This window comes from Pomacea canaliculata, linkage group LG1, assembly GCF_003073045.1.
Source record: "Pomacea canaliculata isolate SZHN2017 linkage group LG1, ASM307304v1, whole genome shotgun sequence".
NCBI classification, from domain to species: Eukaryota; Metazoa; Mollusca; class Gastropoda; order Architaenioglossa; family Ampullariidae; genus Pomacea; species Pomacea canaliculata.
The window spans coordinates 2,075,656-2,304,603 of record NC_037590.1 but is presented as its reverse complement, the minus strand read 5'-3'; the positions used below and the strand labels follow the sequence as shown (position 1 = coordinate 2,304,603).

General features: G+C 42.0%; 14 protein-coding genes and 3 long non-coding RNA genes across 28 annotated transcripts in view; 7 read left to right on the top strand and 10 right to left on the bottom strand.

Moving 5' to 3' along the window:
- Nucleotides 1-13,995: 13,995 nt before the first annotated feature.
- Nucleotides 13,996-20,698, top strand: LOC112576899 (hairy and enhancer of split-related protein helt-like). The gene is made up of 4 exons (XM_025259761.1): nucleotides 13,996-14,659; nucleotides 16,263-16,364; nucleotides 17,135-17,231; nucleotides 18,978-20,698. Exons 1-4 carry the CDS (start codon nucleotides 14,633-14,635, stop codon nucleotides 19,322-19,324), a joined length of 573 nt encoding a protein of 190 aa, XP_025115546.1. The 5' UTR covers nucleotides 13,996-14,632; the 3' UTR covers nucleotides 19,325-20,698.
- A 3,866-nt stretch (nucleotides 20,699-24,564) lies between these two features.
- Nucleotides 24,565-31,581, bottom strand: LOC112553291 (pre-mRNA-splicing factor RBM22-like). The gene is made up of 9 exons (XM_025220408.1): nucleotides 31,482-31,581; nucleotides 30,732-30,785; nucleotides 29,137-29,299; nucleotides 28,241-28,341; nucleotides 27,874-28,049; nucleotides 27,252-27,452; nucleotides 26,558-26,805; nucleotides 26,053-26,211; nucleotides 24,565-25,873 (listed from the first exon to the last, which is right to left on the bottom strand). Exons 1-9 carry the CDS (start codon nucleotides 31,533-31,535, stop codon nucleotides 25,725-25,727), a joined length of 1,305 nt encoding a protein of 434 aa, XP_025076193.1. The 5' UTR covers nucleotides 31,536-31,581; the 3' UTR covers nucleotides 24,565-25,724.
- Nucleotides 31,582-31,711: 130 nt separating this feature from the next.
- LOC112553410 lies at nucleotides 31,712-33,775 on the top strand. Its single transcript, XR_003097046.1, has 2 exons — nucleotides 31,712-32,849; nucleotides 33,536-33,775. It is a non-coding gene; the product is annotated as an uncharacterized LOC112553410 (long non-coding RNA).
- A 692-nt stretch (nucleotides 33,776-34,467) lies between these two features.
- Nucleotides 34,468-42,113, bottom strand: LOC112553296 (pre-mRNA-splicing factor RBM22-like). Its single transcript, XM_025220411.1, is given in 10 exon segments — nucleotides 34,468-34,689; nucleotides 34,869-35,018; nucleotides 35,334-35,581; nucleotides 36,020-36,220; nucleotides 36,643-36,746; nucleotides 36,748-36,819; nucleotides 37,011-37,111; nucleotides 37,833-37,995; nucleotides 40,296-40,349; nucleotides 41,959-42,113. Coding segments are annotated over 10 exon segments (1,296 nt in total). The 5' UTR covers nucleotides 42,013-42,113; the 3' UTR covers nucleotides 34,468-34,540.
- Nucleotides 42,114-42,127: 14 nt separating this feature from the next.
- On the top strand, nucleotides 42,128-51,244 carry LOC112553337 (WD repeat domain phosphoinositide-interacting protein 4-like). Of its 4 annotated transcripts, none has more exons than XM_025220500.1 (12): nucleotides 42,128-42,238; nucleotides 42,898-43,010; nucleotides 44,699-44,773; nucleotides 45,690-45,794; nucleotides 46,453-46,549; nucleotides 46,636-46,730; nucleotides 46,991-47,064; nucleotides 47,616-47,738; nucleotides 48,314-48,399; nucleotides 48,725-48,826; nucleotides 50,129-50,247; nucleotides 50,946-51,244. In XM_025220500.1, the coding sequence occupies exons 4-12, from the start codon at nucleotides 45,725-45,727 to the stop codon at nucleotides 51,050-51,052; spliced, it is 873 nt and encodes a 290-aa protein (XP_025076285.1). In that variant the 5' UTR covers nucleotides 42,128-42,238; nucleotides 42,898-43,010; nucleotides 44,699-44,773; nucleotides 45,690-45,724; the 3' UTR covers nucleotides 51,053-51,244. The 4 variants fall into 4 exon arrangements, with proteins under 4 accessions (XP_025076285.1, XP_025076265.1, XP_025076275.1 ...); XM_025220480.1 differs by lacking the exon at nucleotides 42,128-42,238 and adding an exon at nucleotides 42,337-42,448; XM_025220490.1 differs by lacking the exon at nucleotides 42,128-42,238 and adding an exon at nucleotides 42,348-42,497.
- Nucleotides 51,245-52,104: 860 nt separating this feature from the next.
- Nucleotides 52,105-67,002, bottom strand: LOC112553307 (dnaJ homolog subfamily B member 12-like). Its single transcript, XM_025220420.1, has 9 exons — nucleotides 66,836-67,002; nucleotides 65,107-65,287; nucleotides 64,227-64,372; nucleotides 63,854-63,973; nucleotides 61,970-62,026; nucleotides 61,549-61,637; nucleotides 58,213-58,322; nucleotides 56,735-56,898; nucleotides 52,105-56,261 (listed from the first exon to the last, which is right to left on the bottom strand). Exons 1-9 carry the CDS (start codon nucleotides 66,990-66,992, stop codon nucleotides 56,152-56,154), a joined length of 1,134 nt encoding a protein of 377 aa, XP_025076205.1. The 5' UTR covers nucleotides 66,993-67,002; the 3' UTR covers nucleotides 52,105-56,151.
- A 1,818-nt stretch (nucleotides 67,003-68,820) lies between these two features.
- Nucleotides 68,821-82,523, bottom strand: LOC112576972 (transmembrane channel-like protein 3). The gene is made up of 24 exons (XM_025259880.1): nucleotides 82,231-82,523; nucleotides 80,309-81,634; nucleotides 79,897-80,064; nucleotides 79,290-79,365; nucleotides 79,105-79,186; nucleotides 78,701-78,807; nucleotides 78,435-78,494; nucleotides 77,667-77,806; nucleotides 77,192-77,339; nucleotides 76,828-76,871; nucleotides 76,176-76,338; nucleotides 75,603-75,706; nucleotides 75,269-75,338; nucleotides 74,297-74,542; nucleotides 74,003-74,131; nucleotides 73,502-73,569; nucleotides 73,431-73,440; nucleotides 73,098-73,336; nucleotides 72,482-72,604; nucleotides 72,173-72,251; nucleotides 71,781-71,823; nucleotides 71,313-71,378; nucleotides 70,559-70,760; nucleotides 68,821-70,220 (listed from the first exon to the last, which is right to left on the bottom strand). Exons 2-24 carry the CDS (start codon nucleotides 80,416-80,418, stop codon nucleotides 69,290-69,292), a joined length of 3,408 nt encoding a protein of 1,135 aa, XP_025115665.1. The 5' UTR covers nucleotides 80,419-81,634; nucleotides 82,231-82,523; the 3' UTR covers nucleotides 68,821-69,289.
- Nucleotides 82,524-86,750: 4,227 nt separating this feature from the next.
- On the bottom strand, nucleotides 86,751-94,434 carry LOC112553283 (radial spoke head protein 6 homolog A-like). Its single transcript, XM_025220397.1, is given in 14 exon segments — nucleotides 86,751-87,596; nucleotides 88,326-88,452; nucleotides 88,822-88,963; nucleotides 89,150-89,262; nucleotides 89,366-89,455; nucleotides 89,458-89,509; nucleotides 89,832-89,929; nucleotides 90,121-90,225; nucleotides 90,953-90,971; nucleotides 91,458-91,599; nucleotides 92,048-92,256; nucleotides 92,418-92,604; nucleotides 93,086-93,297; nucleotides 94,143-94,434. Coding segments are annotated over 14 exon segments (1,818 nt in total). The 5' UTR covers nucleotides 94,212-94,434; the 3' UTR covers nucleotides 86,751-87,343.
- A 1,616-nt stretch (nucleotides 94,435-96,050) lies between these two features.
- On the top strand, nucleotides 96,051-99,051 carry LOC112553361. The gene is made up of 4 exons (XM_025220533.1): nucleotides 96,051-96,415; nucleotides 97,356-97,517; nucleotides 97,841-97,933; nucleotides 98,272-99,051. The coding sequence occupies exons 1-4, from the start codon at nucleotides 96,295-96,297 to the stop codon at nucleotides 98,652-98,654; spliced, it is 759 nt and encodes a 252-aa protein (XP_025076318.1). The 5' UTR covers nucleotides 96,051-96,294; the 3' UTR covers nucleotides 98,655-99,051.
- Nucleotides 99,052-101,985: 2,934 nt separating this feature from the next.
- On the top strand, nucleotides 101,986-104,708 carry LOC112553357. Its single transcript, XM_025220521.1, has 4 exons — nucleotides 101,986-102,195; nucleotides 102,335-102,505; nucleotides 103,142-103,234; nucleotides 103,573-104,708. Exons 1-4 carry the CDS (start codon nucleotides 102,069-102,071, stop codon nucleotides 103,953-103,955), a joined length of 774 nt encoding a protein of 257 aa, XP_025076306.1. The 5' UTR covers nucleotides 101,986-102,068; the 3' UTR covers nucleotides 103,956-104,708.
- A 140-nt stretch (nucleotides 104,709-104,848) lies between these two features.
- LOC112553381 lies at nucleotides 104,849-106,667 on the bottom strand. Of its 2 annotated transcripts, none has more exons than XR_003097039.1 (3): nucleotides 106,378-106,667; nucleotides 106,048-106,151; nucleotides 104,849-105,567 (listed from the first exon to the last, which is right to left on the bottom strand). XR_003097039.1 is itself a non-coding variant. In XM_025220557.1 (3 exons), the coding sequence occupies exons 1-3, from the start codon at nucleotides 106,519-106,521 to the stop codon at nucleotides 105,431-105,433; spliced, it is 429 nt and encodes a 142-aa protein (XP_025076342.1). In that variant the 5' UTR covers nucleotides 106,522-106,667; the 3' UTR covers nucleotides 104,849-105,430. The 2 variants fall into 2 exon arrangements, 1 of the variants encoding a protein (XP_025076342.1); XM_025220557.1 differs by having other exon boundaries at nucleotides 104,849-105,611.
- Nucleotides 106,668-111,116: 4,449 nt separating this feature from the next.
- LOC112553371 lies at nucleotides 111,117-113,640 on the top strand. The gene is made up of 4 exons (XM_025220545.1): nucleotides 111,117-111,406; nucleotides 111,763-111,936; nucleotides 112,255-112,347; nucleotides 112,755-113,640. The coding sequence occupies exons 1-4, from the start codon at nucleotides 111,286-111,288 to the stop codon at nucleotides 113,036-113,038; spliced, it is 672 nt and encodes a 223-aa protein (XP_025076330.1). The 5' UTR covers nucleotides 111,117-111,285; the 3' UTR covers nucleotides 113,039-113,640.
- A 3,770-nt stretch (nucleotides 113,641-117,410) lies between these two features.
- Nucleotides 117,411-122,033, bottom strand: LOC112553387 (U6 snRNA-associated Sm-like protein LSm5). The gene is made up of 5 exons (XM_025220575.1): nucleotides 121,844-122,033; nucleotides 120,149-120,244; nucleotides 119,954-119,981; nucleotides 119,447-119,519; nucleotides 117,411-117,842 (listed from the first exon to the last, which is right to left on the bottom strand). The coding sequence occupies exons 1-5, from the start codon at nucleotides 121,887-121,889 to the stop codon at nucleotides 117,807-117,809; spliced, it is 279 nt and encodes a 92-aa protein (XP_025076360.1). The 5' UTR covers nucleotides 121,890-122,033; the 3' UTR covers nucleotides 117,411-117,806.
- A 37-nt stretch (nucleotides 122,034-122,070) lies between these two features.
- LOC112553406 lies at nucleotides 122,071-125,020 on the top strand. The gene is made up of 3 exons (XR_003097045.1): nucleotides 122,071-122,200; nucleotides 123,703-123,942; nucleotides 124,109-125,020. It is a non-coding gene; the product is annotated as an uncharacterized LOC112553406 (long non-coding RNA).
- Nucleotides 125,021-125,043: 23 nt separating this feature from the next.
- Nucleotides 125,044-138,692, bottom strand: LOC112553395. Of its 4 annotated transcripts, none has more exons than XR_003097043.1 (7): nucleotides 137,329-138,692; nucleotides 130,901-130,965; nucleotides 130,552-130,596; nucleotides 129,466-130,101; nucleotides 129,119-129,225; nucleotides 125,757-127,771; nucleotides 125,044-125,540 (listed from the first exon to the last, which is right to left on the bottom strand). It is a non-coding gene; the product is annotated as an uncharacterized LOC112553395 (long non-coding RNA). The 4 variants fall into 4 exon arrangements; XR_003097042.1 differs by lacking the exon at nucleotides 125,044-125,540 and having other exon boundaries at nucleotides 126,985-127,771; nucleotides 129,466-129,665; nucleotides 129,768-130,101; XR_003097041.1 differs by lacking the exon at nucleotides 125,044-125,540 and having other exon boundaries at nucleotides 126,985-127,771; nucleotides 129,042-129,225.
- Nucleotides 138,693-176,920: 38,228 nt separating this feature from the next.
- On the bottom strand, nucleotides 176,921-185,782 carry LOC112553313 (UDP-GlcNAc:betaGal beta-1,3-N-acetylglucosaminyltransferase-like protein 1). Of its 5 annotated transcripts, none has more exons than XM_025220445.1 (13): nucleotides 185,715-185,782; nucleotides 185,476-185,638; nucleotides 185,065-185,181; nucleotides 184,804-184,903; nucleotides 184,533-184,597; nucleotides 183,915-183,980; nucleotides 183,326-183,421; nucleotides 182,855-182,950; nucleotides 182,232-182,356; nucleotides 181,382-181,517; nucleotides 180,521-180,589; nucleotides 180,103-180,177; nucleotides 176,921-179,832 (listed from the first exon to the last, which is right to left on the bottom strand). In XM_025220445.1, exons 2-13 carry the CDS (start codon nucleotides 185,485-185,487, stop codon nucleotides 179,752-179,754), a joined length of 1,038 nt encoding a protein of 345 aa, XP_025076230.1. In that variant the 5' UTR covers nucleotides 185,488-185,638; nucleotides 185,715-185,782; the 3' UTR covers nucleotides 176,921-179,751. The 5 variants fall into 5 exon arrangements, with proteins under 5 accessions (XP_025076230.1, XP_025076245.1, XP_025076254.1 ...); XM_025220460.1 differs by having other exon boundaries at nucleotides 180,099-180,177; nucleotides 185,476-185,615; nucleotides 185,715-185,776; XM_025220469.1 differs by having other exon boundaries at nucleotides 176,921-179,846; nucleotides 185,476-185,615; nucleotides 185,715-185,776.
- A 25,709-nt stretch (nucleotides 185,783-211,491) lies between these two features.
- LOC112576895 (BMP-binding endothelial regulator protein-like) overlaps nucleotides 211,492-228,948 on the bottom strand; it is a 63,743-nt gene continuing 46,286 nt past the window's right edge. Inside the window, exons 2-10 of the mRNA XM_025259745.1 lie at nucleotides 222,041-222,122; nucleotides 218,893-218,983; nucleotides 218,457-218,539; nucleotides 217,193-217,292; nucleotides 216,684-216,790; nucleotides 216,282-216,419; nucleotides 215,490-215,594; nucleotides 212,116-212,166; nucleotides 211,492-211,870 (exon numbers count right to left, since the gene is read on the bottom strand). Coding sequence (XP_025115530.1) covers nucleotides 211,619-211,870; nucleotides 212,116-212,166; nucleotides 215,490-215,594; nucleotides 216,282-216,419; nucleotides 216,684-216,790; nucleotides 217,193-217,292; nucleotides 218,457-218,539; nucleotides 218,893-218,983; nucleotides 222,041-222,122 — 1,009 coding nt within the window. The 3' untranslated portion in view covers nucleotides 211,492-211,618. The remainder of the gene's footprint in view (nucleotides 211,871-212,115; nucleotides 212,167-215,489; nucleotides 215,595-216,281; nucleotides 216,420-216,683; nucleotides 216,791-217,192; nucleotides 217,293-218,456; nucleotides 218,540-218,892; nucleotides 218,984-222,040; nucleotides 222,123-228,948) is intronic.

The window sequence follows — 228,948 nt, the reverse complement described above, 5'->3', positions numbered from 1 at the left end:
GCGATGATCCTTCTTCTACAAGTGATGTCAGATCACGAAGTAGAACCTCAGAATCATACATTTCAAGCTCTCCTGAGGTGCAAGCAAAATCTCAGAAAGCTTTGCGTTCCTGTATACTCAAAACTTCTTTGAAAGGAAACGGAAAGTTTGTCCACATAAAACAAGAGAAAGAAGAAGAAACAGAAGCAAACATGAACTGCCTTACAGGAGACCTTTCCCATGGATTTTTACTTGAGGACAATTCGACCAACATGAATGATAACATGCCTGTCTTAAGTGAATGTCTGCCTGGCATGAAAACGGCGCTATCGCCTTGTCTTCGAGACAATGAAGGAACTGAGTGTGATAAGGAGCATGTAATTTCTTCGCTGGACGAGGCGAGTGCAGTTTATTTGTCCATGTGTGTGGTAGACAAAGTGCGAGATCCTGCAACGGGACACTCTATCTTCAACCTATCAGGATCTGGTAGAGGCGCAAACTTTCCAAAAGTGTCGGGCCCAAGCAGGTCTTCAGGAGACTATTTTGATAGCGCGAAACGTGTCGGAACGAAAAGACGCCATCGTCATGGAAGTGGCAGTCCTCCGAGACGCGTCCGAGAACACGAACATTCGCCAACCTCGGGTTATTCCTCGTATACTTTTTCCCCCATATCAGACCTACAAGAAGAGTCGCAAAATGCCATTTTCTCGTCAGATTCGTTCAAAAGTTTGCCCGCTAGTTCTTCTTCACAAACTGGAGATGACGACGATAAGGGCGCTGCTGTCCGTAATGGCGTCGTCGGACATAAAGTCTGGAAGGCTCCTCCACCTCCATGCCGTCGAGTGCCTTGTGGGAGACAAAAGCAGAGAAACTTTCCAGATGCTGAAAATAAAAATCCAACCAAATCCAGACAAGTGCCACAGGTATCAAATAAGAAAGTCAAAGTGCTCACCCAGGCTTATGTGTTTAATTGTCGAAACTTAAGCACAGACCCGGTGTCAGAAGCACCAGGGTTCAGCAAAACACCCAATGATGAAGGCGTGGTGAAAGATGTAGCAGATTTTACAAGTAACAAGCGTTCTCCCAAGGTGAGCAAGCGATACCCTCAACATTTGGAACCAACTCAATCTAGATACAGTGGACCTTCTTTGCCACAGAAACACAGAAAAACTACAAAACCAGATCCTCGGGTAGCAGATCCTGGAGTTAGCTCATTCAACACCCCTTTTCTGACTTTTTGTGTAGGCACTGCATCAATGGACAAGACGTCTGTTCCGCTGAAGCCCGGAAACACTTATTGTAATGCCAGTGTCAATAACATAACTAGTCCCAGTGCGACTAGAGAAGGTCTAATGAATTTTCAAGGTCGTCTTAAAAATGCCTCGCATGACATCCCAAGGAGCGGCGCGAAGTTTTCACCGGTGAGGCAAAGTTTAATGGCAATCGAAGAAGAGAGAGATTTAAGGAGACCTGGAGTTGAACCATCAGCTGCATGTAAAGCGTTTGACAGTGCCAAACCAAATGATGAGTTTGGTGCTAGCTCATCAGTCCTCAGGGGCAAGACATTAGACAGTAACACTCTGTCGGAAAGCCCCGAAAGACCGATGACTGTTGCAGAAAAGATTGCGTTTTACAACCAAGTTTTTCAAGCTCGGCAACTTACTCCTGACAACGTGCTTTTCAAGGACAACAAACAAAAGGCAACTGATACACACACAGTCTTCTTTCTTTATCGACGAGTGATCCAAAAAAGACAACTTTCTGCTCTTCTGAATCGAAGGAAGGTGGTATGGTTGGAATGCCTGCCAGCCAGAAACCACAGAATTTAGAACTGAATACTGATAATGAGGATCATGGCACATCATTGGTGGGGGACCACGCCGACCCTTTAGATTCTGTAGGTCACCAGCAATCGACTCTGAGCAGCTTTTACTCGCAGCTTCGTGCATTATTTACGAGAACAAGTTTACCTCCTATGCAAAGCTCACCTGGTTGTTCCAAATTAGGGGAATGTCTGAAAGATAAAAGTGCTAGCCCTGTTTCAGATGTCTTGTACACGAGCGCAGCAACGTCGTTATCCTCGGCAGGTTTTTGCGACATCACCAGTCTGTCCAGCAGGACCAGTGGGGGAAAAGAACCTGTTGCAGACTCATGCCAAATGAATGCGACATCGCAGATGGCGAGTCTTTCTCAGGCAAAACTAAGAAACCAACGTTGCGATGACTCGTCAGATGAGACTGCCGGACAAGGCCCATGCAAGAAGGAAGTACCTCTATTGCCCGGCTCACAGAAAACCTCCACTAATGATAATAATAAGCGACTCTCCATCAACAGCACAGTCTCTGCTGAGAAAACCAGGCACCACCAGGTTCTCGATCATCTCCGCATTTCAACAGACGATTTGCTGCTAGAACAGAGCCCAGATTCGAAGATTGCACGAGTTCTGCAATGGATGCGAAGAAGTCAAAAAAGTCTTTGGAATCAATCCCGTGAAGAAGACACAGCGAGAAAGGAGACAATACAAGATCATACAGAAGGTCCTCATAGAAGGCCAATCAAGTCTAACATTTATGGAGGAGTGAAGTAGCCTTCCCTGAAAATAATGTTTTATACAAAAGATATTATGATGCCCGCCCTGGCCCCTACCATAATCTCCTATGTAAACGCAAGAACATAGCAAAAGATGGAAGTCTCAACAGTGCGGATCTTGAGTTGGAATCAGCTGGAAACATAAAGAGTGCAGGCACCAGGAAGAAAGTTCGGGGCCGGTATAAAAGGTTCCAGCGTAATTCAGGTCTGAGCCAGTCCAGTTCTCTTTCGAATCGACACGGCTCTGGTGACGATGGCAACCGATCAGTAGTGTCTATGCAGGCTACCGGAGACGATTCTAAACCACGTACTGGAGACACTGAGAAAGATTTGGACACAAAGACCCTGATTTCGTCTAAGTTTTTTGTCATCAGGAGCAGAGATAAACCAGTCATAATCGTTGATCAAAGGCGCCTGAGAAAAAGGCAAACTATCATTCATGACGAGTGGACAATGCAGGAAGGACGTCAGCAAAGACACTGAGAAAGCATTCAGTGCTCCTGCCGGACATGCGCATGGACATACAGATACCCTGAATCGCTGACACGTTCTGACTGTAGAAACCATCACCTCCGATCCAGAAACTGTTGGTACGACTATGCAGAACAAACAAGCATAAACTTCTCCAAAAATGCGAATAGCACTGAACGCTTGCCAGCAGATGCATCAAGGAGCAACAAAAGCCATCCTGTGTACGATGACCAACAGTCGTCAGAGACCATTACTGGCAGAAATGAAAGCTGTAAGCATGGTCGAGACAGTTGTAGTGATAAAACAGCGGCATTAGTTTCGCTTGCAGTTCAAGACCATGACAGCAGCTACGTGAAAAGGCCAACTAGTGACAGACAACACCGACAACCAAATCTCAGAATATATCAAAATCTTGATCAGGCACCATTGCAAGGAGCATGCAAAGCCATGGTTTGTAAGGTTGAGGGCTGGGCACGAGTACCATCACAGGACTCTTTAGGCAAACATTGTCGGAATGAAAGCTCAGCTAAAATTGCAGGAACTCATCAGAGGCAAGGTAAAACGAGTGCTTATTCCTCTATGATTCGGCATGGCGAGGGGGGTGACTGTACACAGTTCTCTGGAAATGGGAAAACGTTTGCCTACGTTGAAAAGACGTCTGATATTCAAACAAATAAGTCTTCTGTAGGCACTGCAAATCGAGAAAAATCCCCGAAATGTGTAACAAGCAGGGCAACGGTAGATAAAAGTCCCACATCTTCAATTTGCTCTGCTGCTACGGGAAAAAAATTCAACGAGTGTTATCGCTCCTCGTCGTCAAATCTCACAAACAACGATCACAATGTAACGCAGGCAGCCGCGTCCCACGAAGACGCTTCTGAGAGATGCAATAGCTCAAAAAGTGAACAAAGTCCTTACATCAGTTGTTGGTCTGACACTTCGCACAGCATTCACTCAGAACCAATGTTCTCACCTGTAGACGCCACTGTCTCTGACGTACTTAACGAAGAAAGTCTTTCTGAACAATTTCAAGGCATCGTCTATAGGTATGTGACGACCTTCGCTGATGGAAACAAGCATCCAGCATCCTTTCAGACAAAGACTGCGATCGAACGCGACCTTAAAGAAAACATTCGAAGAACAATAGACAAGTATATAATGAATATTGTTACCAAGGCGACAGATTCTCAGAAAACCTCGAGTTTGCACCGACACATTAACACAGAAAATAACCAACCTCTAGGAGAAAATATTGAAAGAATGGCGCATCGGTGTATTACGGAAACAACAGATATGGCGTACCGAGCAATTGTTTCCGAAACGATGTCAAGTTTAGTAAAAACTAACACTTTGGACGGTAGCACTTGTTTGGCTTCAAAACCATTTAATCAAAATATGAAGACGATTAATGAACAAAGTGTCACTGTCATAGAGAAAAAACTTCAACAAATTTTGTGTCAGCACGTAAAGAACATAATTAGTCAAGGCGCCGTCTAACAATATCTGCGAGTCCAGCTCGTAATGATAGAACTGACCAGTCTTTGCAGGCAGGATCACTTCCGTTGAATTGTGATACTTTCTCCAGCACTGACACAAAGGTCAGTAGAGAAAAGAGCGAGGTCAAACCAGAAGAAAATAGCCGAACAACACCGCGTTGCTGGAAGGAAATCACTGGTGAAGAAACTCCGGCAGCTGCTTCCAATGCTAGAGAGAATGGTCAAAGTGTAAAAAGATCAAACATTGGTGAGAGCAAAAGCCATGACTATAAGCAAGACAGTGTTCAGACGCCAGGTCACCTGACGCTCAGTAAGCAGCACAGTGCTCAGACACTTCATCCTCAGGTGTGTAGTCATCAGCACAATGTCCAGATGTCTGGTCAGCTGATGTGTAGTAAGCAAGAAATCTCGCGCAACGATAGCGCCATCCCTGACATCCAATGTATCAAGGGGCAGCACTTAGGGCTGGAGGCCACGACTGGTGCACGTAGTTTAGATGGTCAAATGCCACCTTCTATCACTTTTGACCGTAGAACACAAAGACCAGAAGTCAAGACTTCCTGCGACAGAGGAGAGAAGAGGAGACTCCACAGAACGCCTAAATAAAAGTCAACATTGGATGCGGCCAAGGAATCTCCGTATGAACAGGGTTAGAGAGGACGAAATCCGTCAGTTTTCAGCCTCCAATGACCACCATGGCAGACCGCAATCTCAGGCCATAAACCTCAGAGCGAATGTTGATTCTAGACAGTCGGCTGAGCTGCGGAACGACAGGAGTCCTTCATCATCTTGTTTAACATCCATTAAGGCACCAACACAAACTCCCGTGTTGACTTTCAAGACGGCAAAATAAACAAACTGACTACAGCAGAGAAAGAAAATTTAACAACTTTCAAACGAGACACAGTATTTGGCTCTAAACAAAGTTTGGAACGAGGGCCAGGCTTCGATAACCGCAAGACCACGGAGACTAAACAATCCAGTTCCGTGAGGCCAGTTCAAGCGGCTGTGCGACCTGAAAAGGCAAAAAGTTTTCATCTGTTTGACAACGAGACGAACGTCACCTCTATCGACGAAGACAACGCAGACACAGTCGGTGTTGAAAATTATTTCCAAAGATACCAAAGGGACGCGTGTTCAATGAAACTCAAAGCTCAAGACTCAATAAAAAGTCAACCCAATACACTGAACTTCGCACAAGATAAATCGAAAACTCGAGACATTGTACAAGATAAATCCTCAAATAGTAAAATAAAAACCCCCAAAGTAGCCTCACATGCTCAAGAAAGTGTTACAGACGACGTAAGGTGTAGTACAAGGCACACACCGGCCTCTCTTAATCAGGGGACTTGGAGGAAGCCATCTACACTTACTGCAAAGACAGACTTTAAAAAGCGACCATTGAGCCATGACAAGTCGTCCCCACGCTGTCAGATGTCTACAGACTCTCTAGGATATGACAAAGATGATGATTCATCTAAACAAACACCGCCTGTGTCGCCTCCAGTGGAAAAGTGGGATATCTGTTTTCCAATGCGAAATGCTCGACACTATTCCCCTGCGACTTCTGGGAAATATTCTGTGACTGTCCTCAGTTGGATCTCTTGCCATCCTTGCCATGCATGGGTTCTTCTTTCAGACCAGCTCCAGCTTTCCAAGCAAATAAAACCCCCGGACCCGCGTCCTCCTCGGCTCAGAGGCCTGTAAGAAAGGACCCATCGTCCCTTGGAGCAAAGGATTCCCACACAACCTTTGTGGAAGCACGTGTGTCCCTTCAGCCATAGTTTAGGCTTCATAGCAGACGATGTTTTTTCTCTCGGTACCGGCAACGAGCGAAGTAAAGCTTTAAAAAAGCAAAGAAACACGAATGCAGACTCAGCCTGCGCTAACTCAAGCAACACTTCGCCACAAAGTTTTACCGTCCTCTCGCAGACGATAGAGGAGCAGACTTCGCCATCCATTGAAATACATGTGCCGATGTGTCCTCACGGTAAAAAAGTGACAGCAAAAGGAACCATAGCTCCTGACTACTTGAGTGCTTCAGTAGGAGCAAGCCGTAAAGATAAGAAACAGAAGGAAAGTTCCAGGTTTATTACTGAAAAAGACGCTTTCCCTGCGTGCGCTGTTCGTGGAGAAAAAACAAATGAAGACGATACTTTTCTCAGCATTTCTTGCTGCTCTGGTTCATTCAGTCAGAGCATAGGGTCCACAGAAATGTCTTTGCTGGACGGGAAGAATATCCCAAACCCGCAGGTTGCACAGGAAAGAGTCAGTAAACAGACCAATCCTTCACTCAAAGATACTGTAACTGGGAAGAAAAGACGGAAGAATCGAGATTCCAAAAAGGATACGACCCTTTCACCTTCTGTTAAAGCTCATACCTCTAAACGTAAATCACCTAAATCTAAAGGTCTGAGAGATGGAGAAAAGGGTTCCTCTTCACGATCATCTAGCTCTAAAACCTCTACAGAGGCCGTCAAAGAGAATGAAAAGACCGTAGGTAAAGAGACAAAAATCTCCCTCACGATCCAATCCAAAGGAGTGAAAAAACTGACTGAGTCCGAAGAGGACGTTAGAGAGAGAATAGCACAAGCACGCAACCTTCTGAAAGCTCAGGAGCAGCTGATGGTACTCAATCGCAAGTTTCAAGACATTTTACGCCAAACTCTGGTATCTATGAGAGATGAAATGCTCAAAGAGGAAGAGCGATGGAAGAAGGCACAAAGCAGGAAAGCTAGGAAAACTCAGCATCGGAAAAAATTAATCGAAGAATCGAAACAAATCGCTCAGGTTGCAATGTCAGAGGCCCTTCAGCAGCTTCAGACTCGTCTGTGCTCCATTGAAAAGGAAGCGCATACACATGTAAAAGGAGAAATTCGGAAGAAAACGATTTCAAAGACTTCTCTTTTAACTTTGTGGAAAAAGCAGGAAAGTAATGGCACGTCTGTCCACACGTGGAATTCGAAATGCAGCGAATGTGCAGTAAGGCAACACCCAACGACAAAAAGGACGGCAGTCTGTACGTGCTCTCGTCCCAGATTCTCCTATGGTGGAAAATATGACAGTAGAACGCCTGCGCAGCCACCGCGCAACGATTCCTCGGAATCTTTTCTTTCGACTTCCATTTATTCATCATTCTCAAAGCCACAGAATCACGGCGATATTTATTCGTATCCTTCTTTTGAAACGGTTCCTTCCAGTCTATGCTTATGCAGCGAGAACATTCTTCAAAACATCAAGGACGCACTATCTGTGGATGCTCTTCGTCGGCTGTAATATCTCCAGACACTTCAACAACAACTGGAACAGTATCGCATCGGGGAGAAAAAGGAACGTTTACAGGATCTACAGTGAGTTAGCACTCAACACAAAGAATGATACAAAGAAATTCAATGTCCCATATCGACCACCACATAGAGGTACAAGCGCTGTTGATAGTCGTTTCAAGAAATCTCCGAAAACTCGTACTGTTGACCCCGGTAGGTCCTCGATCCAGATGTCTTCCAGACTCGGGAGCCTAGAACAATCGAACGACAAAGACAGAAAGTCAGCTTTCAGGCAGAAATTGATGCGCATCCATAAAAGTTTTTTCGAGGACTTGAAGAAACTGGCCAAAAGAATAGCAAAAGATGGTGCGCAAAGCAGTAAAAACTATTCGCCCTACGTGACTGATGGCGACTATTTGAAGAACTGGAGTTCGAAGGATAAGTACCTGTTGTCCCTGAGGGACGTGTCGCGTATTGCTGCAGCTGTCTCCATGACAGCAGCTGACATAGGGCTGACGAACAAGTGGAAGCGCTTAAGCTCATTCCTATTGGACACACCAAATACCCTTCACCACCTCAGCACCGACCGCTATAACTCACGAAGAGTGGGTTCAAATGAATGTGACTTCATCACCAACAAAAACAAGTCGGCTGCAAAATATAACCTCGCCAGAAAGCAGACGAACTGCCGACCAAGGCCAGTGACCTGCAGCGGAACGACCTCCTTCCTGTCCTTGACATACTGCGACAGCAATGAGTATGTGACAGGGAAGAGCAGCAGCAGGTCAGACTTGACCTCAACGGATTATAATTCCTTATTGGATTCTTCCTCTTCATTAAGCTCTACCTCGAAAGTGAGCTCCACGATCACCTTGCATAGACAGTTTTCTTCCATGTCGCATCATGATGCTGCGGACGCTTACGCTCAGTCAAGCAACTTGTCCATCTCCATCGTCGGCTGCTCAGCTCAGGTGCGAAAAAATAGCAGGGCGCAGGTAAATCCCGAATGCACTAACTTCCCACTGGACAAGGCCATGCGGAATTCAAGTACGCCACGCAAGCTCAAGTTGACGATAAAGCATAGTTCATCTGCAGACTGCAAAAAACACCACCAACAACATCAGGAACAGCATCAACATCCACCTGGGTATTTCGGTTACATGGCTGGAAGTGAACTTAATACTGATTTTCATGATGGACTAAGCAAACTCACCATACTTCCTTCCTGTTTTCACTCGAGACCACACGGCCAGGCAGGCGAGGAAACAACCAGGACCCTTTGCTATCGTCTTCCTAACCTTCGCCAGAATCGACGTCGTGGACAACGCTCAGACCACAACATGTCTCACATTATGGCCCAAAACACCAACGTAGACTTCTCTTCGACCAGAAGGCTGCTCATGACGATGATTAAAGAGAACATGAGTGGGCGGGGTCGTCTCCAGCACATGTCGACTTCCAGACGCATGTCTTATGGTCAGATGCTCATGGCCAACTCGAACGTTCTGAGAAACATGCGGATGGCGAAGGCTTTTAGTGAGTCCACGCTTCAGAGCTTGTACAAGGACGCCATCTATCAGTACTACTTGCAGTGCCAACATCGTCGCCATTGTCGCAGAGAGTGCAAGGGAAGAAAGTGAGACCAGCAACATGTCTGGAATGATATGTGTTTCTTGATTCAACAATAATAAAGGACTTATAGTATGGGACATTGGCTACTAGGCACACTCACTGAACTGAAAGACTGAATAAAAGTACAGTTATAATTAGTGCCTCCCCCTCTTAATAAATAGATGACAAGGCTTACATCATTCATCGATGAAAATTCTGCCAGGCATTGCCTCAGTCTTGTGTCTTCAATGCTTTCAATAGCAGACTGGTGGCGAAAACATTTTGAAATAAATGTAATTAATTGGCAGACTTTCAAATTGTAAGAATGTCGTTGACCGGAACGAGCCTCAAGACAAATTTACTCTCATTTACTCTGAAGCTTAATTTGCTCAGACATGTGTTTATGAACGTATGTAGGCCACGCTTATTGCAACGTATGTACATCCATCATTTATGTATAAATAATACTAATCCTCTTTTTCTTCTAATTTATTCCTGAATACTTTTATGTTATTTTATGTGGAAGTGAGAGGAACTTGATGGAACAAATAAAATGTACTATCAAATAAAATATGCTTTCTTCCCTTGCTGCATCGGAAGATGAACGCAAACAGCCAATATCGCAATCAATAAGTTTACACTTTTTCTTACAATTTTTTTTAATGTGTTCATTTCTCTCTTTCTACGGTTCTTCTTATAAATAGTATTTTATTATTGTTGTTGTTGTTGTTGTTGTTGTTATTATTATTACAACATCAAATGACAGTGTTTGACAGCTGACTGCGCCACTTGGGTGTTTGTCTCCACAAGGGTGGGCGGGTATTGACCAGAAGCCTGATCTCCATACACGGATAATGGTTGTGTTTATTTATCGCGGAATGCTAATAGGCTGCAAGAAGTGACACCGACAGTTTGTGTCGGGCCAGACAGCGAGACAGACGACCAAGAGACAAGGAAGAAAGATTGAGGGGGAGAGAGAGAGAGAGCGGGTGGATTGAATCATTTTCTTCTTAATCATCGACTCGTCATTGTCCTCCCTCCGTCTTATCGCAGGCGCAAACAGCGCCATCTGCAGGGTTCACCCGCGGTGGCTGCATCTTTCAATTTCTGCTCAAGCGGTGCACCTGATGAAACCATCATTTCGCCCAATTAACTTGTTATCTAGTGTGTTCCATCCACAGGCCTTCTTCCTTCATACATCATCTGAAAGAGGTGTGTGCGGGCAGTCGGGGTGTGTACACAGCGGTCAGGTGTGGTCTGTATTTGCTGTGTGTGTGTGTGTCGGTAGGCTTGAATGTATACGGGTGGGCGTGAGTGTTTGCGTGTGCGTGTCTATCAAGATATAGGACTATGTATATACATATAATTATGTAGTTAACAAAATATGAAAATTAGTTTATTTTCTTTATACCCTAATTTTCTTTTTTACACCAAAAACGTAAACTTATTGTTTTCATATTTTCATTTATTGGAGGTTTTAGTTTTTTGTTTACTATGCATTATGGATTTCCTTTTTTTTATCATCATTACTATTACGGTCATCGTTCTGCTGATGGTGTATGTGGGCCTCGATTTGCCAGTGCATGAACTTCGTAGCTTTTTGTCTGTTTCGGCATTTTGCCGCCGATTTTAAGGCTACAGGTACAACAGCCAGTGAATTATCTGTTACAACAACTGACGCTGAAAGAAAACTAGTGATATTGTATTAATTTACTAAAAATAATTTATTTCATAATTTCTTATTTGTTACGGAGAACTTCCGAAGCGGTTTGGTTAGTATGCTTGGCTGTGGATCGCTGGTTCGAAGCCTTCTAGGACCTATGTCTTGGTACGATTAGCCACTTATTGGGCTGGATCTTGTTTTGTTTGTGTAAAACACATTGAGTTTTCTGGTGAAACGCAATTTTTTATTATTATTATTATGCAGCCTCCTTGCCAAGCGCCTTGCACGTGCGAGTCAAAAGGTCATCCTTGTATGCTGTCCGGAGGAGGAGAGGCTCGAGGCATCGCTTTCTTCTCTGTAAAGGTCGTCGTGGGCGGGTGGGGTGGGGTAGAGGTGGCAGGGTCGTGACTCGTGACCATGTCACCTTGTGATTCACCCTCAGCAGCCGCAGGTAGAAGTACAAAGGTCAGTATTAGCAGTTTGTTTTGCCATCCGCTGGTCTTCTCGGGCCGTTGGCAAGAAGTCTGCTCTGTCTTCCTTACCTCTTCTGGCAAATGTTCTGGTTCTTGATGGATTCTTAGCGTGAAATAAGACATACTTCCTGACTTCTATGTTTACATTGAAATATTAATAGCTATATCATAGTAAGTATTAATATAAAGCAATCCATGTGCATAGTTCAAGATTGTAAAGGTGACTGTATGATTTTACCCCAGTATTAAAAAATATATAAATCCTTCTAGTCGTTCGTTTTCCTTTAAGAAGACCCCCAGATTATACAAGTTTCACACTGTCACCTTCACTTTCTCATTCACTGTTTTGTTTGTTTTTGTTTCGCTGGTTCCGTTGTTTCTCCCATCATTCACCTCAATCTCTCTTGTCTTCACGCTCAAAGCCCAAGCGAAACATATTTTGACCACTGGCTTGTGTCTTGGTATTGTTTTGTACAACATCATAATTTTCATTCTTTTCTCCGCATTTCATTTATTGACAAGTAGTAGGTTGCCAGTTTTTTTTTTAAAAGATCTTCGTGCCAGGAGCAGCCTGTGTTGCATTTAATACTCTTAACTTTGTTACTTGTAAGTCTGAATGTTTCAAAGTTTACATTGATTCTAAGTATTGGATTATTCAACGACTACAAGCCAATGCACACAGAATAGAGCAATTCATCTTTTTTTTTTTTTTTTTTTTTTTTTGAGCGAAATTCATTCTGGGGTAAAATATCACACAGACTGACAGAAAATCCTTGCAAATTATTCTGTTCTCCCTCATTAGGTTTTTTTTAAAATAACGCATTAGCTAAATAGAACTCTCTTAAAATCTTTTTTCTGATTGTTGGTGTCTGGTGTTGTTGCAATTAAATTCTACGGACTTGTGTAGTAGTAATAGAAAGTCTTGAAACCATCTGTTGTGATGGAGATCCAACTGTTGCTGTACTCCTCCCCAACTGAAGTACTTCGTGATGGCACTTCTTGTATTTCTTCCTGAAATGTATCTTGGAAAGTCTTGACTAGTGACGAAGGTTGCTGCTAAGAGGGCTTAACTCGTCGGCGTCATAGGTAACACGAGAGATAATGGCGAGAGTTAAGGCGCCTGACCCTGATCTCAATTTAGCTACACGTGACGACATCTGCACGTGGGCATGCTAGCGCGTGTTTGGTTTCTTGGAGACGTCTGGTCGTCATCTGCAACTTCACACACCGACTTCATTTCCAGGACGAGTTTGAGATTGAAGCCGGGTTTTTTTTTCCTCCAGCTCAGGTGCGTTTTGATTTACGGGCAGTCGAACAGACTTCAGAAATGAAAGGGGGCATAAGAGGAGAAGAGGGTGACCTACCCATCCTACTTTTAATTTCGGCGAGGAAGAGGATGAGAGTGCAGCAACGTGAAGGCTGTGTCTCCAGGATCTTAAAGCAGAGTATGCGAGGCCCACACAGCTGCTGACATCCATTTCCCCCCCCCTCCCCATGTTTAAAGGAACAGAAGCAGCATACATAACTGTATATGTGTATCCACACATTTACACATACATTCAAACACACACTAAAGAGAGTCGGAGACGAGAAAATACGGAGGAGACAGAGACAAGAGAGACTGAGATAGAGACAGGGGAGGCAGGGCTCCACGCACAATTGTTATTAATTAATCAGGAGACTTCCCCCCGCCAGCAAAATAACTGAGATAACGTGACATAACACCGAGGGCAGGTGCTAGCGGCTCAGGCGTCACGATCAGTTACGTCACCGATAAGCGGCTGATGCAACGTCCGTGGCTGGTCCCTCGCACACAGGTGACGTCACCGACTCCCGCTTACAGCAGGTAAGCGACAGGAGATGAATGAGGTGTTGTGAGCGGTCTGTGGCGAGGCGTAGCTCACTAAAGTAAAAAGGTTTTTTTGTTCTAACTCAGCTTACCCCCATTCCTTCATTCTAATCCTCTATGTGTGTGTGTGCGCGCGCGTGAGCTACATGTACATTTTTCGCGATTTTTTCCTCTCACTGTAAATATTAATAAAGCTATGACATCGGAGAAAGACAAAATGAAATCATAGACGCTTATGTAAGTCATGACTATTGTCGGACTTCGACTCACACTAATCTGTGTGTGAAAACCTGTGTGAAAAAGCTGGCCGTTGATAGGACTGGTCAGTTAAGATGTTTCCAAAAGCAATAATCTCACTGGTACTATATAGTAATTATGACTGTGACTATTTTGATTATTTACGCGTTGAGGCGTATAAGTTGCTTCACAGTCTATCAATCACGTTTTTCAGTCCAGTTGCTTTCCTTGTCTGTTGTCCTTTCTTAAAAAAAGAATTTTTTTAGAATTCTAAATCTTTTCTTTGCTCGATGACAGTCCCCTCTCTCCACCTCCTTTTTCCTTTTTCGTTTTCCATTATTCCCCCCTCCCCCGCCCCAAACCTTTGCTCCGGCCTGGCTGTACAATGGAGTAGCCTTCAAGCACCGCATTAACTGATGATTAGGCCAGCACGCATATGCGAGTCGCGCGTGCGTGGCTCTCTGGGTCACGTGACACGTCGCGTGCTGTCCTGGTAACCCGAGGCGCCAGCACGTGCACTCGTGCCTGCCTAAATGCTGCTCAGCCACGTGCCTCGTCGAAAAGTGGGCGAGACTTCCAACTTCTTCTCCTCTGACACGGGAGAGCGTAAAGTTTGTCTCTTTCTCTCGGTCGCTCTTCACTGCTCGGCATTTGTACTTCTTTCCTTCATTTAAAAAAAAAAAAAAAAGACTCCACACATCAGACACCTCTCTAGGTTTTTAACTGGAGGCTGAACTTTCTTTCCCCCTCTTCTGTCTCTCTCTCGCGCGCGCTCACTCGCTCTCGGCCACGGAACACAGGAAGCCATTTTGCCTCCCCGCTGCGCGCGCATCCTTGGCGAGCGCTCGCGACAGACAGGGTTGCAGCACGTGGGGTGCCATGCCTAAAGCGGGGCGTACCTCTCGTCTTTGACACACTCGTCAAGAATTCCTTCCTCGTGCGTTAGTGTTCTGTCTCGCGCATCAACCATACACTGACTTGTGGGCTACTTCGCCGCCATGTCCAGCCGCAAACGGGAGAGGGTGGTGAGTACTTTTAGACCTTTCACGATGCCAGACATGTTTAGTATTTGTTAACTGGTGGCACTGAATTACAGTTGATGGATGTCTAACTGAGATTTGTGAATTGTTGTAAATTATGTCTTTTGAAATCTTTACAAAGCTTTATCTAGAATGGCAAACAGTCAGTAGTAGTATATTTCTATGTAAGTTTTCTCTGCCATTTTCTGATAGTTTGGAACGTCTAAAAATTAAGTTGGTTATTTTTTTCTTCTTTTTCTTCTTCGCTCACTTACTCGCTCACCCATTCAGAAGAAATACGAAAAACAGAATGCAGTAAATAAACAAAATATTCAAGTGGATACTCGCGCTAATTCTTTAATGTCAATCGTCTTAAAGTGACTTGCATCTCACAAAGCCAATGGCTGGTATCAGTGACATAACGAACGAGAGGAAACATAAGGAGGAAAATAGCTGAGAATAATACCTACAATACCATACGGATGTCTTGCAACCGTGGAAGACCAGGGGACTGGCAGCCGCTGCCACCGACGTAAAAATGGAAGCGGATGGGCCACAATAAAAAGTGATGGTAAACACCAAGAAAAGAATTAGAAAAATGAAAAAAAAATAAGGAGAATAAACGCTGGTTTTTAGACAATAACACGAGTAGTGGCAGCAGAGGCAGATGGAGCGCCGTGTATGGTGGGGCTGGGTGAGGGTGGCCATGGGGTGTAGAAGGCATCACTTGTCTCCGGAGTAACTGTCTTGAAGAACATAGAGCAGAGCAAGCCGCCACAGCACAGTGGTGAAAATACTTTATTTGAAAAATGAAAATGAACCACTTGTAACGGTACAGTGTAAGAGGCCGGTAGGAGGGGCAGGGGTGGTAGTGACCAAGCGGCGGCGGGTGGACTGGGGGCGGGGTGGGGTGGTGTAGAGAAGTAAATACAAACAAGTAAATAAAGGCAGAAAATGCGCCTATGACGTAATGTCGGGCAGCTGCGGCACAACATTGCATGGAACAGCAGGATGACTGGGAGTCTGGCACTGGGACGGCCACCAGAGGGCGTTTGTGTCGTCTGACGATCCCGCCACCGCCGCTGGAGTCGACGCTGCACGCGAACAACGGCTTAACGGGCTTGTGATGTAAGCGGTTTACTGCTGGCCTCCCCTGGTCCTGCATCAAGTGGCGGTGAATAAAACGCAATGGAGAAAGAATATCACTGTCATCATCACCGTCATCCTTCTCATCCTCCTCCCCATTCATCACCCTCATCACCACCATCACCCTCATCACCACCGCTATCATCACCCTCATCCCCATAAGCAGCAGCTGCGTTTTGATGGTTGATAGTGTTTTCCTTTTCTTAATCACTCTCACCAATCTCTTTGTTATCGTCTTCAGCCTGAGTTTGTCTAACACGTTGTCAGCCTCAGGCCACCAGACGTTGACGTGAATGTGTACGTTGTGGACGATGTAGTAGTTCCCGTGAGGTTACCTGCTTAACTTCACCTACCGCTCTTTCGTCTCCATTTATACCTGCCAGCATTTCCTTGCTTTTCTTGCTTTCCTCTAGTTTGTTTTCTCCCATATGTGTCTGTTATTGCTTTTTCTCGTTGTTTGCAGGAGCAGACATCTCATAAAGTCATCGAGAAACGTCGTCGGGACCGCATCAACAACTGTTTGTCGGAGCTGAGCCAGACCGTGCCCGCAGCGTTTTCCAAGCAGGTGAGATGACATTACAGCGCACACGGATGGTAGAAGAGCGGGGAAGGGACGAATATTCCCTAGAGTGTAGAGTTGAAAATCTAGCAGTGGTATAATAACGATTTTACCGAAATTATTTTCTCAAAGACAAAAAGAAAAAATCTTTCGTGGTCTAAATAGTCCACATTAAACAATAATGTAGATAAAATTTCGTTTATTTCTAATTAAACACTGCAAAGATTCAAAAATGAGGGGAGACCGACAGTTGAACGTCGTTTTGTATTGTGAACAGCATTCATTGACGCACGCACGCAAGCAAGCACGCACGCACGCTCGTACAGTTGGCTATTAACTGGTAGTAAACAGGAAGATTAGCAGCAGACTCCCAGAGCCTGAGGTTTTAGTGTCTGGAAGCGGGTGGAAAAGTGGGGCTGGGAGGAGGAGTAAAGCAATCCCACCGTGACGTGACGTGACTCTGTGTGGTGGTTACACGTTTGATAACATCTGAACAGTCTGTGACGCACTGGTTTATAGCCTGGGTGAGAGGCAGATAGTCCTCCATCATTAAGTGATGATAGCTGGTCGGTAATATCTGGGATAGATGTTGCCTCCACACGTGCACGATCATGTGTCTGCGGCGCGAGCGTACAATCCCACCGACAGTAAACGAGTGTTAGATGGACGGACAGATTGACGGAGGGTACAGCGACACACGAACGACGGACAGACAGACAAGAACAAACTCTGTGTCTGACTGACAATGCTCTCATGCGTGTTTCTGGCGCCCACAGACTTCCGGCAAGCTGGAGAAGGCGGAGATCCTGGAGATGACAGTCGAGTACCTGCGAGCAGTGCAGGCCACAGAGATCGGCATTCGCTTTGAAAACGGTAAGTCGCTCACAGTTGTAGGTCACATGACGTCACAAGCCCACCTGATGGCCTTCATGACGTAACTCCCCTGGTAGCTGCACAGGTATCTTTACTCATCCAAAAAGACTATAAAGGAGATATATAATTATACATAGAATAGACAATTCATAATTAGAATGCTCACATGAAAGGCTCCATCTGGCCCACAAGCAGCTTTTCGTTACATGATAAGTACAAGAGAGTTTCCACCGAGTTTGTTGGACGAAGTCTTACAACAATACCTCCTTATGTGGAGTAAAGTCTGAATACTTCTCAATACGTGAGGTCTGAATGGCTGTGCCACGCCATTACACCTGACTGGTCCACATTCTGGAAGTTAACATACTATTATGTGAAGTACTCAAATTTCTGGCCATATTTATGGCATTTCAGACTTTTGCGGCACTGGATCTTCCTCCTACTCGTAATCGCATGAATTATATCAACTTAATTTCTACTTTACAACAGATTTGGCGTATACCACTGAAGTTTCTTGAATAAAATGACTCATTCATTGACCTCTATCTTTCCATCTGCCTAATGATCCAGAGAAAAGAGAGAGAAAAAAAAACAGAAATGAAGTGTCAGAAAACTACTCACAAAGTAAACACGCTGCAACCGTGACAGAAAGAGCCCTCGTGCACATGAATGAAAAGTTAAAAAAGAAAAAATTGCAGTTACCCGGGTTGGGGAAACCCGCCCCATTTGTTATGTGGCGCCGCGTACCCTCACTTAGCGCGGTGACGGCGTGGCGGCTTGTGCACGCGTCGGTCGCGTTACCGCGACGTGTGTCGCATGTGCTGCGCGCGCCCGCCACGTGCTGCTGTCGACGAATTTGCGAGATTTCCTGGCGGGGGGAAGACTGGGAGCAAAAACACCGCGTGGCGGCAGGTGCGTGCGGCGACCAGACGCGGCTTTTGTCCCCCGCCATGTCCCTACGTCACACACCAGGCAGGGGCAGACCACTGCTGTGAGCACGAGACTTGGGGATAGAGTTGTCTCGCTTCAATGGCGCGTGAGGTGTTAAACCCCGAGTAGTAACACTGGGGGGAAATAAATGTGTATAAAAAGGTTGGCGTTTTTAATACTTTTGTCGCGCAGCCATTCACAGGAGCCGCAATATCCAGTTATAACACTAGCACTAGATTAAAGATTTATATGAGGATAGTCTTACAGTGGCTGCTTGTTGGATTAATTGGGAACAATCAGGGTGGTCCAGATAATTGTTAATATAATGAAAGTATACTATTTTTTCTTGTCACGGAAAGCCATGCTCATGCTTACTTCCCTTTACATGTGTTGTGCGCTTACATGCACGTAAAAATTACCATCAGCATTACTCACATTTTACAATTTTATTTGCATAAGAGTGAGGATGTTTAAAATGTATTGCATTGTAATAATTTACCTCTTTTAAAAAGGTAAAATGTAATGGTAGTTCCATACGATCGTAACGAAGTAAAGTGATTCCTCGCTTACTTCAAAGTCATATCCTCTCTTTTCCTGCCTTGCCTTACCTGCTCCTTAAATATATTATGGCATTGTAAAATCTGTCAAAAAAAAATTAATAAAAGCGAATAACGGATGGACAGAGAGAAAGAGTAAGAAAAGAAAAAGAGCATAGAAAGGATTCTGTAGGACATTCAACTATCACTCTAAATTCATCTGGCTATTTTGGAAACAGCCGGGAACATTAGTAACGGTTTTCTTGTCTCCCTTTTACAGGTGAATGGTTTAGCGCCGACATTTGGTCCGACTTCGCCCACCATTACCAGTCTGGGTACGGTGAGTGTCTGCGCGAGGTCGTCAAGTACATGGCCGACGTGGAGGGCGTGTCCATGAGCGACGCCCGCTGCATCCGCCTAGTGTCTTTTCTACAGAACCGATTCACACCAGAAACGCAATCAGCCTGCGCGGCAGCCAGTTCTTGCGCTGGAAGCGTTGGCAGCGCCACAGGAAGCGGAATATGCGTGGCTGCCGGAAGCGGAAGTGTCGTCGTGAACCACGGTAAACGCCAGTGCCCACGTTGGGAACGCGGCGCTGTTTTCCGTCGCCGGGGAGTTCCGGGGTAGCCTGCCTGCATCCCCTGCTTCTGCACATCGTGACGTTGTCTCCGTCTTGAAAACGGCGCCGCCAAAACTGCCCTCGTCTGCTGCACCGCTCCTGACGTGCTACCCTGCTGGCTACCTCTCAGCTGCAGCTGCAGCCGCTGCCTTTGCCGCAACCAACTCGGTCGGCCAACCAAAAGCAGCTGTTCAGCAGAACCACCCGGCTAACTACCCAGCCTCTCTGGCCGTTGTGGATACTCGGCCCTGTCATTCATTTCCAACCTTTCCTTTCACGGTAGATTTGCCAAGATTCGCACATAGCTCCAAAGACGTGGCGGCCATGTTCGCGCATGCGCGGACCGGGATGGCGGCTTCAAGAATCGTTGCTGCAGCTGCCGGAGCAGACCTGTTCGCAGACACGCACCCTGGAGGTGAGTTCACGACAGCCTTGTGCCACGAAGCAGCTGGGCGCAAAGAACCCCGATCTAGTGTATGACAGCCTCTGGTTTCGCGAGTAGACTTGTAAGCTAGTGCCAACGGCCAAACATTAAACTGCTCCAAGGCGACAATCGACAAACAAGATGGGGCCGCTGATCGTAGCAACGTCAGAAACCAGTGAAAGGTGTGAGAGAATGCTGCGGTGAAAACAAACTTCTTTGGTTGTGCAAGTTAATGGCATCGCGCAAACAAAATCAGGAACAAAGAATTAGAAGAAAAGCCGCAAGTAGCGGTGGATCGCCTCTCTTGCGTCATTTCCGGCCTTGGACAAGATCTTCCACACGTGCCTTAAGCAAAGTGTTTGGCGGACCAGTCCTAAATCAGTCTTTTCCAGTCGGAAGGTTGAGGCTACCATGGAAGGAATGAAAGCAGAAGTAACTGTAAAGAGAGAACGGACTTCGGGGAGGAGCAAGGAAAGAACGGAAGCGTGTGGACGGTGCACTCAACTCACTCAGGACCTCAGTTGTGTTCCTGTCTTGAGCCATAACCATTGTCGACAATCATTTGGTGATTCAGAGCAATGTCAAGGTGATATATTGTATGTGTCTCAATATATACATGTCTGTGTGAATGTAAATTGGCGGGCAGGTGGTGGATGGTGGGATAAAAAGCTGGGGGAGGGGGGCAAGGAAAGAGAATTCGACATGTAAAAACAAAAGAGGAATATTTACAAGATACTTATACTTTCTCCATAAGGTATTAGACCACTTGTATAATATGTACATACTGACTTTTTTTACCTTTTTGCAATAACCATCTTAATTTATCTTTATATTTCACATTAAACTCTTGTGCTCCCTCTGGCTTTGTTATCGGTTGTTAGTCTTCACCATCATAGTGCTCATTTTGAAGTTAAATTTTGTGTAAGCGATGTTATTACACGTGTTTGCTAAAACTCCAGAATGCAACATTAATTTATTGGATGTAATTAATAGGTTTCGAAAGTATATCAAAGTATATGCGTTTTTACTACTCACCTCATGCATTAGCGCTTTCTGGGTTTGTTATTTGGTAGTTTGCTTTCTCTCTTCACCCTCCCTCTCTCTCTCATGGGAGCGCGTGTGTGTGTGGGAGGGGCGGGGTGCGCGCGCTAAACAAATCCACACTTCGATGTGCGTGTGTGTAAATCTCCCATAATAGGCAAATTATAACGTACGATCTTTAACTGCATTTGTGCACAATGTAGAAAAGAACCGCTCTGTGACTCTTGTTAACGGAGAGGGGAAAGCTAGAAATACAGGACTTCAAACCCTGAGGGGCATGCGCACAGCGTAATTGACAGAGAGCGACGCCACGCATGCGCCGGCACGCGCTGCACGTGCCACCAGTCGCGTGTCCCATGCAGCGAGGCCAGGGTGGGCGCGATCAGGTCACGGGCCCCTGTGACGCTGAGGTAGGTGGGTGGGATGGCATGCAGAAAAAAAGCGTGGGGAGTAGGGGACCATGGCGGGATGTATTTCGTCTCGTTTTCTCCCCCACAACCCCCTAGTGTTCCCCCTCCCCTGGAAGGTTGGGGGAGAGAAAGGGCTTTGTGACGTCAGCCTTGTTTGCTTGCGGCGCGCGCATCACCCGCCTGTCAACTGCCATCCTTCCGTCCTACCGATGTCTGGTGAGTGGAAGAGTGGGCAGGACAGGTAGCTCCGAACAAGACCGTTATCTACACGTGGCCGGGCTTTTATCTGATGACGTGACTCACATGACGCTGTTGTAAGGGGCGTGGTCAAGTGGCGGCCTCTATAGGTTTCGATCTGAAAGTTCACGGCCACAGGCTGCTTGCGCACTGTCGAGGGAGCAAAAGATTTGTTGGGGCTGCTCTGGATTACCGCTCCTTTCGCAATTCTGCCTCCCTGCGACATGGACTGGCTGATACATTGCAAAACTTTTGTCAGCTTTATCTGATAGATATTTATCTGATAGATATTTGCACTCGACACAGTTGAGCAAAGAAGATGCTCGAGTTGAAACTGCATCACGTTTGCCGTCGTCTGAATATAAAGGTCATATTTGATGAACAGCCTGTGGGTCAAAGAGCGTATGTAGCCAGATAGGTCAAAGCCAACACCTACTGTGAGTCCACACGACTGTCTACCTTGTGAAGCAGGATTAGCTTAATTCCATTGTGACGGTGTGAGGGTTGCCTACAGACAAAATGCAGTTTTTCTCCTTGAATGTTAAGAGCCCAAAGGACTGTTCAAGTCGTAGAGGAACAAACATTATTTGTTTTCTTTATATTTTGCGCTTGTTTCCCGTGATTCTAACATTAACGACATGCTACGACACAGTTTCCTTTCTACGAGTATTAAAAAATCGTTAAAACCCACAAAGAAAGTTCATTGAGTAAATTAATCACAAGCTGTCAAACTTACTGATAACAAAACTGATATACGAACGTTGCTATCAGCAATTGTGACGACGAAAGTTGCATTGAACAGGATAAGAAACAGGCCTCGTTCACAGCAACACAAATGAGAAATAGTGTTCATACCTTTTTACAACACCTGTGTGAGCATCGTGTGTGTGTGTGTACAAGGTACTTCTGTAACACATAGACAGGCAGGTGTAAGGGGAGACCGACTCTCGGGTGGATTGACACACCTGAAGTGGGTTGGGGGAAGTGGTGTGACGGGAGGGGCTGGTGGCAGTGGTGGGGACCTACAGCTGCGGCAAAATGCTGCCGCCCGTCGTCTGATGACAACATCGATTGTGTTGTGAGTCACTTGATGTGCTGCTGACTAGATTGTAAACGACTCGTTAATCAACAGCGTGTAAGTAGGGTTCGCAAGCCGATCGTGCCGCAAACTTCTGGTAATGAAATTCTGTAGGCACGTGAATATCCTTGTTACTATAATTTTTAGGTGGGGCTTGATAGGTTGGGTGACGGAGACTTTAGAAAACAGAACGGAATGAAACAGACAAAGCGGAGGTAGAAACAGAAATTCAGGGAAGGATACTTAATGAGACGGAGAACGGGATGAAGAAGAGAGACAGAGAGAAAGAAAAAAGAAATTCAGTATTTAGTGGCTTCATCAGCCGTGCATTGCAAACGATCTCAGATAAGCAAACGTCATGTTCACCCCTGTGTAATTAAAGTTCTGACAACATGCCACTTTCTGAGATCAGTCATGCTGACGACCAGACGATTCATTGATCAGTCTCACACAGAAGAGGGATGGCAAGAGTTTTGAGATCTCTGGTACTATTTGCTGATTAATTAATAATAACCTAATAATCCTGCCACGTGACCCTTAGGTCACGTCCTGCAAGGCTCTTTTAATTAGATGTCATTCAATCGACCGATCAAACAGCACACTCGACAAGCCATTCTCAGAAGTCACATGACTCGACCCTCACCTGGGACTATTTTTGGTTTGGTTAACCTGACGACGTATCGCTGACGTTGCGAAACGGTCGCCTGACGAGATCACGTGACATGCTATGACGTTATCAGTACCCAATGAGCTGTCGGGTACAGCGGGTATATAATGCCCAGTTTCGACCGCACAACTTTGGAGCGGGCCGACTCGGACAGCAGAAGATTTGTGTGCCACCCCCTACTTCCCACTTCCGCCAGCAGCGTCATGCTGTTTGCCGTGGACTGGAAGTGGGTGCTGTCCCTCGACGGGATATCTTCCTAAGTTGATCGCTTACTTCGTTGCCTCCTGGGGTGTTCGTGCCTCGGGACAAACCAACTGGCAGTGTTGAGGACGAGGACTGTGACCGTCAAAGCAGCATGGCGTCCTCGCGTCTCGCTCTGCTCCCGGTTCTCACGTAGGGTTCGCGTCCGTAGCGACCTCGCCGTCACCTGCTGCAGGTGCTAAGAGGTGGGCGCGGCCTTGCCTGGGGACCACAGTCGTGCATGACCAGTCTTGCGAGACAAGGGGTAGGTCAAGTCGTCGTCATGGCGCGGACCTGACTCCTTTGCAATGTCTCCAAACTGTTTCATGTCGTTTGTGGTCTCTAGGACTGTCATCCACTTACCGAGAACACGTGAGCAGATGCGCAGTTTCCTTGCCTCTGTTGGCTGAGAGTCTTTTACGTTGACATGAAAAGCAGCATCCAACATACAGGTGTCGAAGGAAAATGATAGTAAGTTCTGTCCATCGTTTTCCACTTAATCTATTAAAATAAACGTAAACGATTTGTGTCTACCCACCTTTAGTTCCTATCTTATTTTGCTCAGACAAAAATGATGGTTTCTTTAGTGTCCAAAAATAATTCTATCTTTTAGAAAACAAAGGTTCCATCACAGAAATAAATAGAAGAGGGGCATGGTTCTCTTGCTACACCAATTAAAATAAGTTTTGTACGGCCGTTCAGGTTTTTAATTAAAAGGACGGTTCATGTTGGTATGACTGGTGCTTGTTTCCAGATTTTCATTGCGTTCGTCTTTAAAGGTCTGATGAGCGTTTATTACAAATCATCAACATTGCCTTAAACAGGAGTTTACCTGCTGCTCGATTCAACACTGCCAGCAGTGCCTGCTTTGTGGTTTTAAAGGAGGCAGTTAACCGTCACCCTAGAGATGATGGGACAGCACCCCCGTTTGATCATCACACCAAAATTGACCTGATGCCTTCTTGATAGAATTAACATGCTAATTCCTCTTCTTTCTTATTAATCTGCAAAAAATCCCAAAGATTTAAGCAACATGCTGTCTAAAGAACAGGCGGTCAGGGCTGTATGACACTGACAACACACACTGATTATGTGCCTGTACACTCTTCAAACCTACATTTAAAAAAGTGCAAATTCACCAACAAATGCAGAAGAGTTTTCCACACTTCTAAGGAGCTTTACTCTGTGCAGACTTTATTAAGTACATCCAACATTCATGGCGGTAAAACACTCGTAGTCAAAAGTAAGAATCATGGGTTCAAATCTTTCCCAAGCAACAGTACAACCTGTTTGCAGGTATACATTAATAAGCATGTCATCAAATACCCTTTTGTTTGCACAAAGCACCAATAATCATACATTATTTTTGTTGGTCACATTTGGATTCAGCCCAAATCTGACACTTTCTAGACATCCATCAAAGTTAACAAGGTAAGAAAGGTTTGATATACTTTGCCTATGCATCGCATTCCCCACTGGGACATTGGCATGTCAAACTAAGGAGACAAAAAAGGATGGGTGGATTATGCTCTGTCACTGCAGTCACTAGGACTTTCTATAAACTGGTTGCTTAAGTCATTTATCATCAGAAAATTCTGTTCCCAAAGTCAATGAAAAGATCTTAAGGATTCTTACACTGTTATTTTTTATCTTCAAAATTTTTCTCACATAATGAGTTTCCTCTGGTTTGTCTCTCACCAGCCAGTGATAACAACATACTACTGCTGCCAGCAGCAAGGATAAAACTACCCCAAGTCCAGGAACATGCCAAATTATTCAAAAGCAACAAAGTTCTTGTGTTCCTGTAACTAACATTTTTTATAGCAGTGTACGTATAACTGTGACATTGAAATGTTGAAGCTACGTTTGAAGCAATCACAACTCATGTACTCATCTCCAACAACAGCCTTTATACTCATGTTATGTTAAGGTACTTGCTACAAAAACAAGAGGTATTGCAAATACCAAGAGGGAAGATAGCTGCACTCTTTTTTTTGGTCAGCTTTACAAGTATTCTTCAGTTCCAAGGATTTCCCATGCCGAGTACAGCTAATCAGCATGGAAAAATTTGTGTTTTTGCTACAGTTTAGCTCCATTTATGGCTCATGGCAGTTAGCTGGCTGTTTATGCCCTCTCTTCTTGCCCCACTCTTTTTATCAACTTTTGATGAATCATTGGTCTGTCTTAAATCCATTCAAATACCATTTTAATGCATTTTTGCCCACATTACCAATCAGCACACAAACATGGCTTTTACAAAGATGAAACTTTTTCTCATCCATCAAGATAGTTCTTGATAAAAACACTTTATTTAACTTTTGGAGGCTGAGGCAACAGCGCCCATTCTGGTTGGATCCTGAGAAGGATAGTGAACAGGGGCAGGTCCAGATGGTCGAGGTGGCATTCCAGGTGGAGGTCGCATGGGCATTACACCAGGTGGTGGTGGTGGGAGGTGCATACCTGGACAACAAATTTAATACCATGACAGCATTCTTCCATATAAAACCAAATGACAGCTATTATGATCTGAGTTCTTTTATCTCGAAGGAAATAAAATGCATATGCCAGGGCCAACTAAGATAAAGACTGATGGTCCAGATGAATTTTTGCACAATAAGTTTGTAATTTCTTACACATACCTGGTGGAAATGGTCCACGTATAGGCATGCCAAACGGGTGCATGGGTGGGGGACCTCGTGGAGACATGCCCCGAGGAGGCATATGAGGCATAGCTGGTGAAGGACCTCCCCCAAGATTGAAGTAATTATTTGACAACTCTTCGGGAGGCATTGGTAGAGCTGAAACCATTCAAATATATAAAACAAATATAAGCACATCTTAAATCTAATTAAAAAAGTGAAATAAACTGCAGACTGTAAAATGCACAAAAAAAAAAAAAAAAAAAAAAATAAATAAATAAAAAGCTTTTAGATGTTTTCATTACTTCTTGGTCGACATAAAGTGCAGGTTACTTAGCTGTGACACTGTGTGATATAAATGTTCAATTAACATAAAGTTAGATGGAACATAAGAAGATGACTAAAAAAAATTGTAGAGCTCAACGATCCCTTTCAAACAGCTGAAGGCATTAGAAAGTATTCAAATATCTGGAAAAAAGTGGGGAAAAAAAAAGCAGAACTCTACCTCCTGGAAGACCAGGAACTGGCTCCAAAGGAAGATCGCCTTCCATATTATCTTTCCGAACCATGGACTGTTGTGCTTGCGATCGCCCCCACTTGATATTAAGCCGACGTCCATTTATGATCAGCTTATTAAAAGACTTGTCAGCGGCTGCCTCAGCAGATGAGCGAGATGTGAATTGTACAAATGCACACTGCTGTTTAATCACTATGTTGATGGATCGAATTTCCCCAAACTGGTAGAAATGGTCTCTGTGGGATAAACATTTTTAAAAATGGTCAAAACTAAACATAATCAGAAGTGCACATAAATGAAAACGTTACAATTCTTATGCTTACTACAGTACATCAAGCGTAGTGTAACATAATCAAAATGAAGTGCACATAAATGAAAACTTGATACTTTGAGCCTGGGCCTTGAGTTTTGATTCTGATACCTCTGTGGGCATGAATCTGACTCAATAGTTGCGGAAGTGGCAGACAAATATGGGCCCAGACTCAAAGGGTTAATGCTGTTATTTCATTGGAGCTTAGTAAACTATGATACAATTTAGCCAATAATTTTCCTTAATGTTTCACATTTTTAATTTCTCAAGAAATTCTTTAATGAAACCATCAAGCTAGTAACAAGTGCCATCACCACTCTCTACTAACAGTTTAGCAAGAACTAATAGGCAGCATTAGAACAAACTCTCCACCTGAGTTCCTTTTCCCCAACTTTGTCGCCAAGGTTGCCAACATATAGAGTGGTAACTGTTTTATCTTCTGGTGGCTCCAGCTTTGGCATGGAATTGTAGCGACCTAGAAGCTTCTCTGCTACTGGATCATTGATGCCATAGAACCTGTCTTTAATGTTCTGATCGGCCAATGGATCGTCAGGATCAGTTGGTTTTTCGTGTCTGAACCAAGACAGGTCACAAATATGAATTGTAAAAATATGCCAATAGAGCAATAATAAATCACAATGTGTGACTGGCAAATCATAGCACCAGTGTGATAAGACCAATATAAGAAAAGAACAAGTCTTAGAAAAAAAAAAAATTAACAAGCATATATGGAGTGGAAAATGTTTCTGAGCATTCAACTTTCTGATAGGATTAACAAAAACAGTTATGATGGCCACTCTGATTTTTTTTTTAAATTATAAAATAATAAAAAAAATTTGATGATGGTTTTTCTATCCCTGACTAATAAAGGAAATCAAATTCAACAGAATACCGACTAAAGCCCCCACAAATATTGGGAAAAAATGTTCATCTACCAAAAGAGACAAGCTTAGCCAACAGGATAAAGGAAATGCTTGACAAAGACAAAATTTACCTATACGGACACTCCTCGCCTCTTTTGCATTCACCTTTTACCCAAAAAGAACAAATGTGAGGCCGATTTCGTTTGTAATAGGGAGTTGTTCTGGCCAGTTTCAGCAGCATGTCACTAGGTGTTTGTGCTTTGCCTGTCAGAGCCCCTACAGGCGAAATTCCATCAGTATTGGCAATCTGCAACAGACATGTCACAGGCTTTAATTAAAAGAGCACTCATTTTAATCTAAGAAGCATGACAAAAGTATTTTTAAAAATTGGCAGACAGAAATCACAAAAGGAGAACTCCAATAAACTTCACACAATATCTTTATATTTTTATTCAAGAATAAAATTTGTTGCAATATAAGTAGACACATTTACTATACCTCTCTCTCCATGTTTTGAGTGTAGTATTCTTTATTAACATCAGACTTCGGCATGCTATCTTGTAGCTTCAAGGCTGAGTCACGCACTTGGACAGGTAAGCCTGTGCAAAAATAGGATTTCAAGTCAATGAACAATATAAAATTATGTACATTACAGGTCACAGGCTTCAGCCAAAAGAATATTTTAAAGCTCCTACACCAACATAAAAATTCAATAAAAAAAAAAAAAAAAACTCTTAAATATAAAATCAAACTGCTTTGTGTGTACGTCCCTTAAAATTTTTGTTCCCTTATTCCTTCATGGCTTAAAATAAATTTAGAGAATGTCATTAGATATTCTAAGAATTTTTTTTTTGCTTTTTTTTTTTTAAATATTCATGTGACAGAGAGAGAGAGAAATGCATTTGTCTAGTACAAGGATGCCCAACCTACAGCCTGTAGGCCACATCTGGCCTGAGAATTTTCTTATTTTCATAACTGTCATATTTAATGTGGTGATTCTGGCAAAACCACCATGTTTGGCCTGCGAGATTTTATATCATATCCTGTACAGCCCTCGGGCAAGAAAAGGTTGGGCACCACTGGTCTAGAAAAAGGCAGCCATTATTAAGACATGGTCCTTGTGAAATGTTACCTCCTAAATTAATGAATTCTTCTTCTTCCACTTCTTAAAACATAGTTTTCATAATTATAATTTTTAAAATTTTATATCAGCTATGTCTAGAATAAAATGGAAACTGTTCACAGGCTCCTGACGATATTTGAATGATCATGACCACAAACACCTAGCCTATGATTAAGTGCGGCCTATGGTCCACTGGGGGTGATTAGGAACAAGAAGATGATTAAGTGCTGGGATACAGTAGCAATTTTCAGAGAATCAGATACAAACTTACCATATTCTAAATCTAAGAGGCAGGTCTGGCAGACGTTTTTTAGTTTGCTGCAAGTCTGACACACCTCAGTTTTCTTGAATCGCATTCGAGCCCCAGGACACCAACGGAACACTGTGAAGGGTCGACCGCATGTCTTGCACTCCTTGCCATATTTTTCCTTTGTCTGTTAACAACATTAGAGAATCAGCAAGCCTACCAGAATCCAAATTAAAAATACAAATCAGATGTTTAAATAATTATTGCACAAGACCTATATGCTTTCTACACTTTATATAAACTCAGATAACCAAATACTTTTGCTTCAATCAACAAGGAATAGATATCTTACTGACTTTTTAACAGGTTTTTTTTTCTTTTTCTTCATTTTCAAGGTACACTTATTTAAATTTTTAAATAATATATGAATTTTTTAAGTATTTCATTTTGAATTTCTAAGAAATCTTCCTAAATTTTGGGCCAATTAAAAAAAACTTATCAAACTTATTTAATTTATAAATCTTTCAAACATCATCACAGATCACTAAAAAGTCATCAGTGCGAATATTGAGGATAAATTGTACCAATGAAAAATAAAATTGTATAAAAATATCTTATTGTTCGTTACTTTATGAGTTCATATTCATGAAGTTCAGAATTAGAATTATTTATTAATTACTGAATAAAGTTACCCTAGTGATTAAAGTCAAGATGACATGGAAAAAGTCTTGTGAAAAGGTGTACACCTTAAACCATTAGTATTATGTTAATAATAAAAAAAAGGACTTCCTGCAATAACTACAGAAATTTTTTTCAGCCCAGAAATTATTGCAGCTTAGCTGAAATCAACTCCTTTTTTTCCCACAATGAAACATAATATCAATGTTAAGAGCTAAAAAATATCTATTTCATGCAATCAATTTTGTCACCAACTTTCTGCCCTCTGACCCATACAATTACTTTCCCTGGTTACCTGCTAAATTTTGTTCACAGACAACACATCATATGGCAATCGCTGCCAAAGAAGTTGACAAGCTAATGATCTGTGTGAAAAATAAAAGAATGCCATTGCAAAGCTGAATAAGTTTTTATTAGTGTCAAATGCACTGAGACTGGATGACAGTAGATTTTTACAAAATCTGGCACACAAGCAAAGCCAGAACCCAGGAAGCACTCAAAGGTAGGATGCAAGCAAGACAAAGCTTGTTTGCATCTTAATTTTAAGATTTTCGTACTTCTTAAAGATTGCAGGTTATTAACTTTGGCTATGCTGACCAGTCAGAAAAATTGCCTACAGTACCCCAGGTATGCCAGGCATTTATCTTGTCTTATGGATTTGCCAATGTCATGTATTAGGGCCAAGCACATAAATTAAAAAGTAACCTAGAAACATTTCAGAAGACAATATAAACACTGTAGTATTCAAATTATTAATAAGATATTAAACACTGCTAAGGATAACATTCTTTTCAACTGTAAAATTTCCACCATTCATATTGTTCATGTACTAATACTCAACACACTTATGTTGTGGTAAAGCATTTATTACTACTAATAAAGTAAAATGCCACTTTGAAATGCCAAATCTACATAACTAGCTGCAATAATGTTGCACTTACCATTCGGATGTAAGGGTTGTCCCCAAGACATGTCTGGCACAAAATGGGAAACTCCTTCAAAAATAGATATTGCACAAATGTTACATTTTGTCTTGATTTAGCATCTGTCTGTATGGTTTGCATTTTTTGCACATATCGCTTTATATCGTGATATAAACCAAATCATTCAGCGTACACTGCAGCAGTAATGTTGGGTAGGGCTATCATAAAGGACTGTAATGACTTTCCAAAACTGTATTGTGTAAGCTATAAATCTTTCCTATCCTTTCCAAAGGTACGTTTTACCAGCTTGGGTATTAAAAAAAAAAAAATTGATGGACAATACAAAGCTCTTATTGAAGATGAAGAGCTCACATGTTGTAGTACAAGGAGAAAGTGAGTTCAGTGCCACAATACCATTTATCTTGCCCTAATGGAGCATTTAGAGGTATGTTTTTAGCTCCGTTTATGATTCTCTTAGACGTTACAGTTAATAATGCAAACGACAAAATCCACCTAACTTTCAATCAAACTTGCTAGTTATAGTGACAACTTTTCTAAATTTTTTTGTACCAATATTGTAATTTTCATTATTGTTTGTATTTTATAACGGTAGTAGTGTAGAGTGTTTCTAGTACTAATAAACTAGATTACATTCGGAATTATTTGAATACAGATGTAGTGCTTGTACAACTGTCGAAATAGCTTATTTTTCAAATAGTTTAACATACAGATATCTTTCATGATAAATTCTAGCAAATGTACACTTACAGAGTCTTCCCAGTTTTGTCTGTTATATGTATTCGCACTTTTAGACGTCGCCATCTTCGTGTATACGATCGGAAGTGCAAGACGACCAATCAGAGAGCTGCTTTTATATTCGGGTAATCAAAAAATGAAAAGGCTGAAAAACAATCTTCATAGCAGCAAAAGCTTCGGTATCTCGGGCCTGGGTAAAATTATCTATCAACAGACACTTTTAGTCCGTGACTCGCAACGGGACTGCGCAACAGGACAGGTCAAATGTTTTACTGCAAATATTTCATAAGCGGCAGCATGTATAGATGCTGCAATTTACAGGGATGATTATTTTGCAATTATCTGTCAATCTGTGTAATAAAACCCCAAAACTATTAAGTATGGTCTTTAACTTACAGATAAGATCTTTTACTCAATCACTGGGGGGAAAAAATCACCTTTCTAATCCTTTAATAGTATTGGAGGCTATAAGGTGATACCCATGGGAATTTCTTTTCTCTCGATCGTCTTTTTCTCATTTATCTTTCAGTCAGTTTATCTGTCTCTCACACACCCATGTCTACACTTATAGAGAGTAAAAAGCATTGTGACACAGATAAACCATACGAACACACCCGGGACCCTATTTTCGGTTTGGTTAACCTGACGACGTATCGCTGATGTTGCGAAACCAGTCTCCTGACGCGACAAGATCTATTTTCTTACGTGATCATGTGACATGCTATGACGTTATCAGTACCCAATAAGCTGTCGGGTACAGAGGGTATAATAATGCCCAGTTTCGACCGCACAACTTTGGAGCGGGCCGACTCGGACAGCAGAAGATTTGTGTGCCACCCCCCTACTTCCCACCTCCGCCAGCAGCGTCATGCTGTTTGCCGTGGACTGGAAGTGGGTGCTGTCCCTCGACGGGCAATCTTCTTAAGTTGATCGCTTACTTCGTTGCCTCCTGGGGTGTTCGTGCCTCGGGACAAACCAACTGGCAGTGTTGAGGACGAGGACTGTGACCGTCAAAGCAGCATGGCGTCCTCGCGTCTCGCTCTGCTCCCGGTTCTCACGTAGGGTTCGCGTCCGTAGCGACCTCGCCGTCACCTGCTGTAGGTGCTAAGAGGTGGGCGCGGCCTTGCCTGGGGACCACAGTCGTGCATGACCAGTCTTGCGAGACAAGGGGTAGGTCTAGTCGCCGTCATGGCGCGGACCTGACTCCTTTGCAATGTCTCCAAACTGTTTCATGTCGTTTGTGGTCTCTAGGACTGTCATCCACTTACCGAGAACACGTGAGCAGATGCGCAGTTTCGATCCTTGCCTCTGTTGGCTGAGAGTCTTTTACGTTGATATGAAGAGCAGCATCCAATATACAGGTGTCGAAGGAAAATGATAGTAAGTTCTATCCATCGTTTTCCATTAATTAATTAATTTTCCATCTATTAAAATAACTGTAAATATTTTCGTGGCTATCGACCTTTCGTTTATAACTTATTCTGAGTTTGATTTTGTTCAGACAAAAATGATTGTATTAATGTCCAAAAATAATTCTATCTTTTAGAAAAACAAAGGTTACAGCTTAACATATATCAACTGTAAGAGGCCGCAACAAGGTTGTTAATTACTATAAATCCTTTTTAGAGAAACTGAAAGGTTTTTTTCGACTTCTTTTGTTCTTGTTTGGGATTTCCAATCCCATCAGAGATTAGTGCACTGATTTCCCCTTAATAATGTTGGCGATCCAAATAAACATAATTTTAATGAGTTTTGAAGCTAATTGAGGCAGCGGTTAAATAAATGAGCATGTAAAGCTGTGCAAAGAACAATTAGCTTTAACATTAAAGCCTTATAATCAAAATAGTGCCAGTGAGCGGAAAGGCTTCGTTTTCGAGTCTCTGGCATTCCTGAAATCGGTGTCAGACTGTCAAATTTTCCGTCACATGACAGTAAAGTTCTTAAAGGACTTGACTAAATCTTTGGCTGTTCTGGTCATAATGTTGGTGTTGTTGGTACAAGATGCTAATCTCTAAGTCAAGTCATTGCATGTTGTTTCCTTTTGTCTGCTGGGGTATCAGATGTAGTCTGTTGGTGCTCAACACTGCCAGTACAGAGGGAAACGTCATTCAAACCCAGAATGAGGCAACATAGTAAGTGAAATCAGTTTATGGTGAGACTACAGGTGACGGGGCAGCACCCCTTTCTGATCTTGACAGCAGCATTGACTGAACGCTTTATCAACTTGTTTTTGTTGGCTTAAATATATCTACTCTCCTATTGTCGTCAACTTTGTATTATCAGCAAAATAAAAAGATATTACTAAATACATTGCACTTAAAGTGATTCTTGAAAGTATCATACACAAACAACATTGTGCAGCAAGCATTACCATGGTGGAAGGTAAGACTACTGTGGGAGAGACCACTGTGTATCTTGATGCTAAGAACAAATAAGAGAAAGGACTGCATGTCTTGTTTGCAAGTACATGTATACATTATTAAGCGTGTCATCAAATACCCTTTTGTTGGCACAAAGCACCAATAATCATACATTACTTTTGTTGGTCACATATGGATTCAGCTCAAATCTGACACTTTCTAGACATCCATCAAAGTTAACAAGGTAAGAAAGGTTTGATATACTTTGTCTATGCATCGCATTCCCCACTGGGACATTGGCATGTCAAACCAAGGAGACAAAAAAGGATGGGTGGATGATGCTCTATCACTGCAGTCACTAGAACTTTCTATAAACTGGTTGCTTAAGTCATTTATCATCAGAAAATTCTTTTCCCAATGTTAATGAAAAGATCTTAAGGATTCTTACACTGTTATCTTTTTATCTTCAAAATTTTTCTCACTAAATCAGTTTCCTCTGGTTTGTTGCTCACCAGCCCTCTTTTCTTGCCCCACTCTTTTTATCAACTTTTGATGAATCATTGGTCTGTCTTAAATCCATTCAAATACCATTTTAATGCATTTTTTGCCCACATTACCAATCAGCACCCAAACGCGGCTTTTACAAAGATGAAACTTTTATTTGAACTTTTCTCATCCATCAAGATAGTTCTTGATAAAAAACACTTTATTTTAACTTTTGGAGGCTGAGGCAACAGCGCCCATTCTGGTTGGATCCTGAGAAGGATAGTGAACAGGGGCAGGTCCAGATGGTCGAGGTGGCATTCCAGGTGGAGGTCGCATGGGCATTACACCAGGTGGTGGTGGTGGGAGGTGCATACCTGGACAACAAATTTAATACCATGACAGCATTCTTCCATATGAAACCAAATGACAGCTATTATGATCTGAGTTCTTTTATTTTGAAGGAAATAAAATGCATATGCCAGGGTCAACTAAGATAAAGATTGATGGTCCAGATGGATTTTTGCACAATAAGCTTTTAAACTCTTACACATACCTGGTGGAAATGGTCCACGTATAGGCATGCCAAACGGGTGCATGGGTGGGGGACCTCGTGGAGACATGCCCCGAGGAGGCATAGCTGGTGAAGGACCTCCCCCAAGATTGAAGAAATTATTTGCCAACTCTTCGGGAGGCATTGGTAGAGCTGAAACCAATTCAAATAAATAAAACAAATATAAGCAACTCTTAAATCTAATTAAAAAAGTGAAATAAACTGCAGACTACAACATACACAACTCAAAACAAAAAAACAAAAAAGCTTTTAGATGTTTTCATTATTTCTTGGTTGACACAAAGTGCAGGTTACTTAGCTGTGTGATATAAATGTTCAATTAAAATAAAGTTAGATGGAATATAAGTAGACGACTAAAGAAACTTGCAGAGCTCAATGATCCCTTTTAAACAGATGAAGGCATTCAAAATATCTGAAAAAGGCGGGGAAAATAAAGCAGAACTCTACCTCCTGGAAGACCAGGAACTGGCTCCAAAGGAAGATCGCCTTCCATATTATCTTTCCGAACCATGGACTGTTGTGCTTGCGATCGCCCCCACTTGATATTAAGCCGACGTCCATTTATGATCAGCTTATTAAAAGACTTGTCAGCGGCTGCCTCAGCAGATGAGCGAGATGTGAATTGTACAAATGCACACTGCTGTTTAATCACTATGTTGATGGATCGAATTTCCCCAAACTGGTAGAAATGGTCTCTGTGGGATAAACATTTTTAAAAATGGTCAAAACTAAACATAATCAGAAGTGCACATAAATGAAAACTTTAAAATCTTACTACAGTACATCAAGCGTAGTGTAACATAATCAAAATGAAGTGCACATAAACGAAAACTTGATACTTTGAGCCTGGGCCTTGAGTTTTGATTCTGATACCCCTGTGGGCATGAATCTGACTCAATAGTTGCGGAAGTGGCAGACAAATATGGGCCCAGACTCAAAGGGTTAATGCTGTTATTTCATTGGAGCTTAGTAAACTATGATACAATTTAGCCAATCATTTTCCTTAATGTTTCACATTTTTAATTTCTCAAGAAATTCTTTAATGAAACCATCAAGCTAGTAACAAGTCCCATCACCACTCTCTACTAACAGTTCAGCAAGAGTTAATAGGCAACTTAGGACAAACTCTCCACCTGATTTCTTTTTCCCCAACTTTGTCGCCAAGGTTGCCAACATATAGAGTGGTAACTGTTTTATCTTCTGGTGGCTCCAGCTTTGGCATGGAATTGTAGCGACCTAGAAGCTTCTCTGCTACTGGATCATTGATGCCATGGAACCTGTCTTTAATGTTCTGATCGGCCAATGGATCGTCAGGATCAGTTGGTTTTTCGTGTCTGAACCAAGACAGGTAACAAATATGAATTGTCAAAATATGCCAATAAAACAAAAATAAATCACAATGTGAGACTGGCAAATCATAGCATCCGTGTGATAAGACCAATATAAGAAAAGATCAAGTCTTAGAAAAAAAAAATTAACATTCATATATGGAGTGGAAAATGTTTCTGAGCATATAACTTTCTGACAGGATTAACAAAAACAGTTATGATGGCCACTCTGATTTTTTTTGTTAAATTATAAAATAATAATAAAAATACTTGATGATGGTTCTTCCATCCATGACTCATCAGGGAAATCAAATTCAACAGAATACTGACTAAAACCCTGTCAAACATTGGGAAAAAATGTTCATCTACCAAAAGAGACAAACATAGCCAACAGGATATAGGAACTGCTTGACAAAGACAAAATTTACCTATACGGACACTCCTCGCCTCTTTTGCATTCACCTTTTACCCAAAAAGAACAAATGTGAGGCCGATTTCGTTTGTAATAGGGAGTTGTTCTGGCCAGTTTCAAGCAGCATGTCACTAGGTGTTTGTGCTTTGCCTGTCAGAGCTCCTACAGGCGAAATTCCATCAGTATTGGCAATCTGCAACAGACATGTCACAGGCTTTAATTAAAAGAGCACTCATTTTAATCTAAGAAGCATGACAAAAGTATTTTTAAAAATTGGCAGACAGAAATCACAAAAGGAGAACTCCAATAAACTTCACACAATATCTTTATATTTTTATTCAAGAATAAAATTTGTTGCAATATAAGTAGACACATTTACTATACCTCTCTCTCCATGTTTTGAGTGTAGTATTCTTTATTAACATCAGACTTCGGCATGCTTTCTTGTAGCTTCAAGGCTGAGTCACGCACTTGGACAGGTAAACCTGTGCAAAAATAGGATTTCAAGTCAATGAACAATATAAAATTATGTAAATTACAGGTCACAGGCTTCAGCCAAAGCAATATTTTAAAGCTCCTACACCAACATAAAAATTCAATTAAAAAAAACTCTTAAATATAAAACCTTCAAAATGTTTTGCATGTATGTCCCTTAAAATTTTTGTTCCCTTATCTCTTAATAGCTTAAAATAAATTTACAGAATGCTGTATGATATTCTAAGAATTTTTTTGTTTTTTGCTTTTTTTAAAAAAAATATGCATGTGACAGAGAGTCAGAGAGAGAAATGCATTTGTCTAGTACATGGGTGCCCAGCCTACGGCCCCATCTGACCAGCGAATTTGAACCTAACACAACGTAATGTCATATTTAGTGTTGTGATTCTGGCAACCCTCAGGCAAGAAAAAGGCAGCCATTATTAAGACATGGTCCTTGTGAAATGTTACCTGCTAAATAAATGAATTCTTCTTCTTCCACTTCTTAAAACATAGTTTTCATAATTATAATTTTTAATATTTTATATCTGCTATGACTAGAATAAAATGGAAACTGTTCACAGGCTCCTGATATTGGAATGATCATGACCACAAACACCTAGCCTATGATTAAGTGCGGCCTATGGTCCACTGGGGTGATTAGGAACAAGAAGAAGATGATTAAGTGATGGGATACAGTAGCAATTTTCAGAGAACCAGATCCAAACTTACCATATTCTAGATCTAAGAGGCAGGTCTGGCAGACGTTTTTCACTTTGCTGCAAGTCTGACACACCTCAGTTTTCTTGAATCGCATTCGGGCCCCAGGACACCAACGGAACACTGTGAAGGGTCGGCCGCATGTCTTGCACTCCTTGCCATATTTTTCCTTTGTCTGTTAACAACATTAGAGAATCAGCAAGCCTACCAGTATTGAAATTAGAATACAGATCAGATGTTAAAATAATTATTCCACAAGACTTATATGCTTTCTACACTTTATATAAACTCAGAAAACCAATTACTTTTGCTTCAACAAAAAATTAGATTTTTAACAGGTTTTTTTTTCTTTTTTCTTATTTTCAAGGTACACATATTTAAAACAAATGAAGAATTTCATATTCTAAGATGAATTCCTAAATTTTGGGCCTATTAAAAAAACTTATCAAACTTACTAAATTTATAAAGTCACCAGTGCAAATATTATTGTTGAATTATACCAATGAAAAACAAGCCGGTGAAAGACAAAAACGGCAAGACCATAACAAATGATGCAGAGCAAAGAGACCGCTGGATGGAGCACTTCGAAGAGATGCTGAATAGACCTCACCCACCATCTTTACCTGACATACCACCAGCAACTGCACAACTTCACGTCAACACAAGCCCTCCCACTAAGACAGAAATCATCAAAGCTATCAAAAGCATGAAAAATGGCAAAACAGCAGGCCCGGACGGCATACCTCCCGAAGCATTAAAGGCAGACCCAGAAACAACAGCAACAATTTTACAGCCCCTCCTACACAAGATCTGGGAACAAGAGCTAGTCCCAGCAGACTGGAAATTAGGCCACCTGGTCAAACTACCAAAGAAAGGAGACCTGTCCCAGTGCAACAACTGGCGGGGAATCATGCTGCTGTCCATCCCCAGCAAAGTCCTGACAAGGATAATACTAGAGAGACTGAAGAAGGCACTAGACATGAGAATGAGACCAGAACAAGCAGGGTTTCGCCAGGACAAATCATGCACTGACCACATTGCAACCCTTCGTATCATCATAGAACAGTCCATCGAATGGCAATCCTCCCTTTATATAACCTTTGTGGACTTTGAGAAGGCCTTCGACAGTGTAGACAGGGACGTCATCTGGAGACTGATGAACCACTATGGTATTCCACCTAAATTCATAAACATCGTCCAGGGATTGTACGAAGACTCATCCTGCCAAGTTATCCATAATGGCAAGCTCACTGGACCTTTTGTGGTGAAGACTGGTGTGAGACAGGGTTGCATACTATCACCGACAATCTTCCTGATGGTCATAGACTGGGTTATGCGTAAGACGACCCAAGACAACAACACCGGTATCCAGTGGACCTTCACTAAACAGCTAGAAGACCTGGACTTTGCAGATGACATTAGTCTCCTATCTCATCGGCAGCAGCATGCACAAACCAAACTGAGCAAGCTAGCAGAGGAAGCAGAAAAGACCGGCTTAAAGATCAACAAAAAGAAGACCGAAGTGATGAAATTCAACAACAAGCAGGAACTCCCAATTCAACTTCAAGGAGAGAACATCCTAGAAACAGACCGCTTCACATATCTGGGGAGCATCGTCAGCAAGGATGGTGGAGCGGACGACGACATCAGAAGCCGCATAAACAAGGCCAGGCATGCTTTCAACAGTCTGCGCCCCATCTGGAACTCCCGAGCATTATCCCTTCGCAGCAAGACCCGCATATTTAACACCAATGTGAAGGCAGTCCTACTGTATGGCTCTGAAACTTGGAGAGTGACAAACACCATCAACAACAAGCTCCAGACCTTTACCAACCAATGCCTTCGCCATATTTTGAGAATAAGATGGCCTGAGAGGATCTCCAACAGCAGCCTGTGGGAAAGAACTAACCAGAATGCCACTAGTCAAGACATCAAAAAGCGCAAGTGGGGCTGGATAGGACACACCCTGCGCAAACCAGCTGACACCATTGCCAGGCAGGCACTTGACTGGAACCCGCAGGGGAAGAGGAAAGTTGGGAGGCCAAAACAGACTTGGAGAAGATCAGTAGAGAGCGAGGCAAAGGCTGCCGGAACCACATGGGCCCAACTGAGGGGGGCTGCCCAAAACCGGGTTCGCTGGCGAGGTGTTGTTGCGGCCCTATGCTCCTCGAGGAGTAGCAAGGAATGATGATGATGATGATACCAATGAAAAATAAAATTGTATAAAAATATCTCATTGTCCTTTGCTTTATGTGTTCATATTCATAAAGTTCAGAATTAGAATTCTTTAAAGTTCAGAAAAAGAATTATTTATTAATTACTGAATAAAGTCACCATAGTAATTACAGTCTAGATGACATGTACTAATACTCAAAACACTAATGCTGTGGTGAAGTATTTATTATTACTAATAAAATAAAATGCCACTTTGAAATGCCAAATCTACAACACTAGCTGCAATAATGTTGCACTTACCATTCGGATGTAAGGGTTGTCCCCAAGACATGTCTGGCACAAAATGGGAAACTCCTTCAAAAACAGATATTGCATGAATGTTACGTTATGTCTTGATTTAGTATCTGTCTGTATGGTTTGCATTTTTTGCAGATATCGCTTTATATCGTGATATAAACCAAACCTGTAAATTTCAGCCTCCAAAACCCATCTGTTAATTATTCACTAGCAAAGTACAAGATTTGCACCTGTGATTAATGAGCACTGGTAACAGTGTTCTACATCATGCTAGTGCACCATTCACACGGTTGCCAGCAATCAATACCAAACGGTGAGAGAATAAGCGGCAGTTTGGATTATTTGGACGTTGAAAGTTTGCATTTCTCGTGCTAAAGTGGAGTTTTTCAGAACCACAAGAAATGCACATTTTAAGTGTCCAAATAATCTGAATTGTCTTTCATTCTAGCATAACGTAGTACAACACTGTTACTCGTGCTCATTGATCACTGGTGCTCATCTTAGCAGACAATTAATGAATAGGTAATTACAAATTATTCAGGCTGGTCTTTAAATCCACCATAGAAACAAAACTCCTTAGTTTACAAAACTTCAAAACTCCTACTGTCCAAATCATAGAGCAAAATACCCTCACTATACCTGAAAGTGCCAAAGAATCAGTTCAAATACGCTTAGTACCAAATATTATAAACCCTCCCCCATACTTTCACGCTATATTAACCTTTCTCATTTCCTTAATAACCATTCCCACACTGTTGTTTACAATTGTGAGTAGGCGTGTAGCATCTCAGGCAAGCAATGCTGGTTCTCATTTCAGAGTAAATACATATATTATTTACTGTAATTTATATTAATTATATTTTTATTGTTAGCGTTAATATTAGAAATATTTTTATACACTTTGGGCTTTTTTCATCTCAAAATTCATAATATATATGTATTTTCCACTGATCGAATTTTGTAGAAAATCTCCGATTAAGTGTAGATCCCGAATCATTTTTCCCATTTATTTCTTATAAAAACCCACGAAATAGTGAAGCCGTGAAAGGTGAGGGATTACTGTATACCTGAAATTGTCAGAGAATCAGGTCAAATTTGACAAAAGGAAACCAGAAAGAAGATACATTCAGCATACACTGCAGCAGTAATGCTGGGTATGGCTATCAAAATGACTGTAATGACTTTCCAAATCTGTATTGTGTAAGCCATAGGATCTTTCCTATCCTGTCCAAAGGTACGTTTTACCAGCTTGGGTATAAAAAAAAATGTATGGACAATACAAAGCTCTTACTGAAGAGAAGAGCCCACATGTTGTAGTACGAGGAGAAAGTTTGTTCAGTGCCACGATGCCATTCTAAGGTATTTTTTTTAGCTCCCTTTGTGATACTGTTAGACGATACAGTTAATTAGGCAAACGACAAAATCCACCTAACTTTCAATCAAACTTGTTAGTTATAGTGACAACTTTTCTAAATTTGTTGTACCAATATTGTAATTTTCATTATTGTTTGCATTTTATAGCGGTAGTAGTGTAGAATGTTTCTAGTACATCCGGAATTATTTCAATACAGATGTAGTGCATGTATAACTGTCGAAATAGCTTATTTTTCAAATAGTTTAACATACAGATATCTTTCATAATAAATGCTAGCAAATGTACACTTACAGAGTCTTCCCAATTTTGTCTGTTATAAGTATTCGCACTTTTGGACATCGCCATCTTCGTGTATCCACGGGCGTGTGTAGGTGATTGCTGTCTGTCTGCCAAGACCAACGCTCAGCCTCTCGTGAAGTGATCTGCTGTTAGTCTCGGCGAGCCGTAACAAAGATTGTGACTACACCGGATATTAGTTCGTTGTGTATACGATCGGAAGTGCAAGACGACCATATTCGGGTAATCAAAAAATGAAAAGGTTAAAACAATCTTCATAGCAGCAAAAGCAAAGGTACAAATGAACAAAATTTAAAACAATAATTCTTGTTTAGTCTTATGCTAAAAATATTGCAGTAGATCAGTTGACGATATATTTTGCAAAACAACGTTGTACCTCTTGTTCTCAGTTTTTAATGCAACTTATAAACAGTCTTGTTATTACCTTATTTCTGAGTGTACATGTTCCACACATGGTCTACTGATCATGGAATCGAATGAGACGGTATATCAACATACTTAACTACATCATAATTCATTATTTTTTTTAGTCTGTGAGTGTTAATCTGCTGTTTTGTTAGTTTTTGTTTTAAACTGTCCTTGGAACAAACGTTGGATGACCAAGTATTGCACAAAGGGTTAGAGGCTTTGCATCTCCCTCGATGCATGTTGGTCAGTGTTAGAATAGAGCCTATGTTCACGCATAAGTATTGAATTTATAATTGTATTACTCACTTAGACGCACAAACTAAAGGAAGACAGTTCTGAGCATCTGCAAATTATCACACAGGATATAGGACTTGTATATTTTGCGTATTGACCATACCCACAGTTTAATTTATACTTTTCTTTATCTCATTTTTCTATTAATTATTTTAGCTCACCCTATGAACGTTACCATTGTTGAATAATGGTGTGTCTGTGTGTGTGTGTGTGTGTGCTTGCATTGTTCAGAATTATTCTTAACTGCAGCTCCAAGGAATGCATTTAATGAACACATAATTGTGAGAGAAATACCAGCCATGTTTAATCGCGTCATCTCAAGCTTGCGTATGAACCAGATTACAGTAAGTTATTCTGAATTTTATCTTCTTACTTGATTTTTATGAAACATCTATAGGGTAGTTTGGCAAGTTTTGTAATGGAAATGTGCAGGTCTATTTTTGTGATTGGCAGCTATGCATCAGCAAACTTAAGTGCTGAAAGGTTTTAATATCAGGTTAGCTTTATATTAATAAACATTGTAGCTTTATTAAAGTTTGGGTGTTTGGATATAATTTTTACTGCTGCCCTGACATCTGGAATAAGTTTCTGTTTACTGTCTTTGGTGCAGTCCTGTCTCCCACCACCATCAAACCAATATTATTGTGGGACTTGATTTTTTTCATCTTGATCCATACGTCTTTGTTTAATTTTGTGATTTGGGAGAGGTTGGAAGTAAGGAACAGATAAAGTGGCAACAAAATATTTAAAATATAAAAAATCATATTGAAGTGGAGCTGCTATTTACATGCAACATGTAATTAATTATGCCCAGGATTTTTTTAAGTTTTACACATTACATTACTTACTGGTCAGAAAGTATCCTGAGATGCATTTTTTCAGGGGCAATAGCTGGATGGATACGTAAATTGGTTTGAGTGGCGGTCCTGCCATTTCTTTCTTTGTCCCCTCTTAGCTCAACGTTGCTTGCCTCCCGCCTCCTAGGTATCTTGAAGGAAAATTTTAGACTATGTCATACTGGATCATATGGCCAACCAACACAAGTTTGTGCCACTTCAGTGTTGTGAAGATGTAAGAAGAACCATTGGTGTACTATAAGAGTGGTGACTGCTCTGTACAAAGTCATTGATTTTGCACTGCCTCAATGAGATTAAGAGCACTCTTAGGTCTGGAATGTCTGTACTGGCGGTCCTCGACTTACGATGTTGTTCGTTCCTATGTTGCATTGTAAACTGATTTTCGCTGTAAGTCGGAACATACGTACATACTGTATGTAAATCCTAACACCTATCCTAACAAAGTAATTATCAAAAAACACATATAAAATACGTTTAATAATGAAATGAAACAGGAATAATAAACAGTAATAAAAAAAATGACTCTGTGGCTGTTGGGTCTCTCTTGAGTGCCTCTGCAGGAATGCCATCTGGACCTGCTGCCTTGCTGGAATTCAAGGACTATGGCTTTGATGATTTCTGCCTTGGTTGGTGGCTTGGTGTTTACTTGGAGCTGTTCAGCAGGGGGGGGGGGCAATGTCCAAAGTGGTTGGTGGTGGTGTCAGGTTAAGCATTTCATCAAAATGTTCCACCAAGCGAAATCTTTGTTCTGCATCCCCAGTAATGACGCTGCCATTCTCATTCTTTATTGGCCTGCAGGCATTGGTGTTTTTCCTTCCTGACAGAATTCTTGTAATTTTGTATAGTCTCTTTGTTATTTTGCTCAGCTGCTTCTTCTGCCTCTTCTGCCATATGAATTAAATAAGTAGTGTATTCTTTATGAAAGAGCTACATTTTAGATGATAATAATAACTAAAAATAACAGACTGATTGATGCTTTTGTTTTATGAGCTGCAATTGTCTTTCTGGCAACAGTGAATTGAATTGGAGTGGTTACAGCTGCGTGCTTCTTTATAAATTAACTGACAGTGTTTCTGTTCAGCAGCATAAATGTTTTCAGTTATTGAAACAAAATGTATACATATAAGACAATAATATAAATGTAACATTTTTAAATTTCTTTCTGCTTATTGCAGGTTGCTTCACGTGTTCCTCAGACAATGGTGTAAAGATATTCAATGTAGAGCCCTTGGCTATAAAACTTTACTTGGGTGAGTTCTGTAAACAATATATATGCATAACCAAAGACCACACAAATTAGCATTGTGCTGCCTGTGTTTTGAAAGTCTCTGTCAGATGGTGACATAGTTTATTAATATACTCGTATTGTAGTTTCCATGATCTCTGTCTTTAAAGACCAGACTGGATGCAGAAGCAGGTGGCACTGTCAAGACTTCACTCATAGTACTGATTTATGTCACGAACTCAAAATCACAGAAAAGAAAAACAGCTTGTAAGAAATTTAGGGAGGTAGTTGTAATAGAGATGATATTTATAAAGCAAAATACATCCATGAAAATTGTTAAGGTTGTATCCTAAAGGAGGGGTAAGGTCGCAACAGGGAAGGTCCTCATGAGAAGATTTTATTGAAAATATTTCATAAGCAGCAGCATGTAAGATGCTGCAGTTTTCAGGGATGATTATTTTGCAATGATCTGTCCATTTCTGTGATAAATTCCCAAAAATATTCAGTACGGTCTTTAAATTACAGATAAGATCCTTTACCCAGTCCTTGGGAAAAAAAAAATCACCATTCTAATCCTTTAAGTGTGGTGGAGGTTATAAGCTAATGTCAAATTCACCATACTAATCAAGATTGTTGGAAGATATAAGGTGATGCCCATTGGAATTTCTTTTCTCTTGCCTTTTTCTCATTAATCTTTCAGTCTGTCTCTCACACACCCATGTCTCCACTTATAGAGAGTAAAAGCATAGTGATACTATATACGAACACATTCGCTCATTTACTTTCCTCTTTACTGTCTGGTATAGTGTAGATATGAGTATTTATCAGTTATACATAGTATTAGAAATATAATGTAGTTTTATATTTACTGTATAATCATTAAATAGTAATTTACTGATAATTTATTTGAGCTCATTGATGTTTCTTAAATCGTTGTCTAGGACGTGATGTAGTGGGAAGTGTTGCAAGCACAGAGATGCTTTTCAGGTCCAACTTGTTGGCTGTTGTTGGTGGAGGCATGTCATCTAAGTTTGATGAAAAGGCTGGTGAGTTTAGTTTCTTTGCTTTAATTCCATGCTCATTGTATTGTATAAAAAAAGTTAAAGGTACTCCCATGACTTTACAGTCACTGGGGAGTGAAGTGCTGAATCCTCCGCTTATCCCAGAGCTAATCTTTTTATGAGTGCAGTTCCCATTTTCTCTTTTTCATCACCTTTTCTTCCCCATCCCTCTAAGAAGTCAGGTACGCCTTCTACAGCCGAGTCAAGTTGGAGAGGTGTGCTATATCTCATAGTTATTGCTCTGAGTAATCTTATGTCACTGAACAGCTGTAAGATTATCAAAATCAGGATTTTATTAAGTATCATCCTAGTGAGGTACATCACAAAATTGACCACCAGCACTTGTGTTCAAGTGTACCTCCAAATTCCAGGAGCAGATGGATAACTTAGTGCCTAGAACTTTTGAGCCCAAGTCCTTAAGTTGTGTGTTTGTTGATTTAAATTGTTGATGATTTTTTTTCACTTCTATCTATTGCCTGATCTGATTATCTCTGCATCAGTTAGGTAAAAGTTATTCTGCTTTGGCAATGTAATTTGTTCTTGCTTTTAAGCTTTTATACATCCATTTATTTTAAAATCTTAACTTAGTTCAATAATTTTGAGGGTTTTAATTGTACTTTATTCTTTTCAATTCTAATGCTAGTGATTATCTGGGACGAGTCCAAGCCAGCATCAGAAAAAATCCTGCTGGACATTACCTTTGCACAGCCTATCCTGGCTGTCAGAATGCTGAAAGAGAAGTAAGACTCTCATCTCCTTCATATATCCTTGTTCTGTGTATGTTTGTAAATCCTAAGGTTAAGGCTGACAATCTTTGGTGTTTCAGACTGGTGGTTGTGCTGAGGCAGGAGATTCACATTTTCTCGTTCCCTTCAAAAATTGAAAGACTGCATACTATTGATACCAAAGATAATCCTAGAGGTTGGTGTTTGCTCCCTGTCTTAAACAATTGTCGACAAGTCCCTTATTTTGCCACATTATGCTGGAGATTTTTGTGTGTTAATGTTAGTTTGCCAGATATGCATAACCAGTGTTGGGGGGTTCAATTTACAAATTACTAAGATCAAAATATTCATCTTGTATGAAAATGGGTTTTGAGTATGTTAAAGTAGGAGAACTAACCCCTTTCCTCACATAAAGAAAAAAAATTGAATGTCAGGGCTTAGCCTGTTCTTTTTTAGGGCTGTGTGAAGTCAGTGCCTTTGGTGCTATGATGGTGTTTCCAGCCGTTAACCGTGGTCATGTACAGCTAGTGGTAAGTTCTCTGTGCGGCTAGTCTTAAAATGATACTTGGATGGTGCCTGCATAGAGTACTAAAAAAGAAATACGATACAAGACAGAAAAGTTTCTTCTGACACCTATCACATGTACACAACAGCTTGATTTTTGTTTTTGTTTCATGAAATAAGAAGATTGTAGAATTAGACACTCTTTTTCTTGTCAGCTTAATGGTAACCAAGGATGCAGTCTGTTTGAGCAAAAAAGCATCCAAGTTCTCATTTATTCTGTCAAAGAGAAAGGATTTTATCTTGAATTTTATGAGAAGGAGTACAAGGTTTAAGCTTTTTATGTTCATTTTAACAGTATACATATTGATAAGGTGGTACTAGTCTAAATGATACTGATGTATGATTGGCTTTAATGATTATTCAAAAAAGGGTGTCTCATGTAAACTTGTTTTGCCACAGCTTAACCCAGCTAAAGAAAAACATGAAATATATAAATAAATCTACAATATATTGACAGTGGTTTTAGCTTTAATACAGTTTGCATATTTTCATGACTGTTTCTCCTTTTGTTTAACAGAATCTAGAAAATATTCACCCTGGTCAGACAGCATCACCTGTCATTATCAGTGCTCACAAGAGTGACATTGCATGTGTTGCCATCAGTCAGTGTGGCTCTTTTATAGCCACTGCATCTGTCAAAGTCAGTTCTGAGTCAGCTGTGTACAATTCTGGCTCTTTCTTGCATATTGCCATCTTTGTTTATCATTTATTTATATGATAATAATGCTAATGTAGTCTTATGACATACAGACATTTATCAAAAAAGATAATCATTACACCTAGCACTTAGGTGGAATATATAAATAGATCTCCTGCTCCTGTAATCTCACCCAGTGGCTGTAGTTATGAAGCAAGAGTATGTCTTTGCCCTGGGGCAGCATTGTGAATTCAAGGACAAGTGTCTAGTTTCCAAAATTATGTTTTTTTTTTCATGATTCAGCAAAATCTTTAGTTCCTTATTTTTGTCCATGATCTTCATCCCTACTTGCCACAGGGCTGTTGCTTCTGTTAACTATTGGTTCATTTGTAATTTTATGCACAGTTCATTTAAGTTGTCTTTGCTATAGTAAATGAGCTCTACAAATTCAGTTATGATTATTTTGATGGCTTTAAGCAGTGAGAATGATGGATGAAATGGTAGGAAAAAGAAATTTTTCTGTGAAAATTATAAGAAAAAAATCAACCATTGATAATACACTTTACTTATTTCTTCAGGGCACTCTTATTCGTGTATTTGATGCAGCAACACGTAAACTTATTGTTGAACTTCGGAGGGGAGCAGACACAGCTATGTTCTACTGGTCAGTGATTCTTTTAACATTTTATCCTTTTAATAGGAGCTCAGAGAGCAGTTTATCTTGTTACATGTATACTTCAGAAACTGTTTATGATTCTATTTGGTATATTTTTTTTAATTGGAACTGATAATTGTAAAATCCTTGCTTAAGAATGTTCTTTTGCTTCCAATGTAATGCATCATGGGAATTTTAGTTGGAAACATGTGCATGTTTTGTTGGGTTTGACAGAATTAAGTCTAAAAAGGCTAAAAGTCTTGTTGCCATCATTGTTTGGAAGATTTTTGTTTTCCTTTGTAAGACTTAAATCCCTTCTTTGGTTTTCTTTCAGTATCTCTTTTTCACCTGATGCCTCTTTTCTGTGTGCATCAAGTGATAAAGGAACTGTACACATTTTTGCTGTGAAGGACACAACCTTAAACAGACGTTCCACGTAAGTACCATCAACCTTTTGTCAGCATTCTTTTATCATTTAGGAGTCTTACATAAAACCTCTGTTCATATATGAGAGTTCTCATATATGTCAATTCGCCAGACACATTGTTATATCCCTGTGTGCAGTACCGGGCAACTGCATACCTATACTACAGCATCCAAGGACATAGGGTTAAAGGGATGAAATAGTAGTTAATGTCTGCAAAACTTTTTTTTTTCAAATAACTGAATTTACCTCAGTCCAAAATGTTATTCCCCACATGAGTGAATGTCTCTATTCTGATCTCAGGATACAATCCAACAAACATTGTCATGCACAGAAAATGGTTCAACCTTAAATACCACAAATGTCCATGGATAATGCCAGTTAACATAGTTTTCCTGTTTTTCCACTGGCTGTAGCCCTGACGAGTAGACTTGTAGAGTACTCTGATCCCATGAAATGAGATGGTAGTTGGATGTGATACTAAAGATAAAGTTATTATGTGGTCTGGTAGTCCTAGACATGCATTCCCATGGACACTCTCTGGACCTGATTATAGCCAGACCACATAATAACTTTCATGAGATGATCTCCTTGTAAAATATGTGGAAATGTAGATAGTGACCTTCTTTTAAATGATCTTCACATAGTTGATAAGGTGGGGGTTGCCAGCAGAAAAATAAACTGGCTTCAGACCAGGTAGGAGCACAGTTTAGCAGATCATAGTATGATCTTCAACATCAGCTGGACCTCCATCACAACTTCATAGACTAACTCTCTTTGTGTGGCATAAAAGTATAAGTATTACAATGGCTAATAAATGAAGACTGTGAAGATGACAGTGGGTTTTAATAGATTTTAATAAAACATTTGATTATTTGCCATATAATGTTTGGGAGTATATTATTTAAATAATTTATTTTTTGCCTCATGGCCTAATTTCATGACATTAGCTCTCTGTTTTGTAGAATTATAGTCTTTCACCTGCATTTACTTCAAGAAAACAGAAAATATATTTCTTACGAATTACATAATTTAAATGTTTAAGAAGTTATTATGAAAGAATTATGTCAGTTATGGTTATTTTAGGTTTGTAGGTGTATGCATTTGAACATTGTGTACTTTCATGCCACATCTGGCGATTTAGGAGTCAAATATTTTTTCTTACCTCAGGGTTGAAGTGGTTGGCATATAGCTTTGATCCAATGACTAGTTACAAACCCTTGTTTTTAAGATTACACTTCAGTTGTTCTATCAGACTTCAAGAAAGTCTTTCAAGGAAGTGCTGTATAAAGAAGATAGCTGCTTTCTTTTCAGATTCAAAAGCATGGGTTTCCTAGGCCCATATGTTGAATCACAGTGGGGCCTGGCAAATTTCACTGTTAGCTCTGAGTGTCCATGTGTCTGTGCATTCACAGACAATCAGACTGTTGTTGGTGAGTACAAGTCATGGAGCAAACATAATAAGTCAATCCTGTTTGGTGTGTATGTGTTGTGTGCATGCATGCACATGGTGCATGTTGGTTTTGGGCAGCCCAATTCATTTGGGCCCAGGTGTTTCTGATGTCCTTTGCCTCGCTCTCTACTGTTCTTTTCCAAGTCTGAAAATTACTGATAACTACATATAAATGATTCTGATGGGTGATATGGGTTTTTCAAAAAAATTTCCCTTTCACAAGCTTGTATATGGATATATTATCACTTAATGCATATATTATCAGTATTCTGCAGCATAATTTTGAGCAGAAAGTTGAAATTTTACTTATTCGTTAAGGCACTGTTCCTGTTTTTGACAATTGTCGTGAGACATGGTGGTGTGAAATTTTGGAGACATTGGCAATTGGTATGAGAAGTCAGTTTCTTGTGATCATCTAAGATAATAAAGACCGAAGACTTGCATATGTTGAAGATGAAACATTGTAACAGATGCAGTGCACAGGCTGGAAATATTCTAAACGCATTCCTATTTTAGCAAATATTATATGCATTGTGAAACACGTTTAAATTTTTTTTTTTTTTCAGAGTGTGTGGTAAAGTTCATATGAAAAAGGGAATGACAGCCTTGAGTGTACAGACAGTTAAAAGTTGATACTTAAATTGTTACTGCAGTCTTAGTTTTCATCTGTGTGTGCAGCTGCTTGCGTTGATGGCACATTTCATAAGTATGTCTTCACAATGGATGGGAACTGCAACCGTGATTCCTTTGATGTGTTCCTGGAGATGGGGGAGGACATGGACTGATTGTACAAATGGACTGAGGACTTCAAAGTCCATATCATCAAATCTTGTTTCTGTTCTACCAACTGTTTGGAATCTTGTTGATTTAAGCAATATATCAATGATAGTTCTTGTGATGGGGTGAAAAGAACCATTTTGAGTAAACTTAGATTCCTTATGTTATGCATGAATGAATAAAAATATTTTAAAAATGGATTTGAGAGATTTTTTGGTGTTGTTTAGCCAAGCTCTAGAATTTCATTGTCTTTATAGATCCTTCATTGACACTTATCATCATCAATCCCATCCTGATTAGGGGCACTTGACATTCACGTAAAGAATTTACTCATGCACTTAAAACATGCCTGTTTTATAAATATTAGTTCATCCTATAACTTGTATTTACTAATTATTAATTACATATTTGGATATAGTGTTTTTGTTAGTGACTGGAAAACTTTCTTCTGCTTACCCAGCAAGTAGAGGTACCTGCTTTAACATTGAAGGTAAAGGCGGTTGAAGGAGAGTGGTCTTTGCCTTCCACATCTGTCCCCTCCCTCTCTGAATTGTGATCAGTTGTTGAGGGGAGACATGACGTGAGGCAGCAATGGTGAAGGACTACTCTGTGCCCCAGCAAGTCTCTCATCTGGCGGCCTGTCCACTCCATGATGTTGGTCAATAACCATTTATTTCTGTTTGCCTCGTCTGTCTTCTCTCCGCACATCCCTGGGGAACTATCTTGATTTAGTGTCATGCCCAAGCCCAAACTAAACCAGTTTTTGTTCCTTGACAGTGGTGAAAATGGCAACAACTGCAAATGTGTTTTTCTGTTCCCTAGATGAGAGTAGGAGCAGTCTACAGCAGCATCTCAAATGCCTCTATCTTCCTCTCCGTTTCGGTCAACAGGGTCCACATTTTGCAGCCGAGTATGTGCCCTCTGTACATGCTAATCAGACTATCACTGCCACCATGGCCACAAAGCTTTACTACCTACATGCTATAGACTTGCAAAATACATGTAGATATTGCATACCTCACTTCTTGCTTGATCTTCTCTATAGAGCTAGACACACATATATGTACATTTCTTTAATTTCTTTGAATAATCTTTCACACAAAATTTGTATTTTGAGTTTTACTTTGATGCATGAGACCCAGAGTCCTACTTTTCTAAGGCTTAAAATAAATGACTAGATCTGTCCTAAAAGCTAGCATGTGCATGCACATACACTCTCATTATCATCACTACTGTCTCTGTATTCATCAAGAAAATCATTAGGACACCAATGCTAACTTGCAGTCTCCTGTCAACATTTCTGACTCTCTAATAACACGATAATAACAGAAGAGGAGAATTTATTAACAGCTTTTTCACCCACAGTTTCTTTAATCATAACAGCCTTAACACCTGAATAGCAGAAAATAATCTCCGCTGACTTGTATAAAACTATTCAGGTGAACACAGCAAAATAACATACAACTGCTCGTCACATTCGTGAAGCGTACTGCAAAAGTTTCTCCCACTTTTGTTTTCATGGTGCTGATGAAATGTTTGTTTCATAAAAGAAATGTGTTAATGTTGCTCTACAATGTGATTCGAAAAAAACAGCTACAGTAATAAACAGCTTATGCTGGCAAATTTGTGCTCATTTACAAATATTCCATTATTATTCTAACATGGAGATTTGCTGTCATTGTGGAATTATAAAACACCAGCTGATTTACGTTGCAGTTTCAAATGTTATCTAGCAATTCAGTAAACATTGACCCATATGCTTTACTTTTCATATTCCAAGGTAAAATCTTTTTGGATAATCCAGTCACACTCCTCAATCAACCATTCAACTTTTTTTTCCCCCTTTCAGCATATCAATGTACAGTGCACTCTGCCTAAAGACTGGTTGAAAGCATATGTCATGTATAACATGCTATATGCAGTCTTGTTTAAATTCAGTTGATATTAAGCTTCACAAACATAAGCTTGCTCTGACTGTAAATGTGAAAATAATCTTGGGTAGAAATTATGGGCAGACATTTCTCGTCTGCCTCATCTAGTTTTGGGAGAATTTTAATATAACTGATAAAATAAATGTACAAAATATTGAGAATCTTTCTTTGCAATCCTTGATAAGTATTGTATACATGTTCAAGACAAAGAAACCTTCCATGGTGATGCTCAACAAGGAGCTAAATGTAAATCAGGAAATAAGTCTTACTATATGCATATTCTTAGTGTTTCCTTGGAAATCAGGCATTCTGATGATGGGACAATATTTTAAAAATGCACAATACTGGAATGAATGTAAAAACCAATCTCCAAATGTCTGAGCAGACCACTCTTCCATGTGCCATTTAAGAGTATTTGCTAAACTAGCAGACCCAAACTTATTGCATGTTTAAGCAACATTCCACAATACTACTAAATGATATAACTAGCGCAAACTTGTCCAAAACATGTTTATTTGTTCATACCTACATCGATCAACTAGCCAACTTATGTGAAAACAATTTCTAGTATAAAAAACAGGTAAATTTAGACCAGTGTTTCTGACAATATTTAATAGGCAATTGTGTTAGACAAAAAAACAGGAGGTGAAACATTGGTCACTTCAAATTCGCAGCAAAAACTTGACATAACTCTCACTTGTTTACACTGAGAAATGGTGGGTTGGAGGAATGTGGAGGAGAATCACGGATTTTTGTGTGTACCCCTTTAAATGTGAATGCAGCAGGTATGCTTTTTTTTTGGTTTTTTAATAGTTGTTTTGAAGCATTGCTCCTTGCTGTATTGAATTTAGACAAACAGATTTCTATTAGTATATTCACTAAAACAATGTGCACATGCACATACACCCACTCTGGTCATTGTGGATCTAAAACTAGATAAAGTCAATTCTACACGAAATCTTAGACATCTATTTACTGTATCGGTAATAAACGACTTGAAAAATTTAATTTGATGCTAATGGTTGGTAGAAATTTAAGTTAACATCATTGCAATATGCTAGTTGACAGGCATGGAACTTGAGTATGATAGCTGAGAGCTGACCTTCATTAACTGCCAAGGATGTAAACCAAATTTTAAAGTTCTGCTTCTATAGCGTGTACACATTTTCACATTAAGATATTTAAAACAGCACACAAATTGCCTATAAACTTAGTCAAGTTAATTTTACTATGTACTGTACTCTTTATCATGGTAAAATACAGAAACCAAATACCCTTTCCATGATTTTTTTTCTGCACACATACACATCACCAAACCCAATTGCATAACTGGTTGTACTCTTAAAAGGTGAAATTCTGTTTCGAGGGGTAAGAGCAGAACAATGGTCTTTAGAGGCAACCTCTCTTATTCACAATTTTAAACTGTTCTTGTTAATTTGTCAACACTTCAGCAAACTTGCAATAACTAGAGAAAGGCCCTGACATGGAAGGAATGCAAAGTGCACATGGACTTGCTAGCATGCATGCCAGTTACTTTTATGAGACCTCACCCCTATGACAAAGACACTATAGGTACGATCTTTTTTATAGAATATATAATTATAATAAATGAAAGATTTGTAGATGGGAGAAAATCATCTTTCCTGAATGGATAGTGGAAGGCACAGGATCAAATGCTTGCAACCTGAATTTTATCTAAATTTTAAGTTTTATTTAAGCATACACAACCTGGATTCAGCTAAATGAGAAATGAAAATATCATTAAAATAGTATTTCCTGCTCATTACAAATCTGAATTTTCTCCAGTTCCAAAAAAGCACAACTTCATGACTGGAGCTGGTTTCTGTGGTCATGGATCTATATGTATTAAAAGAAAATTTTATTGGTGACTGAGATGGAGGCAGGTGTGAACTTCAAAACTACCTGGTTTTATGCTGTTAACTAAAAACAATAGTTCGGAAGTTGTAGAGAAAGTTTCAAGGGTTTTGCTGGTCAAATGAAAATAAAACTCAATAAAACTTAAGAGGAAAACAAAATTGGATGCTTCAATAACAGGTAAAGTGCATTAGTTGATTTATGATCTTGCATTCAAGCATTACACTGCAGACACTTCCATGACTTTTCTCTGGGAGAAGGGGTAACAAAATACATTACAGCTCCTCAATGTCCAAGATATAAAGGGACATATTTTCAAGCCCTTAATAATGCACAACAATTGAGTGAAAAGAGATGCAACTGGTACAAAACTTTAAGATTAATTAATGATGTCTTAGCTCAGAATGACATCAAGTATATATCTTACTAGTCACTTGCACTTTGTTAGTGGTGGGGAATTAAAAGATTCTGCACCAGAGCTGAAGTCTCTCTTACCTCAGTTGAGGATGAGCTATTGTGAAATAAATTAGGAGACAAAAACATTTTCTTTTGTAATTACATGCTGGAATTATATTTTTTTAATTATGCACGACTCTAGGCACCTGTGCCAAAACTTAAATTTCTACCTAACAGATCACAGCACTTCAATTATGCATTTACTGCACAAAGTTACTCAGTTTCAGTCTAATCCATCATTCAAAAACAAGATATACAACTGCTTTCTCAATAGAAATCACATGAATTGTAAAGGGTAAAAAAAAAAAAACAAAAATGTTCATGTTACTTCACATCTCACAAGGTGAGAAACAATATGATGGAAACTTGAAAAATACATGCAGTCTTTACATACTTATTACATCTCTCTCTCACACACACAAACACACAATCTCTTTCTTACACACATACACATAAATATACAGGCATATGCAGAAGAAAAATAACCCGAGTAAATAAAGATATACAGTCTGCAGTAAACATAGAAATCTCTTTGCTCCATACAACCTAGAAAATTTTTATTTGCATTCTGTGGTAGTATCTGCTTGGAACAAATTTTTAATTTGTTTCCCTAAACCTATTTAAAAAAACTTAACACAAAAGATAATCACATCTAAAGTCCAAATTTTATTTCTTTAAATTCATGACAATTTAAAAACAAAAGTACAGGTCAATTATGTACAGGAGGACAGTAAACCACAGTTTTAAAACATCAAAAAACAAAGATGTCTTCAAAACCACATGAAATACAGCACATGCACCCAAACAGCACCCACAACCACACTTTAGTTGACTGTGAAGATAAATCAGGAATAAATCTGTTGTAACCTATCACAAGATGGAGTCCTTAAATCTGAGGCCTGCTGGTACAGTCTAGCGTCTCCATAATTTCTTGCTCTCCATAACATATTTTCCTCTGAAATTTAAACAACGAACATTCTTTATCTTTAGAAAAAATCTCACAATATTAATCAGATATTTTACACAACCCCTATCTTAATTACTTATGATCATAATAACATTACAACACGCCTCAAATGTTCCAGATATTATTTAATGATTATAAAAGGCACATTGTTCTTTATACAGGTAAGCGCTAAAGAATAATGAGCACAAACCTCATGATTTCATGATAAATTAAACAGCTGTATGGAAAATCTGAAAAGAAAATGTGCACAAAAAACCCCCACCCTCTTGCCTTGACAGTTGATGAAGAGCAAAATTAATAAGAGTAATGAGTACAGTATACCATAAAGCAAATTTAACTCATAATAAATTAGGCAAGGAGACGGACCAGTAACTTTTAGCACAGTGAGTCATTAAAAAGGCACACAAAGCAGGTCCTGATACAAAGAAGAACAAACCACTGCACTACTACAGATTACTCACTGTAACTCCTTTCTCGCCAGCAGCTGCTCCTGAGCTGAGACAGATATTCTTCCTCCACCATGCGTTCAATTCGCCGTAGTTCGCCACGATATTCAACATTAAAGTCATCTTTTACATAGTATGGTACTTGTAGGTTTTGAGTCTGTTTCTTTACTGTGTATTTTCTGGAATATTCCATCAAAAACCAACTTTAAACAAATGTACACTCCTATTCAATGGTAACTTCAATGATGCCTATTGCACATGAACAAAGAGGACAGTAATACTATTCACTCAGGATCGATGGATGGTTGAGTTGTCACTAATGCCTAAAGACCAACTAGATTGGTCCAGTTATAAACAGATTCTAGCAGGCAGAGATAATATAAATATTCTGTAAATTTCAGTTTATTATCTCATTTCAAAGTTGGAGATTTGCACCTGTACTCAGCAAGTCCCGTAAAATCTTGAGGTTTTCAAGATCTCTGCATAAATATATTGGACGCTATATTAATCAGTCATAGACAAAGTTCACATCATTTAAATAGCACTTTTCCAATGATTTGCTCTGAGCACTTTACAGACATGATTAACATTTGATTAAAGTCAGAAACAAACTGAATCACCAACAACCCTGCACCCAAATTCGCATGAAACAGACACTCATTTCTATAACAGAAATAACCGCTCATATTCGAATACAGACACAGGTTGAGACATGCTCATGGTCAGGACAAAGGTTGCAGTAAAGTCACTGATCTGAAAAGATGTGTCTTAAGTTTGGACTTAAAAGGTGGTAAAGAGTGACAAAGGCAGACAGGTAGTCTGTTCCAAATTGATGGGGCTTGGTAATAGAGATCTCTGTCCATTCGTCGTCATTTTAGTTTTGAATACACACACACAGTAGTTATGATATTGATCCTTAATGATAATTATGAGTGGCACAGTTTTATACATGTAAAACAGTCCTTGACATTTGATAAGTAATACACAGCAGCTTTTACATGTTTGGTTATCACATGATGCATTACCACTAAAAGTTTGTTCAAGCCTAAGCTTTGAAAGGAGTCCAATACTAACCTTTCTCTGCACTGACAGAGATCTTGCTGCCTTTGATGCCGTTTTGCTGTGCCTCTATTTGTAAGTTTCAATATGTATATGTGCTATTTATTTTGAGTCTATATTTGTACATTTATGTTTCACTTAGCTTTCAGTTTTGTACAACACGGTCTACTTTAAAGTGTGAAAAAATGTGCTATAAAAATCTAATCATTATTAGTGTTATTAACATCTTGCAATAAAACTGATGATCTAAAAATTGTTACGCTTTCAGACTTCTAATGTAAAACTGTTTACAGACCATCACCCGCTTCCTTGGCAAAGTTTCTTTACATGATGGGTAGTTCTCTAACATTATTCACACAGGTTTCTGTCTATCCTGCTACTATGCAAGTTACCCAAATCCTTTTTTTGGAAACAAGCCCTGTGACAGCACCTACCCTGTTTGCTGAAGGCTGAATACTGGGTCGTTGACCAAAAAACTTGATAAGAGAGACAGCAGGATCAGCAAAAGAATGGGCGCCAGCTGCAAGATGAGAGTCAAGCCACTCTGCAACACACAGCCGAAACATGTTCTTACATTTCACAATACTATACAAGAATCAAATTACTGTATTACCAAGCCTTGCTGAAGTTAAATTATATGAACTAAATCCTATTCCAAGATTTCTTTAATCCTTTGAAATGAAATATCCTTATCAGCTGTTGTTCACAAAGGAGATGGCTGTTATCTCCATGTTCCATGAACCACAGGGTCAGCAACACCTACATGTATAGTGGTACAACATTTTCAAAAGCAATAAAAAAATAGTGTACAAAGATCTCCGAAGAATAGAAAGAAACGACTGTAATTGACCTTAGAAATACAAGGATAATATAATGAAGAAAAATGTGTGGTTGATTCAACGAGTATAGAGAACTGATAACAGAAACTTCTATCTATTTGTAACATAAAATTATGCCAATCTAGTGTTGAAAAAAATATCACTCTAAAACAACAACCCATTCCATATCCAGGCCAATCTGTTTTTAAAAAATGCAACCTTAAAATGATATGCATGCTGAAAAAGTTATCTTTCAAGGGAAATGTTACTATGTAGCAATAATTATATAAGTCTCTGAATCTCACCCACCCCTCCCAAATCTACATTTCTTACTTGACAAAAGAATGGCCAAAGCATTCTATGCTAACAAAATCACATTAACAATAACTACGGCAGCAGGCATAAAACAAACCAGGTTCTCAAAAAACAAAAACAAAAACAAAAAAAAAAAAGAAAAAAAAAAGAAGAGGGAGTCAGAATATACAAAAGACTTTTTTTTTAAATAGACCAGTCTGCAAAATTTTGTGACATGCTCTAGGCAAAAAAAAAAAAAAAAAAAAAAAAAAAAAAATTAAAAAATTAAAAAAAAAAACTCGAACATGTGCACCCCGTACAGTGTTTCGATGCTAACAAATGTCCAAGGTAATAACTGAACAGTAATTTACCACATTTACACCTACTGAGATGATGCAGCACTGCCCTTTAAGCCCCAGAATTTTATCTCCTGCTTCACCCTTTATGGGAACAAAATGAATTGCTCACACATCATGTAAAATGTTTTATATTACATTTATCACTGCACCAGGTCTAAGCAGCAGGGGAAGCGGTTAGCTGTGTGGTTAGAGGACTGGCATCCAAACCTGGGGCAGGCTGGTTTAATACCCATGTGATGCAGTGAACTTTTGCTGTCAGAAATAGGTACCTGACTCCAAAGAGACTTGGGGAAGGTACAGCAATGAGTTAAGAGGAGATACACACCACCCTCACATAATGCTGGTCCTGACAAAAGTGGAGTCTCACTCCCCAGTGACTGACAAAGATTATGGGATGATCTTTACCTTTCCTAAATAGCAACAGACATCTTCCTGTCTGTAACTGCTTCCAATGGAAGAAAAAAAAAAAAAAGGGTGGGGGGGAAATACATATACCTGAAATCTCTGTCTGGGTGGTGAAGTGATTAGTGAAAATGATCTGAAGATGGGATAAAGTTCTTGAAGGTAGAAAAATAAGGAAATTACTAAAAGGCAAAACGTGAAAAAGGGAAAGGGACAGAACACTGGCCATTTGGTTGGTTGTGTTTTTGTCAAGTGCATAACAGCAGCAGTCCAGTTCTAACATAGGTGACACAGCCAAAGGAAAAAATGATGCATGCCCAAGAATGAATTTGAACTTATGACCTAAAATTCTTACTCTTTCAGTCATTAGCCTGTCATTGGCCTCTCTTCCCACCCACAACAAAAAGACTTGGGAAAGGACATGCAAAGTCAACAGAAGGGAAGAACATACAGCCAAAGTAAATTATCAACTCAAGATGCACAATTATTTTTGCTCTAAAATCTTCAGTGTTATTACAGTAGAAACAAAATGTGCCAAAACCTACAAACAAGCAGGGATTCCCCCCAAAAAAAGCTAGTGAGGAGATAGCAGGAACACAGGCACCTGTACCCTGTGCAAGTAGAGCATTAGCACTCGGCCTGGGGTCAGGACTTCAGCCTGCCTAGCACCAGACGACCCTGCCCTTTTCTTGCTCCTTCTTTGTCTCCGAAACTGTTGATCGACAAGTAGCCTTCCTTAAAGTCAAATCTTTTTCACACAGGAAGGATCCATTACTACCACTTTCTTACATTTCTGGATATAATGTTGATAGTTAAACCTGTCTGCATGATTTATATAAAAATACCAAGTGTTTTGGTTTACATTCTGGCATATCTGGACAAGGGTTTGAAATAGGTAACAGGTTCTGAAAATAAAAAGGTTTTTCTTGTGTGGAATCTGGTATAAACAAAATGATACAACATGCACTGGTAAAGAGGATGCATACTGGCAGAAACATGACGGCCACTCTACATGTGCAAACTTTTATATTTAAGCCCAATAAGCATCCAGCAATCCTTGCATATGTTATTCTGGATATGACTGTGGACTATAACAACTGTGCAATAACAACCAACAGTTTAACTGTATCTGAACTTCAATAAATAAAAATTGGCTTCAAATCATTTAAGGTGAATGTCTCACAAGCCTAGTTGCGATAGGTAGACTATAAAGGGTTCATCAACACTAGGGCACAGCATGAGGAGGGTAGAGCCCAACACTTCTATTGACACTTTTACTTTCACTTATTCACTGACAAATAAAAGTCTGAAGGACACTTTGACCTGGCCTTCTTCAAACCAGTAATCCTGTTTTGAAAGGCATTAACCAAAATTTGTAGAAAATGCTGCACTGTTGAATGTGTTTAGTCTGAGAAATTTTTACCTCTAGCTTATGACAAAATGCAACAGTCCAAAGCTGTCAGCACAACCATACTATTTCGTCTGCAAATAAGCATTACACCATCCACATCAAAATTTTTACAGGAAACATGAGCAACTAACACTGTACTATCTAGTCAACCCTGCTAAGAGGTGCCATATAAGGAAAGTATGAGACAGATGTGAGATCTCAACCTATGACATACTTTGTGTGAAAAGTGCTTCACTCTCAACTTGGACTGCTTTTATGCAAAGTTTAAAAGCTAAAACAAAAAACAGCTAAGTTTAAAAGTAAAAATGGCAAACTTAACATCAAAAAGGGTTTTGGGGTTCAATCCAAATAACTTAAAAAACCCACACTTCATGTTCCTAGAAAACATGACAACACAGTAATATGGTCTTACAAGCTGTGCTGTTGTTTTCCACTTGCTTAAGACAAAATTACAAAATAAAAACAAGCATCTCCATAGCAGCTCACCTCTGACTGCTGCTCCCTGCCAGAGGAATATGCGTAGAAATGGGACCGCTGTGAATGATGGTGGTGGTGAGGTCTTCTGTTCACATTCCCTGTGCAAAAGAAGAATGTTAAAATTATTGTTACATTTGACAGCATGAGACACGAATTACCAACAAAATTCTTTTAAACTGTCTTTCAGATGGACTGTGTCAAAACCGTGATCTGTGATGAACAAAGTAACACTTGACAGACATGAAACTGCAGCTTCAGTAATAACTTATAGAGCGCGCATGGTGAAACTGAAGTGCATTAACATACAAAAAGCAGCAGGCACACAGTAATCATAGTTATTTAACTAATTCATTATGCACTTATGTCTTCTACAGCACAAAACAAAAAAAGGAACACTTTGACAAGGTTAAAAAATGAAAATTAAATTTACCTGATGGAAAACCACCTCCAAAGAACATATTGAAAAGTTCTTCTGGTGTGATATCACCTGGAAAAAATAAAAAAATATCAGGCTTTAGACAGTATAAAAGAAAATCTTAATGGATTTACACAGAATCAACATTGTGTGAATGAATGAACAGCACAGCAGAATTAGCACTGTTAGTCTGTCAAAGTTATGTAACAAATGTAACAAAGTTAATTAAACAACAGCAACGTGCTTCCCATGTCCTTTGCTTCACTCTCTACTGTCTTTTCCAAGTCTGCTTTGGTCTCTCCTCTTCCCCTGATGATTCCAGTCAAAAGACTGCCTAGCAATGGTGTCAGCTGGTTTGCGCAGCATCTGTCCTATCCAGCCCCATTTGCGCTTTGTGATGTCTTGGCTTGTGGCATTCTGGTTGCTTCTTTTCTACAGGAGATCTTTTCAGGCCATCTTATTCCCAGAATATGGCGTAGACATCGGTTGGTAAAGGTCTGGTGCTTGCTGTTGATGGTAGTTGTCACTCTCCAGTTTCACAACCATACAGTAGGACTGTCTTCACATTGGTGTTGAAGATGTGGGTCTTGCTGCGGAAGGAGCTTGCTCGGGAGTTCAGATGGGGCGCAGGCCTGGCCTTGTTGATGCGACTTTTGATGCCATCATCCACTCCACAGTCCTTTTTGACAAAGCTTCCCAGATACACAAAGCAATGGTCTGTTTCCAGGATGTTCTTTCCTTGAAGTTGGATTGGATGTTCCTGCTTGTTGTTGCTTCTTATCACTTCGGTCTTTTTTCTGTTGACCTTTAAGCCAGTCTTCTCTGCTTCCTCTGCTAGCTTACTCCGGTTTTTGCATGTGCATGTTGTTGCTGATGAGATAGGAGAGTAATGTCATCAACAAAGTCCAGGTCCTCTAGCTGTTTGGTGAAGGTCCACTGGATACCGGTGTTGTTGTCTTAGGTTGACTTGTGCATAATTCAGTCTATGACCATCAGGAAGGATGATAACATTCAACCTCGTCTTTTGCCGGTCTTCATTATGAAAGGTTCAGCGTGTTTGCCGTTGTGAGCAACTTGGCAGGATGAGTCTTCGTACAACCCCTGGATATTTATGAGCTCAGGTGGAATGCCACAGTGGATCATAAGCCTCCAGATGATGACCCTGTCTACACTGTCAAATGCCTTCTTAAAATCCACAAAAGTTATATAGAGGGAGGACTGCTACTCAATAGACTGCTCGATGATGATACAAAGGGTGGCAACGTGGTCAATGCATGACATATCCTGGAGAAACCCTGATTGTTCTGATCTCTGTCTCCTGTCTAGTGCCTTCTTCAGTCTCTCTAGAATTACCCTTGTCAGGATTTTGCTGGGGATGGACAGCACCATGATCTCCCCGCCAGTTGTTGCACTCGGAGAGGTCTTCTTTCTTTGATAGCTTTGGGAATACCTCACCTTTTTCTTTCTGTAATAAAATCCTATCAAAAACACTCTTATTTTTAATGTTAACTTTGCTGTATATGCATGGGAGCACCTATAAGGTAACAAGCACAGGAGGAAGAGGAGAGCCGAGTGGTTACAGCACTGGTCTCTGAACCAAGAGAGGAACCTGTTCAATGTCCATGTGACACAGGGAGCTGCTCCCAGTGAATCCAGCTGTTGGGAATGGGCACCTGACTCTATAGGCTGCAAGATGACAGGCACTGTGCTCCCAAATAACCAGCCTCAAGAAAAGTGTGGTGTCCAACACTTCATGCCCCAATGACCAAAAAAAAGTTAGGGGACAACCTTTACCATTACCAACCATAAAAGGAAGCTTGTCTTAAGGCAGAATTTATTGATCTTTTATATTTTGGTACCTATATGAAAGTACTCCAGTGCAGGTCAGTGTTATCTTACCTTCAAACCCACCATGTGTGTAGTCAGACTCATCGCGTGCCTGCTGTAGGTCAGGCCCATAGACATCGTATTTTCTACGCTTGTCTGGATCACTTAGAACAGCATATGCATTGCCAATGGCTGGAAAACAATATTAAAATAATACAAATTGAAGAACAAGTAACCAAAGAATAACAACAAAAAGGTATAAAATATTTATTGTATTAGGTACTAGTACAAAATGACACTCCTCTTCTAGTTTTTCATTAAAAGGTTACGGTGACTGAACAGTGACTGACACCATGTCTTCCTAAACCAACTATACGATCCATGTACATTTTTTAAAGTAAAACAGAAGTTCTATAGCCTATAATTTTATAAATGAAAAACAAACCTTTAAATGCCTCTGTGGCCCCAGGCGCCTTATTTTTATCTGGATGCATCAGCAAAGCCAATTTTCTATATGCTTTCTTTAGGTCATTTTCTAAGCAATCCTTTTTGACATCTAACACTTCATAATAGTCCTTGCATTTTTTTATCCTGTAAATTAAGAGAAAGGAAAATCCTTTAACATCAATAACTTAATAGCATCAATTTGTTTTATTGCAAATATCAAGCATACCCTAGTCTCTACCCTCGAATACAACCCAAACTTTGTTGACATATGAATTTTAATCCACTTCATAAACAAGATTATAAACAACCACAGAATATTAAATTTAATTAACATCGTTCTCAAACTGAAAGTACAAGTCTTACTAAAAGTATATATTATTCAAAATCTGGCTTGCCTTTTCACTCTGTTTCACAAGTGAAAAGTGAAGTGGAACAGAAAAAAATAACTACTATTACAATAACTTGTTTTTTGATCACAATTCCAGATTCAAAATCCCAATATGATGTATGAATATCATACAATACAGCTGGTATTATAAATGAATAGAAGTGGCTAAAGAAATTATAACTGAGCTCTAAATGCTTTATAAGTTTTCAAGCACCAGAGGCCTTCATAATGAAAGTGCAAAAGTCACAGAAAAATTAAAATCTTCAAAATATTTAAATTAAGTCAATGAGGGGCAGCTGAAAACACTGAGTTAAGCATCCTGCAGCCCACAAATAAAGCAGCTATGAAAAGTCCTCAATCAGCTGTTATGGTAAAGCAATGTTCCCATGATGTGAACTTCCATATCTGCACCAAACAGTGAATCTTTTAAGTTAATAAAATGCTATGGTCAAAAGAAAAAATGAAAATAGCTCAGGTCATGTGCAAGTACCTCTTTACTGCCTCCAGTTGCTCTGGTGTGTAATCATGATCAGTGTTTTCTTTATTTTCAGAAAATTCCTGTGCAGAAGCAGAAGCCATTCGTCTTCGGACATGTTCCCCATCGCCTGGCTCTCCTGCCTTTGGCTGTTCTGCTTCACCATTGCTCTGGGCTGTCAGCTTACTGAGAAGGTCTGCACATAAACAGATGAGTTTCTACAACTGTCACACTTTCTCATAAGTCTGAACCTATAATAACATTAGATAATCATAACAAAACACATCAAAATGGCATAATTTTGCCAAAGGTTAGGGTTAGTACCTTGTAAAGTATACATTCCAAAATGATTAGAAATAAAAAATACTAGTTAATACTACAAGTCAAAGCACTATACCAGTTTAATATGTAAAAAAAAATTTTTTAGATGATGGCAACACTGATATCTGTGTACCCCAGAATGATTTTTAAAATGTCTTATTAAATGATTCTGCATAGTATTGTAACATTGGCACCAGCTTCCACCCGTCAGAGAGAGAAATCAATTATTTAGACAAACATCTAAATCTAAACAAAATCCATATCATATTTTTAACTCAAAGTACCTAAATAAAAATGTAAATGTTCAATGTAAATTTTAGTAAAAATAATTTCAGGTGAAAGTGAAGCAAAGTTAAGGAAATGTCTTTAATAATATAGCTCTGATCCTGTAATAAATATGGTGCAGCTCATTTGATGCTTACAGATAGAATTATGCGATGATATTCTTTACCCTACTCAGTCAGCAAGGTTTCAGCCTGAGAAGCCTGTTTACAAGTCAAATTTGATTATTATTTGTCCTGGTTTATATTTGGCATTATGAAACAATTGTTTCTTGCAGGTTCTCTTCACACATCAGGTTTTAATAAATATATTAACTATCATAAAGAGCTGTATATTGTATATTGCTGTAGGTATAATATAAGCATTTTAGTCTAAATTGTTTTTTCAGAAAAATAATTTTCATTGGTAAGAAACATTAAAATGCCGCATCCATAGACTTCTTAAACAAAGTAAAATAAGAATAAGAATAAAATATATTAGCGCTTCATAATGTACATAAAGCTATATTTGGTCATATTCATTCAAAGTAGTATTCTTTTATTTTAATCGTATCATGTTATTATCATGGAACGAAATATCATTTTATCAAATCCCAAATGGAATATGAATTTTGTATTTACTGAATTAATAGCTATGTCAAATAAAGTATGTTTGTTTATCATTTCATAAAAACCATGTTTTAACCAGCGGGAGAGCATAATCAGTTCGTGTACAGGCCGAGAAGGACACTCTGCCCCATTTGGAAATCAAGTTCAAAATGCCCAACACCATCACCCTTCTGAATGCAGATGCTATGGTCTGTCTAAGTTAAAAATTTGTTAACACTGTCGATTTTAAATGATCTCTTAATCATGTACCCTTTTCTCGTTTCCTTTCGACGACCGCCGTGCGAAAAATGAATAATTTGGGACGTAAAAATTCAGACGCAGAAAATAAGTACATTATACAACAGTGTCACGTCGCACCAAAGTATTATCCAGATTATTTAAAACGAAGGTCTCAAATAATATTAATAAAGGAAAATTAAAACAGAAAGGTGAAACAACTTTTCACTTTAATGAATCTCGGAAAATAAGTATTTGATACCCGTTCTAAAATTAAGGGGAAAAAACTAACAAAACAGATCGGACTGTTGGTGTACCTGCTGCCTTTTTTGACGGGAATAGCCGCTGAGCCTTCTTCAAAAACTTTATGGCTTTATCGGTGTTTCCTGCAGCGATACTTTGCACGGCAATGCCAATGCATCTTTCACTCTCATCTTTGTTGCCGTCCATTTTGACGATATTTAGATGCGTCATGCACCGGTGAAAACATCAATTTCATTGGTTCTCCACTGAGATAGTCTCTTTAGCTGAAGGTGAGTACTTTATATACAACAAATCTTTTCTTTCATTTTTTACAATTTTATCGACATGCAAATATATTCTGAGAACACTAAAACTTTCTTAGAACTCTTTACTTTTTGATAACTTACACTAGTATTTTAAGCTTGATGGCTGTAAAAGTGTTGCCTGAAAAATCGACTGCTATAGAAATACACCAATCAAATCGTTGGTAACATGATGTTGATGAACGACGTTTTTTTTAATACAAGGGACATAATCGAGTTACACGTCACGCATATAGGGCGATATGGGATCCCATGGACACTGAGTGCTGAATGCTATGATAACATGATAATGCTGCTTGCCATAATAAAATAATAATGTTGAATGCCTTAATAGCATCAAAAACAAAGGAAAGACTGAGGCGACAAAAAACCCCAAAAAACAACCAACATGGAGAGTGATGTCCCTTCGCCTTAGTGGCTTGAGGAGACTGCTCTCTCTGTCTTTGGTCTTGTTCGTGGATTTAAGAGAGTGCTGGGTCCCCCCCCCCCCCCCCCATCTACCAATGGTCTAGAACTCTAGATTGTTCTTTTTAGCCTATACTAGATGATTTTCATCTGCACACTACCTCACAGACTGAACAAAACTATAGCACAGAAAACCTCCTCTCTAGAATTATAAGTACCAATTAATTCCTCACTCTCGGAAATTTTAATACACATCACAAACATGTATCAGTATTACCTACACACGTCCGTTATCCACATCCTATATTTAGTCAACTATTGATTACGCTTCCACCCTATGGGACTCCGCTAGTGGTGTTTTGGTAAGGCCTATAGCAAGTGTTCGGAGGCGAGCAATTAAAGCAGCTTTACCTAAACCCAAAATACAGCCATTGGCTTCGCCTGTCTGGAAGTTATGTGATCCTCTGACAGACTAAAATTCAAGAAATGCATCTTCGTTCATAAAATACTGATGGGTTAACTGTCCCCAGCATTTTATATTTCCATTCCTAGAACAGACCTTTACAAATCAAGTTTGAAATACTCAGGGAGCGTGCACCGTAGAATATATATATAGCTTCCGTCTCAATCTAAAGCAATTTAAAATTCCCTAAACTGCTTTTGATGTCAATAGCTAAAATACATATGATAGAATGTAGGAAGTTTGATGATGCCTCCTCTAACAGATTCCTAAGCCATAAAACATTAAAGATACTTCACAACTCCAGAACCCTTGTAAATATATCGGTTTTAACTACTGCTTTGGTACATATTCACCTTTCACTCTCTTTTGATATCGTGCTATGTTTATTACTTACTCATTTAGTACTTAGTTATTGTAATTAGCTTATTTTTCTCCCTTTTAAAGAGCAATGGCTTAATGGAAAAAAGCATATTTCTTGCTTGCTTTATCTCTTGCTAATAAAGAATTATCATTGTCATTGTCATCGTCATTACCACTATCGACTGCCTGACTTCTTTACCTTGGCATAACGGTTTCTTCATGCAGCTCACCGGTGAGAAGGTCACACAGTCGATGCACGGGTCACCTGCCATCTCGCACCAGTCATATCGCCCCAAGCATTAGTCAATTCGTCCCAGCCATGTCCATTTCGTCCCAAGACCGAAAAGTAAAAACTTCAAAGGCCCGATCAGCAACGATGAGACTTTCGGCTTTCGTGACTACATGAAGGTTTAGGATTCTATGACATTTTTTTTTTTTTTTTACAAACCGAAAAAGGGGCTAGCATTAGGAGTTGGGCTAATTATAAGGTTCTCCGGTTTCAGGGCCTCATTGCCTGGTGACTGCAACCACAGTTCATAGTTGATACCTGGTAAAGTATACCCCTGTAAGATTGCTGAATGGCTATTAACTGAATGGCATGTTAACTGAATGTGTCATAGCCTAGCTAGCACCTTGCCCAAGTCTCCCACTGTAGCGGAATGAAATAAAAACCAAAGCAAGTCTTGTACGGATTACACTTTTATTTCAGAACAAGAGACAAAAATATTTGTGTATGTTTCTTACCGTTACCTTCAAATTAAAATAATCGAGATTAGATCCACTTCTTTTTAAAGTTTTGTTTGTTTGCTCTTCGAGAGAACTTCATAAAACTTTGTGTAAAATAAGCTCTGTGTTTTATGTCCAGCTGTTTGCTTTTACAAGTCTTAAAGCCGTAGTTAGTCAGCAGTCATGCCTCGTTAAGCCCATGAGATGGACACTCAGAACTGATGTATGTGAGAGGAAAACTCAGACAAGCTTCATGTTGTTTGTTCGATGCTCTGGAATCGCGCCAGAGCGCTGGCAAATTTTCGTTTCGAAGATTGCCTGTCTGTGTCCTTGCTGGTGTCTTCAGGGGCTGTGTGAGAAGATGCTTCACCTTTCATCGCAGAGACCACGTTTGACAGCTTCTTGCCACCGGACACGACAGGGATATCTCCTCGACTTCCTTTCGTTGTCTTTGCAGCAGCTCGAGTAAGAATTCGCGACTTTCTGCCTGCTGCTGCTAAGTCTGGTCTCTTGGTGCGAGCTGAGGAAGTCTTATCGCTTTCGTTCTCCACGACAACCACTGGCTCAACATAACGTTGGTCGTTCGTCACCTCCGGCTGCTCCAGATCCGCTTCCGCCAAACGTAACCGCGAATCTTCTTCGCCAAAGTCAACCACGGTGATGTTTGGAAGCGACTCGGGTTGAACTTTGTGTCGAGACCAATGGCGTGCTGTGCCCTTGACTGGAGAGGGCGCTAATTGAGTGTCTTGCTGTGAGTTTGTCCTACTTGAAAGGGTGGCTGCCGATAGGAGCAGACCAGACTTGAGCTTTGCTTTTTTTTTGCTGCGTGTGCCTTCAGTCCTCTCCACCTCATCATTATGATCGTCATTGATGTCGTCAGTGCCTTGTTCTTGTTGTTCGTCTTCGCTGATGCTGGATTGTGTCGCTAAGAAAACGTCGTCTTCTTCTACTGGCCGAAGATGACCGCTGGCATCGACAGCAGCAGTCGGGTCGTCGATGAAAACACCCGAATTATCAGAGGAGACGCAGGAATAGACGGACATGTCCTCGTCGCCAGACCCGTCGTCATTATCCAGTGAGACTACAGCAGGACGTCGCACACCACTAGGAACTGCTTGGCTTCGTTCCGGAAGTCGTCGCTGTACAACCCTTTCTGGTTCCTGTGGCGCTCTATGCTGAAACCTGTGACACGTGAAACACGACACAAATAATGAGACCTGTTTTATTTTTCTCATTTCAGTCATACATGATCATAGTTATTCAATAAACCAGTGACTGAAAGAACGAAAGAAAAAGATAATGATGTTGATGGCGGTAGTGGTGGTGGGAAAGGGAGACAATTCCCTAGGTGGCGGAAGCATAGGAGTATTGCTACACTCACCTTTGATTGGCTCAGACTGCGACAAAGTTTCACAGGTGGTGCATACGTATAGGGGAGGGCCACAAGAAACTTTAATTAATTGCATTTTTGTGCACAACAAACGCTAGCTTCATGTATTTGTGTCCCAAGCATTGCTTACTTGCTAATTGCGGCCGCGGCTGCCACCCGTTTAAGTGATCTCTTGCCATGCACCACGGCAACCGGCACCTGTGGTTTGGGGCGGACAGCCGGCGCCACCTTGTGTCTGCTAGCGTCACCCTTCGCTGATTTGCTGTTTTTTTGGCCTGGTGTCATGTTTGTGATGATCTTAGCCATCTGAGCCATTTTAAGCACTGACGACGCTGCAAACAAAATTTAGAAAAAGAAGGACAAAATTATGAGAAAGAGCAAAATTGATGTGGTTCTGATTCATGTTATACTGGAAAATGACAAACAATGCACACCTGAGTATGTACAACATACCAACATTTACGTCGGCTGGTTGTTGGTGTAGGCAACTGATTGCCGTTTTGATATTTAAACTGATCGGTCGTTTGCACAACAAGCAAACATTTTTTATACTTGGCCTGATTGGTATTAGCAGGAATGTCGTCGATAGCAAGCACACCCACAGGTGAGCATTTACTTCGTCATTGTGCTGATCAAGTCCATTGATTGTGATAACCTACCTTTATTGTCTCATTCAAGAATAAAAACTGACATGAACTGTGCAGGATTAAATAAATGTACAAACGAGTGCAAAATCACGACTGAGAAGGCAATAGAATCACTTTTTTTTAGTTGGGACGACTAACCGTTCTATATATATGTATCATTAATTTTAAGTAATCGCGTTTTTAAAGAATGCAAGTGTTATTTAAGTATTTTTGTTGGACACAACTTAGAAAACTTACCAGTTGAAGCGAATTTGCTTGTATTGCCGCCACTTTCTTTTCCAGTGGTTGCTATTCCTTGTTTAGCTAATTAGAAGAAATTTAAATGATTAAAGTGTGGGCGAGATTTTGTGCGTGTTACTATGTTCATTTATGATGATGGTAGACCGGATGTGTCAACATCTCTTAACTTTAAACATTATTTTAAAAGGAGAATGACATCGCTAGTTACATTTAACTGAAAAATTTTAAAGCAGCTTTCTGAAAGGCTCGTCGCTCAGAGTAGACAATAAATGTTGACTGAGCTACACGACAATCCATACCAACTACTTTAATAACAACTGCTCTTAATCGTAGACTGTTCGCAAAAAAATTGTTAAAAGAAGTATTTTATAAAGTCCCCGACCTAATTCTCCTTCTCACTGTGCAAAGGTTAGTACGAACTTAGTGACCAGGTGGAGTGGCTATGAGAGGTCATTGAATATTTACCGTCAGCCATTGCGTATACTTTCCTCCGCCCCTCTGTCCGTTCCTGTAGTGTGATTAGAAAACCATCAGTTCTTTACAGATATGTATAGATATGTATATACGCACGCACGCACACATACGGACGCACGCACGCGCACGTATACACACATTCAAGAGAAAGAAAAATTAAAAAAAGAGAGAAGCAAGAAGCGAGAGACGCTCGCAGAGACACATTTTCGCATTAAAAAATTCACGAAATAAACACTTAGTGTTTAAAATAATTCAGATTGTTTGCACCAAGTTAAAAAATAATGTTCTTTTAAAGATGTGGCGGATTCTGCTTGCGAGTGTGTTTGCAAGTGTGACATGTTTGTCTGTCTCGGGGTGTCGCATGAGACTGGCTGTGTGCTCACGTATTCCAGCATCATCTTCAGCTCGTTGTTGGCCTCGCGGAGAGAGCGGCTCGTGGACACCAGGTAGTAGATGGTCATCCTGTGGCCAGACAGGAGGAGTGATGTCAGCGACTGGGGTAACAACTGGGTAACATGTGATATAACAACATCGGGACCACACTGGACGCGAGAGGATGAGTATGTAGTAATACCTGATAGCTACACCCTAAGTAACTCAAAGAAATGATGACTCTTCTAGTACATACATGGACTAATCCGAGTAAAATAAATATAAGATGAATGACTCTTGTAATATATATATAGACATACCCGAGTAACATAAAGACAGGAATGATGACTCCAGGTGATGCGTATTGCAGTGCCGAGTTGATGCTAGCGGGTAGGAGGGTCTCCATAGTGCGAGTCAGCACATAGTAACTTTTCTGGTAACCACTGCAGTGGATGAGAAAACAGGTTGGGGATGAATACAAGACAACGGGTGAACACGTAGTCTGTCACAGTCATCCCACATGTTGTGTAAATATATAGCTTATGCCTAAGGTACGAAAAAAAGGCTTCTTTATCCAAGTGACCGCAGGGACAGTGAACATGGTCCTCGGGGCAGGACATACGTGTACCTTCATTGACAACTCATGTACCCGTTCATGCTGGGTGGGCAGCGGAAGTTTTCCGGAAACATCTCTGACATTAGTAAATCTATAGTTTATGCCGCAGTGACATTAATAAGAATGTCAGAGAGTAACTTTCATCAACAAAATAACTTCCATAACGAAGTCCACATGTCAAAAAACCGTTTAAAATGTGACCGTCCCAAAATAATATCAAAAGATTTTTTCCACTTTAAAACATAAAATGCTTTTGTTATCCTTTAAAATTTACAGTTATATACACAAAGTATTTTCTTTCTAAATTTCAATTTGGTCACCTGAACGGTCCGCAGCGAGGGGAGGGCTCGATGGTGACAATGGCAAACAAGGGAGGCAACATGCACAGGAAGAGCATGACCAGAAGAAGGGCAAAGTAGAAGTTGTTGGACCTCGAGGCCCGAAAGATGCGCTCCTCGGGGACGTTGCTGACGAGGGTCGCCCAGCAACGCACGTACATCAGCAGCAGCAGCTTCAGCAAGTTCAGCAGGGTCAGCCCGGGGAGAAAAACAAGCCCAGCCTGTCACAACATCAGGGAGCGGGAAAACAATCCATTGACAGTATTTTTACGGAACTGGCTTCTCGTGTATTAAAGTGCCAAAGATAGTTGTCACAGATTTGTAACTTTACATTTTGAAAAATATTTTTTATTGATAAAGAGCAACATCTTATGACATGTACTTACCATATCATCCCCTGGTTAGTGATTAGAGCCAAAAGATTTTCAGCCGTTTTGAAATCTGGATACTCCGGCTGAACAGAAAATATAAACAATCAAGATGATTGAACCACTGATTGATCATAACTGATAAAACAATTCTAATAAAGCTGACATCTGAATGACAGAATTAGTCATGAGGTACCAAATAATGACGGTGATTAGGAAAAGAGACTGAGATGGAAGGAAGAAAATTCCAACGGCTACAGTCTAAAAAATAAAACACAAATTAGGAAGAATATGTCATGTCCAGAAAACGATCAGTCTGTTAGCCTGTCTTCATCAACCTTTGAACTCATTCATCTTTCTACACTTCCGCCATTTCTTGTCCATCCATCCTTACTATCTTCATTTATTTCTTTAAACCGTCAATCCATGTTTTCATCTATTTTTCCTAACCCTTTAGTTCCCTTTCTCCATGAATCCCTCCACAGCATACTGCCATTCCGAAATTCTACATGTACTTACGAAGGTCTTCTCCAGATCCCAGCAGCAGATGTTGTTGCAGTACTTGATGAAGTAGCTTCGGAAGATTTCGGCGATGACGATCTGGACCACCATGGTCACTGTATCCATGACAGTGAGCTTGACGACCTCCTGCACAAACACCTTGTCAAGTGCAAGTCTCTTGTTTTTGTCTCCCTATCATTCGATATTCTTGTTCTGCATCTAATTAACTGTTAATTGTCTGTGAAAAAAATATTTATTTCTAAATTTATCTCCTCTTTGATTGTCTTATAGCACCAGGTAGATCATACTCACCTGACCAATCATAGTCTCCCAGCAGAAACTGGATCCATTAGCCGTTGTCGTCGCTGGTGTCGGGCACACAGTCATGTTCCCGTAGGTCACAGTTTCACCACCACCACCGACAGTCGCCTCCATGTAAGGTACAGTAACGGTCGTTGCTATTGCCATGATGGAGGTATTGGCAGCCTCTGTAGTACCGTCACAGGAAGTGTTGGTGAACTGTGATGCCAATGAAGCTGAAGATGTCGACGAGGATTTCTAGACACGTGCACAAGGTAGATGTGCGTGTAAGTCAACTGAAAGCCACTTCATCTTATTCAAAGCATGAACTTTCCAGATACCTACGATAACCTCGCTTGAAAACCTCCCTTATGACCAGCCACTAGGATTGGTGGTGACGAGTCAAGGTACATTTATACCTCCAGGGTTTCTTACTTCCGTTTAGTATCTAGCAAGTCCTCAGTACGCATGACGGGTAGCTCTAGATTATCAGTCAACAGCCTAGTTGTGGGTCTGTTTACATTTACAGGACAACACTTGAGGTCGATCATTACACCTGGGTCAACTTCAAGTCTATAACTAGGGTCAAGGCAAGGATGTAAAGGGTAAATGTTTAATTGAAATAATATAAAATGGGAAAAATAAAAAAAGCTGGAAGACAGGAAGAAAAGGTGTATAGACAAAAAAAAAATCATATTTTCTCAAACATCAAACATGAAATGTGAACAAGTGCCGACATAATGTTATCATAATCACTCTCATTTCTCCGTTCATCGGCGCTTTTTTCCTCGCTCTTTCAGAAAGTCTTTTGTCATCATAGACATCGCCTCGCAAGTCTTCTCATCATGAACAATACTGACAACAGAGAATACTACCCGAGATAGGGCAAATACAATACCGCGGGAACGGAAAGGGGTCAAAGGTTAGTCTGTCACGGAGATAAGGAATACACTGAAGGAGAGAGAGAAAGAAGTGGACACTCACCAGGTCGTTCTGCTTGTAGTAGAGAGCGATGAAAAACGTGTACATGTTGAGAAGGTTTAGAAGAAAAATCCTGGAACACAAAACACAGCAGTTATTAGCTAAAACACCTTGTTTGCCAACAGAAAGCTGTAACAAGGTGGCTGTTTTGCTCGAGTGAGGACATGGATAACATACTTGGCCAGATTGGGCTTATAGCCATTAAATAAAATGTTCAATAAAATGTTCAAAAGGGGTATTTATAACACACCTGTCCACCTATGGCACTAATTACACACCTCATCAGCTTTCACACAGTCATACACCTGTTCAGGTAGCCACAGGTAACAAACCTGGCCAGCTGCATACGAAGGTTTGTGCGTGGGTGGTATTCTCTGCCACTGCGACGATATCCACGATAGCAGGAAAGACCGTAGTGATGAGCGTCAACACGATCGTCAGCTGCATCATCATCATCATCATCATCATCATATCATCATCATCATCATCATCGTCGTCGTCGTCGTCGTCGTCGTCGTTGTCGTCGTCTATGGTCCGCAAAAAACAACGTGAGGCGCTGCATGCACGTGTCTGCTCTTTGCGTGTTCGTCGATGTGTTTGTGCGATGAGGTACCTGCGTGTGTCCAGGTTTCCATGTAAAGTGCAGTCAAGAATTTTCGTCTACAAATGTCACCATGTAAGAATCTGACTAAATGAGGAGGTTAGCTTCAGCCTCTTCTTCACATCCTACGATGTACGTCACGGATGTATATCCAGTTCGTGATGCACATCCTTCACACGTACATCCCCAGCATGCTGTCTACCACTGTCACCCAGTCACCTGCTCGAGACTTGGACACGAACTAATTCTCTCTGTGTGCATGCCTCGTGTCGCATGAAAACCTTTTCCATGTCGGTTTTCTAGTCTTACCTCGTTCTCTGCCCAGAAACCGGCGTCGTAGGACTTGTTGGCCTGCTTGACCAGGTCCAGTCTGCGAGATCGGTCGACACACACCTGAATGACGTAGGTGCTTAGTCCCAGGAGCACCGCGATGAGCACGTTGGCCAGAACTCGCACCGTAATCAGCACGTACCTGGTCACGTGTGTCACACGTCACACGCCGTCACAGACCAAAAGGTATCAGAACACAGCAACTGCACAGTCTGTAATACATATAAGCTAACACGATTCGCCATTACATGTCAGGCACTGATGGGAATTTTCTGTGCTGTAGTTCTTAGCTTCTGGGAATGGAGATCAGTGGGGTCACTGCAGGCCTTACTGATATCTATTTACCTACTAGAAACATTCATCAAGCAGTTGTTTATTTTTTTACGACTTTTGCAACATTGATCAGTTGACTGATTATTTTAGGTTTTCTGCAAACTCCCCACCCCATCCCATCCCATCCCCAACATTTCTAAAACTTTTATATGTAACGAACCTTGACCCCGACTCTCCTTCCCAGCAGCTGATCAAACTCGGGTCATGTGATTAGTGACAGTAAACCGACTCGTTTAGTGCTGTGTGACATGTTTATCTTTGTTTTTAAGGGGAATTTTAGCAAGATGGTGTGACTTACTTGTTACCCTCTCTTGCCTTTTCTTGTTCTTCCATGATAGCTTCCTGCACAGAGAACAATGAGAATACTTTGCAATAGTGAGAAGATAGGGATGGTCGTTAGCTTTCTCGTGTAAACAAAACTACTTACAGATAATTCATAATTCTTTTAATGTCATCGTTTGATTAATTGAATCTAAAGTTTGGAAATGATTTGGTGTTAAGAATAAACAACTTCACGCACTTTGTCTTCTTTTTGCTCATTTTCACCATTGATCATCACAGCTGTTGAGTGTTTGGAGGAACTGGAAAGGTAAGGCAGTCTAAAGGTAGTTCCGAGATAAGTAAGGTCTACCTTGTCATGCTGGACAATGCTAATAACTTACTTTGAATGTGGTGATGATGGAGGCATGCTTGGTGGTGGCTGTCTCTGTGTTTCCCACCATGAAATCCCAGTCCGTGAAAAGCTTCCAGGTGAAGACAAATTCCTCGTCTTTGTTTGACATGCGGCTCTGTCGAGCGTTGCTTGCCATCCTGTCAATGAATATCATTTATTACAAACTAATAATGGACATGTCTGCGACTGCTGCACTAATCAGGGCTTAAGCTGAAACTCCATTAAAAAGGTTTTTTTTTAAACAAGAAGACTAACCAATATAAGCAAAATAAGCACAATGTACGCTTAGTTCTGGACTAACTTTTATTCACATTTTGATGTCCACGCCTTAGACTCAGAGAATAAGATATTTGCAAGACAATAATAAAGAGGAGAAACAGATAACGATTAAGAATTGCTTTAAGGGGACGGAGGTGTCATGACTATTTTAACAAAGGAAGGAACTCAAATGCTGTGACACTCACTTCTGAAGGACGGCGATGAAGCTGTAGGCAAAGGCTAACAGCGTTGTTACCATGTAAGCCAAGGGTAACCGGTATCCTTGACCGATGACCTCAGCGTTGCCATAGTAACCATAGAACAATGGTGAATATCGTGCAATGCCCTGCGTTGACAGGAAAAAATGTCAACTTTCGAAGATGTGCATGATTGTGTTGACTGAGGAAATGTTTTACAATAAATTAATGTAATTACTTTTTGTTACTATAGTGTGTGGAATGTTGGAGCTGGTATCCACATTTTTCTATGAAACTGAAAGCAGCAAGTATTTTCCGAAAACATAGAAAAGTGTAGCTTTTTGTAACCACTTTTAATGGCCACTGTAAAATAACCACTGAGTTAACTTTTTGCTTATTGCAACCTAGTGCTTTGGTATTTTACAGTGTGATCAAAGCAACGTTTGATTGATTGATTTTATTCTATTTTAAGGACATTTTTGAAGCCTTTAGCTACTTTGACACTTTTCAGAGCTATGAGGGAAGCTGTAAGAGTAGAATTATGTAGCAGTGTATGGTAGGATTCGAATTTATTGCAAGTTTTCATCATTCACGTAAAAAGCCTGTTACAAATGTCGATGTTGTTTTTTACATCTTCATTTCATATAAACTTGTATTCATACTGACATAATAATACCTCATGCACTGGTTACAGCAATGAGAAGCGAGAGCTGGCGGTAAACATGAAAGACTCCCATACCTCAGCATCTAGGATGGTCATGAGGTCATAGGCAGTGCTCTGTTCGTCCTCAGGGATGGATTTCCTCTCTGTCGTCCCGTACTTGTCCCCGACAGCAGCTGCTCATCAAAAGCCGAGGAGACATTTCATCAACTTCCAGTGTATTTATTGGTGTGTATGTCTGTCATAGTGAGTGGAGGGTATCGCTGGGTGGTAATATACCCGTCTGCGAGCAATTAACGCAGATTCAATACGATACGATATCAAAAATCGCGAAGTACGTTTAACATTCATCCTGGCACTGTGGTCTGGAGCCTTGACTCACCTCAGGTATGATGACAAAGCACACCTGTATCAAGGTCAACCAGATGTTGATCCACACCAGCCAACGGAGAAAGACGAAGTATGACGTCACTACCGACCCGAAGTGACCTGTGAACACAGAGTGAATTAGTCAGTTGTATGTTGTGTGAATACCTATACAGCTTTTATTTTAATCTCGCTTCTAAAACTTTGCTTTTAGTTAAGGCATTCCTAAGAAATGCGTAAATTTGCAGAAGTCTATGAACATTTCCCTTTTCAAGCGATCACAATACACGTAGCATTAATTAAGAAAGCAGGAGCGAAATAGCAATTATTATTATTTTTTGTTGTTGTAAAATTGGAAGTGTAAGGAAATCGGAGTGAATGAGAACAACATGGGTAAACACTACATTGTCCTTCACCTACTTTCAATTCGCTTGATTCGCATTTCCCACGGGGTCACCCAGCAGACGAAATTGTTCCACGACCTTCTGAATTGCTTCAGTAGCTGCAAGAAGAGAGTAATTCAAGCTACAACACATATCAAAGATGCACTGTCTAAAAATGAAGGAATGATGGAAAAAAGAAAGAAAGAAACGATGTTCACTGACCTGTTTACCTCTTTTTTGATAGCTCTGACCTCTGGACAAGCTGCCTTCATGCTTCTCGATATAAGCTCGGGCCAAACTGGAAAGATTGTAAAGTGAGAATAAAATTGCTCGCCTGATAAAGGTGCTTACTATGTCTATATTGTAACAGACAGTTCTAGAGTGAGAGTGTCTGTTGTATGAGATATATGGGTGCTTGGTTGTTGGTGACTCAGTTTACTTCTGCCATAAACTTGTACTAATGGACTGCTGGCAGACGAGTTTTTCCCAATTAACTACTAAAACGAGGCAGGTGTGTACAAAACTTCCGGTTTAGCTACATTTATTGTTTAGGCTCGCCAAGACTAACAGCGGAGAAGTTTGCAAGAGGCTAAAAGTTGGTCTCGGCGGACAGCAGTCCACCTATACACGTCCGTGTTTCTGTATATCATATCTGCAAATCACTCTGAGTAAATCCTGGAAAACATAAACATTCATTCATTGACTCATTCAGTCTTCTTCCATATGAACAGACACCAACGACCAGGTACAGTGGACACTAGTTCTATACAACACAAGGTAGTCGCCGTCAGGTCGTCAAGTATTTGGCGGTATCCTAGCAACATCAGACCTCAGAATCTGCAGTTTCTTGTGCATGGGCCACGGCTGGAGCTTAATGTTCTCCACGATGTCCTTCTGATCCTGTATCCTCTCCAGCAAACTTTCCTCGTCCATGTCCTCGTCCTCGTCACACTCCTCACCTTCGTCGTCGTACATTCGCAGGATCTCATCATGGTCACTGACAAGGACAGCAGCAATGAGAAACAATGACAACTATGTTAAATAATTTATATGTATATATTATTGCTAGTACGAGCAATGTCTTCAATTGCCCCTGGGGATGAATAAAGTTGTATTGTAAAACCACAATGATGTCAACAATATTTTAATAATACAGGAAGAAAGTCAAAAAGAAGTATATTTATAAAGGAGCAATTATTTTTTTTTTTATTGTGGACCAACCAGAATTGAAAGGAGCTTACTCTGACATGCCCATTCCATGAGACGACGAGTTCCTTTCTGACCGACGACCTCGTCGACGTCTCGATGATGTTCGACGCGAGTTGCGTCTCGACCACTCAAACTGACTCATCGTTATGTCCGTCTGACTCTCACCACTGATCTCGACTTATGTCCGTGGGAGTTACAGGTCTAAGTTTCTTTTTTTCCTTTTATCATCGAGTTGAATATTGATATATTGGTGCCAAGTACAACGATTTCAACAAGATAATGTCATTATGGCGGAGTTTGCTACACTGACTAGAACAGTTGAAGAAGTGATGTTCTATCACCATGACCTTTGGTACTGACGATTGAGTTTATTAACTTGAACATCGTTAACAGAAGTGAGTTGCTTCTCGATCTTCATATTGACTCATCATTATGTAGAGTCAGTTTTAATGACTAGAATAATGTTAAGTTTCCAGTTTCTTCTCGAACTCTGATACTCACTTCTCAGGGTCGCGTCCTTTACACTGACCGCAGCAGCATTCATGAGAGCAGGAGGAAGCATGGTTCACTGCACCTAACTCAAAATGTTTATGTGAGTCCTGTGTGAGTTTAGGCGTATACATTTTTAATGGACCTCAGCTGAGTGAGCAGAGGATGGCAAAGTTCAAGTCTTTATGTGGGAGCAAATGGAATCACAAATCGTGGTCCATTGCCACCCGCTTCACACCAAATGTCAAACAGTTTCTGTCCCAGCTGTCTGAACCTTGGGATTAATCGCTGTACGACATGGTCAGGTGCCTCTGAATAATTTGGACACACCAAAATTGCAGTTCCCAAGATTTTATCAATTTTTTATATTATTCGTCGACAGGAAAGAGTCAAATCCACCATTCAGCTGAAAATCCGCATATGAAAATCCTCATGTGAATTACCGAAATACTTTATGAATATCAGCAGTCTAATAATTCTTATATTCTCTTGAACAATCCAATCGCCATACTTCTATGGTATAATTTTTAAAAAATAGTTTTTACAGATTAAAATCGTCAATTGTGAGTGGTATCAAATGAGTAATTTTTAAAGTTTAGTGCAGTTTGTAGTGTTATACTGGTTAATAAAAGCACCAGAGTCCATGTCTTCTTTGGATTTGTCATTGCATCAGTTGTCAGCACGAGTAGCACGAGCCTGCATCCGGTATCGCCATGGACTGCACTGATGGCAACGGATTTTGAAAGCTTTTGCATGTTGGCATTGATTTCACCTGCGATGTTCAATCGCATTTCTGCCTCGTGGTACCTCAACATCGTCACTGACATCGAAACAAAATCTCAGCTGCTAATGTCTAGGGCTGACCTCACCTGTCACGGTGCACGAGCAGCAGAAAAAAATCGTGTTTTAATTAATAATTCATTCATTTATTCATTCATTCAATGTTACCGGTCGCTGGGAGGAGTACTTTGATAGACGAGCGACAGACGAGGTCTTTAGAACAAAATCGTAAAACTTTAGGAAAATTAGAAAAAAGTAATTGGCAACTTCTATCGTCGATTATAAAATTTAATACTTCTGATACTACCAAAATGTGGGAGAATCATTTATTATGTAAATGCTCAAATAATTTTAGCCCCAAAAAGCTTAAATGAAATACGAATAAAAAACTGATATTGTGATCAAAAAAGAAGAATAAAGAAATAGTATCACTAAGTATACTGTCACTAGTAATTTGAGAGAAAAGTAAATTGTCTAACATTCATTTTTAGTAATTTTAGAGTTAATACTTCTCTCTGAGGACTGAAAAAAGGGTAAGAGTATCTCAAACTCGAGAACATTAATTTTCTATCATACTGTTTCTATTTTATTAAGTTAATCTCTAATGTATAATTACATGTCATATTCAGTATTTTTTTTTCACCGTCTCAAGTTATGAGAAATTGAGAGTTTCATAAAGTTTTACCCTTAGCCAAGCCAAGCTAATTGCAAGAGCAGCGAGAGAATCAGACGATAAATCCACTTCAGGTAACACACACCACAAGACTTTTTAAAGTAAATTTTCACATCTTCATCAAGAGAAGCAAACGAATTATGAATCACAGTAGAAAGAAGTCTTTGCTGGAAGATAACCCTCGTGTCCCTCCTTGCTTTCTCTAAATTTCACTGACGAGTGCTAGAACCTTCATCGTCGGCGTCGTCTGAAGTTGGACTAATGCTTATCTTTTCTAGAATCAGTAGACATTCCATGGGAACCCACATCCTCGGCCTGACTACTGACGACTGGAGGCAAAAATGATCAGTTGGACTGGCAAGATTTCGCCATGAATACCCAGCACTTCGATCAGTTTATGGGAAATCAATTAGCTCTGCTTTGATACATCTCCGGCACTCAAAACTCACTCATGCGGAAGCATCGGACTTGGTGTTGTTAAAACCGTGAAAAAGAAACTAATTTAGTCCGACATTTTACTAAATGAAGACCATTACTGCATACGTTATATTTTGTCTTCACTCAACAAACAGTTTTTTAAATGGAAGACGGGATATTTTCTGCTTATTTTTTTTAATTTCAAATTGGAAATGTGACATGTCATTTCACGATTGGAAACACGCAGTTAGGTTTTATTACCATTTATTTATTACCATGGATATTTATTTATTACCATGGATATCGTATGTATTTATCAGCAGATCAATTTTTTCTAACAGGGAGAAGGATACAAAGGGAAAAGGGACATCTTCTGAGAGGTTGTCTTCTTTGGTGGAGTATAGTTCCATCATCAGTGTGTATCGTCGTAATGAAAGTGCTTTTAATTGGCTCCCTGTAGGGCGGAAGGACGTTCTGCTCATGCGTAGTACACTAATTATTAACCAGTAATCATCGATGTCATCATTTTCTACCCCACCTGCCGATGAGTGGAAACGATGTGGTTTGATGTGCAACTCTCTCGAACATTCTCAGCACCACAAGCTATACTACTTAAAATAAATATTATCGCCAGCTGATTGTTTAGACTGGCTAAATATCTGTCATGTAGTCAACTGATTTCAATGATGAGAAGGAGGAGGAAGATGAAGTAAAGATAACCTTGAGGAGAGGAAAATGCTTCAGTGTTTTGTGAACATTTAGAGGACAGACTCTATTTCATTAAATAAAAGAAAGCAAATATCCGTTTACCCAACTATGTCCAAGAATAACATATTAATAATATATAGAGGTCAGAGTTCATTTAAGCTACTGTTGATGATATACAGATATTATCACTACTATAAATCAGTATCGGGGTTTGGGGTATTTAATAATCACATGACACACTTGTTGGTAACTTCGTTCAAGAAAACATCTGTGTTTGTACGAGAATATTCACTGGAAGCCAAACAAAATGTGAGCAGTATGCAATCCACGTGGCTGCGATGTGTCCAGGTAAGAATCAATCCACTAATGGCTGAAGCTTGTAATGTTTGTCCTCTCTCATGCCGGCATCTCACCCGCTGTCATCACAACCCCAACATTTAAATACAGCCCGGCATTGTTCCAGGCTCAGGTATAGGGGTGGCCATTGCAAGAGCTAATCTGGGGAAGTAGAGATCGGTGAAGTGCTGGAGGATGAAAACATCAGAGCGTGTGTGACTGTGTGCTGCGCAGTTGGATTTGCATTCACAATGGATTCCATAAAGGTGTTGCAGAAAATAAGTTGTAAACAAGAGTAGAAAGCAGCAATAAAAATAAGGTAACGTGGACCGTGAAAAGAGAACGAACGTGGGAGTATAAAAAGGAGTATAATACGAACAACAAAACAACAAATTGAATATCAGTCTATCATTACACCTTTATCAGCATTCTGTAAAATTAGTTGATTCCCTGGGTACAGAGAAAAATAATGAAAAATTCTTTCAAAGAAACGATGAGCTGTATAAAAGGTTTCATGGAAATAGTTCCAGTGGCATTCGTAGAATTATGGTCGTATACAGAATGAACAGGACACACATGGAACACATGGAACACATGGAACACAATGAACACATGGACACAATGAACACATGGGACACGCATACAAGTTCTCTGAAGAAAAGAATGAAGAGATTTGGGTTTATTGAAATTTGCAAAAGCAGCTTGAATTGGATGTGAACGACTTCTCCTGAACGAGAGATTATTACTGAAATATTCATGAAATGTGTTCTGTTACTCGTCCGTCCACTTTTCTCTCTTTCTTGTTTGTTTTGCAGAACGAAAAGTGTATTTTGCCGATATGACAAGAGCAGCATGAGCTTTTCACTGTATCTGTATTTGTATATCTATATTCGCTATATTATATAGACAACTATCTATTTCCAGTAGCCAGCGTAAACAATCAAAACAGTTCATAAAACTGATTGTACAGGAAAAGATGTCAGTCAGGTTCATTTGTGTAATGAGCTGCTAGTCGTTATGAAGTAGTTCTCGACAAGTTGTTTTATTTATTTTCTGACAGATAACAAGCGACGATGACTGAGGGACGACAGACAAGCACACACACAGGGGGAGATACTCACAGCTGAAGCGGTTGAGATGTGACGTAGCTGTGACGTCGTCGCCTTGACAATGATTTGCTGCTGCTCGTCCTCCTCTTCGCGAGTTTCGATCTCTCGCCTTCGGTTCCCTCCCCGGTCACGTTGACCTCTGCTTCTCCCCGAGGGGTTGCAGGTATTCACCTGGTGAACTGTGACCTGGCAGGTTGACGAGGACGCTGGCACTGGTGTCGCCATCTACTGACCAGTCAATGTGAGGCACAACACCTGAAGCCACTCTGATGGCACTCACTGAGGCACCCACAGCGGACATGGAGATCCTCGATGTCTTGGACAGGTGGGCTTGATGACACAGGACTGGAATTTGGAGAAAGGGGAAGTTTTAAACTTGATGGTGAAGGGTAGTGGTGGTGGCTGTTGTGCTGGTGATACATGTGGCGATGGTAGCGATGTGGTTGTTGTCTCACTCTCCCTCAGTCGTTGATGCTGTGACTGATGAAGTCCCTGCTCCCCCTGACGCGTCGGTTGAGGATTTTGCATCGTCTGTCGACAACTACAGCAATGAGGCTGCTGCTTGATTTCTTGGGTTACCTAACTCATTTCTCTAAGGTCCTTTCTCTTCTTTCCTGAAGACTATCTTTATCTTTGAACCTGTATCTTAGGTTCTTTGTGCTCACTAATAAAAATAAAAAGCTTCATGTAGGGGGAAGTAATAAACTTTTTTTACTTGATAGTTACTTTTAACCTTTTCTTGTCTCGTTCACATCCCAAACAACTGATGGAGATTTATATATATACCCGTATAAGTGATTTCAAAGCAATTATGGAAGTACAGACTAGTAGTTACTCTTGTCAAACCTAACTGAAATCTGTTCCGTTCCACGCTGAATATTTGACGAACAGACGGCAAAAGTGAAAGTGTGAAAGTGACTACCCGGGGTATCCGTGCAAGTTAGTCACAACACCTCTGTCCCACGTGCCGAGTCGCAACTGACTGGGTGCGCGTGCAGAATTGTTGTCATCAGTCGCCGCCAGTAAACGAAACTGGTTTCAGGTCCCCAGAGACTTCTCTTTGTTCTCAACAGTCTCTCAGTCAGACACCCGCCCAGCCACCCGTGCAATGTCATTACTGAGTTGTCGTCAGATGGTAGGAGCTCACCGTCTGCTGCAGGTCGTTGTCAACATCCATCATAACAAACTCGCAACTAAAAACAAAGCTGTTACGAGAGCATGTTGTGTAAACTGAAACAATGAGCATTAATGAGATGTGATATTGATTGGTGAATAAAGTTTCACACATATAAACTGCTTTGGTCTACCCGGATAGTGGACACATGGCAGTGTAGGATCGTGCATAAAGAAAAGAGCAACAACAGCAAAGTAGCACAACTGACAAGAACTGATTTCTGTAGTTTGACTTAAGTACGAATTATATATTTGTGTGTGTGTGCGCGCGCGAGTTTACACATGCTATTAAGGACTACTTGTGATGATGACAAAGGATCATCTTTGTTGAGAAGAAGGCTTTCACACTTCCAGATGTGTGTCGTCTCCTTCTCGAACAGAGTGTAAATGAATGTTTATGTCTCACTGTTCGTGTTTCAATGATGTGAGACCACGGAGATGTTCCCAAGGCTACAAAGCAAGATTGATTATGTTATTTGTTAATGTGTGAGGAAGCTACAGCTTCTGAAGTTTTATGAACACAGTTCTTTATATTTTATTTGCTATGAATGTTATGATTTGGGTCTTATAATTTCTGTCTGTCTGTCTGTCTGTCTGTCTGTCTGTTTGTCCGTCTGTCTGTCAAACAGTAAGTTCCAATTGTCACTCTATCCTTGCTTCCTGCTTTCCTTTCCTGGAACCGTGGAAGCCATTAAAATTTTGTTCCTTTTCTGAAGGGAATACGTTTCCATCTATGTAATCTTTTCCCAGACAAAATAAATATTGTACTTTTTTTACACGCTGTTATAATATCATTTTATGCAAGAAATTTATTTATTTAGAATTCTACTCTTTGTTAAATATTTAAAGTATTAATTAAGCATTATGGAACTGTACCAATAAGCCACAGTGTTAATTCATGCAGAGCATGGTGGAGCATAGTGCTTCGTCCACAGGGACCAGCCTGGAGGCTGTCTTTATAACAAACCAAATACAGACTATTTAATTTTCTGGATGTGCTGCTCACGAACAGATTTTTCACACACGCATGCACACAAGCAAGCACGCCGATTGTCGACAGCCATCGATCGACAGTTTATCTCCATCCTCACAGATGACTGAGCAAATACTTTAGACAGCACTCTGCTGACACCAGGATGTAAACACAGCGCACTTAAAATGTTTTAAAACTGCTCAACGAAATAAAATTGTTTACTACAAGCCCTTCCTCACTTTAATTCTGTGGACCTTGGTTTAACAATAATCACTTGAATGTAAACTTCATCCTCCCACGCCACACGGTGTCGGGGACACGAGGCCAAAGGACACAGACTTTCAAATCAATCTGTTGGCACGCGCAGGGTCACCAACCCAAAGACGAAGTCGACTGAATATGAGGACTCCTAGTCAGACAGGTCTGGTCCAGCGTCATCGTCGTCGATGATACCGTCCTCGACGTCATCTCCTTCTTCGTTGGCTGCTTCCTGTTCCCGCATTGCTGCACGTATAGCAGCTTCCGTTTCCGGTGACGGGTCATCGGCCTCGATGACTTCTGGCCCCGTGGGGAACTCTTCCATCGGAAACTCAGGTACTGCGGGGTCAAAGTTGTCAGGCAGACATTTCTGACCCCAGCCGACGTACAGATTTTCGAAAAACCTGTTATTGGAAAGAACAAGTATATTTTATTAGGATAATAAAGGAAACTTTTATCGCTCGACCTTTGTCACATGTTCAGCGAAAGTAAAGCATGCAGATTAATCTTAATTTTTTTAGCTTTAATGTTTTTTTGCTGGTACTGAATGAAGGATATGTTAGCTTTTCTGTCTGCAGGGTTCCTCAAGAACGTGTCTGCTTGAGGAATGATGATGCAGCCAGTGACATCAGTTGCACCACAGTGCACCTGGTGCCATGCACCGACCATCATCGTGATGGAAGATTTGCATGAAGCAGAAGGATACCAATATATATTTTCATTCCAATGTATTATTCTATCTCTGTCTACGTATTTCGGTTTTGGTCTTACTTTTAATTAAACTAAATTCAGAATTATTTTCCAGTTTCGTTCCATTTTTAAACGCATTCTTACCTACATGTTTCATACTCAACAAATTGTGTGTCTTTGGAGTTTACCTAGCTAATCTTTCTGAGTTCTTGTTCTGTGATATCTAACCGTGAAGATAATTCCCAAAGCACTTAATGTTTGATTTATTATCTTCCCTGTGTTCTCTCCGTACTGTTTAATCTGTTAGCTGGCATTTGTCGCATTCGTGATCAACAGTTAGTGAGGAGAGAAAGCCAGCACAGGAAACAAAGAAAAAGCCACCATTTAGGACAAAGCCAGTTGCTGCTGTTGTCCCTGAGGGTCTGAGTCCTTTTGTGACATACCTGCCTTTGTCAGCAGCAACAGCAACAGCGCCAGGCCACAGGGTGGACTGCAGGTAGGCGAGGGCGTATTCTGGCACCAGTCGAGACGAAGCTCGCGCTATCCACGGTGGTGTTCCCTCTCTCACACCTAGCAACCACACAAAAAGGTCACGAGGTCACCTGGTGTATGAAGTATCTGCCCTCCGTTCGTTCGGTTATGCAGAAGCTCACCATGTGATTCGTGATATAGTGAATAATGAATGATGAATAGCTTCGAAATTCAATGCTTAAAAGACACAATTTCTTCAGAAAAGGCTTTCGCATTTCTACATTGGTAAGCGAGTTGGGTTTACTAATGACGACAATGGTTTCTGAAATGTGTGTTTGTATCGTCCAGATCATTTCGAGTGACAGAGAGAAACGAGATCTTCTAACACACATTGTGCAGTTATTGAAGTATAAACATAAAATAAACTTTTGTTTGGAAAAAGCTCGATAGTGAAATGTCTCTTCTTACCCTTGTCCTCTGCTATCGGTGTAAGCAGCGGTGGTCCAAGTTCCGGTTCCGGTTCGTCCGGTTCATTTCTTTCCTCAACGTCCTCCTCGTCATCTTCCTCTCCTGCTGCTCGGGTGACGGGATTAAACCAACTTGTGCGACCCTGTCAGACAAGGTGCATTCAGTAGTAACAGACGACACACAAAACTAATATGTTCAACGGAAACAAATGACCTTTGCCTAGAATAATAAGTAGCGCACCTACACACACACACACTTTCTCTCTCTCTCTCTCTCACTCACACACACACACTCACACCCACGCATGCACATTCTGACATGAAAATACCTGCGGCAAGATGAAGGGAGCGTGGTGTACCCAGAACATGAGGCTGGGGTCGGTGAGTTCACGCAGACTGAGGCCTGGGAAGTCGGGGTCCACAATGAACGTGTCCCGAGCACCTGTGGTAAGAAGCTCAAAAGTAAGAGTTCATTATACCGAAAGTTGATGATCACTAAAATCTGTAGTAAAATGATTAGAGTGCGTGACAGAAGGTCCACTGACCCTGCGCTGTCTCCTCTTCCTCCTCTCCGTCCTCTTCAAACTTGAACACGCCGTTGGGTGAGATGTGGGTGCAGGCGCTGATGCGGGCAATTGTGCTCGCAGGTAATTCCTCTCTGTACCCGGAAATGGGGGGAAAGTCTTCAGCTGAAGACGTAGAAAGCACGTAAATTTATATATATAAAATCACGTAATCAGTATCTAAAGACCATAAGGGTTTATTATATTTATGTGTTTTATATTTATATTTTACTTAGATATCTTAAAACGAAATTACCAATTAATGACATGAATAAATAATAAATTATAATAATCAAATAAAAACTTTTATCAAACAAAAAAAATTACATATATATTTTTTTAGGAATACAATCAGGTTATCAGTATGCTTTTGTGCTGACTGGCCGTCCCACGAAGAGTCCTCTTTTTTTCAGACATAAGAACAAGCAAAAGAATGGCTGGCACCTACCTGATGATCGAGGTCCCCCGTGAAGAACTTGCGGATCCTCCTGGCTGCGGTGACCTGAGCAGGAGTCACGTGGGGCAAACGTGTCCACGGCATCCCCGCTGAGACAGTGGCCAGAACATTTCGTCAGTTCTTGAGAAACAAATTGCAATCGCTAACGAACAGACTAAGTGAAAAGTAATTAAGGCAAATCAATTCACAAACAGTATGACTAATAATTTTCACCAGTTTAATGAAAAGTGGACAACGACTTTCACTTGTATGGAGGAATATTCTAGTGAGGTCTACTCACGCTGACTACAGACAAAGTAGACTTTCTTGTTGAGGCCGGTGCCAGCAGGTTCGCATGGGATTTTCCATGGTGGTTTATATACTGGTTTTATATCGTCGGTCATTTCTGCAAAATACAACAAGGAAAGGTTTCTTGGTATCCAATTTATTTTTACAATTAATCTTTACAATAAAGTCTTTAGTCTTTAGCCTAATTACGAAACTTAACAATGGCCGATGTCCAGGAGCATAGAACAAAATAAAAACAAAAAAACCCGCTGTTTGGCTGACAGAAAACAAGTTACCATGAAGTAGGTGTCATCACTTCATCAGTCTGACTCAAACTCATTCTCTTTCAACATTATTCTGCTGTAGATGATAGTTAATTACATCTGCTCTTCCGCTCATCCACATCGCATCCAAAATTCAGAATGACATTTTGGATTATGGATGACCAAAGAAAAGCTAAAACTAAATGAAGATAAAGCAGAAGCGTTCATCTTTAGTAAAAGTTCTGAAGTTCTCCCTGTTCTTCCTGTCTCTGTTCTCGTTCGGTGATACTGATTTAAAATCTCTGTTTCTGAAATTTAATAATTGGAAAACCTTGATGCCACCCGCCCTCGGCAATGACACATTGCTCCTATTTAGTGACAGACTTCAGCCCTTGTCCTGCTTCATCAGAAGGCCCAACATTATCTACAGCTTTAAGGATGTATTCTGTAAAGTAAATAGAGAGAAGTTTGAGAGCTCCGCAAGAAAGAAGGAATATGTCTTTTTAGATAAAGTATATTTCTCAAAAAGTCACAGCATCTTTTAAATATGCATAAGATGTGGACACATCGCTGCTTGCTCACCATCAGACGAAACGTCATCCTGCAAATAAATAAACAAATAAATAAATGTGGGAGTCCATTCGTATCCAAGTAGAACACTGATTCTCTTACAGGAGCACACACACACGCACACGCACACGCACACGTACGCACGCAAGTTCACTCCTTGGTTACACTTGAGGTCACGCGCAGATTCACCTTCCAGGTGTCACTACAGTTCATAGTTCATGCGAGAACTCAATGCTCACTTTAAGACCCTCCTCGCCATCACATGCACACGCATACAACAGGCATGCAAAAGCTTGTTGACAAACAGCCTACAGTAAGAAAATGTGAGACGACACGTATCGTACACACATATTTACACATTTATCATGCGTAGCCTACGCTTATCGCCTCGAGTTTATCACGCGCAAGCAAAATCTCTCATGTGCAACCCACGATGGGGGTTTTTCTCAGCTAGAAAATAATTGTAATAATAATGATCACGTGAGTCCTTAGAGCTGGTCACGTGGCCACTAGTCACCTTGAAGTCTGCGCCTGTCAGGTGCCCCTTCTCCTCATCAACATCATCGTCGTCGCTGATGTCGGTGTCGTACTCCCCTTCTCGCAGCTCCCCCTCAGCTACTGTGTAGCTACCGCGGATCCCGTGAACCACCCCCCACAGCCTGTAGACAACATGAATACCGTTACTTAGTCGTCTGTCATTCGCGGGCTAGCTGCATATTACAACAAAACTTACAATTGTTTTAAGGAAGCAAATTTAGAAACTTTTCTTCAAAAATAGCTTCAGTGTCATTTAGTTGCCATTTGATGACAGGAACGCAAGTCTGTCTTAAACACTTTTATTTTATTTCTTAATTTTAGTTCTTTAAAAAATCTGAAATCGTAGTGTGCACTGTTCATTAAAACTGTTTATCTAACTAAGATTTAAGGCATAAAGTGTTTAATGCTAAAAATGTGTTGTGCAGAAAGGGACAAGTTAGGGAGTAAGGAGTAAACCACAATATTTTTTATATAAAGTAAACTGTTAGAAAAACCACTAAAAGTGAAGGAGCAAGGAAAAAGAAATGAGTGGGGGTCGAAGGACTGGGGGATGGTGGATGTGTAACAAACCTGAGGGACACGAATGGCCATGCTATGGCAAGCTCTCGAAGCGCTAGAGTTACTTGGACGTAAAAGGCAGACGACAACCCGACCCCACAGATGGAGAAAAGGTGCGCCTGGTGCATCAAGTTGGGAAGGCACAGGAACTCTTCCCTCTCCTCCTCCAGAAGTCGTGAATAGCTCTGTGGCTCTGCGTTAGGCATAGGACGAGCAATCGTCTGCAACAGAGAAAACAAAAAATTCTTTTTCCTTGGCACAAAGGGACACAACTGTGCTAAGCAGAACTATTCCTGTGATAGCTTCCCTTTTCTGAAATGTTTGCCACAATACTGTTGGAGATGGCCTACAGATTCGACAGAGAAATTGCAGAAATAATGACCTGAAAAAGATCCCACTCTGCACAAGAGAATTCCCACTGTCTCTGGTCGCCATCGCTCTCCTTGAAAACGCATCGAGTGCGCATGCGCGTGTCTTTGAGCCGACTGCTCAGACTCTCCAGCTCATCAACTGCGTTACCCGACTTGGTGTCGAGAGCAGTGGCTATCAGGGTGGCCATGTGCTCGTAACTGTAACACAGAAGATGAGCAGGTGATGGGAGATAGTTGCTAGTTCTTCCCTAAGTGTTTATCATTATATCCGGGGTAGTCAACTTACAAGTACCGTTATAAATAAGAAAATAGTAAGAAAAATATAAAACTGATGTTCTATACTCATCAGAACTTTCAAAATAGTTTTTTTTAGACTGTTGTCTTAACCAGTTACGTTGCAAGATTTAGCTTTTAGAGTGAAGGAAAACGGTGGAAAGAACGACGACGAGGCTGAATTTCAAGGGCTAGGGAAAGTGAAGCAGAGAGGTTGACAGGTTGATAGATGTAAGGTTAGACTAATAATAACAATAGGTATATCAGACTGAGAATAATATTTTTATTGACGACGACGACGACGATGATGATGAGGATGAGGATGATGATGAGGATGAGGAGGAGGATGAGCAGAAGAGCAGGAAGAGCAGGAAGAGCAGGAGCAGGAGGAGATTTCAAATCCTACAGAGATTCCTGATCGGGACGAGAGGATGTCATCAACATCATCTTGGCGTTGAGGACGTTCTGCTCGAGTGGCGGCAGTGGTTTGTTGACGAAGGCGTCTTCCCCAAGGTCAAGGTCCAGTTGGGGGCGTGGCTCCGGAGGCTGCACTCCCAGCCACCCACGCACTTCCTTGGCTGCTTTCATCGTGTAGAGGCTTTGCAGGACACTAGAAGGCTGTGGACAGTCCAGAGAGCTACAAGCTATTTCAGTGTCTTCACAGGATAGTCCCAGGCAATGCCCAGGCTGTCTTGACAGAACATGCAAAGAGGTCACTGGAATGGACCGAATGATTATTTTGATGAGTATATTATCGATTCTGAAAATTCACAGAAACTTTTGGCTGTTTATACCTTACGAAAACCTTACCACCACATTCTGTGTTTGTTTGGACTACGGTGAAGCAGGGGCAACCAAAGACGAATATGAGATGGTCTCATCCCATTTCGTGAATATCTAAATTTTACTAAGCCTGACACAGTTTTAGTGACAAAATGTTATTTTAACAATTCTAACAAGACGTTAATAAATAACAATAAATTTTAATTAAAACATGACCTTCATAAATCAATATTAGACACTTGTAAACCAGTGGGTTTTTCCAAACCTGATATTGTGGACGGAAACCATTCAGATCGTCAGTGTCATCTAGAACGTGAGTATCACGTAAGACTAATCAGCCATTTCACTTGCCTTTAAGAACTTGATACCATTTTATCCACACACACACACACATACACACACACATATAGATCAATCAGAAAGAAGACAAAGAAGAGCAACTTACAACGGATGGCTTACTCCAGTCCTCACGAGCAAAATCTTTTCCAACCAACAATCTCCAAGTATATCAACGAATTAATTTGTTATTCGAAGTCTTCTAACATATATCTTTAGCACCTTTGTATCTCCTTGGAAATGGAAACTCACGAACAAACAACAACAAGTGTTCATATCCAACAGAAAAAGCAATAAGAGACAGCTATCATAGCGAAGTGTGAATCTTTCCTCCTCAACATTACCCTTTCCTTCTGTAAAGAATGTCGTCGATGTAGAGAACGATTTTGCGTTAGTACGTGGACTTCAAACATGAATGTACTTGACCAAGGCACCTTGTGGACTGGGTTGCATGAGCAGCCTCTTTGTGGGCCTATCGGGCGCCATGTCCTAATGACATCGTTTTGAGTGGGAAGGAGATTCGAACCTTCGTTCAACCCACCCAGCTCCGACGGACACACTGAAGGCGGCTTTAACTGTGCACGTACTATAGTTTAATCACACCAGAGAGCACGGACTCAACATCAAATATTCATTAATTAGACCCACTGTTAGAAACGCTGTTCCGCGTGGTGACCTCTCCTGGCCAGGGGGTCGCCGGAGAATTCCCATGGTTTATTTATTACAACCACAGTACCGGAGGACGGATGGTGCTGAGATAAGATTGCTTTCATTTCTAATCAGCATTATTCTTGGCGCTCATTGACGTGAACGATGTGTTTGTTCTCCATGCAGAGAGCCGTTAACTCGCTGAGAGTAAAGAAGAACTGAGTAGAGAAGTATCGTGACATGGGAGAAAAATATAAGAAGAATAACAGTAAGAAGGTATTACAAACGGGTCGGATGGAATCTGTGGGCCTGTTTTGCATTACTGTGCTGTTTAGTTGCATGAAGTTTCTCGAAACCTCTTTCAACTCTCTCTAAACTCGGGTACATTCCAGCGGTCAGGAAAGTGACATTGTTTTACTTTCCAAGAAAGATAATCCTAATTGGCATCATGATTTTCAGCCAATAGCACTAGTCCCCCTTTGTAATGAAAACTTAAAAAAGGTCAAAAATTTTATTTTAATATCTGTGGAGAACAAACGACCCACTGCAATTTTCTTATGAAGTTGTTGGGGACGGGGGGTGGGTGGATTGTTATCTCCCTTGTAAGAATGGACGACGCGTCTACGTCCCTTGCACATGCAACTTCGAGGCCGATCAAACGTTTGTAAGATGATGAGTGACGACAAAAATTTGTTGTTGTGTATGGTATCTTCTATTTGAAAAGTGCAAGAAAATACTCAAGTGAAGATGTTTTGTGTGCATACTTCTTAATGTGATGTTTGTAAACAGGAAATCTTCAAAGCTTTATTTGATTTCCATGTTTGCTTTCGTAGGATTTACTAGTAAAAGTAAAAAATAAATCCAATAAGTCTTGTCACTATTTGCTGCTATGAGTACAAGCGTTACTCGCTAAGTGATTTTAACAAAATTTACAAACTCATGAAAACATGTATGTCAGTTGTCTAGCATGTTTTATCACTGTTTCTGGACAAGTATGCCACGGCTAACAAAACTAGAATTTTACTGAATCATTAGTGATTAACTTGGCTAACGTAGGGGTTGAGCAGAGACAACATTTTCAGAACATTACCAAGTCTCCATGTTGTATTAGACTGGGTTGTTAAGGACAGTACATCACCTTTAAATTGAAACCTCTTTATTCTGCATCATAACATTCAATATGGAGTCTGATAGAGGTGTTCTTCTAGTCTGAATTATCAGCACTGCCGTCATTATCTTCATTTAGTTCCTTTTTGGTGGTTGATCAGCTCATTCCATCTTGATGATTATGATGTAATTTTAATACTATAAATACACATGATCTACTCAGTGGGCAGTTTAAGGATATTCATAGATCACCCCGTGTTCATTGTGTTGCACGAGAGCAGAATCCAAGGTCCTGCTTCATTAAGTGGCAATAGAAAATGATTAATTATATATTTCCGATGACCTATTGTGTTGTCTACTCAATAATAATAATCACGCTTCTAAATTATAATACAATGACTACTTGATTTGCTAAATGATGAGTGGCTAATACTTCCTGAAACTTGCTTTACAGTCAGTCATGCAACTCCCATTGTCCAAAGGCGGCAAAACCCTTGTCTGGCTCCCGTATTCTCAGAAAAATTAAGTTTACTGTCCCCTGAATAATTTGTCGCCTTTGGTGTTGTTTAAACTTTCACTAGAGTAGAGAAAGGACACAGTCGGGGGGCTATATAACCAACAACGGCGATCCCTTTAAAGACATCACTGTCCGCATCATCCGGGATCTTTCTTCATCTGCACTGAAAACTACGGACTCTCTGCCCAGCAGTGTCGGGACTGAAGGGATCTCATTCTCTTACAATGTCGTCGTTGCTGCTCTTGCTGTTCGTTTGTCTGACGACAGTTTCCTTCTCAGATGCTGATCATTCTGATGTTGTTATCGCTCGATTGTTGGAGGTGCAAGAGAGTTCTTCGGAAGAAGGTGTGTTCTTTCGACATTCCGCTTTATTGTGTATAGATATGAAAACTATTAGCTCCTTCCTTTTTTTCAAAAAGGTTCAAGGGAGACAGAGGAAGAAGAAACAACGTCTGCAACCAGCGCTTTGAAACGAATGTATTTAATACAGGCAGCAACAGTGAACTACAAGACACTGTTCAAAATTCATTAAAATGTCTGTTGACCAGTCGCTAGGTGGACACATGGATGGAGTCGCCAGTTAACGAGGCCTGCCACTCACCCTGGAGACAGTGAGAAGTCCCTTCCCACAACGGTCGACTAGTCCTCTACTTCATGGTAGTAAGCCAGTTCTTTGCTCTGACCACCTCCTAATGTCGTGCAGGGTCACGTGGCCGAACCAGACGAGCTTACACGGCTTGACTTGCAAATAGCGGTTCCTGGTGTACATTACCAATAGACAAGCTATGTGGATGAAATGGCAAAGCAGTAATTTACATGAACGATGTACAGTCCGAGGATGTAAACAGCTTTCAATACCTTTTCCAAAGATGGCAGTATTAGGATTGAAACAGCAGCAATGACCAGACTGAACAAGATAAGGCACAGCAATACAATTAGGTTTGCTACCGAGTGCAGACTGTACAAGTCCTCATCGCTCCCATCCTGCTGTACCATCAGATGGCCACCATGTACAGACTGTACAAGTCCCCAGCTTCCGTCCAGCTGTGTGGGTGTCAGACGTGGACCCTGCAAGATGATACAGAAAAACTCCAAGCATTCTGAAGTTTGTACGTGGAATGCAAGACCAACGAAGTGGCAAAGTTCGTCCACTTAGTTTTCCCCTTAACCACCAGTAACGACAGATTAGCATAGCATAGCTAGTACCATTAAAGAGACGAAAAATAAAAGAAATTCCTTTTAAAACTTTATTTTGTGTCTTACAGCTTCCATCATTCTGTTGCAGAAGTAGCCGGGCCTGTAGTTACAGCAAGAGACTTGAGGAAGATCCAGCAACTGTTAGACCTGCTGGGAGAAGAGGCAACACTTGTACCCATTGGCTGCACGTGCACATTATCGTCTTGCAGTTGCTGCATCGACATCAAAATAAAGAATTTCGATGCAAAGGGTAAGCGGTGACTCCATGGGTGGATGTGTATCTGTATGGGAGAGGTGGGAGAAAGAGTGTCTGTGTAGGAGTTGGAGATGAAGAAGCGCGTATCATGATGATTGACATGTCATTCAGTTTTAATAGCTAAAGTCTATTCACACACGTTCTGCCTTATTGAAAACATTGTATTTATATTTTCACACTAAAGAACAATCAAACTAACAAATGTATTTAACTAATTAATAGGAATTTGATGAGTGGCAAAGAACATAGATGAAAAAGAGGAAGGCTAAGAGAAGGATAATGAGATGCTTATTTACGCCGATGACTGAATGTTGCAGTGTGTGGTAATCTGGCTTATAGCCTCCAGCCGGTCGGCCTCATCTTTAGTCTGACTTACAATGGCAATGTGATCTTCAAAGAGGCTATAAGTAGTGAGTATGATCTTCTCTTCGATTATTTTTTTCCAGTTCTAGAGGTTCATTGCCGGTCTTCATTGCTGTAGTTATAAAAAATTAAGCTTGCGTTCTCAACAAATTATGTTTCTTTGTCTCTGCCTGCTAGTCTCACTTTGCCTGTCTGCTTGTGTGTGTGTGTGTGTGAGAGTTCGTCTGTTTTTCGCATAATTCATTTTCTCTCTCTCTCTCTCTCTCTCTCTCTCTCTCTCTCTCTCTCTCTCTCTCTCTCTCTCTCTCTCTCTCTGTCTGCGCTCTGAACTATTGTAAAATCCTTGGTCGCCTTTTTGTTAACTCAACTTCACTTTTTGCTGCAGTTTCAAATCCTCCATCGTTTTGTGTCGGCGTACCAGTAGCTCAGGTGTGTATCCAGCTCACCAACCTTGCTTTCAAGAACTTACACATTTCCGGATGTGTAACTCTGCAGGTTGACGCTTTGGGAATAAAAATTCTCAATTTTAATCTAGTTTGTTTTAATTTTGGTTCCGCTGGCCAAACGAGTCTAGATTTCTCCCAAGGTGTCCATCTCCCGGCGAACACATCATCTGCACAAGAGCTAAACGCCGATGTTGACATGGCCTATCAAATTGAACCGGAAGTACAAGATAACTCTGGTTTGAAGTTCCGTTCCAGATCGCAGGTGAAATCGATGTCCCGTCTGATTAAGATGCTTCTGGAACCACTTTCCAGCGATGTGTAGTAGAAGTATTGCAATCACAGCATGTCACAACTGCACTGGCTGGAACACATCTCGCCAGCAGTAAATATTTGTAAATAACCTGTGATTGAGGTGTCTGTGTGACGCCATTGAAATCATGCAGTTGCCTGCATTATCTCCCTTTTCTTGCTCAGTCAACTGTAAAACAAGATGACTGTTTACCTCCCCGGCTAAACCTTCTTCATGCCAGTGCTTCATTGCACATTGACCAGGAGAGGTGAAGAAGAGAACGAATGTACCTTTGTCTGTACCGAGGCTGGTGTTGTATGAGAATGTATGTCACAGTGTGTGTTAATGACCCTCACACCAGCAGCCAGTGTACCTTTTATATTGTCTATGTCAAGATCAAACGAAATAAAGTGATAGAATGTTGTGGTAAGCTTGTCTGATTTCGTGCTTTCTTGGGAATGCCAGAGACTTCCTTCTTTGGATAGACTAATACTTCCACGCAGTCACAAACACATGGATACATGCAATCACTACATATGAATATATGCATCGTGGCACACACACTCAAATACATTAAAAAGATCGATTACATTTCATATCAGGCGCAGACGCAAAGTATCTGTAAAAGAAATACTAAAATTAAAAGAAGGAAAAAATAATTTTAAATCATAATAAACATAGTAATACAAGCATAGAGCTAAGGAAAATATGAAATATAGAGCTAACGGAACGAGCCTTTGTCCACACTTATCAAATTTAAGTGTGTGGTCCATTGTCTTTGCCAAGTACGATGAACTGTGTTCTACACATCATGACAATGATCACATTCATAGGGAAGATGGCGAAGGTTACAGTACAATAACGGATGTAAAATTTTCTTTTCAAATAGAAGCTCATTTTCTGTGGGTATTTTATTGTATTTGCAGTTTCATTTTCTTGGCGAACAGGTCACAGAAGCTCTATATCATTAAATGTGATTTCAATTTGTAAGATAAACTTCGCTAATACTTAAAATAAAGTTCATGTGCTTAAGTACACTCTATAAACAGTGCTGAAGAGCTTGGAGCAGAACCAGTTGATAAAGCTATTGAAAGAAAAGGTTTTTCCAGTTTTCCCGAGAAACCATCTGCATAATTATGTCTTCGCTACAAACCATCAGTTGCTGTGTTGACAAAAGGTTTCGTTTCCGCGATTGTCTAAATATGACAAAGTGGAAAGGTTATACAACAGCCTCTTATAGCCTGACAGCCTCAGACTCCATCCGCATCCTCTTCACCTTGAACTCTACAGTAGTTGGTGACCCTGTCACCATCCGCATCCTCTTCACCTTGAACTCTACAGTAGTTCGTGACCCTGTCACCATCCGCATCCTCTTCACCTTGAACTCTACAGTAGTTCATGACCCTGTCGGCACTGACATCACCTGCTGGTCTTGTTATAATGTCGTCGTCGCTGCTCGGACTGTTGGTTAGTTTCTTTCTGGGCTGCGTCATCTTGGTGGTCCAGGAGCTTGCAGACCTGCTGGGGGAAGATGAGAACTTTAACGCCGATGGATTTGAGCCTAGTTGTCTCCCCTTCAGGTCTCCAGCTTCTGACCCACAACCTACCTGCAGCAAATGATGCTGAGGAAGTAATCGGCGATGTTGACATTGCCTTTCAGTTTGCACCGGATGTGGAAGACAAGTCTGTTCTCTATCTCAACGAGTCGTTGGAAGAGATGCCACGTCTCCTGCAGCTGCTGAAGAAGGGGCTGGCTAGTGACACCCTGTACAGACCTTGCTATAGACTCACAGGGTTTGTGAGCGTATGAACGTGACCTACAGAAAGTGGAAACAGAAAATCATACATGCCGGAAAATATTCTTCGATTCTTAAATCCCTAAATAACATTTCATATTCCGGGTTCTGCATTAGTTGAGAAAAATTCCAAAACAGTTTAAAAGCAGGAGAGTGTAATGCAATATTAAGGCGAAATAATCGACTTATCAAGAGGTCGACTAGTTAGACCAACAGGGATCTGTATACTAAACAGACAGTCCACCTCTTACTTTCTTTCTTTCCCAGAGGCAGTCTGGTGTGAATGAATTCAATGATTCTAGAAATTAGAGGAAATGTCACAAAAATCGAGTTTGCCCACGACTACAGACTCCCTACAAAAACACCCACTGACTCACTCAAACCCACCCACCTACCCACACCCTCTCAAGTCGGTGAAATCAAATCATATAGAAATAAACTGATTGTAAAGTTTACTAATCAGACATTTCTGTAATTTGACTCATAAAGTATGTTTTTAAAATGTTTCTGTCAGGAGTTCAGAGAGAAACAATCATAAGCAACCATTTGACCAAAAACATGGAATACATCTCTGCCTGTAGAGCCAGGGTCGCCCAGTGCACTGAGGTCCCAAAAAAATATTTAGGCGCTTCTTTTGTTTTGGTTTTTATCTCTAATTTCTCGGGAAGCATAAAGGTTCTTTTTTGACCATCGACATTCCACCAGACTGTAAATGTTTTGACCTGGCTACTACCCCGGAGTAGTGGGGCTGGCAGCTGACATGGAGCATCTCAGTTATTTTCATCCTGAAGGGATTTCTATCCTGGAGTATTGGGATCAGGACAGTTGTGGTTGTTCGTCCCCAAGAAGCATCCCCAAGGTTTTACCGTCTGTCCCCTGGTGGAGAAGTCAGTCATTTTTGTTAAGATATTTGTGAAAAATATATACATACACATTCTTGGATCAGTGCAACACCAGACTCCGGTGACTATGATTAACAATGTTGTAAAAAGCATTAATGGGTGACAAAGGTACAAAGTGACCTTGTGCCGAACTATGAACTCTACTATTCTTCTGTTAACAAACCAACTGAGAAAAGGAAACTTTCTTTTAGAATATTTGAGAATAAACGTTGTTGAATAGTTAGTGACTTTCGGGATGTGTATTAAGAATTAGTTTCTATTTAACCATTATCTATAATTTTATCAAGTACTTTGCCATATTTATTTCATACAATTAAATGTCAACAAGACCTGCAAACAGGATTTAGTTGTTCTGTTTTCAACTAAGGAAAAAGAACGGGTAAATGTCTAGGCAACTGTGTGAGTAAGAACGTCTGTGACATGTTGTTGTTGTTATTATTATTAAAAAAAACTTGTAAACTTCAGAGTGCGTTGAGGTTAAACTATTCTATACGTGCTTGTGCCTTAAGGAGCTGTGAATTTGTCAACAGCTTCCCCTTTCTTTAGGGAAGTGGCTCTACTGTCGAAACCGATTTTTTGTTTCAAGCAAACAATCAGTAAATAACCAAACTCAACATTGTTTGCTGCCTTTTATGGCAACATCTGAGCGCCATAAAAGCACCAGCGCCTTCCTCAAGTCCACAACATCGTGGGGTTAGTCGGTGTCTGGACACTTGGGTCGTGACCTGTCGTGACTACGTCTGAGTACAATGTCGTTGCTGGTCCTGTTGGTGGTCGCCGTGGTGGCCGTGTTCCCGTCAGATGCTGCTGATGGTCTCGACACTGATGTCCTCATCGACCGACTGTTGGACCTCCAAGATGGCTTTCTCGAAGGAGGTAAAGACAAAGAAAATCATTTCTAACAGTTATTAATCTGGTGAACTCTGACACTAAAACTCGTCAGAAAAATTGTTTGACATCCAACAATGAATATTGTTTTACTGTTGTTAAATTGCTTGTCAACTGTTTCATGAAGAGGAGGCGGCAGTGATGATGGATCCAGAGGTCTGGAATGTGGAAGACGAAGGACAGACTTTTCAAAATCCAGAGATACAGGCGTCCAATGGCTGCCAGTGTGGGTCAGGGTTCATGGCCTGCAGCTGCTGCACCCACATCAACATCCCCAAGACAAGTTACAAGTTTGACGGTATGGGAAAGCCTTTGACGGTTTCGGTTTAACAGTTGGTTTAAGTAGAGGAGTGCGAACCGAAAGCCTACAGACTCAGTAAGTTAGCACCCTCGTGATGTAGTGTATTCTCCCAAGCTGATCCCAGCTGTGGGGAGAAGGTTGGGGAAGGGGAGGTAGCGAGGGAGAGAAGATGAGTACCGCCCTCACAAACGTTGACAACGAAATAAGTGATGGTTCGTTTACCTCGATCACCAACAATGTCACAATAAGGTCAGAGGTTACTGGTTAGAAGTGGTCCCGTCTGTCTGTGTGTGCGTGCGTCCGTAAGTGCGCTCGCGAATGAGTTCATGAGAGGACGAAAATAGGAGAGTTAAAGAAATTGTATGCGACCAAACAGCATTACCATCATCTTTTAGGTTTTCAATACCACAATAGCACCATCTGTGGTCAATTAAAAATCAGTTTTTCTTCGTATTTCATTGCTGGCAAGTTATGAGATAAGAAAACTGGCAAGTTGTTAGGTACAGTTATTCTTTTCTCTATCATCTTTCCTTGCCGATAAATAGCGATGTAATCTACTTAGGACATGCACTCAGATCGGAGGCTAGCAGGTTGTTACAAGACTTTGATACAATGAACATAATCTGTGTGCAGTTTGTGGCAACCTGTCCTATGACAACGTGTCTACTGGCGTCCTTCTGACTCTAACGGTGGGCGGCAAAACAATTTTTCAGCGCCTGATCACGTGTGAGTCGAACCTGTTGCTTCCGTTTTTGTAAAGCCTGTTCTCTTCCTTTGTTTCTCTTCCCCCATTTCTTTCACTCATGTCTCCCATTCGTCTATCATTTTCACCTTCTTGAGAATAAAATTATGTCTTATTTGTCTGCAGTTCTTAATTATATATCCAGTAAAGACAAACCGATGACAATCAGATATCATAACACACTCACTAACAACACGTGCTACATACATATAAACATATGATCCATACCATACATACCCACAGCCAATGACGTCATCTGCAATAATGCAGTACATAATAGTCTCTATCATGTTTTGCTAACATGCTGATGTGCTTGTTACAGTCAATGGCCCGAAAGAATATTGCCTCAGCATACCCGGAGTCCCACTTGTCAAGCTGTGCCTCGACTTTTGCGACTTACAGCTGAACGGCACTTACATCCGGGGCTGTTTCTATATTCGGGCCATACTGATGGGTGCAGAAGTGCTCAAAGTAAGACTCGGGTGCTTTCAACTGCGCTACTCCACCCAGACCTTGAGCGAAGACGTGGCGCCCTCAGTCGTGAAGCTGCTGGCCGGCCGACAGACTACCTCAAGACATGGCGGGTGGCCTGTGGCAGCAAGGGGAGCCAACTCTTACCTCCAGTTCAGACCTGACGTCTCGCATGACGTCACGTCACTGTTGATGTTGGTGTTGCGACCAGCGCGGGATGCTGGCGCCCTCTAGGGATCCATGGGTGCTGCTGGCGCCCTCTAGGGATCCATGGGAGGCAAATGCGAGCGTACCATGCCACTGTGACCCCATGGCCTTGCTTACTCTCCTTTCTCTCGCTCTGGCATCGCTAGCTGCAGGGTCACTGCTCACTGTGGGCATCTCGATGCTCTTTTATCGATGACAGACGATTCACGCTTGTCATCTGTCGATGATCTGTGCACCTATTCTCGTGACACAATCACAACTTGCCCACCGGTGCCTTATCGGCTTTGAATGACTACTTTATCGAAGCTTGCGCGAAGCATTGGGCTTTGACTATTTGCCTTCAGAGCAGACTACTCTCCTGCTGAACTGATGCTTGCTCGAGTGCTGTCCCCTTACAGACACAGTTACAGGAAAACTAAATGAACTGTACACGAAAAGAACAACCTGGCAACATCTCATGGTTGAAGTTTCTAGTTATTTTCTGTATTTGCTTCCTACATTCTGACCAGTCCATCCGAGGCTTCTGCTCGTTTAACTCTGTCATTATCGAACTAATTAACCTAATTAACCACAAATGGACAGTCAGGGCGTGAAGTCATTCTGTAAGCTGTTGCTGGTATAATTGGAGATGGACTTATACAATTGTCTCTACATGACAAAACATATATAACTTATACAATTGTCTCTACATGACAAAACACAAGATATCTTTCTCTCATTACATAACACATGCTGTTGTTACTATGTTTGCGGCAGTCATTAAATAATACTTCTCTTGTTTTTATTGCACTCGTTACTGTCAGTGAGCGAAATGTCGTCAAACCACAAGTTGTTCATGTCTTTGTATGACCAGTGGTCACTTGCTTTGGTCGAGCTTCTTAATTGAATCACTCTATATAACTCACACACACTCACACTCACTCACACACTCACACACTCACACAGACTCATACACACTCACACCCACTCACACACGCACACTCACACACTCAAACACACATTGTCGTTCAGCTGTCATTGTGATCTCTCTACCCTATTCGCACATTTCACAAATCTTGGATGACTTCATTCTTTCTTTAATGATTGTTTTTATTTCGTTTTTTTATGTTCGTCATTGCAATTGTCTGTCTGCATTTGAATTTGTCTGTTTGTCTCCCTGTTTTTGTGTCGGCATGCTTTGATGTCTTAAGCCTGTCCATAGATACCAGTGAAAATGCTCCTCGTGCTTTCTTTGTGTACTTTTATTACTATTTGGGTGGAGTGCTTAAATATTATAGCTTTGCATTTTCACCAACTCATGTACACTGTATTCTAAACATCTATAGACAGTGAGGACCACACTCTGATTTTATTAGTATCAATCACCGGCGGTCACACCCATTAAGTTTCATAAATTATAAACAAGATGAATCCGACTTGAGACACGTGGCGTTGATGAGACTGTCCGTAGGGATGTCCTTGACATTGCAGTGACCACAGGTCACGTGGGAAACAGATGAGCATCAGTTGCAAGTGCGAAACAGTTTATTAAAACAGAAGCCACCCTCCTTGTTTCTGAGATCATACTGAGCGGCTTCATAAGCTTCAGCGAAATCTTGTTGGACAGCAAACTTGATGCCAGCCTCGCCCTTTGTGACATCTGTGACACACACAGAAGCTTCTGGAATAGTATGATGTAGCTTACTGAAACAATAGCAATAGATTCTCTCTTTCTTTATCTATCTTTTGAGTTCTTAATCTTTATCATTTTCTAATTTTAATTGTTTTCTCTCACTCCCTCCTCCTCTCCACTCACAGCATCTTTTGTTCTTACTAATCCTGCCTTCTCTTGCAACTATTTCTATTATCATAGACAAGTAGCTTTGGGATCAGCTTAATAATTAGTTGGTTTAATTAATAGCCATTTACAAAGAGATGTGGCACTACTGTTACGCAAATGACAATCCTTTGACAAAAAGCATGACAAGCATCAGCACGTGCGGCGCAGACGAGATGATGGGGGCCGAGGATACGACTTTCTCGGTGACACACCTCTTACACCCACGGTGCTGGACACCCCAATGTTTCTTAGCGAACAGTGGAAACACTTTAGAAAACAACTCTGTCAGTATACACCTACTGCTGTCTGATGCACACACAACAAGCTGCACTCATGCCCAAAGGACCAGATGACGAGGATGAGGACCACAAGACCAACACCTCGAGCAGCCATCGTCTGTACACCTGCAAGTACCAGGCACAGTAAGCAATGTACATACAGTATAGGTGATGGCGCTGACGACAATGCTAGATGTCATGTCTGCAAGCTTTCATGTCTACAGAAATGTTCTCAGTCTTCATCAGTCTCACACATCTTTCTTGAAATTTGTATCAAGTATTCAAAAACAGATATAAACGTGAACATAAGCATGAATGAAGAGGTTTTCAATGAACATGAACACCAACTCACGTCAGTTCCAAGCGGTTTTAGAAGCAGAGCTGTGTCCTTCTCTGGCAGGAGGACAGAATCCAGCTCTGAGTGTCTGAAACGCTGTTTGCCTCCCCTGCTTATATTCCGGTGCCAGGTCTGTCCACGTGATTTCAATATCTCCATTTCTCAAATGTCGCTTGTAGGAGATTTATCTTCACACGCTTTATACATTTTTAGTCTACTTGGACACAGTGATTCACCGGCTTACTGTCAGCCATGTCACTGGTAAGTAGTTTGTCTGTCAGTCGTTTGATGTAGATACACATACTCTCTCACACACACATTAAGATATTTTCTCACTCTATCTTTGAATTGATGTACTATGGTGGTTCTAAGATCAGTAAGAAAAGAACAGAAAGGAAAAGAGTCTTTTGTTAGCCTTGTAAATGGCTTAGTGACTTATGATGCACGTTGGACTAATAATAACTTTTGTGTCGTGACCAAAAGGTGACCATTTCTTTTTTCACCAAAGTTACCATCATTCGTTTATAAATAATTCCCAACGTTTGTGGGGGAGGTACTCATCTTCTGTCACTCTCTACCTTACCTTCCCTAACCTTTTCATGATTTCAATCTCCTCCCCACAGCTGGGATCAGTTTGAGAAAATACACTACTCACGAGGGTACAGAACCATTGAGTGCAGGATTCAGGTCACGCCGCTGTTTATCCCCCTCGTCTCTCTCTCTCACTCACACATAGCAACACACAGACACACAGACACACATACACACTGTCAATGAGATGCGCGAGCGTATGTCTTCCTGTTCATAAGACTATAAAGACAATTATTTATAAACGAATGTTGATAACTTTGGAGAAAAAAGAAACGGCCACCTTTTGTCACGACACAAAAGTTATTATTAGTTCAACGTGCATCATAAGTCACTAAGCCATTTACAAGGCTAACAAAAGACTCTTTTCCTTTCTGTTCTTTTCTTCTACTGATCTTAGAATCACCATAGTACATCAATTCAAAAACAGAGTGAGAAAAATCTTCATGTGAGAGAGAGAGAGAGAGAGAACGGAGGATGATAAACAGTAAAGATAAAACTTTAAGCGGTATCTTGTATAAAAGGACTTGTTGGTTGGTTGTGGATGAGAGAAAGAAAGCGGAGGGCGTAAGGATGGGGTCGCTGTGTGTATCTACATCAAACGACTGACATACAAACTACTTACCAGTGACATGGCTGACAGTAAGCTGGTGAATCACTGTGTCCAAGTAGACTACAAATGTATAAAGCGTGTGAAGATAAATCTCCTACAAGCGACATTTGAGAAATGGAGATACTGAAATCACGTGGACAGACCTGGCACCGGAATATAAGCAGGGGAGGCAAACAGCGTTTCAGACACTCAGAGCTGGATTCTGTCCTCCTGCCAGAGAAGGACACAGTTCTGCTTCTGAAACCGCTTGGAACTGACGTGAGTTGGTGTTCATTTTCATTGAAAACCTCTTCATTCATGCTTCATGTTCACGTTTATTTCTGTTTTTGAATACTTGATACAAATTTCAAGAAAGATGTGTGAGACTGATGAAGACTGAGAACATTTCTGTAGACATGAAAGCTTGCAGACATGACATCTAGCATTGTCGTCAGCGCCATCACCTATACTGTATGTACATTGCTTACTGTGCCTGGTACTTGCAGGTGTACAGACGATGGCTGCTCCAGGTGTTGGTCTTGTGGTCCTCATCGTCGTCATCTGGTCCTTTGGGCGTGAGTGCAGCTTGTTGTGTGTGCATCAGATAGCAGCAGGTGTATACAGACAGACTTGTTTTCTATAGTGTTTCCACTGTTCGCTAAGAAACATTGGGGTGTCCAGCACCGTGGTACTTAGTAAGAGTTGTGTCACCTAGAAAGTCGCTTCCTCGGCCCCTTCTCGTCTGCGCCGCACGTGCTGATGCTTGTCATGCTTTTTGTGTCAAAGGATTGTCATTTTCGTAACATTAGTGCCACATCTCCTTGTCAATGGCTATTAATTAAACCAACCAGTTATTAAACCCATTTAAAAGCTATGTCTATGAGGTTGGTGAGTGACCCCTGTCTATGATAGAGAATAGAAATAGTTGCAAGAGAAGGCAGGATTAGTGAGAAGAACAAAAGATGCTGTGAGTGGAGAGGAGGAATGAGTGAGAGAAAACAATTAAAATTAGAAAATAATGAAGATTTAGAAATCAAAAGATAGGTAAAGAAAGAGAGAGTATTGCTATTGTTTCAGTAAGCTACATCACACTATTCCAGAAGCTTCTGTGTGTGTCACAGATGTCACAAAGGGCGAGGCTGGCATCAAGCTTGCTGTCCAACAAGATTTCGCTGAAGCTTATGAAGCCGCTCAGTATGATCTCAGAAACAAGGAGGGTGGCTTCTGTTTTAATAAACTGTTTCGCACATGCAACTGATGCTCATCTGTTTCCCACGTGACCTGTGGTCACTGCAATGTCAAGGCCATCCTTAGGACAGTCTCATCAACGCCACGTGTCTCAAGTCGTATTCATCTTGTTTCTAATTTATGAAACTTAATGGGTGTGACAGCCGGCGATTGGTACTAATAAAATCAGAGTGTAGTCCTCACTGTCTATAGATGTTTAGAATACAGTGTGCATGAGTTGGTGAAACATGCAAGCTATAATATTTAAACACTCCACCGAAATAGTTTTAAAAAAATACACAATGAAAGCACGAGGAGCATTTTCACTGGTATTTTCGGACATACATATATAGACATCAAAGCATGTCGTCTCAAAAAAAGGAAGACAATCAGACTCATTCAAATGCAGACACACTGCAAAGAAAGAAAAAATAGCACTCGTTAATTAAATAATAAAGTAATCCAAGATTTATGAAATGTGCGATAGGGTAAAGAGATAAACGACAATGTGTTTGTGTGTGTGAGAGAGAGAGACTTTATGAAGTATACTACTATACTCATTCTTTTGTCTTGTTTCATGTAATTAGCAACCTAACTGACCATGAAAAAGGACTACTCTGTCTGTCCTTTCTGTCTGTCGATCTCTCAGAGTGATGTTGCTGATCATGCCATTGAAGCTGTGATTATGATTCAGTGCAGTGGTGTGAACAACAGGTGACCACTGGTCGCACAAAGACATGAACAGCTTGTTGTTTGAGGACAATATTCTCACTGACAGTGAAGATACAATCAACACGATTTATTAAATGTCGCTTGGGTAAGTATTTTCTTCATACGCTCCATAAATTTGACTTTTTACCCGACACAATGATTCACCAGCTTACTGTTAGCCATTGTGAGCCACTCAATCTGTTAATGTAGATATAGACTTATGTCCTTCGCTTTCTCTCTGTGACCCACAAACATTTGCTAGACCTTTTATTTGAAAGTTTTATTCAATCAGTTTTCTGGAGAAGTGGATTGTATGCCCCCTGATACTGTTCAAGGTTTTATCTTTACTGTTTATTCCCTGCCTTTGTCTCTCTCTCTCACGCACACAGAGAGATTTGCATCAAACAAGTGGTTCTGATGATTACTCATCGACCTTAAAGTGGCTCTCAGTGTCAAAAGGTTGGTGACCCTTGTCACTCTGAGATACCGAGGAAGATAAATGACTCATCTTGCGATTACTATTGTGTGTTTATTGATGATGTCAATAATATTCTCATATGAAGCCGAGTATTAGTGAAACAAAGCATAAAATTGAGATCTTCTGATATCACTGGTATATGTGTACTGCGACATGTGACATTTCTATTAATCAGTTTTGTTCTGTTTGAAAAAAAAATGTCATCCTCCCTGGCATTCGTATCAGAAACAGTAGCGAATAAACTAGAAGACGGAGCAGATGGGACGATGTGATCGAGATGGAGGCGGGTGAGTGTGTGGGGAGGGGGATAGGGAATCCTGATTGTGAGACACATCTATCACAACCTGTCACAGCCCCTGTGGGGCAGAGACAAGCGGTAAACAAAGGAAAGAGGTCAGACGACAAACGTCGTAAACAGGAGACTACTACAACATCCGCGTTCTTGCCGCTCGCTGTCGCTTTCCCCAAAAACCCGCCGACGATGTATGCATCAACCTTGTGAAGAGACCTGGCATGGGAATAGGGAACTTGGAGTGTCCACAGTTAAAGACAGACCAGCCTGCATTTATCTGTTTACTGTCTGAATTATTATTCTAAAACTCATTTTACAATGTAATATGTAGCTTATGATGTATGCCAGCCCTTTACAATGTATTATATACTTTACTTTTGTCAGTCATCCTACAGTGCAGTGCATTACCATACTTGTAATATGCATGATACTTTGTACTTTTACCTTATTCAAAGAAGTCATTAAGAAGAGTGGGAAGAAAACTGTAGCTGTTGCTGTCTAGACTAAAGAAAGAAATGAGCTTAGAAGTAATTTAGAATAATATTCCCATTCTCAGCAATCCTATCAAGTTCTGCTATGTTTCAGAACATATGCTAGTAAATTATATTTTTAAAGAAAATTTAAATATCGCGTATTTTGATTATCAGTAAACACTGAGTACAAGAAGATATTCATCAGCTTCACACAAAGCCAATTATGCATAAAACAACAGGAAAAATCCTGTGGTAAGTAAACATATAATAATGTAAGTGCGAAGATGCTGCGCTATGTACATGTTGGTGGAGCATGTCGTTGACCTATTTATATGCACTGACTATCGCACTGTCCTTCCATTGTCACTGAGAGTTTTGGAAACTTCTATCAAGACTTCCTGATCACACTGAGCCACCTTAAGGACTCAAACACATCCTGTCGTCTCCTGTGGTACATTAAGCCGCCCTGTGTCAGTCTTGCTCAGACCTTGCTCTGTACCGACACAGTCACATCCTCGTGTCCCTCCCGTGTCAGACGAAAGACCCGAAGTCTTCTTGCAGAATGTCCTCTGCGATGATCTTGCTGCTGGTTGGCTCGATGGCAGTGTGGCTGTCCGCTGCTGGCCGTCCTGAGGTTGTCGCCGCTCGTCTGTTTGAGTTTCGCGAGAGTTTTCTGGAAGAAGGTGAGTTCCAAGGAAATATTATAAATTCTCGCTTTTAAAAAAAAGAAATGTAGCTGGTTGTTAGATTGTTTGAGTTTAAAACAATATTTTAAAGACCGCTCTTAAGAGGGCAAAGTGCTATATACCTTCAACTGCTCTAACATTTAATTGCACTAGAAAATTATTAGCGACATGTTGAACTTGTTGACCCAAACCCCAGTGTCCCGAGAGTTCGTCCCCAAACCATTGGTTTCCTGTGACTTTTACTCACAACTTTGCCAAATTTGGTTAAATGTTCGATGTGTCCTGTTAAGAAGGGCTTTAACTGCTTACTTCCATCTGTGAAGGTCTTTGATCTCTTGGTTTCTCTGTTACAGAAAGTTCCGACCTGCAACCGATTTCACTGGACTTGGAGGAGACACAGGAACTGGCAGACCTGTTGAGAGAGGAAGTGACACTTGAACCCAATGGCTGCTCGTGTTCCGGGGCATCAAAATCCTGCAGCTGCTGCGCCCGGATCAGTATCAAGAAGATAAAATTTGAGTCAACCGGTATGTTATCACTACTTAACAGTGTGCCTGGACAGAAACATCCACAGACAGACAGACAGACAGACAGACAGACAGACAGACAGACAGACAGGCAGGCAGACAGACAGGCAGGCAGGCAGGCAGGCAGGCAGACAGACAGACAGACGTTCGTCCTTAAAAGTTGTCAAAAAGAGCTTAAACAAACCCTCATCCCACCAGTCCATCAGAGTGATAGTTACTGTTACACCCAGTGGTATGTGCAAAAATACTCACTCATTATTATTCTCGAACACATCCACAGCATTGAAACTTGATTATGTGATGATGTCTTGTTTGCAGTGTGTGCCAACGTAGCATACGACCCTCGCCAGATCGGTTTTGTTTTTACTCTGACGAATAACGGCAAAGTGATTTTCCAGAAAAGTATCACTGGTGAGTTCGTCATTGCTAAGTACTGCTGGCTTACTCATTATGTTTGATTGTGTTTGATCAATAATCCCTGATCAATTGGCCAGTTGTGTGTGTGAGAGAGAGACGGGGGGGGGGGGGGGCACTTGTGCATAAGAGATTTTCGTAGCAGGGTGTGTTGGGAATGTAAATATTTTACTTCTGGAAGAACTTCTCTTGACAGTAAAATCGACTGAAAGTGAGAAGAATCCATTTTGTGAACAGAAATTTCCCATTTCACAGCAGCTGTTAAACTGAATTCATTACTGTCTCCTCATCCCAGTTACATTTCCCTACTCCTAGATTATTTTATTATATTATGTAACAATTTTCGCGTAGGACTCTGAAACCAAAGTTATAGTTGCAAGAGAAGTTAGCACTTTCTGTTGCAGTGAAAAACCCTCCAGCCCTTTGTGTCGGGGTGCCAAAGGTTAAGCTGGCTCAGCTCTGTGTCCAGTTCTACAACCTTGACTGGGACAGCAAACACTTCACAGGATGCTCTCGTCTTCAGGCTAAACTCGTGAAGAAAGTGGTTGCCCAGGTCGAGCTGGGATGTTTCAAAGTCTTGGTCCCTTCAGCCAAAGTCTGGGCCCAGCGATCCTACCAGGGTATCTGGAGTTTCCAAATGTTACACAATCTCAGGAGGCGATGCAGGGGAGACAATCAGGGATTATGACAGCGTGGAGCCGTCTAGAGACAACTCTGTTCTCAAGTTCCGCTCCAGTGAGCCACAGGAAATGATGTCACGTCTGCTTCACCTTCTACAGCAGGCGCAAGCTCCTGACGAGGACTAAAGGCTTCCTTTTCCTTTTCAAACCTTTCAAAGCCAACAAGATATATTCTGCAGAAGTTTTCTTTGAAAGAGTCAAAAAACTTATTACGAAATGTTGCACTGTGACGTCATCACAAGTAACAGTTGTAACCTGTATTACTGAGCGAAACTCCTGCATCTCATTCCATGGCATCCAACATTTTTCTACTCTCAAATTACAGGCAGAATAATCACCCACACCTAATCGCCTAATTGTAGACACTTAGTTGCCTTTGCTGATGACTCGGTTGACTTCTCTGCTGTTATGCTAGGTTCTGTGACTGAGTACGTGTTCTGTGATTATCAGTCCGTATGTTGTGTTCGCACCCCTCTAGTTTCGTACGAAGCAAAATAAAATAAAATTGTATTATTAAGGTTGCATCAGATTTGGGGCGTGTGTGCCGACACCAGCCCTCGCTCACACTGAATAATAAAGATATCACTCACATTGACAGCACGTGAGCAAGTCGATGGTGTGCTGATTGTTTTGTGTGTGTGTGTGTGTGCACGCACGCGCTTTCTCGTGTTTGTGAGTGCTATGCAAATCCACAAGTCCGACGAATGAAATTTTCAAAGTGTATTTCTGAATGACATGTAATGACATGTACATTGTGTGCAGTGAATGTTTGTTTAAAAAAAAAAAAAGTCCATCAGTCCATCAACAAAAATAATGTCAGAAAGTCTGGTAACAACATGAGGCTGGTAATAACCGTGTAATTGCAACTCAGACACTTTAGGCACTGTTGACATCTTATAATAAAAGATGATGAGCACAGATTCTGACACACAAATAAAGAGAGCGAGGTAACTAGCAAATTCAAAGTTTTAATTACAAACAATGTAACAAAAGAATCTGTAGGTATTAAAGTTCATCCCGTTGTTATAGTGCTTCCAACACAGCTGTAAGTTGTGTGTAGACTGCGTGGATGTCTTTAACAACAAAAGTGCTTGCAGCCTCCATACCCCGAACAGTCTTTACACTGGCATTGCAGTAACCATGGACACTGGTGCTTGGTACCGGGGCTACACGGCGCCCCTTGCTGTAAACAAATATAAAGAGATTACAATATGAAATGATAGATATAGTACTCAGGCCTAAACAAACGCGAACATTTCGGCATCTTTCCATCTCCATTCTACGGTCAGTCTCTCTAATAACAGTTCAGACTTTAAGGTCCAGTGGGGCGCAGGCATCAGTCACACTCGTGACGTCACGTTTGTCCACAGATTAACATATGGTCTGAGCTCTCCCACTGGCTGAAACCTTAATATTGTAGGAGTGTCCATGTACTATCTTGACGGCATTGCTTTCCTGGTGCCGGTGATATTTGTAGGCATGCATCTCGAGAACGGAATGCACACGCCCATAATTTGGGTAAATATTACCTTTGCCCAATCAATAGAAAACCAGCTGCAGTCTCCTGAAACCCCCAGACCTTCCATCACAACCAACAGCTGCCACTCTTTGTCCATTCATTCGTCTGTTGTTTTGTCTTCAATAATAGTTTTGTCTTTCGTCTTTTATATCGCACAAAAACCTTTTCAAATCGTCTCCACCGACATCATTGAGGAAGAAAGCGACTGTAGACAAGACATTACATCGATCATACTTACTCCTGGACCGTTGAGGCCCAACTGTCTTGCTGCGCCGGTCTGCGGTTCTAGTCTGTGAGTTCCGTCGTACACCGGAGCACTGTAGGGCCTCTTGCCGATGTAGGATCTCGACACGGGAGGGTAGGCAGGTGAGGGCTGTTTATAAGAAGGGTATGGATCCACGGGCCGGTACTGCTGCGTGTTGGAAGGGTAGGCCACACCTTTGTCGTTAGGATACCCGTAATAAGCATCCTCACCCAGAACGGGTACAATAGCCACAAACAGTACAGCTGATGTCGCGACAAAGGACAACATCGTTGTAGTTGTTCAGCAGATGAAACTGTAAGGAAACACATTTTAAAGTGAGTTTAAAGCAGCAATCGGTCATCTGGGTTCCTCTTCTCGCGGCTGTATACATCTTAAAGTTTTAAATAGCAGTTTTAAACAAAGGGAAGAGGTGTAAATGTTACAAATTTAAATAACATTCTTAAAAGATTTATTTCCATGTGTATGCATTAGTTTCTCTTTAATGCTGTTATCAAGCCAATCAGTGAAATACAATTCAGATTGCATGATGCTTGAATACGTAGGACGGACTTGTGGACAGACAACGTGTACTCGTAAGAGCAGACAAACATCTCAATAGTATCTTTGATGCAATTCAGACTTTGCTACAATAAAGTCGCAAATTCCGACAGTACCTCAGCTGTGTCTTGCGAAATAAATGTTTACTTTTGGCAAACTATGCAAATTTTGCAGGTCAACAAAACAAAAGCAAAAAACACTACACAAAAACAACAATAATTACACTTTTCTCTCTCACACACAAAACAATTCTTTATTACAGAGAGAAAAAGTGACTGGAAAATATTAAAATATTAGCATATTCGCATAAAGTAAACACTTACAGAAGTCTTGTACCTCACAGCCCAGACCAGTGCCAATGAAGGACGTGGGTCAGGTTCAGGTTAGGATGCAGATGACGAAGTGTCGGATCCCAGCAAGAACAGCTTCGGACGAAGACGATCAGAACTAGAAGCCAGTTGATGTCTGGAGTGTCCTCGTCTCTGTGTCCTGGACCTTCCCAGCCGTCTTTATAGTCCGTGGCAGGAAAGGGTGTCTGACATGAAACTTGTTTGCTCACTTGGTTTCCGCCAGGGGGAGCAAAATTGTGACAGTTTTCACTTTGTTTTTCCTTGTTATTGGAAGCTTCTTTTATGAGGCCATCAAATAAAATTGCGGGAGATTCATATGAAAGACGTGTGTGTGTTTGTGTGTGTGCGCGCGCGCGTGTGTAACGTACACGTGCAAGATCTGTCCAATGTTCGTTGTCCCATAGTCACGCAAGTGCGCAATTGCCAACTGAAAACAATTAAATTGCTTAGCAACCCGCAACTTCCTCGTGAACACAAACATGCCACAAACCAAGATCATGGTGTCACGTGACCCTTCTGCTTTCTTCCTTAGAGGAATAGTGTTGTCGAGACAAGCTTCTTCTGGACAGTAAAGTTGATGTTTTGTAGGACGCTCTGCGGGTTAAGTGGTAAGTTTAATTGAATATTTGCAAGCCATTCAGGGCCTTTTGCTGATTTAAAGCGTGATTTTATGAACTTTATCCAGGAGCATTAGAATTTCAAAGTTGCTTCTTGCGTCACAAAAGACGGAAACAACAGGCGAAATCTCAAGATAGAGAGGGCATCTCACCCGGATGCTCGACGGGTATTTGTAGCCATACCACGATGTCGACATCATAAAGCAATATATTTAAGTTTTAGTGTTTCTGCGCATAATGCATGCATTTCACTGACACTGCAGTCCTGTTTAAAAATGCTCGTGTAAAAAAGCCAGAAGACGAACTGTCTAGGAAAAGAACAGGCGCTGTCTGATGGTTAGCCATAGGACCAGCTGGTAATGCAGCATTATCTACTTCATTGTCTCATTATTTTTCTTTTCTGGTTCCACCACCTCTTCCTAGGGAACAGGAACTATCTTATCTCCCTTATTATTTGTTCCAAGATCAACGGAACCAAGCAGAGGAACTTATACACAAATTTTAGTAATAAACCAATTTTTAGGAAGGCATTCCGTATCCTCACTATTCCTGATCTTGTGTTAGCTCGTGATTTCTTACTCTTGCGGTCCAGCCACAGAACATATTGTCACAAAACTCATTCATTCCACAAACCATACACTTGATCAGTTCTATTGGCCGTGATGTGTGAACTTGGGGACCTAATGCAGTACACTAACTGTTGTTATTTTGTGTATATATAAATTTTATTAAGAACTCTAGTCAACATATATATAGTCAGTCGTATATTGATGGTACACGAGCATGTGTAAATGTTTCCTGTTATTGCCCTGACAGATAATTAAGATATATTGTATCCTGTTTCACAGTAAATAAACTTTGATTGTTATGATGTTAGAGATAACTAACAGTCATTGATGATAAGCGAAAAACAGAGCAAGGATGAAAACACCAGCGCTGATCAAACAATGGACCAAAAAAAAAAAAATTAAGGTAATGAAAGTGCAGACACCTGGTAAGATATTACTGCTGGAGAACAGATATAATCTTTAAGCTGCATCATGTTCGTACACACATCCTTGCAATTACACTGAATAACAGGAAAACTTTTACATAAACAAGTTTATTACATTAATAAACTGAAATGCTCTGGACAGTATTCTTGCATAATAAACTTCATTTCCCGTGCTTCACTTTCATAAGGAGCAGCCTCTCAAGTAAACCAAGCTAAGCACGACAGTCAAACAAAACTTCATTTTCAAAATGCAATATTAAGGTTAACACCAGATGAATGAAGTACTGTGCTTAAGAATTTACTCACATTATCAAGCCAACTTGTTATTGGGACACTTTCTCTTGATATTCCAAACAATAAAGTTCTTAAAAAATTGATGTCTTTGTTTTTCATCGTGCAAAATAATACAATTTATTTACTTCCACAATATCATGTTCAGAACGATGAGGAAGATGAATACTGGATGACTGTAATGAAGTGAAAAAATATGCTCCTCAAGGCATCTCTGGGCCCTCACCTCCAGGCACAAGCTGCAGAACAAAAGATTTGTAGAAACCACATGCTCTTCATGAGTCTATGCTTTTAGGACTGCAACCAATAACACTTTCCTTAAGATTCACACTACAATACACTGTGAACACAACTTGATACACTGTTCCCATAGCTGGTCCATTCATTTGCATCTTAGCCCTCTGCTCAGCCACATACATTAATACTTATTAATAGAATGCCTTGCATCAACTATGAATAACAATTTTTAAAAAGTAACCTCATTCCCCATCTTTCAAAAACCTGATCTTGTCTCCAATCTATATACAGTGATACCTCGGTTCTCGAACGCCTTGACTTTCGACCAAATCGGTATTCGACCAGGAAATTCGAGAAAATTTTGTCTTGGAATCCGAACAAATATTTGGAACTCGAACATCCGAACGTCCGAGATGAGCCGAGTTGAGCCGAATGGCGTTCATTCGGCCAGCGCGCCTTGCTTGCGTCATCAGTGTGAGTGCAGAGGAGAAAAAACAGCAAACAATTGACAAATTCTTCCGTAAAGAAATCAGACAAGCAACTGCAGAGCAAGATTCTGATTCTCCTCAGCAAAAGATACAGAGAACAGAAACACCCGAAGAGCAGTTACCCTCTGTTTATTGAAGAGGACCTTCAAAACAATAACCATCCCTCTTCCCTCCTCCCTCCACATTCATTCCCTCCTGCCATAAAGTTTCGTACAGGTACAGTAAATGAAACACAATTTACTGTACTGTACTGTACTGTACTGTACAGTACATTTTATTTTTTTTGTTTTGTTTTAATAAATACACTTTTATTTCTTATTTTTTGTTGAGACTCATGTTTTTCTACATATTATATACAAATTAGGCCAGTAAATAGGCATTTTCTGGGGCTTGGAACGAATTAATCCAGTTTCCATTATTTCCTATGGGTTTCATTGCTTTGGTTCTCGAACAATTTGGTTCTCGACCGTCCTCCCGGAACGAATTATGTTCGAGAACCGAGGTATCACTGTAACTACATTTCATTGAGTCTCCTCTGGATATTTATTCCTTTTCCTCAGCCACATGGACCCCATGTCTGTTCATCAAGACTGCTACAATTACTATTACTCTAACAAGAATAAAAGCTAAAAACATAGGCTGCTTCAATGTGATTAATGACCAGATGTGTTTAATTCATAACATTAATATCAGACACTATATTCATAGCTGTGTAAATATTTCACATATTGCAAAGAAATCAAGATTTATTAAATGACAGGAAATTCACAGAGCTTATATTTGCAATACTGCTTGCATTAAAAAAGAAAATAATGGCACCCACTATTACTCTCCCATGCAGCTGGAGATTCTTTCATCTAATCATCATTATTAAAATATTGCTCTTCGTTTCTTGCTAAATTAAAAAAATACCATTTTCATTCAATGAGAAATGTAAAAGGTATTTTATAACTATAATGGTACTGCAAAACATCCATTTCAATATAAGTGCCTGTTTTCTTTTAACAAAAAAATCTGATAACATGCAACCAAGGATAGTTTTTATATGAACAGTTACAGAACAAACGATATTTTAAAATTGTTTCTATTGAACAAAATATGTGTACTACACCGCTTACCATCGTAATGTTGTTTCCATTTAACAAAAGCTTGTCCAGCTTTGTAACTCGCCTTCCTTCTGGTGTACTCTCACTGGAAAATGAAAATATGCAGCAATAAGCATTTCATATCAGACACACACACACATCTCTTGCTTTCTCTCTCTCATGTACACACATGCAGAGAAAAAAAATTCACTAACATAAAACAAAAAACACTGATAAAATTAGATGACAGTCAGAAAAGCCATCAGTTAAGAACCGTATACAAATTCCTACCCACGACAATAAAATATGGCAATAATACAAAAATACAACCACAGTTTCCCTTTTTTTCCTTCAAGCATGAGACAGATGCAAAATTCAACTGAAAGAAAGCTGGGAGATGCATTCGTTGTGGCTAAATAATCGTTTAAAATGCTCCTTTCTAAAATGAATGAATTTTGTTTGGCAAGGTGAAATGCAAACAGTTTATTAAAGAAAAAGACTCATAACTTAAGCAAATTAACAAAGTTTCTAGACACTTACTATTCTGTTACATCTTCCAACACCATGTCTGAAAGATTGGTTAAAGAACTTCACATAGATCATTATTTAATTATTTCTTTCAAATGCTACTATTTCTGAAAATGTTTTACAATGTCACACACTGTAGTCATGGATATTTGGCAACAAAAAAATAAATTCTGATATCATTGCTGATCGAACATTTTTAAAGGATACTGACATAGTCATCAAAACCAAGCAGTGTGCCAACAATCTCTTTGTCATTTTTCATAATAATGTGGAGTTTTGATCCAATGCACTTGTCAACCAACTCTGTAGACAAATTTTAAAACAATCTTTTTTGTCATTCTTCATAATTTCAAGCCTAAGATGCCCATTATGCACATTGAATTAGTCTCATTTTGATCACATTTCAGATGCATGCTGTTGTAAGTGGTAGACAATAGTACTTCGTGTCTATGAATATAGCTAAAAAGTTCACTTAAAGATCATGGATAAGAGATATAAATTAAAACAAAAATATCAAAAAAACTGTTCCTCTTTACCAAACAAATAAAATAAAATGTCTCAGAGAAGAACTGACAGATAAATAATTTCTAAAGAAAAAAAATTGTCTCAGCCAAAATGATTGAAAATATCAAAATGTGGCTAACAAAATCAAGTAAAAATGAAATGATCTATTATTTTATTATTTTTTTCATATGTACAACATCAAATTTACTAAACTTTTAATTCTGTACATAAAATGTTTATGAGTATTCTGTTTGGCATGACAATCAGTGCACTATCTGCTATCATGACACCACTGCAAATGTCTACCCACACCTTCCCAATCAGGTTTACTATTTTGTAGTTTTGGAACCAACTATTATTAGAACAAAAAAAAAAAGTCATCTGAAAATAAAACTGGCTAAAACTGTATTTTAAAATGATGCAGAGACTGGGTAACAGCAACACACACTTTCTCCACCAAATTTCATACATAGGCATTAGCACAATTGTCTTGAAAAGACTGGGGAAACAGACAGCCGAACAGTTTTAGAGTACTGGCCTTGAATCTGGAATCATGCAAGTTCAATACCTGTGTGAGGCAGTATATTTCCTATTATACTCACTGTTGGAAATAGGTATCTGACTTTTCAGAGAACTCTGGAAGGTAAGGCAGCAAGGAGGATAGTCTGACTAGTTTTGTAAAATACTTTTTGAGATAGAAATTAATATTTGTACCAAGCGCATTATTTATATGCTAATAAAAGTCCAAGGTAATAAATGAAAATGAAATTGGCCTTAAGAATGCCTCCTGAGATGCTGCAGAACTCCCCTTTAAACCCTTGAAATTGTGTTGGGAAATGAAAGACAGTGATGGAGGCAGATAAACATCATCCTCACAGAAAACTGCCCTGAAATAAGTGAAGTCTCTACACAACACCTCACCTCTAATGACCAAAACATCAGGGACTATCTATACTTTTCATTTAAAGACGACTTTTCTGCTGCCATATATAAACTTTAAGTAGAAAAAAAAATAAAGACAAAGGATTTTTAAACAGACAACAGAACTACTGTTTTACACATCAGTTATATATGTAAATACAAAGAGATATCAAGTTACTGTAAGCTTTAGAAGATCAAAATAAAAGCGTATGTTGAAGACATGATACTGCACCATTTATAGTATGTAATATAACCGTGTCTTTATTTTATACACAAGTAGTAGTGTTCTATCAATATATGAGAAACCATTACGAGCTGATTGTGGTAGCAACCATTAACCAAAGTGTTGAGTAACACCGTGGTTTCGATATCAAATGTTATTTGCTTAACAATGTCAAACTATTGAAAATTTTAGTGTATTTTCATATGTCTTTATCTCATAACTGTTTTCAAAGCTACCACAACCATTTTACGAACCGAGTGGAAGTAGCTGTGAAGGATTTGTGAACGTCGTGCCCGCCATGTTAAATTTAAAAGAGTGACTTCCCCTTTCCCGCTCTCCGCCATGTAGCGAGCGGCCGCCGCCATCTGCACGATGCCCACTTCGTCTTCTAATGTTACATGTAGAGTCAGTGCAGCGAGTCTTGCTTGTAAATCTAACACATGACTTTGCAGTGTTGAAAATTAAGATATCTGCAGAATGATAGCAGTGGTAGTTTACGACTGCAAATTTGTAGACCGCAGAGACCCGCTAAAACTTCATGGCGGAAATTCGATGTCTGATGCTTACGAGACGCAGAGCCAAAGCACAAGTGAAAGGATACGTGTTTTAAAGTAAGTTAAATTTTAGTTATTCAAGATTAGCTTGCTGTGTGAATTTTATGACTGAGATTTGCGTAAATAGTTAAATTTTATTTTTGAATTTAACCGGCGCTGAGAGAAGGGTTATCTCGATTTGACTTTGCTCATCACAGAGGCGATGGAGGCTCGAGGCTTTTTCTGAACTATTAAATCAGTTTCTAGTTACTTTGCAAAGAAGTTTAACTAAAATTGATAATACTTAGGTCATTAGTCTTAGACTGACAGGTGACATAATTGGAACGACCATAAAAATGAATTAAACCATTTTAAAAACCGCCCACAAAAAGTTCCATCTAATCTTCAGGTTGTCTCTTTGGTTTCCCTTAGTGTTTTATGCTCAGTATTTTAATGTAAAACTCTGGCGTTAAATGGTTTTAAAGGCTGAACCTTCACCATCCCTCAGGTCTCGGTGTAGGTGAGAGTACTTGCCAAGCTAGGTGGAAGCACGTACTAAAGCAGGGGTTCTCAAAGTATTTCGGACCGGAGACCACTTTACTTAAGTAAAAAATATGGCGGACCACCAAGTCCTAAAAATCAGTCTGTACTATAAATTTCCAATTTAAATTGCCGCATGTTTTTCATTACAATTCAAAACTAAATGTCCTTTTGTGACAGTAGTATAGTAATAAGTTGGCATAAAACTACCTCGTTATTTGTAATTAAAATGTTAATGCAAGGAATGCATCACTTTAAACATCACTTTGCTGGCATGACGACTGCAGCCGCGGACCACCTGACCTATGGCGCGGACCACACTTTGAGAACCACTGTACTAAAGCATGACCACAAAGCATTGCTTGTTCTCCTCACTTCCCTCCCTTAGGTTGAACCATTCATTCCCGCCTTAGGATAGAAGTTCAGCCTTTAGATGACAGATTGGCCTATGTTATAAGTTATGATTGACATTCGTTTTTGCTTTTGAGTATACAGACCAAGGATGTAGGGTGATAAACTCTCACTTGTTTGGTATCCACACTCTCGTAAACACAACAAAGCAATAATTTTAACAGTAGCAAGCTGATTGACTTTCTGCCTTCTGTGCATGCTTTGATGCATAAAATTACTTCTTGTTATAAAAGCTTATATTTTAACTTATACAGGCAGTCCTCAACTTACGACTTTGTTCTGTTCCCGCATCGTGTCGTAAACTGATTTTCGCTGTAAGTCGGAACATACATATGTAATTCTGACGAGAATTACACTTACATACTGTACTGTACAGACTGTAAGCACTTATCCTATCCTAACACAGAAATTATCAAAAAACACATATGTTAAATTCTTCCGTCGCGCACATCAAACACGAAGTTTGCCTTAGGACGTTTACGATACAAAACCACTTAAGTCGAAACAAGGCTTTATACAGTGGAAGATGTGTTCGTAACCACAAAACATCCTAACCCGAGGACTGTCTGTATTTGCTGTCTGTTATGTATGTTAATGTTAGTGTGAAGAAAAAATTTTCTTCTTCGCAGGTTTCTTCTTCTTGACATTTATATATGTGTGTGGGCAAAGGAACGTCAACTTACGAGTGCACTTGTCTCAACAAATATCAACAATGCGCTTAAATTTACAAAGAAAAGCCACTTGTAATGGAGTGATGCAAGTAACATGAAAGTTCAGGCATACAAGGCAGTGGCACATTTAGATTGCCGGAAGATTGGGCAGACTCGCCACTTCCACCTCAGATAAATATGAAGAACACTGAAGACGAGGTAAATAACTCTCACGACAACAAATATACATGCAGACTAAGACAAGCATAACAATATTGATGCAGAAAACAATAGATATGAGCTAATTTACTAAATGCTTATTTTGGTTACTCTAAATAACAAGATGCTTATAGTTTTTGCATTTTGTTTTTATTGTATATTGCAGATTCTTAAAAATGATTAAATTCCACAGTTTGGAGAGGTTCTGCCACTCAGCATCGTTAAATGCAGCGGTATTCATTGTGCCATTTACATCACATGGTTTTGCTGAGATGCCCGCAGAGCGGTCCTTTAGCAAGCTTATCGATGGATTGGGACTGAATATCAAGTGATGACAGTTACAAGCACAACAATCAGTGCCTTGCAGTGATAACACGGAAGAGCATATTTTTCTGGAGTTCTGGTCTTCCAAGAGGTAGAGTCCTTCTTCCTCCCTCTTGTGCTTTTGTTGTACCTTTGAGGCATTGCATTAGATATGACAACAAAATCTTAGTCATTATAAGTGTCTATTTTTGTATAATAATAGAGGGGAACCTCAGCTAGCGAACATTTCGGATAACGAACAAAAATTTTGTTAGAAATTTGCACCAGATAACAAACAAAACTTCGGATAACGAACAGCCATGTCACCCACACGTGACCGACCAGCATGTTAGACCAAGCACCATTCGCACTCGAGACACAGTTATGATCAGTCGTTCGTTATCTTTTTTGTGTAGATTTTTTTTTTTTAATTTAAGAAATGTGTGCAAAGTGGGGGGAAATTGCAATTTGTAGAAAAGTTTTTCCCTAACAGTGCAATAGACAGTAGGAACCTAAATATGTTCAATGATAATGTGATGTATTACCAAAAAGCATTGCAAAAAAGGCAGAAGCAATAGACTTTGGACAAGTTTTTTCCTTCAACCCCAATGTGGCAGAAAAGGGAAGTTACCCCCGATTTTGCAATGTCACATGTGCTCATGGAGGGGATTCCCCCTCCAGGCAGTAATTCCACCCCTTCATCCACCCATGCGTCAAAACGGCAAGTTTTCTTATGTTTTAATGCTTTCGTTAATGTTTTTATGTTTATTTAACTCCATTTATATTGTATTATAACTTTTCACTAAAAGAAAAATACCTATGGAGCCTGTAACTTTCAAATATTAGCGAGTCAACAGGGGCTGGGAACCAATTAAATCTCTTTCCTTTTTTTCTTGTGGGGAAAATTGTTTCGGATGATGAATATTTCAGATACCGAACAACTTTTCTGAACAACTGATACCTTTCAGTAGTGCTGGCACTAAGCGCTTCTCCATCTGACTCGGATAAAGACTAGTGTCTAAAATTGAACAAAAAATTTAGAAGAAAACAAACGGGCACAAGTTTCAATACCATGACTACAGTTTTAAAATTGATTTAAAATTTATTGAATCAAATTAAGCAGCAGCTAGTGTACATATTAAAATATGTATCAGATTTATTTATTTTTTTTTATTTTATTTTTTTTTCAAGTCACCCTCCTCTGGTGCAGACCCTTTCATGTTCGGAGGTGCTCGCAACATCCGAAAACCCATTCATAAGCTGCTTAATTTTCTCTGCAGCTTTGCGATAGTCATCTAAAACAAAACATCATATAAGCAAAGTTATAATCATGTTACACATCCCAAATATTCATTATTTCAATGTGAACATGAGAAACTCACCTGATTCATACTTTATTCCCACAAATGGAAATATGCTCCACAATTTTTCTGGTCTAATGCAGTCTATAACCGTCTGAAATGTACCGGCCAATCAGGCCAGTGCCATGTTTTACCAAAGTTGGCACTCACCTGGTAGATGTTCTTTAACAACAAGAAGTGCACATTTCAGAAATGCTGTGCTGACCAAGTCGAAATCCTTTAGATATATGGCTGTGTATCCAGTACCAGAGCAGTCGTCTAGTTACCCCTAAACAAACAAGGTGCATATAATCAAGGGGGAACTGGCTAACTATTTCCGACATGATGCGATGACTGTACCATCTCATCTAAATGAGCATCAGTGTGCAATGGTGAATTCATTTCAGGAAAAGTCGTTTTACCTTCCCACATACCCTTCTGAGTGCATTTATCACATCCATAATAGCCTGTATGACCTTTAACCTGCTTGACAAAAGCCGTGCCGGAGTATAACAAATAACACATATATGGCTATCGTCACTTTTTCTAGAACTCATGGAAGATAATGAGACCCTTTTTGCAGCATGCACATTTCCTTCACAAAATCAGATAATACTCGTTAACATTGTTTGGTTTTTCTTTGCCATAATAAATACCAATAACAAAAAGGTCGGTAACAAATGGAACTGAAACACGGCCAAGTATAGGCCAAAACTGAGTTCCTGGTGATTTTCAAAGTGGTACGCCATCAACATTAATATGTAGCTGCATGTGGCAACTGCTTAAATTCAAATCCAATCCTGCAACAACATCTATTAGTTTACTCCAAATCCCAAAATGGTAGTAAGAATCTGAGCCAACAGATTTTACTGCAGTTGTGGTGTTTTTAGAAGTGTTCGAGGTCTTTTGGACTTTCTCAACTCTGCTTAAACACATCATGACTAATCTTCAGTGCATCACCTTGGTCTCTGTCAGCAATATATGTACTGTTGGTGTCTGTGCATGCATGTTTCAATGGTGGCACTGACGTAGGCGTATGCAAGATTATGCATGCATACAAGCATGGATGCCAGATATGTTTGGTTTTTTTTTTTAATGCAAATATGGCTTCAGCAGTGCATGTAGTGTTAGAGCTATACCTGGCCATCATCGCAAAGACATGTTCTTAGTTTTGTCACTTGGCTATTAAATTCTTATACTCTTCTAGGACAGTATTTCCAGGGTTGTCCATGGGGCATATTTTCTATCCCATCCCATCCTATGGCAATTTATGCCTATCCCATCCCACAGGATTTCCATTATATAATATTAATAAGGAATACAGTTCGAATAAAATCATTAAGTTTATGAACGTTTAGGTATAGTGTCTACTAAATAGGACTACATGTACAAAGAGACATGCAAAACGACAAAATTTATTAACTTTAACACTCAAAAGTATAATCTAAGTATGACAATTCGGTATCATTCTGACACTCAATTTCCTGCTCATTGACCGTTTCTAATAAATCAGTTAATCCAGGTAATCCCCGAACCATTTCCACAATTTTCATCTTACATGCGCAATGTGCCAGTCTGGCAGTGTTACCGCTCGTTAAATTGAGAAAACCTAGGAAAGCCTAAATTATTCTTTAGACTTGAAATCCTTCTCAAGCACCATGCAGATGATGAATGAATTATGTTTTGTTGCACTTACGCAACTGCAAATTTCAGCGTAAATTTATTTTACAATATCAAGTATCGATTACCATCGGAAATACAAATGTGTGCTGTCCCATCCCATGCAAAGTTTCCCATGGTAATAACATTCCTATGGACAACACTGAGTATTTCACATGTGCAGCTATTTTGAACTAGTGTTTGAGGTGTTCGTTCACTTAGAAGTAGAATTCTGATTAAAGTAGTATGTGACAGGATTAGATATTCACAGATATTCTCTCAAACATTTTGAGCAGTCCGGATTTCCAAGCCACCCACTGCTGACACTTTTTCTGTGACAGTGGTCCATATAGACTTCTTTTTGGTGTTGCTGACATCATTTGTTAGGCCACTCATAAGCGTTTGTATGAGTTCCTTCGTGGCCAGCCTTCCAGGGGGCTGCAGGGCAGAATGGGGGAATTCCATGTATGATGACTTCACCCTTTCTGGCCCTCTCATGTAGGGAAATTGGTTCAGACCACGTGATTCTGTTAACATAAAATCCTTGTCAAAAGAGTCAGGCAATATTTCTATTACCTGTAGCATCACAACATCTCGTAAAAAAAAAACCCAACACAAAACGAATATATGTTACACCTACTGAGATAGAATCACAGATAGCTTGAGATAATAAACATTACCTAGATCCAATTACTTTACAATACAATACATCTTTATTGTCTATGTCTGGTCGTAACAGAGATAGAAATTTTCCTTTGTTGCTGAGAGCTCCCACAAAAGGCAGATTTTTTTAATTAGAAATGCACCTGCTTCCTTGAACCCCTCTAGAATCTTTCTCTGAAACTCGGGCATTCAGTGCTGGCCTGATTTGTCTTGCCTGAGGTTCATCATACAGCCCTGGAGAAAACGCCCAAGAGCAATATTTTTGTCAGAAAGTAGTTTTTTTTTTTTTATCCCTGCAGTCAAGTTTTTGCAGAACACGTGCTTGCTCAGGAATGGCTTCCGGTTTCAAAAAATGTGCGAGAAACATTACGATCATGCTGAACATCTCCCCATGTATTTTATGAAGGACTGGATCTTCTCTCTGGTGCATTTTGATGTAAGGCAGAAACTCGGGAAGAATTCCTCTTCATAACACGAAAGAGAACATATAATCAAGAATGAATGGTAATAAAAGCAGAAAAACCAATTGTTATCCTAAGTCTCAGCCTGCTTAGCATACAATACAATACAACTTTATTAATCCGCAAGGGCAATTACAGGTATGATGACTCGCCAGCACACTAGAGGGAAGATTATATGTAGGAGATTAAAGGGAATAGATTCTGGCGATGTACACACATGTGCTCACACACCCACTCATATAGTAACACAGCAACAGGCGGTTCAGTGGGCACCCCGCGCAAGGTCGCCTCAGGCTGACACATCATCACAGCTAGTGGAATTGAAGAAGTGAATGGCACGTGGAATGAACGAGTTTCAGTAACGGTTTGTTCGACATACCGGTGCAGCGTATCTGCGATCAGACCGCAGAAGTGAGAACTCACTCGCCAACACATGACCAGGAATAGTAAGGATACGAGATGCCGTCCTAAGGATTTGCTGTTTATTTAAGAGGGCTAAATCCCTCTGCTTGGTTCCGGTTATTTTGGAACAGATCTTAACAAGGGAGACAAGGCTGTTCTTGTTCCCTACGGTTAATGACTGGTACAAAAGCACTAAAATAGTTGTAATAAAAGCATTTAATTATGCTTCATGTTAAAAAGTAAATGAAAAAATCATACTGCAATATATAACCTATCTGTAAAGATCCAGGTGTGCAGAAACTTGGACCTCTGTAAGAAAAAGGCTGTCACAATTTTGTCTTTTCTTACATCTCCAGCTTTGGTCTTTGACTGTTTTCGCAGCTGAAGCATGAGCTCTGAAATCCGTGCTTTTTTTCTTTTGGGAAGCCCCTTCGGTGATGCTTGCAAACAGCATTCTGTAATTCATACCAAGCACAAACTAACAATATGAACATTGGATGAAAAATGCAAAACAATTCTGCAATGAAACAAGTTGCTCAAAATATCCTTATATATTGTGAGGCCTCATCAAGGTAGGATTAATGAAATCACGTGAGACTAAAATTTATAAATATTCCATTCTCTTGGCCTTGCTTGGCTGTTGTCATGAGTGCATGAATTTGTCAAGAAATGGTAAAAATAAAAAGTGAAAGCACCTGTATTTTGTGGATTCTGCTTCTGTCACTAGACCTGCATAGTACAGGGTCAGAACTGGCAACAGCTGACAGATACGTTCAGTGACGTCTAACCCTGCGCTTGCTGCACTGCAGGCATTCTTCATTTTTGGATGTGCTAGCAGCATCTGCAACCTCATTCATGAGCTGCTTAATTTTTTCTGCTGCTTTGGGATAGTTGTCTAAACAAAATATCATAAGCAAAGTTATAATCATAATATGTTACACATGTGCCAAATATTTATTAATTATTTAACAAAATATGAGCACATGAAAGAACTCACCTGATTCATTCTTTATTCCCACAAATGGGAACATACTCCACGATTCTTCTGGTTTAATGCATTTTATAACTGCTCTGGAATGTTTAGGCCAGTAGCATGTTTTATTGGCAAGATTTAGCCACAAAGTTGGCACCATGGCCGTTTCAAGTTCGCAGTCACTTCGAAAATCATTCACAGCGTATGTTCCCAACCCCAGAACTATTTAATGAGTCTGTGCTCAAGGCTGCCCATTCTCTTCTTCCATTTTCATGATCCCTGGCACCAGTTAACCAGGTAGAGATCTTTGTCTGCACTTCTGCTTCCATCGCTTGAGGACAAGTTTTTCTTGCAGCATCTAAAAATAAAAAAATAGAGCACGAGAAACGGCTACCACATCCAAGGAAGGCAGCAGGCGCGCAACTTGCCCACTCCCAGCTCGGGAGTAGTGCAAAAATAACAACATGGAACTCTTTTGAGGCTCCGTAATTGTATTGAAGAAATAACCGGGGAGCAAGCAAAGTGTCAGTGGTTTATTAGATTAGATATTAGTTTACATTCAGTGCCAATTAGTGGTGTCTTGCAATGACTATATCCCCTGCCACTGAAAGTAATATTAATTTTTGAGGGATGGTGTAATGGGAAGGCTCTTCCTCGTAGGCCTTCGGATTTTCGACTGATGGCAATGGTACTTGCTGGTACCACGTTAACGATGAGCCGCTGCTGTGGGCACAAAATCCAGCACAGCAGCGACAGTTCAGCCCAAAATGGCTTGCAGGCTTAGAGAGTAACCGCAAGCCGAACTAACTTGCCACGAAGGTCCGGAAATCACAGCGTATGTTTTCATTTTGGTCTGCAAAAGATGAAAAATTAACCAAATTCAACACTTTAAACAGAGGAAGTTTTAGTATTACACTTATGAATGACAATACATTCTTAAACAATGATGTATGTACCGCCATACAGGTTGAAGAATATGAAAACACAGTATAAGAAAATATTCTGAAAAAAAAGAAACAGTTTTCAGTGCCTGTCTCACATTTATCTTGAGTATTATAATAGGCCCTCTTATTTATCCATGAAGGGAATCTTCTAAGAGCAGCCTCTAGTACATATTTCAGCCTAGCTCTAGGGCAGGGGTCTCAAACTCAATTTACCGGGGGCCACTGGAGGCAGAGTCTGGATGAGGCTGGGCCGCATCAGGTTTTCCACAAGAAAAGCCCTTACAAAAACATTCCAATGTTATCAAATGTCTTATTTTTTATCTTATTTTTGTGTTAAAAAATAAAAAATAAATTAACATTCATAAGAAAAAATAAATCAATCAGTAATAAATAAATTGAAAATGAAAATAAAATAATAACAGCAGATATAGAAGACTGAAGAAAATATAGTTGCTGACCAGAGAAATGTAATTATTATTATTCAGATTCAAATGTCTGTATTAGCATTTCTTTAACATTTAACTTTCTGAACATGAATGGAACATTGAACATAAACTGTTTTGAGCATGGCTTCTTCTGCCTACTTCTTGCTGCTAGAGATCTGGCAGCGCTTGCTCTCGCATAGCCGAGCCATATTTGGCTTAAGGGAGGAAGCAGTTGAGACCCTCAGTACGGCTTGAAGATGCTCATCAGTAAGTCTGGATCTGTACTTGGACTTATTGAAGTTCAAGGTAGAGAAGAGGTTTTCGCACAAGTATGTGCTCCCAAAAAGACACATGGTCCACTTGAACATTCAGGGAAGCTAGGGGCAATTCTCTCAAAAATTGCCCGAGCTTGTCTGCTTTTCCACTCACCTCCCTGAATTTGGCTTTGAGTTCAGAGTTGCACTGCAGGTCAATGAGCTCCATTTGAAGCACTGGAGGAGCATCTGCACATTCAAAGGAGAAGGGGTCCCAAAAATTTGAAATGTGGTTCTGTGCGTCTTGAAGTCTGCAAATCTGTGATCAAATTCCTCCTGTAGCTTCAAAATGACATCCACATACTCTTCACCACTGAACGGTGTGCCTGCATCCATGAGTGCCTTGCATGCTGGGAAATGGCAAAGGTTTGTCTGAGAAAGCTGGGCTTTCCATAACATAAGTTTTGTAGAGAATGCTCTCACATTGTCATAGGCAGCACTGACAAGTTGCCCCTGACCTTGTAGCTTCTTGTTCAGTACGTTAAGCTCATGTGTCATATCAACCAAAAAAGTCCATGAGCCATTTTGGATCACTTAGCACAGGAACAGCAACCCCATCTTTCTCCATGTAGGCTTTCACTTCGGCTCTCAACTCAAAAAATCTCTTCAATATGTTTCCCCTGCTGAGCCAACGTACCTCGGTGAAGTAGAGCACATCCCCATATTCTGACTCCATTTCCTCTAAAAAAAAAAGCACGAAACTTTCTGTGCTTTAAGCCCCTGGATCTGATTTGGTTGATACATTTCCCAACGAAAGGCATCACATTGTCAAACTTCAGGCATTTGCTGCAAAGGGCCTGCTGATGAATAATGCAGTGCAGAGCAATGGCCTCCTCCACACCTTCCTCTTCCAGTTTCTTTTGAACAAGTGCCACCAGTCCATTTTTCCTCCCTGTCATTGATGGCGCTCCATCAGTTGTTATTCCAACAAACCTCCAAGGCAAACCCGCATTCTCAAAGGCATCACACAGCTGGTGAAATATCTCCTGAGCAGTGGTCTGGCCATGCATTGGAATCACTGAGCAACTCCTCTATGACTTCAAAAGTGTCATCAACACCGCAGACAAAGACTGCGAGTTGGGCAGTGTCGGCGATGTCTGTGGTCTCATCAAGAGCGACTGAGTATACACTGAAACATTTTGCCTTCTCATACAGTTGATCATAAATGTCACTTGACAGGTCAGAAATGGGCTCTGCTACGGTGTTGGCAGAAAGGCTGATGTTGCTAAACTGACCTTTCTTTTCTGGACAGACAATACTTGCAGCCTGTAATATGCACATTTTTAAAAATTCACCTTCTTTGAATGGCTTTCCTGCTTTATCAATCATCTCACTAACCACGTAGCTAGCTTCGACTGCTGCGTCATTCTCTTTGGTTGCTTTCGTAAGAAATTTTGTTGCCTCAGTAGATATGTTTTTAGCAACCAGTTGACTCTCTCATCTCCCTGGTATTTTGCATACTCTCAGCATGTCTAGTTGTGTAATGACATTTGAAATTGTATTCTTTGTGCACTGCAACTTTCTCTGGTGCAAATAAGACACGTTGGGCTGCCTCTGTGCTCAACAAAGAAATATTGCTCTTCCCACTTTTCCTGAAATTGTCTGTGCTCATCACCAACCTTTCTCTTAACTGCAGGCTTGAAAAAGACATGTTTGGGCTGTGCGTAGAGGTCTTTGCGGCTCACTGTTGCGCAATGGCAAACTTAAACTGACTTTCGTTCCGCACACCTCATTACAACCACATACTCCAATAGTCACTCACAGTTCTGTGGCAAATCACACTTCACCACTTTGAACTACCAACACAAAGGCATATCTTCACCACATACAACTTGACGTTTCTCGAGACGGACCTCCTTCGCCAGCACGCAGTTTGAAAGTGAGGATTTTTCTCACGCAGAAGCCAAGATGTTCTCCCTCCGCGTGGCGTGTCTCCAGTCCTCTCTTTGAAGTTGACCGATTCAGGGAAACTGGCAGGCACCCAACTTTTCCCACGGCCGTCCGCGGGCCACGTGTCACTGGTCAAGATTTATGGCCACCCACCCGGGTCATCCAGAGGACAGTTGACAGAAACTGGAAGTTGCAGACTAAGGAGCGAGAGAGAAGATATAACAGTATCAAACTCGAGCCGCACTAACATGAAACTTTGATATTGAGGTGTGGGCCGCAAACTTTTGGCCCGCGGGTCGCGAGTTTGAGACCCCTGCTGTAGGGCATCTCTTAATTCAGAGGTGGTTATAATACTGTAACAGGGTAAGATTCGGGCTTTTCCCCAATCTCTCCTCAACAACACAAAAGACAACGCTCTCGTGGGTTCTAGATTATATTTCTGATGCCAGTCGATGCTGCTGGCTCTGGCGAACCTCGATCCAACACACTTTCTGACCTCACACCAACTGCACCCCACACCTCTGCTCTGTCTCCTTATATTTGTAACCAAGTGGCACGTGGTGAGGGGAGTCGAACAGCGACCACAACAGTCCAGCACTCGGAAAGGCAGGGACCTGTCAGCAGTTGCACAACTCTTTAATGCAGGCTAGATCCACAGTCACGGCTGCGTCACTTGTCTTGCGCTTTCACTTCGCAGTTTTCTCTTCTTCTGTCAGTGCCATCGTCTCTGGCGGCACTAAGCTGACTTGATAAGTTCACAGTTTCGCCCAGTGCCCCACATTGGGCGCCAAAAATGTAACGGTAAGATTCGGGCTTTTCCCCAATCTCTCCTCAACAACACAAAAGACAACGCTCTCGTGGGTTCTAGATTATATTTCTGCCTAACAAGCGCTGGACTACCGGCCCTCTATCGGCGACCACCCCCCATCGCCGCCCCCTCGCCCACACACTACCATAATACACCCTAGCAGCAAACCTTTAGCAGTCACTAGACAGAGTCCTCTCCTTGTAAAGACTAAGCCATGTCTGACCCATGCAGTAATATTGATGGTAGGTCTCGCCTGGATATTTCTTCCCATAAGAATGTTTCTGAAGGTTCAAAATCCTTGTTTTGAAACATTGATGCTAATTTTTTCCTGCTACTTCTTCCACTGTCGTGTCTGAAATAGACATATATACAGTGAGAGTGCTCACATTTATGTCATCCCTCTTGCTTGGATTTGTTAAGTATTATCATATGGAAGATGTGAAGTTATGGGCGCTTCTCCCCTCTAGTGGTACTAGCAATTGCCTCATCATGTGAGCGAAAATACTCTGCATTCTGGACTCCGAATGTCATAACTTTCCATTAGTAGCACCCAATGGTGGGGGGGAGGCAAAGTTTTGCATTGTCTTCTGGTCTGATGGGGATCTGCCAATAGCCTTTGGCCAAGTCTATCTTTGTAAAAAATTTGGCCTCCACAAGCTGTGCAAAGGTGTCAGGATCAGGCAGAGGTTCTGTGACGAATTCTGTGATCTGGTTCAATTTCCAGTAATTGATGCAGAAACAGTTTCAGCAAATTTTCCAATTATTGCTCAAGATGTTTGTCTTTCACCTTGATTTTTATTACCTCTCTGTTTACCGTTTTTCCTCAAAATGCTGAAAATGCATGATATGATTAAAAAACATAATTTCAACATTGAGGTCTAAAAGCAGAAAATCAGCAATTACAATGCATATATCTCCATATTGTATCACAAGAACAACATGAAATTAATAGACATTACACTCTTTTTTAATCCCCATATATGGAGTAATAAAAATGCATATAAAATTAATTACTTGTGATTTTGGACATATGTACAAAATTTGATCAAACTCTGTATAATGCAGTGGCATTTAGCAGCTGGAGGAAAGGGGACAGCCATCTCCTCAAAAAATGTAATGAGGCGGCAAGAATGTAAAAATCGTTCACTGTCACCACAAAGTTTGATTTCCCGCTCCATGAAACGAAGCTTCTTCCTAGTGCTACTGTAACATTCTATCTTTTCTAATATTTGCAGATATTACATTTTAAAAATGCAAAATGGTTTAACCAAATATTTTTTAGCCAGCAGGTCTGTAGTAACTGTGGACTGAAGCAACGAAAACAAAAGTAAACTTTAAAAGTTTCTTTATGTTATGAAGGCAGTTTACAGCAACACTTTTTCACTATAATCTTTGTCTTTTTTTTTTTTAATAGCACAACATATATGACATTTATTACATTGATTACTACATTCATTCAGTATAGAAGGGGGGAAAGGAGTATAGAGGAAAGACGTGGAGAAGAAGTGAAAGAGAACAATCCCAGCTTCCACTAATTGCGCTTATATTAATAATTTTGATATGGTTTCCCTCGGGATCTCTTATAATATTAAGATAAGATAACTTTATTGTCCAGCAAAGGAGATTTGTCTTTCAGCATGCAAGCAGTCAGAGAGAAAATCAAAAACATCAACAATAACATCAGCAATGGCAGAAGTGAGCACACACACACACACGCCCGCATCAAAAGGACAATACACCAGTTTCCATGACTACATAATAGTGATAACAGAGATGGGATTATGTCATCCCCCTTGTGTGTAACACGTCAGGTTCGGTCTACTAGTCGCTTATAGTTTTTTGTTTGTTGAGAACAGAGATGGCGGATGGAATGAATGACCTTCTATAAACGTTCTTTTTCGCAAGAGGGACCCTCAATCTCCGTCCTGAGGGCATAGGCTCGAAGCGGGGGTTGAGTGGATGGGTGGGGTCAAGCATGATTTGTTTTGCTTTCCGGACAAGGGCTGAATCGTACAGGTGGGAAAGGATCAGCTGTTGTGAGCCTACGATTTTGCTGGCTGTGTTTATGACGCGCCTCAGTTTGTTCTTGTTTGTCACGCTTGTCTGGCCATACCAAGAGACAATATTGACTGTAATTATGCTTTCTACCAGCGCACGATAGACATCTCCCAAAATGTGTTCGCTTACATTAAAACTGCGACGCTTCCTGATCAGATACAACTGTTGTTGTGCCTTCTTATGCACTTTATGGACTTGATATTCACATGAGTTAGCCAAAAGAATGGCTACACCCTTACTATTTGTGTTATCACCTTCTAAGAAACAGTCATATCCCCAGCATGATCTTATAGTTTTCAGAATTAGTTATCCAGTGTGTCTCTTGCAAAAGGTATATATCAAACTTCTGTTTCCATAAATAATCAAACACATCTTTGCGTTTCATTTGGCTCCCAAGGCCATTACGAGTGGCCCGGTGGCGCAACGGTTAGCGCCTGTCACCAATACAGTGAAGGTTTGCTGCCCAGAGTTCGTTTCTCATCTCGGGCACGCTGTTCTTTCTCTGCACGTGGCATCTGTTTACAGGGCTGGCTGCTTGCCGTAATATAGCCTCAGTTGCTGGCACGTCGTAAAACACCAAGGCCCCCCCCCCCTCCCAAGGCCATTACAGTTAAAAGAACAAATATCAACAGATTTCTTAGTATCCATTATAGTACATAAGTTGTATAACTGTACAATGAATAGCAAAACACCTTGAAATATACAATAATGCAATAATATTTGGACAATTTAACATCTATTACAGTAGCTAATACAGTAGAATAGAGCTTAGGCCTATGGTCGAGCAAGTTTTGTCTTAGTTTAATACCAGATGGGGAGGTTATCGGTAAGTGAAACATTAGATAAGAGATGATATCAGGGATTTGCAATGATTCTTATATATAACTTCTTTGGTTATTTTCAATGTCCCAAATTTTCTACAATTATGTTGAAATAAAGAGAAAGATATTAAATTATATAGCTTGTACATAAGTGGAGCTGGAGATTTCAGTGCTAGAAGTAAGAGAGAAAAAGGGGATAGCAAAGTTATTGGGGTTAAGAATAAAAACACATAGCCCACACACACATATCGATACACACAACTCACCCTCGCTGACAATACACACTTGCACTTACAAACCATTTAGGAAGGGTTTCGCCGCTCACCTGCACAAATCCCTCTGTCACTTGAATAAGACGGTTTATTGTGAATAACCTGGTATGGAGTATTTTGAAAACACTTCTGTCCCGGTTGTTGAACAAGTCTTGTCACTCTGTTGCTTGTGAAGTGGGGTCATATAAAAATGGTGAGTACATCCTTTCGGTGAAAAGATTGTCGCATAAAGGATAAAAAATTTACATTCTAAACGTAAATACACACCCTACACATTTAAATTATTGGAATCCGAATGCCTCGTCGTCTTCACTTTCGCCTTGAGTGATCCATTCGCTGTCACTCATGTCACTCTGACTGCCCACTCTGCTCTGAGACATGTCACACGACTTTTGACACCGCCCCTTGTGCAGCCCTCGCCTTGACCTTTAGTAGTCCTTGCCGTACCCTTTTGTTGTAATCTGATAGATCTTTCCTTCTGGTCAGTCAGTTCAGGCTGGTGGTGCTGGAGGTGCTGTCTCTCTATTGTGAAGTTCTGTTCTGGCTTGTCGTTGTTGAGATTAGAGAGAATCCTGATCTGCTTGGTAACTCCAGAGCAAGTCTTCACAAAGATTTTGCCCATCTTTGTCCAACACTGCTTGCCTGTTTCTGTGTGCCGGGCCCGCTGATAAAGAAAGTAATTATCTTTGGTGAGGTTTTCCACAATGACCACCGAACTCTGTCCTGGCTGTGCCTTCAGTTTCTTTCTGTTCTTAATTATTTCTTCTCGTGTCTTTCTTGACACAAAGCGGACAATGATCGGTCATGGCTGGTTCTGCTGTAACCTTCTCCCTAGTCGATGGACCGCATCCAAGTCTCTTTCTGTTATTTGTTTTACTCCCAGTTTTTCACGGAAAAGTTTTAGAACAGTTTCCTGGCACTCTCTGATCGTTTCACCTTCCGGTTCCATGGCATAATAAATTCTAATGTTGCAATTCCTGCGGTATTGCTTATGTTTTCAGCCTTCAGAGCTTTAATATTAGCAACTTCTATGTCCGCTTGTGCTGCCTCCTGCTGCTTTCTCAATTCTGTCACTTGCCTTTTCAATCTGTCAAATTCCTGTTGCAACACGAGCTTTGTAGATTCCATTCTTTCAATAGTTGCAGTGGCTTTGTCAATTTTTGCTCCATTGCCGTCTAACTTTGCTAATATCAGTTTGTCACGTACCTGCATTCGGCAGTCTGACATTGCGCATTCTTGCAAAGGATAAACACGACATCACTTGAGGTTGGGATGTCCATTTAATATTACACACGAAAAACTTCAAACATAAATAACAGTTCATATGAAAACACTTACGGTTACTGTTTGCCAGGGTCACCTCATCAAACATAAAAAGGTCCGGCGTATCTCAGTCCACGATGAGCGTACAGGTTCCTTACGCGAGGGGGTCCGGGTTTATTCTCTGTGCAGTTGTCTGGCTGGCAATCCATGTTGTGTGGGTTGTAAGCAATCAGAGTAGTACAGTACTGTCGTACATGATACAAAACATAAATTTACAATTTAAACTAACAGCATATTTATTCCTCATTGTGAAATCAGCTGAATTGTCATTTGTTAGTAGAAAAAAATGCAGCAGTTGACATCATTTGCATTGTACACTGTTTACCATATTGTGATATCCCTCTTTCTGCTCCACTGTACTATATTGCAAATCTTGTGCACCCAATTTTTGGAAATTAGCTCCCATCTCTGGAGATCTCCACTGAAAAATAAAATCGTGGTGATCACACTGTGCATGAAAACACTAAATATTTATTCGTGATATGCTAAAGCAGTGATGCACAACCTTTTTCGGCCTACGAGCCATAATCCCTTCCGACACGCGTGTCGCGGGCCGCTTCACCGCAAAAGTTACCAAAAAAAAAAAAAAAAAAATAGAACATGCCATTTTTATTAGAAAAAAGTTGTACTTAGTGGGATATTTGAAGCTGCTTTTCCGAAACCAGCTTCTGAATGTCTGGCTGCATCGAAGAAACACCAAGTCTGAGCACTGAATCGAAATGTTCGTCCGCTATGCGATTACGTAAGATGGGTTTCACCCGTTTCATCACTGAAAACGTTTGTTCACACACATAAGTACTTGTAAACATCGTGATCATCCTTAACGCTTGTTTTCGGAGATTTGGAAAAGTTTCTGCAGGCAACACTGCGCAGAAAGCAATTGTCTGCATCGCTCGAAATTTGTCAAGCAGGGATGTCTGGCTTTGCAAGTCAATCAGTTCCAGTTGCAGGTCTGTCGGGGCACTTGACACATCTGCCGCAAATGGATTTCGAAGAGACCTATTTCATCCTTCAAATCATGAAAATCCTTAAATCTTTCACTGAAATTATCCTTCAAGAGCTCCAAAAGTTCTATCATTCTTTCTTTGGGAAAGACATGTTTGCTGCTGATCCTGACGTAGAGATGTACACGTTGGGAAGTGGACAAGCTCCATCCTTCCCGCCTGCTGAATGAAGAGTAGTAATTTCGCTTGAATGCTGTTATGTCCGCATACATATGCGAAATCAACTTGTCTTTCCCTTGTAGTTTGGTGTTGAGTTCATTCAGATGTCACGTGATGTCGCATAAAATCGCCAAATCCCACAGCCACAAGGGGTCGTTCAGCTGAGGCACTTGCTTTGATTTCTTTGTCATAAAAATTTCAATCTCATGTCTCAAATCAAAAAACCGTTTAAGTACCTTTCCTCGGCTTAACCAGCGGACTTCACTGTGAAAGAGAACGTCTTCATATTCGCATTCTTCATATGCGTACTCCTGCATAAGGGGGGGACCAAGCCTCCTCACCCCTTTGGAATCTTTAACTGAAGCCGCCCTGAAAGGACAGTAAGTTGCAATTTTTTGTAAGTCTCTGATGGCACCACACCAACGGGACGCGGGTCTATCCACTTGGCTGAGCACTGCAGACCTACATGCAGACAGCTTATATATATAAAAAAAATCCCAACTAATTTTTTGTAGCACTCATTCTTTCCTTCCTCCAGCCTCATACATGCATATGTAATAAAAGCATACTCAAACAGGATAAACACACCTTTGCTCTCTCTCTTCCTGTCATATACATTCTGTATTCTTTACTATTTATTCACCCTCCAAGGGGTACACACTCCCATCCATTGCAATGTACAATATCTCACATATACATTTTATTCATTTATCTGGTTCACCATCCTTAGTAATATCAACAACTTTCGCTAATATGCTGAGGGTCTTTTGATTTCTTTAAGGTTAATAATGGCTGGAATTTATAAGCATTTGGATTGTGAATATAGTAGTGTGGTAAATCATTTTTACACTGGTCATCAAATTTTTTACAGTTAAATAGATTATTAATAACAACAATAGTCACTGTACACTGGGACAATGTAACACTGTGAGGAAGCTGTACACTGATATGAACAATCTGAATAGCCATATGTTCTTTATGTTCTCAGCTACACCCATCTCAATATGAAGCATGAGGGTTCATAATTATGTGGTATTAACATTTTTTTTTTTTTTGTGAGGGTGCCTGCATGTGTACATGAAAGGGGATGGTGTATTTTTTTTTTTTTTTTTTCGTTCAGTTTTTAGGAGGCCATCTGGCCCACATCAACATCAAAAATAGTAACAATTATATGTACACTGTCATGATGTCCTCATTTTCAGACATTCTGTTATATAGAGGGCTACATTAATAGCTACTTTACCCTTAAGGTTCTTACACAAAAGTAGAACCTTAAAGGATGAGGGAAATTTATGGTAAAAGAGTGGGATATATCTCTTACGTAGAGTTGTATATTTAGGGCATATTAACAGAAAATTTAATCTCCCATTAAATACCATTAATGAAATGTGTAAAAGCATCAGGAAAAATAATTACTTTGCAAGCACTCTTCCAGAGATGTATTCCTTTATATTACCCGTCTAAGGTTTGGGGGGGGGGTTTGGGGGTTAGGGTCAGGGTAGATGGTGCGTACTGCATTCAAACTAAGTTCTATGATTCTGGACTCAAGACGCCGAGCCTCTGAGGTTGACAAAATTGACATCGTCTCGTTTGCGTACAAACACGCTGCAGACATATGCTGTGGAGGCAGCAGCTGCATGTGTGCTTGTGCCTGCACTTGCTGGCGGTATGGAATTGGCACCAATGCCGTACCTGCAAGTGCATTTACTGTTGTGGTCTTGGTCCCGCCAGGTGACCCTGTGCAGGGCCTGCCTCCTCACCACCCGCAGGATTTCTAGGATTTCTGCCGCCGCCGCCCTGGCAACAATGGATGACGCACTCCTTGTGCAACGCGCTGAAAAAAAGAGGAAACAAATGAACTTACATATTCAACAAAAGTGATCTGGGGGATCAACTCTAGGTAGGAAGAAAGCCGTCTAAGGGTTTGGGGGGGGGGGTTGGGGGTTAGGGTCAGGGTACACCGTGCGAGCTGCATTTAATGTTAGTTCTACGATTCTGGATTCCAGACGTCGCGCGTCTGGATTTGACAAAATTGCCATCGTCTCATTGGCATAGAGTAGACCTGGGGCAACACGCACTGGCGGCAGCAGCTGCACTTGTGCCTGCTGTTGGTATGGAACTGCAAGTGCCGGCGCTTGTAACTGGTGCTGCACTTGCCCAGGTGCTTGAAATAGCTGCTGATTTTGCACCGCCGCAGGTGGTTGTAACTGATGAACAGGTGCAGGCACTTGCTGTTGTGGTCCTTGTGCAGGGCCTGCCCCCTCTGCCCCTTCCCCCCCGGCGGGATTCCTAGGACGGCGGGGCTGCTGCCGCCGCCGCCCTGGCAGCAAGTTATGAGGCACACCTGCTGGAACGTGCTGAAAAAAATAATAAAGAAAAATTTCTGTCTGTTGCGACCAGACATAGACAATAAAGATGTCTTGTATCTTGTATAGTTGAATCAAATGGTCTAATCCAGTGGTTCTCAAAGTATTTCGGACCGCGGACCACTTTACTTAAGTAAAACATATGGCGGACCACCAAGGCCTAGGTAAAATCTATGGCGGACCACCAAGGCCTAAAAATCAGTCTGTACTATAATTCAAATTTAAATTGCCGCTTTTGTTTCATTACAATTCAAAACTAAATTAATGTACTTCTGTGAAAGAAGTATAGTAATAAATTAAGTTGACACAAAACTACCCACCTCATTGTTTGTAATTAAAATGTTAATGCAAGGAGTGCATCACTTTAAACATCACTTTGCTGACATAGGACGACTGTCAGCAGCAGACCACCTGACTTATGCCCACGGACCACTAGTGGTCCACGGACAACACTTTGAGAACCACTGGTCTAATCGACTAGACCCTAAGCAAACTAGAGTTTTATCAGAATATCATACATTTTATAAAGACTAATGTCACAACTGAATGTATGCTATGTTTTAACAATTAGTATATAAGTATTATGATAAGTTACATCCAAGTATACATCTTATACTGCATGTATGTTATAAATGTAAAGACAGAATGACAAATGCCAATTTGCTGTGTGTCAAATCAAATAGTTTGCATGGTTTTTTTGGTTTTTTTTTATTTTTATTCTTTCAGTTTTTAGGAGGCCATCTGGCCCACATCAACATCAAAAAAATAGTAACAATTCGACAAGACCGACATTCATCCCTATACCTCATGCAATGCACATGGTCATACAGATCTTACATGTGTAATGTACATTTTCTAGATACCATTTGGTTCACATCAACCTCTTATATTGTATGTTACATGCAAATTAGCAGTGGATTGCTGTACATGATCAACCTTTTAGTTGTATTTGGTTTTTAGTTAAATGATCAACAGTATAATGACATTTAGTGCTAAGTAATTATATGTACACTGTCATGATGTCCTCATTTTCAGACATTCTGTTATATAGAGGGCTACATTAATAGCTACTTTACCCTTAAGGTTTTTACACAAAAGTAGAACCTTAAAGGATGAGGGAAATTTATGGTAAAAGAGTGGGATATATCGCTTACGTAGAGTTGTATATTTAGGGCATATTAACAGAAAATGGTATCGGTCTTTCACACTTTGACTATCACATTGGTTGCACTCAGGTTTGTTGCTAGTTTGGTGACGAGTATTTCCATTAAGGGGTAAACAATTACTTCTCAACAAACACAGGACCCGTCTATGTTCACGTCGTAATATCTGGTCTATATATGTTGCTCTAAGTAAATCTGGCTGGTAATCACAGTAATCTGAAGAAGAAGAAGAAGATACTGAATCATGCCATTTTTGGAGAGAGCAATCCTTGAATCTTTCTTTTATAGTGGTGATGAATAAGGGGAGATTACCAACTGTCTGCCATTCCCATATATATCCAAAACCATAGCTACATAGTAAAATTCTAACTTGGGAGGCCCAGTTGGTTCTGCCTGCCTTATCTTGTAAATATAACATGTTGTAACATTGTTTTGGGTACCTGTGTTCTGGCAACATTAATATTCTGCACCAGTATTGAATAACTCTTATATATGAATCAGACACAAGAGGAAGCCTTCCACATTCACTCAAAGCTCTATCATTTTTAACATCCCTACCTACATTTAAAATTAATTTACAAAGTTTTATTTGAACTTTCTCTATATCATTGTATTGCTTCCAACCCCAAATCTCAGATCCATATAAAAGGATAGGTTTTATTTTTGTGTCAAATATTTTAAAGATTATGTCTGTTGGAAGGCTCTTTAGTCTGAAATACATCTTCTTGACTCCTGCAAAGGCTTTTAATGCATTTTCAGTACATGTAGATGTGAATGTAATCCCCAAATATTATAGCTGGGTTCTACAATAATCTTCTTTCCAGCATAGTACCATTTTTCGCAATCTTTAATAAATCCACCATTTTTAAAAACTATTACTTTTGTTTTGTCCATATTGACTGTAAGTCCCCATTTTTTACAAAATGTTTCAAGATAACATATTTTACGTTGAAGGTCAACAGGGGAATCAGCAACAATAGCAATGTCATCAGCATACATCAAAAGGGAGATCCCAAGTGGATCTGCCAGGACATCAATACCACGTGCACCACATAATGTTAGGTCTGACCAAAGCTCAGATAGAAATATAGAAAACAGTAAAGGGCTTAGTACACATCCTTGTTTGACACCAGATATACAATCAGTTATTTGAGATCCAACCTTAACAGCCGCTTTCACAGTTTTATACATACTATGTAGTGTTTGAAACATTCTTCCATGGACACCCTTTTTTAGCAGGATGTATAACAGTTTAGATCTGTCAATACTGTCGAATGCTTTCGAAAAATCTACAAAAAGGGTGTAAAAGCGTCCACCTTGTTTTGTCAAATATTTCTGAATCAGTGACTGAAGGCAGAAAATATTATCTGTTGTACTGTAACCTTTACGAAAACCTGCTTGAGCTTCTGGGATAAGTTCATTTTCTTCACAGAATTGGGTCAGTCTTTTGTTAATAATGCAGCTGTACAGTTTGCTAATAATATTTAAAAGTGAAATCCCTCTAAAGTTATTTACTTTACCTTTATCATCTTTCTTGTGTAAAGGAAAGATTATTGCTTTGGGATGGTGTATGTATATGTGAGTGTGTGCTTATATATACATATGTAAGCGTAAGGCAAATATTCATTTGCAAGTGTAGGTGTTGTAAGTGTCCATTTTAAGTGCGTGTGCCAACAACATATTTTTCATGGGCATTCACCTTATACATTAAGGACAACTAAGATTTATTGAGTAATAATGCATGTACACTGGTACAGTGCTTTACCCACAACTCTAGGGTCATAATCTGGGTACTAAGTCACTTATATAACAGCATGAACAGTAGAAGTTAAATGAAAACAATGAAACCTGTGTGTATTTTACAGAAACGTGTGGCAAAACTTTTGATGTTTCTTAATTCTCATTTGACTTAATGTGATGATGTATCTATCACATGAGCGAGGGGGCCCGGGTTTATTCTCTGTGCAGTTGTCTGGCTGGCAATCCATGTTGTGTGGGTTGTAAGCAATCAGAGTAGTACAGTACTGTCGTACATGATACAAAACATAAATTTACAATTTAAACTAACAGCATATTTATTCCTCATTGTGAAATCAGCTGAATTGTCATTTGTTAGTAGAAAAAAATGCAGCAGTTGACATCATTTGCATTGTACACTGTTTACCATATTGTGATATCCCTCTTTCTGCTCCACTGTACTATATTGCAAATCTTGTGCACCCAATTTTTGGAAATTAGCTCCCATCTCTGGAGATCTCCACTGAAAAATAAAATCGTGGTGATCACACTGTGCATGAAAACACTAAATATTTATTCGTGATATGCTAAAGCAGTGATGCACAACCTTTTTCGGCCTACGAGCCATAATCCCTTCCGACACGCGTGTCGCGGGCCGCTTCACCGCAAAAGTTACCAAAAAAAAAAAAAAAAATAGAACATGCCATTTTTATTAGAAAAAAGTTGTACTTAGTGGGATATTTGAAGCTGCTTTTCCGAAACCAGCTTCTGAATGTCTGGCTGCATCGAAGAAACACCAAGTCTGAGCACTGAATCGAAATGTTCGTCCGCTATGCGATTACGTAAGATGGGTTTCACCCGTTTCATCACTGAAAACGTTTGTTCACACACATAAGTACTTGTAAACATCGTGATCATCCTTAACGCTTGTTTTCGGAGATTTGGAAAAGTTTCTGCAGGCAACACTGCGCAGAAAGCAATTGTCTGCATCGCTCGAAATTTGTCAAGCAGGGATGTCTGGCTTTGCAAGTCAATCAGTTCCAGTTGCAGGTCTGTCGGGGCACTTGACACATCTGCCGCAAATGGATTTTCGAAGAGACGTATTTCATCCTTCAAATCATGAAAATCCTTAAATCTTTCACTGAAATTATCCTTCAAGAGCTCCAAAAGTTCTATCATTCTTTCTTTGGGGAAAGACATGTTGCTGCTGATCCTGACGTAGAGATGTACACGTTGGGAAGTGGACAAGCTCCATCCTTCCCGCCTGCTGAATGAAGAGTAGTAATTTCGCTTGGAATGCTGTTATGTCCGCATACATATGCGAAATCAACTTGTCTTTCCCTTGTAGTTTGGTGTTGAGTTCATTCAGATGTCACGTGATGTCGCATAAAATCGCCAAATCCCACAGCCACAAGGGGTCGTTCAGCTGAGGCACTTGCTTTGATTTCTTTGTCATAAAAATTTCAATCTCATGTCTCAAATCAAAAAACCGTTTAAGTACCTTTCCTCGGCTTAACCAGCGGACTTCACTGTGAAAGAGAACGTCTTCATATTCGCATTCTATTTCTGTCAAAAATTCCTTGAAAGTTCTGTGGTTCAACGCCTGTGATCTGATGAAGTTTACAGTGCTGACCACAATCTTCATCACATGGTCCAGATTGAACACCTTGCCACAGAGATTTTGATGGTGAATAATGCCCTGAAGCCGCAGAGGCTCGGTTCCATTAGACTCGACGACTTTTCTAATAACCCTTGATGCCAGTCCGCTGTGGCATCCAACCATACTTCTGGCACCATCGGTAGTCACTCCCACTAATTTTTCCCAAGAAAGAGCAAGACCCTATATTACGGCTGAAACTTCTTTGAATAGGTCTTCGCCAGTGGTGTTCCCGTGCATGCCCCTTATGGCCGCTAACTCTTCTGTAAGTTCAAAATCGCTGTTTGTACCGCGAATAAATACCAAGAGTTGAGCGGTGTCAGATGAGTCGGTTGACTCGTCAGCAGCAATAGAAAACATTTCGAAACGTGTTGCTTTGTCCCTTAGTTTTGACTGGAGATGTTTCCCCATATCTTCCACTCGCCGTGCAATTGTCGTGCGAGAAAGGCTGACGGCTTCAAATGCATTCTTCTTTTAAGGACACAGTTCCTCCACCACTGCTAGCAAGCACTTTTTTACACATTCACCGTCGGAAAATGGCTTCATTTCTCTGCTCAAAATGTGAGCAACTCGGTAGCTTGCAATTACCGCCGCCTCATTTTCTTGTCTTTTCTTGCTAAATATTCTCGTCAAGCCTCCAATTTCTTGACGTAACTTAGCAATCTTTTCTGTGAGGCTCGAAGCAAGGATGCAGCCATACTTGTTCTTGTGCTCTGTTTCATAGTGCCGTTTAATGTTGTGTTCCTTAAAAACAGCCACACTTTCTTTGCAAATCAAACACGTTGGCTTGCTATCATGTTGTATAAAAAAGTACAGATCTGTCCACTTTTCTTGGAAGTTTCTGCACTCAGAGTCAACTCTTTCCTTTCGGCTCTCCCATTTCACCTGTCACCCGCCATGACTAAAGGACATTTTAGTAGTATGTCACAAACCTGCTGTGTTATTTTCTTTAAATTTTTTTTTTTTTTAGCTAGGAAGGGGATAGGAAATTGGAAAGGGGGAGGTTGGAAGTGTCAACAGTCTGAGGCAGGCCGTTTTTTGCATAGTCTAATTTAGAACCGATGAAGGACACAGCAACTGCATTTGCAGTCTTCTTATTAAGACTGGATCGGAGTGTGGTGTGCGGATATGGAAATAACATGCCTTGACTACAGAACTGACATGATCAGACATAGTTAGAAGATTGTCGACATAGAGTCCAAGGTTCCGTACGGAGCTGGAGAGGGGGATTCTAGCTTGACCCACTTGGATGGAGTCTAGAGAGACTTTGCTAAGGCTCAGCTTGGAACCACATAGCATCGCCTCTGTCTTCTCATCATTAAGCTTGAGTTTATTCCTCAGCATCCATGACTTGACCTCTAAACAACAATCTTCTACAGCACAAGCTGCCGCACGCACCGACACACTGTCAGTCAGGTCAGGTCAGTCCCATGCCCGGTCCGGGCGTAGGGGGGACCGTCCGGCAGCAGCAACAGAGAATTTTCCACCCGGTTCTGTCTTGAACAGATGAGAGCAGGTCTGGCATCCCGCGTTCCGTCCATTCTTTAATGTTGGTGACCCAGCTTTTCCTCGGACGACCACGACGACGGCTCCCTTCGAGGGTTCCTTGTAGGATCGTCTTGGACAGGGTGTTGTGGCGGGTGACGTGACCGAACCAGGCGAGCTTGCGCCGCTCACTGTTGCCAGAAGGGGCTCATGTGGGCCACGAGAGAGGTTACGGTGCTCCGTACGTACTCGTTGGTCTTGTGTTCGCGGTACAAGATGCGGAGCAGCTTTCTCAGCACTTGTTCTCAAAAGGCCTGGAGTTTCTTTTCCATTGCTGCAAGCAGCGTCCAAGTTTCGCAGCCGTAGAGTAGGATTGACACTACGAGGGACTTGTACAGCCTGTGCTTGGTACTGAAGCTGATTGAGTTGCTTCTCCAGATCCTGTCCAGCCTGGACATTGCGGATGTTGCCATACCAATCCTGATACAGATCTCTGCTGTACAGTAACCATCTCTAGTCAGGGTGGCACCCAAGTACTTGAAGCTGTTGACCTCCTCCAGTTTCATGACATTCATGACGATGTTGCTGCTGCTACACTGTCAGAACTAAATGAAAAATAGAGTTCAGTGTCATCTGCAAACATCTTACGGTTCACATTATGCTTCTCAATGAGAGGACCAAGCTGAGGTGTGTAAATAGAAAATAGAACCGGGCCCAAAACAGAGCCCTGCGGGACACCGCACAGCAATGGAACTGTCTCTGAAGAAGCTTGATTGACCATCACCCTTTGTGTACGATCACTGAGGTAGGAATGGAACCACTGCAAAGGCGGAACCACCAAATGCCCACCTCCATCTGGAGACGAGTTAGTAGAGTGTGTGATCAATGACATCAAAGCCGCACTCAGATCAAGGAGGACCACAAGAGTCACTTTCCCTGCATCCGCACTGCACAGAAGATCGTTCATAAGACGCAGAAGGGCTGTCTCACAGCTATGCTTGGGTCTGTACGCCGACTGGAATTTATTTATTTATACTCTGTCTCGTATGAACCCGATTTCAAAAGAAGTTTGTGAGGTGATATGATCTTATTACTATTTGCTTGTGCGAGCGTTTGACAACAAATTCAGTGGTCGGCGCGCGGTCGAAATGTGATCGACGTACTTGTGGCCGATTCTCGCGCGCTTTGCTTGCAGTTATTACATCATGTTTTTATCTAAAAAATAAAGTCAGTTGAATGAATCACACTTACTTGCACACACTTAAGTTCTTGCTCGTTGCCGGCGTGATCACCCAAAGCAGGTGTGGTGTCTGGTGCTGATGCCATCCTAACATCAAAATGGACTTGATAATAGATGTTGTTCCGCTTGAATTTTTCTTGGCGCGTTTTCCGCGTCAGAGTTGTCACAGATTAGAAAAGGGCGATTCAAGTACAATACGTATATTTGCAGATGCGATTTCCATCTTAAAAACAATTAGTGAAGCAATTGTCCAATGCTGTGTATATAGTGGTGGGTCTTCATGACATGGTTGACATAGAATTGTTCATATTAGAAAAAGAATAAACAAAAAGCAAAACAAAATACATAAAAAGTAGCTCCACCTAGATTTTAACATAGTTGATCATATCAAACAAAATTAATGGTCGCTTGTAACCACTAGATTTTATAGTTTCGCTTTGCAATCAATTTCCTTTCGTGAAAGGCTTGACAGAAATTGATCATATTAGAGAACGAAAACATCCCAAAGCAAAGCAAAACAAAACAGCAAAAAAAAAAAAAAAACAAACAAAAAAAAAAACATGCCAAGTTTCGAACACACCGACTATCAATCTTGAGACGTGGACGCGTAACCAATAGACCACACAGGCGCAGCTCACAGTGCTCTCTAATCTAACCTACTTGTAGTTAAACATTGTCTGCGTTGCGTTGTTGGGCTCTCATTTATTTTACCTTTACCTCTCATCAGTTTTAGGCTTTGAGTTATTTTGACTGTCACAATTAATTTAATGCAGTCCTTCATAGTGTTTAACAGTTGTTGAATTAGCCCCAGAAGAAGTTTCATAGCTTTTTCATAACTTCCAAAGATTGAAGCGAAGGGTTTGCACTTAGCACTGTCAAAGTATAACACGCATATTTGCGAATGCAATTTCTATCTTCAAAACAATTAGTGAAGCAATTGTCCCATGCTGGCTGGCTGGCTGTGTCTATAGTAGTGGGTCTTCATGAAATGGTTGACATAGAATTGTTTATATATATATGGTTTCGCTTGGCAATCAATATGTTTTCATGAAAGGCTTGATAGAAAATTGATCATATTAGAGAACGAAAACATCTCAACGCAAAACAAAACCAAAAAAATATTAAACTCCACTTCAAGATTTGAACATAACACCTATTAATTTTGAGATGACGATTCTAACCACTAGGCCACAGAGGCCACCTGACAGTCATCTCTAATCTAACCTACTTGTAGTTAAACATTGTCTGCGTTGCGTTGTTGGGCTCTCATTTATTTTACCTTTACCTCTCATCAGTTTTAGGCTTGAGTTATTTTGACTGTCACAATTAATTTAATGCAGCCCTTCATAGTGTTTAACAGTAGTTGAATTAGCCCCAGAGCAAGTTTCATAGCTTTTTCACAGCTTTCAAAGATTGAAGCGAAGGGTTTCTCTGAGCAAGGTCGCTGACGTCACGCTTCTGAAGGCTTCCGAAGTTTTTCCCTTCATTGGGACGTTGAGGGGAAAAAAATCAGCGGCCCGGCCGGTTTCCTAGCTCTGGTCTATTTGTCTGCCCGCATGGGTGTCGTAGTCAAATCTCTTACCGTCTATGATCAGATGGTCGTAAACCATCTTACACTTTTTGTTTTCTTCTTTCGCCTTCTTCAATAGTGGGTAGAGTCCTTTTCGTATGTCTTTCACTCGTTTCGTAAAATCTTCTCCAATAAAGATATTTGTGCCTTTCAAGTTCCGTTTCTCTCTAAGGACTTTTTCTTTATCCTTGAAGAAGGCAAAACGTACAACAATCGGAGAGTTAGCGTTTCTAGAGTTCATTCTATGTGCTCTGTCGAGAATGATGTTATCATCGATTTTTAGATGTTCCTTAAACATATTTCTCACTGTGGTTTCACATTGTTCCCACGTTTTTGGTTCGTCGCCAGTCTTCGGCACACCATATATGATGATGTTGTTCCGCCGTGATCTTCCTTCCAAATCGTCCACTTTATGTTCTACTTCTTCTAGTTTCCTGTTGAGCTCCATATTTTCTCCTCTTAGCTCTTTGTTTTCTTCTTTGAGTGCCTTTATTTCTATCACCAAGTCTTTCACTTTATCTTCAAGAGATGTGATGCCAGCACTCACAGAGTTTACGTTTACATTCATATTGTCAATCTTGGTATTCATTTCAGATTTAAGTTCTTTTAGGAAACTTATCACATCCGTTAGGGTAGGTTCTTGCTTAGAAGCTGCCTTAGGTTCAGAACTGTTAGTATTTGAATTCATCTTCTCGGGTGGGGGTCTGGCAACATTTTCTTCTACAACACTTGTATTACTTCTTAGCCATGGCGAAACATGTGGTGAAGCAAACGATTTAGAGGCTGCTTTTGTTTGTTTGGGGGGCCCAGGATTCGTTTCAATGTCACCGCACTGCAGAAGTAATGTAGCGATCGCGAAAGTCAAAACAAGAGACAGCGAGAGGCTGTTCAGTCGCACAGTACTCACATGGTTTCGTTGCTTGGCCATGGCGCGTCTCCACATGAAGTGCACAAACACCGCTGTAAAACATCCACAACAAGCACGAAATAGCAAAGGACTGGCTGGCATGTTTCCTCGAAACACTTAGTGTTGAGAAAACAAGAATAATCTAAAACTGCTTTTATAATTAGTGGAAAACTTTGAGATATTCCGGAGACCACACTACAAGCGTCCTTCTTCCCTGACTACCACTCAGTGCCCTCGTACTGTAATGTAAAATAAATGTGAAAAACAAAAACACCAAAGTTAGACCATCCCCGGCTGTGTTAATTACATTATAACCACAAACTTTCTCACAGTCCAGTGCAAGTCAGACCCAAACTTAACATGTTAAATGATCTCATTGAGCATGGAAAATCGAGACATCCAAAGTCAGATTTTAATTCTTTTACATTTTCAGATTCACTATCCTAATCAGTTCTGCTTTCAAACTCCAGTAGCCGGTTACGCAATATACGCACATTTTTATCACATATGTGGTAGTAACAACTGATAAACTAATAGAATGTATATCCATAATATGATGATTAAATAAAACTGAATAAAAAGTGAAATCTCTAACATTTCACTTCCTAATGACATAACAATTCATCTTCTTCTTGTTCCTATTCGTCCAAATTGGAGCATAGGGTCGCAACCACACCCCACCATCGGAGCCTGTTCTGGGCTTCCCTTTCCATTTGAGACCATGTCATGCCAGCTGTCTCTGCCTCTCTGTGGACTGATCTCCTCCACGTCTCTCTGGGTCTCCCAACCTGGCTTTCATAAAGTGTGACCAATCCAGCCCCACTTCCGCTTCTTGATTTCTTGGCTGGCAGGTTTTTGCTTGGCTATCTCCCACAGGTCTGTATTGGAGATCTTCTCAGGCCATCTGATGTTGATGGTGCAGTGCAGACATCTGTTGACAAATGTCTGTATCTTGTTGAATGACATAACAATGTTTTACCTTAATTGTCTTTGATTGTGTTCTCTTTTCTGAAATGAGAAGCAAATGAAAAGCAAGAATTAATATTACCAAATACATTTTAAAAATCTGAAGCCGAAAAAATTAAGACACTAGGAGATTATGTCCTTCAGTTTCAGCAACAAAATTCCCCAACTAATCTTTGGTTCTGGTTATAAATAGAAGTGTGCAAATAAAAGAAAAAAGTAGATTTTTAAAATCTGTGTAGCACCTATAACAGGTGAGTTTGTTCTGGTGCTATAATGTCTTGCACTTGCCTTCTTCTTAACAAATAGTTCTGGACTGCAGCTGGTGTCCTTTTGAAATTTGAAATGCTGATAAATGTTTTAATATTTATCATGCGGATGACTCTCCTACCATGCAGCTCATCTGCAAAATACTCCTGAAGAGTTCTGATCTCTTCAGAAGACCATGAGCTTTTCTGTGTTCCTGCACAAAGAAATCATAAGATAGCATCATATTCTATAGCCAACCAAGTCAAAATGTCTCAATCTACTAAGTACATACAGATCAATACCTAGTACGTAAATGAATACGTCAAAGCATTTGCAATAAACCTATGTGTGATTAAAGATCTTAACTAAAAAGATAACCAACTAGCATAAGATCAGACCGAGCAAATAATTTTTTTAAATGTCCATTACCATGACTAGCTTTTTTTATGACATGCGCTTTAGAAGTCCCATCCAGTGGTCTCTGCTCTGACTCTTGTATGACTTTAAAGAAAAAGAGATACCAAACTAAGAAATCCTTGAAATAATTTAAAATAAAATATCCATTGCAAAATCTTTAGAAGGATTTTATGCTCCATGAAAGATCACAACTAGTGAAATTATGAGATCTTATTCTAATGCATTCTTGCACAGAATGTCAAATGCACAATTCTTGCATACAAGAGAAATCTCTGTATACTGACCAGGGATATCCAGCACTCCAGATGCCTCTTCATTTAGCTGATTAATATAGCACATTTCTCCATCATCACCCAGACTAAAGGTGCTTTTCTATAAAGGCATTCAAGCAAATGGATTTGGGACAGGTATCACTTTTCATTTATTGGCTGTAAGCCTAGGGGGCATTTTTGCCCATAACATCATGTCAAAAACAATCACCCAATAAAACTAACATGTGCAACAGATACAATACAATACAACTTTATTAATCCGAAAGGGCAATTACAGGTATGACACGCCAGCACACTAGAGGGAAGATTATATGTAGGAGATTAAAAGGAATAGATTCTGGCGACAAAAAATCTTGTGGTATCAAAGGGAGCTCATTATCTTATGGAAAAAAATGGCATTCAGGCTTTTTATGCCTAACCATAATGTATGGCAAATCAGGAAACCTACAGTAAATGTCCTAGATGTACGTTCAGGCATTTCCACTCAATAATTTGCAATACCCTCATAGTTCCGTCTTGCTTCTTAATGCTTATTAAACCATAACTGGGCTCACTACAGCCTCAAAAACCTCAGTCTCTTCAGCTGAAAATAAAACATTTAATGACATGAAATATTATTTTAAAACAAAGTTTAAGTCACAAATATAAATGAATTAAATGTTGATTTAGCCCTTTAGGGTTAACCAAATACTAAAACTTGTTTTGTTGATTGGCATTGGTTGAATGTACAAAATTACAAGCTTAAATGGTACTAACCATTAATGCCATCAATAAGGGCCGAATCCTCCCCATAATGTCAAAAACGAGGGGATTATATTCTCCACTCTATACAGCACTGCCACAGGTCGCTCTTTGTTTGTTTCTGGCGGGGCTGTGCCTCGGATTTAAGGGCACCCCATTTCTTCGAACATTTTGAGCAGTCCGGATTTCCAAGCCACCCACTGCTGACACTTTTTCTGCGACAGTGGTCCATATAGACTTCTTTTTGGTGTTGGTGACAATCATTTGTTAGGCCACTCATAAGCGTACACTTTTCAAGTCTCACCTAATGCAGAAGACGTTTACATGAAATGAATGTGCACGTTACATTTCATTTACACACCTCCTCGAACCACCACCCCTGTCGCTCGTGTCTGTCCGGAGAATGAACAGCCTAGCGAGGTCCGGTTTTTTGTGACGACACCAGATGCTAGGTTCTGCTTCAGGGTCTCAAACGCCCTTTGACAAGCGTCTCTCCGTTGAAAGGTGGTCAGTTGGTATTAAATCGGTCAAAGGACAAGCTATTGCACTAAAGTTAGGGATGTATTGTCTATAAAACCCTGCTAGCCCTATGAAGCTACAAACCTGTCTTTGTAACTGGCCCTGCGGCGTCTAGAAGTTGTGCCACTTTGCTGTCTGCCAATGCGATTGTCCCATGACTTACCTTGTGTCCTACAGGGCATAGCATTGGAAAACTTGAGTTCCGCTTACAGGGTCGGGGTCCAGGGGCCGACGTACCCCTGGTGGGGTGTAGGGGCAAAACCCCTACTGGGGGTCAGCTGAAAGATTTTCAGTTTTGAGAAGCATTAATTTCACCCTTTTCCTGCAACGTTTTGCAAATTTTTCATTCACAATAACATTAACAAGACACACACACACATGTATACCAAACATAAAATCCATTGGGACCAATGAAACACACACACACAAATTATACTTATATAATTATTTACTTGGCTGTCAATAAACTAGCAGGAATTGTCAAATATCAGCTTGCGTTGGTTTTTTTTTTCATGCACTGTCAAAAACTAAAGAATGAAGACAGCTTTGTTTGCTTCTTTGGTTTGTCTGCGACAACTGTCACAATGTTCAACTACTTGGTCAGCGTTTTGAATATCCTCCCCAGCCCTTCTGGCTGCTGACAACATTCACTCCTTGGTTAGCATCTTCATTATCCTTGACACTTTACTAGGCTGTCAATAAAACTAGCAGGAATTGTCACAATATCAGTTTGCATTGTTTTCTTTTCTATGCACAGTCAAATCTAAAGAATGAAGACAGCTTTGCTTGCTTCTTTGGTTTGTCTGCGACAACTGCCACATCAACTAATTGGTCAGATATATATCCTCCCCAGCATCCTCCTGGCTGTTGACAACATTATCCTTGACAGCATCTGCTTTCTGGCCGTTGACAACCCTTTCTTGGTCAGGATTGTCATTCTGGCTGTTTGTTTTCTGCTTCTTGCTAGATTTTCTTTCGAGCACTGCTTCATCCAGTATTTTCCTTTTTTCTTTTGCTTTAGACGGCAGTTTCTGATCAGGTTCCAAGCCCATTTCATGGCAAAGTTTTGTTCCTGGTTTCCTGGTTTGTGGCTTTTCTTTCTTCATTGTCAAATCCAAGCATTCCTCATGTTCTCAACTAGCTGCTTGCTCACAGGTTCTTTGATGGGGTCTGCCTTAGCAAAAAGTACTCCACTGCTGTTTTCTTGGCTGTAGCCAGTCTTGACTTCACAGTCTGCATGGCCATGTATGTGTCAACATCCATGTTGGTCTTTTCCTTGGACAGGATCTTTCCCATCTCGCTGAAAGGTGGATTCCACAATTGGGCCATGGAAGCAACTGAGCAAGGCTTTTGCTGCTGCACACAGGAGAGGAAACCTGTCCTGCGAAACTCCACCCCACCACACATCCACAGGTGCATTTCTGAGGCACTGCTTGGACTCACGTCGTAGGTGTACTTGTTCACCTCCCTGTGAAATCTATCCACTGGTCCTGGTCATTCTGCACTAATTGTCCTTGAAGGAATCTGGCCCAGCAGTTGTCTTGCCTGCGTTTGTGTTCCTCATGATAGGATCTAGTACAGAGCAGATCTTCAGCACTTTGTTGTTTACAGGCATTTTCTCTTGAAGGTAAGTGCCACACTTCACAAACGCTTCTCTCATTTTGAGTCTGATAGGACTTCTTCACTTCCTTGGGCTGCTTCTTCATCAGAGTGTTGGCTGCTGAGCTGATGGTGAACATAGACTCCATGTGGATGTTTGTCTGGATCTGTCAGATCAATGCTGGTAACATCTGAGGCAGCGGACAAAGCCTCTGGTTTGACGAAACAAGCCAAAAATCTTTCAGCAATTCGTCTGCTTGTCATGCAACCTGTGCACAACAGGCTCTCTCTTCTGGAAGAAGACGATGTACTCTTTCAGAATGGAAAGAATGGAAACGTACAAGTTCAACAAGATGAGAGTCTGTTCGCCCAAGATGAAAATCTTGTTCACCAGCCTCAAACTTCCGATCCTTGCCAGCTACGGTGAATGTAGACCATTTCTTTCTCAGATAGATCTGTGCCTTTCTGATAGAGTCCCGACCCTTCTCATTCACTCCTCTTCTTTGGAAAAACTTCATCAATCAAAGGCTGATACGCAGGCATGTCTTTCTCCATCAAAAAGCTGGCAGTGTAGAGAACAGTTGCATCCCAGAGACGCAGTGTGTCAACTGACACATCAAGTACTGACAACCAGCGGTGAGAAGCAAAACTGCTCTGCTGCTGTTGCCTTTATCTGCAATGCCACACAGAACTTGAAGAAGACATCTCGCAGTTCTGTTGCTGTAGTGGAATTCTGTGTGCAGATCTCCAAGAAGTTGTTCCACGTGCTTTCCAAACGGTTTGCAGAAGACGTGTGCTGCATTATTAGCATGATGACATGTGTCACATCAATATCTAGCATGTTTGGTGCTTTCTCCTTGATCTGTACTTCCAGCCCTGACTTGCTTCCCCTCATCACCCTGCACGAGTCCATCAAAACCGATGTCAAATTGGCCCAAGGAAGGCCATGCTTTGTCATGAAGTTGGATACTTCCTCAAACAGATTGTCAGATGTCACCTTCACAAACACTGATGGCAGCGAAATGATGCACCACAATCCTGTTCATGGACGGCGAGAAATGGCTGGTCAAAAATCGCCAGCACTTTCTTCTTGGTTTTGCTCATAGCTTCATCAATATTGAGACTGAAATAGCATGTTTTCAATTCTGCCAGTATCTCATCCTGTAGTGTCTTCTGCAGCCCGTGCCTAAGCTTGTAAGAAGCAGTGCTTGCTGCTATGCTAGGCATGCGCTGAACAGCACGTCTGTCAGAAGCCATGGCCTGTAGTAAAGAAACAAAAATAAAAAAAAAAATCAGACAAAGCTTGAGTTCTCTCTCTCTCAAAGTTCATCCCCCACCCCCAACCCTCTTAATTCTGTTTGTGTACGTGTGAATTGCATGTTTTCAATTCTGCCAGTATCTCATCCTGTAGTGTCTTCTGCAGCCCGTGCCTAAGCTTGTAAGAAGCAGTGCTTGCTGCTATGCTAGGCATGCGCTGAACAGCACGTCTGTCAGAAGCCATGGCCTGTAGTAAAGAAACAAAAATAAAAAAAAAAATCAGACAAAGCTTGAGTTCTCTCTCTCTCAAAGTTCATCCCCCACCCCCAACCCTCTTTAATTCTGTTTGTGTACGTGTGAATTGCATGTCTTTTTGTTTTTCTTTGCCTCTTTTTTCCAGAAATAGAGGAATAGTGTGAGAATATTGTGTCAGCAATTGCTTTGGGTTCACAGACACGGAATGGATAGCGAATATAATTCTGCCAATATTTTTGTTCATCCTACTCTTTGCAACACAGGTCCATACCACATTGTATCTGATATACCTTGCCTTGAGTATTAATATCAACGTTGTTCATGTACAGATCTAGTGTGTAGCATCCAGTAAAAAAATCAAAGCACACATTTAATAATAATAATGAATAAATAAAAACAATATAAAAATACATAAATAAATAAAATAACAGTAGGACTTACTTTAACGTAATCCAGAAGACTTGGTACCAAGTTCACAGGCAGTGAATGTTCAGCCACAAATCCAAGGTGAGTGCCGTAAGATGTGAACTCTGTCTGATACTGGTGTGAGAGTCAAAACATTTTCCTTCTGTTTCTGACTTGGACCAGCATGAGGTCCACAAGTTTCAGATTCCAAAGGCTGGCCTAGAAATTCAAAAAAAACCCCAAGCCTTAGCTTTCATGACCTAATTTTCAAATGTTTATTTATTCAGCACGCTTACCCTAAGAAAAGATAATAGATTTATCTGATTACAAGTTCATGTTAAGATAAACGTCCTAAGATAAAATTGTTTCAACTGAAAGTTGCAACTAAGAGTTAAAGTCTATTCAAACTTACAATCTAAATTACTTACCAGGCAGATGATTGTTCTCTGATCGGCAGATTATTTTCTCCTTGTGAGAAGATGTGTCACAATGGACTTTGATGGCAGTGAACCCTTTATTCCCGTAGGCTACTTCTTTTCTGCATACATCACAATATGCCTTGCCACTGCTGCGAGTTTTTTAATGCAATGATCGTAGCACAAGATCATAATCTTGGTCTGTTTTCCTTTCTTCCCCTCCTTTTCCGACACGGTAACTGTTCTTTTTCAAGCCATTCCCAATTCCACGAATACGGAACCCTTATCGCTGAAATAGCTCACCGCGCCGTACGATGTCAGATCTTGCCATCGTCGAACGTACCACAAGCTTTTTTCTTTGTACTCGCAAATGCCGCGCAGCGTAAGAACTGACTAAAGCCAACACGTGTGGCGCGCAAAGGAAGTAACACAAAATGCAAGAATCGGAGACCGTTTGGGAACCGGAGACCGTTTGAGTACAAAATGTGCTACTGACGAGGCGAGCGCGATCGGCGTACGCTACTTCGAAATCGGCGTAAGTCAGAAGTCAAGTCGGCGTAAATGCGCCGAACGGCGTACAATGCTATGCCCTGCAATAAAGATGTCTTGTATCTTGTATAGTTGAATCATTACGTGGATGGTGGTGCCGGCACTTGCACTTGGTGGTATGGCATTGGTGCCGCCAGCTGGCCTTGTGCTTGCTGCTGCCCCTGAGGGTTCTGTACGCCACCTATCCCCTCTCCACCTGCAGGATTTCGACCGCGGCGGGGCTGCTGCTGTCGCCGCCCCGGCAATAACGGGTGCCGCACTCGCTGAAAAAAATAATAAAGAAAAATTTGTGTCTGTTGCGACCAGACAGACAATAAAGATGTCTTGTATCTTGTATAGTTGAATCATTACGTGGATGGTGGTGCCGGCACTTGCACTTGGTGGTATGGCATTGGTGCCGCCAGCTGGCCTTGTGCTTGCTGCTGCCCCTGAGGGTTCTGTACGCCACCTATCCCCTCTCCACCTGCAGGATTTCGACCGCGGCGGGGCTGCTGCTGTCGCCGCCCCGGCAATAACGGGTGCCGCACTCGCTGAAAAAAATAATAAAGAAAAATTGTGTCTGTTGCGACCAGACAGACAATAAAGATGTCTTGTATCTGTATAGTTGAAATCATTACGTGGATGGTGGTGCCGGCACTTGCACTTGGTGGTATGGCATTGGTGCCTGCGCTTGCACTTGTTGCACTGGTGCCTGCGCTTGGAATTGTTGTTATTGCAGTGGTGCGGCACTTGCACTTGGTGGTAATGGCATTGGTGCCTGCGCTTGCACTTGGTGTTGCACTGGTCCCTGCGCTTGGAATTGTTGTTATTGCAAGTGGTGCTGCACTTGCACTTGGTGGTACGGCATTGGTGCCGCCAGCTGGCCTTGTGCTTGCTGCTGCCCCTGAGGGTTCTGTACGGCACCTATCCCCTCTCCACCTGCAGGATTTCGACCGCGGCGGGGCTGCTGCTGTCGCCGCCCCGGCAATAACGGGTGCCGCACTCGCTGAAAAAAATAATAAAGAAAAATTTGTGTCTGTTGCGACCAGACAGACAATAAAGATGTCTTGTATCTTGTATAGTTGAATCATTACGTGGATGGTGGTGCCGGCACTTGCACTTGGTGGTATGGCATTGGTGCCGCCAGCTGGCCTTGTGCTTGCTGCTGCCCCTGAGGGTTCTGTACGCCACCTATCCCCTCTCCACCTGCAGGATTTCGACCGCGGCGGGGCTGCTGCTGTCGCGCCCCGGCAATAACGGGTGCGCACTCGCTGAAAAAAATAATAAAGAAAAATTTGTGTCTGTTGCGACCAGACAGACAATAAAGATGTGTTGTATCTTGTTAGTTGAATCATTACGTGGATGGTGGTGCTGGCACTTGCACTTGGTGGTATGGCATCGGTGCGCAGCTGGCCTTGTGCTTGCTGCTGCCCTGAGGGTTCTGTACGCCACTATCCCTCTCCACCTGCAGGATTTCGACCGCGGCGGGGCTGCTGCTGTCGCCGCCCCGCAATAACGGGTGCCGCACTCGCTGAAAAAATAATAAAGAAAAATTTGTGTCTGTTGCGACCAGACAGACAATAAAGATGTCTTGTATCTTGTATAGTTGAATCATTACGTGGATGGTGGTGCCGGCACTTGCACTTGGTGGTATGGCATTGGTGCCTGCGCTTGCACTTGTTGCACTGGTGCCTGCGCTTGGAATTGTTGTTATTGCAGTGGTGCCGGCACTTGCACTTGGTGGTATGGCATTGGTGCCTGCGCTTGCACTTGGTGTTGCACTGGTCCCTGCGCTTGGAATTGTTGTTATTGCAGTGGTGCCTGCACTTGCACTTGGTGGTACGGCATTGGTGCCGCCAGCTGGCCTTGTGCTTGCTGCTGCCCCTGAGGGTTCTGTACGGCACCTATCCCCTCTCCACCTGCAGGATTTCGACCGCGGCGGGGCTGCTGCTGTCGCCGCCCCGGCAATAACGGGTGCCGCACTCGCTGAAAAAATAATAAAGAAAATTTGTGTCTGTTGCGACCAGACAGACAATAAAGATGTCTTGTATCTTGTATAGTTGAATCATTACGTGGATGGTGGTGCCGGCACTTGCACTTGGTGGTATGGCATTGGTGCCGCCAGCTGGCCTTGTGCTTGCTGCTGCCCCTGAGGGTTCTGTACGCCACCTATCCCCTCTCCACCTGCAGGATTTCGACCGCGGCGGGGCTGCTGCTGTCGCCCCCCGGCAATACGGGTGCCGCACTCGCTGAAAAAAATAATAAAGAAAAATTGTGTCTGTTGCGACAGACAGACAATAAAGATGTGTTGTATCTTGTATAGTTGAATCATTACGTGATGGTGGTGCTGGCACTTGCACTTGGTGGTATGGCATCGGTGCCGCAGCTGGCCTTGTGCTTGCTGCTGCCCCTGAGGGTTCTGTACGCCACCTATCCCCTCTCCACCTGCAGGATTCGACCGCGGCGGGGCTGCTGCTGTCGCCGCCCCGGAATAACGGTGCCGCACTCGCTGAAAAAAATAATAAAGAAAAATTTGTGTCTGTTGCGACCAGACAGACAATAAAGATGTCTTGTATCTTGTATAGTTGAATCATTACGTGGATGGTGGTGCCGGCACTTGCACTTGGTGGTATGGCATTGGTGCCTGCGCTTGCACTTGTTGTTGCACTGGGTGGCCTGCGCTTGGAATTGTTAATATTGCAGTGGTGCTGGCACTTGCACTTGGTGGTATGGCATTGGTGCCTGCGCTTGCACTTGGTGTTGCACTGGTCCCTGCGCTTGGAATTGTTGTTATTGCAGTGGTGCCTGCACTTGCACTTGGTGGTACGGCATTGGTGCCGCCAGCTGGCCTTGTGCTTGCTGCTGCCCCTGAGGGTTCTGTACGGCACCTATCCCCTCTCCACCTGCAGGATTTCGACCGCGGCGGGGCTGCTGCTGTCGCCGCCCCGGCAATAACGGGTGCCGCACTCGCTGAAAAAAATAATAAAGAAAAATTTGTGTCTGTTGCGACCAGACAGACAATAAAGATGTCTTTGTATCTTGTATAGTTGAATCATTACGTGGATGGTGGTGCCGGCACTTGCACTTGGTGGTATGGCATTGTGCCGCAGCTGGCCTTGTGCTTGCTGCTGCCCCTGAGGGTTCTTGTACGCACCTATCCCCTCTCCACCTGCAGATTTCGACCGCGGCGGGGCTGCTGCTGTCGCCGCCCGGCAATAACGGGTGCCGCACTCGCTGAAAAAAATAATAAAGAAAAATTTGTGTCTGTTGCGACCAGACAGACAATAAAGATGTCTTGTATCTTGTATAGTTGAATCATTACGTGGATGGTGGTGCCGGCACTTGCACTTGGTGGTATGGCATTGGTGCCGCCAGCTGGCCTTGTGCTTGCTGCTGCCCCTGAGGGTTCTGTACGCCACCTATCCCCTCTCCACCTGCAGGATTTCGACCGCGGCGGGGCTGCTGCTGTCGCCGCCCCGGCAATAACGGGTGCCGCACTCGCTGAAAAAAATAATAAAGAAAAATTTGTGTCTGTTGCGACCAGACAGACAATAAAGATGTCTTGTATCTTGTATAGTTGAATCATTACGTGGATGGTGGTGCTGGCACTTGCACTTGGTGGTATGGCATCGGTGCCGCCAGCTGGCCTTGTGCTTGCTGCTGCCCCTGAGGGTTCTGTACGCCACCTATCCCCTCTCCACCTGCAGGATTTCGACCGCGGCGGGGCTGCTGCTGTCGCCGCCCCGGCAATAACGGGTGCCGCACTCGCTGAAAAAAATAATAAAGAAAAATTTGTGTCTGTTGCGACCAGACAGACAATAAAGATGTCTTGTATCTTGTATAGTTGAATCATTACGTGGATGGTGGTGCCGGCACTTGCACTTGGTGGTATGGCATTGGTGCCTGCGCTTGCACTTGTTGTTGCACTGGTGCCTGCGCTTGGAATTGTTGTTATTGCAGTGGTGCTGGCACTTGCACTTGGTGGTATGGCATTGGTGCCTGCGCTTGCACTTGGTGTTGCACTGGTCCCTGCGCTTGGAATTGTTGTTATTGCAGTGGTGCCTGCACTTGCACTTGGTGGTACGGCATTGGTGCCGCCAGCTGGCCTTGTGCTTGCTGCTGCCCCTGAGGTTCTGTAACGGGCCTATCCCCCCCTCTCCACCTGCAGGATTTCGACCGCGGCGGGGCTGCTGCTGTCGCCGCCCCGGCAATAACGGGTGCCGCACTCGCTGAAAAAAATAATAAAGAAAAATTTTTGTCTGTTGTCGACCGACAGACAATAAACGATGTCTTGTATCTTGTATAGTTGAATCATTACGTGGATGGTGGTGCCGGCACTTGCACTTGGTGGTATGGCATTGGTGCCGCCAGATGGCCTTGTGCTTGCTGCTGCCCCTGAGGTTCTGTACGCCACCTATCCCTCTCCACCTGCAGGATTTCGCCCGCGGCGGGGCTGCTGCTGTCGCCGACCGGCCGGCATAACGGGTGCCCGCACTCGCTGAAAAAAATAATAAAGAAAAATTTGTGTCTGTTGCGACCAACAGACAATAAAGATGTCTTGTATCTTGTATAGTGAATCATTACGTGGATGGTGGTGCCGGCACTTGCACTTGGTATGGCATTGGTGCCTGCACATTGCACTTGGTGGTACGGCATTGGTGACGCAGCTGGCCTTGTGCTGCTGCTGCCCTGAGGGTTCTGTAGGCACCTATCCCCTCCACCTGCAGGATTTCGACCGCGGGGGCTGCTCGCTGTCGCCGCCCGGCAATACGGGTGCCGCACTCGCTGAAAAAAATAATAAAGAAAAATTTGTGTCTGTTGCGACCAACAGACAATAAAGATGTCTTGTATCTTGATAGTTGAATCATTACGTGGATGGTGTGCCGGCACTTGCACTTGGTGGTATGCATTGGTCCGCCGCTGGCCTTGTGCTTGCTGCTGCCCCCTGAGGGTTCTGTCCCCACCTATCCCCTCTCCACCTGCAGGATTTCGACCCGGCGGGGCTGCTGCTGTCGCCGCCCCGGCAATAACGGGTGGCACTCGCTGAAAAAAAATAATAAAGAAAATTTGTGTCTGTTGCGACCAGACAGACAATAAAGATGTCTTTGTATCTTGTATAGTTGAATCATTACGTGGATGTGGTGCCGGCACTTGCACTTGGTGGTATGGCATTGGTGCCTGTGCTTGCACTTGGTGTTGTTGCATTGGTGCCGGCACTTGCACTTGGTGTTATGGCATTGGGGCCTGCACTTGCACTTGGTGTTGTTGCATTGGTGCCTGCGCTTGAATTCTTGTTATTGCAGTGGTGCGTGCACTTGCACTTGGTGTACGGCATTGGTGCGCAGCTGGCTGTGCTTGCTGCTGCCCCCCTGAGGGTTCTGTACGGCACCTATCCCCTCTCCACCTGCAGGATTCGACCGCGGCGGGGCTGTGCTGTCGCCGCCCCGCCGGAATAACGAAGCTAGTGCCGCACTCGCTGCAAAAAAATAATAAAAAAATTTGGTGTCTGTTGCGACCAGACAGACAATAAAGATGTGCTGTTCTTGTATAGTTGAATCATTACGTGGATGGTCATGGTGCGCACTTGCACTGGTGGTATGGCATTTGGTGCCGCAGCTGGCCTGGTGCTTGCTGCTGCCCCTGAGGGTTCTGTACGCCACCGTATCCCCTCTCCACCTGCAGGATTCGACCGCGGCGGGGCTGCTGCTGTCGCCGCCCCGGCAATAACGGTGCCGCACTCGCTGAAAAAATAATAAAGAAAAATTTGTGTCTGTTGCGACCAGTACAGACAATAAAGATGTGTGTTATCTTGTTAGTTGAATCATTCGTGGATGGTGGTGCTGCACTTGCACTTGTGGTGGTATCCGGCATCGGTGCCGCCAGGCTGGGCCTGTCTTGCTGCTGCCTGAGGTTCTGGTACGCATATCTCCTCGTCCCCTGAGGATTTCGACGCGGGGGGCTCTCTGTGGGCTGGCAATAGGTGCGACTCGCTGAAAAAATTAATACGAAAATTTTGTGTCTGTTGCGACCAGAGACATAAAGATGTCTTGGTATTGAGTGAATTATTGTGATGGTGGGATTGCATTGTGGATGATGGTCTGCGCTGCACTGTGTGCACTGTTGCCTGCGCTGGAATTGTTGTTAGTGCAGTGGTGTGCACTTGACTTGGTGGTTGATTGGGTGCTGCTCATTGGTGTTGCACTGGTCTGCGCTGATGTTGTTATTGCGTGGTGTGCATTGCGACTTGGCTGTGAGATGGTGCGCAGTGGCTTGTGCTTGCTGCGCTGAGGGTTCGTACGGCATATCCTCTCACTGCAAGGATTCGACGCGGGGGGGTGCGCGCGCCGGCATAGGTGCATCGTGAAAAAATAACATAAAATTGTCTGTGCCACAGACAAAAGATGTGTTGTATTTGTTATTAGAATCTTACGTGAGGTGGGTGCGCCTTGCATCTTGGTGGTAGGTATTGAGTGCGCAGTGCTTGCTTGCTGCGCCCTGAGTGTTTCTGTACCCACCTATCCTCTCCACCTGCAGATTCGACGGGCGGGGCTGCTGATGTGCGCCACCCCCGGCGAATACGGGCCACCAGTCGTGAAAAAATATAAGAAAAAACCAGACAGACAATAGAGATGTCTTGTATCTATGTATAAGTCTGAATCATAGTATGGAATGGTGGTGCTGGCCTTTGACACTTGGTGGATGGCATTGGTGCCTGATTGCACGTGTGGTACGGCATTGGTGCGCATGCTTGTTGCTTGCTGCTGCCCTGAGGTCGTACGCCCCTAATCATCTCCACCGCAGGATTTCGATGCGGCGGGCCTGCTGCTGCGCCCCGGATAAGGTGCGCTCGCTGAAAAAATAATTGAAAATTGTTTGATTGTGACGACAGAACTAAAGATGCTGTATCTGTATGTTGATTACGTGATGGTGGGCGGCACTTGCATTGTGTATGATTGGTGGCAGCTGGCTTGTGCTTGCTGCTGCCTGAGGGTTCTGTATCGCACATCCTCTCCATGAGGATTTCGACCTGGGCGGGCTTGCTGCTGTGCCGCCCGGCAATAGACGGGTGCGCACTCGTGATGAAAAATAATAAAGAAAATTGTGTTGTTGCGACCAGAAGACATAAAGAGTCTTGTTTGATAGTTGAATCATTAAACGTGATGGTGGTGCCGCACTTGCACTTGGTGTGTTGCATTGGTGCCTGTGCTTGCACTTGTTGTTGGTTGCAGTTTGTGCCGGCACTTTGCACTTGGTGTTATGGCATTGGGCACTGCACTTGCACTTGGTGTTGTTGCATTGGTGCCTGCGCTTGGAATTGTTGTTATTGCAGTGGTGCCGGCACTTGCATTTGGTGGTATGGCATTGGTGCCTGCACTTGCACTTGGTGTTATGGCATTGGTGCCTGCACTTGCACTTGGTGGTACGGCATTGGTGCCTGCACTTGCACTTGGTGGTACGGCATTGGTGCCGTTAGCTGGCCTTGTGCTTGCTGCTGCCCCTGAGGGTTCTGTACCTCTAAACAACAATCTTCTACAGCACAAGCTGCCGCACGCACCGACACACTGTCGGTCAGGTCAGGTCAGTCCCATGCCCGGTCCGGGCGTAGGGGGGACCGTCCGGCAGCAGCAACAGAGAATTTTCCACCCGGTCCTGTCTTGAACAGATGAGAGCAGGTCTGGCATCTCGCGTTCCGTCCATTCTTTAATGTTGGTGACCCAGCTTTTCCTCGGACGACCACGACGACGGCTCCCTTCGAGGGTTCCTTGTAGGATCGTCTTGGACAGGGTGTTGTGGCGGGTGACGTGACCGAACCAGGCGAGCTTGCGCCGCTTCACTGTTGCCAGAAGGGGCTCATGTGGGCCCACGAGAGAGGTTACGGTGCTCCGTACGTACTCGTTGGTCTTGTGTTCGCGGTACAAGATGCGGAGCAGCTTTCTCAGGCACTTGTTTTCAAAGGCCTGGAGTTTCTTTTCCGTTGCTGCAAGCAGCGTCCAAGTTTCGCAGCCGTAGAGAAGGATTGACACTACGAGGGACTTGTACAGCCTGTGCTTGGTACTGAAGCTGATTGAGTTGCTTCGCCAGATCCTGTCCAGCCTGGACATTGAGGATGTTGCCATACCAATCCTGATACAGATCTCTGCTGTACAGCAACCATCTCTAGTCAGGGTGGCACCCAAGTACTTGAAGCTGTTGACCTCCTCCAGTTTCTGGCCGTTCATGACGATGTTGCTGCTATCTACACTGTCAGTACTAAATGAAAAATAGAGTTCAGTGTCATCTGCAAACATCTTACGGTTCACATTATGCTTCTCAATGAGAGGACCAAGCTGAGGTGTGTAAATAGAAAATAGAACCGGGCCCAAAACAGAGCCCTGCGGGACACCGCACAGCAATGGAACTGTCACTGAAGAAGCTTGATTGACCATCACCCTTTGTGTACGATCACTGAGGTAGGAATGGAACCACTGCAAGGCCGAACCACCAATGCCATCAACCACCAATCTCCATCTGGAGACGAGTTAGTAGAGTGGTGTGATCAATGACATCGAAGGCCGCACTCAGATCAAGGAGGACCACAAGAGTCACTTTCCCTGCATCCGCACTGCACAGAAGATCGTTCATAAGACGCAGAAGGGCTGTCTCACAGCTATGCTTGGGTCTGTACGCCGACTGGAATTTATTTATTTATACTCTGTCTCGTATGAACCCGATTTCAAAAGAAGTTTGTGAGGTGATATGATCTTATTACTATTTGCTTGTGCGAGCGTTTGACAACAAATTCAGTGGTCGACGCGCGGTCGAAATGTGATCGACGTACTTGTGGCTGATTCTCGCGCGCTTTGCTTGCAGTTATTACATCATGTTTCTATCTAAAAAATAAAGTCAGTTGAATGAATCACACTTACTTGCACACACTTAAGTTCTTGCTCGTTGCCGGCGTGATCACCCAAAGCAGGTGTGGTGTCTGGTGCTGATGCCATCCTAACATCAAAATGGACTTGATAATAGATGTTGTTCCGCTTGAATTTTTCTTGGCGCGTTTTCCGCGTCAGAGTTGTCCCAGATTAGAAAAGGGCGATTCAAGTACAATACGTATATTTGCAGATGCGATTTCCATCTTAAAAACAATTAGTGAAGCAATTGTCCAATGCTGTGTATATAGTGGTGGGTCTTCATGACATGGTTGACATAGAATTGTTCATATTAGAAAAAGAATAAACAAAAAACAAAACAAAATACATAAAAAATAGCTCCACCTATAGATTTTAACATAGTTGATCATATCAAATAAAATTAATGGTCGCTTGTAACCACTAGATTTTATAGTTTCGCTTTGCAATCAATAGGTTTTCGTGAAAGGCTTGACAGAAATTGATCATATTAGAGAACGAAAACATCCCAAAGCAAAGCAAAACAGCAAAAGAAAAAAAAACAAACAAAAAAAAAAACATGCCAAGATTCGAACACACCGACTATCAATCTTGAGACGTGGGCGCGTAGGCGCAGCTCACAGTGCTCTCTAATCTAACCTACTTGTAGTTAAACATTGTCTGTGTTGTGTTGGGCTCTCATTTATTTTACCTTTACCTCTCATCAGTTTTAGGCTTTGAGTTATTTTGACTGCAATTAACTTTATGCAGTCCTTCATAGTGTTTAACAGTTGTTGAATTAGCCCCAGAAGAAGTTTCATAGCTTTTTCATAACTTCCAAAGATTGAAGCGAAGGGTTTGCACTTAGCACTGTCAAAGTATAACACGCATATTTGCGAATGCGATTTCTATCTTCAAAACAATTAGTGAAGCAATTGTCCCATGCTGGCTGGCTGGCTGTGTCTATAGTAGTGGGTCTTCATGAAATGGTTGACATAGAATTGTTTATATATATATGGTTTCGCTTGGCAATCAATATGTTTTCATGAAAGGCTTGATAGAAAATTGATCATATTAGAGAACGAAAACATCTCAACGCAAAACAAAACCAAAAAAATATTAAACTCCACTTCAAGATTTGAACATAACACCTATTAATTTTGAGATGACGATTCTAACCACTAGGCCACAGAGGCCACCTGACAGTCATCTCTAATCTAACCTACTTGTAGTTAAACATTGTCTGCGTTGCGTTGTTGGGCTCTCATTTATTTTACCTTTACCTCTCATCAGTTTTAGGCTTTGAGTTATTTTGACTGTCACAATTAATTTAATGCAGCCCTTCATAGTGTTTAACAGTAGTTGAATTAGCCCCAGAGCAAGTTTCATAGCTTTTTCACAGCTTTCAAAGGTTGAAGCGAAATGTTTCTCTGAGCGCGGTCGGCCAAGGTCGCTGACGTCACGCTTCTGAAGGCTTCCGAAGTTTTTCCCTTCATTGGGACGTTTAGGAAAAAAAAAAATCAGCGGCCCGGCCGGTTTCCTAGCTCTGGTCTATTTGTCTGCCCGCATGGGTGTTGTAGTCAAATCTCTTACCGTCTATGATCAGATGGTCGTAAACCATCTTAAACTTTTTGTTTTCTTCTTTCGCCTTCTTCAATAGTGGGTAGAGTCCTTTTCGTATGTCTCTCACTCATTTCGTAAAATCTTCTCCAATAAAGATATTTGTGCCTTTCAAGTTCCGTTTCTCTCTAAGGACTTTTTCTTTATCCTTGAAGAAGGCAAAACGTACAACAATCGGAAAGTTAGCGTTTCTAGAGTTCATTCTATGTGCTCTGTCGAGAATGATGTTATCATCGATTTTTAGATGTTCCTTAAACATATTTCTCACTGTGGTTTCACATTGTTCCCACGTTTTTGGTTCGTCGCCAGTCTTCGGCACACCATATATGATGATGTTGTTCCGCCGTGATCTTCCTTCCAAATCGTCCACTTTATGTTCTACTTCTTCTAGTTTCCTGTTGAGCTCCATATTTTCTCCTCTTAGCTCTTTGTTTTCTTCTTTGAGTGCCTTTATTTCTATCACCAAGTCTTTCACTTTATCTTCAAGAGATGTGATGCCAGCACTCACAGAGTTTACGTTTACATTCATATTGTCAATCTTGGTATTCATTTCAGATGTAAGTTCTTTTAGGAAACTTATCACATCCGTTAGGGTAGGTTCTTGCTTAGAAGCTGCCTTAGGTTCAGAACCGTTAGTATTTGAATTCATCTTCTCAGGTGGGGGTCTGGCAACATTTTCTTCTACAACACTTACATTACTTCTTAGCCATGGCGAAACATGTGGTGAAGCAAACGATTTAGAGGCTGCTTTTGTTTGTTTGGGGGGCCCAGGATTCGTTTCAATGTCACCGCACTGCAGAAGTAATGTAGCGATCGCGAAAGTCAAAACAAGAGACAGCGAGAGGCTGTTCAGTCGCACAGTACTCACATGGTTTCGTTGCTTGGCCATGGCGCGTCTCCACATGAAGTGCACAAACACCGCTGTAAAACATCCACAACAAGCACGAAATAGCAAAGGACTGGCTGGCATGTTTCCTCCAAACACTTAGTGTTGAGAAAACAAGAATAATCTAAAACTGCTTTTGTAATTAGTGGAAAACTTTGAGATATTCCGGAGACCACACTACAAGCGACCTTCTTCCCTGAGTACCACTCAGTGCCCTCGTACTGTAATGTAAAATAAATGTGAAAAACAAAAACACCGAAGTTAGACCATCCCCGGCTGTGTTAATTACATTATAACCACAAACTTTCTCACAGTCCAGTGCAAGTCAGACCCAAACTTAACATGTTAAATGATCTCATTGAGCATGGAAAATCGAGACATCCAAAGTCAGATTTTAATTCTTTTACATTTTCAGATTCACTATCCTAATCAGTTCTGCTTTCAAACTCCAGTAGCCGGTTACGCAATGTACGCACATTTTTATCACATATGTGATAGTAACAACTGATAAACTAATAGAATGTATGTCCATAATATGATGATTAAATAAAACTGAATAAAAAGTGAAATCTCTAACATTTCACTTCCTAATGACCTAACAGTTTATCTTCTTCTTGTTCCTATTCGTCCAAATTGGAGCATAGGGTCGCAACCACACCCCACCATCGGAGCCTGTTCTGGGCTTCCCTTTCCATTTGAGACCATGTCATGCCAGCTGTCTCTGCCTCTCTGTGGACTGATCTCCTCCACGTCTCTCTGGGTCTCCCAACCTGGCTTTCATAAAGTGTGACCAATCCAGCCCCACTTCCGCTTCTTGATTTCTTGGCTGGCAGGTTTTTGCTTGGCTATCTCCCACAGGTCTGTATTGGAGATCTTCTCAGGCCATCTGATGTTGATGGTGCAGTGCAGACATCTGTTGACAAATGTCTGTATCTTGTTGAATGACATAACAATGTTTTACCTTAATTGTCTTTGATTGTGTTCTCTTTTCTGAAATGAGAAGCAAATGAAAAGCAAGAATTAATATTACCAAATACATTTTAAAAATCTGAAGCCGAAAAATTAAGACACTAGGAGATTATGTCCTTCAGTTTCAGAACAGAAATTCCCCAACTAATCTTTGGTTCTGGTTATAAATAGAAGTGTGCAAATAAAAGAAAAAAGTAGATTTTTAAAATCTGTGTAGCACCTATAACAGGTGAGTTTGTTCTGGTGCTATAATGTCTTGCACTTGCCTTCTTCTTAACAAATAGTTCTGGACTGCAGCTGGTGTCCTTTTGAAATTTGAAATGCTGATAAATGTTTTAATATTTATCATGCGGATGACTCTCCTACCATGCAGCTCATCTGCAAAATACTCCTGAAGAGTTCTGATCTCTTCAGAAGACCATGAGCTTTTCTGTGTTCCTGCACAAGAAATCATAAGATAGCATCATATTCTATAGCCAACCAAGTCAAAATGTCTCAATCTACTAAGTACATACAGATCAATACCTAGTACGTAAATGAATACGTCAAAGCATTTGCAATAAACCTATGTGTGATTAAAGATCTTAACTAAAAGATAACCAACTAGCATAAGATCAGACCGAGCAAATAATTTTTTTAAATGTCCATTACCATGATTAGCTTTTTTTTTGACATGCGCTTTAGAAGTCCCATCCAGTGGTCTCTGCTCTGACTCTTGTATGACTTTAAAGAAAAAGAGATACCAAACTAAGAAATCCTTGAAATAATTTAAAATAAAATATCCATTGCAAATCTTTAGAAGGATTTTATGCTCCATGAAAGATCACAACTAGTGAAATTATGAGATCTTATTCTAATGCATTCTTGCACAGAATGTCAAATGCACAATTCTTGCATACAAGAGAAATCTCTGTATACTGACCAGGGATATCCAGCACTCCAGATGCCTCTTCATTTAGCTGATTAATATAGCACATTTCTCCATCATCACCCAGACTAAAGGTGCTTTCTATAAAGGCATTCAAGCAAATGGATTTGGGACAGGTATCACTTTTCATTTATTGGCTGTAAGCCTAGGGGGCATTTTTGCCCATAACATCATGTCAAAAACAATCACCCAATAAAACTAACATGTGCAACAGATACAATACAATACAACTTTATTAATCCGAAAGGGCAATTACAGGTATGACACGCCAGCACACTAGAGGGAAGATTATATGTAGGAGATTAAAAGGAATAGATTCTGGCGACAAAAAATCTTGTGGTATCAAAGGGAGCTCATTATCTTATGGAAAAAAATGGCATTCAGGCTTTTTATGCCTAACCATAATGTATGGCAAATCAGGAAACCTACAGTAAATGTCCTAGATGTACGTTCAGGCATTTCCACTCAATAATTTGCAATACCCTCATAGTTCCGTCTTGCTTCTTAATGCTTATTAAACCATAACTGGGCTCACTACAGCCTCAAAAACCTCAGTCTCTTCAGCTGAAAATAAAACATTTAATGACATGAAATATTATTTTAAAACAAAGTTTAAGTCACAAATATAAATGAATTAAATGTTGATTTAGCCCTTTAGGGTTAACCAAATACTAAAACTTGTTTTGTTGATTGGCATTGGTTGAATGTACAAAATTACAAGCTTAAATGGTACTAACCATTAATGCCATCAATAAGGGCCGAATCCTCCCCCATAATGTCAAAAACGAGGGGATTATATTCTCCACTCTATACAGCACTGCCACAGGTCGCTCTTTGTTTGTTCTGGCGGGGCTGTGCCTCGGATTTAAGGGCACCCCATTTCTTTCGAACATTTTGAGCAGTCCGGATTTCCAAGCCACCCACTGCTGACACTTTTTCTGCGACAGTGGTCCATATAGACTTCTTTTTGGTGTTGGTGACATCATTTGTTAGGCCACTCATAAGCGTACACTTTTCAAGTCTCACCTAATGCAGAAGACGTTTACATGAAAATGAATGTGCACGTTACATTTCATTTACACACCTTCTCGAACCACCACCCCTGTCGCTCGTGTCTGTCCGGAGAATGAACAGCCTAGCGAGGTCCGGTTGTTTTGTGACGACACCAGATGCTAGGTTCTGCTTCAGGGTCTCAAACGCCCTTTGACAAGCGTCTCTCCGTTGAAAGGTGGTCAGTTGGTGTTAAATCGGTCAAAGGACAAGCTATTGCACTAAAGTTAGGGATGTATTGTCTATAAAACCCTGCTAGCCCTATGAAGCTACAAACCTGTCTTTGTAACTGGCCCTGCGGCGTCTAGAAGTTGTGTCACTGCGATTGTCCCATGACTTACCTTGTGTCCTAGGAAGTTGAGTGAGTGGAAACTTATCTCGCACATCATGGGCCGAGCACTCAGGTTAACGCCGAATAGCAATTGTACAATTAAAAATATGTATCAAATTTGACCTTTTTGGTGCAAGGCGCCTCCTCCACTGCAGGCATTTTTCATTTTTGGGATATGTGCTAGCAGCATCTGAAACCTCATTCTTGAGCTGCTTAATTTTCTCTGCTGCTTTGCGATAGTTGTCTAAACAAAATATCATAAGCAAAGTTATAATCATAATATTGTAACCGGACTGATCAGCACCTCTCGCTAGCACGCTATCTTATACCTTAGCGCCAAATCAGTCCGTTCCTCTTTGCCGCTCCAGGGAAGAGGACGTAAGTTCCCTAGGAGAATTTTCCACTCTACGAAAATTCTGGCTCTTCTTAGTCGGGTGCGTCGTCTAGTTTTTTACCTGCATCGGGTTGTGTTCTTTTTTACCTATACCTATCTCCACATGCACCCGAGCTTCAGCCGACGTTGGAGTCCAACAAAAGACCCTGCTTTACTTTCTAACTACACGTAAAGTGTCTTTTCAGTCAGTGCGTCAGTTCCGCCGGACCTTCTCGTGTGTTCTTTTCTCTTCTGCTGCTGTGTCACGACTACATACATGGACAGTACGCACTCCTCGCTCGCATTCACACGGTAGAGACATACGTACGACACACTAGCACTCGCTGACACTAACACGCTCACATGAGTGATACAGTTCAAGACATAAATTTATTTACAGAATATACAGAACAACTACCAAACTTAACAACTACCTACCTACCTATCCAAAACCTAACTCCGTGGGGTGGGGACGCTGAGTGATGCGGACCACAGCGCCTTGCGGCACCGAGGTACTTCTCGCTAGCTCAGGGGTGGGGAAAGAAGCTGAGTGTCACGAGCCGCTATTTCCAGCGGACCACAGCGCCTTGCGGCACCGAGGTACTTCTCGCTAACTCGACTTCCTGGGGTGGGGACAAGAGAAAATAAAAAGAGACTGAGTGTCGCAAGCCGCTATTTCCAGCGGACCAGAGCGCCTTGCGGCACTAAGGTACTTCTCGCTAACTCAGACTCAAAAATGTTCTTACTGCCAGACCCAGCAGGACCAGTTCTCATACCGAGAGAAAAGGCGCGTGCGCTGCTTTTCGCCCGCATTTTGTACAGGGCAGCTTGGGTACTACGTCACCCGCTGTTGCTGCCCATCTCGCGCTGTGCGCCGCTCAAGCGACCACGCTTGGGGTGGAGGGACTAGGCACTGTCAGCAGTATCTGCTGACCTAAACAGCGCTCCTGCTACAATATGTTACCATATGTGCATAGTATGTGCCAAATATTCATTAAATATTTAACAAAATATGCCCACATGAAAAAAACTCACCCGATTCTTTCTTTATTCCCACAAATGGGAATATACTCCACGATTCTTCTGGTTTAACGCATTCTATAACTGCTCTGGAATGTTTAGGCCAGTAGCATGTTTTATTGGCAAGATTTAGCCACAAAGTTGGCACCATGGCCGTTTAAAGTTCGCAGTCACTTCGGAAATCATTCACAGCGTATGTTCCCCACCCCAGAACTATTTAATGACTGTCTGTGCTCAAGGCTGCCCTTTCTCTTCTTCCATTTTCACGATCCTGACACCAGTTAACCAGGTAGAGATCTGTGTCTGCACTTCTGCTTCCATCGCTTGAGGACAAGTTTTTCTTGCAGCATCTAAAAATAAAACAAAACATAGAGTTCATCTGTGGTTGAGCAGCTGGGCTGCTGATGGCACAAAAGATTTCAGATGCCTATTACTCTTGCGTACAGGCATGGCATAGCGCTTACCTGTACTTAATAATACAAATTCCCCTGCTAGCACATGTTGAGGTATTGACAGAATGCGGAAAGCTTTCCTTACTAGAAGTTAAAATTACTTTTGTTGCCGTGATAAAGCCCTAGCCGCTGGCACGGCATTAAACACACAAACAAACGAGCAATTCTCACTTCAGTAAGTATTAAAAACTGTTTTTCTTTTGGCTTCCATAACCTGAAGATACCCAAAAAAATGTTTCTGTCCTAGTCTTTTGCAGTCGTATTCTAGACGCATTTTTACTCATGGTTATCATTCAAAACTAACAACAGAATCCATATTCAGCAGATGTCACATTGTATGCATCTCTAGCTCTCTCGCATACATTCAGATTTAACTTTGAGTATTTTATACTTACAACAATTTCTCTTGCTGCACTTTCTAAATGGAGGCAATAAACTAAAAATATATTTATAATTTTCCATTGTTGATTTATTTATTAATTTTTTTTTTTTTTTTTTTGTGAGGGTTTGGTGGTTGGTTATGCTTAGGGGTGGGTAGGCGTTAGCTAAATTTACTTAGAAATGTTTTTTGAGGCCTGTTTCTCATTGAGCTCAGATTTTAACTGCTTAATTTCAACCATTTCCTTTAAACTACTGATGCTGCATGATAGAAGACCTTGTGGCTGGGTGGATTTTACAGTTAGAAGTCTATATAAGATGTATTCGATGCTTTCTTTTTCTTGGTTACTAAAAGTACATACGTTATTAAAACTTTCATCTCCTTTAAAATATTTGTAGCAAATACTATAAGCACAAATCTAACCTGGAACTATTTATATTTAATTTCATAGATTGTACTTATTTTAATGAATATTCTATTAAATCTTAATTTGCTCTGCAGTCTTTTTGTTTGTTTTTTTTTAACAGCGATTTGGTTCATCCTCATCATTTGATATATTGTAATAGATCTTTAAACTTTTTTTTAGAAAAATAATAGTCTTATAGAAAACTAGCATGTCATAAGGCGACATTTTTCTGTATAAAAATGAGTGTAATGAGAAGAGTTGCTTTGCTATTGGTATCAAATTTATTTGTATATTTTTAATTATCTTGTTTTTCATCCTTATTTGTGCTGACATTTTGATGATAAAATATTTTTAATTCAATGAACTTCAGTGAACGACAAATTGTGTCTGGTTTCTGTAACATTAACTTTTTTGCTGCTTGGTATGGCCTTGCTATATAATCATTGTGAAGCATTTATGTTTGTCATATTAATACATTTATTTGATATGATTCTTGGATATATTGGTATTTTTACGGCTGTTTTGATTATTATGTTTTAAAACATTATAAATCAGGATACTTATGAAGTACATCTATAAGCCATGTGGGATCTTTCTTTAAGACAGCTGGGAAACCAAGAACTATCTGGTATTTCAGGGATGCATGTGTGAGAACGTAAGCTACATTCAGACATGGGTCCCAGCAAAAAGCAATTTACATTTTCACTATGGGGCCTGAGGCTGATATGCTCGCCCCCCCACCCCCCCTCCCACCCCAGATTATCATGACATGGGGCTCAGATGTTCCCCTCTTCTTCTGCTACTGGGTACCAACTCAGCCTGTTGATTAATTAATCTAATGGGCTAAATGTTTTATACTTCCAAAATATATTCATTTGAGAAATAAGAATTGTTTCTCGCGTAGAATTATTGCTTGCAAACATTCATTTGTCCAGGCTTTATTTATTCGGTCATGAATAAATGCTATTTTGCTGTTGTACAGCTAATGTTACTCTCATAACTTAAGAGGAAATAAAAATGTGAAAACTGCACTGACTATTTTTTCTGAAAATGAAGCACAGTATTATATTGTCATATCATTTGTTCAGTACATACATACTATAAGCTACTCAGCAATGTATTCAGAAGCAGAACTGTATTTTGCTTCTTCATAAAGCACATTTTCATGAACACTTTATATGCTATTCTTTTGATAAATAGGAATGCCAACATCAGAAGGACAAAAGTATGCTGCAAATATTTAACAACCATGACTTGAGTAGATCCAGTCATCAATAGTAAACTGCAAATAAATCAGCTACAGAAAGGATTTGATTTTGCACATGATAGTGCTTCATACTCAGGTAGCAAATAAAAGCATAATTAAATAAGGTCCTCAGGACATAATAATTAACTTTCACCAGGGACATATGGTCCTCTTTATTTAACTGAGTTTACAAAGTGAGGACATAGTTTCCATTAGATTTATAATCCTTTTCCAAGTCTCTACACTTTGAAGGCAGAATTGTCATTATAATGATATAGAAAATAATTTTCAAATTAATCTTTGTAAAGATTGTATATTTATGATTTTTTACATACAAGCTTACAGCATGTTGTTGTTCACTGTGCATTGACAGTATACAGTAAAATGTGTAATATATTCAAATGTATACTATCATTGTGCAAACAGAGCATAAAAATATTTGGAGGCTTTAAAATAAATGCTATAGCAAGACTTTGCAAAGTGTTCTTGTTTAAGACAATAAAATCAATTATAACTCAATTAAAAATTATCACTGGTGTTGCCTAGTTTGTTAATACAGTATAATGAAACAAGCACGGAAATCCAAAATTGTAGCCATTTTTAAAAACAAATCACCTTAGGACAAAGAAACATTCCTCACTTGCTAACATTCATTTGTTAAAACTTTTCCCTGCTGTTGATGATTGTCACCATTTGTTTAACAAACAATTGAAAAGGCTTAGTTTTTTAAAACACTGCAAAAATACAGAAAGCATGAGAAGCAAATAATCAACTCTTTACTGCACATAGCCTCGTGCCATGCTGGGAAAATGGTAATATCAGGATTCAACATCGAAACTATTTCATCTAAGTTATCAAAGATCAGTAGGAGCGCAGAACTGCTGGATAACCAAATAGATGCTTACTTTCACATGAGTGTAAGTGTATGCCAAGGGGTCCTCCATTACTTAGACCGTTTAAAACATTTTGGAGAACACAGTATGAAACCTTCCACAACTATCACACACTTCCATTTCAAATGGTGAAAGGCTGATTTGCAGACATGAATCTGATAACAGGCGCTGACAAAGAACTGCAATATCTCACTGACAGTTCTAACACATAAAATAGAGACCAGCACTGATGACAGCAAAGTCATTGGCAATGGCAAAACAGATCAGTATAATGGGTACAGCTCGAAGAGGTAAGCACTTTTATGTGCTTGGGAGCCACCCTTTCCAAGGATGGCAGCTCCTTGAGATAACTACATCAGGATCACAGCAGTGGCAATGGCTAGGCTGGACATGGTCTGGCACAGGTATAACATCAGGTTTACTACAAAGTCCAATCTGTATACACGTGAAATGTGGCCTCTGCTTGCCAGTACTGAGAAGGTAATTTAGGTAAGTGGTAAGTAATAAGAAGCCTATTCCAGATCTCGTACAGAGAACATAAAACCAAAGCAAGGTATGGTTGCCAAACTTGTACACCAGGAACCTCTTCTTCAACAGGCGAAGTAAGCTAGTCTGGTTTGCTCACATGACATCTTGTTGAAAACTGTCCTTCATGGTACCTTGGAGGGTGGTCAGTGCCATAGTAGTCAGATGGAGAACTGGCTTGTGAACATCAGACTGGACTGGTCATCTTGTGCTGGGTGGGGCTTGCTAACTATCGCCCAAGATAGGATGGAGTGGTGAGCCTTTCCATTTTCAATAACAGTAATAAAGATGAGCATCTAGTTAAAATGGAAGTAATCTTCTCCCTCCACCAAATTTAGTGATGAAAGATTTTCTTCAAAGCTTCCACCAGTCAGATTCTGCAAGAAAATGTCTAAATCACATAAACCAAATTAATAAATAAAATAAAAATTGGCTTTCTCTTTTCATTTACAAAAAGGACATGCACCTATAATTATAGGGAACATTTGAAATATTCGCTAAAACTAAAGATACACTGGTAAGATTTGCGTTAATAATAAAGCGATATGAAGTCATCACATACTCAGGAAAATATCTCAAAGGTATGCATACCAATCTGAAAATCATGATTTTTTATTTAAAAAAGACAATAAATGAAACAGACTTGCCATTTTGACACAAATGATGACCGGTGGTTTGACTTGACTGAAATGTACAATAGGAATTTTTGGCTTTGGCCTCTGCTGTAAAAGAAACCATACCACAATTTTTAATTCCATGATGCTGTATTTGTATATTTTAACAGAATTCAGGTTGGATGGTTTACATAGCCTTAGCTGGTTAGTCTTTAAAGAACTACAGGTCTTCAGTGATATGAAAAAAATAACATACCAAGCTGTCAAGAGCTGTACAAACTATTATTGATACTAATTAGGAAATCCAAGAATCTTTTAATGTTCTCTATTTTTTGTCATTTTTGTAAAACACACTCTAATGTTAAGTATCCATTAACTGTAATGCTCTATTTCAATGTGCATCTTTATCCTTTACAGCACAATGATGCAGGTGGGATGGACATTTGCCAACCTTAGATTTCTCATATGTGTAGAACTGCTTTTTGATCTTCTTTTCATCAACATCACAAAACATCTGTACCTGCAAAGTTGAACCACACCTAATAACCACATAGTTTTATGATAATGAATTTTAAATGATGATCGAGTGAAAATGAATAACAGTGGCTATTGCTCATGTTAAATTAATGGCTATTTCCTTTGCATTATGATAGTTTAGTTCAACATACAGATTACATAAATACTACATAAATACAGCAGCCCATTCTTATTTTCCTGTTATTGCACGTTACTATTGTGTTTCTCCCCTTTTTAACTTTTTTTTTTTACTTGGACTCAGGGTGGTCCTTTGTGTTTCTTTTGTGGGTGTTTGTATAGTTTTTTAATACATTTCTTGTGAATAAATTTATTTGTACTGTTTATTTTGTCTTTATTGTGGTCTATGCTCATTAGTGGTTCGATAGGTATGTCTTTTCAATGCTGGCTGAGTGAGTGGTTGTGTGTTTGTGCTGGCTGTTTGAGCAGTTGCGAGCACGCATCTGGCGAAACTGGGCGGTTATCTGGCAGCAATGGACTAAACATGTAGTTAGATCCCACAGACCTATACAAATACAATTACTACACTTTTACCCCACCTCCAGCAATAATTATCGGAGGTGCACACTAGGCACATTTGTTTGTCCTGTCCAAGAGTGCACAATGGATTCCTGCATGTGTCCAAGAGAAAAAAAGTGGAAAACAGGCTACATGTCAGCATTTGTGCAAGTAAATTCTCAAAGGAAAAAGCGGAAAGGTGAGTACAGAAATATTTGATAGTTTACCATATATCTGCATAAAAAGTAAACTCTTAAGGAAATCAGAAGACAACTTTCACCTTTGCCTGGTTAGCAGGTGACAAGGAACGAAAGAATCGCTTCCCTTGTTTTCCAACACTCCATATACTGAAGTGAGTAGAGGAATCAAGCACTTGTCTTTGAATAAATGCTACTCGCACAGCCCATATTGTATCTCTGGGTAAAAAAGCCATTAAATTTCAAAAGTAAATCACTTTAGGAAATGTGCTGTACCTTGATTCTACACGCAACGTGTTTTTCAAGGATAAGAATTTGTTTATTGTGACATTGCACTAGAAATTTGATTCGATGGTGGGCAGCACTTAACAAATACTTATCACACTTACACCGATACTTGCAGAGGCTACTGTTCGCACTTTTGTTTATAGTGGACACTTAGTCATCTCAAACAGCAGGCACTGAACAATCGAATAATCAAGTCTATCATCGTGTCGACATGTTTCCAACATCATCTAAGACCATTATTAAGTAAAGTTGATTAAGAAAGCTTTTGAAGAGCATCAAAGGTAGGTAATCTAAGTTCTTCACGCCAAAGTATTAGCTCTTACCTAATATATTTTTAAACATGATAAGAAAAACTATGAGACAAAACAAAATGAATCGAATCAAGGTTTGCACATATTACTGATACTTAAATAGATTAACAGTGCAATGTTTTTCAAACCCTCTTTAACCCCTTATGATTTAGTCATAAAAATAATATTTATGAGACAAATAGTTTCTGAAATAGAGTCAAGGGATGTTACCATCCATGTAAGATGGTAACTGTCTACTTATAATTTGTGATTTGTTGCTGCAACAATTATCTTGCTAATGCTTTCAATGAGATTGCTAAGAATGAGGTGTTTGATCTATTATACTACAGCTTACTCCTCAATAGAGAAAGTTGTGGCATGAGGGTGGTAACGGTACATCAGCAGGTCTTGGTCAACACGCACTATCTGACCCCCGAGCTCCAGATGATGGTAAAAAAAGATAAGATCTTCAGGAACTCCCTTATAAAAATTACAACAAAATAATAATAATTTTCATCAAACAAAATGATGCAATGATTATTTAAAAACAAATGCATTGTGATCAGTGCTTTTGCTTATTCAATTTAAAATGCATAGCTGGAACTATTTCTTTACTATGTAGTAAAATGTGGACATGCAAAAATATACTTTATCATTATTTTTTCATTAGAATATTAGACAAAACCTCTAGGACCTTGCACAAATCCACAGGACCAGTTTAAACTGTAAACTACAGCATATGTTGCAAAGGAATAAGGTGCCAATTCTTCTTAAAATGAAGGATTATTGACAAACAAGAGACAGTCAAACAAAACAAACTTCCATATGTACATGTTTTTAATTAATATTCTTTAAAATCAAGAAGGAAACACTTTAATACTGTGGACTCAGTCAATGAAATGTACACCTCAGACATGTGGGAACATTTAAAAGTGGGGGGGGGGGGAATAAACTTAAGAGCTCTTGCAAACCATGTACCTTTCCTCCTTCATCAAAACCACCAACTCTGTCAAACACCTGTCTCATACAGCACCAAGTAGGCATAATAACAGTTGGGCCATGAGAAGTGTAGACCTGCATAATAACCATGAATGGTACAACAACTGCACAGCAACCAGGAAAGCTCAAAGAATGGTTGATTTAAAAAAAAATAAATGGCAGATTCCAAATTTCAAGACACCTACCAGCAAATTAGCTAAATTGTTAAGTGGAAAACAAATTTAGTCAGTAATAACATATGAAGATGAAGAAGTTGAAAATAAAAAACATTACTACTAGACCCAGACATAATTATTAAGATGGAAATTCTAACCATTTATTATTAACTGTAATTTCTTGTCTCATATATATATATATAAAAACATCTCCAAATTTTCTCTCTCACAAAGACAAAATTGCTTTCATTCCTTCTGCTGCATATAAATAATTTAACAAGCTCAAATAGTGCACCTGTGTATACAGCTGCATAGGAGACAGAGAGTTGGCCCATTCTGTGAATCGCTTGGTTGAATCTGGTGGCTCTCTGTGAAACTTGCATCCTACAATCTGTAATGACACAGGCACACTATATCTCAGTAACTGAACAAGATGACAATTCTCTTCTCGATGTATAAATGGTTTTGTCCCTAGGTAATTACTGGAAGAAAAAACAACTAATGGAGCTCTCTTCAGTGTCTCTTTAAAATGGGGATCCAGACGGATTTCCCTTTGAATGCTTTCAGACGTTTTATTTGTGTGTGTGTTATTTAAGTTTAATAATATGTAAAATTCCCTAGTTTAAGTTTCTGATGTCTTAAAGTATTCCAGTTCATGCATGCCATTAACCAAACATAATATGCACAGTCCCTGCAGTATGTACTAGACACCAATGCGGTCTAAAGCAGTAGCACATATAATGGATGTAAATCACCGTGTATGTGACCATCAGAGTGTAAACTACTGTAAGCTGTCAACAGGCAGGAGAAAAAGTAATTATGCTTCTACCCCAGTAATAATGGTAGTAATTCAGTAATAAAAGTAATAATGCTTGTACTCTTACAGCAGAAGGATGAACACATGAAGCAGAGTACTGTCTACTGATCCGATTTGGATGCATTACATCATCCTGTAACAAAGCATTTTCATTTAAATTGAAATGATCATGATTGCACTTCTTTGCCATCCTTAATACAAATGTTTTATATTGTCAGCATAGCAGTTTGTACTGATTCATAAGCCAAAAAGCTAAGTTTTTAGATGTAATGCTTTGATAGTATGCATTCACTGGGTTAAACATTTACGCTCACAACTACAAGCATAATCACAAACATTTCTGTACTCTATGTAAAAGCACCTTTCCATATTTGAAAGTATTTCAGTTTTAATAATGTAAAATAAGAAATATTTTTTATCAAAGCTAATGCCTGCTAACAAATACTACCACAATACTCTAAGATTTTATTTCTGAGGCAGTCTTTTCAATCTCAGATCTTGTTAAAATCAGTGAGGGTTGTTGGATTAATTGTTGAGTGAATAATTCAGCTTTTAACAACTTCTAAAATGCTTGATTTTAACTGCAACATTAGCAATCTAACTTCAAATCAATATTACAGAAATATCACAATGAAAGTTTAGGATCTTTTTCTCCATTTGGAATGAAAAAAAGGAGAAAACTTACAGCATCAAGAAAACAAAGACACCTTCCTGTGCTCTGGTTCACAGCTCTGTTTTTGGCAAAACCCACTGTAGAATTAAAAAGCATTATTTTACTAGTGCAATACGCCATTCATATGCATGAAAAACAAGCATGGATGCACAAACATTTGCACGGACATCAACGCATGAATGCCAACAGACAAAGGGTGGTTTCCACAAATACACCTTCATAGGTAAATGCTGTCACTGAAACTTTACTCAGAAGGTCTGGAGAAAAATGATACTGAACTCACCACCTCGTGGAACCTCATCTTCATGGCCAGAGATTATCACAGTGATACCTCTGTCTTCAAGTTTATATTTCCACTTCTTGAGAATATCTAGTGTCTCATCCTGAAGTTCAAGAATTTTCAAGTTTCAAAACTGTTTTTCTGGTAGTTATGCACGTGTATAATATACAGAAAATAATGAATATGTAGATCATTTCATATAAATGTATATTCCTGGATCACGTTAGACTACAAAAAGTGAGTAAAATGCAGTATATACTACACCTTGCTCCCATCATTGTACACACTCAATTCAACACGGCCCTCAAAGGTCTGACTGACTACGGACAGGAGGCATTCTTCAAGCCACTGGCCTCCGTTATGTACAGGCATGATAAGTGACTGAAAAAGAGAGAGAATGCTACAATGTGAATATTTTTCCTAAAAGAAGCATACAGTCTAAAAGATCTGTCATCTCCGTCGTCATTGCAGGACTTACCGCTCCCTTTTGTGGTCTAGCAGCTTGGTGTACTTTTCACTTTGTATTCACTCACCCTCGTTAATAATTCCTTAAATTCCTCTCTGTCTCACGCAAATTTATTACTGCAAGCAGCACTTTTGTTACTTTGCTAAAGGCTGTCATATGTCTCTAGTTAAATAATCAACTAAGTGGTTTTAAAAAAAAGAAATAATTACCACATCCGTCATTTTTAAAATTATTTTTCAGAAAATAGTAGACTGGGTAAGAAGTACCCGGCACGGGAAAGGATTGTAGTTAACCCATCCATGTGTTTCGAACGACAGTTCAAATGCAGCAGTCTACATTCTCTTTGCGTCTGGAAAAAGAAAATTGAGAGAACTAAAAAAACTTATTTTAATTAGTTGAAAAAACAAGATTTAATACTTTAAAGTACAATAAGAACAATAAGACTCACACAGAGAACATAATTATTGTAAAATTTTTCGGGGCTGCCTTTAATCAGGGACATTAACTCTGATTTCATCTTTGATTTAATTCGGAGTTATGTAACTTGGTGGTTTAATTTTCCTGTAGTTGAGGTGTTCTCATATTAAAAGAAGAACAGACTGTTTCTCTTTTCATTTTTTTCAGCGTGACGGTGGTGTATTGATGAGGATGCTATAAACTGCTACAACATGCAAACTGCAACAGTTCATGCCGATTAGTTGGTACATGTAAATGACATACAAGACACATGCAGAACACATGTAAGGGACACTACTTCGTTCGCTATACTGTTAGTTTGTTGATATCAAGTTAATTCCCTTTGGAATTGTAGCGCTCTTGGAGGGTATGGTGAGGTAGGTGCCAGTGTTTACTCAAAAGACAGCTTTCCTTGCAATTCTTTGCATGAGATCAGTTATGGTGGTGCTCTAAAGCAACAGATCGCTGAACAGTGTGAGTGACTGTAGCTCTATAAGCCTGAACAGTGAATGTATGAGAGTCGATGTGATATGAATATGTTGTGGCATTGTTGTTTAGCTTCCATATAGAGCTGCCTCTAATTGCCCTCTGAGATAAATAATATCTTATCGTTACCTGCGTAGTCCAGTACATAATACATAGAAAAAGTAAGGAGGGGAGACACACAAATATCACAGCTTTTCTTACGCTTTCGTAATGAATGATTGTACTGTAAATGGTCAACGTTTTGTGTGACGAATGCATATTTGGTTTCTCTGTGCGTTGTTTTTTTTTTTTTTTTTTTTTTTGTGTGCAGTTGTCTTTTATTTGTCACCAACACTGTTTTTTTTCATCCTTTCGTCGTTAATAATGTACTTGTTTGTTCTTCTGTTGTCCCTGTCTCATTCATGTTCATATGCTCCACGAGTATGCGCTATAAAATCTTTCTTAATCTTCAGTCGTGGCTGCAAACGTAGCGGAACTGCAATGGGAAAGTATTTCAAGCAGAGGGGCGAAGTCCCCTGACCAGTAGAGTAAGATGCGGAAGATGTAGAGTCGGATCGTATTAGCAACTGAACAAAGTGTGCGGGATGGAGCCTGGATGGTGAGGCAGGAAGGAAGGAAGGTATTAGGGGCATACAGAGACTGTTTCAGCAATCCAGGCATGAGAGAAGAAAGGGGACGAGAAGCTTGACGGTAATATCAGCAGTGAGACAGCGGGAATAGTAGAGAGACATCGGAGATGAAAAAAAAGTGCTTGCTTATGATGAGGAGATGTATGGCTCCGTGAAGGGTGTGGAGCTCAGAAGGAGGACAAGACAACGCTGGACGATCAGGGGATCGCGGTGCCAGACAATTGCAGGCTAGAGAAGAAAAAAAGATACCATCTAGATTCTAGAGTAAATGAACAATATTTCAGTCTCGTCAGGGTTCAGTTTCTTTTATCATCCAGTTTTGAGTGTCAAAATACCAGTGGCTGACGGAGACGAGGTTGTCTATGTCTGTCAGTGGAGAGCTGCATGTAGCTGCGTCTCGTCTGCGAAGGCGAGATGATGAAGGTCACGATGACCAACGACAGGGGCTGTGTGTAGAGGGTGTAGACGGAGCCGAGAACAGAACCATTGGGAATGCAAGAGGTTTGACAAAGGTTATGATGAACAGAAATCGGTGACGATGGTCTGAGAGCGGTCTGAGGTAGCTCTAAAACCTCTGGTTGTCTTGACTACCCGTTGACTTCCAAAAAATAAATTCGTGGGTTGAACTACGGCTACCTACTTTATCCTTCATTCAAACAGACTACGACTTTGTTGCAATCGTATGTTGAAAATAGAGAGGAGAGGAGAAACAGAATAAGACAATCGGATGAGAAAAGGAGGAAGAAGAAAGAGGAGTGAAGGAGAAGAAATGAAAAAAAGAGGAAGAAGAAAGAGGAGGGAGGGAGAGAGAAGAAAGCTTGCTTTCATCTTTTCTCAACTGCAGGCACACGTCTTTAAACTCTGTGCTACTGTGTTGATTCTCATGACAAGTCTTTAAAGTTTCGCGTATTTTCTGGGTGACTGGAACCTGATAAGATCATCTATGAAAACAAAAGAGGGAAAAACAACCTCAGTTGACACTTTAATCGGGCAATGTAAATTCACTGCGGGGGTTCTGAGTACACAAGCACGGGACAAACGCAATTACTAACTCGGCACCACAAAACGAAACAGTGCTGGATTCATTTGTAAGGCTCCCAGCATAATAATTCAAAAACTGTCAGCAGAAGAGTACTTCCGGCGGGAGACGTCAACAGCCGACGACGGGTTCGTACCATCAAGAGAAGCGTCTGACAGGGCGCGGAGTCGAGTCCAGGCGCAGACCTTTGTTCTCTGCCAGCCAGTCCCTTCCTTTGCATCTTTGTTATGGAGTGCTGGAGTCTCCTCTCGTGATGTCAGGCATCCATCGCACTATGTGTCCTCCTCGCACTGGAGGATGAGGCCAGGCACCAGACTCGTGCTGTCCCACTCAATCGCTTTCTGCGGAAATGCTCCCAATGTGCCTGCAACATGACAACCAGGAATTCGTTTTATGCTTTTGCTCTCTACCCGAAACTGTTTGGGAACTCCACGATTGCCATCACCATATCTGTGATCCAAGGACAGCTAATGGGGGTAGAAACTCTCGTGTATGCGAAAAATGACAGCATTTCTGTATAACCTGATCCCAGTTTAAAGAGAAATAACCACACCAGAAGTTCATAGTCAATTCCAGAGATTGGATCAAAAGCGAACATGCGCACGTGCATGTGTGTGCGTGTGTGTGTGGACACTTGTAAATTTTTATTCATACATGTGAATTGTATTTCCTATGTACAATAAGTAAACATATGAACAAACTAAAGTTTACCATAGGAGGCATGCGAACATGTTTTCAGAATTACCTGAATACTTTCTCCCCTAGACCTGCAGGAAGGCAAATGAAGACATTTACACAGGCGGAGAAATCATGATAACACTCATCCACTTGCACACACACACACGAGAGAGAGAGGAATGGGGAGAGAGAGGGGAATAGGGAGAGGAATAGAGAGAGAGACCCTCTGAAATCAAACCTACGATCGAATTGTATGTGTACTATTAAATACTGGCCACATCGTGTCCTAGTCAAATTGATAACGATGGGAGAAGTGAGAGGACATTTTGTTGCGCTGACTTCCACCTGCCAGGTAGTAAACACTCGTCGGCACACCCTGCCTTCGATCTGGCTCCTCTATCCTCTACCTTCACCCCCTCCTCATTCTCGGACAAAGGAGGCTCTGTAAGTATATTGGGACAAGGGGTTTACAAGGCTACATCAAGCCCAAGGACACACACTCTGGCTGTCTGATCCGGATGTGATCAAGGTTGGGCCTGTCACTTGAGGGTCTAAACTGTTGGGGAAACGAGCCGCGTTTACAGAGAGCATGGAAATGAGGGGGACAGCCAGCAAGGAAGATTTCATTAAAAAAAAAAACCCAACTATTTCTACTGTTTCTCACCTCCCTTTTTGATACCCTTACCCCACCCACCCCATGAGCGAAGAGTCGAGGAAGGAGGGTGTGGGGTCTGTAATGAGTTTAGAATGACCCGGGGTGCTTCATCAACCCGTGTTGTAGTGAGAGTAAAGTGTAGTGAACAATCGCTTAGTCTGTAGATAAATATTCTTGTTCTTGGCGAGGTGCGGGGAGGCACCACGAGGTCTGCTGGGATCCACAAACTGTTCACTAACCACAGATAATCGGTCTTTAGCTGTGGTCGGGGGGCACCATGCAGGGTTCAGAGGGCACTGCGCAGAAGCAGGTCGCTGTGATCCAGCCGCTGCAGCTGGGGCTGATGTTTGTACTTTGACGGCGGCTGTAAACACAACGGAGGAACGGTCCGCACCATCAAGGTTTGGAAGCACCACCTAGCGGCCGTCACATTCCTGTCACTAGAGTGGTTTCTCTTGGACACGCATCGCCCAGAGGTAGGGGGGGGGGGAGTGACGAGAAGCAGGAGTTGGGAGGCGTTGGAGGGAAGAAGAGGTGGATAGTGGGGGTGTCGCGTGTCGGCGATTTTTCTTCTGTCCGTGTTGTGCTTTCCGTACTGTGATGGCCTGTCGCTGGGTGTGTACGTACGGATGGGGAGAATCAAGGGACGGTTTACCGGGTCCTTGTGTACCCTATCCGTCTCGCGAGCCAAGAGCCCTGACTGCGTCACAGGTATCTTTTTCTTTCGGGGTGGGACAGCACCCCCCCCTTTTTCTTTGTCTGTTTCTTTGCTTTTCGCGCGCGTTGGGGTCCTTGGCGCGTTTTTCTGTCTTTTCTGGAGAGTCTTCATCCAGCACGGACGGCGCCGACGTCGGGACGGTGGAGGACCGTGGCCCTAGCGGCCGGCGCTGGTCTCTCACCATCAACAAGCGATTTGGGTGAGCAGAGTATATCTTCTTTGAGTTCCACACTATTCTAGTCTATAGGCCCGGTTAGCGTGCGAGTGTTTTACTTGTTCGAGTTATGTTCACGTTTTTTTTAGTGTAAGACTTTTGTCTCACCATTTGTGTTGCCGGGTCGCGGCGCATGTGGCGCGCACCCGGTTTTTTATTAATGGATTTGTATGTTTAAAGGACCGGCGTTTTAGCGGTCACATGTATGTACACTTATGCTAGAAGATGTTATTGGACACTGAGCAGTGTTTAGAGTGCCGCCTGCTGATTGAATGAATTGTTTTTCTCTACAGGCTTTTTTGTATATTTTCTACGTTTTTCTTCATATTCTTCATGTTGGATTTGCTCTTCGTCCATGTCGTCGTTTTCTGCACTATGTCCGCCAGTCGACCATGCGCCTTCATCTCCTCGTTGCTGCGCGGTGTGGGCCTGGCCATCGAGGGAGTACCTAGGGTGGAGGCAGCGAGCAGGGACTCACGTGACCAAGGTCTACCCGGACGGGAGAACCGAGGGGGGACAGGGTCCAGAGGGAGAGGGGGGGGTCACCGCTGTAGCGGCACGCGGCCAGAGAGGATGGGCTGCCGCCAGCGAACACCTTGAGCGGACATTTGACTCGCCACCCAGCAGTGCGTGCGGGTGGTTTGTCTCCCTTTGTTGTTGTTTTTTTTTCTTCTTTGCCTACTGTAACATGCCTGTGCACAGGGCGACTCTTTTATTGTGAATTATTTTGATGCTTGCCTCCTATTAGTGTTATTTTATGTTTAGTTAATAAACCTGTCTTTTTGTAGATTTTGTCTTTGTCATCGTTTGTTGTGTGGTCTGCGCTCAGCTTGTGGTTCGAATGGAATGTCAGCAAGCCGTCTCCGGCCGAGCGGAGGGGGTTGCGCGTTCGTCTCCGGCTGTGCGAGCGGACTTCGGGCGTGCATCTTCCGGCGGCTAGGGGGTGGTAACGCGACAGGGGGGGGGGGACATACGTGAACATGAACTCAGTCTCGCTCATTTTTCTGGCCCAGGTAGTCGTCGTGTTTGCACCCAGGATGACTGCTGGAGTTTGCAGATGCATCAACAACGGCTTAACAAAGTTTGTCTTGATAAAGTTTCTCTGACTTTGTTTTCTGCATTTTTACTTTGAGTTCCAGTTTAAAATATACGATAGGCAACGAGTTTGAGTACACATTAGGAAGACTAAAAGTAGTAATTTGTACAGCTGACATGCATAGAACATATGTGATATTTCGCGTTTATTTGTCCCAGAGAATAATTAGCAGTTCAGTCACTAATAAAAACTCGCACAGCGCAGCTTCACCAATGCATCACATTCATACTCGCCACAGAATCGCCATCTTTCTTCTCTCGAGTTCCAGAGATCATGCGTGTCAGAGTCTTTCTGTGATACGAAAAGTGCTGTTTCCTTCTTGTTTTGTTGGTGTTGCAGAAATTTTCTTTCTTAATGTTCTATGAAGTCACAGCTCTGTCCGTGTCTGTGTGTAGTGGGGATTGAGTTTCGCAGAACAGGTTCATCACCAGCTGAAGCCCGTACATCACAAGTCTGACACACAGACACGCCGGTGTTCAGAAGTCGCAAGGCTGAAACAACAAAGGACAAGTAAAAAGTAATCATAAGCTACCAACTACAAAAACAAACTGTCGCCATATACATTTACACCCTTTACAGTCATGATCACCTGCAAAGCATTGTGGGTCAATCTGTTGTCTTATAATCGCAGGGATAAACAAGACCTGCCATCCATGCTTCCGGTCAGAAATCTGTTAAGTCAAAGGTTAAGAAATCTCGGCTGCGAGAGCTGCACCTGGAGGGTGTAGTCTCCCCCACCACTCACACCACAACCTCGCCAGCTCCCAGATCCACCCTCGTCATGGCCAGGGTAGCAAACCTGTAACTGCCTGTCATCGTGTCAACGACACCTCGCCTGCATTCCATGGTTGTGGCTCCCACCTGGCCTCACTCCGCCTCCTTACAAGCTCCCATCTGCCGATCACGTGACAAGAGCAATCAAAAGTTAATAGTGGCGGCGCCACTTGTTGCTACGTAGCTGGAGCGCGCGCCCTGGTTGCAGACGCTGGTATTTGTCCAACGGACTTCCATAATTTGTCCTGTCTGTATCTGTTGCTAAGTCACCTGACTCCGTATGACAACATGACAGAAAAATCCGGCTCTGTAATAGGGCCTGCATAAAAGTAACTTGCTAAAGCATCTTCCGATTGATTGATTGGCTTATTTATTCGGTGTCACTTATGGGTGTGTCTTTTTTGTTAATGGAGAGGGTTTGTTTTTACTTAAAAGAGTCCAGGGAAAAACAGTGATCGAGGTGCTTCTATGACCTAGGTACTTCTCATAGCGCAGACACTCAGTCCAGTGCTCTTCTACGTAGCCGACGAGACTTGAACATCTGCTGTATCTCTCGTCTGTGATCACCCAAATAACTTGCTGGGAAGGCCCAGCTTCAGTCCCCACACGTTGTTCGTGTCCTTCGGAAATTTTGTTGTTTTGGCGGAAAAGTGACTCCACCTAGATGGGACTTTACACTTTCAGAGGAAAGGAATCCGGAGACCCCCCACCCCGACGGCCACCATGTCACATAGAGAACGTGGTCCGAAGCGAGATCTGAACCCAGGACCTCTGACTGCAGTGATGACAGATGAGTGCTGTAACCACCACGCTACCGGGTGACCCTCGACGTGAGGAGCTGGCGTCACATGATTATACATGTACATATCATCGCAACCCCTTCTAGAACCTTCTGAGTATTTCTTTTTAACAAGTAGGCTAAACACAGACTTTCACAGTTCTCAGTCAGCACGTGCGACTCGATCTGTGCGCAACGTTCTGCCGCGGACACAACTCTCGTTCAAAACAGGCAAGTTATGTCCCCTGACCATCACAAATGTAAAAAGATAATGTGATCAGTCCTGCCAGTTCAATCGATGTATCGCAGTAAAAGAAAAGCCTCAGTATTGTTTTAAATATTCAAGTATGTTCTGTGCCTTCTTTTGGACTCGTGTCATAAGTATTGTTTAGTTAGTGGTCTATATATATGTACACACACACATACACTTTTTTCTTGACCACGCTAACGAACAAGAAAGCCATATCTATATATAGCACGCAATCAAGCAAACAAAGAAAATGAAACAAGTCCCAAACCCTCCCTTCGGTCCAGCACGAACCTAGCGAACTAACGAAGTTTCTGGGTTATTTTCAGTCTGTACACTAAGGATTTATCGACACTTGTCTAGTTGTCTATGCACTTCCCATTAATGTTCAACATTTAAAACCGTCCATTAACTCAACTCGATTTATTTCCCATTCATTTACGAAAACATTTGGTACACCGACCTGGCATGGCATTTTGAAATCGATTTACAGAAGAAAGAAAGAAAAAGGAAGGCACGAAGGAAGGAGACTAAAAAAGGAAAGAAGGAAGGAAAAGTTTTGATGAATGTGCTCGTGAGAGAGAAAGGGATGTGAAGAACTGCGGTTGTGAGTTTGGGTGATCGGAGCGCCGTGGTGTCGAGGGCCTGACTGTGGCGCCGCCAGAGGTCTGCCGGTCTCTTTACACCAATCTCCCTACTTGTCCATTTGTCGCCTCGCCCTTCACCTGTACCTGTCTCAGGGGTCATCATCAATCAAGGAGGAGATAAGTGGAAAAAGTGAGAGCAGATAAAGTCAGCTAATCATCTTTGAGGCAGTATGAGCCGACTATCATTTTCTGTGCCATCGACTGACAGCTTTCCGACCCAGCGAGCTCGTCGTCACCCACCCCGACAGCGAGTAGCAAGACTTCTCCCCCTGATCTCTATCACCCTGACAAGCCTGCCTTTTATCACAAATAGATGCCAGCTGATAGAGCAGTGGATTGAAAAAAACATGAAGGGGAGTAGAGAGAGATGAATGAGGATACAGAAGTTATGGAGGAGGGTCGTCTGTGGTCATTTCAAAAGCGTGAATTCCGGGGACAAAACGAATTTAGTGAAACAGTTTCTCTCTCACTCACACGCACAAGCACACACGTGCTGTTATCATCATTACTACTGAGTGTACCATACTACTCCTCCCTTTCTCCCTCTGGTCACATTCATACTCCTCCACACACAGCACAGGTACAGCAGCGCTCGTTCACATTATAATAAAGAGAAAGCTAGAGAGAGATGTACAGATAATAATGATAAGTGTTTGTAGACCTGTCTGGATGAGCATGTTTACTATCATTTCTCTAACAGGAAAAGAACACATGACTTGGCATATTTTTCAGAAGTAACAGATAATGTACAAAAACATTTCTTTTTAAATTTTCATTTTTAAACTGATCGGTTCACTTTCAGACAGAATGTACAAGAAAATAGAATTAGTGGAAAAAACATATCGTGAGTTTCGTTCATACCCAATCTCTAGGTACAGTAGGTAGTCCAGAAGCCAGCGCATGACTACACAGATTACGGACTTAAACTCGCGTCTCACTTGTTAGCATCGACCTTTTGATCTTCCAACGACCTGTCAACCGCAGGCTTTGATAACCACACGTATCTGATCGGAGCAAGCAGTCACCCGAGAGGTGCACCCAGGCGAAACTCTCAGATTTCCGATTGCCAACCGTCATTTGGTCCACACGTTCCCCACGCTCAAGGACCGCAACTCTGCAGCGATGCCAAGGGACGTCACTGGGTTGTCGGTGGCTGGAGACCATTTTCTTCCTCAAAAACAGGAACACTTCAACGACGAGGATTTCAATGAAGAAAGGGAGAAAAGAGGAGAGAAAGGAATGAGACGATGAGCGTCAGAGAGGACGAAGCTACTAGGAGAACAATGAATGTCGACGAAAGAACGAAAAAAGGAAAAGATAGACATACTAAAAGAAGAAAACACTATCCGTCCACAAATAATATTTCACGATCAAAAAGTGAGAAGGAAACCGAGATGAATTTTATTGTTCGCTTTAAATTACAGTGTGAAGTATGTCTTTGGATCGCTGAAAGGTGAGCTGAGCCGCAGTCCGGACCTGACCTGCCATTGTTGTTGGCACATTGTATGTCGACAAGAAGACAGCTCTGTAATCCAGGAGCGGAAGAACAGTCACAGACTGTGTATTTGTTGACAGAGACATTGAAGCTCGTGTCTACTGACCCACAGCACCTCGGATCACAGCCGAGGCTCACAAGATGTCACTAGGTATGTCGTCCACAAATGTGGAGAGTAAGAAATCACTCGATGACGGTGGCTAACAACAACAGGAAACAACTATTACATGTTACTTCTGAAAGTTTTGTTTGTTTGTTTGTTTTTTGTCAAATACTATTTGCTCAAGTTAATGACAAACCTTTTAATTCAAAGCAAAAAACGGATAAACCCATTTATCGTGTTCCTCTTCATGCTGAAGGATGGATCACAAGAATCTTCAGTTGGTCTACTGGCATCGGAACGTCGGCCTGTCACTGTACAGGTGTGTCGCAAGGTAATGTCAGGTATGTAACGATTACAAAATGCACTCGGCGGGATTTCACAGTTGCTGATACAGGTACACAGATGGAGATGGGGGTCGCGAGGACTCAGATGCTACATTGTTGAGGGGAGGGACTGGAAGGTGACCGAGGGGCGAGGAGGAAAGGTCACTGGTCGGTGCCTGAGCAGACCGCCCTCACCCAGTCTTAGCGTTTCCCCGCGGTCTGTTAATTCGTTGAGAGGCTAATGGTGGTCTTATCGCTCGTGTCGTCGCCACCACTTCACCTGCTTACAAGTTGTTTCCTCTCGGAGGCGTGGGCGGCAGTGCTTGTCGCGAACGCAGCTTCCCTTCTCCCCCTCACATCTTTTCCTGCCCACCCTCTACCTCCACCGGCGAATCTCACAGAGCAGTCTGTTCTCAGTGGTACTCACTACCATCCCACCCACCTACCCCACTACCTTCTCTGTCTTGATGGTGTTGAGACTTCCAGCGCTCGGTCTGTGAGTCCACACACTCTCTGCCTCTGCTGCCAGAATCACCTTCGTGAGCGTCACCCACGTTATGTCGTTCGTTGTTCAGGAGTGACACAGGTGTGACACTACATTTCCTCTTCATGTTTTCCACCATCTGCCTCTTTGGTCTGGCGGACAAGTCGGGAAGGGGGGGAGGTAGCTCACCGACGACTGTTGTGGGTTGGAATTGTGATCCTCTCTCTAAAAGTGGGTGAGAGAGGGGAGGGGTGCGGCGCTGGTGGCTGGGGTGGAGGTGATGTCGTGTAGAAGTCTTCCTCACCTGACAAAAAAAAAAAACCTCCCCCGCCTGGTATGCGCACAGCGCCACCTAGGCTGGACACTTGACGCCAGGCGTAGCAAGGGAGACAACTTACAACGTCAGGCCGTTTGACGTCCGAGTCCGGCTTTTGTGATGAGGAGACCTATGGTGGAGCCCCCAGACAATCTGCTATCCCATCTAAGCAGGGCTAGGGGCGATAATTGAGGGCGCTGACGGCACAGCGTCGCCTGGTGCCAATCCGGAGAGTGAGCAGACAGACGGACAACTAAATAACAAGACGGGAGAGCAGACGAAGATGTCAATGCAAGCGTGGAGGTGGAGAAGGTCCCTCGATTTTCATGTTTTTGGGGATGTTCTTTTTTTTTATTTTAACAGCACGAGACTGGAATGTCGGGGTATCACAAGAGCTACATCTCATTTGACAAGCAAAAGCGAACAAACAAAGAAATAAAACAAACAAACAAACAAACAAACAAACAGTCATTGCAAAAACAAGAAAAAAAATAGGAAAACATCATGAAAAAATCATAAACAAAAGCAGAGAAAGAGAAAGAAAGAACAAAATGAGAAAGCAAAGAAAATATAAAAAAAAGGTGGACAAACGTGCCTGACCATCCTGCACGTGTGAGGAAATAAATGAGTAGAAACAAGCCCACAATTACTCACGCACGTGCTCACTGACTATACCATCGTGCACACATCACATATTCCTACTTGCCACACTCTCATACGCATGTGCACACACCATACTGTGGTAGACCAGCGTGTAACACATTGTTTACTGTGATGAGAGGACTGCTTTGTTGACACAGCTTCCACTCACAAGTGCTCTCCCATGTCTCTTGTTTACAGTGGACCGTGGGCGAGTTCACACGATGGTGTCAAGGGTCAAAGCCTCCTCCAGGCCTGCATCCTCGCCTTACATCATTCGAACAATGCAAGAAATCCTGTTGTGTTGTTGTTGTGTTGTTGTTGTGTGGCATGCGTGCATGTGTGTGTGTGGAGACTAAGTGTTTTGCACAAGGTCTGATGTCTATAAGCCTAAGTATAAACTGTGTCCATGTCATCAGAAGTTTCATACTACTATGATAATTATTTTTCGAAAATTAGTCTCCCCTTGATTAAGGCTATTTATAGTTGATGCCATTAAGATGCAATCAGTGAAATGACAGATTTGTTCTCATTGCAGACATTCTGCTCTTCTGTCTTTCCATTTTCACAATCAAACAAAACCTTTTTTTTTTTCGCTCAACAGTAAGTCTTGATGAAGCCTGACCCGGGGGAAGTTATCAAGAAGAGGCAAATCGACAATGAAGGATCCAATCAAAGGGAGGGATCCTGTGAACAGAGCCGTTAGTGGTCCTGTCAAAGGAGGGATATGGATGGAGGTCTTTCTCTTTGAAATGCATTTAGTTAATCCGGTGCAGGGAGGAGCCAGTGACAGATAGAATCAGTATCCTGGAGCTAACCAGGGATTTCGGAAAGATCAAATGCTTTCTTGAAGTCTGCGGAGACTGAGCCCGACACTTGGCCGTTATTTATCGTTGTGAACCATGCACTGTCCGCACGACAAAGTGCTTTTAAGCACGAAGGGCGCATGCGCACACGCACGATGTTTGTGTGCTGAAAGCCCTCCACCAAGTGTTTGAGGTTTCCTCCGTTTCAAAAGCGGTAACGATAACGAAGTGGAAATATTTTCGCTCGCTCATGTTCGGCGACAGCTGTTACACAAAGAAAGGGGAAAAGAGAATGAGAAATGAGATAAGTGGAGGGCTGGAAGAGTAAAACTAATTTATCAATGAAAAAGGACCCCGAGTATCAACTCTGTAGAAACAACCAGCAACTGGATGGCTGGCTATTCGAGACCACAGATCAGCTTAAAATAACAAGGACCCCATTAAAGAAAGTTAGAAGTTTATGAGGAAATCAACATCTGAAGCCAGAGGCAGGTTGATATTGAGGCAAGAACTAAGACAACACTGCCACGGACTGTTGTTGACTGATTACAGAAATGTTGATTGTCGAGATTTGTTGTACGATGGACAGAAGCTGGAAGACTGACAACTACAGATGTTACTTGTCGAAACTTGTTATACGATAATGTTTTTAGTATATATCTCATAATGATAATTGCTGAACAATGTCCAATATTGAGTATTGTCTGAGGGACAATCAGAAAAGTTTGTGGAAGGGGATTGTGTAATGGTCATTTGTTGGAGGACTGACGACCGAGAATGTTACTTGTAGGAGGTAACATTGCAAGTTCCAATAACCATGCGATTGTGTATGAGATGTCTAGTCAGCAGATGCCACAACTCGAAAATTCCAGAACAAAAAATTTTCCAATATTTAAAGTAATGATATGACCACAAAGCATATTATCCTAATTATATCTTCAGTCTATTTTTTAGGTAACGGACGGACGGACAGACAGATATTCTGCATTCAGGAAATATTTTGTGAGTACTCAAACGTGAATGTATTTTACTGTTTCATGCACTTCTCCAGACACTGTCGGCACATTATTAAGTTAACCAAAGCTGACATAAACACCTTTATAACTCGCCCGATGGTGATAACATTCTGTTGTCGGCCTGCAGCCATGTGCAACGAATCTTTTCCTAATTCATCTTCTTTGGAAATGTCGGTGTCGCTCTTCTCGCCTTGTTTGTCATTGTCGGTGCCCTGATGTGCACGCGTGCATGTGTACCGCAGTTTGTTCGACCATTTCTTTCTTCCCTCCATCACCCCCCGTTCCATCCTCCCCTCCTCCCCAATTTTCCGCTGCTGCTCGCCGGCTCGCTCACTCTATCCGACGACAAGGAGGGAGACGATGTGTTGTCTACCCGCCCCGCCACGCAGTGCAGGGCCCCGGAGCGGAACTAAGCCTGGCGATGTCATTTTAATGTGTTTCTAACAAACAGTCCATTCACCTCCCTACAAGATGTTGAAGCCAGGAGAATAGATACCCGCTTCACAGCCGCTGAGCCCCAAAGAAAGCTTGACATGTCTGTTAAGCCTGCCAGAGCGCACCCTGGGTAGTTCATTCCCCAACAAAACTCACCCTCCGTCTGGCCGACTAAGCGAGCAGTTAGCACTGCAAAACATTTCACAGTTCACTGACCTCATCAGAACGTGCACCCTGATTAAACCATATTTATTCCCTCAGGTGACCTCACGCGCCCTCTTGCCTCCAGTGGACGGGGGCTGGATGCCGAGCTTTTTAGAAATGTGAAGGGATCTTTGATGGCTCTTTCTCCTCCTCGGCCCCGATGTTTATCGCTTTACTTACAGCCTTTTCTTGCTTAATATAACGCGACATTAATTTCCAGTCATTCACTGCTGCTGCAGGAGGCAGACAGGTAGAAAGTTGAGTGAGGAGAGATGGTTCAGGTGTGTGAGGTGAGTGTTGGGTACAGCTTCCCTCCCTCCCTCTCTCACACACACTCTCTCACACTCACACACACACATGCAGAGGTCGGTAGCCTCGTATTAAAGATTCAGGTGAGAGTTTTATTACACCTGCGGGTGCTGGTGCAAGTATATCTGTGTATATTTCTGCATGAATACACGCGTTAGCAAATCATACAAACCGAGGAATTTAAAAAAAATTACCGTCTGCTGCAAACTTAGGCTTTGATACGAAATCTCTGTTTTCATTGCAAATCCTTATTTCCTTGTGTGAAATTTGCAGCAATTAATTTAACACATATATATATATAAATCTTTTTTCATCTTTGTCTATCTATCGTCTCTAGATACATCGCTGTCTCAGTCACGAGCTTTCTGTCGCCAGGGCTGAGTTCCAGCTCCGTGTTCTGTCAGCAGGTTGACATCCAGGTGAAGATTTTGAGAACAGAGAATATGTCCAGCTCCATGACATCTGACCTCAGTTCTCGCCTAATTGTCGGTCACGGAGCCTCGTGATACAGGGTCACACACACACATACACAATAAATTTGTTAACATCAGCGCGAAACTGAACATAAAACTGTGGACACAATGTTGTCCCGGGGCTGACGATGCTCGGTCCTGTAAGAGCCTCGAACCATCGTCGGCTTTGTTGTCGCTTGTGCTGCAATCCGATGACTGACGAGATAAGTCCTCACGTCTGTCCTCAATTAGAAGTGGAAACTTCTCGGGTGGCCGCCTGGCAGATCGATATCTGGACTTTTCTCATTTTATTTCCAGGGACCGTGAACCACTTCCCAGGTCAGCACTGTGTCCTTTGTTTGCAGGGAGACAGAAACTGAAGTCAGTGGCTCATGTCTTCTCAGCTCCCAGCAAACATGAGCCGTGAAAAAATAAACAACCTACTAAACGAAGAATAAAAACAAATACAGAAAACACAAAGACGAACCAAATAACAAAGCTGAGAGCAACATGAACATGAAATGTGTGATTCCCTGACATTTCAGGTGTTTGACAACAAAGGAACAAAGGCAGGCACCTCGAAGACAATGTTCCGAACTTCATGACAAACTCCTCTTTGCTTCTTTTGTCCTCTTTACCTAACCTTCTCTTTAACCTCCTCCTCCATCAGAAAGGGACGTCACTCGCCGACTCTCTCTCTCTAAGTCCAGGTTCCCCCTTGACACTCACCTGCCAAGCTGATCACCTGATATCTGCGCGCACATGCAAAGTCGTGTACAGGTATTTGTGGAATCATATTCTCGTCTTGCCGATACCTCAACAGCCGCTCAGATACAATGTCTACCAGATCGTACAGGGGAGATAAACTCAACTTAGTCCTAACCCCGACACTGTCATTCACCAGCTCGGACTCCGGTAAAGGTTATCTCCCCAGACATGGGGGAGTAATCAATCTTTGTAACCTAGACTTCCTTCTCCAGTGACTGCGGCTACAGCGGCCTTATCTCCCCCATGTCATTTTCTGAAGTTTTTGTAGATGAAGTTGCTGTTGCGAGGTACTAACGACCCCCGGATTTAGCTGGTCTTATCGGCCGGGGGTGACGGTGTGTGCGGTAGGTAGAGGCACACCACAGGCGCTGGTGTTGGTGTGGTGTTGTGTTGGTGTTGGTGTTGGTGGTGGTGAAGAAGGTCAAACGACTTCTGGGACGAGGACGAGAGTCCCGCCGAAACATCAGATGGACTTGCACCCAGCCATCGACAGCAACAGCATGCTTCCACCCGGAGTAGACTGGTAGGTTAGTTATATGACAATACAGTGTATCATGACCGTAAACATGGACGTAGACATTCGATTCGATTGTTAACTGGATGTTACTGCAATGCTGGGTCACATCGGTTATGTCCCTTGACCTAGGGAATTGTAGGGAAACGTGAGGGGCGTGTCTTGCTCTACTTGTTGGTGGATACCGAGTTGGGGTACTTGATAATAGATACGAAATTGGGGTGTTACTCATCATGTTATTATTATTATTAACATTTTGTCATTCAGGTAGACGAGAGGAGTGAGCAGAGGTGAGGTCAAGGAGGACAAGCCAAGACAGGTGTACACCAGAAAGCTTTGCTTTTTTTTTTTTGTAATGAAAATTGTGAAAATGCTGTTGGCACAGCACGTTGACGCCGTTGACTCGCCATCACTAATACCCGGCTAGAAGAGCACGGGTGTGACGGATCACGTAACAGCAGGTCCGCCATCACGTCGTCAGATGCTTATCTGCCGCCTCCCTCTGGCCATGACCTCTCCCCCGTCTGCGCCGCACTCCAGCGCCATCAAGCGTGTGTCGGGTGTCGACAAGGATCAAGTGGGAGGGTAGGACGAGTTTGGGTGGGAGGTAGGTCTGCTGACCAGAGAGTAGGGGCCTGGGTGAGCAGCACAGTTCATTTCTAGGGACTTGGCACTAGGGGGCGCCCTCTCTTTCCACACCTCGCCATGCGCTCGCGCGAGTGTACATGCGTGTGAAAGTGATTAATCTGTGTATTAGCGTGTGTTTTTGTGCGTGTGTGTGTGAATTACACAGATGTGCATGTGTGTGTCCTTACCTTGCTGAGTCACACTTGTCTCCCCCTGTCGTGTGTCTCCGTTTCACTCGCTGCCTCTGTATCGTGCGCAGTGTGGCGCCGGGTAGGAAACCACCCGCTCCACAGATTTACGACTGAGGGCAAGAAAGGAGGAGAAGAAAGGTGGCGGGCTGAGGGTGGGAATGTGGGTAAGTTCGGGGTGGAACAGGTGAAAAGAAACGGAATGAGAGACGGGCAGTAGCATGAAAAACCTCCAGTGATTAGGTTTCGGAGACGGACCCTCGCGAGTCAACGGGGGAAAAAGAGAAAGAAAGCAAGGCCACCCGGTCTGGTTGCATGGAAGACTGCGAGTCGGGGAGAATTAACCTCTGAGGCTGCAGACAGGGACCTCGAGTGTAGGTTACCCCGAATGAGAAGTAGTTGGGGAGACTGTGGATATAAGTAGTGTTCCCAGTCAAAACCAACATTCAAAAGCTGGGTAGTTCTTGATACCGTTACAATCTGCACCGACACACACCGACCTACACACACACCACACACACACAGAGTATTGAATGCATCTTGTCCTCCACACAACAAACATCAAGACATGCCGCCATTAAGCTCATGCAAGAGAATGCAGTCTACATGGCAGCTAAAAGAATTCCCACATCCCAGTCTCCTTGATGTTAATAAATTTCATAAAATCCAAAAGCTTGGCGAGCCTGTGGTGATGCACTTCATGCTCTTACTCAGTGCATCACTAGATCGTCTTTTATCTAAAAATAAAAGTTCAAAGCTTCTTGTTGTCGGTCCTTAAAAACCTTTTTAATGGGATGCGAAAATATTTCTTTGAGTATGACAATAATAGTCTGATGAAGAGGAAGCCTTCCAAACGAGAGAATTGAAAGAAGAAAGGTAGTCAGGAAACAACAAATTGAACAAAAGTAGGAGAGAGGGGGGATTGGAGAAAACAGAGATTTCTCAGGAAGTTAATGTTTAAATTACAAATTCGAATACTTTAAAATACATCCCGCTGTAACACAAACTATATAAATTAATTAATTGCAGGACAAATAAGCCGCTCAGGTAAAGGGTATACACAGACCCTCCACATCAAACGCTGGCATTCCTGGTTACGAAACCCACGAGGTTTTGAATAAACATCCACTAGAACAGGTAAACCACCCGAGGTAGGCAGCCACAAGACTATTCTGGGCAGAAATTGGCAAATTTCACGTGTGGGGCGTGCGCCTGGTGTGGTGGTGGCGGTGGCGGTGCCTCAGACAATAAAGTTGTATTGGTGTGCAAACCCTTGATGGTGCTCTGTGTGTGTGAGCGCGTGTAAATGCCTATGAAATGTATGTGTGTATCTTTGTGCACGTGACTGGTCCTCTCACTACCTGTCCACATCACTGTCTCACCTGTCCTCATTCATCCCACACTACCTGATGCACGTGCACGCGCTCCTCTGTGCCATGAACACCACCTCCAGTAGTTACTTGCATGAAGACAAGACAAACATCAACAGACCTGTATGTCTGTGTTAGACTGAGTTGTACTCACCTTCACTGTGTGAATCACACATCACATACAGCGCGCGATGCTTCTTTCCGGAGTCACGTGCAGAGTGGCTACAGTGCGACAGTCACAGAGACTAACGACATTCGTCCACAAAGTCAGTAAAGTGTGACGAATTCTCATTAAATGTTCAGTTTATTGTCAGAAAGCCATACACGTGACCCAGTAGTTTCCATGCATTGATACGTGTTCCATGAATTCACATTCAGTAAAGCATGTCGAGTTTACTTACAGGTGCCATTTAGTTACTGACAGTGATACCTGTCCCGCTCACTCACAGTTGTGTATCTGTACTTACATACCCCAGTTTCTCACACAGTTACACCTACATACATGTTTTCTCTCTGTTACACCTACATAAATGTCTCGTGTAATGTCTCACACAGTTACACCTACATACATGTCTCGTGTAATCACACAGTTACACCTACATACATGTCTCATGTAATCACACAGTTACACCCACATACATGTCTCATGTAATCTCACAACGATACATATCGCAGTTCACAGGCTACAGGTGGCATTACAAGCACAACACCTCGCTACCAATACAAGTTTTATTGGTGGTATTAAAGCATCATACATATTTATAAATTCATAATTAAATGCAAACCACATTCACAGTTTAAAAGAAACAAAAGTCCAACAAGTGTGTGATGGGTGTGAAGATATCGCCCTGAGACACGAGAGTACAGTGAGTGAGTGAGTGAGTGAGTGAGTGAGTGAGTAGTGTTCACCTACAAGACCTACAAAGTTTGGTGTTTAGTAAACAAATCGCCCTGAGACATGAGTGTACGATGATTTAGCTTGTAGAGTGGCTTAGGGAGTCAGTCCTCTCTGTCTTTCTCAAACAGACTCTATCAGCTACATGACAGAGTCTGATGTGTGTCTGGACACTGTGACAAACTTTAATGTGTTGTGGCACTTGTACACACAGGGACATGTTGTCAGGGCGAAGTCGAGACACACCTAACCCTGAGCTCAAAGCTACACACACAGACACACACACACACACACACACATACAACACACACACATACACACACACACACACAACACACACACACACAGACACACACACACACAAAGTCAGTCAGAAGGGAGTTGATGAGACTCACCACCAGGCAGGTGATTATTCACACAACAGTGTGTGCTGTGTGTTGTCAGATGACTGGCCTTCAAAAACATTTCAAGTGCAGTTTCACAAACATTTGTTGAAACTTAACTTGCATTTACTGAAAATGTTAAATTATAGAATCGTACAAGATTCCTTCTGTTGGCTCAAAATAAATATAAAATAAAATTTAAAAAACTATTTTTAATTATTACAATGACCTACACTAAAGTTAGACCACATTTTATTATCGCTAGAGAGGGGTTGTCCTGTTGGACGCAAAAAAACAACAACAAAAATAAATAAAACAGAAAAAAAACTGTTATGCCTGGTTTCAGGACAACAGCCAGTGCTGTGTTCATGTTGTTTGCTGTAAGATACACACCTACATGTACCTACACACACTAGTCTGTACTAACCTCTACACATCCCTGATGTATCTCACTGAACTCCAAGAACAAGGAGGAGACAATGTATCACCCTCCTTCATTATGCGATGATGTGTACAATCAGGAGGTAGTCAACGAGTACTTGTACACTTGTACACTTGTACACTTGTCAACACAGTGTTCATGTTGTCAAAGCTAAATACAGAATCATGGGGTACCTGGCCCTTTGTCATTTGCGCATCTTTTATTTTTGTTTTTGCCACGTGGATTGGCGAGAAAACATTCTCTCTTTGTTCTGTGGTTTGTACAAGCAGTGTCTGCCTTAGAAGTCAGTGCGAAACCCTCGGCATAATGTCAACAGGAAGATGCATCACAAAAATAAGAAAACAGAAGAAAGAAGACGAAACTTGGGGAAGAGGAGAAGGCAGACGAATAGGAAGAATAAAGGTCAGCAAGGACGTGTGCACATTTATTCTGAAAGTAAGTGTGATCACTGTGATGTGATGTGATGTGATGTGACTTGTCCCCCGAGCTGCCAGCAGACTGAGGATGTTTAGCAACAAGTTTTGTAAGTATCAGCTGGTCACCTCAATACTGTCAACAACAACAAGAACTGACAGGTGAGTGGTAAGGTGGCTCTAGGGTCGTACACTAGCTAATGTCATGGTTGTGGCTGCTACAGATGTGAGATACACACAGACGAGCTGCCAGTCACTGTAGAGGTGAGCAAACATCGTGATGGATGTGAGCTTGTCAGTCTCCTCCTTCCGCTGACTTGGAACTAGTGATGATGATGATATGATGATGATGTCAAAGATCCACACAGGTAGACACATTTCTGGCGTATACCTCATCATCACCTGTACATTGTACACAGGTGTACACCGACTTGTACACAGCCACCCAGCCCCTCTCCCCTCGTCACGTGTTGACGAGCAGGTCTGTCTGGCGGAGGAATAGCTCCTGTGGTCTTTACACAACCAGCCGTCAATCCTCCCAGTCAGCACTTGATGGCGCTGTCTGTCTTTGATGTTTGATTGACGCAAATATTAATATTTGCTCAGCCCTGCCTGTGTGGACTTGACACAGATAATTCAGCCCGCAGACAGGTTATTACTGGGTCTGGCCTTCCTCCGCCTCGTCCTCTGGGCATCCAGGCATTGAAATTAAAAATTATGTATATAATTCTTAAAAATTATTGTAAAATCTTTACTTTTATTTGCAATCCTGGCTGCGCTAACATCACAGAGAGAGGACTGTATGTCTGTGTGTATGTGTGTGTCTGTGTGTGTGTCTGGCTCTGTGTATGTGTGGGCGAGTTGCCCACATCACTGTCGTAACGGAGAATATTACAAAGGGCATAAAGGTCATCCTGAGAGCGAACCCTTTGTGCTCCGAGGCGCAGGACGTGTACCCAGAGTCGTGACACCCGGGGTGGAGAGGGGACTAAGTCGTGCGATGATGTAAGGACGATTTATCATGCTTGGATGAAGTGGGTTGCTGTCTATCGAGGCGGCGGTATGACAAACATTTGTGTGTAAAAGACAAATTGTCTGAGTCCTTACAGTCTCCTAACAGTCGACCTATTCACATCGTCCCAGTAAGTCTGACTTTCGCTACAATAGAAACAGACAAATAAATAAATAAATAAAAAGCACAAAATCTAAATGTTGGAGTGGAGGACACAAATGACAAAGTTCAAAAAGAGAAGATGGAAGAGCAGAGGAAGTGCTGATCAGAGAAAGAAAGAACGGAGAATAAAGAGTTGAAGAAAGTTTCACAACTGACAAGCATCGCAACAAGAAAGACGACAGAGTAGACCAGCCCTATAAGCAGGCATCATATCCAGGGAAGAGATTTTAACCCACAAGAAATAAAAGGTCAGCGTGAAAGAACCAAATAAATAACAGAAATCACAAGATGTGAAAGAGATCCTCGAGTGGGGATGTCGGGCAGGTGAGACACCATCAGGTGTGGGATCCTATCAGAGGATGACAGCAGCCTGTGGAGGGCGACTCCTCTCCATCTCTACATCTCGGTTACCTGCCTCTCGGGTGGACAAGAGAAGTTTTCCAGTCACTGGCCAGGATTCAATAACGATTTTCTGCCGAAATGGAGCGAACCATCCACCGACTACGGCTGCCCTCCTCAAGAAGTCAAAAGCCTTTCTTAGTCTTCCTGGACGATGATTGAGGTCAAGGAAATCATAACACCTTCATTCGGGAGAATAATAAAAATCTCACAAGTTATAGTTAATCTTTCCGCTGACTGGCGTAAACAAAGAAAATCTCTCGTTTGAAAGGAGAGAAAAAAGGAGTAAACAAAATAATACAAATCTTGTACTTTAACATTACTGATAATAAATATATACATGCATCGGAAATTTTAAAACACTGAACCAGAAAAACAGTTTTCCTAATTCAGACATATCAGTAGGTTTGCAGCAAGAGAGTCGTCACGTGACGATCTACAGACGAGGAGGGCGATGTAGACAAAGACTACTCGAGTAGAGATGGGACCTAGATTATTAAGGAATCGAACCCTCGCTCTTCCTGCCCAGTCCAGCAGTTTGTGGATCGCCAGATTCTAATAGATATCAGATTTAAATAGTTTCGTCGCAATTTCGTGAAGAGCTCACAGTGAGATGACATGGAAACACCAGCGCCACCCTGACAACAGGAAGTGCACTAGAAATAAAATAGTTTTGGTTAGTCACAAATAAAACTACGTGAAATCAGAGGAGGAGGTGAGGGAAACCAGCAAAAATATTCACTGGGTACTCGGAAGCTTCCGGTCAAGTGTTGAGGTAACCAGGGATAGTCAGTGTTTGGGGCTGATTGTGGACAGTTCGTATCAACGCCATTGTCACTGACTGCAGGACAGGTTCACCAACTTTCTAGGAGAAAATCTGTTAACACCACGAATGTGCAATGGCTGATGGAATGCGGTCTCTAATTTTCTATCAAGCAAACTTTTAGTCTGTGAATTAAACTAGAGAGAGAGAGAGGGAACATGATATCTGTACACACGTAAGCAACTACTGTGCGCGCGCAGACTGCATCCCCCGACCCCCGACCTCCGACCCCAGAACACTTGCTTTCATGAAGTGTGCAGGTGTCATCACATAAAGACATAACATCCTTGTGATCATACAAGCAATCGCTCTTACATTCTTACACACAGAGGTAATCATTCTTGAAGACAGTTGGCAGAAGACACTGTGTACACATGATGACAGGCGGCATTGTATACCTCCCTCCTTCACTCCCTCACATCACAGCACCAGTCCCTGCCACTTCAGACCCTCGTCATGGCTTTCACAACAACCTCGAGAAGACCTCGCCACCACCATCGTCTGGTCTGAAGCTGAACACCTTCTGTCCTCTACTGGATGATGTCACGGGAGAAGTTCCAACGATTGTTTCCGACATCTTGTCCACCACACCAGTAAGCTCCGCGCCTGAGGTGCGCAGTCACTCACGTGAAGATCACGTCTACGGCGCAGGACAGGTCTTCAGCATCCACCATGAACCACAACTCACAACACCTGAGCACAAACCACCCAAGGGTTTCCTCGCCAAACTTCGCCTCATTTCTCAATGACAAAATCGGGGATTCCTCTTCCCCCTGTGTACCGGTGTCTGTGCGGGGAATTTTCCGTTGTATTTGAATTTTGAGGACGGGCAGGCCTGCAGGCCAAGAAACTCCATCTTCACAAATCTGAAGTCGCCGGCATCTACACCAGGGCCATCATCAGGACACCGGGCATTCATCAGCAGGAATGCAGGCGTTGCTGTGCAGGACGAGACCGGAAGTACACACACATCCGGTGGCGCAGACGTCGGGGCAGGGGCCAATGACGTTGACGTTGGTGCACGTGACGGGACACGTGTCTGCGCACAGGACTGCCCGGGCTCCCGCGGGGCACTGGATGGTAGCTGCAACGCCATTGGACAAGTCACTCATTATGTTTGTTGACATCACAGGTAACATCACGGACAAACATTTGCTTCGATAATAATGCATGTAACAAATTATAAAGCGAATGATGATGATGATGATGATGATGATGATGATGATGATGATGATGATTATCTCTTGGTATTACGTGTTGTACTTGTTCATGAAGGAGCTAATTTGTCGAGAGTGCTACAGCAATCTAACTTCAAACCATTTCTGTATTTAAGTGAACATTCCTCGCTCAGTGAACTAGAGGAAAGAATGTGTGTATCTCGGGTAGCATTTACGGGTGGCGTGGGCAAAGTGAACGCTTAGCTGGACGGTGCTGTACTTCTACACATCATCACTCTTTTTCATTTAACTAATGAGCCATTACTGTAATTAACCGGTCTCCATGGTATCTTTACGATCTCCTCCTACTCACAATACAATTAATCCTCAAAGGTGAGTGGTGGCTTTTATCTCGGATCACACACCTGAACACAGGTGTAAACCTGACACCACACGTCTACAGGAGACAAGCTCGGGATGTGAGGTGGGCGGGTATGTCACACAGGTGTCAGCTCAAATTACAAATAATAGAAATTAATATCACCTGTCTGTACAAATCAGCCAATCACATCCTATGGACACGATCACGAGACAAAGTATTAATTATATTTTGCTCAGACAATAATGAAGTAGGGTCAAAGGCTGGCCCCAGGACTGCGGTCACACAGGTGATGGTCAGTCACGTTCCGCAGTTAAACACTTATCTCTCTTACACTGGGAATTGAGTGTCTTGGTTCGCATCTCGTCTCTACGAGCGTGCGTTTCTTTCTCTGCCTGAGTTACCTCTGTACAGGGCCGACTGTGAATAACCTGCTGACTTCGGGGTTAAACATCAGTTCCCACAACCACCACCAATATCGCTCAGGGTTAATTAAACCGACGAAGAAGAGTGAATATTTACACATTTTATGACACACGCCTCCCATTGGCTGCCAGTGACATCGGGGTGTGAGTATTTACACGCCTCACAGGAAGTAATCCCCGGATGTAATTTGCTCGCGTGGTCGTTCGTGGGCTGCTTACAATTACCGCCAAGTGCAATTTATTTCTCTCTACTCGTGTGTCTGTCTGGGTCAGCACATCCCTAGTTTCATAGTCACGTGACAGGCGAGACAGAGATTGGATTGTGCGCAGCTCGCGCCACGGTTGCACGTTCTCTGTTTCATCCTTTAGCTACGTTCCTCCTGACAACAACAGTAAACTGTGGACGATGATGTAGACGAGAGGACAGAAGACAACTTACAGTGACACCTGGCGTGTCTGCCCATCGCCATTTTCACACCTGCGCGGTGACACAGACTGTGGTAGGCTTTGATGGCCTCGCATGCGCAGTAGCGACCTTCCGGGCAGTCACACATATCCGTCACGCAGGACCTGTGTACACAAAATAAATAAAACCATTGAAACTAACAATGGGGAATTTTTAATCAATTTTAAATGAATTTTTAAATCGTTACCTTCCCATTACCAAACAACTTTGTCAGGATGTAAATAAACGTTTTACAAAGATGCTCACGAAATAATTACAGGTGTGCGATCAGGAAAAAGTCCAACAACAGCAAAAGCTGCTTGAAATAAATTTTACTAGATGGTGTGGAATGCCAGAAAAGCAAGACGGAAGAAAGAAAATAAATAAACAATGAAATCCAAACTGTGTCACAATCTAAATAAAGAAAGGAAGACAGGAGCCTTGAGACAGGAAGGTGACAGAACGGTGTATTGTCCATGACCTCGCCAGACTTGACCCCGTGTCATCACTGATGGAATGTCAGATCTGCTGTCGCTCACCTGACGTAGGGCTCCACTGGCACCAGGTGGCGACACTGCTGGAAGGACTGTTGGTAGAAGACGTTGCACACGCGACTCGCCCGTTGCAGCGCATGCGCGTCCCGCTGGCACAACGTCCCGAGGTCAAGGTCAGGCTTACTCATGCACGAGCTCCTGCCCCCAGTCCGCCAGGTGGCGCCAAACTCCTCGCCTCCCAGGTAGACTTTGCCGTCCCTCCCTGTCAGGTCGTCGGACTGCAGTCCGTTGTAGTTGCCGCACAGTCCGCACAGCCGACCTTTGAACTTGGCGGCCACCGTCACCTCCAGGAAGCTGTCGCCGTCCCACACCACCTCGAACCCCGCCTGCGCACGCAGCCGCACCGACTTCCCCTTCCGGCGGATGTGACAGACGCCGGGACTGACGTAGGGCAGGGTCACTCGCCGGTGATTGACCTTGACCCGCAGGTTCTGCAGGAGGCTGATGCGCAGTCCGCCCACCACGACGGCCAGCATCTGCGTCCACGCGAAGCGCGAGGAGAAGCGAACGCCGTTGCGGACTTTGATGGTGAAGGTGTTGTTGATGAAGTCGTGGACCAGCAGGTACTTGCAGCCTCCTTGAAAGTTGTACATCCGCCCGTCGAAGGTTTGGTAGTGAGGGTCGCCGAACACTGTACACACGGCGTCGCCTGGCAACAGCAGGTGGCAGTCAGGGATTGGAGGAACAGGTGAGTACAAGCTCAATATGGCAGAGCACATGGTGAGTCACAGAATGACAGAAAGGGGGAGGAAGATGGAGAAACACACACACATGCAAGTGAGCATGTTTGCATACCTGACAGACAGACAGACAGACAGACAGACAGACAGACAGAAAAACTCGGTGAGAGAGACAGAAGTTGATGAAGAAAGAAGAAGACAAAGGTATACTCACGCTCCACACACTTCGGACAACAAGCGTTCGCTCCAGACGAAGTTGATAGCCCTGAGGAGAGACAAGCACCAAGCATCACATGTGTCACATGTCACGTGTCACACCACAGCTTTAGATACAGCAAGAGACGACAAGCGAGAAAAAAAAGTCTACCATCGTGCAAAATAATTTCACAAACGATTGGTTTAAACTCAAAGCAAGATAGATTTCTCATTTTCTGTCATGTGATGCATCATCATCAACAACAACAACAACAACAACAACAACAACAACAACAACAACAACAAAGAGGTCGGACGGGAGGCGGTGCTGAAGGTAAGGCCGCGATGAGAAGATGCAACAGAGACGAAGGCCTCGTCCAAGTCATGGAAGCGCTGTACACGAGGTCAAAGGGCACAGTACTGCTGGGTACCTAACAGAAGCTTACTTCTCACCACAGCCGGGTACATGTAGACCCCACAGCCCTGTTGTCATGTATAAAGACTATCCCTCAATGCACCTCGCAAGGAAGTCGACACCAAACCGGAAGTGGATGAATGAAGGTGAGAGACTGGACTGGTCGTCCTGTGCAGGACATACTCTCGCCCCCAAAACTGATGTCAGTGGCGGGCCTTGTCATCTGCCATGTGTTCCCCCCCCCTCTTCTTCTAACGACAGCTACGAGTCAAGGGACGACTGACTGACACAAAGGACAAGCCAGTGACGTCACGAGTGTACATGTCAGTACGTAGTCCAAACCCCTGTTTCCCATCATGCCAGAGTTGTTCCTGACCCTCACTTAAAATAACAGGAATACAAGAGGACATTTAATCTCGAACAGAAACAAATAATGACAGTTGACATTAGCGGCCTTCATTCTTGTCCAGACTGTACGAGCCTGTGTCACTCCTTCATTCTTCTCTCTTTCCCATGCGCCTCCTCCACCCGAGAGCGTCCATAAGGTGAAGGAGACAGGTGAGAACAGGTAAGAACAGGTGTCCTTGTTAACTACTTTCACGTGTATACGGTGGCCAGGCAGGGTCGTTTTTTTTTCTTTTTTAATTTTGCAGCAGCTCGTCATCCCGCGTGACGTTCATGGCCGCCACGAGAGGACTGAAGAGCTCTCGAGGCAGACGGCGCTCTCGCCAGTAGAGTTGCCGGTCCTGACAAGTGACGCGCTCACCAGACCCCAGTCCTCGGTAAGTGCACAGAGTGCTCCTCGTCACACTTCTTCTCCACCCAACTTTCATTCAGAACTTCTCGCACCCACCCGCCTACCCACCCACGCACCCCAGATACGAGATTTGTGTCATCGATACCAGCATTGGAGGTCACAGACGAGAGGTCAGAGTTGAATCAATGGGTCGGTCACCAGTCTGAGAGAGTTGTAGTTGATGATAGTACACGTCTGTACACACCTTGGCCCTCGTTATTGTTGGTCAAACAGCTTTTCCTTTCTTATCTTCCTTCGTCTTCAATGTGTGACACTTGCTGGGTGTCATTCTCAAGCTATTGGTTGATGAAATAAAGAGGAAGAACTGAAGTGACGAGACAGGCGACTAGTATAAGACTATTTGACACAAGCGGAGGAAAGACAAGGATGATCGCCACCTTCCATAAGCTGTCTATTAGAAACAATGAACCACTCACAGTTCACTGATTTTATAGTCATTTGGCTATTTTTCCTTTCATCCTTAGTCAATGCGAACAATTAGGGTGTAAGCATCTCATTCTTGTCTCATTTTTCATATTTCATCTAATATCCTCTGGGTACACGTGGGAGGGAGGCACCAACAGAAGCGGGTAGCCACCTAGCGGGTGCATGGTGCCTCTCTGTCCCATCCTCCAGTCTCTAGACAATATGCAAATCTCTCTCTTTCTGTGTTTCCGTCCATCATGCCTCCATCTGCATTGAAGACAGAGGGAAACAGTGAGGTGAGGGACGAGACTCGGTTAGAATAACACCCGAGGGTAGGCAGGGAGGGGATTAAAACTGCTCGCAGGCTCTGTCCCTCTCCTCGTAAATCCTTCAGCCTGCCACCGGCAGTCGCCTGCGAGTAGCAATCAGTCGCCGATTTACGAGCGATTGCGACCGAGATACGACGAGAGGTGCGGGCCGCAGCATTCTCCACCCGACTCGGCTTTGGAGTTGGTGGCCAGATAATGGGGTGCACAGTGGAGGTACCCGAGTCATTAAGGTGCGCAACACCCAGGGAGGAGACACCCAAGCTCGGGTACCAGCCAGGCGAGAGAGAGGCCAGGCGCCTGGCAATGGAGGAGCTGGGGTGAGCTGCTTAGTGATGACTTCCGGGTGGGACAAGTGTGTAACTGAGTGGGTGGCATCTCTCTCGCTCTCTCTTTGGCTTCGTTCAGCCCAGTTTGACTGAAATATTGGGTATCCTCCTTCGCAATACCTTTTCTCATTTCCAGGGAGCTCTGCATGTCTAGGAATGTCGTGTACGAGTAGATTTCTGTCCACACCTATGGTCAGTTGCTGATCTACCCGCTCACTATTACCAAACCACGGTGGGGGCCCCTCCTACATCCCCACGTGACACGGGACACGCGCTAGCTCACAGGGGAGATGCTGAGGGTATCGCTTTGTCCGTTGGCAGAGAAACGGGCATTCTTTAGCATCTTCATCGTCAATGATGAATGGAAGAAAGATTTTCTGGAAGAAGGCCAGTGACACCAGCAGAGGAACCTACAGTCGCCATTGTAACGACAGCTCCACAAGGATTTAAAAAAAAATGTGGCGATTTATGTGGAGTTTGTAATTATATCAAGGCAATGCAGCCGTTAGCAGAGGCAGAATGCAGATAAAGAACAGCGTGCCTGAGCTGGGATCTGAACCCACCACACTCTATCTTCTCTGGTGACAAACGGTTTAACATTCCGCCGGTGGAGCGCCCCACGTCACCACGAAGCAGAATATTTCTCTACAGAATACTAACAAAGAAAAAAGAGGAAAGAAGAAAAGAAAGACAAAGAACATCCCGATGTTGTAGTGGTGGTAGCATCAGCTGTAGTCGCACAACATCGACAACCTCAGGAACTCAAAGACTGATTTGATGGCCAAAAGGTGAGTGTACGAGCATTCTTAGCATTCCTCTTACTTATCAGACTAAAGAGCTGATGTAATGTGGAGGTTGTCTGACACTCGTGCAGCCAGCCAGCCAGGTAACACCCTCCAATCGCTCTGACACTAGCAGGTGAGCAACAACATGGAGGTTGCGGTGGTGAGCAGACCTCACGCCTCATAACTCAACCTTCATTTACAGGTGGGCGAGGCTCCAGACAGGGAGGGAGGGCAGGAAACACAATGGCAATGAATAAGAAGAAAGAAAAAGAAGAAAAAGAAAAAGACAAGACAAGAAAACTCAGTCGTCACCTACCTTTGGACACCAGAGGGAGTTGCTGCAGCGCTCGCGCTGACAATACGTCACACCGTTATCGCATGCGCACTTCAGGCATGGTGACGGCTGCCATTCCTCCTTGTGCTGCTCACACAGGTGTGCAGACATCGCAGGTAAGGACAGAGAGACCAGCATGCCAGTCACACAAACACACAAACACACACACACAAACACACACACACATACACACCACTTCCATTAGTTACATGCAATGAGCACATTAATTTCTTTCTGTCGTAAAGAAGCTGACCACACTGGGTATCACTACCAACATATACAAACATATACAAAGGTCTACAAATTATATTTTGGAGAACTTGTGGACCAGGTAGACATTCACCAAAGATACATCACATTTGTTTGAGAGATGTACACACGTTGTGACAATGAGCAGGTTATGACCAATGACCAATATTTGTTGTTTTAATATCTGCAAGCATCAGTCCCCGCAAACAGCGACTTTAATCTTTGTTACTTAAAATAGAAAATGACGTGAGCTGATCATCAAACGAGGGCTGGCAGACGACACATGGTGCGACAGTTTGGTATAAAAGTCGCGGTTAACTTTCCTGACCTCACCTCCCCCAGACCACGCTCCCTATCCGCAGCTCGCCAGCAGACAAGAAAGTTGCGAGCAAGCGAGCTGACTAACCAATTCACCAACAAGTTAAGGTAACTAGCCCTGTAAAGTCTGCTGCACCCTGACTAACCAAGCAACTATACACAGCTACAGACAGCGATGAGGAGGCTGCTGCTGCTCACGATGCTCACCGAGTGCTGTGCGCCCTGGAACGTGCAGAGTCGTCGGGTGGGGCACGTGTCGCAGCACCCGTCCTCTGACTTTGTCCGCTCCTCTGGTGGACAGTCCATAACTGGGCACGAAACTCGGGTACACAGGGAGGTACCTGACTGCAAGCAAACACGGGGATGGAGTCAAAGGTTAACACTCTACTGTCTCACAATTAGCATACGGGTACAGTCCACCTGTACAAGGTGCTAAAAGAGCAGTGAGTGACTCGGTGATAAATCACACAACAGACAAAACTCAGGTAACAGCCCACACACCTACCCTCAGCTTGAATGTTCTTTATCTACCCTGTCGCTACTGTGAGACCAGCTGACATTTAGTGACAACAATGCAGTAAACACGGAGACGTTTAAAAAGAAACTCACCATACACCTGCAGCTGCTACAGGTGTCTGGGTGGAACACCTGACCACGCCGGTACACTTGCTTTGCGAAGTAACAACGGGAAGGCACATCAAAGATTCTTCTCATTCCTGAAGACAACAATAAAACAAAAGGAGAGAAAAAGAGACAAGGACAAAGGAAAAAAAATATTTAAAAAAACTACATGAGTGAAAGACAAAAAAAAAAAGGAGAAGAAAGTTGGTGAGACAGCAGGAAGACAAATTAGTCATCTGACTGAAGAAGTAAGATGAAGGGCAGAATGAGGGAGGGGTACACGGGGTGGCAGGCGCACCAGCTCCACAGTCCGGCGTCTGGGGATTTCCCACGTGACGTCACCAAAAGCTTTCAGACCTTTGACCCCAAGTTGTCACAGACACTAAGAATCGACCTGGGAACATTAAGCATAACACGAGGCGCTGAAACAGATGGCTGGAGCAAAATAATAATTGAAAAGAAACCTGCCTGGGCAGACAGATGCACTTTGTTCTCACCTCGGCACTTGGGGCAGCACTCTCCCTTGGGCTGGAAGATGACTGATGCCGGGCAGTTCAGCACTGCGCATGCGCGCTTTGTGCAGGAGATGGAGCCGTTCTGTGGACAGAGAACATTCTAGATAATCTTTATCTCAGTTCTCTAAATTGTTAGCATTTAGCTTGTACTTAACGAAGATCAAGTCCTTAATACGAAGTTGCTTCAGCCTCTGAGGCCAAAGAAAATCCAAGAAAACTTTGCGTGATAAGGATTTTGTAGATGTAACAACAGTGACATCTTGTAGCTCTCGGTTAACTTGCTTAACATGCCATCATTCTCAACTCGGGTTTTCGTGATTCTATGGCCTCAGCCAGCTTGTCTCTTGTCATTGTTCCAACGGTCCTCCACGTTTTAAAGCTGCTGTGCTCTTCACATTTTCCTTTTTGTCTTTTTCCTTTTTGGCGAAGACACATTGCTCACTCGGAAATGCATTTCCACATCCTAGTGTAAGTATATGTGTATCTGAAGTGGGTGTAGTGTCAAATGTTGAGTGATGAGTGTCTTATATTGCGCTGTACAATTAGAGACAGAACCTGTCAAGCTCCACTCCCCAACGTTTCTGTCTGTCTTTTAAGGTGAGAATGAAATGTGTGAGATCATTGTTACCGATGCTGTCTCACTACCTTTCTTTGACAGTTTATGTACACCGCACACTGTGTCATTCAACGGATTTTTGTTTTTTACTGGAATAGTCTGACAAATATTCCGACATTTGTTGTAACACACGTGACCGTTATATTAGCGTTGTTGTACAGAGATTTCGCTTCATTCTTTTAGTTTTTAAATGGAGTTCTCGTTAACGACTGACAGAAACACGCACGCACACATGTTTACACACACGTACACGCACACACGTGTGTTTATTTGTATGTAAGTATACTAACTACTGTCATCACAGTGACACCTGACATCCACACCATCACACACTGTGACAACATGTGCAGCATCAGGAGCGCCGGAGGAATGCGAGGAGGACCGCCACCCTCGTCATCACAGGGTCACGTGACGTCCACTCAGTTTACCTGTGAGTTTACCTGTGGGTCGCAGACTGACGCCACTTCCGCCTTCATCACCTCGCTTCACACCGCGTGACCCCAGTCACGACACTTGCTTTCTTTTCGTCTTTTTTTTTTTTTTTTTTGAAGGCGACTGGCGGTGGGGCGTGGAGCGTGACTTGTGTCACGTGTCAAGATGAAACCAACGCCGGGGGCCGGGCGGACTTACCTGGCAAACACACTCAGAACATACATCATGCGACAAGGTGAAGCGCTCGCCCTCCGCGTAGTCCTCACCTCGAAACCTGCAACCTGCCAAAAAAAAAAAAAAAAAAAAAAAAAAGTTTGTGTGACAAGCCAGGTATCCTCATGTTTCAGCAGCTAATCATTATTTTACAATTGTACACAAAATCGCTTGCATCTGAACATAAGTAGGTTTTAGTTGCACAGCGTACAAACACCAGGATGGAGTTGTAGTTTTTGAAAATAAACCCAGAAGCAGGGTTACACAACTCGGTTTGATACTGAGAACAATTAAGAAAGATAAAAATGATCTACAGACTGACAGTAACACGGACAACACGTGACAAGCTTCACCATCACCTCCACCTTTCTTTCCCAGCCTCCTCCCTTTCTCCACTCTCTCTTCTCTTCCTGTTCTTTACCTGGGCAAACGGGGCAACATCGGCCCTCAACCGGAAGTGGCGTATGGCAGTGAGTGAAGCACTGCTCCCTCACCTCAGTGACGACGCCGGCCTGCAATGATAAACAAAAGGTCAGAAGCTAAGAAGGAGATTCGACCCTCAGTTTTTTTCTCGGGGTGCGAACGTGACACAAGGGGCTGGCGAACGATCAGCTAAGCCCCTGACAGTTGTCTTTCCCTGCCCGTGCGTCAACGACTGATGAGACACCGTACCCTAGGGTCACTGCACCACTTCCTCTCACCCTCATCCCTCCCGGTGCCCCCATCATCACCCGCACCCCCTGTAGCACTCACTACAAGAGACTACATCATGCTGCTGTCACACTTCTCCTCCTTCGTACATTATTCCAAAGACATTTGTTGTTGTTGTTGTTATTATTACTCGACTAGTGGGACGCGTGACATTCTTGTGACCAAACTGACTTCAGGCGGAGCAGCCAGCATCTTCAGTCGAGGGCTGAGTGCACCATTGTTTTCCTCCAGTTCGTGTGGTGGACGTGGGGTCAGGAGTAGGTAAACACGCACCTAGTCTCTAGGCGGAAACACAAGTGAGTGGAGGGGAGGGTGTGAGTGGGGAGGGTGCAGGGGAGGGGAGGGGCGCTCGTGCTGTCGTCACGAACTGTGTGGGGAGTCAGGCACGAGCACGTGCAAACAGATGGCGTCGTCATCTGGGTCTCGGGGTTAAATATGAACTGAGTGACCCGAGGGGCCGGCCGCTGCCTTTGCCAGTGATGTAAGCTCTGACCTAGAACGTTCACGTGACGTAGGTCATGGCGGGCGCGTGACGTCACCGGAACATCTCAGCGCCCTCTATGTACACGTGACAGTAAGCAACTATACACGTCTGGTAATACATTGTCTGTCTGGCTCTATCTGTCACACACACACACGCACACACACACACACGCACACTCACACAGATACGTGGCGAGGCTGTACTCATACCTGGCAGGTACTCAGCCACACCGAGGGCGTGCAGGCAGGCAGGCAGAACAGATGAATGTGCCATAATAAAACTGCGGAATTTTATTTTCCATGAAACAAAATCCACTGGCTTTATGGCCTGACACCCTCCTCCGGTGTCTGTCTCCCTCTCCCCCCTTGTCACCTTCCTTTGCCCTCCTCCATCCCCGCTCAACCCTCTCCCCTTCCTCCATGCCCTGCTCCACCAGAGAGCGATGATGATCATGACGAAAGGTGAGATAGAGTCTGACGGGTGGAGACGGACAACTGCAAGACCGACACCCGCACTTGTCAAGGTCCAGGTACTCTGAACATCTGTAGTTTGACGACGGCGACAACGAACTACTAACACAACAATCTAGTGGACAGGGATGAAGGGCAAAGGACATCTTGAAGTCAAGGATTTTTGTAATAGGCGAGGCCTCAGATCACGTGACTACCAGTTCCTTCTCATGTCACCATGTCCTGTGATTGTTTGCCTCATTTCCCGGTGTTTTCGTGGCTTTCCTGTTCGCACCAACATATTGTTCTTAATGATAGTTCACCTGCAATTCTCACCTGGGCTGATTTGAACAAGGACTGTGGCGAGGAGGCGACTAAACTGCATCAACGAGTCCGTGGTACCTCGGTGTGTCTGGGCATCGAAACTTCATAAATAAATAAATTTGAGCGGTATACTTCACTGTGAACAGATCACAGACTGTTGAGCGGTATACTTCACTGTGAACAGATCACAGACTGTTGAGCGGTATACTTCACTGTGAACAGATCACAGACTGTTGAGCGGTATACTTCACTGTGAACAGATCACAGACTGTTGAGCGGTATACTTCACTGTGAACAGATCACAGACTGCTGGTGGTGACCGCGGTGTTAGTCGCACAAATGAGTTTAGTGTGTTACTATGGTAACAACGTGTGTATCATAGACAGGCCTCCAAGTGTTTGCTGCAATGAAGGAGTACAATAGTACATCATGGTCCACACACCAGGGGGCGCTGTAGGAGACCAGCTAACGATTGGTTCATGAAGTCGCTGTCGTCACATCTCCACGATTTCTGATTCCTTACATCAGATGATGATCACAGTCTCACGGAACATCTGTCACTTAGCAACATCCTCATATCATGTGCCGACACGAGTTGACAGGTGACAACATCGCATGTTACATGTTTGTTACATGTTTGTTATTTTTCAGACGGTTACAAACTGTATCGTGAACAGACATTCACCGTGCGCTCAGGTAGGTCTTTAAAGCAAACAAAAACAAATTAAAAAAAATAAGGGAATAAAAAAAGTAGAGGGTGGTTGTGATTGTGTCATCAGCTACGACGTGGATAAGGTCGGGTACATGTGTGTTGGCTGCCATCACTATCGTACCCCACTGTCATCGCTGCTTTATTGCTGAAGTGGGTGCATGCCTTCAAGGGTCATCGTCAACATCTCAGTCGCGACGTCTTCTACTCCAGACGAGCCTGACAGCCGGGCACGTGTGGAGCCTCGGTGTCGAGACTGGTGTCCCGGCATTCCTAGCGCCTGTCTCTGTCTCTCTCTCTTACACACACACACAGAAAAACAGTCACACACATATACACACCACACATACAGTTCGTGATGCGTGTCGAGACTGGTGTCCCGACATTCCTAGCGCCTGTCTCTGTCTCTCTCACACATATACACACCACACACACAGTCAACAACGCCCCCCACACTGGGGTGGATCAACCATAATCTCACGTAAGCTCACATGCTCTTTAGCAAACCTACAACCTGTCGCCACCACATGTGTTTACATGTGTTTACATGTGTTTATTTGTGTTTACATGTGTTTACATGTGTTTGTATGTATACGTGTGTGTGAGAGGGGGAGTGAGATAGAAATTGTTGAAATTTTGTGGTTTGAAAAAAAAAACGAAATCAAAAGGACAAGGCATGATAACTATGACACACTTAGTGTAGATGACGATGACAATAATGAAGATGAGGAAAGGTGTTAGCACGGTGTGACTGTCTGTGACACTCGTCACGTGACTTTCAGTTTCAAAACTCCGCCTCGTGAATGCGGGTGGACCATCAAATCTCAGGACCACGTGATGCTAGTGGACGGGTGGATCTGCTGGGAAGAAGAACGTACGAAAAGTCACCTACCCGACAGTGCAGGCGCTTGCACGGGTCCTTGCTGTCGTCCAGCTGTCGCCGCTGTTGTAGGCCTGTCCATTGAGTCTGCAGCCTGCAACAGTCAGCGTTTGCAAACACCCACACTCCACTTGCAAATTATGAAGACAGACCGACAGACAGACAGACAGACAGGCAGGCAGACAGACAGACAGACAGACAGGCCAAGCAGGCAGGCAGGCAGGCAGGCAGACAGACAGACAGACCGACAGACCGACAGACAGGCAGGCAGGCAGGCAGGCAGGCAGGCAGACAGACCGACAGAAAGACAGACGAAAGAGACAGAGAGAAAGACCGACAGACAGACAGACAGACAGACAAACTGTACCTTTGCAGAGCTCGCAACACCTATCGTTCGGGAGTCCAAACAAGATGGCGTGGCAACCCTCAAGTTTTACACATTTCGCCTTCTCGCATTCCACTTGAAGATTCTGAAAAGAGAGCAATCCACACCTGAATCACACTTTGCCGACGAGTGTTAACGAGGTAACAACTTAATGTGGGTGCATACATGTTTTCTAAGCGCCTGGATGCATTTTCCTCTCAAACTTTTTCTCATTTCGTTTAAAACAAAAGACAGACTGCCTGACGACATTGATTGTCGTGGACTTGTTGTTTCTGTGCGAGATTCAAACGTGGGACCTGAACCTCACTGATGTCGAATCAAAACACCTTTGAAGAACAGATGGAAATTACAGAAACACTTCTTTGTGTGATCACCTTTTTTTTTTTTTAGCAAGTTTGCGCGCACACACACACACATGCAACTTAGAATACCATAACCATGAAACCTGTTTGTAAAGTGAAACATTGCCATGACAACGGCCTTTTACTTCAAATAAAATGTCAATCTACATTGTATAAATTAATAAATAAATTACAAACGCAAAACCATCACAGAAAGAAAGTCCACGTTGTCGCAGCAACAGAAGTGTCGACCTTAAATATGTTCACAGACAGAAAGAAAAAAAAAAATGTTGAAGCAAACAAGTGAATTATAAAATAATTATAATTATTATTTATCAGTGTGTCGGGATATGTAGTGACTAAGTGCAGTCAAGCTGGGCTGGATGAACGAAGGCACGTGACTGCTGTGAACACATTGGACACAATCAAGGGAGGAAGAAGCGCCCCCTGTCCTGTCCCTTGTCTTGCCCTGTCCTGTTCACTGTCCTGCCCTGCCCCTGTCCTGTTCCCTGTCCTGCCCTGTCCAGCCCCCTGCCCCCTGTCTGTCCTGTTCTTGTCCATGCCCTGTCCTACTCACTGTCCTGCCCTGCCACTGTTCTGCCCCCTGCCTTGGCCCCTGTCCTGTCCTGTCCTGTTCATTGTCCTGCCCCCTGCCCTGTCCCTGTCCTGCTGCTGACAAGCGTCAGACGGCGTCAGGACGAGCGGCGCTGTGCGTCAGTGTGTAAGATTTATGTCCCCTCACTACAGCAGGCGCCACCAAACTCAATCAACAACAGCTGACCCACTCGTGGTGTCTACGGGGCTAAAGGTGAGTGGAGGTGCTGGAGCAAGCCACGGCAGTAGGGGGGTCAAGGGGCGGGGCTTGAGGATCTTAGCAGGTAAGCTACAAAAAGGCAGGAGTAAAATGATGGCGTACAATTTCAACTTGCGGAAATGCAATCACGCCATCTTTCAACGAGACGTGGCGCAACGGAAAAGGGAGGAGATTGAGAACAAAAAAAGAGCAGAGGAGGGTGGGTAGGAGGCAAGACAGAGGTGTGGACGACAGTGGGCTGCTCTGGCCGACTGACAGATGCATCGGACAGGATTTGTTTGGGTTTTTTTGTTGTTGTTGTAATTTCTGCATCCAAACTGTTTCAGACGGTGTGACGTCACACTGGTGAGCGTGCTCGTCTATTTTTAGCAACTTTACCTGACAACGAAAGGTTTTGACTTTGTGTACTGTCGATGTTATTGTTTGCTTTAGGCTACTTTTGGTTGCTGCTACATCATGGTATGTACCCACACTTTTATTTGGCTGAACAAAACTGAAGGAAGATGGTCACGTGCTCCGAATGACGTGTGTGTCACGTTCCCGTCTGGTTGGTTGGCTGTATGGTTTTTTTTGTTTGTTTGTTTGGTTTTTTTTTGTTGAAGGTTATAAAACTTAATATTGAAGTGTCAGCCTAGGACTGACAACAGTGATAACTAGACTAGTGAATGAGATCATTTCAGTGGAGGATGGAGGGCACAGAATAAACAAAAGTGAAAGTGTAGGGGAGGGCATACCCGAGGACCTATATATATATTCTTATTTGTGTCGATGACGACCGAAATCCAAAGTATTGACACATGAGGCACATTGCACTAGAAGAGAGAGAGAATGATATATATATATACGGGTGGGTGGTGGCTGAGCATCGTGCAGCGGGTGGGAGGCGGATGACAGGGTGGGGATGGGGTGAATGAAGGGGAAGAAGCCGCCATGACTTAAAGCCGCTTTACACGGTGAGTCCAGTGTACTCGCAAAAGCTCGAGCAAACACGCGGACCATCTACTTAACCAGCGCCAGACCGGCGGCTTACCCGAGTCAATACCCGGCTTTAGAGGTTAAATATGGCTGCAAAGCTGGCGGCACAGGCAAGCAGTCCTCCGTCACCGCTCTTTCACTCATTACAATGAGGTCGGGCTACCCGCACCCTCATTACAGTGAGGCCTTTCTGCCCGCACCCTCATTACGGGGACAGCATTCTGTCCAAGCTGTTTGCCCCTCAGGGTCCAGGGGCTGACCACCTGTCGGAGTTGTGCTCTGAGAAGATGCGCGTCTCTCCGGTGTTTATTTACTTGGTTTGTTGTTTAGTTCCGGTGCTTCAACAGATGATGATGATGATGCAAGGTGATTTGTCTCCCACTTCGAGTCATGTATCAACCAGTTACCTCCCCTTCAGCCTCTGTTACCTTTTTTTTTCTACCGACGAACCCCGTTCTTCTTTCGTCTTAAGTTGGCTTTACCGTTGTTTAATCATAAATTTATAACACAGATTATAATTTATAATGATGTTTGCTCGGTATTTTAAGCACTTGTATTGCCCTCCAGTCCAGTCTCCGTGAGTAGATGTTCACCAGGAGGCCCACGAGCCACGAAGTCTCGTAGAAACTCTCGTGACAAGCACGAGTTCTTTTCTCGCCATCCACAGGACCGGTCGTTGTTTAAACCCGACTTCGAGAGGCAGTCATATTTGTCCACTGTAATTTCAGAACCGATGATATTCATTGCCTCCCCTTAATGAAGGACCAGCTCTTGTGGCCGCCGTCAGACGGCGCTGCACGTTGTCCTGGTCCCGTGAAGTGTGTGGACATCGACTGTAGTCACAGCACAAGTGGTGTTTACCTGGCGAGTGGACACGAGTGGTGTTTACCTGGCGAGTGGAGGTCCTTGTCGGTCCTCTCAGTGGAGATGTGTGTGTGGACTTTATCACTTGAAACTCGTTCTCTAACTTTTGAAGTCGTTTGGTACAAAAAACTACCTCGTTCCCACCGATTCCTCACGTTCATCTTAGTCACCATGACCTAAATACATAATTAACACAACTAATACAACTTTTTACTTCCATGTTCAAGAATTTACATGTTGTTAAAAAGAATTAATAGAAACTACTGTACTTCGAGTCTCTTGACAACAACGGGTATATACAGCTGTGAAGGCAGTACGGCAAACACATTTTCATTGTGCTACTAAATTTTTTATAATTAAAAAAATCTTTTCATCATTTTTCCTAAGAGTAGCTCTTGGAGTCAGGTTTGTTCGCTTGACGAAAGCAGACCAAGAATGAAGGAAAGTCAAATTAGGAAACGTGACAAGAATTTCGATAAACAGAGAAAGTGAAAGGCAAGGAAGACCTAGATTATTCTACTGATGTCATCATATCGACAACTGTGACATGGATGTTCATCGATGTACATCTTCTCACCCCCTCATCCTCCTACTCCAAAACTCTTAGTCCCGAGCGGATGAAGTAGGTGAGGGCTTGAAGTGAATGCCTGCGATGTTCCTGACAGGAGGACCACCATCTTGTGTTTGTATCTGTCACACCGTGGTCTGATGGACTTGTGATCTCCATTGTTACCAGTGATTTACACCATGGATTAATTCTTCTAATAGTTTTTTTAATTTTAAAAATGTAGTCTTCACTGTCCTAAAAGAGTTGTCGGCCCCACAAGATGTGATTATCTTACCATAATGGATACGTTTCCACCATCTTCATTTGAGCCAGACGACTCCCTTCTACAAGTACTGCGCTGACCTCTCACCTCGTCTATCACTGCACTTAGTCACTACACATCCCAACACACTGATAATACATATTTTTTCTGTGCTGACTTCACACCTCGTCTATCATTCTCAAACCTCTAATTTCAGTGTTTTCCTCCGATATATCAGATGTAGACACGCGCGCTTGACGGACGAGCTACATCAGCCTGATCTCCCCTGCCTGGAACTTGAGTGACGTCAGCTGCCACCATCACAGGTCGGTGAAGACTGTTACACCGCCTACCTGAGTGTAAAAAACACACCTTCATGGCTTCATCATCGGTAGTGCGGCGTGGAGTAGAATTTGTAGGTGGTGCTCTCTACACGACACTGCGCCTGTAGGAGGTGAGGGAGGGCAGGGCCTGCCACGTGGCGCCATCTTCATCCCTGGCATCTGCTATTCCTGACGGCATCCCTCCCCTCCCCTCCCGTCAGCCTCATCGCGGCAAGCAGAGCGCCACGTCCGTCAGCGCCCTCGCCACGGAACGCTCGCTTTATCGCTCGCCGCCCGACACCCACGACACCCTACAGGGGTTTGCGCAAGGTGCAGACTGGAGACTGGCGAGCCCCTCTTCTGGGCCTTTCCCCGGATTTCGTACTTTATCGCCGTCTGCTGCAGCGCTGCGTGGCACTGCCGGTAATTTCTATTTGAAAGAAATAAATTTGGCGATAGCATCAACGGATGCATTGTGGGTGTGATGATAGGTCAGAGGGTTGTAATGAGAAATGCTTTATCTTCTCTCCCTCCGCTTGAGTACAAGTCATCAGATCGTGCTTTGCAGAGTAGGAGCTTTGTTTTACCAACGACTGCAATATGGATGCTATTCGTTTTCAAATCGTAGTTGAAGTAAACATCGTCATGTGTAAACAGTCAACACCTTGATGGTCAACGGACATCGTGTCCAGCTGTCACCTGCCAGTAGTTTGGTCACAAAGTGTTTTCATGAACTTTCCTGGCGTCTTCAATTTGGCTTTTTTCCTATTCATTGTGGAGCAAATTTATATTTAGAAAGCAGAAGGATTTTACTGGATCAGGACTGTCGCTGAGATGTTTTTAAAAGTTTTGGAAGTTTGCTGGTCCCACAGTCTAAATCTGATTGGCCTGCAGACGTCACGTGACTCAATGAGCAACCTGTGGTCTCCCAGTACAAGACACATCTGACAGCAAAGAGAATGCTGAGACCATGTAAAAGAGTGATCTTTGCTGTCGTCTGTCACCGAGACACGCCTGTGGTCTGTTTTATCCAGTGTTTTTTGCGAGAGACAGGGCGGACCCTCGTCTTGTCGCAGACGTCAAGTCTCAGGGGTCAGGGGTCAGAGTGCAGAATGGCGGCGGTTTATTGTCGGAAGCTCTCAACATGACCTATCATCGACAGTACAAAAGAAAATGTTGGCGGATGTTGTGACAAGCCGTCGTCATCAGACTCGGGGGGAGACAACTCGTGCAACAGTTTTACTCAGGAAAGGTCCGACAGTCATGGTCACGTGATGAATCACTCGTGGCTGTGAATATTGTGAGCTCATCCTACCTCCACTGTGCATATGTTAAACACTTTTTCTGCTAGTGTTTTTTTTTTTAATACTTATTTACTTTTTTTAAAAATAAAAAATCGTGCCGACAAACGTGATGTCTTATCAAAGACTGACAGTTATTTCAAGACGAACACGCATCACGCACTGAAACTAAAATGTAAACAATTTGCGGTTATTTATACAAGGTCTACAAGAAAAGAAGAAGTTTTTCTCCCTTTGGCATCTGCCCTACCACCTGTTTCAAAGAGCGCGTAGAGGAACGAGAGCGGGCGGCCAGTGCCCGCGGTCACGTGACGTGGAGGCGCCTGAGGGTGGGCCCCGGCCCGCCGCGCGTCGTGACGCCTGCCATAAATCGGATCCGAGGCTGGCGACCAACGGGCTTTGTCCGTATGTGCACAGGACTTGGGCTTTATGTACACAGGGCTTTGGGTAATCCGCCGCCCTCGGTCCGACTGGCTGACCCCACCCGTCGCCACGCCAGTGAAGATGAAAGGGGCAGTCGCTGCCGCGCGGGGTCAGGGGTCAGAATGCAAGGCAAACGCCGCGCGTACCCCGACGACAATAAACACGTGGGGGCTCCGGTCGCCGGCACGTGATGCCCCCCAGGTTAAACAGTCATCGCTGGTGATTATGTCCTCGCACACATCACTCATCGTTTATGATAATATGGAGGATGTTGTTGGGGAGGAGTGGGGTTGTGGTGGTGGGTGGACATGACGAGTCGCCGAGGGTCCAACGTCTGCTTAGTCTAGCAGTCACCGTTAATAACGGTCTTCGTTGCTTTGTTTGTATTTGCATTTGGATAATATCAACAACCGTCAGACAAGCCAGTGGCCGGTCGCATGAGGGTGTCGCAGGGCTGACGCCGCCCAGTCCTCACTCACAGCCTGATGTTAGGACAGGAGGGCGTGGCCGACCTGCAGGTCATCACCAGGGGAAGCAGTCACGGCGGACTGAGATAATTATAACGCTGACGACGAGGAGGACGAGGTGCATGCATGTGAGAAAATAAGGTGAGGAAAGACAGAGCTTGAGGTTCGATACCCGCGTATCGCAGCAAACGTACCCTCCACCACCCAGTCGACCCATC

Bases quoted from the DNA above. Each gene is read 5' to 3' on its own strand.
- LOC112576899 (XM_025259761.1), top strand. From the start codon at position 14,633: ATGTCCAGCCGCAAACGGGAGAGGGTG. The intron at 16,365-17,134 runs GTGAGATGACAT...TGGCGCCCACAG, and splicing joins CCGCAGCGTTTTCCAAGCAG to ACTTCCGGCAAGCTGGAGAA. The intron at 17,232-18,977 runs GTAAGTCGCTCA...TCCCTTTTACAG, and splicing joins CGGCATTCGCTTTGAAAACG to GTGAATGGTTTAGCGCCGAC.
- LOC112553387 (XM_025220575.1), bottom strand. From the start codon at position 121,889: ATGGCGGGCACGACGTTCACAAATCCTTCACAGCTACTTCCACTCG. The intron at 120,245-121,843 runs GTTCGTAAAATG...ATTTGTCTACAG, and splicing joins TTCACAGCTACTTCCACTCG to AGTTGGTTGACAAGTGCATT. The intron at 117,843-119,446 runs GTAAGCGGTGTA...TTTGTTCTGCAG, and splicing joins ATGGAAACAACATTACGATG to CTTGTGCCTGGAGGTGAGGG.
- LOC112553371 (XM_025220545.1), top strand. From the start codon at position 111,286: ATGTCCTCTGCGATGATCTTGCTGCTGGTTGGCTCGATGGCAGTGTGG. The intron at 111,937-112,254 runs GTATGTTATCAC...TCTTGTTTGCAG, and splicing joins GATAAAATTTGAGTCAACCG to TGTGTGCCAACGTAGCATAC. The intron at 112,348-112,754 runs GTGAGTTCGTCA...TTTCTGTTGCAG, and splicing joins TTTCCAGAAAAGTATCACTG to TGAAAAACCCTCCAGCCCTT.
- LOC112553361 (XM_025220533.1), top strand. From the start codon at position 96,295: ATGTCGTCGTTGCTGCTCTTGCTGTTCGTTTGTCTGACGACAGTTTCC. The intron at 97,518-97,840 runs GTAAGCGGTGAC...TGAATGTTGCAG, and splicing joins AAAGAATTTCGATGCAAAGG to TGTGTGGTAATCTGGCTTAT. The intron at 97,934-98,271 runs GTGAGTATGATC...TTTTTGCTGCAG, and splicing joins CTTCAAAGAGGCTATAAGTA to TTTCAAATCCTCCATCGTTT.
- LOC112553381 (XM_025220557.1), bottom strand. From the start codon at position 106,521: ATGGAGATATTGAAATCACGTGGACAGACCTGGCACCGGAATATAAGC. The intron at 106,152-106,377 runs GTGAGTTGGTGT...TGGTACTTGCAG, and splicing joins TAAAACCGCTTGGAACTGAC to GTGTACAGACGATGGCTGCT. The intron at 105,612-106,047 runs GTAGGTGTATAC...CTATTGTTTCAG, and splicing joins TGTGTGTGCATCAGACAGCA to TAAGCTACATCATACTATTC.
- LOC112553313 (XM_025220445.1), bottom strand. The intron at 183,422-183,914 runs GTAAGAGTACAA...GTGTCATTACAG, and splicing joins CATGTGTTCATCCTTCTGCT to ATTGTAGGATGCAAGTTTCA. The intron at 179,833-180,102 runs GCAAGTCTGTTT...ATTTTCTTGCAG, and splicing joins TCATCATTTGTGTCAAAATG to AATCTGACTGGTGGAAGCTT.
- LOC112576972 (XM_025259880.1), bottom strand. From the start codon at position 80,418: ATGAGTCAGTTTGAGTGGTCGAGACGCAACTCGCGTCGAACATCATCG. The intron at 71,824-72,172 runs GTGAGCACACAG...ATCACACTACAG, and splicing joins TGAAGATGATGCTGGAATAC to GAACGGACAGAGGGGCGGAG. The intron at 71,379-71,780 runs GTAAATATTCAA...TCTTCTAATTAG, and splicing joins AGTATACGCAATGGCTGACG to CTAAACAAGGAATAGCAACC.
- LOC112553307 (XM_025220420.1), bottom strand. From the start codon at position 66,992: ATGACGCATCTAAATATCGTCAAAATGGACGGCAACAAAGATGAGAGT. The intron at 61,638-61,969 runs GTAAATTTAATT...TCTTTTGCACAG, and splicing joins TGGAGGTGGTTTTCCATCAG to GGAATGTGAACAGAAGACCT. The intron at 58,323-61,548 runs GTGAGCTGCTAT...TGTGTGTTGCAG, and splicing joins GCAGGGAGCAGCAGTCAGAG to AGTGGCTTGACTCTCATCTT.
- LOC112553357 (XM_025220521.1), top strand. From the start codon at position 102,069: ATGTCGTTGCTGGTCCTGTTGGTGGTCGCCGTGGTGGCCGTGTTCCCG. The intron at 102,196-102,334 runs GTAAAGACAAAG...TGTTTCATGAAG, and splicing joins AGATGGCTTTCTCGAAGGAG to AGGAGGCGGCAGTGATGATG. The intron at 102,506-103,141 runs GTATGGGAAAGC...ATCTGTGTGCAG, and splicing joins GACAAGTTACAAGTTTGACG to TTTGTGGCAACCTGTCCTAT.
- LOC112553291 (XM_025220408.1), bottom strand. From the start codon at position 31,535: ATGGCGACGTCTAAAAGTGCGAATACATATAACAGACAAAACTGGGAA. The intron at 30,786-31,481 runs GTAAGTGTACAT...CTATTTTTGAAG, and splicing joins GACAAAACTGGGAAGACTCT to GAGTTTCCCATTTTGTGCCA. The intron at 26,806-27,251 runs GTGGAGAGTTTG...TTTATCCCACAG, and splicing joins GTTGGGGAAAAGGAACTCAG to AGACCATTTCTACCAGTTTG.
- LOC112553337 (XM_025220500.1), top strand. From the start codon at position 45,725: ATGCTTTTCAGGTCCAACTTGTTGGCTGTTGTTGGTGGAGGCATGTCA. The intron at 47,065-47,615 runs GTAAGTTCTCTG...TTTGTTTAACAG, and splicing joins GTGGTCATGTACAGCTAGTG to AATCTAGAAAATATTCACCC. The intron at 47,739-48,313 runs GTCAGTTCTGAG...TTATTTCTTCAG, and splicing joins TAGCCACTGCATCTGTCAAA to GGCACTCTTATTCGTGTATT.